Here is a 288,358-nt window from a genome sequence, read left to right as displayed (position 1 = left end):
ATGCAAATGTGTACAGCCAAATAATAACTCACCGCAGTGTGTTGGGCGAGTTTCCTTGGGTGTGGGCTGTCACACATTTGCACCTAGAGTGTCTATGGGTACACCATCGAACAACAAACACAATCAATAAATGTACAATACAATGTGCTATGGGCTTTCAGGGTAGTACAAGTTATACGCCCCGAACCCTCATATGAAACAAAGTGTGTCCATACAATATTTGGCTTCAGGAACAATGTTAGCGTTATGTCCTGAGCCTCCTCCTTTTGTTAGTTCGGTAAAGTTCTGTCTGGTTCTGGTGTATTCGGTCAATAAGTCCCTTGACCCTCCGATGACCAGAACCAGAAGAAGTTTCACTGTGTGAAACAAGTGAATAAGTTCTTCCACCCTAACGTCTCCCAAGTCTTCCTCCAGAGCCTTAAATAATGCTCCCGCTGGATTGTGGCACAGTCTTCCATCTCTAGAACACCTCTAGGCAGAGGTCGCTTAGTTGCCAAAATCCACTGGGATCCTCTGGAGCTTCACAACAGTGTCAGGGGGAATAGCTGGCCTCTTCTGTGGCATCTCCTGGGTTTTTCTTCCGCTCCATATAAAATCACACCTATGGCAGAAGAAAACACCAGGCGCTCCCGGGGGAATTTCTCCCCTAACTGTGCAATTAAATGTGAAAATTTCCAGCACCAATACCTTTGACCCATGGGTAGAGAAAGGTATTGGGCTGCCCTTTGTCTCACAGGGCTCCTCATTATCCCAACACTGGTGTCTGAACACCCTACCTTCAGAGGATTGCGTCCTCTGCTACACATCCCTCTGCACCAACAGATAAGGATGGCCACCCTACTAGGTTAGGATAACTGGAGTACTGTGGACAAAGCACCATCTTGTCATTGATGGCACCGCATCCCTGTCCACTCATGTGTACCTAGGCTGATTTCCCCCTGTGATCCCATCTTGTGGAGGCCCGCAGAACCAATGGCATAGGCATGCCCTGGCTCCCCAGGACCCCACAACACAAGAACACAGTCCACACTCTGCTGCCAAACACTCTGCGTCCAATCCCTATCAGAGCTGTGCTGCCTGCTCGGACTAGAATCAAGTGCGCAGCACAACATTACACCAATGTTGTCTGTCCGCCCCAGTCCCCAGCGCAACACAGCCCTACCAAAAACCTTGAGCACAATAGCGTTATCTGTATCGATCTGAGACCCTGGTTGCCCAGAATAATATCACATCATCCTTTGTGTGCTGCATGGAGAAGGTCCTTATGCCTTCTCCCGACCAGCAGGATTTCCCGTGTGATATTATCTGCTCGCGAACCTATATGTTCTCGATCCACAGTATAACACTGTTCCACTCCAAGGGGACACAGAATGAAACAAAGACAGCAGACGGGACTTACAACACTACATAAATCAGCATGGTAGAACACATCCGCAGACAAGGACTACCACCATCAACATCAAGAAAAACTTACAAACCGATAACAAAAACACACAACATGGACATACTCAGGGAACAAATGGTGTAACAAATAATACAGGGGTGTCAAATGTTGCCTAGCCTAGCTTGGCCACTCTGACCCCTCAGCAGCTGGTGATTATGCCGAGAGGTAACCCTGTTATGGCCAGGCTGACTGGACCCCACTGCACAATTTGTTACCTGAATCCCATCATTGGACACATTGCAATTACTTGCACAAGGGCAATTCCTTGCAATGTGTCCTTTGTTCCCACACCTGAAGCACCTGATTGGGCTTACTATCTTGTGTGTTTTGCAGTGCTTTGCTATATGAGCCAAGCCACCACAAGCAAAACATTTGATGTTTGCCCGGCATGGCTTAGGTCCGTCCACACTGCAACCGAGCTCCCTGAATTGTTCCATCCTCAGAGAGGCACTTTTCACGATGTTTCTTTTTCCCAAAGTCAGGGAAAAATCTCTGTTAGTCTGGACCGGCTTGACCTAAAGATTAGACCGGTCACAGACTACTCTCCCCCCTTGTGGCCCTGCACAGGGCAACGTTTTGGGAGATTCCGACCCTGGCTTTACGGAAAAAGAAAGGGCTGGCACCAACTTGGTGATAACATGTTGCATGCCAGACATTAGCTGGGACCTTACAGCAACCTCAGCCTTCAATTTGGCTACCGTCACGTCAGTAGAGGCAGTCCGCTCCTTGAAGGCCTTGACCTCAGTATAAGACTGAGTCAACTTAGCCTCAATTTCCTCCTTCTGCCTCTGCAGCTCTACTAACTGTGACTCTATCCTAGCCACCTGCGCATCTCGGTCAACAGTAGACTGCACATTCTCCGCCAGCTGTGCCCGCAATGCCGAAACCTGGTCCGAATTACTGGCACAGCACTGGCAGTGAATGGCCGGAGGAATTGTCTCCGTTGACTGAGACACCAGCGCCACTTCCTTTGGCTTGCAGATGCTAGCCTCAAACGTATGAACGAGTTTGGCCAGCATCCAAAGCCGTTTGGTGGCCTTGTTCAAAACCGTCCGTTTGTTAACACATAGCTTGTAGTAACTACAAGCCTGTGCTAACAAATCGGACCACAGCATTTCTGCTGACTTGTATGTGGTGGGGAGGATGGGGTTAAATGTGCTGTGTTTGGCTAAGTGTTGGAGTGTGGAGAAGTTCATACTCACATTTTTCTGAGCCTCCATCTTTTTGTTGGTGCTGTACTTTCCCGTCCCTTGCAGCTGCTTGAAAGAAGTCCTTTTCTTCCGGATCGCTTCTTCCCGACCAGCTGGAATTTTATGTACCTCCAACGAAGATGGATCTCTTTCCGTGACGTATCCTTCTACTCTTACCCCAGCGACGGTGATACACAGATAGATTATAGATTCTCTGCAAAAGATTTTGTTTTATTTCTGGTACTCTAAGGGAAGTATCGCTTCTCCTGTACGAATTATTGGGTCCTAGACGCTCAGACACTCCGCTGACCGCGTCTCTCTTGCCCGCTAATTCACAGTACCAGCGACCCTCAGCCTTAAGACCAAAAACAAACGCAAAATCCACGCAGTGGGCCTGGCTCGCCAATGTAAAGGGGGAATAATAATCACCAATATTATGCGAATATTGCTAATTAATATTCATAAATAGGAGGAACTGTCTATTGATGACTCCGCCTATTTATGCCTTTATATAATAATAACAACAATACTTTCCTATGCTTTACACCAGGGGTGCACAACCTGCGGCCCGCGGGCCGCATGCGGCCCGCACAGCCAGTTTTTGCGGCCCCCGTACTCCTGCACAGAGACACAGCTGATCGTCTGCCTCTGCGATCAGCGCGTCTCTGTGAAAAATAAAGCCGGCTCTGAAGGCCCCGCCCCCTGCAGCTGCTTTCACTTGATTCGGCTCCAGCCCGGAGCGCTCGGAATGCCCCGCCCCCTGAAGCTGCGCTCACTACTCACCGCCTCCCAGAGCCAACACACAGGTCCCCCGCCTCCCCCCGACGTCTCACTGACTGGGCGCTCCCTCGTGTGCCTGCACCGCATCACATACTGGGCCAATCAGCATTAGCAGTGTGCAAATACCTGCTGCTGATTGGCCCAGTGTATTGCTGGCAGGCAGCAGGCGCGCATCCTCCAGGCTGGAAGAAGTTATTGATTTGTTCTGCCCGCACACCTCACCAGTGCCACCCAAAACATTAATACCACAGCCATTCTGGACCTGTGCCACTGCCAGCCCGTCTACACAGTAAGACACCGCCCCAGCCACAATCTTTACATACAACCAGGGATTCTATTAAAAAAAACTTAAAGGGGTATTCCTATCATGGACAATGGGGGCATATCGCTAGGATATGCCCCCATTGTCTTATAGGTGCGGGTCCCACCACTGGGACCAGCACCTATATTGAGAATGGAGCGGGGAGCGCTGTGTCTGGAGGACCCCAGATTTCCCGGGGTCCGTCCACCACCAAGCGCTTCTCCCCGCCTCTCCCATAGAAGTGAATGGGAGAGTACCGCGCATGCGCGGCCCATGCTCCCATTCATTTTTATGAGGCCGACGGAAATAGCTGAGCCAGCACTCGGTTATTTTCGGCGGCCCCATAGAAATGAATGGAGGGAGGCTGCGCATGCGCAGTGTGCCCGCCTTCACTTTTGGGGCTCCATTCTCTATATAGGTGCGGGTTCCAGCGGTGGGACCAGCACCTATAAGACAATGGGGGCATATGCTGCTAGCGATATGCCCCCATTGTCCATGATGGGAATACCCCAAGTCATTAAAAAACCTTACCCCACGTGACTTCCAGGGGTGTGCGCCTCCGCGCAAATGCAGTACCAGGGCATGGGTAAGCTAAAATTACAGTGAGCATTGACTCATGGATGCGCCCACGGACACCGCGCATGCGCTCTCAGGGGTAAGGAGATCTGACAGTCTTTTTTCTTGTAAAATCTCCTTACCCTCACTACACAGCGCGCTTCAGATTCATTACTGGCTGGCTTCGATCAGAATCAGGTCGGTCTCTATGTGCAGTGAGGGTAAGGAGATTTTACAATCCGCGCGTGCGCAGTGTGAGGGTAAGGAGAATTAACAAGACAAAAGACCGTCAGATCTCCTTACCCCTGAGAGCGCATGTGCGGTGTCCGTGGGCGCATCCATGAGTCAATGCTCACTGTAATTTTAGCTTACCCATGCCCTGGTACTGCACTTGCGCAGAGGCGCACACCCGCGGAAGTCACGTGGGGTTGTGTTTTTTAACAACGTAAGATTTTTTGATAGATCACTGGATCATTAATGAAAAAAAAATCTGTACTAATAACAGTCTCTCTTAGCACTTGCATAATAAAAATTTTTTGAATGGACCCCCCAGCTGTCTGGCACCTCTGACCAGCAGAGACACTTGACTTCTTCCATAATACAGTCCAAATTCCAATTATTGTCCATAGACAAGTCATGAATATATATGTGCATTGTACATATGAATGGAAATTTAAGTTATGGCTATTGTAAAGTGGCGAGAAAAAATTCAAAAATGAAAATGGGCTGGTACTTAAAGGGGCTATCCAGGAATAGATATTACTGAATTATCCTCAGGATAGGTCATCAGTATCAGATCTGTAGGGGTGCGACACCACAGACCCCCGCCTATCAGCTGTTAGAAAAGGCATTTAAAGGGGTTTTGCCATCACAGACAATGGGGGCATATTGCTAGGATATGCCCCATTGTCTGATGGGTGAGGGTCCCACCTCTAAAACCTGCATCTACAATGAGACCGGAGCGGGTAAATGAACGGAGGGAGCACTGCGCATCTGCAGCCGCCCTCCATTCATTTCTATGGGGCCACCAAAAATAGCCGAGCACTGGCTCGGCTATTTCCGTCTGCCCCATAGAAATGAATAGGAACAGGGGCCGCGCGTGCACGGTACGCTCCCATTCACTTCTATGGGAGCAGCGGAGAGCAGCACTTGGTGGTGGATGGACCCGGGAAATCTGGGGTCCTCTAGCCATAGCTCTCCCCGCTCCGTTCTCGTTGTAGGTGCGGGTCCCAATGGTGGGACCCACACCTATCAGACAATGGCATTGTATGTAATGGGAATACCCCTTTTAAGCGCCACAGCCTCTTCCTAGGTAATGTGACATCACTGTACATCAGTCGCATGGATTAGTAGCGTATCAATAAAGGCTGAGCTGCAATACCAAGTACTGCCACTATAAGATTTTACAGGTTTTAGAAGAGGGGAAAAAAATCAAATAAAATATATTTTTAATTAGACTGCAGATCAGACCCGTATATCAAAGACCCCCCATGTCAGACCTCAGCTCAGACCCCCATACCAGATCAGACCTCCGATCAGAACCCCCATATCAGAGGCCCATCAGAAATAAAATAAATAAATTCACTTACCTCTCCTCCTCCGCTGCTACTCTCCAGGTCCAGCGATCTCTCCGCTGCTACTCTCCAGGTCCAGCGATCTCTCCGCTGCTACTCTCCAGGTCCAGCGATCTCTCCGCTGCTACTCTCCAGGTCCAGCGATCTCTCCGCTGCTACTCTCCAGGTCCAGCGATCTCTCCGCTGCTACTCTCCAGGTCCAGCGATCTCTCCGCTGCTACTCTCCAGGTCCAGCGATCTCTCCGCTGCTACTCTCCAGGTCCAGCGATCTCTCCGCTGCTACTCTCCAGGTCCAGCGATCTCTCCGCTGCTACTCTCCAGGTCCAGCGATCTCTCCGCTGCTACTCTCCAGATCCAGCGATCTCTCCGCTGCTACTCTCCAGGTCCAGTGATTTCTCCTGCAGTCACACTCCCTGATCTTCTCTGGGCTCATGCCGCATGCAGCCTCAGGTCATAGCGCGCACACTACTTTCTGGCGATGTACGCAGTCAGGACACAGCAGCGCAGCCCAGAAAAGACCAAGTAGGAGGGGGAGTACAGCGCTTCACTGACTGCTCCCCTCGACTCCTGCATACTAGTGAGCTCTTCTATAATGAAGCACTCACTAGTATTCGCTTTATAAGATGCACATACATTTTCACTGACAAGTTGGGTGAAAAAAGTGCATCTGATAAAGCAGAAAATATGCTATAAATTTGGTATCGCCAAGATTGTACTGATCCGAGTAAGGCCTCCTGCACACGACCGTTGTGTGCACCCATGGCCGTTGTGCCGTTTTCCGTTTTTTTTCGCGGACCCATTGACTTTCAATGGGTCCGTGGAAAAATCGGAAAATGCACCGTTTTGCAGCCGCATCCGTGATCCGTGTTTCCTGGCCGTGAAAAAAATATGACCTGTCCTATTTTTTTCACGGCCAACGGCTCACGGACCCATTCAAGTCAATGGGTCCGTGAAAGAACACGGATGCACACAAGATTGGCATCCGTGTCCGTGATCCGTGGCCGTAGGTTACTTTTTATACAGACGGATCCGAAGATCCGTCTGCATAAAAGCTTTTTCATAGCTGAGTTTTCACTTTGTGAAAATTCAGAACCGACAGTATATTCTAACACAGAGGCGTCCCCATGGTAATGGAGACGCTTCAGGTTAGAATATACTAAAAGAACTGTGTACATGACTGCCCCCTGCTGCCTGGTAGGTGCTGCCAGGCAGCAGGGGGCAACCCCCCCCCCTGTAGTTAACACATTGGTGGCCAGTGGGCCCCCCGTAGTTAACACATTGGTGGCCAGTGCGGCCGCCCCCCCCCCCTCCCTCCCTTGTAGTTAACTCGTTGGTGGCCAGTGGGCCCCCCTCCCTCCCCTGTAGTTAACTCGTTGGTGGCCAGTGGGCCCTCTCCCCTCCCTCCCCCTCCTAATTAAAATCTCCCCCCCTATCATTGGTGGCAGCGGAGAGTACCGATCGGAGTCCCAGTTTAATCGCTGGGGCTCCGATCGGTAACCATGGCAACCAGGACGCTACTGCTGTCCCGGTTGCCATGGTTACTTAGCAATTTGTAGAACCATTATACTTACCTGCGAGCTGCGATCTCTGCGTCCGGCCGGGAGCTCCTCCTACTGGTAAGTGACATGACCTGTCACTTACCAGTAGGAGGAGCTCCCGGCCGGACGCAGAGATCGCAGCTCGCAGGTAAGTATAATGGTTCTACAAATTTCTAAGTAACCATGGCAACCGGGACAGCAGTAGCGTCCTGGTTGCCATGGTTACCGATCGGAGCCCCAGCGATTAAACTGGGACTCCGATCGGTACTCTCCGCTGCCACCAATGATAGGGGGGGAGATTTTAATTAGGAGAGGGAGGGAGGGGAGAGGGCCCACTGGCCACCAACGAGTTAACTACAGGGGAGGGAGGGGGGGGGGCGCACTGGCCACCAATGTGTTAACTAGGGGGGGGGGCACTGGCGACCAATGAGTTAACTACAAGGGAGCGAGGGGGGGGGGCGGCCGCACTGGCCACCAATGTGTTAACTACAGGGGGGGGGGGCTGCCATGTACACAGTTCTTTTAGTATATTCTAACCTGAAGCGTCCCCATCACCATGGGAACGCCTCTGTGTTAGAATATACTGTCGGATTTGAGTTTCACGATGTAACTCAAATCCGACGGTATATTCTAACATAGAGGCGTTCCCATGGTAATGGGGACGCTTCAAGTTAAAATATACCATCGGATTGGAGAAAACTCCGATCCTATGGTATATTAACTCCTGACTTTACATTGAAAGTCAATGGGGGACGGATCCGTTTGCAATTGCACCATATTGTGTCAACGTCAAACGGATCCGTCCCCATTGACTTGCATTGTAATTCAGGACGGATCCGTTTGGCTCCGCACGGCCAGTCGGACACCAAAACGACTTTTTTTTCATGTCCGTGGATCCTCCAAAAATCAAGGAAGACCCACGGACGAAAAAACGGTCACGGATCACGGAAAAACGGGACCCGTTTTTGCGGACCGCAAAAAAATACGGTCGTGTGCAGGAGGCCTAAGGTTACTTTCACACCAGCATTTTTGCTGGATCCGTCATGGATCAGTAAAAACACTTGTCATGATAATACAACCATCTGCATCTGTTATGAACGGATCCAGTTGTATTATCTTTAAAATAGCCAAGACGGATCCGTCATGAACTTCATTGAAAGTAAATGGGGGACGGATCAATTTTCTATTGTCTCTGAGAAAACAGATCCATCCTTATTGACTTACATCCGTCTTGCTTTGCATCTCAAGACGCACTCAAAAATGCTGCTTGCTGAACGCAATGAAACAGAACGGAATGCATTCTGGTGCACTCAAATCCCTTCAATTCAGTTTTGTCCCCATTAACAATGAATGGGGACAAAACTGAAGTGTTTTCCTCCGGTATTGAGATGTGCGAAAGTAGGCTATTAAAGCCACCTAGTGGCATATTAAACTATTAACATAGCAATGTTCAATAAACTACCTTCATTCCAGCAAGGGTCTTCTTTGTTTTATTCAAGTTGTCATTTTGATAAAAAAGCTATTTTCCAGATATGCTAATTAACCTTCAAGTTGCCCAGAGGGGCGTTATTTCTCTCCTCTAGTGCACAGTAACGCCCCCTGCAGTGCCCACCCCGCCTTTATTTCAAGCCCAGCATGCCTCCTTATAAATAAATGTACTTCCACATCTGAGCCGAACAGCGCCGCCCCCTCCGCTACGTCATGTAATTTATTCACCCCACGATCCTTGCATCCTCCTTCCATGCCCATGAAATCTCGCGCAGCTGCAGTATCGCCGACTGCCTGGACCTGTCCTTGAGGGCAACAGCCTCAATAGTGTCACTGGGCATGCTCAGAGCCCAGTGACCTAATCAGAGCGTTGTTGCCTCTGCGGCTGCGCGAGATTTCATGGGCATGGAAGGAGGACGCAAGGATCGTGGGGTGAATAAATTACATGACGTTGTGGAGGGGGCAGCGCCGTTCGGCTCAGATGTGGGAGTACATTTATTTATGAGGAGGCGTGCAGGGCTTGAAATAAAGGCGGGCTGGGCACTGCAGGGGGGCCTTACTGGGCACTAGAGGAGAGGAAAATAGCCCCTCTGGGCACCTTGAAGGTTAATTAGCATATCTGAAAAATCGCTTTTTTTATCAAAATGACAACTTGAATAAAAGAAAAGACACATGCTGGAATGAAGGTAGTTTATTGAACATTGCTATGTTAACAGTTTAATATGCTCAAACTAGGTGACAGATTCCCTAGTTAAAGGATATCATGTCATTAATTAGTGCACAGTTAAACCTTATTTGAAAGTTTAAAATGTAACTGTTATTTTATTTTTGTAATGTATCGGGGCAGTGATACTGACCATTTTTGTAATATAATTTAAATTGTACATTTCTATTAGAAAATTAGCTCTAAAGTGGCCCTTTCTCAGCCTTAGCAGCGCTCCTCTGTCTTCTGCTTACATAACACAGTCAGTGTTGAGCGCGTCTCCACAGTTATATAAACAGAAGACAGAGGAGCGCTGCTAAGGCTCAAAATGGGCCACTTTAGAGCTATTTTTCTAATAGACAATTTCAGTAATTAAAGTATATTATAAAAATGGTCAATATAACTGCCCTGATACATTACAAAAAAAAATAAAAAATGACAGTTACATTATAAATTTTCCTGTTCCTCAACCTATATGTGATATGTTTTTCACAGATCTGAGACAGCTAAGGGTCTTTGCTGCACATACCTAAAATGGATGCTGCAGGCAGTGCAAAGAAGAGAAAAATTACAGATGAGAACAGGAAATTTAATGAGACCTGGACAGAAAAGTTCTTCTTTATTGAAGAAAGAGGAAAGCTAGTTTGCTTAATTTGCAAAAGTGTAGTTGCAGTGCCGAAGGAATTCAATGTTAAGCGGCACTACGAAACCAAACATTCCAATTTTGAGCAATTTAAGGGAGAATTGCGCAAACAGAAGATCTTATCTTTACAGCGCAGCTTAACTGTACAGCAGACTATGTTCACCAAGATATCTAAAGAAAGTGAAATGGCTATGGAAGTTAGTTATGAAATATCAGAATTGATTGCAAAGTCTTCCAGACCATTCACAGATGGTGACTTTGTAAAAAAGTGCCTCGTTGTTTCTTCACAGAAACTATGCCCAGAGTCTGTTAAAAAATTTGAATCTATTAGCCTCAGTCGTATGACTGTTCAACGCAGGATTGCTGATATGGCTGCAGATGTTTCAGGACAGACAGAAGAAAAGGCAAAAAAAAATATTTTCTTTTCTCTGGCAGCAGATGAGTCAACAGATATCAGTTCCACTGCTCAACTACTGGTTTTTATTCGGGGGATCACCACAGATTTTCATATTTTTGAGGGATTACTTGGAATGATCTCATTTCAAGGGCAAACAAAGGGAAGTGATTTGTTAAGCGGTATATTGGAATTATGTGCCAAGATGGATCTAGATTTAAGTAAGCTAGTTGGAATTGTTACTGATGGAGCTCCAGCCATGATAGGCTCCAAAAGTGGTATGGTTTCTTTGTTAAGGCAACACCTCGGAGAGCACAAGCACCAACTGATTCAGTTTCATTGCCTCATCCACCAACAATCCCTGTGTGGAAAAGAGCTTGGATTTGAAAATGTAATGAAAGTTGTTGTCAGTGTTGTCAACTTCATAAAATCGCGAGGACTTAACCATCGGCAGTTTAAATCTTTTCTAGAAGAGATTGATGCTGAATATCAGGACCTAGTTTTTTATACAGAAGTAAGGTGGATGAGCCGGGGGAAAACATTGCAACGTTTTTTTGAATTGTTGGAAGAAATAAAATTATTTCTTGTTCGGAAGGATAAAATAGTTGAAGAACTACAAGATGACAAGTGGCTGTGTGACCTTGCTTTCTTGGTAGACATCACACAACATCTGAATGCACTGAATGCAAAACTACAAGGGAAAAATCAGTTTGTTAGTAATCTTTGTAACTATATCTTTGCATTTCAATCCAAACTAAAATTGTTCCAATCTCACCTTGAAAATGGCAATCTTGTGCATTTCCCAGCATGCAGACAAAAATGTGTCAGTGGCGCAAACATGTCTGAGTATGTCGCAAAACTTGCACATCTCCAGTCCATATTTGAGCACCGCTTCACTGATTTTAAAAATGAGAAAAAGGGTTTTGAAATGTTTGCAGACCCATTTTCAGTTATTCCTGATGAAGCACCCCCAGAATTCCAACTGGAACTCATTGATCTTCAGTCATGTGACAGTCTACGAAACAAGTTTAAGGAAGGGGATTTACTTACCTTCTATAAATGTGTGCCAGGAGATGAATATCCCAAATTGTGTGAAAGAGCAGCTATTTATGCCTGCCTGTTTGGGTCAACATACTCTTGCGAGCAGGCATTTTCTATTATGAACATTAGCAAATCAAAATTTAGGAGTAGACTTACTAATGAGAATCTTCAGTCAATTCTGCAACTAGCCACAACTGAACTGAGACCTAACATCCAAAAACTTGCGAAAAATATGCAACCCCAGAAATCACACTAACTCCTCTTTCACAAACTAAAATTTGGTGAAATCAACACCCAGTTGCTTTTATATTTGCAGTTCTAAAGTTTATTTTACTAATCTCTAATTAACATTTAATTAGTACTGTACTGTGCAGTATATGTTATTTAACTGTTACTGGTATGTAAACCTTGTTCTGTTTATTGTGAGCAGGATACATAAATAAACTGCATAACACAGCATATATTTGTACTCCCAATCCTGTTATGAGGAATTTTCTCATATTTTTCATGGCTTTTTAGTAGGCCTCTGTGCCATTCAAAACATGCAGTGGTGCATGAAAATTGTAGTATGAATTAATTGGCAATCCAATGGCGGGTTTACACAGCCTGATTGTAGGTTATCAGGTACGAATGTTACTATGAATGCTTGTTCCTGATAATCGGCCTATGTAAGTGTGCTGCCGATTGGGTGAATTGATCTGTCATGCAGCACATTAAATCTGTGAACAAAGCTCTGCTGTCCAGAAACAATGAATCTGTATGAGGATGAGAGATGGTAGTAGCAATGTAAATGAAGCTTTTCACCTCAACTGATGAGCAGGCAGTTATTGGGAAGGAACCGTTCATAATCAACTGCTCCATCTGCTCCTGTGTGGTATTGCTATATGAATGCATCAATGTATACTAAATATTAATGATGCAAAACAAGTTATAGTTTTCATGCAGTAAACTTTTACAGTTTAAGCAGCTCAATTTTTTTTTTGTGGCCCCAGGAGACAGAACAATGCGACAATGCGGCCCTCAGACCAAAATAGGTTGTGCACCCCTGCTTTACACTGATCGCTACGCTAGCTGCATGCGCCTAACTAACTAACTATCTATCGCCAATAACTACACGTTATACAGATAGTTACAAGTAACACAGTATTTATTACTTACAATACACTACGCACGCAATACACTAACAATACAGCACTAAATATACAATACTAAACTACACTACACGTTCCCAAATTCCACCCATAAACTAACTATACAGTTCACACATACAAGTAATATTAACAACCCACCCATCTAGTCCTATACTATCCCTATGGGGTACGCCGAGGGTTAACGGTGGCCTTACAGGGGTGTAAGCCGACCACAATCAGGGGTTTCAGGGGCAAGGGTCAGATCATGGGCCAGGGTGCACAGTAGGCAGGGACCAGGGTCCATCAGGGGTTACCAGCACACAGGGAACCAGGGGTTGCAGGGGTAGGGGTAACCCAGGGGTTAATCAGGGCCACCAGGGTTCAGGGGTCTATGGGGGGTTAAAACAGGGTTAACCAGGGAAGAGCAGGCACACAGGGAACCAGGGGATGAACAGGATATATGGGAGAGGGTATAGTTGGTGGGATAGGGGTTTGGGAAGGGTTAATCAGGAACCAGGGGTGAGGGTTCCAGGGGTTATAGGGTTATGGGGAGGAGTGGGGGTTCGTTGGTGGGATAGTGAGGGGTTAATGGAGTGGGGGTACGTTGGTGGGATAGTGGGGGGGTTCGTTGGTGGGATAGAGGGGTTAATTCGTTGGTGGGATAGTGGGGGGGGGGGGGGTACTTAGTCCTTCCGGGGTTCCAGCTCGTTGCCCAGGGGATGCTCGTCGTCATGGGGTTGATTCTCCAGGGAGGGAGGCCGCGATGTCCTGAGCGCCGATGCGCTCTCCAGGTGGGGGCCCCGATCCTAACTACTGAGTGCCGGGGCCGCCGGATATTTATCCCCGGCGGCCCGCACTCCCGCGCCGTCCACCAGGGGGCGCGCGCGCCCATCATCCACATGGGCCGGCGCAGTGATATGACGTCACTGCGCCGGCCAGCACATTGGGTGACGCGCTGCAGACAGGCGGGAGAAGCCTTTGATCTCCCGCCTGCTGCACCTAGCATTCCGGACAGTGCGATAGTAATCGCACTGTCGGAATGCGCATAATAGAAGGAGGAGAGGCTTCTCCCCTTCTTCTATCATGCGTAATTATCTCCAGCGGCGCTGGGGATAATTACAACAAAGGGCTCAGATTCTGTTGAATCTGAGCTCTTTGTATCCATCAGGATGACCGGACCCTTGTCCGGTCATTCTGATGCAATTAGCCAGATTGCATCGGTGCGAATGCTTGGGGCACATTCACACCGATGCACCTGGTTTCAGTTGTAGGAGGGGAGGGGAATATATATATAATATACATGTGTATTGATGCTTGGGGCACATCCATACACATGTATACATTAATCATACATTCTAAGGGGGATTATATAAGGGGCCACATTCATATATATAAGGGGGCACAGATAAGGGGGCACAAGCCCCTACATTATAAGGGGGCACAAGCCCCTACATATATTAAAAGGGATCACATATATCCCACAGGGGCCTACATGAGCCCCTGTGGGCCACTAAGGGCAGATGTGCGCAGATGCTGGGAACATCTGCCACATCCTCCTATAACGTGATTAATGCATGCATATATATCATACATGCACGCACGTGTTTGCATGCATGTATGTATATATATATGCATGCGTCTCAACCCTTCCTCAACAGGGGTCGAGTCATTTTGGGTAGGTGGGAACATCGTTGATCAGTGACTTCAGAATTTTTTCAGGAAATATACTGGCAGAGAATGGATATTTGCCAGTAGCCATCTTATATATCATCACACCAGCTGAGAACCAGTCCACTGCCGTGTTGTAGGGCTTCTCCAGAAGAATCTGTAGAAATATCAGGGAGACAATAAAAAAATAAGAGCATTGTCCAGAGCAGCAGAAGTCATGGAGATGTCCAGCCCTAGGCACAATGAGAAGCACATAGATAATTCTTTACCTCGGGTGCCATGTAGCTAAGAGTTCCGGCATATTGTGAGATCTTCCTTTCCTCAAAGATGTTCATCACGGCAAGACCGAAATCGGCAATTTTCAAGTGACCGGCGCTGTCCATTAAGATGTTTTCTGGTTTAATGTCTCTATGTATGATGCCTCTGTTATGGAGAAACTGCAGCCCACAGATGATCTCAGCTGCAAAAAATCTGATTACAAAAAAAGAGAAAACATCAACATTCACTATGAGACCAATACATGATATGAAGATGGATGTTCCTGACAACTATTGCCTTTTCTAAGATATCTATGTTCTGCCTTACCTGGTGACTGGAATGGTGAATGGGGCTTTGGCATTTATGAGGTCACCTAGGTCTCCTCCACTGAGAAACTCCATGATGAAGAAGGCATAGTCCTGTGATAAAGACAGAGCATATCATGTATGTTTCAAAGATACTTAACTATGGAATATTAGAGTGCATATATATACCCTGCTTTGATAGAGGACTATTATGGTGAATGGTATTCTGACATGCACATTACTGAGCTGTGCATTATTCACAGCTTTGCAGGCAGATTACCATTACAGGCCTGGGAACTTTCAGAAGGCCCAGGCTGTCATAGTAACCAATCATAGCCCCGCGATTTCACGTGGGGGGGGGGGTGGGTGGGCTCTGACCGACATGCAGATGGAGCTGCTCCCCTCTGCATATCCTCACGGATGCCACGATCGCTATTGAATGCACCATCTGAGGAGTTAAATGACCCTTTTCGGCATCATTGCCAATCCCAGACATTGCGGCTCGGTGCCTTCTGTATTATGCAGATAGCTGAAGGGGTTAAGCAGCTTTTAAAAGCAATAGTAAACTCAGTTAATGATAGACATAATATACTATTTGTATATGTATTTCACCATAGCGATGTGCACCTGCATACAGGGTTGTGCTGACTGAATCACCCACATTTTTTCTTTGTAGTATATATTGGAGGCGTGGCGATCTCCATGCAGTCATGCACACCTGACCAGTCAATCTGTCCTGGAGGCTGGTTTTAAAGTCAGTATAAAACTGAGTCTGCATATATAGCACCTACCAGTAGCCATTTGGCTCCAGGAGAAGTATATAGTGGTCTCAGCATGCATGTTGGTACTTGCATCCCTGGATCCGATGAAAGCTGTAATGGCACCTGACAGGGTTAAAATCAGAATGTGCTTGGCGTGCATGCTGTACCTGCATTCCCTGGACTTTGTGTGGCTGTCATGGCCCATAAACAGGTAGGAACTAGTGTTAGGGACCACTCCATAGAGGCGACCTTGACGTGGTGAGTGGCTTATTACGCTTTGGCCAAAATGTACACCAATGCCTCATCCAGCATAGAGGCAGGGCAGAATGCTGGTTGCTGAGTGCTATTGCATTTGTGTCTTTTTCTTTGTATATGTATTTCGCCATAGCGATTTGCACCTGCATATAGGGTTGTGCTGATTGAATCCCCCACATAATATACTATTGAACTGGATGAATCAGCTATTTAAAGCTGTACATTACCTCTCAGCAACATTATTTTTTTCTTTATTCTGAGGCCTGTCAGAGTTCCAGTGCTATGACTCATGGGTGAAATGTCACTGCTGCAACCTGTCTTTAGTTGCAGCGGCCACGTGACCAACGTCAAACCGGAGGGAGACTCAATACCTGCTGTGCTCGAGGGGATGCGATGGAGCTGGAACCCTGTGGTGGGGATTAGGCAAGTATGATGCCCACCACAGGTCCAGCCACACTGGGTGGTCTGCAGAAAAGGTCCCCAATGGGTAAACAGGGGTAATGTAAAAAATGAAAATGAGACATCATACAGTACATGACAATCTCTTTCTAACAAAGCTAGAACCAGCCCTGTACCTCACATGGATCCAGAGATCTCCCCATTCATTGCTCTGCTGGATTTATATCAAGCCGACAGCTGAAGGGGAGTGTCTTTTCTGCTACAGCTCAGGGGGCGTGTCTCAGCTCTCCCTATCACAGCTCAGGAGGCAGTTGAAAGATGAAACTGAGCATGTGCGGACTTCTCAGTGAGCAGGTCAAAGAAATAAGAAATTAAGTAGCACTATACAGATACCTATTATTGAATAACTCAGTGGCTATACAACATTTTTATTACATGCAATTAAAAAAGTATTCAGATCCAGGTGCTGATTTGAAAACTGTAGAATATTTTTCATGGGACAACCCCTTTAAGCCTGCAATGTAGGTATACGTCACCATACCAAGTGTACTGTGCAGTATACTTTTTTTTTTTACCGTAATCCGCAGAAGAAAGGGCAGCAAACTATTTTCCTATAAAGTGAAAGAAAAGGCACACTGATGCCTGTCGACCTGGAGAATGCCTGAAGAAGTCTTTTGCAATACACTCCATGAATTGGGCCCTATGGATATATTTGGCATATGAACGGATATGGAAACATAATTACAAAACTGAAACTGAACTCAACATGTTTGCTTTGTAGAATTTGTATATTTAAAGTAAATCATTGATGAAACCATAGATTGGATTTTAAAAGTGTTTTCAAGTGAAAAAGATTTTTGGGAACTCACCTGTAAAATCTCTTTCTCGCTGAGTTCATTGGGGGACACAGGACCATAGGTATAGCTGCTGCTGCCACTAGGAGGCGACACTAGGCTGAAAAAAGTGTTAGCTCCTCCCCTGCAGGCTAGACCCCCTCCAGCCTGGAGAGAGCAACTCAGTTTGTGCCCAAGCAGTAGGAGTAGCAGAGAACAAAATACATATAACTGAACTAGCAACCGATAACCCAAGTATGTCCGAACCGCAACAGAGGACACCACCGGAAACAAACCACCCCATCTGCATAAACAATGGTAACTAATGGGTGGGTGCTGTGTCCCCCAATGGACTCAGCGAGAAAGAGATTTTACCGGTGAGTTCACAAAAATCTAGTTTTCTCTCTCGTTCATTGGGGGACACAGGAACGTGGGATGTTCCAAAGCAGTCCACGGGGAGGGAAGAACTACACCCCATGGAACGAGCCTTCACAGCCATCAGACACTGCCGCCTGCAAGACTTTGCGGCCCAGAACCGCGTTCGCCGATGCCAAGGAATGCACCTGGTAGAATTTGGTAAAAGTGTGTAGGGAGGACCAAGTCACAGCCTTACACAGTTGTGCAGCAGAAGCGTGGTGGAACCGAGCCCATGAAGCGCCTACCGCCCTGGTGGAATGCGCCGTGACCCGGACGGGCGGTATCTTGCCCCGGGAGTGGTACGCCTCGGCAATTGCCAAACGAATGTACCTTGCAATGGTAACCTTAGAAGCCGCCAGACCCTTAAGCGGCCCTTCGGGAATTACGGACAAAGAATCTGTCCGTCTAAAGGAGCTAGAGGTGGACAGATAAATCTTCAGAGCCCAAACCACATCCAGGGTATGGAGACCCGTTCCCTAGGATGAGAAGGGGAAGGGCAAAAGGAGGGGAGGACTATGTCTTCATTGACGTGAAAAGCAGAGACCACCTTTGGTTGAAAAGATGGCACCGGACGGAGCACCGCCTTGTCCTGGTGCAAAACTAGGAACGGTTCCTTGCACGATAGAGCCGCCAACTCTGAAACACGTCTGATGGATGTGATAGCCACCAGAAATGCCACCTTCAAGGTAAGCTTATGGAGAGAAACGTTGCGCAACGGTTCAAAGGGAGCGGACTGAAGAGACCCTAGGACCAAGTTCAGGTCCCAGGAGGGTAAAGGGGGGCGATAAGGAGGAACAGAATGCGCCACCCCTTGAAGAAAAGTCTTCACCATGCTCCGCGTAGCCAGGGTGCACTGGAAAAAGATTGACAGCGCCGACACCTGCCCTTTCAGAGAGATAAGCGCCAGACCAGAATCTAGTCCCGATTGGAGAAAGGAGAGAATATTTGGGAGCAAAAAACGCAACGGCTGAAAATCCTGGTCCTCACAGAACCGGAGAAATGACCTCCAAGTCCTGTAATAGATTCTGGGCGACACCGGCTTCCTGGCCCGAATCATTGTCTGGATGACTTTATCAGGGAAACCTCGCTGTTTCAGAATAGCGGTTTCAACAGCCATGCCGTCAAACGTAGCGACTCGAAATGCTGGTGGAAGACCGGTCCCTGAGAGAGTAGATCTTTTCTGAGTGGAAGGGGCCACGGTGTGTCTCCTAGGAGGTGGATTATCTCTGAGTACCACGCTCGACGGGACCAGTCCGGGGCGATGAGAATCGTCTGGATGCCCTCCATCCGTAATCCTGCGGAGCACTCGAGGAAGGAGAGGGAGAGGCGGAAACACGTACAGGAGGGAGAACCCCTCCCATGGTGCCACCAGAGCGTCTACTGCATACACCTTTTGGATTCCTTGTGCGAGAGAAGGAGGCGGGTAGCTTGTGGATGAATCTGGACTCCATCAAGTCCATGTCCGGCCGTCCCCAATGGTGACAGATTTCTGTGAAGACCTCCGGGTTCAGGGACCATTCCCCCGGGTCCACGGTCGTCCGACTGAGGAAGTCTGCGGCCCAATTCTCCACCCCTGGGATGTAGACTGCCAACAGGGTTGGTACATGCTTCTCCGCCCATTGAAGAATCATCGAGGATTCGGCCATCATCGCTTGACTGCGGGTTCCCCCTTGATGATTGATGTAGGCCACTGGTGTGGCGTTGTGCAACTGTATCTGGATTGGCTGACCCGTCCGAAGGGGGAACCAATGAAGGAGGGACAGACGAATGGCCTGAAGTTCCAAAATGTTGATTGGCAGTTGGGACTCGAATTGAGACCAAGCCCCCTGTACCGTCCGGGGTGGGACGACTCCTCCCCAGCCCTGACTGGCATCTGTAGTAATGACCGTCCAGGAAAATCGGTAGAAAGGATTTCCCCGAATCCAACGTTGGTGTCGAGAGCCACCATCTGAGTGTCGAGCGCACCATTGGAGCGAGGACTATGGGTTTGTCCAAGGAGTCCGTCGACTTGTCCCAGGACGAGAGGAGTGCCCGTTGGAGTGGCCGGGTGTGAAACTGCGCGAACGGCACAGCTTCCATGGTAGCAACCATCATGCCCAGAACCTGCATGCACCGGCGAATGGATGGGGAACGGTGCTTGAGAAGAAGGCTGACCGCTCGCCGGAGGGTTTGACGCTTGTCCCGAGGGAGGCGAACAAAAATGTGATACATGTGGATTGATGTAGGGACAACTGCCGGAGATTCACTAGCCAGTCAAACTGCACTAGCGTCTCCAGAGTGATGCGGAGACTGTCAGAGGGCCAGAACTGGAGCCAGAACCTTTGTGAACACTCGCGGAGCTGTCGCCAAACCAAAGGGGAGAGCGACGAATTGGTAATGTTGGGAGCCCACTGCAAAATGCAAAAAGCGATGATGCCTCGGGGCAATGGGGACGTGCAAGTATGCGTCCTGGATATCTATGGAGGAAAGGAATTCACCTTGTTCCAGAGAAGCTATTACGGAATGAAAAGACTCCATTCGGAACCGCTGAATTCGGAAAAACCGATTCAACAGCTTGAGGTCCAGAACCGGACAAACTGACCCCTCCTTTTTGGGAACTAAAGACAGATTTGAATAAAAACCTGTAAAGTGTTCCGTGAGGGGAACCGGGGAAATGACCCCCTGAGCCAGGAGAGCCTAGATCGCCTGAAAGAAAGCGGTGGCGCGATCCGCCCTTTTGGGTGGTTGGGATAGGAAAAACCTTTCTGGAGGAGGGGAAGCAAACTTGACCTTGTAACCTGACGACATGATCTTGAGTGCCCATGCGTCTGCGATGTGGGCCCGCCAATGTTCCTGAAATAGGAGAAGACGACCCCCACCCAAGAAAATGGGGGCGCCCCTTCATGCTGAGGCCTGTTTGTTGGCTGCGGGGCAGGTAGGCTGAGCCTGTGGTCGCCAAGCTGGTGTCGGCTTAAAGAACAGCTTCTTTCGCTGATTCTGAGGGGCGGCTATGGAAGAGTTCCCTGCCGCCGGGCACGTACCTGCAAAGCTACGAAAGGACTGAGCCCGGGAATGGTCGACCTAGCGCAAAAGGTGCGCCTATGCTTGCTCTGCGGAAGGTGGGTACTCTTACCTCCCGTGGCCTCAGAGATGATCTCATCCAGACGAGACTCGAATAAACAAGTGCCAGAGAAAGGCAGAGCTGTCAGGGAACCTTTTGAGGATGAATCCGCTGCCCACACCTTGAGCCATAATTCGCATCGCAGTGTGACTGTGAGAGCTGAAGAGCGGGCGACAAGAGTGCCTGCATCCAAAGATGCTTCACAGAGGTACTTCCCTGCGTGGGAGATTTGTGAAGCCAAGGCCTGGAGTTTTGTAAGAGGAAACCCCGCTTCCAAGTCCTGATGGAGACGTAGAGCCCACTCTGAGACCATCTTCGCCACCCATGCGGAAGCAAAAATGGGCCTGAGCGCAGAACCACTTGCCGCAAAAATGGACTTAGCCACAGACTCCATGTGGAAATCTACTGGATCCTGAAGTGAGGAGCCGTCCGCCACAGGAATCGCTGTATTCTTGGCCAGGCGTGCTACAGGGGGATCCACTTTAGGAGGAATGGACCATTTAGAGACACAGTCTGCCGGAAAAGGGTACATCAGATCCAGACGCTTTAAAGAACTAAAGCGGCAATCTGGATGGTCCCAAGCCTTAGAGATGACGACGAAAAAGTCGTCATGCAGTGGGAATGTCCCGTTGGACTGCCTTTTGGAGCGGAGAAAAGACACGCTCTGGCGGCTGGTAGAGGGAGACTCATCCTGCACTTGGAAGGTGTCCCTTATAGCGGCAATTAGACTTTCTACCATAGCCGCAACCCTGGGAGTGTACTCCGGATCTGTATCGGAATCTGAGTCTCCAATTTCCCCTTCAGACAGCACTACTGCAGGAAGAGATGATGCATCTGAGCGTGACCCTGGAGGGGGTGGGGAAGCATATGCGTCCGAGGAGGAGGAATGTCCTGCTCTGCAACGTTTTTGTGAAGATCGCTGACGGTGCAGCCTGCGTTGTTGTGGACTTATCAACCAAGCGACCCATTAGAGACAGAGTGGATTCGGATAACTTGGAGAGGTCCTCCACTGCCCGGGGTAGTGCACGGGCCCATTCTGGTTCCATATTGGAAGCGGCGATCTGGATATCTGCATAGGCTGGGAAGGGGGGACCTGTTTGGGCGCAGAGCAAGCGGAATAAACAGAGTCCGGTTGGCTGCATGGAAATTTAACACTGCATATTGTGCAAGCGTAATTGGTAGTGGCTGGAAGTTTGTGGGGGTCGCTGTTAGGCTCAGACATGGTGGCCCCCTAATCCTGGACACAAGCTGTTAAAAGACCAAAAGGACTTGTCTTACCAGCATGTGACCTCCGGTCCTATGTCCTCCAGCACCTCAGAGCCGAGCCGCGCAGGATGTTAGACCCCTCCTCCTTGTTCCAGTAGCGGCGAGAATTCAGGCCACGCCCCCCGCAAAAGACGGGGCGGTGCGAACTACGGTCTGGACGTCCTGACTTAAAGAGCCGCGGCCTATCACGGCGGGAAATGAAGCCACGCCCCCCTCCAGAGACGGGGGCTGGCTAACTGCGGGCTTGACAGCAGGAACAGCCGTTTGGATCTGCTCTGGTTATTGCGCCGCGGCCGACCGTAAGTATCGCCGATCGGCCGCGGCAAGGAAGACCTTTAAAATCACCAGCTAGTGATGTACAGCAGGAAAGTAAGAGCGGAGGGGAAGGGTCAGGGTCGACCTCCGGACGGTCTCTGTGCCCACACCACCGCAAATGCTCTGCTGATAAACATGCCCCCAGCGAGAGAATGCACCCCCCACAGAGGTGCCGACTTCCCACTGCAAGAGTGTGTGGAGGGGGGTCCGGGGGGGTAGTGAGAGGGTTAATACTTACCCCATGTGCATACTCACCTCACCTTCTTCCTCTTGTCTTCACCCTCCGGTGGTGGACCAGCAGGGGCACCCCCTCAGCAGCTGGCACATCAGGGGCAGGCGCTGGAATGGTGGAGGGTTACCTGATCTGGGTGACCCTTGGCTGGTGGGAAGCAGGGGAACGACGCTTCCCTGGTCCTCTTTTCTTCTTGGGGGAGGTCGGACAATGAGGAAACCTGACACCGGACTTGCTCCCTGGGTAGACGGAGTAGCCAGGCTACTCTGTTTCCCATACCTAAAAAAAGAATAAAAAAAAGAAAATAATAAAGCATGATGCCCTGCAAAGCAGGAAGGTCTGCCTCCTGCGACACAAAGCTAAAAACTGAGTTGCTCTCTCCAGGCTGGAGGGGGTATAGCCTGCAGGGGAGGAGCTAACACTTTTTTTCAGCCTAGAGTCGCCGCCTAGTGGCAGCAGCAGCTATACCCACGGTCCTGTGTCCCCCAATGAACAAGCGAGAAAAAACATTTTTATATTTCCTATTACAGAATTAAAGAGTTAAAGAGTTTGTGCCACCGATAACACTTATTCCCTACCCACAGCACAGGGAATAGGTGTTTAATCACTGGGAGTCTGACCACTGGGACCCCCAGCGATCAGAAGAACGGGGGTCTGCAAATCCTGCCAAACTGTTTCATAAGAATGCATTGGTGCTACGTCCACCACCATTCACTTTTGGGGGACTTCCCGGAGTATTCTTTTGGGCCAGTTTGGTGGATTTTGCAGACCCCATTCTCGTGATCCCTGAGAGTTCGACCTGTGGGTAGGAAACAAGTGTCATTAGTGGCACAACACTAGTAGCACGGGAAAGAGCGGAGAGCAATTACAAAGGGCATGTCTTGCTATGTGTGGATTTCTCCTGTAGATAGGGGATAACTTTATACAGCCGGAATATCCCTTTAAAACAAATAGAACCTAATTATTTTGCACTGGACTGATGATTGTGACTACAAACATAACATACAGTACATTGTTACTTTTCTGCCCAGATCCCTTTAGAAGTTAGAATACAACTGTATTTTGTACACTATTCTTGCTTAGAAAATTACAGAACCTGACTGTTCTCCCCTCTATTTTCACATCTGATATGAAATTACAAGAGGTTTAAAAGACTAATGGTTTGTGATAAATTTACATCACTATGCAATTATCCCAGTGTACAAAATAGAAAAGTTTCTGAAATTGTAGAATGCTGAAAGTTTGAAGGTAATCAGCACACGAAATAAGCAAGGTCAGAATATTTATATTGGGGACAGACATTTTTTGCATATAAATAAAAAATGGCTTGAAAAGTCATAGTAATACACTACTAATTTGGCAAGTATTAAAGGTGACTTGGTTTAGTCATTTCGCAAAAATGGTGTTTGATTACATATGTTTGTGTATTGCTCCTGCAAATTTTAACCCCTTCCAGACACAGATTTCACCTTCCCGACACGGCCTCATTTTCTAAATCTAAGATGTCATTTTACATGGTAATAACTTTGAAATGCTTTTAAGCATCCAATTCTGAGATGGTTTTTTATGAAATATCATATTTCATTAGTGGTGAATTTGCTTCGATATGCTTAAAAGGTTTCTACCACCAGAAATACTGTTATGTAGCTGACTGACATTAGCGATGTGCTAATGTCAGCACTACATAACAGTATGTTTCTAACATTAGTCCCTGCAGCCGTTTTTGTTAAAAAAGCACTTTTATTATATGCTAATGAGCCTCTAGGTGCTATGTGGGCGTAAAATCAGCACCTAGAGGCCCCGTCCACTCACGCTTTATCCCGCCCAGGTCCAGTGTTGTGCCCGCCCAGCTCCTCTTGATTGATGCCACTGTTCCCTGCATCGTTGGCGAAATCCCGCGCCTGCGCCATTCACTTCTGTCTTCGGCGCAGGCGCAGTGAGTGAATGATGTGATCCGGGTGCCGGATTCCTCACTGCGCCTGCGCCGACTACGTCAAAGGGAGGAAGCCGGCATCAGGAGAGCGGCCTTCATTCACTGCGCCTGCGCCGAAGACAGAAGTGAACGGCGCAGGCGCGGGATTTCGCCAACGATGCAGGGAACAGTGGCTTCAATCAAGAGGAGCTGGGCGGGCAGAACACTGGACCTGGGCTAGAGCAGGGGTCTATCACAGACAAAAAATTTTAATGTCCCTCGAAAATATAAAAGAAAAATTTGTGAAATTTATTAAGCTGTCAACTAAATAGAGGAGGGATATATTACACCCAAAAATTGGTGAATTTCACCAGAAAATGTAACAGACAAATTTGTGAATTTTTTTAACCCGTTTACTAGGTATAGCAGTGGTGAATCTTACCCAAAAATGTAACAGACAAATTAGTGAAATTACATAAAATAAAAGACGTACAAATCAAAAAAAAAATATTTGATTTATGAGGTGGAGGTCCATATGTAGTAGGAATTTGAGGAGGCGGTGAACGTAGCGGTGTAGGTGGAAGCAACGGTGGAGGAGGACGAGGTAGCCAACACTGGTTTTTGGTTTAAATTTTTATTTTTTTTAATTAGGGTACACTCCAAAAAAGTGTGAAATATACAAAATACAAGAATGAGCAATTTCGCTGTAGTATAACAATGGCTGGTTAAGGCCGGTATACATGTTTATTCTGCACAAGGTATGGACAAGTCCTGTGGGATCCATGCCTGGTTCATTTTAATGAATGTGAGCTTATCCACATTGGCTGTGGACAGGCGGCTGCGCTTGTCTGTGATAACGCCCCCTGCCGTGCTAAACACACGTTCAGATAATACACTGGCTACAGGGCAGGCCAGCACCTCCAAGGCGTAAAGGGCAAGCTCAGGCCATGTGCCCAATTTGGAGACCCAGAAGTTGAAGGGGCAGACCCATCAGTCAGTACGTGTAGGCGTGTGCACACATACTGCTCTACCATGTTGGTGAAATGCTGCCTCCTGCTAAGACGTTCCATATCAGCTAGTGGTGCTGGTTGTTGTGGCGTGCTGACAAAGCTTTTCCACATTTTGGCCATGCTAACCCTGCCTTCTGAGGTGCTTGCAGTGCCCCAGCTGCGTTGGCGACCTCTTCCTCCTCCTCTGCCTTCGCCTTGTGCTTCCACTGTGCCCCTGCTGTCAGGTGGGAATGCCACCAGCAGCGTGTCTACCAGCGTGCGCTTGTACTCGAGCATCTTACGATCACGCTCCAGTGACGGAATTAAGGACAGTACGTTGTCCTTGTAACGGGGATCCAGCAGCGTGGCCACCCAGTAATCAACACAAGTTAGAATGTGGGCAACTCGGAGGTCATTGCGGAGACACTGCAGCATGTAAATCGCTCATGTGTGCCAGGCTGCCCAGAGGCAACGAAAAGCTGTCCTCTGTGGGAGGTGTATCGCCTGTGTCCTCTGTATCCCCCTAGCCATGCACCAGTGATGGCCATGAGCTGGCCTGGGTGCCACCCTGCTGTGAACAAGGTTCCTCCTCCTCCATCTCCTCCTCCTCATCCTCCACCTCGTCATCCTCCAGAACTGTGCCCTGGCTGGACAATTGTGTACCTGGCGTTTGTGGGTGCAGGAACCCACCCTCGGAGCCACTTGTGAATAACTGGCCGGAAACCCTACGAAATGATCCCTCTTCCTCCTCCTCCTCCTGTGCCACATCCTTTTCCATCATCGCCAGCAGCGTTTTTACAAGGAGGCATAGAAGTGGGATAGTAACGCTGAGAACGGCGTTATAGGCACTGGCCATGTTGGTGGCGTACTCAAAACAGCGCAACACAGGTCCCGCATGGAGGCCCAGTCATTTGTGGTGAAGTGGTGCTGTTCCGCAGAGCAACTCACCCGTGCGTGCTGCAGCTGAAACTCCACTATCTGTCCAGCATGTGCAAGGTGGAGTTCCACCTTCTGGGCACGTCGCATATGAGGCGGTGAGCGGTAAGGCCGAAGTTACGCTGCAGCGCTGACAGACGAGCAGCAGGGTGAGAACGCCAAAAGCGCGCACAGACGACCCGCACTTTATGCAGACACTCTGACATATCGGGGTCATTTTTAAGTAATCTCTGCATCATCAAATTCAGCACATGCGCCAGGCAAGGGATGTGCGTCAAACCGGCTAGTCCCAGAGCTGCTACGAGATTTCGCCCATTATCGCACACCACCAGGCCGGGCTTGAGGTTCACTGGCACGCCTGGAAAAGTAGTGGCGGCTGGGCACAACGTACTGTGGGACAGCCACCGCCATAAGGCCTTTAAAACTATTTGTCTCCACCAGATGGAATGACAGCATTTCAAAGGCCAGTAATTTTGAAATGCTGGCATTCAGGGCCATGGATCGCGGGTGGGTAGGGGGGTACTTCCTCTTCCGCTCCAGTGTTTGGTAGATGGAGAGCCGAACGCTTCCGTGCGACATTGTGGAGATGCTTGGTGACCCAGATGGTGGTGTTCCTGGCATATCCTCTGTTTGCAGGGTGGCAGGTGGCACTGTCACTCCAGAGGTTGATAAAGAGGCTGAGACTGCAGCAGAAGAGGAAGCAGGAGGAGCCAGAGACCTTTCTTGGTTTTTGAGGTGTCTACTCCACTGCGGCTCGTGCTTTGCACTTAGATGCCTGGTCATGTAGGTTGTGCTCAGGTTGAGAACGTTTATGCCTCGCTTCAGGCTCTGATTGAACACCGTGCAAACCACTTGTGTCTTATCGTCAGCACATTGTCTGAAGAACTGCCACGCCAGGGAACTCCTTGGAGCTGGCTTTGGTGTGCTCGGTCCCTTGCTGCGGTGGGCAGTAACAGGCGTACTGTCTAGGGGACGGCCGCTCCGCTTTTGCACCCTGCTCCCTCTTCTGCTGTGCTGGTGGCTCTGTGTGACCACCGCCTCTTCCTCCGAACTACACAGGTCACTCGCATGACCTTGATTCCATGTGGGGTCGAGGACCTCATCGTCCTCCACATCATCTTCCACCCAGTCTTCTCCCCTGCCCTCCTTGTCGATCTGCACACTTTCGAAAGCCCCAGCAGTTGGCACCTGTGTTTCGTCATCATCCGAGACGTGCTGTGATAGTCCTCCCATGTACTCATCTTGAAACATAAGTGGTTGGGCATCGGTGCACTCAATCTCTTCCACTTCTGGGGCAGTGTCACGACTATGTTCATGGTCGTGACTCTTAGAGCCGCATGCAGTTGCCAGCGGTCAGTTTGGTTGTTCACCGCAGGTGAGGGCTGTGAGTTGTTTGCCTCACGTGTGGTTGCCGCTGGCAACATGATGTTGTTGGCAGTGTAGCAGCCTGAGCTGACTGCTGGGCTGCTCACTGTTTATGCATGCGGTTGCCTCTGGCAACTTGTGTAGTGTATGTGTGCATTTTCCCTGTTTGGTGTGCATGGGGTTTAGTTGTGTGTGCATTTCCCCTTTAAGTGGCTTCACTACCCTGTCTGGTGTTGGAAGGGTTAACTCCCATCCTAGTGTGTGTGTGAGTGGGTGTGGCTGCTTGGGCTATTTAGCTTCCGCTGGATGCCTGAAGGAGAGGGGTACTCCAGCCATGCTTTATGCTGGAGTCATCCTCCTGGTCTTCTTATGCCATATGTCCAGGGCCACCCTTGTGGTCATAAGTAAATGTCATGATGTTAAGTTTATGTTCCGCTGCAGTCTCACCTTAGTGCAGCTATGGTGTCCTGGTTTCCTGTGTGATTTGTGCTGTGTCCTTTTATGTTAGTGTGGACATCAGCACTTGTGCACGGGTTCCAGTCAGTGTGTCTGTGGCAGGTAGGGTGGAACTGGTTTAACTTACCTGCCATATCTATATGCTGTATATGTTCCCTTCTCCTTGCAGCTTGGCCAGTTGAGACTCCTGTTTGTCCGTGATGTGGAGGAACAGGTCGCCTTACTCTGCTCCTAGTCCAGGGATTTCCTGAGGGCTAGTAGGGACCTGAGGTTCCGGAGTATGAACCCTCCTACCATCTGGGTTGACTCATACGGTTAGCAGTCAGGGTCAGAATTAGGGACGTTTTAGGAGGTGACCTGATCCTGTCGTCCTGGCCTAGCAGCTTCCTTATTCCTTCAACATCGCACGGTGGGGGGGGGGTTCCCCCACTCCCCGCCGTGACAGGCAGGGATAGGTGGATGGCCCTGGTAAACCCTGCTTACAGAGTCATCAAAAAGCAAAAGAGACTGCTGCATGACTTGGGGCTCAGACTGCTTGGCTGATTTGCAAGGGGGTGAGGTGAAAGACTGATGGACATCGGCTGCAGGTGCCAACTCTGATCTTTCAGCAGGAGACTGGGTGGGAGACAATGTGAAGGACCTGGAGGCACTGTCAGCAACCCAATCTACTATCGCCTGTACTTGTTCTGGCCTCACCATTCGTAGAGCCGCATTAGGCCCGACCAATTATTGCCAAAAATTGGTGTTTTTTCAAAGCCAGAAAATTATTGACGTTTTTAAAACTTGTTTTTAACAATCACAGATGCATAAATTACAGGGTTAGTGATTTCTTGATTGCATTAAAACATAACTTTTACTACAGATTTTTAGAAAATAGGCCCAAAAATACATAAATATAAATATACAATTAATAGCCAGAGCGGCGGTCTAACAGGTAGTCGTGCACGTTGAATTAAAGGGAATGCTCGGCGGCACCCAAGAGAAAGGAACCCGTACTCCTACCACTCTGTAGTCTGTGTCCAGGGTGCAGAATGCGTCCAAGTGATATCGCGATGATGGACTCCTAAGTAGACGCTCATCTGCTGTAGGGACGGCGGGGTACAACTGTGGCCCTGGTTGGCCCTATAGAGTGGTCTATGGCTTGCCCTGATACTATTAGGGGATAGCAGCCTGACCACAGGGCACTCGTCCTTAAAAGGGCGACCCTTTAAAAGGGCGACCCCGCCCGGAACCTTGCCCTGTCGCCTGGCCCTAAATGCCCCTATTCTAGTCCCGCTCCCTACATGCACGTTTCAGCAAGATAGCATCATCAGGGGAGATGTATAGGATTTTGACGATCCAATGACGGTAAAAATAATCTCATCAATTGGTCGTGAATGGACTGTTTTGTGGAGTGCTAGATGATCACCTGTCCGGCGTGCCGCGTCATCAATCAGATGCGTCTGACACGGCTCGGACCTGTGCGCATGCGCAAAGGCTAGGAAATCAAACTCACGCGTCATCCCGGCCGCGCATGCGCTCTGGTCCCGCTCGGCAGTGGTCACGTGGGGCGCCGCTCAAACTAGATGACGTGAGCGCGTCCTCTCGTCCTGTGTTAAACGGGGCGGTCAGCTGGGATTGGTCCCCAGCAACTGATCGCTGATGGGTCTAGTGATATAGACCTCAGTAGATGAAAAGGCATTTACGGCATATTGATCATAGGTAAATGATACAAGGATAAGGGGACTGGAGTTCAGAACTCAGACCCGGGGGAATCGAGCCAAAAGATGGGTGCAGACAAATGTCACTAGACAAAATTAATAATGCTAGCCCAATAGCCTCAGTGCGCACGTATACTGTAATAACTAGTATTAAATAGTGATAGTACGTGCTGCCCAGAGGTTATGATGCATGATTAGGGGGTAATTCACTTTATCCGTTTATGTTTTATTGTCAAAGACAGAATTAGTTAGTCAAAGACAACCACTTAGGGGTTCATTTTTGAAGGTATGATTGGGATGTTTAAAGCTTAAATTGCACACTGACTAATCCTGCAAAGGCACCAGATGTTGGATATTGCCAAAAAAGGGTGTTTTTTAAAACTATATTATTGCAGTATTTCAAGCTTGGATTTGAATGTCACAAAAGCACAGATGCAGTGCTGGTGCACTGAGCTTGCATAAAATGGCCGCCGCCGATGCCCACCTAACTAACAGACGGATAAAAGTTATTTTTCTCTGTCACTGGGCTTAGGGTAGGGTAAAAAGATTGTGCACTGCACCCACAAAACTAAATCTATGTAGATCGCTGAGTTCAATTGGAGTTCTGATAACAGATTCTGTCCTATTCTCTCCCTCACAGCAGCATCCTCTCCCTACACTAAGTACAGCAGAGTGACGTGCAGCGCTATGTGACTCCAGCTTATATAGAGGCTGGGTCACATGCTGCACTGGCCAATCACAGCCATGCCATTAGTAGTAGTAAGTAGTAGTATTCCTATACAGCAGAAGTCTCGTATTTTATTTTAATTTTTTAACAAATGGCTATGCAGCTCTATAGTATAGTGGTTAACTTTCTGGGCTGTAATGTAGAAGGTTGTGAGTTTGAATCCTGTCAGAAATAGAGGCTAATTTAATATTTTTATTAGTAATTGTAAAAAATGTGTAATTACTAAAATACAGTATATATACAGTACAGACCAAAAGTTTGGACACACCTTCTCATTCAAAGAATTTTCTTTATTTTCAAAACTATGTGGAATTATATACATAACAAACAAGTGTGAAACAACTGAAAATATGTCATATTCTAGGTTCTTCAAAGTAGCCACCTTTTGCTTTGATTACCGCTTTGCACACTCTTGGCGTTCTCTTGATGAGCTTCAAGAGGTAGTCCCCTAAAATGGTTTTCCAACAGTCTTGAAGGAGTTCCCAGAGATGCTTAGCACTTGTTGGCCCTTTTGCCTTCACTCTGCGGTCCAGCTCACCCCAAACCATCTCGATTGGGTTCAGGTCCGGTGACTGTGGAGGCCAGGTCATCTGGCGCAGCACCCCATCACTCTCCTTCATGGTCAAATAGCTCTTACTTTCAAAGTTTTCCCAATTTTTCGGCTGACTGACTGACCTTCATTTCTTAAAGTAATGATGGCCACTCGTTTTTCTTTACTTAGCTGCTTTTTTCTTGCCATAATACAAATTCTAACAGTCTATTCAGTAGGACTATCAGCTGTGTATCCACCTGACTTCTCCTCAACGCAACTGATGGTCCCAACCCCATTTATAAGGCAAGAAATTCCACTTATTAAACCTGACAGGGCACACCTGTGAAGTGAAAACCATTTCAGGGGACTACCTCTTGAAGCTCATCAAGAGAACGCCAAGACTGTGCAAAGCAGTAATCAAAGCAAAAGGTGGCTACTTTGAAGAACCTAGAATATGACATATTTTCAGTTGTTTCACACTTGTTTGTTATGTATATAATTCCACATGTGTTAATTCATAGTTTTGATGCCTTCAGTGTGAATCTACAATTTTCGTAGTCATGAAAATAAAGAAAACTCTTTGAATGAAAAGGTGTGTCCAAACTTTTGGTCTGTACTGTATATATATATATATATATATATATATATATATATATATATATGGAGTGCAGAATTATTAGGCAAGTTGTATTTTTGAGGATTAATTTTATTATTGAACAACAACCATGTTCTCAATGAACCCAAAAAACTCATTAATATCAAAGCTGAATATTTTTGGAAGTAGTTTTTAGTTTTAGCTATTTTAGGGGGATATCTGTGTGTGCAGGTGACTATTACTGTGCATAATTATTAGGCAACTTAACAAAAAACAAATATATACCCATTTCAATTATTTATTTTTACCAGTGAAACCAATATAACATCTCAACATTCACAAATATGCATTTCTGACATTCAAAAACAAAACAAAAACAAATCAGTGACCAATATAGCCACCTTTCTTTGCAAGGACACTCAAAAGCCTGCCATCCATGGATTCTGTCAGTGTTTTGATCTGTTCACCATCAACATTGCGTGCAGCAGCAACCACAGCCTCCCAGACACTGTTCAGAGAGGTGTACTGTTTTCCCTCCTTGTAAATCTCACATTTGATGATGGACCACAGGTTCTCAATGGGGTTCAGATCAGGTGAACAAGGAGGCCATGTCATTAGATTTTCTTCTTTTATACCCTTTCTTGCCAGCCACGCTGTGGAGTACTTGGACGCGTGTGATGGAGCATTGTCCTGCATGAAAATCATGTTTTTCTTGAAGGATGCAGACTTCTTCCTGTACCACTGCTTGAAGAAGGTGTCTTCCAGAAACTGGCAGTAGGACTGGGAGTTGAGCTTGACTCCATCCTCAACCCGAAAAGGCCCCACAAGCTCATCTTTGATGATACCAGCCCAAACCAGTACTCCACCTGCACCTTGCTGACGTCTGAGTCGGACTGGAGCTCTCTGCCCTTTACCAATCCATCCACGGGCCCATCCATCTGGCCCATCAAGACTCACTCTCATTTCATCAGTCCATAAAACCTTAGAAAAATCAGTCTTGAGATATTTCTTAGCCCAGTCTTGACGTTTCAGCTTGTGTGTCTTGTTCAGTGGTGGTCGTCTTTCAGCCTTTCTTACCTTGGCCATGTCTCTGAGTATTGCACACCTTGTGCTTTTGTGCACTCCAGTGATGTTGCAGCTCTGAAATATGGCCAAACTGGTGGCAAGTGGCATCTTGGCAGCTGCACTCTTGACTTTTCTCAGTTCATGGGCAGTTATTTGGCGCCTTGGTTTTTCCACACGCTTCTTGCGACCCTGTTGACCATTTTGAATGAAACGCTTGATTGTTCGATGATCACGCTTCAGAAGCTTTGCAATTTTAAGAGTGCTGCATCCCTCTGCAAGATATCTCACTATTTTTGACTTTTCTGAGCCTGTCAAGTCCTTCTTTTGACCCATTTTGCCAAAGGAAAGGAAGTTGCCTAATAATTATGCACACCTAATATAGGGTGTTGATGTCATTAGACCACACCCCTTCTCATTACAGAGCTGCACATCACCTAATATGCTTAATTGGTAGTAGGCTTTCGAGCCTATACAGCTTGGAGTAAGACAACATGCATAAAGGGGATGATGTGGTCAAAATACTCATTTGCCTAATAATTCTGCACGCAGTGTATATATATTTGTGTAAGGCGCTTACAATAGTACAGTGAGGAACCCTAGGTAATAGGGTAATGAACGTAGTCGGTTGTGGTGTGCCGAAACCAAGGATGAGGTAGGCCTGAGAAAGAAGAGGGCCTACCCAAGGAAAAGATATGGAAAGGAATGAGTGTGAATAAGTGGAGTGGTGGGAGGGTCAAGCAGTTCTGACCTCGGACGGTACAGGAGCCAGGTAAGAGGAGTGCCTTAAATAGGCTGGAGGTGTATCTCAGCCCCTCCCACAAATCCAGGCAAATTGCCTTAATACTTGTGTAAGGCGCTTACAATAGTACAGTGAGGAACCCTAGGTAATAGGGTAATGAACGTAGTCGGTTGTGGTGTGCCGAAACCGAGGATGAGGTAGGCCTGAGAAAGAAGAGGGCAAAAATGAAGAGAACAAGTTCATTGCAGACAATCAATACACGTACACTGCGTGCAGAATTATTAGGCAAATGAGTATTTTGACCACATCATCCTCTTTATGCATGTTGTCTTACTCCAAGCTGTATAGACTCGAAAGCCTACTACCAATTAAGCATATTAGGTGATGTGCATCTCTGTAATGAGAAGGGGTGTGGTCTAATGACATCAACACCCTATATTAGGTGTGCATAATTATTAGGCAACTTCCTTTCCTTTGGCAAAATGGGTCAAAAGAAGGACTTGACAGGCTCAGAAAAGTCAAAAATAGTGAGATATCTTGCAGAGGGATGCAGCACTCTTAAAATTGCAAAGCTTCTGAAGCGTGATCATCGAACAATCAAGCGTTTCATTCAAAATAGTCAACAGGGTCGCAAGAAGCGTGTGGAAAAACCAAGGCGCAAAATAACTGCCCATGAACTGAGAAAAGTCAAGCGTGCAGCTGCCAAGATGCCACTTGCCACCAGTTTGGCCATATTTCAGAGCTGCAACATCACTGGAGTGCACAAAAGCACAAGGTGTGCAATACTCAGAGACATGGCCAAGGTAAGAAAGGCTGAAAGACGACCACCACTGAACAAGACACACAAGCTGAAACGTCAAGACTGGGCCAAGAAATATCTCAAGACTGATTTTTCTAAGGTTTTATGGACTGATGAAATGAGAGTGAGTCTTGATGGGCCAGATGGATGGGCTCGTGGCTGGATTGGTAAAGTGCAGAGAGCTCCAGTCCGACTCAGATGCCAGCAAGGTGGAGGTGGAGTACTGGTTTGGGCTGGTATCATCAAAGATAAGCTTGTGGGGCCTTTTCGGGTTGAGGATGGAGTCAAGCTCAACTCCCAGTCCTACTGCCAGTTTCTGGAAGACACCTTCTTCAAGCAGTGGTACAGGAAGAAGTCTGCATCCTTCAAGAAAAACATGATTTTCATGCAGGACAATGCTCCATCACATGCGTCCAAGTACTCCACAGCGTGGCTGGCAAGAAAGGGTATAAAAGAAGAAAATCTAATGACATGGCCTCCTTGTTCACCTGATCTGAACCCCATTGAGAACCTGTGGTCCATCATCAAATCTGAGATTTACAAGGAGGGAAAACAGTACACCTCTCTGAACAGTGTCTGGGAGGCTGTGGTTGCTGCTGCACGCAATGTTGATGGTGAACAGATCAAAACACTGACAGAATCCATGGATGGCAGGCTTTTGAGTGTCCTTGCAAAGAAAGGTGGCTATATTGGTTACTGATTTGTTTTAGTTTTGTTTTTGAATGTCAGAAATGTATATTTGTGAATGTTGAGATGTTATATTGGTTTCACTGGTAAAAATAAATAATTGAAATGGGTATATATTTGTTTTTTGTTAAGTTGCCTAATAATTATGCACAGTAATAGTCACCTGCACACACAGATATCCCCCTAAAATAGCTAAAACTAAAAACAAACTAAAAACTACTTCCAAAAATATTCAGCTTTGATATTAATGAGTTTTTTGGGTTCATTGAGAACATGGTTGTTGTTCAATAATAAAATTAATCCTCAAAAATACAACTTGCCTAATAATTCTGCACTCCCTGTATTTCTCAACCAGACATGTTTTTGAAAGCAACCCTAACCTCCTGAACTGGATGGGTATGTATCGCGAGTGAGCGGATGATTTCCAGCGCCCTAATGTTTTGATGACATGAGTTGGGATGTTGGCACTGGAGGCTGTGGATGCAGCTCTTACACGAAAGGAGTGCCCTGAGTAGTTGGCCGCGTTGAGGCTTAGTTGTGAGAGGGAAGACCTGACATAAGTCATGAAGGTGGTGGTGGTGAGTACAGAACTTGCAGCTGTAAAAATGGCTGTGAGGGTAGAAGATTATGACGCTGCCTGTAGGCATCAAGAACCCTGACTGGACACCATCTGTTGTGTGTGGGGTAGTACGGAATGTTGATAGGAATGTGCTGATTGTTCTTGGAGTGAGGTAAGGTCAGGATGTAACGATCCATGTGTTTTTGACAAGTGGAAGACAAGGAGAAAAGGCGTAGCTTGGGTCGTGGAAGATGTAGTGAATTCACCCGGCCTTAGGAATCCATAGAAAGCCAAGTATATCGCTGTATTGAAGATGGAGTTTGTATCTGTGTCAAAAAGCCTTGCGTCTAGTAGGTCGGATAACGCCTTGAAGGCATGATTGTCTATGGGTAGTGTAAGGGATCGCCTCTCATTCGGGGGTCATTCTCACAAGGATCTTCATAACCACTGGGTTTCAGGTCCAAACAGTGCAATTTATTTTACACTCTTCATACACAACATGGCATAAAACAAAAGCCTGCCCGTCTGGGCTCTACCTAAACATAATAAACATCGTATCCCTAACTCGGCTATACGATAGCGTTCACACATGGAACCAGGTGCGGCTTACCCCAGACATACAGTCCACCAGCCCTCAGGCTGTAACAAATGCAGTACCTTTGGAGGGGGTTGTGGTCTAGCAGTCCTCCTGACTCTGACCTTTCAATGCTTGTTCCTGGGTGTCGCTGAGTCCCCCAAAGTCCAGGCTATTGCATAGCCTCGTGGCCCCTCAGCCTTGCCTAGCTGAGACCACACTGACAGAGCCTCACCAGGCCTCTGTCTGCACACTCTCCAGAGTGAGACACACCCAGGATCCATTAGCAGGATTAAATAGGATCCCTGGACATGAGCATGCCCTAAGTCCCGGACTGGAACCTGGGGAAACAACACCTCAATGTTCACATTGCCACATATCCCCCCCCTCTGTTCAAACCTGTGGGGGTGAACACATGTACCAACTGGATGCTCGTGACAGGGCATCCGCATTTTCTTGCCATCGCCTGGCTCAACCTTCCCCCTGGAAGATGTGGTCAGGGTCAGAGGCTTCCCTTTATTTTGCCAGACCCATGCCATCAGTGCTTGGTTTGTTACCCACACTGACATCTTGCCCAAGAGACATTGTCTACAATGTTCCCATGTCCATGTGACAGGCAGACCCTCTCTTTTTATTTTTTTATCTTTCTCGCTCTTTGACTTACACAGCTGCTTCAGCCGAGCACGCTTCTTATGACTCGCCTCTTTTTGTCTCTTTATTTTAACAGCAGATCGTACATTTCTTTTTCCTTTACTCTTAGAATTTCGATCTCGGCTTCTGGAACTCCCTTCAGAATATATTTTTATGCAAACGACAGACTCTCTGTTTGACTTCGCTGGCTCTTGCAGACGCTTAGGCCTTTTCTTCTTGTCTTTGCGAAGCTCCGTCAGCAGAGCTGGCTTGCCCCCGCTCGCTTCTTTTCCAGCAGTGGTTTCCTCAGATGGTGCCTCAGTTTCAGGGTCTTCTGCCTCTTCACTGCCTCTCCCCACTTCGGCTTTACCCTTGATCTCTGGAACATCCAAGGATTTCTCCCACTTCAAGAGCTCGGCCTTAGCTTCCTTGGCCTTGGTCTCTTTGGTGTCCTCCTTTACTTTATTAGCCTTCTCACCATTCAGGGACATGGCATCATATCCTTGCTTTCTTAATTCCTCCTTCCCTTTCGCATCAAGGTTGGAGGCACTGGGGTCTTCAGCATACTCCTTGTCTTCTGGCGTTTTCTCCAGAGGCTCACCCAAGACACTGGACTCCTTTTGGGGAGGAGTCAGGAGAGACAGCCCATCGTAATAGCCCGGATCTGCAAACTGGTCGTCCATCTCCTCATATCTCTTCCCCAGCAGGCTGCTGGCTACTTGGAAGACCTTGTAGGCAGAGGGGACGTCTTTTGCGACCTGGTCCTGGTTACACACTGTCATGAGACTCTTGGCCTCTGCATGCACATCAGCCCCATCAACTGGTTCAGCCGATACCTTTTCCACCTTCTCTGCCTTGGCCAGCACCCCGGCACCACCATCTCCAGACCCACTTTTACCAGGCTCTGACTTCTTGGCACCTTCCAGAGGATCTTCCTCTTCCAGTTTCTCATTTTCTTCCACCTGCTGTGCAGCAGCACGCTTAGGCTTCTCCAACTCATAGATGGCATCTTTTGAGCTCATGAGAGCTTCCATCTCTGCTCTGAGTTGCTTGTTCAGCCTCTCTAATTCATTTCGCTCCTCAAGCACTTCTTCAAGGGCTCTAGCCAAGGAGAGGGCCTTGGTCGCCTTCTCTCGAGCATCAGTCTCCGCTTGGTCACGTTCTTCGGCATATCTGGCCGAGGTGGTTTTCTCTTCAGCCAGGAGCTTGTCCAACATCTTATGTTTCTTCTCCAATTTAGACACAATTTGTTTCTGGTGGTCCAGGTCTACCATCCGAACATGCAACTCTTGATCAAGTTGAGCCATCCTGGCTTCCAAATGACTTTTCTCCTCCAAGAGAGCAGATTTTTCTGAGGCGCTGTTTAGAACCTCATCAGCCAGCTCATCTCTTTCCTGCTCTGCATGAAGTCTTGATCGCTCAGAAGCTGCAAGTTCCTCTTGAAGTTGGAGAATTTCCGCTTCTATTAGTGACTCTAGTTCCTTCAGTTCATTCATCTCTTTCTGTGACTCCTCTGGAGACTCCTGCAGTTGCTCTGCGAGAACCGCTAGCCCCATTTCTAGTGTATCTAGCGACTGTGCGGAGCGAGAGAAAACATCTTCAAGTTTGTAGCTGTACTGTCCTGTCAGGTCATCTACAACTGTCAGGATATGAGCTTCAGACACTAGGCTGTCACCCGACTGAACTCTCGTCTCGTCAGATATAACTGTCATCTGGTCGCTAGACTCGCTACTAGTAACCACTTTAGTTTTGCTGGGTCTTGACATGGTAGCCTCACTCTCAAAGTTGCTAACTGTCACGGCACATACGCCACTTATACTGTTTGTGTCATTATTAACCCTGACCTCTAGGGGCACCCATGAGTCAATCCCCACCTGGGACATTTTATTAATCATAGAAACCTGTGGAGACTGCACATCCACCTCTGGTACGTGTGGTACACCCTCTAGCCCCGCCACATTGTCTACAATGGGGTCTCCTAGGGGTGTTTCTTCAACATTTATCAACACTTTTATATCAGACACATGTTTACCAACAGGGTTAGCTTTTTCCCCAATCACAGCCTGCAAAGGAAAAGGCATGTCATTATTATCACATATTTTACATGACATCACATTTCCATTATGCATTTCGTCAAACATGGTACCATCACTTTGCACCTTATCTGCACCCTTGTTCTCAATGTGCAGCTCCTTCACATTATCATTTAAAGGGACAGGTACAGGTTCTGCAGGAGTTTTGTCACTCTCTGCAGAAATGTCTCCATTACTTAAAACCTCCAAGCATAAGGGGAAATTACGGCCCACCATTTCCTCATGTATGAGCGTATTTGTAACATCAGGTTCACTCTCAGTGAGAACCACCTGAGAGTCCGTATTATTCACATAATTGTCCCGAACATGTAACACTCTACCAGTCTCTGGGGTGGCCATCATGCTACCTCTTACCTGGGCTAGCATGGGATCTCTGACTTTCACCACCCCAAATCTAGCTTTGATCACCGGCTCTTTGGGCGACCCAGAAACCTTCTCCCCTGCAGGTTTCTGCGAGGGAGCAATCACAGCAGGCTTATCCGCCTGTTCAGACACAGTTTTTTCTCTGTGTGACTTATTACCTACCGGACCAGCAGGTCTCCCCTGCCGCCGGCTCACTGTCATTGGGTCTGCCACATAGTTAATAACAGGAACAGTCTTACCCTTTGTAATAAACCATTCCGGTAAAGCAGTGACATTCTCTCCCGCGCACTCCTCAAGGTTGTGATTGCTCCTAGCAACAGCTTTACTGCACCTCCGCACTTCCTCTCTAGGACTCCGGACACAGTCGCAGGGAAGATATGCACTCCTGAGAACCGCACCGCTCTTCACCTCTTTGTCTTCCCGACGGTTGCCCTTGGCAACGGCACATATCTGCTGTTCATCGGATTCTCCAGGTACACAATTTGTAGCATTTTCTCCTCTCCACAGCTGCCAAAATAACGGGAAATCTTTGCCAAGCACAAACTCCACTTCCAGGGTCTCACATTTTAAGAGCTCCCACTGCACAGGGCCATAGTCTGTTATAAAGGTCAGAGACACGGTGACATCTGTCTCTGGCCCTCTCTTCAGAAAGTCCAGAATTACGAGCAGGACCTGAGACACTTGTTGGCGGGAGTCTAGTACAACCAGCAGCGGGATCCCCCCGATCACCATCTCACAGGACTTTTCCCACGCGCTCCACCATTTGGCAGCCATTTTCACAGGTCAGTTTCTTTTACTGTGCCCTTTAAATCCCTGCACACCTTACACCTCAGAAAAATAAAGTCCAGATTAACCAGCAGTTTTCCAGCAGCACCTGCTCCAGCTCCAGCGAACAAGCAGGCTTCCGGCCCTTTAAGTCACTGCACAGAAACACAGCAATTCCTTGGCAACATTCAGCAGCACCTGCTCTTTTCCGCGTCAGGTCGTTGCCCCTAGCAACCTGCTGTTATTGCCCGCATCCTCCACCATATGTAAGGGATCGCCTCTCATTCGGGGGTCATTCTCACAAGGATCTTCATAACCACTGGGTTTCAGGTCCAAACAGTGCAATTTATTTTACACTCTTCATACACAACATGGCATAAAACAAAAGCCTGCCCGTCTGGGCTCTACCTAAACATAATAAACATCGTATCCCTAACTCGGCTATACGATAGCGTTCACACATGGAACCAGGTGCGGCTTACCCCAGACATACAGTCCACCAGCCCTCAGGCTGTAACAAATGCAGTACCTTTGGAGGGGGTTGTGGTCTAGCAGTCCTCCTGACTCTGACCTTTCAATGCTTGTTCCTGGGTGTCGCTGAGTCCCCCAAAGTCCAGGCTATTGCATAGCCTCGTGGCCCCTCAGCCTTGCCTAGCTGAGACCACACTGACAGAGCCTCACCAGGCCTCAGCTGCACACTCTCCAGAGTGAGACACACCCAGGATCCATTAGCAGGATTAAATAGGATCCCTGGACATGAGCATGCCCTAAGTCCCGGACTGGAACCTGGGGAAACAACACCTCAATGTTCACATTGCCACAGTAGCCTCTGGGCTGTGCGTGCGGGTTCCGCTTTCTGAATAACCCCTGAGTATGGTTTTGATTTGGTGAGAGGCCATGAAACTGATGTTATTAGGGTGTAAGATTAGCATGTGGTGTTGAATGCCAGTGAGATAGAGAATGATGGCGTTGTATGACTTTTGAGTTTAAGGTGGCAGAAAGAAGCAAACCCCAGAAGAGAAGACATGACCAAAGGGGGCGTGATGTTATGTTCCAGGAGGAATCTGACAACCTAGAAAATAAAAGTCAGAGAAAATGATAACGTGAGAGAGACTCTAATAGCGCTAGCCACGCGTGCAAGTCACCACAAGATAATTGTATTGCAAGCCACAGATGACCGAGCCATGCGAGCGGGTCTGAAGGCAGAAAAGACATGGAACCTACTGGTCGTGGGACCACGCAGCCGGCCTCGACTGGCGGAGTTATGTGTGTGGAATTTTGAATGGGGAAGAGACACGTGAGAGACTCTAATGGCGGAGCCATATGTGTGAAATTAACACGAAGAAGCCATGCGTGAGAGACTCTAATGGCGGAGCCATGCGTGAGAGACTCTAATGGCGGAGCTATATGTGTAAAATTAACGCAGAGAAGCCATGCGTGAGAGGCTCTAATGGCGGAGTCATGTGTGTAAAACTAGAACGGAGAAGCCATGCATGAGAGGCTCTAATGGCGGAGCCATATGTGTAAAATTAACACGGAGAAATCATGCGTGAGAGACTCTAATGGTGGAGCCATGCGTGAGAGATTCTAATGGCGGAGCCATGCGTGAGAGACTCTAATGGCGGAGCCATATGTGTAAAATTAACACGGAGAAGCCATGCGTGAGAGACTCTAATGGCGGAGCCATATGTGTAAAATTAACGCGGAGAAGCCATGCGTGAGAGGCTCTAATGGCGGAGTCATATGTGTAAAACTAGAACGGAGAAGCCATGCGTGAGAGGCTCTAATGGCAGGGCCGTGCGTGAGAGATTCTACTGGCGAAGTCATATGTGCGACATTAACCGGAGAAGCCCTGCGTGAGACTAATGGTGGAGTCATATGTGTAAAACTAAAACGGCGAAGTAATGTGTGAGAGACTCTAATGGCGGAGTTATATGTGCAACACTGAAACGGAGAAGCCATGCGTGAGAGATTCTACTGGCAAAGTCATGTGCGTGACACTGAACGGAGAAGCCATGCGTGAGACTAATGGCGGAGTCATGTGTGTAACACTAAAACGGAGAAGTCATGCGTGAGACTCTAATGGCGGAGTCATATGTGAGAGACTCTAATGGCGGAGTTATGTGTGTAAGTAAAACGGCGAAGTAACGCGTGAGAGACTCTAATGGCGGAGTTGTATGTGTAAACTAAAACGGCGAAGAAATGCGTGAGAGTCTGTAATGTGTGTAAAACTAAATGGCGAAGTGATGCGTGAGGGACTCTAATGGCGGAGTTATGTGTGAAACACTAAAACGGAGAAGCCATGTGAGAGACTCTAATGGCGGAGTTGTATGTGATACACCGAAATGGAGAAAGCCATGCGTGAGACTCAAATAGCGGAGTCCTATGTATACAACTGAAACGGAGAGACCATGCGTGAGCGACTAATGGTGGAGTCGTATGTGCGTACTAACAGGAGAAGCCACGCGTGGGAGACCAATGGCGGAGTTCTGTGTGTAAAACTAAAACGGAGAAGCCATGCGTGGGCGACTAATGGCAGGTTGTTTTTTTTGTTTTTTTTTCACTTATGCGGCACCAATAGGACTCGCATAACCATGACCATCTCTGATAATGAACTTGAGACACTGAGCCGCCGACAACCGTATGGTACCCCTAATGGACAACACGAAGAACGGACACCGGGCCCCCGAAGCCAAGGGACTGAACTGGATGACCTCACGGTGATGATAAGTAGTTAAACATGAGCCAGACCTGATGGAAAAATGCATGGACAGTAGTGATCCGAACCCCGTGCACAACCGAAACATTGATCAACCGCGAACCGTGAAATTGAACTGATGGAGAAAACAAGAGCCAGAGGCATTACAGCTCGCTAAGAGAAGACCCTTGTCGTGACAAACGAATAACCAATTTGTGAATATAGTAGGAACACACTCTTATAGGCCTAGAAATGAAAAGAAATGCAGCATTAGTGGAAGCAGGGTAAAACGCATGATGTAAGAACAAGTGGGTGAATGCAGCACTGGATGTGAGTGGTGCCTCACTCATGCCTAGAAATGAAAAGAAATACAAATCGTGAGAGCAGGTGTACGTACCTAGTGGTAAGAAAATTCACAGAACACATGTGTAGAGAAATATATGTCTATGCTAGACCGTCTAAAAGGGGTTAAAAGAAAGTGGTAAGATGAGTGTGGACTGTGGTGCGAACGGACACATGACCTTGATGGGATCATGAACGTGGGTGTGAAAACAAGTACATGCTTGCGCGTGTGACTGGTTGGATCGAGACGTGAGAAATTAGGCTTCGCATGTGGGCTGAAAAGACCGTCGTGAACGTGTGACCGCATGGTCTACGTAGGCGCCACACCATGTGTTTTTATTTATTTATTTATTTTTTTTTAAAATTTATTTTTTTGAAAATACGTAGTTGAACGTGTGACCATGGGACTATATGGCGTTTTTTGTTTTTTTTTTGGAAGTGGAACATTTTATCCTAATTAGAGACAACTGGAGGAGGAAAGAACATGGTTGCTGGTGCTGGCCAAAAGAGGGCAGCAGCTTGTAGGGAGGTATATTGTGCTGCTGCAGTAATATTTTATACAGCACTGTGGTATTTGGTTCTGCTGGTCAGTATATTATGCTGCAGTGGGTATTTGTTTCCACTTGGGCAGTATTCTGGGTAGCACTGTGGTACTGCTGGCCTCACCTACTTGTGTTGGCCCTGCCTTCATGTATTGGCCACTTTTAGTTTTTCCCCAGGGACACTTTACATTCCCAGTCTTCCCCTGTGGGTGGAAGTGTGATTGGTCTACGTACAGCACTGTTATTTAGGCCCCATGCTGTATGGTATTTATAATTAGGTTTGGTTATTTGTACACTGTATTACATTATGCCATATTGGAGGCACCCTCTACAGCCTAGCTTAATGATGACAAGCCATCTTATTATATTTCTTTGGGGCTCCGGAGCTTTCTTTGGGGCCGGACAGCGCCGCACACCAGCCATGTAGACGCGGCCGGCCGCCATCGGCAGCGTGCCAGGAGGGCGGAGGATCCGATCGGAGGCAGAGGGGGCCCTGTCAGCGGCGCATGTCGAGCGGTGCTGACCATGAACGGAGGGTGTGTGCAGTGTGGCCGGTGTGCTACGGAAGGTCATGTGAGCAAGTGTGTGAACTTCTGGCCATGGCTGCTTGACATGAAAAGGGGGGGGGGGGCACGAATGTAAGTGAGTTGCAGGGTGGTGATAGAAATGAGAACTGGAATGGGAGGATACTTTGTCTATTCAGCTTCAGTCCTTCCGTACTGAGATTGAGGAAGGTAAACGCCTTAAATGGAACCGGGACTGCGACGACTATAAAAAGGGAAACATCTATTCCTGGCAATCCAGTGACAAAAATGTCCATACAAACAAGGATGCATGGAAAAAGAAATATAAAACCACACATGATGCATCTTCCGTTGACCAGGCTTTTTTAGGGGTAAGAGAGATGGAACAATCCGGAGACAACGTATCCGGCGTGGAGGCCGCAGACACAGGAGATACCAGAAAACAACGCAACAACAAATCCCGACCACCGGGCCGAAACATGCCGTCCAGGAAGAAGTAACGGTTGTTAATCTTTCTTCTAAAAACCTGACTGATGCTCAAGTGAGTGTGCTGAGTAAGGGGCTTTCATTTTGCCCTCGAGCCAATGCAGATTGGTTCGAACTTGATTTTGATTTGTGTACTTTTTTTCGTGCAATCAAGTTGAAAATTTGGTTTCATGGTAGGGAGCGGATCGAGCATGCCAAGATGAGTGAACTCTCTCTTGGCATGCTCGATCTCTCACCCAGAAGTAGTTTTAACCCAGTCATCAATGAGCCTGCAGTTGAGGCATATATGGCTGCTGTTAAATCTGACATTCAGAATTTGAAAGCTGTATATTCTTCTCAACCCTTTGGTCATCCCAATGTGACAACAGAAGAGATGGTAGCTCTTAAAGAACTCAAGCTCGACCACGAACTTACCATTAAGGCCGCTGATAAAGGCGGTGCGGTGGTCGTGCTTGACACTCATAAGTATATCGCCGAAATTAAGCGGCAATTGGGTGATAGAACCATCTATAGACACATTGACTCTGACCCAAGATTCAAAATTGCAGGGTTGATTAACAGTGTATTGACGGAAGCCCTTCATGCTGGGGTCATTGACGAGGGGCTTGTGGAGTATCTTACGGTGGCACATCCTGTCACTCCGGTGCTCTATGTGCTGCCTAAGATCCACAAGTCCCTCGTTGATCCACCTGGCCGCCCCATTGTTTCGGGCTCCGATTCAATATTTAGTCACATATCCATTTTCCTTGATAAAATTCTGTGCAGCTTTGCATGTGGAGGCAGTTCATACATTCGCGATACTAGCGATTTTTTGCTTAAACTGCAGGAGATTGATCTGGTTGATGTATCTGATGTGACATTAGCATCATTTGATGTGACCTCACTCTATACATCAATAGATCATCATAAGGGTTTGACAGCGGTTTCTTCTATGTTGGATAAATCCACATTTACAGATGGCGCTCAACAGTTTATATTATCTCTACTTGAAATTGTGCTCAGACAGAATTACTTCTTATTTCAGGACTCATATTATGTACAAGAACAGGGCGTAGCGATGGGGTCCAATGTGGCCCCGACTTACGCAAATATTTTTATGCGTCAGTTTGAGGAAGATGTCGTCTATGGAAACCACCACTTCCAACACATCAGGGCGTGGTGGCGGTACATAGACGACATCTTCCTCATCTGGACGGGTGATCTGCAGAAACTTTTTGATTTCCATGGTTACCTTAATGGAGTTGATGAGGCACTGCAGTTCACCTTGGTACATTCTTCTGTTGAGATGCAGTTCCTCGATACTCGCGTGATCCTGTCGGCGGGTAAAATAGAGACAGAGTTGTTCACGAAACCTACCGACAGGAACACACTACTGACTTACAACAGTAATCATCCTAGATCAATGGTAAAATCTCTCCCATACTCTCAGTTTCTGAGAGTCAAACGTATAGTCTCTGACCCCACTACATCGAGTAGTACGCTTGATTTAGTATTGCATAAATTTGAGCAACGAGGTTACCCAACCAAATTGCTGCATGAGAAAAAGAAACTGGTCGGTCAACTCAATAGGGATGATATCCTTAAAAGGAAAGTGCAACAAGTGAAAACCAGTAGGATTCCTTTTATTTCCACCCATTGTGAACAGAGCGTCGACATTAACAACATTATTCGACGTCACTGGGGCATACTGGGTGGCTGTCTCAACACCGTTAAGGAATTCCATTCTCCCCCTATTATGTCCTACCGTAGATCCAAGAGTCTAAAGGACCAATTGGTTAGGGCAGACGTAGGAACCTCAAAAGTGACAAGACAACGTACACTGACTGGTGCCAGTGTTGGCTGCTTCCCATGTTTGTCCTGCGTAAATTGCAAATATATCATCAAGGGTAGGTCCTTTGTACACCCACAAACCGGAGTCTCATATCAGATAAAACATTATCTGACTTGTGACTCCAATCACGTTATTTACGTGATTGTTTGTCCGTGTAATTTGCTATACGTTGGAGAAACATCAACTGATTTCAAGACACGATTTAATAATCATCGACTTAGTGTCAGGAAGAAACGACTGGACTTGCCAGTCTCTAAACACTTTGCCAATCACAAACATACTGAGAAAGATCTGAAGTGTTATATTATTGACCATATACCAATGCCAAGGAGAGGTGGCAACAGAATTGGACTCCTAAAAAAGAGAGAGCTCAAATGGATTTATACGCTCAATTCCCTGCAGCCATGTGGTCTCAATGTGGACTACAGGGTTGGAGTGGGTTAGCTGTGTGGTTTGCCCTCTCTCTTTGCATTCTAAATGTCGACTGTCTTGCTGTAAAGTATGTGATTTGTGTATACAAAACATATATCCTAGGTTTATTCCGCAAGTTTTCTCTGGTCAAAAACAAGTTTTTTGATTTTTAACTTTTATGCATTCTTATTTTTTTCTTTCAGATAATTTTTCACTGGATTCGGGATATGGAGAAGTGGCGTTATGTCCATTGGGGCTGTGCAATCACGATATCTGGACACGTCTGCTCATGCACTATACGGTCTTTTAGACTTGTGTATTTCCTCAAATAACTATTTCTGTATTTTCTTATTGAGATTCCGTTACTAGTATGGCGGGGTGTGATGAGGAGAACCCTCAGAGTGAGGTGGCGATGGATGGATCTTGACCGGTGTAGCGGTGCGACTCTGCATTCGCATGCGGATGCGCTACCGCTCTATGGTCATGGTAGGGTGCTCCACTTCAATTTGTAGGTGTGGCCCTCTCCCTAGTCCTCTTAGCCACTGTGACACTCGGACATTGTTATATGTCTTTTTTTCACCCTGAGCCTGCGGTATATCGGGATTACTAGTTGTTCTCAGTAGCAGCGTAATTCAGTGGGCGTTCTGCCCTTATCCAAAATGGCGGCGTTGGCGTTACAGCCCAAGAGCGCACGCGTCACGTGACGAGGCTAATGCCAGACGGAAGCACAGTTTATGCGTCATAGGGGCATGCGCAGTGGCGATTCAGGTACGCCGGATCGCACATGTCTACATGGACAATAGCCGCTCTCCCTCCTGCATCCATCATATGTATCACCTGCAACAGTAAGCACTCTGCACTTTATGTAATTATCTACAGCTGGCACTCGTTATGTGATTTATGGAATACAAATGTATTGTACTATTTATATTCACTATATTATTTCACAATTGTATGTATCACGATTCAATGTCTCTGTATGTTTGGTTTCATTGTTTTATATATTTATAATGTATCATGTACTTTGATTTTTTATTAATCATGTTCACTTAATATGTAATTGTCTTGAATTGGTTGTAACACTATATATACCCAGAGTTTTGATGTGTACACACTGCTTGAGGAAGGCTCCTGTGTAAGAGCCGAAACGTCGCTACAGCCTTTGGGTAAATAAAGTTTATTTTATTTTAATCCAGTGGAGTGCTGCCCTTTTTTCTTTTTTTTTCTTTTTTTTTTTTTATATATATATATATATATATATATATATTGTGGGGATTTGCTCTGGTAGACAGGCTTGCGGACGCAGTACAGAGGCAATGACAACGTCTTTAACTTAAATAGTGCAGTGTTTTATTCACACAGACGTAAAGTGACAAAATAACAGTTTCAAGAAAAAACAGTCACCATGAGTCTGGTGTTTGTTCACACCAGGCTGCAGCACGTAAGTCCTTGAAGGAAGCAGTAGTCCATGTGCTGTTGTCCACAAACAATGTAGCAGGCCTAGTCCAGGCCCAAACGCTCAAGCTCCAACACCCAGACTGCCAGCACTCCACTAGCAGATGGAGGATAATCCACACAGCTGAACATGCTGGCTGGGTTTTTATATCCCAGCCAAAACCCAGCCTGGAACCGTGGGGAACAGCCACCCACCCTGCTCTTTGGCTGCTCCCAATAAGAACCGGCCCGGATTGGCTTTACAGCCATTCTGACAGCTGAAGTGTCAGACTGCACTACAGAACTGACACTTCAGGAAAAAAAAACGGTTCTTACCTCACCGAGGCCAAGAACCTCGGTGACACGTATCTTCCGTCAATGACGGCTCCTTGTTCCTTCTTACAATATATATATATATACATATATATTGTAGGAGAGTACCTGGGGTGGTGGTAGACGGGAGGTACGTGCCACCGGGGGTCCTGGCCCCGGTGGAGTAAGAGCCGGAAAAGTGCATTTTGCAGCGGTTATGCTGTTAACACAGCGGATACGGGCCGGCTCTTACTGGGAGCAGGCAGATATGCGGGCGGGTGCCTGTCTCCCCACTGTCCAGGCCAGGTGTTTTAGGGAAGGGTTAAAACCTGACCAGCAACAAGGGTGTGGTGCGCAATGGGGAGCTTCTTTGCTCTCTGGCTGTGAGAGTGAGAGTGAGAGTGAGAAGTGGAGGTGAGCTGGGCTGGGCTGTGTGCTGAGGCCTGTAAAGGAGTGTGCGGGAACCCGCAGCTGAAGCCAGGAGGGATCCATGTTCCGTGGCTAGAAGCCGGACCCAGGGACTTACTTCACCAAGGAGAAAAAGGTGACATTACTCCTGGCTTTAAATAGACTTTGCTTTATGTGACGGAAACAGGCCTCAAGTAGCCTGCAGCAGGGACTTGCTGTGTTTGAACTATTATTTTGCTGTTGTGTGTGACCACCCTCCCTATGAACTGCACAATCTTTCACTTGTATGCACCGTGTGAATAAACAAAGCATTGTGTTTTACACCAAGACCGGCCTGTGTTGCCTCTATACTGCACTCGCTACCACTGCCTACCAGAGCGGATCCCCACAATTGGTGGCTTGCAGCGGGCATACTGCAGTGAGGCTGGCCAAGAATATTTATCCGGGTGGTGCACGGCTGCATGTCATGCATTAAACCAGCAAGCTTGGTCATCCCGGACAAAATAGAGGAGCTGGTTAAGCAGTTGGTGCAGAGCAATGCACAACAGCAACAAACAAACAATTTGCTGGTACAACAAATGGTGCTTATGCAAGAGGCTCTGCGTGCGTCCCAGCGAGAGACCCCACCGGCAGTGATTCCATCGCCGTCGGCTCCCAGGGATAAAGTCCGTTTAGCATTAAGGAAAATGGCTCCGGAGGACGATGTAGAGGCCTTCCTGATGGTGTTCGAGAGGACCGCGGAACAGGAGAACTTACCGTCAGGACAGTGGGCTGAAGTGGTGGCGCCATTCCTAGTCGGAGACGCCCAAAAAGCGTACTTCGACCTCTGCAGCAGGACGCCCAGGACTATGGGAAGTTGAAGGCTGAGGTCCAGACCCATCTTGTCTCAGGCATATGACCTGGTACATCTGGTCAGCAAGTGGCTCCAGCTGGAAACTTTGAGCCCCTCCCAAATGACCGAGTGAGTGGTCGTGGACCGTTTCATGCGGACACTGCCAAGGGCCATACAGCGCTGGGTGAGAGGTATTTGGCGACCCAATACTTGGTGCGGGACTCAACGCAGGCACAGGAAACCCGTTAGGCTCCCTCTCAGGCTAGGGATTAGGAAAAAGGGACCCAACCACAAAGGGGGGGGAGGCTAGTCCTACTCCGGGGAAGAGAGACCAGGGAGGGACCACGGGGATTCAATGTTGGCACTGCCATGGCCTGGGACATAGGGCAGCGAACTGTCCTCAAACACCTGAACCCATGGACTGCGGGTTCGCTCGCCGGTCCGCTTTCTTTGCCCGGCCTGTATGTACCGCGGATGTCCGGTCGGCCACCGATCTGCCGCCTCTGTGCCAAGTCTTGGTCGATGGACATCAGATTAATGCTTTGCTGGACTCTGGGAGCCTGGTGACCCTAGTGCATGAGTCCTTAGTGTCTGCGACACTCCCAGAGAAGCAAACCCTGTCCATTGTCTGTATCCATGGGGACCGCCTGGAGTACCCCACTGCCAGGGTTACCATGTCCATGTTGGGCCGAGAGGTGCAGCATGTCGTCGGAGTGGGACGCCAAATCCCTTATGCCGCCATACTGGGAAGGGATTTTCCTTTGTTTCTGGACTCTATGGAAGAGCGATATGCCTTCCCTTAGGGACAGACGACCATCGGGCCCAGTGCCCGAAGATCCCGATGCGGGGATACCAGCCGTAGGGGTCACCACATCACTTGTAGAGTGTCATCCCGATAGGTTTCCCCTAGAGGTGTTGGCAGGCGAATCCGTGGAAACCCCGTCCATCCCAGACCTGGAGGTATCCCGTGACACGTTTGGGACCGCCCAGCTCCAGGATCCGACATTATTGCGGGCGAGGGAAGGGGTGACAGTGGTAAATGGGGTGGCTCAGCACCCAGGAGCCGACTCGGTGTTTCCCCATCTGGCTTTTAACCAGGACCTGCTCTACAGGGTGGAAAAAGTGCAGCAGGAGGTAGTGGAGCAGATGGTGGTACCCCAGCCATACCGCCGGGTGGTACTAGACTTGGCCCACTCCCACGTGCTGGGAAGACATTTGGGCGTAAAAAAAAAACAAGAGCGGATTCTGCAAAGTTTCTATTGGCCCGGGGTTTATGAGGAGGTCAAAGGTTTTGCCAATCCTATCCAGTGTGTCAGATGACGAGCCCCCAGCCCCACTATCGCAGTCCCCTAGTACCCATGCCCATCATCGAGGTCCCCTTCGAAAGAATAGGGATGGATCTGGTAGGCCCCATAAACAAGTCGGCCAGAGGGCACCAGCATATCTTGGTGGTCCTAGACTATACCACCAGATATCCTGAAGAGATACCACTACGTAATACTTCGGCTAAGCTCATAGCTAAAGAACTCATGGGTATGTTCGCAAGGGTGGGGATTCCGAAAGAGATTCTGACCGACCAGGGGACCCCCTTCATGTCTAAGGTGACGAGGGAGCTCTGCAAGCTTTTAGGCGTTAAACGGTTAAACACGTCCGTATACCATCCTCAAACCGACGGACTAGTAGAGCGATTTAACAAAACCCTAAAAACTATGCTCAAAAGAACCGTAGCCAAAGACGGAAAGGATTGGGGCCTGTTGCTGCCGTACGTATTGTTCGCAGTGCGAGAAGTGCCCCAGGCATCTATAGGATTCTCGCCCTTCGAGCTATTATACGGTCGACGTCCAAGAGGGTTGCTGGACATCGCTAAAGAGGCGTGGGAGCAACAGCCCACCCCACACAAGAGTATTATAGAGCATATAGAAAAGATGCAGGACGTATAGAGACAGTCCTACCAATCGTCCGGGAACACATGGAGGCCGCCCAACTGGCACAGAGTCGGGTATACAACTGGAGTGCCCAGGTCCGGACATTTAACCCGTGACCGGGTACTGGTGCTAGTCCCCACCATTGACAGTAAGTTTTTGGCACGGTGTCAAGGTCCTTACGAGGTGAAAGAGAAGGTAGGGTCAGTGAATTACAAGATATCCCAGCCAGGTCGGCGGAAACCAGAACAGGTATATCATGTAAATTTACTGAAATCGCGGAGAGATAGGGAGTGTCTCGTTGGGGACTGCCCAAGCACTGTCTTGTCTGCGTGGAAGATCCCAGCTCCACCCGAGGTCCCGGAGGGCAACTCCGCGGTAAAGATAGCAGGTGGTCTGTCGACCAAACAAGCTCAGGAAGCCAAAGAGTTGGTGAGTCGGTCGAACTTCGGTAGTCCGACATGACATCGTCACCGAGCCCCACGTCAGGGTACTGTTAAAGCCGTATCGTGTACCGGAGGCCCGGCGACAGGCCATTTCAGAAGAAGTAAGGTCCATGTTGAGGTTAGGGGTCATTGAGGAGTCAAGGAGTGAGTGGGCCAGCCCCATAGTCCTCATCCTAAAACCTGACGGTACTCTGCGCTTCTGCAATGACTTTAGAAAGCTCAACGAAGTGTCGAAATTAGATGCCTACCACATGCCCCGGGTAGACGAGCTCATAGAGCGGCTAGGGAAAGCTTGCTATTTCTCGGTCCTCGACCTCACAAAAGGATATTGGCAGGTGCCTCTCACAGAGGCGGCAAAGGATAAGACGGCCTTTGTCACCCCCGAGGGGTTATTTCAGTACCAAGTTTTGCCATTTGGCCTACATGGCGCACCAGCCACCTTCCAGCGATTGATGGAAGTCATCCTACGGCCCCATCGTCCATATGCTTCGGCATATCTGGACGACATCATCGTGTTTAGCCAGGACTTGGAGAGTCACCTGCCCAATGTACAGGCCATAGTCGATTCACTTAGAAAAGCCGGACTGACGGCCAACCCAAAAAAGTGTTCAATCGGGTTCGAGGCGGTCCGGTACCTGGGATACGTCATTGGGTGGGGAGTTGTCAAACCCTAGGTAGACAAGGTTGAGGTGATCAAGAGCTGGCCCAGACCTCTTACCACCAAGCAAGTACGTTCGTTCCTAGGGATGATAGGATATTACATGCGCTTTATCCCCAACTTTGCCACAATAGCGGCCCCGTTGACAAGACTTTTAAAGGGGAGGAAGACTGTGATGGTCCGCTGGGATGAGCATGCGGAAGAGGCGTTCTCCCGTTTGAAGTCGGCTCTGTGTGGGTCCCCGGTTTTGGTGACACCCGACTTCACACGGGAATTTGTCGTACAGACAGACGCCTCTGGAGTGGGCCTAGGGGCAGTACTCTCTCAGGAAATCAGTGGGGAGGAACACCCCATTGTCTTCCTGAGTCGCAAACTCACCCCAGCGGAAACCAGGTACAGCGGGGTAGAGAGAGAATGCCTGGCCATTAAGTGGGCCCTCGAGTCCCTTAGGTACTATCTGTTAGGGAGAAGGTTCCGTCTGGTGACCGACCATTCCCCTCTCCAGTGGATGAGCCAGGCCAAGGAGGGGAGTGCCCGGGTCACCAGATGGTTCTTGTCCCTCCAGAAGTTTAAGTTCAGTGTCGAACACAGGGCAGGCCGCTTACAGGGGAATGCCGATGCCCTGTCCCGGGTACACTGTTGTACATGTGTCCAACCTCTCAGGATTGAACAGGGTGTGCAACCCTTCAGGGTTGAACAAAGGGGGGGGATATGTAGCACAGTACCTGGGGTGGTGGTAGACGGGAGGTACGTGCCACCTGGGGTCCTGGCCCCGGTGGAGTAAGAGCCGGAAAAGTGCATTTTGCAGCGGTTATGCTGTTAACACAGAAGATACGGGCCGGCTCTTACTGGGAGCAGGCAGATATGCGGGCGGGTGCCTGTCTCCCCACGGTCCAGGCCAGGTTTTTCAGGGAAGGGTTATAACCCGACCAGCAACAAGGGTGTGGTGCGCAATGTGGAGCTTCTTTGCTCTCTGGCTGTGAGAGTGAGAAGTGGAGGTGAGCTGGGCTGTGTGCTGAGGCCTGTAAAGGAGTGTGCGGGAACCCGCAGCTGAAGCCAAGAGGGATCCGTGTTCCGTGGCTAGAGACCGGAACCAGGGACTTGCTTCACCAAGGAGAAAAAGGTGACATTACTCCTGGCTTTAAATAGACTTTGCTTTATGTGACGGAAACAGGCCTCAAGTAGCCTGCAGCAGGGACTTGCTGTGTTTGTATATTATAGCAGGGGGCACTCAACTACCTGGTACCAGTTGGACAAAATATTATGCAGTAGTGGATTTATTTATGACTACAATATTATAAAACATTAAATCACACATATATTGGCGCCATAAAAGGATAATAAAATACATACAAAATAAAATAAATGTAAAATGAATATAATATGACTAAGGACAGTCACTGTATGCTCCTAGTGTTAAGGCAACGTAAGGAGACTGGTCGTAGGGCTCAGAATCCCTTATGGGATATAAGTTAGTATAGGTCCGCAATGACACAAACAAAAGGCGTAATCAGAAACTCCAAATATAGGATGTCCATGTGACGCTAACACCCTTGATGTAGGGTAATGCTAATAACGGATGGGGGTCGCTGCAGCCTGCTCCACATATGTCATTGCTCCGTTGCAAGCATAAACTGTACTGGGCATCCGGTACTCAAATAAGGCATAGGTATAAGTACTTGTGCGCAGATAACTTTGTACTTTACCCCTCCAGAAGTCGTGTGGTCCGATCCGGTCTCTCTTGGAACGGCAGGTCTGTATGCGGTCGGACGCCAGAGTGAGTATCAAGGACCTTCTGCCTTGTTCACGTGACCCCCCAGTCACGTGATCAGAATCTGTACACGTGATCGGAGATGGGGAGGTTACGAAGGCTGGGTCCGCTTCCAAGGTTTGTATTAGTTAGGTGCGCGCCTATTCCACTAGAAACACTGTGATATTTGAAGTGTTCGTAGCCACATAAGATCTGTGGGATCCCTTGGGTATATTAGCTGCTACAACCAGATGCATTTCGGGGTCTGAACTTGCCCCTTCAGTGCTGTGTTTGAACTATTATTTTGCTGTTGTGTGTGACCACCCTCCTATGAACTGCACAATCTTTCACTTGTATGCACCGTGTGAATAAACAAAGCATCGTGTTTTACACCAAGACCGGCCTGTGTTGCCTCTATACTGCACTTGCTACCACTGCCTACCAGAGCGGATCCCCACAAATAAATATATATATATATATATATATATATTGTGGGGATGTGCTCGTGGTAGGCTACGGTAGCGGCGGCAGTATTGAGGCAATCACAGACAGTCTTTGTGATACACCGTGACTTTATTCACACCAAAGGCATAACAGGCAATGTGCAGACCACACAGGTGCATATCCACATAGTGCATAGAACAAAAGTCCAGGTTTGAGTCACCTTGTTTCTGGACAGACCACAGCAGTCCTGCAGGCTTCTAGGCTACCTGCCTTTGTCTCCCTCAGGCCAGAGCCCCTTTGGCTATTAGCACCACAGGTCCCAGGGCTATCCTTCAATGTGTGCTGCGCCCAGACTCTCCTTCACCAGCACTGACTCTGTCTGTGGAAATCTCCAGCACAGCAAGACACACCCCACCCCCATCTTCAGCAGGCTGGGTTCTTTAAAGGCCCAGCTCGACCAAAAACCTGGGCTGGCCGTGGGGAACAGGCACCCACCCTGCTCTTTACCTGTTCCCAGTAAGAACCGGCCCGGACACACTGCGCCAGCAGCACTCGCCGCTGTAACTGCAATGATCCGGTTCTTACTCCACCGAGGCCAGGACCTCCGTCACGTATCGTTCGTCCATTATTATCCCGGGGACTCTCCTACAATATATATATAATCATACTTCTGATATATATGAATGAATATGTGGGAAACTACTACTGATGTTTTAGCCATAATATATTTACATATATTATAATATATTATATATTCTAAATATATAATAATATATGTAAATATATTATGGCTAAAAACATATATACATGTTTAAATTAAATTTAGCCTTTATTTCTGACGGGATTTGAACTCCCAACCTTCTACATTACAGCCCAGAATGTTAACCACTACATTATAGAGCTTCATGACCAGTTACTAAAAAATATGAGACTTCTGCTGTATAAGAATACTTACTACTAGTAAGAATTCCATCCTATACAGCAAAAGTCTCTTTTTTTTTTTTCTTTTTTTTTTCTTAAAGGAACTGGCTATGCAGCTCTATAGTGTAGTGGTTAAGATTCTTGTAATTTAGAAGGTTGTGAGTTCGAATCTCACCAGAAACTTTTCTGAAATAGAGGCTAAATTAGATTTAAATACACTGGGTGTCCCCAAGCACTGACTCCATATATGGAAATAGCTATATATGGAGTCAGAGCAGGGACTCCTAAGCCGAACTAGAGTCCCGACACCCTCCCCTCTTCATAACATGGGGTGCCTGTTTTAATGCTCGGTTCTCCCATTGACTTTTATTGTGCTCGGGTGCTCTGTAGAGTACCCGAGCATCGAGAAGTGTTCTACTCGAGCACCAGAGCACACCAGCACTTTGGTGCTCGACCAACACTACAAACATGTTTTCATTGAGGAGAGGACTGCTGTTGCCCTTTCTGAGTGGTTGCCTGAGCAAGTAACTAGGGAGGCCTCTCTGATTTCAGCACAATGTGGCACAAGCTACAGTAACTCTGGAAGTTAGGGACTTGAACAGTGTTATGATGGTGTAATATTTATACACATAGAGGTGGTAACCCTGGTCCAGCAATGGGTGCACTAAGTCCCACACTATTTTCCAAGTAACTCCTAGGACAGAAGGGCTTTGGGGGGGTTCTGTCTGGGTTTCCTTCAGTTCATAAACCCAGAACCTATGGATGTACCCAAAGGTACTCTTGCACAGCTTATAAATTTTAATGCCATGCCTTACCCTCTTGCTGGGCAGGTATTGGTAGAATTTTACCCCCTCCCCCACCACCATTTAAAATGTATAAGAGTATCATGCACACATTTTTGGGTGGACATTGTGTATTATTATTGTAATGCAAAAATTTCAGAATTGATTCGAAACGTGCCTGGCTCATGGTCATATGGTAAACTGAAGTGTGGAACAAAACATCTGTCCTTTAATAAAGGCCTCATGCGCAAAAACGGGGTCGGTAGGTCTGTGACACGTGTCCGTTTTTTCTTCCGTGGGTCTTCTTTGATTTTTGGAGGATCCACAGACATGAAGGAAAAAGTCGTTTTGGTGTACGCCTGGCCGTCAATGTAAGTCAATGGGGACAGATCCGTTTGACGTTGACACAATATGGTGCAATTGCAAACGGATCCGTCCCCCATTGACTTTCAATGTAAAGTCAGGAGTCCCTATTATACCATCGGATCTGAGTTTTCTCCAATCCGATGGTATATTTTAACTTGAAGCGTCCCCATCAAAATGGGAACGCCTCTATGTTAGAATATACCATCGGATTTGAGTTAGATCGTGAAAACTCATATCCGACAGTATATTCTAACACAGAGGCGTTCCCATAGTGATGGGGACGCTTCAAGTTAGAATATACTAAGAACTGTGTACATGACTGCCCCCTGCGGCCTGGCAGCACCCGATCTCTTACAGGGGGCTGTGATCCGCACAATTAACCCCTCAGGTGCCGTACCTGAGGGGTTAATTGTGCATATCATAGCCCCCTGTAAGAGATCAGGTGCTGCCAGGCAGGAGGGGGCACACCCTCCTCCCTCCCCAGTTTTAAATTCATTGGTGGCCAGTGGGCCCCCCTCCCTCCCCTGTATTACTGTACATTCATTGGTGGCCAGTGCGGCCCCCCTCCCTCCCCTGTATTACTGTACATTCATTGGTGGCCAGTGGGCCCCCCTCCCTCCCCTGTATTACTGTACATTCATTGTTGGCCAGTGCGGCCCCCCTCCCTCCCCTGTATTACTGTACATTCATTGGTGGCCAGTGGGCCCCCCTCCCTCCCCTGTATTACTGTACATTCATTGGTGGCCAGTGCGGCCCCCCCCCCTCCCTCCCTCCCCTGTATTACTGTACATTCATTGGTGGCCAGTGGGCCCCCCCTCCCTCCCCTGTATTACTGTACATTCATTGGTGGCCAGTGGGCCTCCCCTCCCTCCCCCTCCTAATTAAAATCCCCCCCCATCATTGGTGGCAGCGGAGAGTTCCGATCGGAGTCCCAGTTTAATCGCTGGGACTCCGATCGGTAACCATGGCAACCAGGACGCTACTGCAGTCCTGGTTGCCATGGTTATTTAGCAATTTTAGAAGCATTATACTTACCTTCGCTGTCTGTGACCGGCCGGGCGCTCCTCCTACTGGTAAGTGAAAGGTCTGTGCGGCGCATTGCTTACAGCACAGACCTGTCACTTACCAGCAGGAGGAGCGCCCGGCCGGTCACAGACATCGCCGGTAAGTATAATGCTTCTAAAAATTGCTAAGTAACCATGGCAACCAGGACTGCAGTAGCTTCCTGGTTGCCATGGTTACCGATCGGAGCCCCATTAAACTGGGACTCCGATCGGAACTCTCCGCTGCCACCAATGATGGGGGGGGGATTTTAATTAGGAGGGGGGCCGCACAGGCCACCAATGAATGTACAGTAATATAGAGGAGGGAGGGGGGCCCACTGGCCACCAATAAATGTACAGTAATACAGGGGAGGGAGGGGGGCCGCACTGGCCACCAATGAATTTAAAACTGGGGAGGGAGGGGGTCTGCCCCCTCCTGCCTGGCAGCACCTGATCTCTTACAGGGGGCTATGATACGCACAATTAACCCCTCAATTGCGGCACCTGAGGGGTTAATTGTGCGGATCACAGCCCCCTGTAAGAGATCGGGTGCTGCCAGGCAGCAGGGGGCAGTCATGTACACAGTTCTTAATATATTCTAACTTGAAGAGTCCCCATCACTATGGGAACGCCTCTGTGTTAGAATATACTGTCGGATCTGAGTTTTCACGAAGTGAAAACTCAGCTCTGAAAAAGCTTTTATGCAGACAGATCTGCGATCCGTCTGTGTGAAAGTAGCCTACGGCCACAGATCACGGACGCGGATGCCAATCTTGTGTGCATCCGTGTTTTTTCACGGACCCATTGACTTGAATGGGTCCGTGAACCGTTGTCCGTCAAAAAAATAGGACAGGTCATATTTTTTTGACGGACAGGAAACACGGATCACGGCCGCGGATGAACAACGGTGCATTTTCCGAGTTTTCAACGGACCCATTGAAAGTCAATGGGTCCACAGAAAATCACGGGAAACGGAACAACGGCCACGGATGCACACAATGGTCGTGTGCATGAGGCCAAAGTCTCATTTCTGGCTTTTTTACAAGACCCATATGCAACACAAGCCCCTAAAATGTCATCATCTGTGCTTCATCAACTGGGGGCCACCTCAGGAGTTGAGCAAATGACGATGTGGGATTTTGGGCAATGAATTGATTGACATATAAATTTGTTTTAACCACTATTAAATTTGCTAAATCCTCATAGAAAAAGCTGCAGACTTCAAAATCCGCAGACTTCAATTTCCACTCGTACAAAATACACAGTGTGTACATAAAATTTGGCAAATCTCATTCACTTTGCTGGTACTGTATTACGCTACGTTTTTTTTTTCTGGAAGAATATCTGAGCAAAAAAAACACACACAAAATCTATGGATTTTGAAACATTTTCTGTTGTGAAGCCCAGCTTCAACCTGGATTCTAGAGCTACCCTCATACTCAGAAATTTGATGAAGATAATCCTCAAGAGGTGGGGTCCATATGGGATCAATCTGGGAGAGGGGGTGTCTCAGCTGTTGTCCTGGGGCACCTTCTTGAGGGTTCCTCATTACTGGATTATGACGATGATGAGGAAGAGATCAAAAGGAATTCAGGATTCTCTTCTCCCTCTCTGGCCGTATCAATGGCAATGAGGGTTTATGCCTCCTCAGCTGAAAATACTCTGGGACTTTTTATTTTTATAGCCTACGGTGCTTAAACTCGCATATTGAATGGAACAGGAAGCACAGCTCCATTAGGAGTGTAGTGGCCGCTCTGGGTTGCTGCAGCTCACTGTCACGGGGGGAAGCGGGGGAAAAACCCCCACCGTACAATGGCAGTGGCTGCAACGCCAGATAGCAGGGCACAGGGAGCTGGTCACCACCTAAAGTAACCTTGAGCTCTCCCTGGACTCCTAGCGCATGAGCTGCCTCAGATGGTAAGGGGGCTCATGCTCACGAACCTAGGACCCTACTATCCCTGTAATGCCCTAGGCCTAATGACAGGGCAGAGACCACCCATTCATCCTACAACATGGATGAAAAGGTGTCTCCAGAGACCCAGTGGCAGACAGGAAGCAAGACCATGGGATAAACAGTACGGCAGGTAAGTTACACAGCAACATAACTATGCAATCCACACTTACCTGCCGTAGCCCAGATGGAATGCGGCTCCAGGCTGGGAAACCCAAAGTCTTGTCTTCGCTTAAACCCCTCCGGGAAAGCACGCCCCTTGCGGGGCCCAGACACCACCAGAAAACCTCCATACACCAACCACACCAATACAACATACACCAGGTGGGGGAGGAAAACAGAGACACACCGGAGGGGACACACAGCCAGGGCAAGGAATCAATATAATAAATAAGGGTGACTCACAAAGACATACCACCAGGGAGACAACAAAATAATACTGACCACAGGCTCCAACACACCATCATATAAAGAGGCCTGAGGTCTCACCCACCACATCTAGCAGACACACCTAAATTAACCCTGTGACCACCAAAACAGGGAATGCACCAAATAAAGGAAAGTGTACGTGCAAGCAGAAAACTACAAGTTGCCCCCGGCAACCAGTCTGCACGCAACAGCGTCACGGTCAACCATAAATTGGCCGTGACACTCACTCCCAATGAAGTGTATGAGAGCTGAGTTGCAGTAACCCGGCACGGCCACGACACTTTGAATGGAGCTGTGCTTCCTGTTCCATTTATAGGGCTAGTTCCAGCATCAGAGGCTCCAAAGAACAGCTGATTGGTGGTGGTGCAGCCTGTCGAACCCTTACTGATTGAGTATTAATGGCTTTACTGAACATACGATTGTCGGGAATGAAGCATCCCTTTCTGACAATCGCCTGCTAGTCAGTGGAGGAGAAAGCTGCTTTAAAGCCTGCAGCAATCTCCTCCACAGTATGGGGAGAAGCGATCACTAATGCCACCACTCATCCCCATACAGAATCATTGTTTGCTGGAAGGAGAGGTGGCCGGCAAACAATAATTTAGGTGCCCGCATGAACAATTCTAATATCCAATGAACGAGCGTACAAATTACACCAGTTAAAGACATGTGTCCAGGTCTTTCCCTCCATGTTTAGGTTTTATGTATTTATTTTTCTGTATATCATTGTCAAGTTATGTATGAAGTAGTGAAACAAGGTGTGAGCCTGTGCCACATGAAAGCTTCGACTTCACAAGGTACTCTACTTTTAAAGGGGTTATCCAAACCCTATGATGCCCCCTCTAATGTCCGGGCCCCTCACACAGGTTGTACTTACATTGCTCCCCGGCACCCGCGTCGTTTCTGATGCTTGCACGGCTGCTGCTGCATCTCCCCGTTGCGCGGATCAAAACATCCGGCGACAGGTGGGGGTGGGGTACAGCCAATAGCAGGCCGAGAAGGAGATGAGCCTCTCTAGCGTCACCTGCGATGCTAGGAAGGCTCATCCCCCGTCACGGCCTTCTACTGGCTGCCCCGCCCCCTTCACCAGATGTTTTGATCTGCGTGACGGGGGAGAGGCAGCGGTGACTGTGCGGGTTTCAGAAGCGACGCGGGTGCCAGGGAGCAAGGCAAGTACAACCTGTGTGAGAAGCCCAGGCATTAGAGGGGCATTATAAGGGTTGGGTAACCCCTTTAAGCAATGTTGAGCACTGTTGTGTCACCTATGCTTTCATTACAATATCTACAGCATCCTTTCACTGTTTTACACAATGGAGGATATGCTACCTGAAGATACTGTCCAAAAATCATTCTATACATTATTTACTAAGTGTACACCAAGACTCGTCAGCGCATACGTATTGTATAAATTAATAATGAGGGATGAATGCACTAATGGTCTCACCTTTCAATAAGCAAGCACTTAGGTAGTTGAGAAGAATACTGAGCAGTTAAAGGGTTTCTGTCACCAGATTTAACCCTATTAAGCTAGCTGCCATTAGCGATGTGCTAATGTCAGCTAAACCCAACTAGCCTATTCCTACTTTTATCTATGCCCCCGTTATGCCAGAAATCTAACTTTTATAATATGCTAATTAGCCTCTAGGAGCAGGGGTAGGGGGGAGTTGTTCCTGCTCCTAGAGGCTCCGTTCTCCCAGGGAAAGATGCTCGCAGGCTGCCAGCTTCCTCACAGCGCCTGCGCCGTTCAGATTTCACCAGAGCACATGGCTGGCAGACGGATGCGAGCGACTGCCTGGCCCTGTCAATCAGGACTTGGAGGGAGGCGACAAAGGTGGGAGAACGAAGAAATTTCAGAAAATTTCCAAAACCCACTTTTTAAGGACCAGTTCAGGTCTGAAGTCACTTTGTGAGGCTTACATAATAGAAACCATCCAAAATGACCCCATTTTAAAAACTACACCCCTCAAGGTATTCAAAACTGATTTTACAAACTTTGTTAACCCTTTAGGTGTTCCTGAAGAATTGATGGAAAATGGAGATAACATTTCAGAATTTCACTTTTTGGGCAGATTTTCCATTTTAAAAAAAAAAAAATTGTGCTAACAAAGCAAGGGTTAATAGCCAAACAAAACTCAATATTTATTGCCCTGATTCTGTAGTTTACAGAAACACCTCATATGTGGTTGTAAACTGCTGTACGGGCACACAGCATTGCACAGAAGGAAAGGAGCGCCATATGGTTTTTGGAAAGCAGATTTCACTGGGGTAATTTTATGTCACATTTGAATACCCCCTGATGCACCCTGTGGCAATGTGAACATTGAGATGTGCAGTAAAGTCCCGGGGAAGCATAATAAAAGGGGTGTTGTTTGCACCGGGAGCGTGTCACCAAGGGGCCCAGCCATGGTGGAGTAAAGGCCCCTAGATAGGTGGTCACTAAGATAGCTGGTGGACACCAAAATAGTTAGAATAGCTGGTTCCAGCTAGTCCAGGGCGGGTTTTTAATGGAAACAGCAATGTGCTGGGTGGGTGCCTGTTCCCCATGCTCCAGTCCGGGATTTAGGGCATGCTCACGTCCAGGGATTCCATTTTATCTGGTTTCTGGAATTGGGTGTGTCTCACTCTGGAGTGTTTTGTGAAGCAGAGTGCTGGTGAGTGGTCTCAGCCGGGTGGGCTGAGGGGCCACGAGGCTAGGCGATAGCCTGAACTTTGGGGGACGCGGTGACGCCTGTGAAACAAGGATCACGAGGCCAGAGTCGGAAGGACTACTGGGCCACAATCCCCCAAAAGGTATTAAAGTGTCACAGCCTGGAGGTTGCTGGACTGTATGGCTGATGAAAACCGGGATATGTGTTCCATGTGTGAACAGGGCTCTCTAGGTGAGTCAGGGATACGCTTATGTGTTTAGTTAGAGCCTAGCCGGGCAAGGGTTTGTTATTTTGTATGGATGTCACACGTGATGATAAGTTGAAGCTGCGACTTTGTTTGGACATTATAACCGTGTCTGCGAAGATATCTGTGAGAGTGACCCCCTGAAAAGAGATGATCCCTTACAACCCCTAGAGTAGAAACTACACCCCTCAAGGTATTCAAAACTGATTTTACAAACTTTAACCCTTTAGGTGTTACACAAGAATTAAAGGAAAATGGAGATTACATTTCAGAATTTCACTTTTTTGGCAGATTTTCCATTTTAACTCCTTAAGGACCAGGCCATTTTTTTGCAAATCTGACCAGTGTCACTTTAAGTGGTGATAACTTTAAAACGCTTTGACTTATCCAGGCCATTCTGAGATAGTTTTTTCGTCACATATTTTACTTCATGACACTGGTAAAATGAAGTAAAAAAATAAATAAAATGTACCTTTTTTTTTTTTTTTTAAATTGCAAATTTCCAGGTTTTAATTTCTCTACTTCTATAATACATAGAAATACCTCCAAAAATAGTTATTACTTTACATTCCCCATATATCTACTTCATGTTTGGATCATTTTGGGAATGCCATTTTAGTTTTTGGGGATGTTACAAGACTTAGAAGTTTAGAAGCAAATCTTGAAATTTTTCTAAAAAAAATTCAAAAAACCAATTTTTAGGGACCAGTTCAGGTCTGAAGTCACTTTGTGAGGCTTACATAATATAAACCACCCAAAAATGACCCCATTCTAGAAACTACACCCCTCAAGGTATTCAAAACTGATTTTAAAAACGTCGTTAACCCGTTAGGTGTTCCACAAGAGTTAATAACAAATGGAGATCAAATTTCTGAATTTCGATTTTTTGGCAAATTTTCTATTTTAATCCATTTTCTCCAGTAATAAAGCAAGGGTTAACAGCCAAACAAAACTTAATATTTATTACCCCGATTCTGCAGTTTACAGAAACACCCCATATGTGGTCGTAAACTGCTGTATGACCAAACGGCAGGGCACAGAAGGAAAGGAACGCCGTATGGCTTCTGGAAGGCAGATTTTGATGGCCTTTTTTTTGGCACCATGTCCCATTTCCACAATTCACGGTAACGGCATCACCCCTGTCCCTGTTCGAAGTACTGCGGCAACGGTCCTCAAGCCCGATTGTATCGTCGACTACAATCGGTATATGGGAGGAGTTGATCTCTCTGATCAAGTCCTCAAGCCATATAATGAATTGTGGACAGTATAAGGACATCTCTCTTGTCCTTATATCTGACCAGCAACAGGTTTCTACTGGTAAGGGCACGGGTCGCACCCCTGGGGATAGGTACCTGGAGGGGGTGGGTAGGGAGGCCGCATTGATTTTTCCACATGGTCCCACAAGCGGACGGACTGGAACAAGGGGATACTAGTATAAAAGTTATCCACATACAGGTGGTAACCCTTATCCTGCAGTGGGTGCATAAGGTCCCACACAAGTTTCCCGCTAACACCCAGAGTGGGGGGACATTCTGGGGGTTAAATACGGGAATGTCGACCCTCGTACACACGAAACTTGTAACAGTACCCTGAGATACTCTCACAATGTTTGTACAGCTTCACGCCATACCTCGCCCACTTTGAGGGAACATACTGGCGGAAAATGAGTCTCCCCTTGAAAGCAATGAGAGACTCATCAACCACGACCTCCCTTCCAGGTACAAAGGCCAGTACAAATTTGGCCCCAAAGTGATCGATGACCGGCCTGATTTTGTATAGGCGGTCATAGGCAGGATCTCCTTGGGGGGGACATGCTGCATTATCTGCATAGTGCAGGCATTTCCGGGTGGCCTCAAACTGGGAGCGTGTCATGGCCGTACTGTAAAGTGGGGCCTGGTAGAGGATGTCCCCACTCCAGTAATGCCTGACACCAGGTTTCTTGACTAGGCCCATGTGCAGCACGAGGCCCCAAAATGTCCTCATCTCGGCTGCACTGACCAGAGTCCAGCCACCGGGCCTAGCCAAAAAGGAGCCTGGGTGTGGAGCAACAAACTGTTGGGCGTACATATTTGTTTGCTCCACCATTAGATTTACAAAGTGGTCACTGAAAAAAAGACTAAAGTAGTCGTATTCAGTGAAGCCCACTGTGGAAATCTGGATTCCTGGTTGGCCTACAAAATCAGGAATCACGGGCTCAAAACACTCTGGGGTATACCTTGCAAGTTCACCGGCAGGGGGCTCCGGTGGACTTAACTGGTGGGCCGGAAAACTAGTACGAGCCCCAGTGCTGCTCGTACTAGGGTTTTCCACAGGGTCCCTAGCATGGCGGTCCCCTTGCTCTGCCTGGTGGCGTCTCCGCCGCCTTGGGGGCTCATCATCATCGCTAGATGATGAGCAGGATGCGGATGACAAAAGGAAAGTGGGGTCATCCTCGTCCTCACTGGAACTTTCGGAGTCGGAGGCAAGCTGGGCGTATGCCTCCTCGGCCGAGAACATCCGGCGGGCAGAATGTGTGTGTGTGTGTGTGTGTGCGTGATAAACTTTATTTGGTGTGCGCGTGTGTGGGGGCACGGGTGTTCGCGAACTTACCCTAAACCTAACAGACAAAAAAACTGACTGTCCGAAGTTGATCAGCGGTGGGGTGTGTGATGCGCTAACAGTGGCCGGACGCTAAGAGTGCTGGCCACAGTCAGCGTACGCACAAAAAAATAAAAATAAAAAATGCTTGCGCCCAAAAAAAAGTTGTGGGGGGGGGAGGGGGTGCAGGGGGGCAAGCTGCAGCTGTGCTGTGGACCCCAGACACCCGATTTAGGGTGATGCAATCACAAACGTTTTTTTTTTTCTTCCACCAACTTTCCCTGAATATCCCTGCCTAACCTAACCTTTCCCTAACCTTTCCCTAAATACCTGGGTGCACAGATGGGGGTGCTGGGGCACAGATGGGGTGCTGGCTGACGATCCCTGGATCCTGAGCTCTTTACAGATGGGGGATGCTGGCTGGAGATCCGATGCAGCGCTCTTCTCTCCTCGGCTCCCGGACTGAAAAGGAGGAGGAGAGGAGCGCTGCAGTAATTTGAACTGCCCGCCCCTGCAGCCAACCAATGAGAGGCGATCCTGAGAGGTGATGTCACATCACCTCTCAGGATCGCAGGAACACCATCCTGTTCTGGGTTATCGGGTCCAGAGAGACCCGAATAACCCGGAAACGCAGCAAACCGCAGGTCTGAATTGACCTGCGGTTTGCTGCGATTGCCTACACGGGGGGGTCACAGGACCCCCCGGCGCATTGTCCCCAGGTGCCTGCTCAATGATTTGAGCAGGCATCGAGTTCCGATCACCGCCCGCCACGCGGCGGTGATCGGAAATACATAGGACGTACAGGTACGCCCTGTGTCCTTAAGTACCGGGACATCAGGGCGTACCTGTATGCCCTATGTCCGGAAGAGGTTAATCCATGTTTTTCCACTAACAAAGCAAAGGTTTACAGCCAAACAAAACTCAATATTTATTGCCCTGATTCTGTAGTTTGCAGAAACACCCCATATGTGGTCGTAAACTGCTGTACGGGCACACGGAGAGCGCAGAAGGAAAGGAACAGTTTTTGGAAGGCAGATTTCACTGGTATAATTTTAAGCTGCCATGTCACATTTGAAGACCCCCCTGATGCAACCCTAGAGTAGAAACTCCCAAAAAATGACCCAATTTTTGAAACTACGGGATAAGGTGGCAGTTTTATTGGTACTATTTTATTGTAAAATTATTTTTTATTGTACATTACCATGAACAATTCGCAATAACAAATATGCCGCCACACATGGCATTCTAGAAAATCAATCAATATAAAACACATTTACAAAGTAAAGTTACAATGCCGTGCCAAGAAACAGTTTCCAAGGTTTGTGAAATACCAAGGAGCAGGGCCGTCTTTGCCGCAGGGCAAAAGGGGCAGCTGCCCCGGGCTCAGTAGCTCCTGGGGGCCCAAGGCAGCTCAGTTTCCCGACTCCCATTCACTAGTCTATGCTATGCGAGCGAGCGGCATGTGGCTCGCTCATTAGTGAAGGACTTGTCTGTCTAACAATTACTGTCTACTTACTGCCGGCCAGCGCCAGTGCAATGCTTCTCCTACCGACCTCCGACCCCTGCCATTGCGTCCCTACGTACGATGCCTGCCGCTGCGCCACATTCTCCCGCTGCCGTCTGCATCAAGTTCCTCAACTTACAAAGGCGTCACAAAGACACGGTCACCCACCCAGTCCATCACCACCATAACCAGACAGTCACCTCTATCTGTAAGTCGCTGGAGTGCACAGCAGGCTCGCTTTTTTGAAGGAAGTGGAACTGTGAACTGTCTGAACTCTGAATGGCTGTACAGTCAGTAGAGGCATGTGACACATGTCTGTGGCAATAATAATGTGTCTGCTGGCCTGCAGCCTGATAAGACCTGTGTCATGTCATGTGTGATGTGCATCCCAATTATGCCATACATACGTGTGAAGATACTGGTCCTGTACTCCTGTGAGGCTGCAAGGCAGAAGTGTGGTGAGGACCACTCCTGATACTGCATGTGCTTAGGCCTCATGCACACGGCCGTTGTTTGGATCCGCATCCGAGCCGCCATTTTGGCGGCTCGGATGCGGACCCATTCACTTTAACCACTTCAGCCCCCAGTGCTTAAACACCCTGAAAGACCAGGCCACTTTTTACACTTCTGACCTACACTACTTTCACCGTTTATTGCTCGGTCATGCAACTTACCACCCAAATGAATTTTACCTCCTTTTCTTCTCACTAATAGAGCTTTCATTTGGTGGTATTTCATTGCTGCTGACATTTTTACTTTTTTTGTTATTAATCGAAATTTAACGATTTTTTTGCAAAAAAATGACATTTTTCACTTTCAGTTGTAAAATTTTGCAAAAAAAAACGAGATCCATATAGAAATTTTGCTCTAAATTTATAGTTCTACATGTCTTTGATAAAAAAAAAATGTTTGGGTAAAAAAAAAAATGGTTTGGGTAAAAGTTATAGCGTTTACAAACTATGGTACAAAAATGTGAATTTCCGCTTTTGAAGCAGCTCTGACTTTCTGAGCACCTGTCATGTTTCCTGAGGTTCTACAATGGCCAGACAGTACAAACACCCCACAAATGACCCCATTTCGGAAAGTACACACCCTAAGGTATTCGCTGATGGGCATAGTGAGTTCATCGAACTTTTTATTTTTTGTCACAAGTTAGCGGAAAATGATGATTTTTTTTTTTTTTTTTTTTTCTTACAAAGTCTCATATTCCACTAACTTGTGACAAAAAATAAAAATTTCTATGAACTCACTATGCCCATCACGAAATACCTTGGGGTCTCTTCTTTCCAAAATGGGGTCACTTGTGGGGTAGTTATACTGCCCTGGCATTCTAGGGGCCCAAATGTGTGGTAAGGAGTTTGAAATCAAATTCAGTAAAAAATGACCTATGAAATCCAAAAGGTGCTCTTTGGAATGTGGGCCCCTTTGCCCACCTAGGCTGCAAAAAAGTGTCACACATCTGGTATCCCCCGTACTCAGAGAAGTTGAGGAATGTGTTTTGGGGTGTCTTTTTACATATACCCATGCTGGGTGAGATAAATATCTTGGTCAAATGCCAACTTTGTATAAAAAAATAGGAAAAGTTGTCTTTTGCCAAGATATTTCTCTCACCCAGCATGGGTATATGTAAAATGACACCCCAAAACACATTCCCCACCTTCTCCTGAGTACGGAGATACCAGATGTGTGACACTTTTTTGCAGCCTAGGTGGGCAAAGGGGCCATATTCCAAAGAGCACCTTTCGGATTTGACAGGTCATTTTTTCAGAATTTGATTTCAAACTCCTTACCACACATTTGGGCCCCTAGAATGCCAGGGCAGTATAACTACCCCACAAGTGACCCCATTTTGGAAAGAAGAGACCCCAAGGTATTCGCTGATGGGCATAGTGAGTTCATGGAAATTTTTATTTTTTGTCACAAGTTAGTGGAATATGAGACTTTGTATGAAAAAAAAAAAAAAAAAAAAATCATCATTTTCCACTAACTTGTGACAAAAAATAAAAAATTCTAGGAACTTGCCATGCCCCTCACGGAATACCTTGGGGTGTCTTCTTTCCAAAATGGGGTCACTTGTGGGGTAGTTATACTGCCCTGGCATTTTCCAGGGGCCCTAATGTCTGGTAAGTAGGTAAATGACCTGTGAAATCCGAAAGGTGCTCTTTGGAATGTGGGCCCCTTTGCCCACCTAGGCTGCAAAAAAGTGTCACACATCTGGTATCTCCGTACTCAGGAGAAGGTGGGGAATGTGTTTTGGGGTGTCATTTTACATATACCCATGCTGGGTGAGAGAAATATCTTGGCAAAAGACAACTTTTCCCATTTTTTTTATACAAAGTTGGCATTTGACCAAGATATTTATCTCACCCAGCATGGGTATATGTAAAATGACACCCCAAAACATATTCCCCAACTTCTGCTGAATACGGAGATACCACATGTGTGACACTTTTTTTGCAGCCTAGGTGGGCAAAGGTGCCCAAATTCCTTTTAGGAGGGCATTTTTAGACATTTGGATACCAGACTTCTTCTCACGCTTTGGGGCCCCTAAAATGCCAGGGCAGTATAAATACCCCACATGTGACCCCATTTTGGAAAGAAGACACCCCAAGGTATTCAATGAGGGGCATGGCGAGTTCATTGAAAAAAAAAATTTTGGCACAAGTTAGCGGAAATAGATTTTTTTTATTTTGTTCTCACAAAGTCTCCCTTTCCGCTAACTTGGGACAAAAATTTCAATCTTTCATGGACTCAATATGCCCCTCAGCGAATACCTTGGGGTGTCTTCTTTCCAAAATGGTGTTATTTGTGGGGTGTTTGTACTGCCCTGGCATTTGAGGGTCTCCGCAATCATTACATGTATGCCCAGCATTAGGAGTTTCTGCTATTCTCCTTATATTGAGCATACGGGTAATGAGATTTTTTTTTTCCGTTCAGCCTCTGGGCTGAAAGAAAAAAATGAACGGCACAGATTTCTTCATTCGCATCGATCAATGTGGATGAAAAAATCTCTGCCAAAAAAAGAAAAAGGAGGGGAAAGGCGTCTGCCAGGACATAGGAGCTCCGCCCAACATCCATACCCACTTCAGCTCGTATGCCCTGGCAAACCAGATTTCTCCATTCACATCAATCGATGTGGATGAATAAATCATTGCCGGGATTTTTTTTTTTATATATACAAAGTGTTTGCCAAAGTATATGAACACCGCCACCTCCTCAGCTCATATGCCTCGGCAAACGTATCTTTTACTGCAGAGGAGAAATCTCGTCTTGCAGCGCCGCATACACCGACTTGCGTGTAATCTGACAGCAGCGCAATGCTTCTGTCCGAATGCACATCAGTGCTGCAGCTAGTCGATCGGTTGGTCCACCTGAAAGGTAAAAAAAAAAAAACAAAAAAGAAAAAACCAGGCCGCAAAGCAATAACTTTATTAACTGTTGAACAGAACATAGAAACTTTTTTTAAACTTTTTTAACTGAACATTTAACTTTTTTACTTACCGGTATTTTTTTTTTTGTTTAGTTTTTTTTACCTTTTATAGAACAAACCTCTCCTTCCCCATGGGACAATGTGCAAAGCGCAAATCGCCCAAAGATGTGGCGAAGTACGTTATGCACTTTATCCCAGGTGAAAGGAGAGGTTTGCAGCAGCTGTGAGTGAATGGGCCCTAATAGCCCTGTGTGCCTGTCCTGGTGAGATGTGATCCCTATGCTAGGTGTACCTGTGTGTGGTACTTCCGGAAACACTCTCCATAGCATAGGGCAGGGTGGTCAGCACAGTCAGGACAGAAATAGCGGGTGTCACGCCTTATTCCACTCCTGCTACAGACACGACATCTTTTTCGGGGTGACGGTTGGGTTGAGGTACCAGGAACGACACTGGGGAAATGTCGCTCGTGTAGACGGCTAACTACACTGGTGGATGGGGCCACGGAACCTCCTGGGTAAAGGAGGTTCTCGATGATCTCTTCCTGGAATTTGAGGAAGGATCCTGTTCTCCCAGCCTTACTGTAGAGAACAAAACTATTGTAGAGCGCCAATTGAATTAAATATACAGACACCTTCTTATACCAGCGTCTGGTTCTGCGGGAAACTAAATACGGAGACAACATCTGGTCATTGAAGTCCACCCCTCCCATGAGCGCATTATAGTCGTGGACACAGAGGGGCTTTTCAATGACACGGGTTGCTCGCTCAATTTGGATTGTCGTGTCTGCGTGAATGGAGGAGAGCATGTAAACGTCACGCTTGTCTCTCCATTTCACCGCGAGCAGTTCTTCGTTACACAAGGCAGCCCTCTGCCCCCTTGCAAGACGGGTGGTTACAAGCCGTTGGGGGAAGCCCACGCGACTAGTTCGCGCGGTGCCACAGGCGCAAATCCGTTCTATAAACAAATGCCTAAAGAGGGCCACACTTGTGTAGAAATTGTCCACATAAAGATGGTACCCCTTGCCGAATAAGGGTGACACCAAGTCCCAGACTGTCTTCCCACTGCTCCCCAGGTAGTCAGGGCAACCGACCGGCTCCAGGGTCTGATCTTTTCCCTCATAGATCCGAAATTTGTGGGTATAGCCTGTGGCCCTTTCACAGAGCTTATACAATTTGACCCCATACCGGGCACGCTTGCTTGGGATGTATTGTTTGAAGCCAAGGCGCCCGGTAAAATGTATTAGGGACTCGTCTACGCAGATGTTTTGCTCAGGGGTATACAAATCTGCAAATTTCAGGTTGAAATGGTCTATGAGGGGCCGAATTTTGTGGAGCCGGTCAAAAGCAGGGTGGCCTCTGGGACGGGAGGTGGTATTGTCGCTAAAATGCAGAAAACGTAGGATGGTCTCAAATCGTGTCCTGGACATAGCAGCAGAGAACATGGGCATGTGATGAATTGGGTGCGTTGACCAATATGACCGCAATTCATGCTTTTTTGTCAGGCCCATGTTGAGGAGAAGGCCCAAAAAAATTTTAAGTTCGGAAACTTGGACTGGTTTCCACCGGAAAGGCTGGGCATAATAGCTTCCCGGGTTAGCGGTTATAAATTGTGTGGCATACTGGTTGGTCTCTGCCACGACTAAGTCCAAGAGCTCCGCAGTCAAGAACAGCTCAAAAAATCCCAGGGCCGAACCGATTTGAGCCGTCTCAACCCGAACTCCAGACTGGGCGGTGAAAGGGGGAACTACTGGTGCGGCTGAAGTTGGTGACTGCCAATCAGGATTTGCCAGCACCTCAGGGACTCTAGGGGCTCTACGGGCCTGTCTTTGCGGTGGCTGCGACGGGGTAACTATTGCACGTGCCACCGTACCAGCTTCAACTGCCCTTCTGGTGCTCGCTACTTCACCATGTTGTACGGCAGTGCTGGTACTAGGTCCAGGAAGGGCTGCGCTGCTGGTGTATGCCTCACCACGTGATCCGGCAGCGACAGCCCCACTCTGCTGCTCTTGAAGCGGATCCTGCGTAACCTGTGGTCTAGCGACATGGGGCCGGGTACGCCTGGTGCTGCCAGGGACCTCCACCTCCTCGTCCGAACTTTGGGTCAGAGAGCCACTGCTTTCCACAGGTTCATATTCTGACCCGCTAGATTCGTCAGATGAGGGTTCCCACTCCTCATCCGACTGGGTCAGAATCCTGTAGGCCTCTTCAGAAGAATACCCCCTGTTTGACATTTTGGACTACTAAATTTAGGGGTATTCCCTGAGACTACCCAAGAAAAAAAGCAAACCTGTCTTACAAAGGGGAGGCTAGCGAAGTACCGGAGGCTGCTGCGGTTGATAAAAAATATCAAAACTGATTTTTTTATCGCCGCAGTGCGTGTAAAATGAATGTGCAGTGATCAAAAAATATATATTTTTTGTCACTGCGGTGGGGCGGGCGTGGGTGAACGCACGTGTGGGCGACCGATCAGGCCTGATCGGGCAAACACTGCGTTTTGGGTGGAGGGCAAACTAAAGTGACACTAATACTATTATAGATCTGACCGTGATCAGTTTTGATCACTTACAGATACTATAAAAGTACAAATGCTGATTAGCGATACGCTAAACAGCGAATAAAAGTGACTGCGGTGCGGTGGGGTGGGCGCTAACTGACGCTAACTACCTAACCAAGGGGCCTAAACTATCCCTAAAACCTAACAGCCAATACTAGTGAAAAAAAAAAAGTGACAGTTTACACTGATCACTTTTTTTCCTTTCACTAGTGATTGACAGGGGCGATCAAAGGGGTGATCAAAGGGTTAATTGGGGTGCAGGTGGGTGATCTGGGGCTAAGGTGTAGTGTTGGTGCTACTCACAGTTCAGTCTGCTCCTGTGCTGGATCCAACCGACGAAAAGGACCAGCACAGGAGCAGACAAGCCATATAACAGATCATATTTACTAATATGATCTGTTATATGACTTTGGATTGGATTTTTTGAAAATCGCCAGCCTGCCAGCCAATGATCGTTGCTGGCAGGCTGGTGACGAAATACTTCTTTTAATTTTGCCGGCCCGCGATGCGCATGCGCGGGCCGGCTTTGAGCGAAATCTCGCGTCTCGCGAGATGACGCGTATATGCGTGACTCTGCGCAGCGCTGCCACCTCCGGAACGCAATCCTGCGTTAGGCGGTCCGGAGGTGGTTAATGGGGCCGCAACAGATGCGGACAGCACTCCATTAAATTTTTTTTTTTTTTTTTTGCTAAAGTGTAGGGCAAGTGATAGGCAACATTTTTAGAATATAGTTTATTTAGCCGTTTGATTTTAGTAGAAAACTGTGGCTGAAATGGCCCTTAGCAGCGCTCTCTGAAAAGGTGAGACGGGCTGTGCAGGAGCTGCGCTTCTGCCTCCTGTGCATCCGCGGTGGCCACAGGCGTCTTAGGAGTTAAAATAATATGTCTATTCACCCTTTCTATAAAATCTAATGCTCGGGTACACTTACTAACCTGCCTTCCCTGCGATAATCACTCATGAAGCAGCCGCCTAAAGTATAAGCTCACTGCACACAGTGGTTCAACTTTTTTTTGTGTGTGTTGTGGTGGAGGGCGTGATTGCATGCTAGGGTGTGTGAAGGAGGGATCCAGGGGGCCCAAGTAAATTCTTGCCCAGGGTCCAATCAATATTAAAGACGGCCCTGCCAAGGAGCAAGGCATAACTGCATGACAGTAAACTTGAACCGATCATAACTGGGGAAGGGGGGGAAGAATAGGGGGGAAGGAAGGGGTAATGAAAGGGAAAAAGGGTAAGGAAGTGGGTTATAAATTTAAATGGAACTCCTCAGGTATTATGTATTATCTTGCTGGAATGTGAAGATATTGCATAAATGTAACGTTGCACTTAAAAGGGATATGTGGAATAATGAAGGCGTAGGACAGGGCTTGACAAATTTCCTTGGAATCTAGGAGCCAGCTAAAAAAGTTAGGAGCCAGGCGGAGCCGCGTCATAAAGCCCCCAGTAGGTGCCCCCATAGTGCTCCCCCCCCCCCACTTCTCCATAGAGCCCCCCCCCAATAATGCTGTATACCATGTTACATATACCGCCGCTTCGTCCCCGGACCCTATTGACTATAATGGGGACGGGGGTGGAGCTCCGGCGCAGCATGGCAGTTCGCGGTGAGAGGCCGCCGGACTAAAAAGTTGGACATGCAGTACTTTTACCATGCACTGCTGTGCTGCGCCAGAGCTCTGCCCCTATTATAGTCAATGGGGACAGAGCTGCGGTCTGGCGAAACAGCGGAAGGACGGATCCGACAGGGTGAACAGCCTGCCAGATCCATCCTGCCGCAAGTGTGAAAGTAGCCTTAGTTCTATAGCTACTGAATGAGACAGAAGGGATGCCTTTAACCACTTGCCATCTGGGCCATTTGCCCCCTTCCTGACCAGGCCAAATCTTGCAAAACTGACATATCTCACTTTATGTGGTAATAACTTTGGAACGCCTTTATTTATCCAAGTCATTCAGAGATTGTTTTCTCGTGACACATTGTACTTCATGATAGTCATAAATTTGAGTCAAAATATTTCACCTTTATTTATGAAAAAATCCCAAATTTACCCAAAAATTTGAAAAATTCGCAATTTTCTAAATTTCAATTTCTCTGCTTTTAAAACAGAAAGTGATACCTCATAAAATATTTATTATTTAACATTCCCCATATGTCTACTTTATGTTGGCATCATTTTGGAAATGTCATTTTACTTTTTTAGGACGTTAGAAGGCTTAGAAGTTTAGAAGCAATTCTTCAAATTTTTAAGAAATTGCCAAAACCCACTTTTTAAGGACCAGTTCAGGTCTGAAGTCACTTTGTGGGGCCTACATAGTGGATACCCCCATAAATGACCCCATTGTAGAAACTACACCCCTCAAGGTATTCAAAACCGATTTTACAAACTTTGTTAACCCTTTAGGCGTTCCACAAGAATTAAAGGAAAATGGAGATCAAATTTTTAAATTTCACTTTTTTGGCAGATTTTCCATTTTAATAAATTTTTTTCTTTAACACATCGATGGTTAACAGCCAAACAAAACTCAATATTTATTACCCAGATTCTGCGGTTTACAGAAACACCCCACATGTGTTCATAAACTGCTGTATGGGCACACGGCAGGGCGCAGAAGAAAAGGAACTCCACATGGTTTTTAGATGCCATGTCCCATTTGAAGCCCCCTGATGCACCCTTACAGTAGAAACTCCCAAGAAGTGACCCCATTTTGGAAACTAGGGGATAAGGTGCCAGTTTTATTAGTACTATTTTTGGGTACATATGATTTTTTGATCATTCATTATAACACTTTATGGGGCAAGGTGACCAAAAAATTGGTTGTTTTAGCACAGTTTCTATTTATTTATTTTTACAGCGTTCACCTGAGGGGTTCAGTCAAGTGACATTTTTATAGAGCAGATTGTTACGGACGTGGCGATACCCAATATGTATACTTTTTCTCATTTATTAAAGTTTTACACAATAATAGCATTTTTGAAACAAAAAAATTATGTTTTAATGTGTCCATGTTCTGAGAGCTATAGTTTTTGTATTTTTTGAGAGATTTTCTTATGTAGGGGCTCATTTTTTGCGGGATGAGGTGACGGTTTTATTGGTACTATTTTGTGGGACATACGCATTTTTGATCACTTAGTGTTGCACCTTTTGTGATGCAAGGTGACAAAAATTGCTTGTTTTGACACCGTTTTTTTTTGTTTTTTTTACGGTGTTCACCCGAGGGGTTAGGTCATGTGATATTTTTATAGAGCTGGTTTTTACGGACGCGTCAATACCTAATATGTATACTTTCTTTTATTTGTTTCACTTTAACACAATAATAGCATTTTTTAAACCAAAAAAATGATGTTTTAGTGTCTCCATGTTCTAAGAGCTATTTATTTTTTGAGAGATTTTCTTATGTAGGGGCTCATTTTTTGCGGGATGAGGTGACGGTTTTATTGGTACTATTTTGTGGGACATACGCGTTTTTGATCAGTTGGTGTTGCACCTTTTGTGATGCAAGGTGACAAAAATTGCTTGTTTTGACACAGTTTTTTTAAATTTTAACGGTGTTCACCCGAGGGGTTAGGTCATGTGATATTTTTATAGAGCTGGTTTTTACGGACGCGGCAATACCTAATATGTATACTTTTTTTTATTTTTTCTATTTTTAACTTTTTTTTTTCATTCCTTACTTGGGGACTTTTTTTTTTTACATGTGAAACTTTTTTTTATTTTTTTATTTTCAACCTTTTATTTTTATTTTTTTTATTTTACACTTTTCGTCCCCCATAAGGTCATACAAGACCTCTGGGGGACATTTGCTTCACTTTTTTTTTTTTTTTTTCACTGTTGATTTCTCCTTTAACTGGGGCTTACATAGTAGCCCCAGTTACAGGACAAATACACCCCCCAGAGAGGCTGTACAGCAGCAATCCAGCGCTGTACAGCCTCACAGCAGGGCTGATCGAGGTCTCTGAGAGACCTCACACAGCCCCTGCACTCTCCGGTCACGGCGTTCACATGACCGCCGGGCCGGAACAGGAAGCGCACAGCGCTTCCTTCTCTGCAGACACAGCGCTCGGTGAGCGCTGTGTCTGCAGCGATCTAGAAGGCAGGGACACCTGGGCACTGTCCCTGCCTTGTCTTAGGGTTGCCCTGCTGTCACTGACAGCGGGCAACCCGATCAGCAGCTGCACGATTAGCGTGCAGCTGCACTTTCTGAAAAGACGTTCTGGAACGTCCGTTCAGAAATAGACGTCCACCCATAGGACGTTTATATCCTATGGGCGGACGTAAAGCGGTTAACATAGATCTCCTTGAGAAGCCAATTTGATCCTAAAGGGTTAATTCAAACTGTAATCTAAACTGTGTCCTCTGTCACTTCTCTTATCTCTCTGCTCCTGTCCCTTAATCTTATCACTGCTGCAAAAGCATCAGCCTCAGTGTAACCTGTTCTAGAGTCTGACTCACTGCTCTTTTAACTCAAAGAATCGAATGAGTCACTAACTGAGTCGGATCTTTAGATTCTTTTAACTTGTGACTCATTCGATTCTTACTTTTAGACTCCCTCCTGTACTTGTGTCAGTGGCTGGGACTCAGAGCTGCTAGTGCTTGCCTCGCCTCAGCTCTGATTGGTTGGTGGGCGGGGAGGGGAGGGGCTGGCAGAAGCAGCTTCCACTCTAGGATCAGATTACACTCCTCCCGAGTCCCTCCCCTCCCTGCTGCCAGCGTCTCTGCTATTGTGTGCTGTGACGGACCTGTTTCAAACGGTGCTGCCTCCGGACAGAACGGCAGCTCCGCACCCATCGCCCGGGCACCTTTGAAAACGGGCTGACAAATACCCAAGCGCCAGGACTAAATTCCTGGTCGCCATGGCGACCTGGCGCCTGGGATTTGTCGAGCCCTGGCGTAGGAGGCACCAGGACTTTACACAAGACCCATTTATTATATTGGGAACTAATCTCCCTCTCGTGTTGGTACTATTTTAGGGTACATATGATTTTTGGTTGCTCTATATTACACTTTTTGTGAGGCAAGGTAACAAAAAATAGCTGTTTTGGCACCGTTTTTATTTTGTTATTTACAATGTTCATCTGGCAGGTTAGATCATGTGCTTTTTTCATAGAGCAGGTTGTTACGGACGCGACAATACCAAATATGACTACTTTTTTTGGTTGTTTCAGTTTTACTTAATAAAGCATTTTTGAAAAAAAGGATTTTTTTAGTGTCTCCATATTCTAAAAGCCATAGTTTTTTTTTCTTTCATTTTTTGGGCGACTGTCTTATGTAGGGTCTAATTTTTTCGGTATGAGATGACTGTTTGGTACTATTTTAGGGTGTGTATGACTTAATGATCGCTTGATATTACACTTTTTGTAATGTAAGGTGACAAAAAATGGCTGTTTTGACACACTTTTTTAATTTTAATTTTTTTACGGTGTTCACCTGAGGGGTTAGGTCATGTGATATTTTTATACAGCAGGTTCTTACAGACTCGGCGATACCTAATATGTATACTTTTATTTATTTATGTTTTACACAATAACACCATTTTTGGATTTAAAAAAAATCATGTTTCAGTGGCTCCATATTCTGAGAGCGATATATATATTTTTTTTATGCAATTGTCTTAGGTAGGGTATCATTTTTTGCGGGATGAGATGATGGTTTGATTGGTATGATTTTGGGGTGCGTATGACTTTTTGATTGCTTGCTATTACACTTTTTATGATGTAAGGTGACAAAAAATGTTTTTTTTTACACCGTTTTTATTTTTTATGGTGTTCACCTAAGGGCTTAGTTAATGTGATATTTTTATACAGCAGGTTCTTACGGAGTCGGCGATACCTAATATGTATACTTTTTTTATTTATGTTTTACACAATAACAGCATTTTTGGATTTAAAAAAACTCATGTTTCAGTGTCTCCATATTCTGAGAGCCATTTTATTTTTTTTGCGATTGCCTTAGGTAGGGTCTCATTTTTGCGGGATGAGATGACTGTTTGATTGGTACTATTTTGGGGTGCGTATGACTTTTTGATCGCTTGGTATTACACTTTTTGTGATGTAAGGTGACAAAAATTGCTTTTTTGACACTTTATTTTTTTTTTTTACGGTGTTCATCTGAGGGGTTAGGTCATGTGATATTTTTATAGAGCAGGTTGTTACGGACATGGCAGTACCTAATATGTATGATTTATTTTATTTATTTAGGTTTTACACAATAATATCATTTTTGAAAAAAAAAAAAATCATGTTTTAGTGTCCCCATAGTCTGAGAGCCATAGTTTTTTTTTGTTTTTTGGCGATTGTCTTAGGTAGGGTATCATTTTTGCGGGATGAGATGACTGTTTGGCACTATTTTGGGGTGCATATGACTTTTTGATTGCTTGCTATTACACTTTTTGTGATGTAAGGTGACAAAAAATTGCTTTTTTGACACAGTTTTTATATTTTTTTTTTACGGTGTTCACCTGAGGGGTTAGTTCATGTGATATTTTTATAGAGCAGGTTGTTACGGACGGGGCGATACCTAATATGTCAACTTTTTTTTTTTTTTTTTTTTTACATTTAACAGAATAAAAGCATTTTTGAAACAAAAAAAAATCATGTTTTAGTGTCTCATGTTTTATATTTGTCCCACTGTGGGACTTCACCTTTTCAGAGTTCGATCCCTGTTTCAATTCAGTACAAGACATTCTGTATTGTACTAAATTGAACTGTCAGCGTCTTACACAGTAAGACGCTGACCGTTGCCTAGGAGACCCAGCCCTCAGGCTGGATCTCCTGACCTTCCGTATCTGGCAGGCCCCGATGCCTGTCGCCATCCGGTCGCCGCCACCGCAGCTCGTGGACTCGATGGCTAAGGAGAGGAAGTGCAAACCTCCCATATGCCGTGGTCAGCGCTGACCGCGACATATGAGGGGTTAATTTACCGCATCTGCGTTATCGCCGCTGCTGGTGGATGCAGCATGGATCTGGCTGTCAGTAACAGCCGGGTCCCGTGCTGCTGATCGCAGCAGCGCACATGGAGGCGGGGGGAAGAAGAATCGCAGGACGAGAATGCTCGTCCTGGGGCGCAAAGTACCCGTCATTGCTTTATTTTTCACTTTGGCAGTGCATTTTATAAAAGCGAATCCTAATGATTGCTTTTGTTATGGAAGCACTCATTAGTATGTAGGTGGCGTGGAGAACAGTAATCGCAGTGCTGCTAGTACTGGCTGTACTCACCCCTACCTGGTCTTTTTCCAGGTGCCGCACTGTGCTGTGTTCTGACTGCGTATAGCATCAGGACATGCATGTAGACGAACACTATGACTTGATGCTGTGGATGCTACACTTTCCTTTTGAAAAGGACACTAGCATTATGTGGCAATGCATGCACAGCAATAGATTAAAAAAAAGGGAAAAGTCTGGTACTGTGTTAGCCAAAAAACTAGTTTAGTGCTCTCATTAAGAGAAAAAAAATAAGAGTATTGCAGGTTTGATACTTTTTAATGGCTAACAAAAATAGAAGTAATGATGTTACATAACGAACTTTCGAGACATCACCAGTCCCTTCATCAGGCATACTACAATAATATATGAAGAAACAGCAACATATATACAGTACAGTAAGAACAGAGACATGGGGGAATGAATGGACATTTGAAAAACAACAGAACAACAGAATATTAAAGATCTTTAGAATGAGTCCTTAATTATCTTACAGATAAGGGGTGTGAAAGTTTTATGGTCTCTAAATTGATGTTATCTCAGAGACCTGGTGCCCCGACTATGTCTATAGAAGACTCTTTAGATCTTGTAGTGAGTATTCAAAGTGTCAAGCAGTGTTATAAATTAGTATTCCCAAATTCTTCTAGCTTTTTGGGATTTGAAGTTACCTTTTAATATGAGAACTTTCATGTGTTCTTCATTGTGTCCTAGGCTACAGAAATGCTTAGCCACAATAAAATGTAGCTTCTTCTATTTATTGTGTGGAGGTGGGACCTCATCCTTGCATTGAGTTTCTGTCCTATTTCTCCAACGTAGAGGCCCCCAACAGGACATTTAGTGCAGAGAATCAGATAAACAACATTAGATGTAGAACATATGAATGTCCCAGGGATCTTATAGTCCTGCTGTGTGTTGGGGATCCGGATCTTATCTGCTGTCATTATATGGGAACAGGTTTTGCATCTTAAAAAAGATGCTTTCTGATGCTAGATGATTGGGGAACCGTTTGTGCCTCGGGAGTGAAGTGCTCCCAGAGAAAGCCCCCTCAGATGCTGTGGTCACAATGAATTATCACTGCAGCATATGAGACATTGGCTTAATTATTTTTATTCCAATTTAACCCCATTTGGAATTTGTTTTCCTGCTTTCCACTACATTGTATCAAATATTAAATCGTGGCATTAAAATGTACAACTTGTCCTGGAAAAAAACAAGCCCTCATACGGCTATGTAAATGGGAAAAATAAAAAAGCTATGGCTCTGGGTACATGTATGGCTTTATGCTCCTGAAGAAGGAGACCTGTGTTTTTCCCGAAAAGCGTCAAGCTTTTTACAGAATAAATACTTCTACAATCTTCTATGAAGTCCCTGTGATCACCTTTGGGATATTGACACCTGTCAGGCGATCTCGGCGAAGGAAGGAGTGGGTTCAAGTGTATCGAGTTTATCTTGCACCCCCTTCCCTGGGGAAGTAAGTCACCTCCATCATTATGATTTTATGATGCTTATTCTGTACCTGCTGATATCATTTTGATAGTATCTGGCGCCCCTAGTAGACTTTCAGTACTTTCTTATATTTTTTTTTCTCCTTTATATAGAAATTGCAGTTCACCTGTGTTTTTCGGGTTGAATTGACTTCTTTGGGTCGCAGCTGTTAGGCCAAAAACTCCAATGCCGGATAAGCGGTGGACTCAGAATTAGAAGTTATGGGTACCGATAGAGAAAAACCAATAAAGGCATAGAGCTGTGTATCAAGAGTTTCTAAACTTTATTAAAGAAAGCAGAGGTTAATAAAGCGATTTTCTGGATAATTTCCAACTGAAGACATAGTCAAACATTTACGTCATTAACTCATTAAAAACACAATCTGAAATGAGCATCTTCTTGGCTATACACCTATAACGTCTCCTTAAAGGATAAATGTCGTATATATTTTTTTGGAGTATTGGATTGTGGTGATTAATATCACCTTGGTGGCCCTATTTCAACTTTTCACTGTGTATTCAATTACCCCTTAATTCCTTATTTTTGTTCCCTGTACTGCCTACTTTTACCTGTGCTTAAAATAGGGTTGCTAGGCATGGTCCGTCTATCTGTTGAAGGACGGAGCACGCAGATGCAGGCTGCGTGCAAGGTCACATTACTGACAGCCAGGCAGGCTCGGACTGGCCCACAGGGGTACAGGGGAATCCCCGGGTGGGCCCCTGAGCAAAGTGGGCCCCTAGTCTCCCACCCCCTGCACAAATGGCATATAACACAGTAGAATTACTGGATTTCAGACATATATTCAATGTACAGCACCTCAACCAGCCTATGTTCATATAAAAAACTTGTTAGATTATTTATTATATTTGAATGTATCCGTACGGTGGGCCCCCAAAATAAATGTTACTGGTGGGCCCTATGAACCCCAGTCCGACACTGCAGCCAGGGACTGTAAGTAAATGATTAAAGCCAGGTCCTCCCCAGCAGCTGATAACAGTGCCTGGTCTGTGTGCACTTCTCCCTGTCCCTGCGCTTGGCAGACGCTCCCTCAACCAGCAGACTTGGAGACTGCAGAGTTGGAGCAGCGCAGAGCAGGGAAGGGAGATCTGCCATCTGCTCAGTGTATAAATGAAAGCAACATGTGGTAAGAGGACCCCTTTGTGCTGCAGGAGTTTAACCCTTTAGGGGGGAGGGCTCTGGTTACTGACACTTTTGGGGGGCTATTGTTACTGGCTAGTGAGGGCAGGCGGGATTAGCCTCAGGGTGAGGGCAGTGGCGGCTATCCTAACTGAATAGTGAAATTGCAGTTTTATGCAGACTGGATGCTAAGGGCTGAATCTTATTAAATATGGGGTAAGTCAGTCTAATAGTAACTGATTCTGGAATATCATGTTATTAGTAACTACATATATGAAAATTGAAATTAGGGTCTAAATGTGACAGTTATCCTTTAATCTTAAAGGGAAGCTGTCACCTCCAACAAACATCCCAAGCCGGCAGCAGTACCTGAGAGTAGCCAGCAGCACGTTTGTAACGATCATTTCCTTCCTGCAGGCAGATGAAGCAATCCCCTGCCCGGCGCGCTTCTCTACTCAGGCTTGAAGTCACGGAGGCAGGGGCCTACTTGCTTCAAGTCACGGTAACCGCGCCCCCTTGCCTGCCCCTTTGCTGTGACTGACAGCCGAACTGTCGTGCATAAGCGCTGTCAGTCACAGTGAAGGGGCAGGCAAGGGGGCGCGGTTACCGTGACTTGAAGCAAGTAGGCCCCTGCCTCCGTGACTTCAAGCCTGAGTAGAGAAGCGCGCCGGGCAGGGGATTGCTTCATCTGCCTGCAGGAAGGAAATGATCGTTACAAACGTGCTGCTGGCTACTCTCAGGTACTGCTGCCAGCTTGGGATGTTTGTTGGAGGTGACAGGTTCCCTTTAACTGTGGGTGCTAGCCACATACTAGTACTCCTAGTGCTTGTTAAGATTCCTTTCTAACAAGCGTTGCTGGGGGCTAGGAGCGACCTTGAAGTTACAGTAACTTTCCACAAGAAGCTCACAGTTAATTACACCAAAAATGGCAGTATGAAATACAAACATGGAGGCTGAGGACACAACATGGAGTCTTAAAGGGGTTGTCCGGGATTGGGAACATTGGTGTAATAGTACTAGAGTGACATGCATATTACACACATGCATGTTCTACCTTTGCCACAATTTATGAAGCCCCGTTTTCATATAGGAAATTCTTAGCTGGAAGTGACTGTTTTCTTATACTCGGTGACGTATCGGGTCCCTAGCAGGTGAGCAAAGCCTCTTCTTCCGGCACTGATGGGCGGGCTTTAGCGCTGCCCTAGTCAGTAAAATGGCCCATCAGAGCCAGTGACGTCACTGAACACACTGCCGGGCGGAAGCTTCTGCCCAGCAGTGTGTTATTATAAACAAAAGAGCGCTTGCCCTGCGCAATCTAGCGCAGGGCAAAGGAGAGCATCGGAGCATGAACTGCTCTGATGCTCAAGTCAGGGGGGCTGCCGGGGTGAAAATCGAGGTTTGTCCGGGTTCAGCTCTGAACACAGACAACCCCTTTAACCCTCACACAGCCTACACTGAATCATCTCGACTTCCTATTTTTTTCCAGGGAATTCCTCTTCCCATCATACATAGTCCTCTGGCGCTTCTCCCCACCCTACTCCCTCCCCTACTGCTTATTTCCCCTGCAACCCTAAGGCCCCTTTCACACGGGCGTATATTCCGAGCGGATGCAATGCGTGAGTTCATTTCTATGGGGCTGTTCACATGAGCAGTGATTTTCACGCATCACTTGTGCGTTGCGTGAAAATCGCAGCATGCTCTATTTTGTGAGTTTTTCACGTAACACAGGCCCCATAGAAGTGAATGGGGTTGCGTGAAAATCGCAAGCAAGTGCGGATGCAGTGCGATTTTCACGCATGGTTGCTAGGAGATGATCGGGATGGAGACCCGATCATTATTATTTTCTCTTATAACATGGTTATAAGGGGAAATAATAGCATTCTGAATACAGAATGCATAGTACAATAGGGCAGGAGGGGGTTAAAAAAATAATAATAATATTTTAACTCACCTTAATCCACTTGATCGCGCAGCCGGCATCTCTTCTGTCTCCTTCTTTGCTGATTGCAGGAAAAGGACCTGTGGTGACGTCACTCCGGTCATCACATGATCCATCACCATGGTAAAAGATCATGTGACGGACCATGTGATGACCGGAGTGACGTCACCACAGGTCCTGTTCCTGCACACAGCAAAGAAAGGAGACAGAAGGAGATGCCAGGCTGCGCGATCAAGTGGACTAAGGTGAGTTAAATTATTATTTATTTCTAACCCCTCCAGCCCTATTGTACTATGCATTCTGTATTCAGAATGCTATTATTTTCCCTTATAACCATGTTATAAGGGAAAATAATACAATCTACAGAACACCGATCCCAAGCCCGAACTTCTGTGAAGAAGTTCAGATTTGGGTACCAAACATGCGCGATTTTTCTCACGCGAGTGCAAAACGCATTACAATGTTTTGCACTCGCGCTGAAAAATCGCGCATGTTCCTGCAACGCACCCGCACATTTTCCCGCAACGCCCGTGTGAAAGAGGCCTAACTCCATTTTTTTTCTTCATTTGGCATGGCTCCCCTATTTTTAAGCATTCATTTTTTATTTGGCAATTAGATAAGACAATAGGGAAATACTATGGATTCTCCATAGGACTTAAAATATTTCTGGAAAAGAATGTTGTGACCCCCCAAAAAAGAAAAATCTTGTAAAAAAACAAAACATGACTGTTAGTGGTTTTGACAATCCCCAAAAATACCACAGGGGAGATTTATCAAAATTGGCGTAAAGGAATACTTGGCTCAGTTGCCCATAACAACCAATCAGATTTCACCTTTCATTTTCAAAAGGAGCTCTGAAAAATGAAAGGCGGAATCTGACTGGTTGCTATGGGCAACTGTCATTTTTTCCTTAGCACCAATTTTGATAAATATCCCCTCTGTGTGAATGAAGCCCTAATAATAAGGAATCCTCTGCTGAGCTGATGGACCTGACAGTTCATATAACCAGACAACCACATGCGGATGCTGGGGGTTGTAGTGACAGGTGTCACACACACAGCTGACAGGGGACAGTGTCGCATCACATATCGCCAGGACCTTAGCTCTGCCCCCCCCCCCCCCCACCATTCGGATGTACGCTGTGACGTCATGACGCGGGGGCTCGGTGGCGGCGTGACGTGTGGCTCCAGTACCAGAAGAGTCGGGGCCGCGGTGCAGCGCAGCAGCTCAGGGTACGTGACCGGATCTGTGTGGCGGGGTCCGGTGCTGCACGGGGCGGGAGGCGGCTGTGCACGGAGCAGGTGCGGGCAGCTTTCCATGTGCTCCCCTCTCTGTCACAGCACCGTTCTCTGCCGGACCGCGCTTCTTCATCACACGCAGGTGACAGTCAGCATGACGGCGCTGACATCAGTTACCTCCCAGCTCGGAAAGTTTAGTGACGAGCCCTGATGGAAGCCGTGCAGCTTTCCTGGGTTCCAGTCTTGTAGATGAATTCTTAAAGGGATTGTCTGCTTTGCACAGGATGATGATCCCCTTGCTGTGGGGTTACTCTGCAGGGTGACATTGTAAAGGTGTATTCCGGTTGGTAGAAATCATCCCCCATCCAAATATCTAAAAGGGGATCCTACTGCTGGGACCCCACGATCATAAATGAGAACAGGGGCCACGTACCCCCCGGTACCCCCTGCAGCCCCCCGGTACCCCCTGCAGCCCCCTGGTACCCCCTGCAGCCCCCCGGTGGCCGCTCCATTCATTTCTATGGGAATTCCGGAGATAGCCGAGTACAGCGCTCACCTATCGCCAGATGAATGGAGCGGACACACACATGCCCGACCAGCCACTGATCATTTCAGGGGGTATGGGGCCCCTGTTCTCGTGATCGGTGGGGGTCCGAGCGGTAGTTATCCCCTATTGCGTGGATAACTTCTACTAACCCAGAATACCCCTTTAAAAATAAACACTATTTACACTTCATTTATTCAATTCATTTGCCCAAACTACGTCTCCTCGGAGAACTCGTCGACTTTTCTTGTCACTTTTAAAAGGGGTTATCCAAGACTCGGAGACAGGCCGGCCGGCGGTGGGGTAAGGGTTCGTACTTACCCGGTCCCCACCGCTGGGTTCCGGCTCCATTGTTCCCCAGCTGTCTCTGCGATGCTCTGGCATCAACGTCCTGTTGTCAGGCGCCACGAGATGTGCTGCGTGTCTGATGGGTCGCCGCTGCATCCAATGATTGGCTGCAGCGGTACGTGGCGCAACATCAACAGGATGCTGATATCAGAGCGTCGCAGAGACGACTGGAGAGCAGCTGGAACCTATGGGCAGGGATCAGGTGAGTATGAACCCCACCGCAGGTCCGCCTCTCTCAGAGCTCTTTTTAAGCTTTTTTTTTTCTTGGATGACCCCTTTAAATTTAATGGGAAAAGTTGGAATTTGTTTGTGAATATTTGTTGCACTTCAAGAGATTTTGGTGCCTTTAACCTAGTGTCATCAGTACCTGTGGGCCTGTGTATGCGGGGGCCGCTCTCTGTGTAACTAGCCCGGGAAAGCTAGGGATTGATGGTAGCGGGAGCTGGATTGGCAGCCATGCTTTTAGGGTACTTTCACACTTGCGTTGTGAGGATCCGGCAGGCAGTTCCGTCACCAGAACTGCCTGCCAGATCCGGAGATCCGTGCGCAAACGGATAGCATTTGTAGACAGATCCGGATGCGGATCTGTCTCACAAATGCATTGAAATACCGGATCCGTCTCTCTGGTGTCATCCGGAAAAACAGATCCGATATTTTTTTTTTTTTTACATTTTTAAAGGTCTGCGCATGCGCAGACCGGGAAACCGGATCCGTTTTGCTGGAACACTTGATGCCGGATCCGGCATTCTGGCAAGTGTTCTGGAATTTTGGCCGGAGAAAATACTGCAGCCAAATTCCGTAAGAGGGACTGAACTGAAGACATCCTGACGCATACTGAACGGATTGCTCTCCATTCAGAATGCATTAGGATAAAACTGAAGCGTTCTTTTCCGGTATTGAGCCCCTAGGACGGAACTTTATACCGGAAAAGAATAACGCAAGTGTGAAAGTACCCTTAGTCATCCTACCCGCATTGTGCTTATGGCAGCCATTGACTTCCCAGGGAGATAAAGATCCATCTGGGTGTTACCTGTTAGGGGGTGTCCCTCCACAGTCTGTCACTATCCAATCAGTGCTACCACTTGTGCAGGGACACACCCCCAGCTGGACCTTTATTGCAGACTGCTGCCAATTCATTTATAGTCTTCATGTTGGAATAATAGAGGAATGGCACCACATGGAGTTGTATGAAAAGATGCTCCATATGTAAAGCCCCTGTAAGTAGTGGACGTACAGTTCTTGGGGCCATTTGCCATCGGTAAGTGGTCCTCAGATTGCACATAGATGAAGTGGAAGCCGTGGGAGAAGTGTCTGGGGGTCGCGGCTTTCTTTCCTCCACTTGCTGATTATGAGCAGCTCCAGCGCCGGGGTCCACACCATACAGTGCACGAGCTCAGGAGTCCTGGACTCCTGTCTCCCGCCACCAATGACAGCTCCTTACCTATTGCAACCAGCATGATGGGGAGAGACAGGAGCTCATGAATATGAGGACTGATCAGCTTCAGTGCCATAAAGGTTCCAAAATGCCCTGAGGAGTATCTTTGTCTCCGTGTTATCCTGTGTGATATATTACAGTGTACGGCCTCAGGCCGGGTTCACGTTACCGTTTCGTTTTCCGAACAAAAAGAGAGAAAAAAAAAAAACCAGATCCGTGATCCGTTATTCTTAGTTATGCACCTTTTATATCCTTTTTAGCCGTCTCCGTCCGAGATCCATCATTTTAGATGAGAGAAAAAGCACTTTTTCCGTCTAAAATAACAGGCGATGAAAAAAAGGAGCATAACAGATGCTCAAAATAAAGGATCCTTTTTTATTTTCTGCTGAAGGATCAGAAGAAGGTAAAACGAAATGGTGATGTGAAGCCAGCCTCGTTCAGGTGACTGCGGTATGGATGCACGTCCCGACCCAGCCATGCGTTAAATGACCGAAACTAACGGCGTCCTAGGGATCTAGGCATGGCAGTTTTCCATTTCATCCACCATGATGGCCACAGTGAGATTGACCCTTGACCTCTGTAGGGGCAGGAACACATGGAGAGAGTTTAAATTCCCCCCACCCCTACACCTCCTCAGTGCTTTCCTGCCCCTACAGGGGCCAACATGTGGAGAGAGCCCTCCGGTCGGGAGGGTTGAAGTATCCCATTCAGGATTTTTTCTACAGGAATCTTCTGCTGTCCTCACGTGGCAGGGGCTAAGGCTGGACAGCATGGAGCATCAAGGACCCTCGTCCCCGGCCTATGCTGGGGCCTGCGGTCCTCCCTTACCTTGAGACCTCCTTTCTCTCAGCGGGAAGCAGTCTGGGGTGCCGGCTTCACAGGGAGGTTCGCGCGCTGCGTGCGTCGTCCTCCTCGCTCTCACGTGACCGGCTAGGGGGTAGGTGCGGCGCATTCATTAGGAGGCGGGCCACGCCGACGCACACGCACCTTTACAGAGGTTGGTGCGACGCAGGCACACGCCGACAGCTCGGGGCGCAGCTTGATGACGTCAGACGCTGAGGCTGCTAAATAGATCGCGGTTCCAGCCAGCATTTGCCTGCAAACACCACGATGTCAGAGACACCTACTCCCCGCCAGGAAGGTCCTGATCCCTCTGCCGTCAGTACTGTGAGTTCCCCCCTGGGGGGTTTGTGTAGTTAAGTTAGCACTTGTCCTTATTTGCTAACTGCGGTATATTTGGTTGTTCCCTCACTTCCAGGGTACTAAAGAGTCTAAAGTTAAAGTGAAGTTACTAAAGTGTAATGCCTGCTCAAAAAGGTTACCGGAGAATTATAAGAAAAGACTTTGCAAGTCTTGCACAGCCGATATCTGGAAGGAAGAGCAACCAAATATTCTTACAGAAATGAAATCTTTTATTTTGGATGAAATTAAAGAGGACCTTTCACTAGAATAGAAAATCTAAACTAAGTTTTTTTTTTCTCTCAGGCTATGAGCTAAGCGCTGCGATTGGCCAGCGCTACAGCATGGGAGAAAGAGACGCCGGCTTGCTCAACTGGGTGGAGCCGAACATGTGAAGATACCGGAGCCTATACCGGGAGAACGGAGCGGCGCCCAGGTATAATAGTAAGTGCAGGGAGATCCATGGGCGCCGCTCTACATGTCTGTATACTTAGTTTAGATTTTCTATTCTAGTGAAAGGTCCTCTTTAAGTTTTCCTTGGCTTCTATGTCGACTCCTGGCAGTACTCCTAATCCTCCCAAAAAATGCAAGCTCTCTGTTATATCCTCCTGGGATGCGGAGGAAGCCTCTGTCTCATCCAGACAAATTTATAATGAGGACCCCCTATCAGAGGGAGAAATTTTAGATGAGGATAAAAAATATTTCTTCTCTTCGGATGAAATGGAGGAACTGCTAAGGACTGTCAGGTCTACAATGGGAATTGAGGACACCCCTAGACCCCGTACTTTCCAGGATGAGATGTTCGGGGGCCTTAGATCAAAAACATCCATCGTTTTCCCAATAAATTAAAATATACGGGAAATGATTTTGGAAGAGTGGTCTGATCCAGAAAAGAGGCTAGGAGTCCCTAAGGAGTTTAGAAATAGGCTTTGCTTTGACCAGACGGAATGCAAGATATTAAATGAAACACCTAAGGTTGACCTACAAGTGGCCAAGGTGGTAAAGAGAACCGCTTTACCTTTTGAGGACTCCTCTCAGCTGGGCGATCCGATGGATCGAAATGCGGATGGGCTGCTAAAAAAGTCCTGGGAATCTGCGATGTTTGGGGTCAAAACAAACATAGCAGCAACATCCGTGGCCAGGGCTATGTACATCTGGCTAGGTGAACTTGATGAACATCTAAAAAATAAAACCTCTAAAGAGGAGATTCGCGATTCTATCCCGCTTCTCCGATCCGCCACAGCATTTCTAGCCGATGCCTCAGCGGAATCGATCCGCTTCCCTGCAAAAGAAGCAGCTTTATCCAATGCCACCCGCCGGGCACTATGGATGAACGCCTGGTCAGGTTACAGCCTCCAAATCCAAATTCTGCTCTATCCCATTCTCGGGATGTATTTGGACCCACTCTAGACAAAATTCTAGAAAGAGCTGCAGATAAGGAAAAGGGTTTTCCTGAGGATAAGGAGACTAAAAAAAAAGCCCTTTCGTCAGTTTCAACCCCAACAGAGATCCTATAGGGGCAAAGGAAAATCCGTAAGAAGGAGCTACCCTAAAGGAGGAAGGGGGCGGGGCTTCATCCTCAATCCCCAGAACAGACAAACCAAACAGCAATGACGCCAAGGTAGGGGGCAGACTGATGCGCTTCCTATTTTCTTGGGAACAAATCACCTCAAACCCCTGGGCACTAAATATCATCTCCTAGGGTTACAAGAATTCACATCAGTCCCCCCAAAGAGATTCCTTATTTCTTCCCAAAACAGGGCAGAATTACCAAAGATATGTCAGGGAGTCCGCGATCTTCTAGATCTCGGCGTAATCCAAAGAGTTCCAGTACGAGAAGAGAGAAAGGGATTCTACTCCAACCTCTTTCTGGTAAAAAAGCCAGACCAGTCCTTCGGGACTAATAAATCTAAAACCATTAAACAGATCCATTCTGTACAGGAGGTTCAAAATGGAGACCATCTCATCTACAATTCCTCTCATCCAAAAGGGGGCATTTATGTCGTCAATCGACCTCAAGGATGCCTACTATCATATCCCTATTTACTAGCTCTCTCAGAAGTACCTACGGTTTGCACTAAAAGGTTCAGACGGTTCGATCCATCACTTCCAGTACCTCGCTCTTCCATTTGGCATCTCCTCTGCACCCAGAATTTTTACAAAACTCGTGTTAGAGATGGTGGCTTATCTTCGCCGAGAAGGCATACGATCATTCCATACCTCGACCTTTCTTCCTCAGGACAAAATAGAGATCCTGATAAAGAAGGTTGTGGAATTTCAGAAATCTCACAGATGCTCCATCAGGGAAGCCATGAGCTTATTAGGAAACCTAACCGCCTGCCTACCCTCAGTACCGTGGGCCCAGAGCCACACGAGAATAACCCAGGGCTTGATCCTGAGGGAATGGAATGGAAGACAGGGCGACCTGGACAGACTGATTTGCATACCACAGTCTGTGAAATCAGATCTCAACTGGTGGAAACAAAAGAGAACACTACTCAAGGGACTGGATTGGCAAAACCATCCAGAAGTTCAAGTAATAACGGACGCAAGTCTCGAGGGCTGGGGAGCCAAAATAGGAGACCATTTTTTTCAGGATACCTGGCCAGAGGACATCAAAAGAAATTCATCTAACTTCAGAGAACTATACGCAGTTCTCAAGGCCATAGCAAAAGGAGAGAGTTTGTTAAAAGATCAGCATCTAAAGATCCTGTCCGACAACACCACCACTGTGGCATATCTAAGACACCAGGGAGGGACAAGGTCCAGCCTGCTAGGGGAAGTGGCAAAAAGAATCTTCTTTTGGGCAGAAAGAAACACCTTATCGCTCTCTGCTGTCCACTTGAAAGGATGCGAAAATGCAGTGGCAGACTACCTGAGCAGAGAGAAAATAGATCCGGGGGAATGGTCCCTGAACAGGAGGATCTTTCAAAGGATATCCGAAAGATGAGGTCATCCCGAAATAGATCTTTTTCCTTCCAGGTGGATCTCTTTTGCTCCCTGAATCCAAGGGACAGACCTTGGGCGATAGACGCCCTATCAATACACTGGAAATGGAGACTAGCGTACGCATTCCCTCCAATACCTCTAATCCCTCGTGTCATCCAGAAGTTCCTAGGAGAACCAACCACTCTTATCCTGATAGCTCCTTTATGGCCAAAAAGGAACTGGTTTTGCACACTGAAACAGCTGTCATTGGAGGATCCTTGGGAGATCCCCTCTCAGAGAGACATGCTAGTTCAGGGCCCTCTTCTACATCCCGACCCAGGGATATTCAGACTAGCTGTTTGGATCCTGAGAGTGAGACCTTAAGAAGCAGAGGCCTTTCAGATAAAGTAATCCTCACACTTAAAGCCAGCAGGAAGAAGGTTACATCTTCCATCTATCTTAAAATCTGGAAAAGATATTGTTCCTGGTTAGGGGTGGATCACCCTGATACCTCCTCTGCTCCCATCAATAAAATCTTAGATTTTCTTCAGCCCGGTTTGGAATTAGGGTTGAGACCCAGTACCCTGAAGGTGCAAATATCGGCTCTTAGCACCTTCTACGACTCCAGCTTAGCCGATCACAGGTGGGTCAGGAGATTCATCAGAGCAGCAGTCAGACTAAGACCTACTCTTAAATCTAGGGCTCCCACTTGGCACCTAAACACCGTCCTAGAGGGTTTAACAAAACCACCCTTCGTGCTGCTGTCTGACATTTCTTTAAAACACCTTTCCCTAAAGACAGCCTTCCTGATAGCTATAACTTCAGCTAGGCGTATCGGAGAACTTCAGGCCCTTTCCTGCAGGGAACCATATCTCCAGATCAAGGAGGATCACATTAGTTTAAAACTCGATACCGGTTTCCTCCCTAAGGTGGGCTCCTATTTCCACCTTGACCAGGAGATATTTCTACCCTCCATTACCAGGTCCCAGGATAGAGGGGCAGACGATAAAATATGCCTATTAGATGTTAGAGATACAGTCATTCAATATCTTGAGACTACCCAGGAATTCAGGAAGGATAATCTTCTAATACAGTTCTCGGGGAGAAATAAGGGAAAGAAGCTCTCTAAATCCTCCATAGCTAGGTGGATTAGATCCACCATTGAGTGTTGCTATTTGATTCAGGGCAAATCAAGCCCTGGGGTCATTAAAGCCCATTCCACTAGGGCCACTGCCTCCTCTTGGGCTGAGAAAGGAGGTGTCTCACTTGACCAGATCTGTAAGGCTGCAACCTGGTCAAGTGTAAATACCTTTGTGAGAACCTATCGTCTTAGTCTTCCGGACTCTAACAAGACTCTTTTTGGCCGAAGGGTTCTCCATGCGATATCCCCACCCACTTAGTCATTTGTTAGCTCTCATTGTGGCCGTCATGGTGGATGATATGGAAAAACCGCAATTAGACTTACCGGTAATTCCGTTTCCTTGAATCCACCATGACGGCCCGTACTATTCCTGTCCCCCCCCCGCCCCCCCCCCCCCCCCCCCCCAAAAAAAAAGAGAAAAATAAGATAAAAAATAAAATATATAATATACGGGGGAAGATATTATAGATATTAATATTTTAGGGGATATGAATCAATATCCTTTATGATGATGATCCACCTTTTCGGGTAATTTGTAAAGCACTGAGGAGGTGGAAGGGTGGGGGGAATTTAAACTCTCTTCATGTGTTCTTGCCCCTACAGAGGTCAAGGGTCAATCTCATTGTGGCCGTCATGGTGGATTCAAGGAAACGGAATTACCGGTATGTCTAATTGCGTTTTTTCCGGCGTCCTCTGTGGGCTTTACTGCGGCGTTTCTAATGTGCCTAAAAAAATGCAACTCCTAAATGTGAGAAAATAAAAAATGCCACCAAAACAGCTTGAAAAAAAAAGTAAAAAACACCTGAAACGCTTAAAGAAAAAAAAGTGTGAATGTGACCTCTGTCTTCTGCACGCGCCTTTTTTATGGAAGAAGACAACTGTGCATCTGAAGTGGAAGCAGATTTATGGTTTCACCCAAGAAATAAGCAGAGCATGCCGAATTATTCAGCATGTTTAGAAGAAGAACACGGATCCTGACAGAACGGCGGCGGCTGCGAGAAAAAATGATCATCGCGCCTGTCAGAAAACTGTAGACCCCTGGCTGCAAGTGAGGGGCTATTAGAGATTGCGCACACAAACCAGAGAACCCTAAAATCTCCCAGAGATCAATGGCTTCATTTTATTACTAATAGAGCATGTAATAGACGATGCCTACGAGATCCGGCAATGAAACAAGAGCCCTCCGTGCTACGTCTGTTGTCATCGATGTCCAGCTGCCACCTGCCAGGATAGTCTCACATTTCTTGTGCCATCTGCCCGCCGTTCTCTGCGCTGCTTCTAGGCACGCTGTTTTACAGTATTGTCTATAGTAATAAGAAGTTAAAGGGGTATTCCAGTAGGTAAAAATTCCGCAGTCTAGGGGATAACTATCAGATTGGTGGGGGACCCCCACCGATCATGAGAACGAGGACCCCGTACCCCCCTGCTGCTCCCCTGAAATGACTGGAGAGGCTGGTCGCACATGCAAAATTATTGGAGTGGCGGCACACATGTGTGATCGGCTGCTCCGATCATTTCAGGGGAGCAGCAGGGGGCCTGCAGACGGTACGAGGCCTCCGTTCTTGTGATCAGGACTGATCTCAGTGGTAGGACCCCGACCAATCTGATAGTTAACCCCTATCCACAGGACTTTTACCAACTGGAATGCCCCTTCAAAGGCTGTGGACACCCTTGGGGCAAATATTTTTTTTATTATTGCATTCTAGTCATTTTGGGCTATAATCATTTTTTTTATTGCTCTTTATTAGAAAGTTTAAACAGTTTTTCTTTTACAAGTTTCAGTGCGTTTGCAGACTCTCTGAATCTAACAGAACTGCTGTGTCGGCTGGATCTGCAGCCCTTATCTGCATTTTCCTAACCGCTCGTAAACATTCCTTATAGCTCATTTCTTATTAATTTGATAAAAATGCAGCTTTGGTTAGTTTCACACTGCCGTTAGTAGTTCTCTGCCAGTACAGTTTGCTGGAGCACTCTGGATGTTACCTGAATGCCCACCAGGCACACCAACTATAATGGGGTCCGGCGGAGGTCCGGCCACTACCGGGCAAATATGCTGGGATTACATAGTACAAAAAACGCTCCGTGCATTCCCTGCCGGAACTACTAACAGCAGTGTGAAATAAAGCCTTAAAGGGGTTATCCTGGAAAAAGATAGTGATGACCTATCCTCAGGACGGGTCACCATTATCACATTGGTGGGGGTCCGGGTCCCGGACCCCTGTCGATCAGCTGTCTCAGGGAGCCGCTGCACTCACAGGAGGTCTGGTGAGTGATGCTAGCTCCTGGTTGCTTTCCATGCACAGCTCCGTATATTGTATAGCAGCTGTTCTTGGTATTGTAGCTCTGCCCCATTCACTTGAATGCCGCTGAGCTGCAACTAGGCCACTTGACAGATGTACAGTGATGTCACCAGGCAGAGGCAGCGTCATAGAGCGTCCGGTATCTTCTAACAGCTGATAGGCGGGGGTCCCAAGTGTCGGACCCCTGCAAATCTAATATTGGCGACCTATACTGATCCCGGATAACCCTTTTAAATGAGTGTTTATGAGGTGGCAGGAGTGCAGAGATTGTGCCATCAGGGCAGCTCCCTGATGGATTCAGTATAAACAAGAGCCTACTAATCTGCAAATGCACTGAAACTGAAAGCTGTGAACGGAAAACTGACGAAACCGTTTTATAAATACAAATTGAAACAGTGATTTTTATTTTATTTTTGCCCAAAATGACTAGAATGCAATAATAAAACGCTTTAAAGGTGTCCATAGCCTATAGCTTTTACTACTGTACTATGTTTGAAGTACAGTCAGGTCCATACATATTAGGACATTGACACAATTGTACCATTTTGGGCTCTATACACCACCACGATAGATTTGAAATGAAACAAACAAGATGTGCATTAACTGCAGACTGTCAGCTTTAATTTGAGGGTATTTACATCCAAATCAGGTGAACGGTGTAGGAATTACAACAGTTTCCATATGTGCCTCCCACTTGTTAAGGGACCAAAAGTAATGGGACAGAATAATAATCATAAATCAAACTTTCACTTTTTAATACTTGGTTGCAAATCCTTTGCAGTCAATTACAGCCTGAAGTCTGGAACGCATAGACATCACCAGACGCTGGGTTTCATCCCTGGTGATGCTCTGCCAGGCCTCTACTGCAACTGTCTTCAGTTCCTGCTTGTTCTTGGGGCATTTTCCCTTCAGTTTTGTCTTCAGCAAGTGAAATGCATGCTCAATCAGATTCAGGTCAGGTGATTGACTCTTTGGTTGCTTTTGCAGTATGCTTTGGGTCATTGTCCATCTGCACTGTGAAGCGCCGTCCAATGAGTTCTGAAGCATTTGGCTGAATATGAGCAGATAATATTGCCCGAAACACTTAAGAATTCATCCTGCTGCTTTTGTCAGCAGTCACATCAAAAATACAAGAGAACCAGTTCCATTGGCAGCTATACATGCCCGGGCCATGACACTACCACCACCATGCTTCACTGATGAGGTGGTATGCTTAGGATCATGAGCAGTTCCTTTCCTTCTCCATACTCTTCTCTTCCCATCACTCTGGTACAAGTTGATCTTGGTCTCATCTGTCCATAGGATGTTGTTCCAGAACTGTGAAGGCTTTTTTAGATGTCATTTGGCAAACTCTAATCTGGCCTTCCTGTCTTTGAGGCTCACCAATGGTTTACATCTTATGGTGAACCCTCTGTATTCACTCTGGTGAAGTCTTCTCTTGATTGTTGACTTTGACACACATACACCTACCTCCTGGAGAGTGTTCTTGATCTGGCCAACTGTTGTGAAGGGTGTTTTCTTCACCAGGGAAATAATTCTTCGGTCATCCACCACAGTTGTTTTCCGTGGTCTTCTGGGTCTTTTGGTGTTGCTGAGCTCACCGGTGCGTTCCTTCTTTTTAAGAATGTTCCAAACATTTTTTTTGGGCCACGCCTAATGTTTTTGCTATTTCTCTGATGGGTTTGTGTTGTGTTTTCAGCCTAATGATGGCTTGCTTCACTGATAGTGACAGCTCTTTGGATCTCATCTTGAGAGTTGACAGCAACAGATTCCAAATGCAAATAGCACACTGGAAATGAACTCTGGACCTTTTATCTGCTCATTGTAATTGGGATAATGAGGGAATAACACACACCTGGCCATGGAACAGCTGAGAAGCCAATTGTCCCATTACTTTTGGTCCCTTAACAAGTGGGAGGCACATATACAAACTGTTGTAATTCCTGCACCGTTCACCTGATTTGGATGTAAATACCCTCAAATTAAAGCTGACAGTCTGCAGTTAAAGCACATCTTGTTTGTTTCATTTCAAATCCATTGTGGTGGTGTACAGAGCCAAAAATGTTGTGTAGATGTCCCAATATTTATGGACCTGACTGTATATCCCCAAAGAGGGTGAGAGCCAGGTCTCCTGCCCGCACCTTTCATTGTCAGATATAAACGCCACTCTTACAGACAAGTCACATCCGGTTCAGACCTCGCTGTGTGTATGTATCCAGTAACTAGCTGCGAGAGTTAGGCTACTTTCACACTAGCGTTCGGGTGTCCGCTCGTGCGCACCGTTTGAAGGGGCTCACGAGCGGCCCCGAACGCATCCGTCTGGCCCCAATGCATTCTCAGTGGAGGCGGATCCACTGAGAATGCATCCGCCTGCCAGCGCTCAGCCTCCGCTCCGCTCAGTGAGCGGACACCTGAACGCTGCTTGCAGCGTTCGGGTGTCCGCCTGGCCGGAGGCGAGCGGATCCGTCCAGACTTACAATGTAAGTCAATGGGGACGGATCCGCTTGAAGATGACACCATATGGCTCAATCTTCAAGCGGATCCGTTCCCCATTGACTTTCAATGTAAAGTCTGAACGGATCCGCTCAGACAACTTTCACACTTAGAAAATTTTCTAAGTTTTAATGCAGACGCATCCGTTCTGAACGGATGCGAACGTCTGCATTATCGGAGCGGATCCGTCTGATGAAACATCAGACGGATCCGCTCCGAACGCTAGTGTGAAAGTAGCCTTATTGTGGTAGGTTTTTTATGTTTAGATGACTTTTAGATGCCTCTTCTGTTATACGTGCAGTTGCTCAATCCTTCATCTCTCAGTACCCATTGTAAGCTGAGCGGTTATTATGTGGCAATCATCATGCACTTAGTTATTCTCAGAAATGTCTAGGACTTGAGTAATGTCATGTACATGTGATGCAATAGAATGGTTTTAGTATTGTGGATGACTTAAAAGGGTTTTCCAACCCTCAAGATAAAATCAACCAAGGCTCAGAATGCAGTTAACATAAAGAAGAGAAAGCTCCTCAACGGGTGCTCCGCTCCAGCGCTCCTGTGGACTGGAATGGTGACATCCGCTCCTGTGGACTGGAATGGGGACATCCTGTCCTTTTGTCGCGTTACCTTTTGCAGCCTTTCTTTTGCCTCAGTGGTGACGTGTCCCCAAGCAGCATGTGAGTGCTGAGGCCATGGAACGGCTGCAGTGTCAACAGTTCAGATGTCCCACTTCCAGTCCACAGAGTCTGAAGCAGTGGTTATGAGACCCTCAGCGTTGGAGTGGAGAATTACTTTCTTTTTTATGTTAAAGGGGTTTCCGAGATTCTGATATCGATGACCTATCTTCGGGATCAGCTGTTTGAGGAGGCAGCGGCGCGCCGGTGAGTGCCGTTAGCCTTCACAGTTTATCAAGCACAGTGTTGTACATTGTATAGTGGCTGTGTTTGGTTTTGCAACTCACTCCTATTCATTTGAATTGGACTGAGCTGCGCCTAGGACATGTGACCGATGATTTCACTGGCCTAGGAAGAGGCCACTGCACTTACCGGAGACCCGTGGCAGCTGATCGGTGGGGGTCCCTAGTGTCAGAATACGGATGTAGTCCATGTCCTTTCCACACTTTTCACATTATATCAAATAGAGCAATGTTCCTCTACTCCAGTCCTCAGGGCCCACCTCCCAGTCATGTTTTCAGGATTTCCTTAGTATTGAGCAGGTGATATAATTAGTGTCAGTGCATCAGAACTTACCACAGGTATTCATTCTGTGGGATATTCTCAAATCATGACCGGTAGGTGGGCCCTGAGGACTGGAGTTGAGGAACATTGAAATAGAGGATCCTTCCACAAGGACATTTGGAAACACGCCCTAAAGGTCCTTTTACACGGACCATATTATATCAGGCAATTATCGGGAACAGACTAAACATTCCTGATACATGCAGTAATCACCTCTGCTGTAGGGGGACAATCCTTGTTCCTCGGCAGCAGGTTGCTGTTCAGACGGCACAGTGTGTTCAGGGACAGACTGGAAACGTAAAGTTGTCCTGCCTAAAAGTGGCCACATGTTGGGGGGACCAAATTGAAAGGAGGTGGGGCAACAAAAGTAGGCGGGGCCAGCCATACCACAGTGCAGCACAAAATACCGCCCCAGCAGAACCAAATATCACAGTGCAGCACAAAATACTGCTGCCTCCGCTGCAGTATTCATCTGTATCACTGTCCTAAAAATGGCGAGACTGTTGAATTCAGGAGGGACGTCTGCAGCTGCCGGCCAGGAACGTAGGTACCTGATACTCCTAGCATTATTAATGCTGAGAGCATTCGATCGTTAGGTATGCAGCGGCCATGATGGAGGGCTCCGGTGACCTACTGAGCATGGGCCCACCGGGAAATTTCCCTGTAGCGTCTATGCCAAGTCCAGCCCTGGATCTGCTGAACAGAAACCGTTTTTGGCTGCCGGGAGGACAACACAATCACCTGATGAACGTCCAGTTATCGGGAACAAGCGTTTATACAAACATTCATCCCCGATAATGGGCCTGGTTATCGGTCCGTGTAAAAGGACCTTTAGAAATTTCTTTCTTGTTAGGCTCATTTCACATGAGTGATTTTTCCATCAGCATGTGTTCCAGCATCCGGGCTGAACTCTGACCCGTTCATATCAATGGCTGTACTGACCATCTGTCCGTTCAGGAAAAATCGCAGCGTGTTCTGTCTTTATCCGTTTGTCTTGCAGGACTGGTCTATTCCAGTCAATGAGTCAGTGAAATAAAAGCTGACGGCACACGGATGGGATCTGGATGGAGTCTCTTTTTTACTGCTGGTTGCTAGGAGATGCTAGGTGTGCTATTTTCCAGTTTTTCTTGCTATCCTGATGGAAACACTGAACGCAGACAAAACTGATTCAACTTGCTTACAAAAGCATCAGTTTTTCACTGACCAGACCCTGACACAATCCTTACTGTTAATATGAAAGAGGCCTTAGGACGCTTTTGCACAGTCAGGCTTCATGTACACGTCCGTATCCGAATGTGTCAATTTCTTTTTTTTGCGGACCTGTAGGAATGAATGGGTCCGTATACAATCTGCAGAAAATGCGGATAGGACACAGATGTAAAATATTGTCATGTGCCTGAGGCCTCAGTGTTTGATCAGTGATTGTGAGCCAAAACCAGGTTCGGGTCAGAAAAACAGAACAAATCTTTCTATTCGGCCTTATGCACATGGCCGTAGTTTTGGCCCGCATCCAATACGTGTTTTTTGCAGATTGGATGGGGACTCAGTGGGGCCACAAAAGATGTGGACAGCACACCGTGTGATGTCCACGTGCATATTTCTGTTCTGCGGCCCCACAAAAAGAAAAAAAATAGAATGTGTCTTAGTCTTGTCCATGTTGCGGACATGAATAGGCATTTCTAGAGGGCAGGACATACCGATCCGCAAAATGCGGAACGCACACGGCCGGTAACAGTGTTTTGCGGATGCCCAATTTGCGGACAGCAAGAACGGATACGGTCGTGTGCACTAGACCTTATACCGTATCTCTGTGTAGCCTTCACTCCAGGTTTTGGCTCACAATCACTAATGGAAATCACGGACTGTGTGAAAGTGGCCTTAAAAGGAGCAGTTTCTTGATGATAATCACTTTTCACATAGAAGCTGGCACGGTGATCAGCTACGGGGGCAGCTTCTCTAACCCCTTGCAATCGTTGCAGAGGAACTGTGGCATTACACGCCGGCCACTAAAACTGAAGCTTGTTTTACAGCGGCGTTTCATTAGTCATTATGAGACACCCCCATTAAGAGGTCAGTAAAACTATAAGGTCCCGTCCATGGTCGTCTAGGAGCTGGGATCCCAGCCAAAGCTGTCCACTACAACATGGTACCAGATGCTCTTCCAGCAGGGTGACTACTTACTGTATTACGCAGAAGGATACAACTAGCGGGCATGTTCCCACTAGGCCGATCCTGGGTAATGGCGTATGTGCTGAGGAGAACATTTTTTTGTAAAAGTAACCCGGAGAACGTAACTACTAACATCTTTGAGAATAAAAAAGTTGTACTTTATGACTTTTAGGCAAATATGCTGTTTTATATGAGTTATTTTTATTCTAAACCTTAGCTGTGTGTGATCTTAGCTGTATGTCTGGTAACATGTGTGGGAGGAAAGGGAGACGGGTTCCAGAATGATCACCAACTAATGAAAGCCTGATGTGTAAGGTTAGAGATTTGCGGCTCTTCCTTTAAAAATATCCTGCAGTTTTATGTATATTGGTTCTTTGCAATGCAGTGTTTCTATATGGTTACAGACCGCCCCTGTGTAGTCTGACCAGAGGTGCTGCTCTCTTCCCCTTCTCCTTGCTAACCTATAGACAGAAGAATAAGGATCTGCAGGATCAGACAAGTTTGTGTCTGGTCATTAGAGGAGCCGCACAAAGGTCTGCGTAGGAGCCGCACACAAAATAGTAGTAATTTAAAGGATATTCCAGGTTGTAATTAGCCTCTTTAGCCCTCATGCACATGGCAGTTTCCCCGGCCGTGCCCGTATTGCGGCCCACAACCAGTCACTTGAATAGGTCTGCAATACGGAGTGCTTCCATGGAGTTTCTCCTTGCCTCTGCACCGCAAAAAAAACGGAATATGTTCTATTTTTTTGCGGTGCTGACAGATCACGGACCCATTCAAGTTGAATGGGTCTGGATCCGTCTACGGCAGCTGCACGGATGTTGCAAAAAACACAAATTCACGGGTCCCCAATGCACGGAATGGCCGGGCAACGGCCGTATACATGAGGCCTTAGCAGGAGGTTCCTACGGAAAGAATCATACTCGCCTGCTTCAGTCTGGTGCCATGGCTCTGTTCAGCAACCTTTTGGTCCCCAGCTGGGGTACGGATGGGGTCACGTGCACCGCTGCGACCAATGCCTGGCCTCAGCGGGGATGTGTCCTTAAATGACATGTCACTGTGGGGTCATGTGTTGCTTGGGGTCAGTCATTTGCTTCAGAGGCACATGTCGCCCTATCCATTCCTCAGCCGGAAGAAAAGAAGCCGCAGCGGCAGAGAGCAGGTGAGTATTATTCTTACCTTAGAGACCACATGCTAGGCGACCTAATCAACAAGGGACCCTTTCTTGGAATACCTCTTTAAATCTCCTTGATGTGTGTGAAAGGGGATTTGTTAAGCTTGAAAATCCGCAGTCTATTTATGACGTGTAAACATGCCTATGTGTTCAGCATGTACCAGAATTTTCTCCTTACATTTTAATCTGTTGTGCCTATAGATTTCTATTAGGGTGCATTCACACGACCGTATGTATTTTGTAACCGTTGCAACAACCTATTTTTGTCTGCAAAACAGACAATAGGACATGTATCTTTTTTGTGGGAATGAGGTACAGACTTGGGCTACATGCACACGACCGTATGTGTTTTGCAGTCCGCAAATTGCGGATCCGCAAACAAAAAATGAATGCCCTCCGTATGCCATCCATTTTTTTTTGTGGATCCATTGTAACAATGCCTAAAACGGATAAGAATAGGACATGTTCTATTTTTTTTGCGGGGCTACGGAACGGACATACTGATGCGGACAGCACACGGTGTGCTGTCCGCATTTTTTGCGGACCGATTGAAATAAATGGGTCCGCATCCTATCCGCAAAAAAAAAACGGAACGGACACAGAAACAAACATCGTTCGTGTGCATGTAGCCTTAAAGGGGTTCTGCACTTTGTTTAAACTGATGATCTATCCTCGGGATAGATCATCAGCATCTGATCGGTTGGGGTCCGACACCCGGTACCCCCGCCGATCAGCTGTTTGAGAAGGCAGCGGCGCTCCAGCAGCGCCGCGGCCTTCTCACTGTTTACCACAGGCCCAGTGACGTCACGACTAGTATCACTGGCCTGGGCGTGGCTAAGCTCCGTTCCCTTGAATGGAGCTTAGCCCCGCCCAGGCCAGTTGATACAAGTCGTGACGTCACTCGACCAGCGGTAAACAGTGAGAAGGCTGCTGGAGCGCCGTTGCCTTCTCAAACAGCTGATCGGCAGGGGTCCCGGGTGTCGGACCCCCGCCGATCAGATGCTGATGATCTATCCAGAGGATAGATCATCAGTTTAAACAAAGTGCAGAACCCCTTTAAAGATGGGGACATCATGCGGTGCTGATGCTGATCGGATGCAAAAATATGGTCATGTGAATGAGGCCGTAGCCAAGCGTATGGTAAAAGAATGTACCTTTGGTATTTGTTTGACTCGTATATGTCACTATATTTGCGTCCCAAGGGTATTAATGGGATTGTCCCATAACCTGTGGATAGGTGGTAAATGTCTGCTCACTGGGACCCAAACTATCATTAAAATGGGTTGAGATTATTAATATTGTTTAAAAGTATAAAACAGGTGAAGAATCTGAAAGTTGGTTGAAATCAAAAGTCACAATGTTCCTTTGGCATTAAAAGGGTTTAATACTGATGACCTATCCTCAGGGTATTTCTCCAGCATGTGATCGGTGGGGGTCCGACACCCGGAACCCCCACCAAATTGCTCTGGTAATGGTAAAATAGTAGCTAAAGGCCCCATTACATGGAGCGAATATCGTACAGATTCTCGTGCGTGCGAGCGAAAATAAACGAGACTCGTGTGATGTAATTAGGATGAATGATTTAAACTTGCTGCTCATTTGTCATCCCTCGATCTTTCAGCATGCTAAAAAATTATCGCTCCTTGTTAAAGGGGTTAGCTCTAAACCCGGATATCCCTCCATTTTCACCCAGGCAGCCCCCCTGACTTGAGCATTGGAGTAGTTCATACTCCGATGCTCTCCTTTGCCCTGCGCTAAATTGCGCAGGGCAAAGGCATTTTCAGGAGTTCTGGTGACGAACCAGGCTCTCCATAGGGCTGCCTTGAAGCCCGGTGACTTTACCGGCACTGATGGGCGGGCTTTAGCGCTGCCCTAGCCAGTAAAACGGCTAGGGCAGCGCTAAAGCATGCCCATCAGAGCCGGTAACGTCACCGAATACACTGCCAGGTGGAAGAGTCCTTGCCTTGCGCTATCTAGCGCAAGGCAAGGGAGAGCATCGGAGCATAAGATGCTCCGATGCTAACTTCAGGGGGGCTGCCTGGGTAAAATTATGGGTATGTCCAGGTTCAGCTCTGTGTATAATAACGAAAACATCTTCGATTGTTTAACGTGACCTTTATGACATCTGCTGGTGTAATAGCACCTTAACTTGAAGTCACTCTCACCAGCCCCCTTCCAATCCAGTGCCATGACATTTTACTGCAGCTGCAGCCAATCACTGGCCTCAGAGGTCTCTTGCCATACACTGCGTGATTGGCTTTTAAGCAGTATATGGGATGTCTCAGATGCAGCTGCGGATGTCATGGCTGCCCTGGATCACAGGGGGCTGGTGAAAGTGAGTTCAAGGGATTTTTTTTATAATTGTATTATTTTACCAGCTTCACAGAATTTTGTCATAAGAAAATATTAAATAAGACAACCCTTTCATTTAAAAGTACAGGTGTAGCCCTTTAGTTTAGGGTACTATGCATAGCTTTCCTTGGTCTGGTTGCATTGCTTATGGGCACCCAAATAGGGCCAACATATCCTGCAGAGCCTTACAACCAATGGAAGCGTTAAAAATGACCAATAATGAAAAGTCACGAACACCAACAAACTATGACAAAAAGATAGAGGCCTGCCCTTCAGTGGGGCTCTCTAGGAGAAAAACATCCATAGCCTAAACTTAGGGTAGGCCTTTGTATTATTGGTGGGGTCTGACCTATGGAACCTCGATAGTCAGTAGACTGAAGGTGCAGTGTAGCTGTGCGTGGAACATACATAAAAATTGAGCATGGATAAACATTGAAGGGCCCCTACGTTATTGGGGTTCCAGGGGTTGAATACCCACAATCAAGTATTGACAGTAGATAAATGTTTTCTCCCTCGTAACATTCCTTTTGCATAATGGCTGTGCTTCTTTATACAATCATGACTGTGAATTGGTCTTTTTTGGGATTTCCGTAATGTTTTTTTCAGGCTAATTATTCCGCTTTTCAGCTGCACAGCTAGATGCATATCTCTCAGAAGCAGTGGTCGTATCCCTTCTGTGGCATCTACTTGCACTGTATTGCTGTGACATCCTTTAGCTTAGGGTACTTTCACACTTGCGTTTTTCTTTTCCGGCATAGAGTTCCGTCATAGGGGCTCTATACCGGAAAAGAACTGATCAGGTATGTCCCCATGCATTCTGAATGGAGAGTAATCCGTTCAGTTTGCATCAGGATGTCTTCAGTTCAGTCGTTTTGACTGATCAGGCAAAAGAGAAAACCGTAGCATGCTCCGGTTTTATCTCCGGCTAAAAAAACTGAAGACTTGCCTGAATGCCGGATCAGGCATTTTTTCCCATAGGAATGTATTAGTGCCGGATCCGGCATTCAGAATACCGGAATGCCGGATCCGTCCTTCCGGTATGCGCATGCGCAGACAAAAAAAAGGTGAAAAAATAAATGCCGGATCCGTTTTTGCCGGATGACACCGGAAAGACGGATCCGGCATTTCAATGCATTTTTTCGACTGATCAGGCATTTTTAAGACTGATCAGGATCCTGATCAGTCTTACTAATGCCATCAGTTAGCATACATTTTGCCTGATCCGGCAGGCAGTTCCGGCGACGGAACTGCTTGCCGGATCTCTCTGCCGCAAGTGTGAAAGTAGCCTTACTTCTCACTACCTACTATGTTTGTTTTCAGCTCTGAAGCTCACAGAACAGATAAGAAGGGGCAGATCATACTTACTGAAAGGCAGGACGCTCCTGTGAATTCAGAAGCAGTGTAGAAGCAGTTCTTATATCAGGCTCAGGATCTCAGCTAGCTGTGACACTCCCCCACTTCCTGTGAACCGTCTTCTGTGTCTTTGTTACTAGGGGCATATCTTGCTTCAGAACAGACAGTGGATTGCAACTTAGGTGGAAGTGAGACCCCTAGTGGCCATGACTTGATGCAGGCATATTTTTTTAATGAAGTGATTTCAAAATTTTCTAGTTACACCAGGGCTTGACAAATTTCCTTGGAATCTAGGAGCCAGCTAAAAAAGTTAGGAGTCAGGCGGAGCCGCGTCATAAAATCTATATTGCGATATAATTTTAAGCATGTGCGATATGCGATATATAGCGCAATATATTGTTTTCTATATTTGGGGGGGTGTTTAAACTTCTTTTTTTTTTTTTTACTTTTTATTTAATAACCCTTGTCATATTCACCCTAATAGAGCTCTATTAGGGTGAATAGGACTTTACACTCTCCCTGCTGCCCTGTGCTTTGTGCACACAACAGCAGGGAGCTGACCATGGCAGCCAGCCTCTGATCAGCCCCCCCCAGCCTCTGATCAGCCCCTCCAGCCTCTGATTGATCAGCCCCTCCAGCCTCTGATCAGCGCCCCCCCCCCTCTGATCATCCGCCCCCTCTGATCATCCCCCCCCCCTCTGATCAGCCCCTCCCCCCTCTTATCAGCCCCCCCCCCCCCCCTCCTCTGATCAGCCCCTCCAGCCTCTCCCTCTTATCAGCCCCCTCTGGTAACAAACCCCCCCCCCCATCATTGGTGGCAGTGGGCAGTTCCGATCGGAGTCCCAGCAGTGTAATGCTGGGGCTCCGATCGGTTACCATGGCAGCCAGGACGCTACTGAAGTCCTGGCTGCGTTGGTATGTTAGTGAGCAGCATTATACTCACGTGCGCCGTGATCGTCGGGAGCTCCTTCTTCTCATAAGTCTGTGCGGCGCATTGCTAATGCTATAAGCATTAGCAATGAGCCGCACAGACAGAAGAAGGAGCGCCCCGGCGGCCACGGCGCACGTGAGTATAATGCTGCTCACTAACATACCATGGCAGTCAAGACTTCAGTAGAGTGACTCCTGGCTGCCATGGTAACCGATCGGAGCGCTGGGACTCTGATCGGAACTGCCCACTGCCACCAATGCAGACAAACATTCCCGGCACCTGACCTCTGACAGGACGCTGTGATCCGCGCGATTAACCCATCAACTGAGGGGTTAATCGCGCGGATCACAGCGTGCAGTCATAGGGGCCGGGATATGGCCGGCACATTGGTATTCAGGCATTCATTGTTGGCGCAGTGGCCACAGTCCCTCCCCTCCTCCTCCTCTGTTCTCATTGGTGGTCAGCGGCAGCCGCGCACAGTGGGGAGGGAGGGGCTCCTCTCCTTCTCCACTGTGCCGGCTCAGGAAACCATGGTGCGCGCCGAGAGCGCATCTTTGAAAACGGGCTGACAAATACCCAAGCGCCAGGACCAAATTCCTGGTCGCCATGGCGACCTGGCGCCTGGGATTTGTCGAGCCCTAAGTTACACTATTCTCTATTAAATGAAATGAAAGTGTGTGGAAGTACATTCACTGATGCAGAAGATCCACACAAATCTCTGTGCATTTCCACACTAAAAACTGCATGGGTTACTTTTTTTGGAAAACATATAGGCGGAGATTTATTGTCTCCTTTATGTCTGAAAAGTGGCGTTAAAAAGTCACAGGTACGACTTTTAAAAATATTGTTGCATCTTTCACTTTTCGCCGCTCTCGCCACCTTTCTGAAATGCTAATCGCCCGGCAACGCAGGGGATATCAAGACTGGCACAGAAAGCGCAAATCTTGATATATCTCCCCATAGAATACATAACACAATGATTATAGAATATGGAGACCGTTTAACATTAGTTTGTGGAATTTATTTTTACGGCGTTCACTGTGTGGTGAAGGTTATGTGACAACTTTATTTAGTGGATCAGTACGATTATGATCATGCTGGTTTTCAGTTTTTATTATAATACTTGCTTAAAGGGGTTATCCGAAACTATAAACTGCCCCCCCCCCCCCCCCCCTCCTATGCCGGGCCCCTCACATGGAATATACTTACCTGGCTCCCCGTGCAACTCCTGGTCCCCGCACCACGGCTGCTGCTTCTCCCCCTGCACCGCTGAAAACATCCGGTGTCGGGGGGAGGCTCCCTTGCGGGGACCTCTATTTATGGTTTCAGATAACCCCTTTAATAAAAACACTTGCTACATTTCAAGACCCAGAAAATATTTATTTTTCTGAAGACATAACTGTGTGCTGGGTAATACATTAGATTGCTCTATAGCGATAATTGTGATAGCTATTACTGTAATGAGTATTGTTAAAGAAGCGGTCCACATATAGTTCGGTAAAGGTAGTATATGGACAGGAGGAACAGTGTAAAATGGGGAATTTATTGATGTGTGTGTGGGGGGTACAAATGTTTTTTGTGACCAGATGTTGGTAAATGTCTCACTCTTTTCCTGAAAATAAAAGAACTCATATGAGACAATCATAGGGCAAGTATGTTCTCTGATAGCGGAGAAGGGGATAGGTAACATGCACAGAAGTCCATGTTACCCTCCCATTGGGGTCATGAAAGAGGATGTTTTTTGTCTCCTTCCTGCATCCTGTCAGGTTCCCCACTGTCCCCGCTCCTCCTCCAGGCTGGCTCAGATTATAGCTGAAGGGCTGCTTTAACCCTTCATATCCTGGGCGGTGTAGCCTATTTGTTTTGGTGTTAAGACCCTGTTTTGCAACTTTATTATTTTTTTTTAACCCTGTCCACCCGTGTGCTGTCCACATCTGCAAGTCCGTTCTGCAGCCCCGCAAAATAAAATAGAACAATGTCCTATTCTTGTCCGTTTTGCGGACAAGGATAGGACATTTCGGCAGGTCAAAAAGAAATGGCGGCTCTCAGACGGTATCTGTGTTTTACGGATTTGTGAACCGCAAAACCAGATACGGTCATGTACTGGAGCCCTAAACCAGTGACTGAATAGGGTTTTAAAGGCGGAGACTTGTATTGCAGTAAAGGTGAGCCCATGCTGTATCTAACATGCCCCTGTAAATGTATACATTCTGTGCCTTGTTTGCCTCATCTAAACATTTAGCAAAGATCTGTAACCTATGTACCTATGTAGGGGCACATCATCCCATACACGTCAAATTGGGCATACGTGGTGTCCCTGGAATCGCTTGTCTATTTCTGCAGCATCCCATCCTAGACAAAGCGATAAACCGGTCCCATCAAACTCCTGCCAAACAGCCGGCGGCCGTCTCTTGCCCGTGCCCAGATTTCACCCTGTAAACCTGCAAAGTTTTCTCCTTCTCTAGAAATAAAGCAGCCGCTCCTTGCTCTCAATCTTCTCACGTAGCCGCGTTCTCCATCACTGATTGCCTGACGCGCCAAGATTCCCCCTGCAGTGTGTGGAAACACAACCTACTTACAATGCGGAGACGATAGAAAACACCCAGCGAGGAATCCTTGGCAGCGTGGCGGTGACACATCGTATCCTCGTTGTGCCAGTGCCTCCTCACTAGTCGGGTGACCCCCCTGGATGCCTTCTCTCTTTCTGCATAGTAACTCCCACCATCATCACTCCCCTCCTCACGTGTGTCACAGGGCTGTATCTGGGATTTTGCCAAAGCTATGCATGCAGATAAGCGTCTGAACAACCTCCCTATTGTGATGGAGAAATAAAAGCTCTGCACGTCCCAGATCTCATTCACATCCAGCCCGACATCAGGTCCTGGTACCGGAGGAGCCATGCCTCTCGGAAGACAAGTCATGAATCTTTTATTGATTTCTATTGATTTGCTCGAAAACTGTGCCTAGTTGGGAGCATGCTGACGGGGTTGTCATACAGCGAGGATCCCCTCTTGCCATATTTTAATGCTTTCTTTTATCCACAGATGCAGTTTATGTTACTCTTCAGCCGTCAGGGGAAGCTGCGGCTCCAGAAGTGGTATGTGCCGCTGTCTGACAAGGAGAAGAAGAAGATTACCAGGGAGTTGGTCCAGACTGTATTAGCCCGAAAACCGAAAATGTGCAGCTTCTTGGAATGGAGAGACCTGAAGATTGTCTACAAAAGGTGGATCCCACTCCCCCTCTCCCTCCCTGACATTAACCCCTTGGAGCCAGGCAGGCTCTCCGCACTAGGCCTGTAGGACATGCTAATCAACCAGCAGGCTATTGTGTCTTCCTATCTGTGGGATATTGTGCAAATGCCTTTGAACACGTTCGTCCATGTACGTGTTCATTGCCTATGTGGCATCTAATAGGTAGCGGGCTTGCTGAGAAATCACACTCGGCAGTAGCTGCAACCCCCTATGGCTTCTCATGAATACAAGATAGTGATTGACAGGCTTTTGAAATTCACACTTTGCCTTTAATTTAGTTTGTGAGTAGGGTTTTTTTCTTAATCTAATTACTGTAATTAATTTGCTTTCGAAGACCTCCACCAGTGGTTCAGCCGGATTTTTTTTTCTTAATCTAATTACCGTAATTAATTTGCTTTCGAAGACTTCCACCAATGGTTCAGCCGATCTGAACTATGCTGCATCTGTAGTAAGAAATTGTTCAGATTTGACCAATAGACATCTGGTCCGTTGGCCCGGAACGTCTAAGGTGAGGCCCAGAACCACGGCAGCGTGAGTTTTTGCTGTAAATCAGCTTTGCAGGCATATTTTCAGTTGGTGTTTTATGTGTTTTTGCAGGTGTTTAACTGATAAAATATCTTAAACACCTGCAAAAACACATAAAGTAGATCTGCACAATGTGTAGTTTTCCGCGACGGCTTACTGAAGCTCAACCCTCATTCAGTTGAATAGGAATGGAGCTGCAGTACCCCAGCATGGCCACTACATGGTGTATGGAGCTTTGTCTGCCTCCATTTCTGCCATGGCAGGCGAAAACGTCTGTTCGGTGGGGGTACCAGGTGTCAGACCCCCACTGATCTGATACTAATGACCTATCCTGAGGGTAGGTCATTAATATGTGTAGTCCGGCGAACCCCTTTAAAAGTTGTTTTCAATTGCTAGTTACAAAACCCTCCGCAGTGTTTGGCTGAGAACACACTTGCAGTTTTTGATGCAACGTCTGATGCTTTTATTTTTTAGCTAAAGTTGAAGTGGATCCAGCAGTGAGGGGAAGTAAAAGTCCTTTTAATATCATTAGCATTCCTTTTGAATCCACTTCTGGTTTTGCAGCATTTTTTTTTCTTCTTAAAATCACTGTTTCTGAGTCCAAGGGATTTTCCAGTCAATCTGTTTTCTAGAAGCAGCTGTCTGAGTATTGCCTATTGACTTCTGTAGGGAGTGACTGCGCATGCCCGGCCATTTCTCCACTGAGAAAGGAGACCCGGGACTTCTTGTTTTCTGGATCCGAGGGGCTCTCCATCAGTCAGCCCCCCTTCCCCCAATCACAACCCCTTTACCGACAACCAAAATGATCCAATTTGTTATTGTAGCAAGAACTGTTCCAGTATCTGTTTATACCTAAATGTTTATGTCTGTGTAAATGTTACAAGTACTATCTGGAGATAAGTGTCTGATAACTGCTGGCGCTGGGCCGATCACTAAAATTGGATCTCTCTGTTCCCCTGTTTGAATGGAGCTGTGGACAGGCCTGTGCTTTGCAGCTGCATGCAACTCTATGCCACCCGCCGATCAGACCCTTATCCCCTATCCTGTGGATCCCCGGGTTCAATGTTTGGAATGGGACAGACCATTTAAAGGGGTTATCCAGCCCCTATAATGAACCCCCAATGCCTGGGCCCCGCATATACATTATACGCATCCCTCTCCCCGACACCCACGTCACTCCCTATTCCCTCCTCGACACCACTGCATCTCCATGTCGCTTGGATAAAAACATCCGGCGACGGGGGGAGCAGCCAATAGCAGGCCACGACGAGGGCAAGCCTCCCTAGTATCGCGGGTGCGTCACCATCGTAGCCTGCTATTGGCTGCTCCCCCTGTTGCCAGATGTTTTAAACCACATGACCGGGAGATGCAGCGGCGACCGTGTGGGGATCAGGAGCAACGGGGGAGTGGGGTAAGTATAATCTATCTGAGGGGCCCGGGCATTGGGGGGCATGTTTAAAACTTTGTATAACCCCTTTAAAGAGATGCTAAGTTTATTACTACTTTTACACAGTATAAGCACCAAAAGAGCTTTCATTTTGTAATATATAATGTGCCAAAATATTACAGTTCAGTCCTTGAGAGCAGCCGATACCCGTCAAGTGCTGTGTATTTAGCACTTTAGATAATCCAAAAGTACACTTGGAGCTGAAGTCACAGACCTTAGTTTACCAGAATGTGGAAGCTGGCAGTCCAAAAATATGTTAAGTGGCCTTTCCAGTCACTGAAATTTTTTGCATCTGTCCCTGAATGTCCTCAGACGGTAGTCCTCACACAGTAGCCCTCACGCGGTAGCCCTCACGCGGTAGCCCTCACGCGGTAGCCCTCACACGGTAGCCCTCTGGCGGTAGTTCTCACACAGTAGCCCTCACGCGGTAGCCCTCACACAGTAGCCCTCACACGGCGGTAGCCCTCACACGGTAGCCATCGCACAGAAGCCCTTATACGGTAGCCCTCCCGCGGTAGCCCTCACACGGTAGCTCTCACACAGTAGCTCTCACACGGTAGCTCTCACACGGTAGCCCTTATACTGTAGTCCTCTCACGGTAGCCCTCACGCGGTAGCCCTCACACGGTAGTCCTCGCACAGAAGCCCTTATAAGGTAGTCTTCCCGCGGTAGCCCTCACACGGTAGCTCTCACACTGTAGCCCTCACACGGTAGCCCTCACACAATAGCCCTCTCACGGTAGTTCTCGCACAGAAGCCCTTATACGGTAGTCCTCTCGCGGTAGCTCTCACACGGTAGCCCTCACACGGTAGCTCTCACACAGTCACTTTCTGCAAATTATACAGGCCTATCTTATTAAACAGTTTTTCCTTCCCTCCATTACTGTATATAAAGATACAAGGTAATGGCAGATCAGAACAGGAGTGGGTGCACGTGCACAAGGAAAGCAGATGTGAGGTGATATTTGGAGTACATGGATGTTCTACATGGGATGATATGTAGTATGTAAGTGACTGAACATTGCAGATGGTATTGAAAGCAAAAATTGGGTTTCCAAAGACAGTTGCATCAGACAAGGCATCATATAGTGCATAAACTGACTGCATGTACATATTTCGTTTTATGGGATTTTTTTGTGGCTTTTTATATGAAATATACTGCAGGCAAACCATTTTAACTGACGTGGCAGGAGAACTGGTGAAATCAGATCAGTGGCGGACTGACCATAGACCCTACAGGGAAATTGCCCAGTGGTCTGATGACCAGGGGTCCCCCAGAGCCCCCCTCATATCAATCTGATGCTCTCAGCATTAATTAATGCTACTTACTCTTGAATTCAATTATATCACGTCCTCAGGACAGATATCCAGTTAAATACTGCGGCTGGGGCAGCACTATTTTGTGCTGCACTATGGTATTCAGTTCTTCTGGGGCTGGATTTTATGCTGCGCTATAGTACTGTTGGCCCCGTATACTTCTGTTGTTCCTGCCTACCTGTGTTGGCCCACCTTCTGCCAACATGGACCCACCTACAACTTGGAGCCACTTTTATTTTTCGCTCCAGGGCCACTTTAAGTTCCCAGTCCGCCCCTGAGTCAAATATAAAGAACATTAAAAATGAGTCCAAACTGAAAAGGAATAACTTGAGAACATACCCAGTGCAAAAAATTAATCCATGTGGACACCAAGGTGATCAGCTGATCGCCCTTCATCCAGCTCCCAGTATTCCTAGCAAAATCAGCTGTTTGTTGGGGGAAGCCTTAGAGTACTTTCACACTAGCGTTTTTATTTTCCGGCATAGAGTTCCGTCCTAGGGGCTCTATACCAGAAAAGAACTGATCAGGCATATCCCCATGCATTCTGAATGGAGAGCAATCCGTTCAGGATGCATCAGGATGTCTTCAGTTCAGTCATTTTGACTGATCAGGCAAAAGATAAAACCGCAGCATGCACATAGGAATGTATTAGTGTATTCAAAATACTGGATTGCCGGATCTGTCCTTCCGTTCTGCGCAGACCGAAAAATAGGTGAAAAAAATAAATGCCGGATCCGTTTTTTCCGGATGACACCGGAAAGACGGATCCAGCATCTCAATGCATTTTTCTGACCGATCAGGCATTTTTAAGATTGATCAGGATCCTGATCAGTCTTACAAATGCCATCAGTTGGCATACGTTTTGCCGGATCACTCTGCCGCAAGTGTGAAAGTAGCCTTAGCCAAGTATACATTTCCCAGTATTGACTGTCCATGTAATATAAGGACAGATCAAGTCTTCCAGAACAGGAGCTGCACATACAGGAGGGTCTTGAACGGGACAACAACTTTAACTCTTTGTATACTTTTATCCTCTCTTTTGTATACTATATGCATTCTATCCTCTCGTCCTGTGTTTAGAGCAGCTTTACTCTCTCTTTAATTCTTCCTGATTTCTAATATAAAACATGAACCATCTGGGATTGTCTTCTTGTTTTAGATTTCTTTGTTTTTCAGAATCTGTCTCGTCCATATTGTCATTTTTTAATGCTAATCTAGGTAGTCAGACATTGCCGTCTTGGTGGCAGATGGGCAGTGACATGCTCGCGTCTTCTACTGTCAGAGACGATGAATATACTCTTTGTTGCTGCAATAGGAGAGGGATCTTGGCAGATTGGCATATGATGTGAGCGTAAAGAGGTCACAATATGTGACTTGCATTTTTAACTGGAGCATATGCTTTAAGGCTCACATGCTTAGGGCTTATCCAATATTTATTTTATATTGTACATTAACATTATCTCAACTATATTCACCAAAGGGGTTCTCCATCTTGTAAAGTATTGGCACCACTTTGATCTCTGGGATCCCCAATCGATCCATAGAATGAGAATGCTGGGTTAAAGGGAACCTGTCATCAACTTTATACTGCCCATACTAACGGCAGTATAAAGTACAGACAGGTGAGTTGATTTCAGCGGTCTGTCATTTATAAGTTAAAAGTAAGTGGTTGCCGAGAACCCACATCACAATCATTGCAGACTGGGCCTGGAAAAGAGTCCCGGCCACCTGAGAAGAGTCCTGGTTATTCATGACGTCCTGCTCTCCCGCCCACCTGCTGATGACTGACCGTCTTCTATCTAGTTTTCTCCCTTTGACTCTAGGAGAGAACTGCCAATCATCAGCAGATAGGGGAGAGAGCAGGAGATTAGGAATAACCAGGACTCTTCTCGGGTAGATTGGACTCTTCTCAAGGCCTGGGCTGCAATGATTATGATGCTGGTTCTTGGCAACCACTTACATTTAGCTCATGAGTGACACACCGCTGAAATCAGCATTTTGGTCACTACTATATGCTGCCCTCAGTGAGATCAGCATAAAGTTGATGACAGGTTCCCTTTAATGCTGGTCCCCTTGTAATTTTTCCCATGGCCACCAGGCTGTGCAGGGAACTGCAGCCAACACCATTCAAAGCAGTGAAGGAAACTGACGCATTGCTACACCAACACTACCTCTCCTTCATTCTCTGGATCGGTGGGAATCCTAGTGGTGGAACTCGTATAATCATAAAGCAATGGCATATCCTAGTGATATACCATTACGTCATAAGAATGGAATACCCCTTTAAATATTAAGGAGGTTCCCACCATATTGGTTAGATATGCCATGCAATTTTGATAATCAGAAGTCTGACCCCTTAACTCTCTAAAGGGGTTCTCCGGAAATTAGTTAAAATGGCCGCCAGCAACCTCTTCTAGAATGTGAGTAGGACTGGTTGCCTCCACTTGCAGAGCTGCCTAGGGGGGTGAGTTTTCCTGTCTGGCTGCTCAGCCATGATGGCATATCATAGGCAGGATCATATCGTTACCATCTATTGTAGGGCAGTGTTGGGAGGCCCTGCGCCTCACCCCCCCAGACAGCTCTGCAAGTGGAGTTAACTTTCTAGCACATTCCTGGAGAACCCCTTTAAGTGCGACTTTCATACATGTTCGGGTTTCAAACATGCCGCCCACTCAGAAACTGAGTGGGGTCTCTGCTGTGGTAAACAGCACACACTCGGAGGCAATGTCTGCCATCGGAGGTATCGCTGATCACAAACGTTTAACCCCTCAGATGCCATGGCCAATTGTGATTACAGCATCTGAGCGGTGAAACCCTGTCAGCGCTGCACTCCCGGGTCCGAATTGCTCTCTCGCGCCAAGATCTAGGAAGCCGTTAAGTAAGTTGCTGTGGCAGCCTCAGACCCTCTGAAGGATCCGACAGCTGCCACAGCAATGTTCCTAGGGAGCCCTCCATAGTAATTCATTGCAGTCTATGGGATAACCGTTCAGATGTTCAAGTCCCCATATTAAAAATAAACAATAAAAATAAAGATCATAGACATTGCTGCGTCCCAAAATGCCCGGCTTATTAAAATATAAATGTATTTGTGACGGTATCATCTGTGTCACCATCTAGTATTCCCTTCTTCCCATGTAATTGCACCGCCAGATAATCCACAGAGCAAAAAATCGCTATTATTGCTGGTATCACCAGTATCGCTGGTATCGCCAAATAAGTCCATACATGAGCCAAAGCTGAATGCTGGAAAACGTTTACTGGAAGCACACAGGCACTCAAACATACAATTTCTTTTATCCCCTGCACCCATGCAAGGGAGACACCCACAACAAATATACATTAACCAATAACACAAAGGTTACAACCCACATAAAATCCTCCCCTCTGCCTGTGATATAATTATGGTACACAATGGTTAACATAATTATCCCAGGCAGGACAATACACAATGTCCTCTGTCCTGGAGACAACCGAGGTGTAATTCCATTATCAGGACAAAGGGAAATCGCCAGTACACACGGGGAGACAATAGGACAGACATCACTTACTCATATATACAATGTCCCACCCTTTACAATACACATAGACATTTAACACATCCCAAAATGGCACGAATTAGACCAGGAATTCAAAAGTTAGTAAAAGTCTGTTTGGCCTGGCTGTACTCATGGCTTTTCTGTCCAAAACCGGTTCTACACAGTCTTTTGTCCTGGAGACAATTGAGAAGTGATCCACTTATCTCCCAAGGACAGAGGCAAGACTCCATTAACCACATGGTAGCAAAAGACAGCAAAATACATGAACTTATATAACTATGCAGCTATTGCATAAAACCGGTGCATTTAACATGGGACCGTAATCACATGGTAAGAGGCTGGCAAGTAGTCCTCTCCAAGTACTCGTGGCAAACTCAAAAGAGGGGAGTTTGTCACAGTATTTATCCCATATGGTGAATGCTGTAAAAAAAAATAAACTGGTCGATTCACTGTTTCTTTTGTTGCTTCCCCTCCCCTCAAAAATGATCAAAAAGTCATACACACTCCAAAATAGCACTCCAAAAGAACAGGTCACCCTGCAAAATGGCAATGCAAAGAAACAATAATTTCTTTTCCAGTTTTTAAGTATTTAAACACACACTAAAAATAAATATATATAAATGTGGTGTTTCTGTAATCATACTGACCCAGAGAATGAAGGGGACAGATCCGTTTTACCACACTGGGAATACCGTAATAACAAAACCCATAAATCTGTGGCAGAATTAGTTTTTTTCCAATTCTATTCCATTTGGAATATTTTCCCAGCTTCCCACTACATCATATGCAATATAAGCTGGTGCTCTCCGCTGCGATTGGACAGCGCTACAGCCGGGGAGAAGGAGACACCCACGGAGAAAGACTCAGTCTCCTCCTCATTGCTCTGATGCTAAAATTAGTATACCAGGCGGCAGAATACAACGGGGGCCACAGCGGGCGAACGCAGCGCCGCCCAGGAATAATAGTAAGTGCAGTTAGATCCCTGCACTATCCCCTATGTATCCTGATACATAGTTTATAATGTTTGGAGTGACCGATATTGATTTTTTTAGGGCTGATACCGATAATCTGTGAACTTTCAAGCCGATAGCCTATAATGTATACCGATATTCTGTGAATTTTCATTTTTGAAAAAAAAATTAAAATTCCTATACAAATCTGCTGAAAATGAATGTTTATTGTTAACGTGTATTTTTTTTTTTTTGGTAAATCTTTCTTTTTCATTTATAATTCATATTTTTTTATTTTTTTTTTACTAACTATTAGCCCCCTTAGGGACTAGAACCCTTGTCCTATTCCCCCTGATATATCTCTATCAGGGCGAATAGGACCTCACATTGTCCCTGCTGCTCTGTGCTTTGTGCACAGGGCAGCAGGGAGCTGACTATGGCAGCCAGGGCTTCAGTAGCGTCCTGACTGCCATGGTAACCGATCAGAGCCCCAGGATTACACTGCTGGTATCGGAACTGCCACTGAGGAGGAGGGGAGAGGGGACCCTGTGGCCACTGCCACCAATGATTAATATTGGGGCGGGGCTTGGGTGGGGGGGCGCACTGCACCACCAATGATTAATACTGGAGTTGGGGGGGGGGGGGGGGGGGCACTGCGCCACTAATGACGATAACTCTCTCATTAATTCATATACAGGAGGCGGGAGCTGGCTGCAGAATCACATAGCCGGCTTCCGAACCTCTATGAGCGTTAGCTGCGATCCGCGGCAGTTAACCCCTCAGGTGCAGCCAGCTCCCGCCTCCTGTATATGAATTAATTAGAGAGTTATCTTCATTGGTGGCGCAGTGGCCACAGCCCCTCCTCTTGTCTTCCCTCCTCTCATTGGTGGCAGCGGCACAGGGGGAGGGAGACACTGCTTCCTTCTCCCCTGTGCTGCTGAGGGAAGACGGAGAGCGCTGACAGCAGCGCGATCCGTGTTCCCGATACGTTATCGGAATATCGGCAAAATAGATGCCGATAACATTCAAAATCCTGAATATCGGCCGATAATATCGGTAAAACCGATAATCGGTCGATCCCTAGTTTGGACCCATGAAAGGTCCTCTTTAAGTATTTTCATTTTCTTACTTCCCAGAGAACCCCTTTATGGAAATACATTCTGGTCCCAGTGATCATATTTCTGACAAGTGTATGGAGGGAGATATATATACCAGTAAGTGTATGGTGGAAAAACTCTTTTAAAGACACACTATGGCAGGGATGGCCAACCTGAGGCTCTCCAGATGTTGCAAAACTACGACTCCCAGCATGCCCAGACTGCCAACAGCTATCAGCCTACAGCAGGGCATGGTGGGAATTGTAGTTTTACAACAGCTGGAGAGCCACAGGTTGGCCATGCCTGCACTATGGGAAACATTTTTTTTATTGAATGGCTGGTTTTAAAGTACATTGGATGAATAGCTGTGCAGTTAAAGGGTTGTCACTTATCTAGGGGATGAGTGTCTAATTGGTGGGGGTCTGACCGCTTAGGCCCCTACTGATCACTAGAACGGGGCCCCACGTTTTCTCATTTAAATGGAGTGGTAGATGCGTGCTGCTGCTCCATTCAACTCTATGGGGCTGCCAGAAATAGCTGAGCACTTGCACCCGACAGTCTCTGACAGTCCCTTAGACCTGAATAGAGCGGTGGATGTGCATTTGTGTCTGCCGCTCATTCAAACGAGGGAACACGGCCCCCATTCTTGTGACTGGCTGGGGCCATTCATAGAGTTGCATAGAGAGACTTCTGCTCCACACCTAAGAATCGGTAGGTTTTGGATAGTCGGAGTCACGTGGTATAACAGAAGGACAAAATTATGCAGGAAAATTCAGGAATAACTCATTTGATATTTTTTTTTTACCTGACTTACTTTTTATCTGATCGCAATTACAAACGGAGGGGAAGATTTTCTGGCATTGTTTCTTTAAGACCCCTTTCACACGGGCGAGTATTCCGCGCGGGTGCAATGCGTGAGGTGAACGCATTGCACCCGCACTGAATCCTGACCCATTCTTTTCTATGGGGCTGTGCACACGAGCGGTGATTTTCACGCATCACTTGAGCGTTGCGTGAAAATCGCAGCATGCTCTATATTGTGCGTTTTCCACGCAACGCAGGCCCTATAGAAGTGAATTGGGCTGCGTGAAAATCGCAAGCATCCGCAAGCAAGTGCGGATGCGGTGCGATTTTCACGCACGGTTGCTAGGAGACGATCGGGATGGAGACCCGATCATTATTATTTTCCCTTATAACATGGTTATAAGGGAAAATAATAGCATTCTGAATATAGAATGCATAGTACAATAGAGCTGGAGGGGTTAAAAAAATAATTATAATAATTTAACTCACCTTAATCCACTTGATCGCGCAGCCCGGCTTCTCTTCTGTCTTCTTCTTTGCTGTGTGCAGGAAAAGGACCTGTGGTGACGTCACCACAGGTCCTTTTCCTGCACACAGCAAAGAAGAAGACAGAAGAGAAGCCGGGCCGCGCGAGCAAGTGGATTAAGGTGAGTTAAATTATTATAATTATTTTTTTAACCCCTCCAGCTCTATTGTACTATGCATTCTGTATTCAGAATGCTATTATTTTCCCTTATAACCATGTTATAAGGGAAAATAATACAATCTACAGAACACCGATCCCAAGCCCGAACTTCTGCAAAGAAGTTCGGGTTTGGGTACCAAACATGCCGATTTTTCTCACGCGCGTGCAAAGCGCATTACAATGTTTTGCACTCGCGCGGAAAAATCGCGCATGTTCCCGCAACGCACCCGCAACTCCCGTGTGAAAGAGGCCTAAGGCCTCGTGCACATGAGCGTATTTTGTTTCCGTCTCCGTTCCATTTTCTTTGTAGATAGGATGCGGACCCATTCATTTCAATGGGTCCGCAAAAAATGCGGACAGCACACTCTGTGCTGTCCGTATGTCCGTTCTGTAGCCCCGCAAAAAAGATAGAGCATGTCCTATTCTTGTCAGTTTTGTGGACAAGGATAGGCATTGTTATACTGTATACACAAATAAATGGATGCAACATGGATGTCACACGGACGCCATCCGTATATTTTGCTGAACCATATTTTGCGGACTGCAAAATACATACGGTCGTGTGCATGAGCCCTAGTCAGTTTTAAATCCTGCCAGCCCTAAATAGGAAACTTTTTGCTTGATGATCAAAATTATATCTGACTTGAAACTTGAATAATTGTGTAATTTACATCTGGTGTAGGGTTGAGCGAACCCAAACTTAGCGAGTTCGGGTACCCGAAATCAAACCCGAACTTTTACACTGAAGTTCGGGTTTGGTGTTCGGGTAATTTTATTATTTTCCATTATAACATGGTTATAACGGAAAATAATAGCATTCTTAAGACTTTCTTCTTTTTTGAAAAATGACCTGCAATGATGTCACCGCGGTCACCACATGGTGAGCGCGGTGACGTCATTGCAGGTCCTGCTGAATGAAGATAGAAGGACCTGCGGTGACGTCACCGCGCTCACCACATGAGCAGTTGGGGCTGAGTGGCGCTCCATGGCGAAGACAGAATTGAGAAGCTCACCACCAGGCCTCCATACTTGAATCCGACCATTTTTAGATTCTAAACAGAACCTGCCTTCATCGCTAAAGACTATACTGTTCCAGTCCATAGCAGTCCAGAGACAGAGGTGTGTAATGAGGTGCCTCCTGTATCTGGATGGTGAATAATGAAACTTAGCGCTTCTCCTGCTTGTCGTCATAGCAAGCTATCCTCTCTACTGATGGCCTCCTAATAGCTATGTCAGAATGGTCTAGATGGCAGGCAATTCTCAGAAATGACCATCCTGCTTCCGTCAGTCCAATGACGTGCCCCCTCTCAAAGTCTGTCAACTGGGCAAAATGTCTTCTAGTGCATCATAGAGGCATGTCTAGCAGGTCTCTCATCAAGAGGTCCACTGCCCCAAAGTAGTCTCTGAGAGCCTTTTTATAGGGCAGCAGAGGAAGCACTTTTGTGCCCTCTTGTTGCAAGTCCTAATGTCTAATCAGACCTCACTTGTAATCATCTACATATCTCTGAGACATAACTGCGTGCAGCCTTTTGTGCAATCTGACATCTCTTTCTGGCTGCATTATTATCTTTTGTCAATGAGTGTGTGTACAGCATATGTATATCTAACTATCTATACACCCACCCACAAACAATATGTTCATTTACTATACTGTATGGAGAACATAAAAGATTCACCCACGTTAAATATAAAAAGCCTTGATATTCTCTATTACCATCACGTTACTATTGTAGCATTAGAGATTTCAGATAAACTTTTATGTATTTTATATATTTGTTGAAATTGATCAAATATGGTTTCAAGTTAGTGATGTGCAAGTTCACAGGGGTTTTCTGGTATTTACATATTGTTGGCCTATCCCCATCAATATCAAATCTGTGGCTGTCTGACACCCAGCGCCCCTGCCGATCAGCTGTTTGGGGGCAGCCTGAAGCTGTCCAGTGGATGGGCCCGGAAACACTGTTTAGTGGTCACACTGGGGTACTGCAGCTGGCAGCTTTTCTGCAGTGCACTGGCTCCAGAATCTTCACAGTGTTCAGAGCCTTCCGCCCACTTTATAGTTTATGGCGTTGGTGGCTACACAATACAGCTGATTAGGGGGTCCCAGGTGTTGGACCGCCAGCGGTCTGATATGAGTGACCCAAGTCCCAAAAAAAACTTTACTCTTCTGGTACTGTGTGCCATAAATATTCACTATGGGGTTGTCTTATTTCTTTATATGTATTAAAGTAAACTGTAAGTGGCTGGTTAATAGAAGGTATTGCCTTCATGTATTGTGTTGCTTCTATTACTGGTCTTGTGTAATTCCCAATATTAAAGCGATTTTACGATAGTAATTATTTTTTATCAAGTGCCCACAGCCTGGCCCCTGAAACAGAGGAGTCTTGAAAACCACAGGCGAGTCTAGAGTCCCCCTCGGTGAGGAGGGGAACATGGAGACAAAAAGAAGGGGTATGGGGGGCGCACAATAGGGTAGTATGTTCAATACAAACTTAATTGTAAAACAAATTAAAGGTGCTCACCTTTTTAGGTTGTGCAATAATAGACACAACACTATTGTAGATATGTAAATAAAAGAGAGAGATTTTTCGGATCCGTGGATGCAGCCGCAGAAGAGGTATCTTTGGGATCGGAGGCCCAATCCCCCAAAGGATGCTTGTAGAGAGGAAGGTTTCTGATCAGGCGCAAAACACATAGGATCCAATCCGTCTAGTATGGGTGAATCTTTTTTAATTGCATAAAATAAAATAGAACGCGTTTCGGGGCTCAAAATGTCCCCTTCATCAGGTGACTACTGTTGACCTGATGAAGGGGACATTTTGAGCCCCGAAACGCGTTGTTCTATTTTATTTTATTTTATGCAATTAAAAAAGATTCACCCATACTAGACGGATTGGATCCTATGTGTTTTGCGCCTGATCAGAAACCTTCCTTCCTGAAACAGAGGACACATACTTACCTGCTGCGCGGTGCTCCGGCCCGCCACGCTGCCCCTGCTGTTTATATCCGGCTGGCCATAGGCAGGTCACATGCTTTGCTCCAGCCAATGACTGGCTTCTTCAGTGATATGCTGCTTGTGACCACATCACCACTGACGGCAGTCCTTGGCTAGGGCACTTCAAGTGAAGTATTATTGCAAGATACGTGCAATCAAATATTATTTGTTTCTTATAGACATTACATTTTCCTCTTTGGTAGCGCCCCCCGGCTGTATCCTTTTGGTCCACCTCCTGCATTCAGAGGTGGACTGACATGCTCAGTAGCTTCCCCGCTCCGTTCCTCCTCTCGGTGCCGATCTCCTAGAAGCAGGTGAAGCGGCCCAGACAACTTCCATTCATTCATTCATTCATTCATTCATTCATCCATCCATCCTTAGTTGCAAGTTGATCTAAATATATAGCTGTATCTCTCTCTAGACTGCGGGGCTATATGTGAGGGACTATTCTATGCAGAAGAGAAAGGGGTGCACTACTATACAGGAAATAAAGGGGTTTTCTGACTTTATGCTGGTGACCTATCCTCAGTATAGGTCATCAGTATCTGATCTACAGGGGTCCGACACCCGGGACCCCCGCCGATCAGGCATCGGCGCACCTAGCACAGTGTTGTACATTGTATAGCGGCTGTGCTTGGGATCGCAGCTCAGCCCTATTCACTTCCATGTGGCCGAGTGTTTTGCTGATAAGACTTTAGGTTCGGATACTCTTTAAAGAGAGACTCTTAACTGAACTACAGCTACACTTCAAAGGAAGGCTTATCATATGATTTTATTAAATAGGCATATAGCAATATAATCTCCTTCTTTTGCACTTATCTATATACAAAGGATAAAGAGCATAATACACAATTACATAACCTTTTCAGCAGGAGTCCTGCCTACATCCAGAATGAAGGTAACATCATCGGACAGCGACATCAGCTATAGATTGTAAGCTCTTGTTGGCAGGGTCCTCTACCCCTCTGTACCAGTCTGTTAATAGTTTCTTGTTAAGGCTACATTCACACGACCGTATTTTTGGCTCTGCATCCGTTCCGCAATTTTGCAGAACGGGTGCGGACCCATTCATTTCAAAGGGGCCGCAAAAGATGTGCACAGCACACAATGTGGACAAGAATAGGCATTTCTATCATAGGGTCGGCTAGATTCACACAGCTGGTATCCGTGTTTTGCGGATCCTCAATTTGTGGACTGCAAAACACATACGGTCGTGTGAATGCAGCCTTACTGTGTTTTTTATTTCTGTGTAAGCTGGATGTACAGCGCCATGGAATTAATGGCGCATTAAAATAATAATAATAATCAGCTGGGAAGCCCTTTCAGCGAAAGCAGTTCTCGATCGGGAAAACACAGATTAAGTCCCTACACCAGGCGTCCCCCGTAGGATGAGCTTCTGACTTCATTCCTGAAGGGTTACAGCTTTATACAGATTAAACAAAAAGCTCCCTAGTGGAATGCAGCCAGCGCAGGCGCTCCATAATTGTCACGCAGCGAGTGAGAATCCCAAAACAACCTTGAGAAAATATGTAGACAAAGCCTTACTCCCTTGAACCTGTATTCACAGATTTTAAAATGAAACTTAAATAAACAGATACAAAATGGAATTCAAATGATCAGAAACTACATCTTCACACTCTACTGAGCTGTGCCTAGGCCACATCACCGATGAGCGTGACGTCACTGGCATTGGGTTCACTGCGAGAAGGCTGGGGCCCTCACAGGAGCATCACTGCCTTCTCAAATAGCTGTGAGAAAAAAGGGGTAGTAACGTGCTAAAACCTAACTTTTATTAGGGTAATTTAAGATCCCAATAATGGGAAAGAAACCCCTACCAAACAAACAAACAAAACAAACAACAACAGGGAACCTGAGGTGGCAGGTCGCCTGATGGTCAGGTCCACGTTCACGCCTCTAGGTGGAGCGGAAGGTGAACTGTGTGACCTATAGACATAAACACGATGAAGACCGTGGCAGTGTGCCGAAGGTCTATAACCATGCCATAAGGCGAAAAAAGGGTGGGACTTACTGGTGGTGGACGAACAGGACCTTCAAGTCCAATACTCAAGGGGAGGTGTTCTCACATCTGGATGCGTCCTCCAGTTGGTGGTCACTTTTGTGCGAGAGGGCCAGAGGGAAACTCTGTCCCAGATAATGCCCTACTTGGCCTATTATGCCCTGAAGTGCCTCCTAACACGGGGTCCTATCCCCGCAAGGGGTGGCCCCGTCCGGAACCTAACCCTAAGATAGATAACCCTAGGTGACCCTGTGGGGACAGGGAAAAGGCCCTATTGGGGCTTGCGGACCTGGGTTACCTACTTATATGAGGGTGAACACCTATTGTGGAAATATACTCTATATCCCTACGCGTTTCGTTGGAGAATATATCCTACTAAAAGGGAAAAAATGGCCTCTACCTATGGAAGACCCCTTAACTCGTCAGGGGACAAGGGTCTTAGGTGGAGTGCAGGGCCCCGCTCTCAGACCAACTGTGTAGTTGTAACAGATGCAGGGAGGGGGTATAGATTGAGGTGGCGCAGACTTAGCAGGACCTGGTAGTCCAAATCAACCCAGATTCCTATAAAGTGAAAAACATCATATACAGGTGCAATCAGGCCCGCTCGCTACAACTCAATATAATGGCATGTGGTGATGAATTACTCACTGTTTATCATGGAGAGCGTGTGGCCTTCACCATGGGGTACGGCAGGACAGATAAGCGTGCCGTCCGTCTGCCGGCGTCTGACAGCGCGTCCAAGCACGCTGTTGAGTTTAAATGGAAGGGGAGAGGTGGCTGGGCGCATGCGCGGAGGGCGTGGCCACCGCCCACGTGATTATGTAAATGTCACGTGACGCCCCACTTGCGCATGCGCAATTGCCAGGAAGGGCAGCCCAATTGCGGCGCAGCCTCACCGACGTCACGGCGCCCCATGAGCATCATAGCATGGGGGCGTGATCGTGGTGGAGCGCAGCGGCGGCTGTCCAGTAAAGGTAGCAGGGGTGGGAGGGGCCGATGCCGGTAGCAATGCGGTTCCTACAACTACACTCCTGCAAGTGCTGGAGAGGATGGGAACCATCCCCTCCAGCATGGGACCTAAGCGGGGACTCACTTGGCAGTCCGGTCACGGACATAGACAGGGTGTATTAACCCTTAATGACACATAATATTGTACGCTACTCATTCAGATGGGGTGATGGCCGCTGATAACCCCTGTTGGCGGTAAATCACAAAGGAGACACGTGATGGTGTCCGTTCTCATTACAAATCGGGTGATACCCTCAGTTGACCCTTATTGAGAGCTGATGACGCATGAGGGAGGAAACCCCATGATAATTAAGGGGTGAACAATTGTTGAGAGCAAATAGCTGATCAGCGAGGGTCCCGGGTGTCGATACCCACCGATCAGATACTGATGATCTATCCAAATATATATGTATGGCCTCATGCACATGGCCGTTAGGCAGCCATGGCCCTACTGCGGGCCGCAAACGGCGGGTCGGCAATCCACGCCCGCCGTCCGTGTGCACCCTGCATCACGGATGCAGACCCATTCGCTTGTATGGGTCCGCAATTCCGGAGATGCGGAACGGAACACCGAAAGCGCTACGGTGCTGCTTTCGATGTTTCTTTCCGTGGTTCCGCACCGCAAAAAAATATGACATGTCATATTTTTTTGCGGTGCGGACATACCACGGACCCATTCAAGTTGAATAGGTCTGGCCCGCCGCACGGATGTTGCCCACAACGGCCGCCTGCATGAGGCCTAAGTCGGAAAACCCTATTAACAAGCACAAATTGCAATCCTTACTGCGAGAAGCTGGTGCTTGATTGTCTCCTGTGAGCTGCTGACCTCCTTCAGAAAGGAAAGTCCTCCAGATAAAATAAAGAGTTTTAGGTTTGTGGGATAATCCATTTAAATATTTTCGCATTGTCATGTTGAGGCTGGAATATCTGGATTTCAGAAATGTTGTTGGTTGTTGCAGCTACTGCATTGGCCGGACATGACTGTTTATTTGGATAGATTCTGCTCCTCAGCTTGGTTTGTTCCCCTGTGTTTTTTTTAATGTTGTCTCATCTCAAGAGTGAGTTGGACTTTTGCGCCATTTTCTATATTTTCGGCGAGTCTTAGTTGCACTAATGGGACATCATAGCACTTCTGCTGAATGAAACAAGATCTTCCCCTTGTAGAGAAGCAGATAGATGGTTTATTGCAATCGTGGAGGAGCACTCAACAAAAGTTCCTAATTATCATCTCCTCAAACCTGAACTGCTTCCCCAGGGGCCTCGCTGCTGCTACGTGTCTGACTGCTCCGTGACAGCGGCTCAGGAATTGATGTACTAGCGGTGTGAGTTTAATAGTACAATGGTTAGCGAGCGGGGAGAGGCTGCTAAGGCGCTGCAGCATCGGCGCATGGATCAGCTCCAAGAGTCTTCAATCAGGGACAGGCTTTTAGTAGATTTCTCTTTTTAAGTGTCAGTAATTATATAGCAATGCAGCGGCTGACAGATTTGGAAAGGTTACAGTGTAATGGGTGTATTAACCCGCCGTCTACAGCTCCTTCATCTTACCCTGCACCTGCTTCCTAGAAACAGAGCCCTGCCGGCCGGGTACATAACAATCTGATGCTCTCAGCATTAATTAATGTAGGATCCTCAGGTACTTTTGCGCCAGGCTAGCGGCCGCAGGTTTCCTTTCAAACTCAACTGTATCACCATCTTCAGGATGGTCATACACTTGAGTACTGCAGCTGGGGCCCGCAGTATTTTGTGCTGCACTGTGGTACTTGGTTCTTCTGGGGCGGTATTTTGTTCTGCACGAAGGTTCTGCTGGCCCGCCTCATGTCAATTTGGACCCTCCTACAACATTGGGGCCACTTTTAGGTTTGTTTGTTTTTTCCGGGGCCAATTTAAGTACTCAGTCCACCACTGTCAGTGGGGTAACTTTCAAGCATATTGGAGCAATTTCGTTTCCTGATAACCTACAGTGGCATCCGTCAGATTTCCATTGGAATTCTGATGTTTTTATCAGCAAAAGTAGTTTTAGGCAGCGCTATTTTTGCCCATATGGAGGACAAAGAAATGATGTGAATAGTGCCTTAGAATTTGGTCCTCTGGTGTGGGCTCCAGTGGTATGGAGGGGGCAAAAGTGGTTATATACAGTGGGGGAAATAATTATTTGACCCCTCACTGATTTTGTAAGTTTGTCCAATGACAAAGAAATGAAAAGTCTCAGAACAGTATCATTTCAATGGTAGGTTTATTGTAACAGTGGCAGATAGCACATCAAAAGGAAAATCGAAAAAATAACTTTAAATAAAAGATAGCAACTGATTTGCATTTCATTGAGTGAAATAAGTATTTGAACCCTCTAACAAAAAAAGACTTAATACTTGGTGGAAAAACCCTTGTTTGCAAGCACAGAGGTCAAACGTTTCTTGTAATTGATGACCAAGTTTGCGCACATTTTAGGAGGAATGTTGGTCCACTCCTCTTTGCAGATCATCTCTAAATCCCTAAGGTTTCGAGGCTGTCTCTGTGCAACTCTGAGCTTGAGCTCCCTCCATAGGTTTTCGATTGGATTAAGGTCCGGAGACTGACTAGGCCACTCCATGACCTTAATGTGCTTCTTCTTGAGCCACTCCTTTGTTGCCTTTGCTGTATGTTTTGGGTCATTGTCGTGCTGGAACACCCATCCACGACCCATTTTCAGTTTCCTGGCAGAGGGAAGGAGGTTGTCGCTCAGGATTTCACGATACATGGCTCCGTCCATTTTCCCGTTTATGCGAATAAGTTGTCCTGTGCCCTTAGCAGAAAAACACCCCCAAAGCAAAATGTTTCCACCCCCATGCTTGACGGTGGGGACGGTGTTTTGGGGGTCATAGGCAGCATTTTTCTTCCTCCAAACACAGCGAGTTGAGTTAATGCCAAAGAGCTCTATTTTGGTCTCATCAGACCACAGCACCTTCTCCCAGTCACTCTCTGAATCATTCAGGTGTTCATTGGCAAACTTCAGACGGGCCTGCACATGTGCCTTCCTGAGCAGGGGGACCTTGCGAGCCCTGCAGGATTTTAATCCATTGCGGTGTAATGTGTTTCCAATGGTTTTCTTGGTGACTGTGGTCCCTGCTAATTTGAGGTCATTAACTAACTCCTCCCGTGTAGTTCTAGGATGCTTTTTCACCTTTCTCAGAACCATTGACACCCCACGAGGTGAGATCTTGCGTGGAGCCCCAGAGCGAGGTCGATTGATGGTCATTTTGTGCTCCTTCCATTTTCGAACAATCGCACCAACAGTTGTCACCTTCTCTCCCAGCTTCTTGCTAATGGTTTTGTAGCCCATTCCAGCCTTGTGCAGGTCTACAATTTTGTCTCTGACATCCTTGGACAGCTCTTTGGTCTTTCCCATGTTGGAGAGTTTGGAGTCTGCTTGATTGATTGATTCTGTGGACAGGTGTCTTTTATACAGGTGACTAGTTAAGACAGGTGTCCTTAATGAGGGTGACTAATTGAGTAGAAGTGTCTAACCACTCTGTGGGAGCCAGAACTCTTAATGGTTGGTAGGGGTTCAAATACTTATTTCACTCAATGAAATGCAAATCAGTTGCTATCTTTTATTTAAAGTTATTTTTTCGATTTTCCTTTTGATGTGCTATCTGCCACTGTTACAATAAACCTACCATTGAAATGATACTGTTCTGAGACTTTTCATTTCTTTGTCATTGGACAAACTTACAAAATCAGTGAGGGGTCAAATAATTATTTCCCCCACTGTACATGGTGCCTCTTCCACCTATGCAGCCCGTATGGAGTTTGAAGGACTCCTTAAAGAAGGTAACTTCTGCCTTTTCTCAGAGAGTGGTTCTTATGAATAGGTCTGAAATCATGATAATGCCTGACCATTAGTGTTGATCGAGCACCAAAGTGCTCTGGTGCTCGAGTAGAACACTTTGGTCGCCAATGCGACTTAGAATTACAAAATGGCAACAAGACTTTGTAGTCTTGTCGCCATTTGCGCCTAGACCCTCCGCTGTTCTGGGTGAAGACCCGCCCGCCTCTCACACTACCCGGCATAGAGGGTGGGCGGGGCTTGTGTTCCTGCATCTTGTGCTCCCGCTTCCAGCAATTTCCCGCTTCCCGGCCATCGCTCGCGCAGTCACTGCCCCTTCACGTGTATTCGCTACTGCACAAACCACGCTTGTTTCTGTTGGACGGTTGTGAGTCTCCTCCTGTGTCCTGCTCCCTGATTGGCTTGTGAGTGTGGTGGGCGGAACAAGCGTCGCCTGTGTGTTGTCCCGGCTGGCGCGCGCATAGATCCTGAGAATGGAACTGGCCATGTTGTGTGCTGGGTAAGTGTTTGCTGTGCAAATAAAATGACATGTGCTTGTAGTGGCCTACACGGTGTATATGGACGCTGACCAGTCCAGACAAACCTTTATCTTCAAAATCTTCCTCTTGCCACACTGCATCAAATTGACGATGTCTGCTTGCTGTCAGTGAATGCAGATGCTCATGCTTACATCCAAAACCTGCAATCCAGTGGTAAATGCCATGCTTTATCTACACTGATACATTGTAACAAAACCTCAGCTGTAATAAGTAGAAGGTTAAGATGGTTTTCAGTGTCCCAGTGGCTGACTACAAGCAGAGAGTTTGAAAATAGTGAGGTAGTAACACACAGTGACTAAACGCATATGTACAGAGGCTGAAAACCCATCCTGGTGACAGAGCTATGGGTTTGTTACAATATGTCAGTGTAGCTTGGTGCTGTACTCCTGGTTGAGGGTAAGAGGGGTTGTACCCCAGCGCCTCTTAGTGGCTAAAAGGTTGGAGAGGAGAACATAGCATCCAAATCTAAATGATGTGCTTTAGGGCTCATGCACACGACTGTATGCATTTTGCAGTCCGCAAAAAATAAGGCTGACATCCGTGTGCATTCCGTATTTTGTGAAACGGAACAGCTGGCCCCTAATAGAACAGTACTATCCTTGCCCGTAATGCAGACAATAATAGGACATGTTCTATTTTTTTGCGGAACAGAAATACGGAAAAAAAACGGAACGGCCACAGACAGAAAATACGTTCGTATTCTCGAAAAAGCAGACAAGCAGCGGAGGCCTGGAAGCGAATGAGCCAGGACCCAGCACCTAGAGATTACCAACGCGAATCTGGCTAGTCTGACAGGTCATGGAAAGGATTGCACAACCCCTTTAACTGTGTGGGCTGCAGCTTAGAAAACCCCGTGCTCCTAAGCATCCCATCCATATTATATGTATTTTAAATTTAGCGACTAAAATTTAATTTGGCTCCTAAATTTTTCAGGTTAGGAGCCAATGGCTCCTTGATATTTTTTTTTAGTCTGGAGCACTGTACTCTGCCGCCAGCATAGTCAGCTGGAAATTTTGGGAGCAATTTATCTACAAGGACCTTCTGGTATTGCATCATTTTGCTAGTCCTCTCCACCACAGGAATGAGAGATGAGAAGTTCTCTTTGTAGCGGGGGTCGAGAAGGGTGAACAACCAGTAATAGGGGTTTGCCAAAATGCGTATATCGCGAGGGTCACGGGAAAGGCAGCATAACAAAAAGTCAGCCATGTGTGCCGGAGTCTTCGCTGTCCTCATCAGGAGGATGAATCTCAATCTCCTCATCCTCTTCCTCCTCTTCGGCCCATCCACGCTGAACAGATGGAATAAACCTGCTATGGGTACTACCCTCTGTAGCGGAGGCAACCATCTCCTGCTCCTCATCATCATCCAATTCACGCTGAGAAGACGAACTGAGGGTGGTCTGGCTATCACCCTGTGTACTGTCTTCCCCCATTTCCACCTCATCCACATGCAAAGCGTCCGCCTTCATTGTGAGCAGCGAGCGTTTCAGTAGACACAGAAGTGGGATGGTTACATTGATAATAGCGTTATCGCCGCTCACTATCTGTGTTGATTCCTCAAAGTTGTGTAAAACCTCACAGAGGTCAGACATCCATGCCCACTCGTAGCTTGTGAAGAGCGGAAGCTGACTGGAAAGGTGACGACCATGTTGCAGCTGGTATTCCACTACTGCCCTCTGCTGCTCACAAAGCCTTGCCAACATGTGGAATGTGGAGTTCCAGCGTGTGCTTACGTTGCACAACAGTAGGTGAGCTGGCAATTGCAAGTGCTGCTGCAGCTTTGCCAGACCGGCGGCAGCTGTAGATGACTTTCTGAAATGGGCACACACGCAGCGCACCTTCCCCAATAGCTCAGGCAAATTGGGGTAGGTTTTGAGGAACCGCTGAACCACTATCTTGCCGACCTCCAAGCCGCCACCAAGTTACGGCCATTATCAAACACAGCCATGCCTGGTAGGTGAGCTGGCAATTGCAAGCGCTGCTGCAGCTTTGCCAGACCGGCGGCAGCTGTAGATGACTTTCTGAAATGGGCACACACGCAGCGCACCTTCCCCAATAGCTCAGGCAAATTGGGGTAGGTTTTGAGGAACCGCTGAACCACTATCTTGCCGACCTCCAAGCCGCCACCAAGTTACGGCCATTATCAAACACAGCCATGCCTGGTTGTAGGATGAGTGGCAAAAGCCACAGCTCAGTTTGGTCCCTTATACCCTACCACAGCTCTGCGGCGGTGTGCTGTTTGTCACCTAAGCAAATTAGTTTCAGCTCGGCCTGTTGCCGCTTCCCCACTGCAGTGCTACACTGCTTCCAGCTACTGACTCATGGCTGAGGTGGAAGTGGAGGGGGGGAGAAGAGAAGGGGGGGTTGCAGCCACTAATGGTCGCACTGGTGTGACTTTGAGAGTGTTGTCCTGCGCCGCCCTGCAAACTGGGACATGAAGCTAGGTATCGTGGATGAGTGTGTTTCTTGTGTTCTGGCAGCAGGCACAGTTTCACCGCGCCCAGTGCCTCTGCGTGCACCATCAGCAGCACGGCCACTTCCCCGTCCCTTATTGCTCGCCTTCCCCGTCCCTTATTGCAAGTATGTCACACGTACAGAGTATGCGCAAATAAATTACACTGAATGTCACAGATATTTAGGATGCGCAAACGTTATACATGATATGTAGCGCAGGAAATGTCGCTGTCCCCAGCGGCGAAAAATTACACTGAATGTCAAAGATATTAACCACCTCTGGACCGCCTAACGCAGGATCGCGTTCCGGAGGTGGCAGCCCTGCGCACAGTCACGCATATACGCGTCATCTCGCGAGACGCGAGACTTCCTGTGAACGCGCGCACACAGGCGCGCGCGCTCACAGGAACGGAAGGTAAGAGAGTTGATCTCCAGCCTGCCAGCGGCGATCGTTCGCTGGCAGGCTGGAGATGTGTTTTTTTTAACCCCTAACAGGTATATTAGACGCTGTTTTGATAACAGCGTCTAATATACCTGCTACCTGGTCCTCTGGTGGTCCCCTTTGTTTGGATCGACCACCAGAGGACACAGGTAGCTCAGTAAAGTAGCACCAAGCACCACTACACTACACTACACCCCCCCCCCCCCGTCACTTATTAACCCCTTATTAGCCCCTGATCACCCCTAATCACCCCTGATCACCCCATATAGACTCCCTGATCACCCCCCTGTCATTGATTACCCCCCTGTCATTGATCAACCCCCTGTAAAGCTCCATTCAGACGTCCGCATGATTTTTACGGATCCACTGATAGATGGATCGGATCCGCAAAACGCATCCGGACGTCTGAATGAAGCCTTACAGGGGCGTGATCAATGACTGTGGTGATCACCCCATATAGACTCCCTGATCACCCCCCTGTCATTGATTACCCCCCTGTCATTGATTACCCCCCTGTAAAGCTCCATTCAGACGTCCGCATGATTTTTACGGATCCACTGATAGATGGATCGGATCCGCAAAACGTATCCGGACGTCTGAATGAAGCCTTACAGGGGCATGATCAATGACTGTGGTGATCACCCCATATAGACTCCCTGATCACCCCCCTGTAAAGCTCCATTCAGATGTCCGCATGATTTTTACGGATGCACTGATACATGGATCGGATCCGCAAAACGCATCCGGTCGTCTGAATGAAGCCTTACAGGGGCATGATCAATGACTGTGGTGATCACCCCATATAGACTCCCTGATCACCCCCCTGTAAAGCTCCATTCAGATGTCCGCATGATTTTTACGGATGCACTGATACATGGATCGGATCCGCAAAACGCATCCGGTCGTCTGAATGAAGCCTTACAGGGGCATGATCAATGACTGTGGTGATCACCCCATATAGACTCCCTGATCACCCCCCTGTAAAGCTCCATTCAGATGTCCGCATGATTTTTACGGATGCACTGATACATGGATCGGATCCGCAAAACGCATCCGGTCGTCTGAATGAAGCCTTACAGGGGCATGATCAATGACTGTGGTGATCACCCCCCTGTCATTGATTACCCCCCTGTAAAGCTCCATTCAGATGTCCGCATGATTTTTACGGATGCACTGATAGATGGATCGGATCCGCAAAACGCATCCGGACGTCTGAATGAAGCCTTACAGGGGCATGATCAATGACTGTGGTGATCACCCCATATAGACTCCCTGATTACCCCCCTGTCATTGATTACCCCCCTGTAAAGCTCCATTCAGACGTCCGCATGATTTTTACGGATGCACTGATAGATGGATCGGATCCGCAAAACGCATCCGGACGTCTGAATGAAGCCTTACAGGGGCGTGATCAATGACTGTGGTGATCACCCCATATAGACTCCCTGATCACCCCCCTGTCATTGATTACACCCCTGTCATTGATTACCCCCCTGTAAAGCTCCATTCAGACGTCCGCATGATTTTTACGGATGCACTGATAGATGGATCGGATCCGCAAAACGCATCCGGACGTCTGAATGAAGCCTTACAGGGGCATGATCAATGACTGTGGTGATCACCCCATATAGACTCCCTGATCACCCCCCTGTCATTGATTACCCCCCTGTCATTGATTACCCCCCTGTAAAGCTCCATTCAGATGTCCGCATGATTTTTACGGATGCACTGATAGATGGATCGGATCCGCAAAACGCATCCGGACGTCTGAATGAAGCCTTACAGGGGCATGATCAATGACTGTGGTTATCACCCCATATAGACTCCCTGATCACCCCCCTGTCATTGATCACCCCCCTGTCGATGATCAACCCCCCTGTCATTGATCAACCCCCCTGTCATTGATCACCCCCCCTGTCATTGATCACCCCTCTGTAAGGCTCCATTCAGATATTTTTTTGGCCCAAGTTAGCGGAATTTTTTTTTTTTTTTCTTACAAAGTCTCATATTCCACTAACTTGTGTCAAAAAATAAAATCTCACATGAACTCCCCATACCCCTCACGGAATCCAAATGCGTAAAATTTTTTAGACATTTATATTCCAGACTTCTTCTCACGCTTTAGGGCCCCTAGAATGCCAGGGCAGTATAAATACCCCACATGTGACCCCATTTCGGAAAGAAGACACCCCCAGGTATTCCGTGAGGGGCATATTGAGTCCATGAAAGATTGAAATTTTTGTCCCAAGTTAGCGGAACGGGAGACTTTGTGAGAAAAAAATAAAAAATATCAATTTCCGCTAACTTGTGCCAAAAAAAAAAAATTTCTATGAACTCGCCATGCCCCTCATTGAATACCTTGGGGTGTCTTCTTTCCAAATGGGGTCACATGTGGGGTATTTATACTGCCCTGGCATTCTAGGGGCCCCAAAGCGTGAGAAGAAGTCTGGTATCCAAATGTCTAAAAATGCCCTCCTAAAAGGAATTTGGGCACCTTTGCGCATCTAGGCTGCAAAAAAGTGTCACACATCTGGTATCGCCGTACTCAGGAGAAGTTGGGGAATGTGTTTTGGGGTGTCATTTTACATATACCCATGCTGGGTGAGAGAAATATCTTGGTCAAATGCCAACTTTGTATAAAAAAATGGGAAAAGTTGTCTTTTGCCAAGATATTTCTCTCACCCAGCATGGGTATATGTAAAATGACACCCCAAAACACATTCCCCAACGTCTCCTGAATACGGCGATACCACATGTTTGACACTTTTTTGCAGCCTAGGTGGGCAAAGGGGCCCATATTCCAAAGAGCACCTTTAGGATTTCACAGGTCATTTACCTACTTACCACACATTAGGGCCCCTGGAAAATGCCAGGGCAGTATAACTACCCCACAAGTGACCCCATTTTGGAAAGAAGACACCCCAAGGTATTCCGTGAGGGGCATGGCGAGTTCCTAGAATTTTTTATTTTTTGTCACAAGTTAGTGGAAAATGATGATTTTTTTTTTTATTTTTTTTTTCATACAAAGTCTCATATTCCACTAACTTGTGACAAAAAATAAAAAGTTCCATGAACTCACTATGCCCATCAGCGAATACCTTGGGGTCTCTTCTTTCCAAAATGGGGTCACTTGTGGGGTAGTTATACTGCCCTGGCATTCTAGGGGCCCAAATGTGTGGTAAGGAGTTTGAAATCAAATTCTGTAAAAAATGACCTGTGAAATCCGAAAGGTGCTCTTTTGTATATGGGCCCCTTTGCCCACCTAGGCTGCAAAAAAGTGTCACACATCTGGTATCTCCGTAATCGGGAGAAGTTGGGGAATGTGTTTTGGGGTGTCATTTTACATATACCCATGCTGGGTGAGAGAAATATCTTGGCAAAAGACAACTTTTCCCATTTTTTTATACAAAGTTGGCATTTGACCAAGATATTTATCTCACCCAGCATGGGTATATGTAAAAAGACACCCCAAAACACATTCCTCAACTTCTCCTGAGTACGGAGATACCAGATGTGTGACACTTTTTTGCAGCCTAGGTGGGCAAAGGGGCCCACATTCCAAAGAGCACCTTTCGGATTTCACAGGTCATTTACCTACTTACCACACATTTGGGCCCCTAGAATGCCAGGGCAGTATAACTACCCCACAAGTGACCCCATTTTGGAAAGAAGAGACCCCAAGGTATTCGCTGATGGGCATAGTGAGTTCATGGAAGGTTTTATTTTTTGTCAGAAGTTTGTGGAATATGAGACTTTGTATGAAAAAAAAAAAAAAAAAAAAATCATCATTTTCCACTAACTTGTGACAAAAAATAAAAAATTCTAGGAACTTGCCATGCCCCTCACGGAATACCTTGGGGTGTCTTCTTTCCAAAATGGGGTCACTTGTGGGGTAGTTATACTGCCCTGGTATTCTAGGGGCCCAAATGTGTGGTAAGGAGTTTGAAATCAAATTCAGGAAAAAATGAGGAGTGAAATCCGAAAGGTGCTCTTTGGAATATGGGCCCCTTTGCCCACCTAGGCTGCAAAAAAGCGTCACACATCTGGTATCCCCGTACTCAGGAGAAGTTGAGGAATGTGTTTTGGGGTGTCTTTTTACATATACCCATGCTGGGTGAGATAAATATCTTGGTCAAATGACAACTTTGTATAAAAAAATGGGAAAAGTTGTCTTTTGCCAAGATATTTCTCTCACCCAGCATGGGTATATATAAAATGACACCCCAAAACACATTCCCCACCTTCTCCTGAGTACGGAGATACCAGATGTGTGACACTTTTTTGCAGCCTAGGTGGGCAAAGGGGCCCATATTCCAAAGAGCACCTTTCGGATTTCACAGGTCATTTTTTACTGAATTTGATTTCAAACTCCTTACCACACATTTGGGCCCCTAGAATGCCAGGGCAGTATAACTACCCCACAAGTGACCCCATTTTGGAAAGAAGAGACCCCAAGGTATTCGCTGATGGGCATAGTGAGTTCATAGAACTTTTTATTTTTTGTCACAAGTTAGTGGAATATGAGACTTTGTAAGAAAAAAAAAAATAAAAAAAAAAATCCTCATTTTCCGCTAACTTGTGACAAAAAATAAAAAGTTCTATGAACTCACTATGCCCATCAGCGAATACCTTAGGGTGTGTACTTTCAGAAATGGGGTCATTTGTGGGGTGTTTGTACTGTCTGGGCATTGTAGAACCTCAGGAAACATGACAGGTGCTCAGAAAGTCAGAGCGGCTTCAAAAAGCGGAAATTCACATTTTTGTACCATAGTTTGTAAACGCTATAACTTTTACCCAAACCATTTTTTTTTTACCCAAACATTTTTTTTTTATCAAAGACATGTAGAACTATAAATTTAGAGCAAAATTTCTATATGGATCTCGTTTTTTTTGCAAAATTTTACAACTGAAAGTGAAAAATGTCATTTTTTTGCAAAAAAAATCTTTAAATTTCGATTAATAACAAAAAAAGTAAAAATGTCAGCAGCAATGAAATACCACCAAATGAAAGCTCTATTAGTGAGAAGAAAAGGAGGTAAAATTCATTTGGGTGGTAAGTTGCATGACCGAGCAATAAACGGTGAAAGTAGTGTAGGTCAGAAGTGTAAAAAGTGGCCTGGTCTTTCAGGGTGTTTAAGCACTGGGGGCTGAGGTGGTTAAGGATGCGCAAACATTATACAGGAGATCTAGCTAAGGTAATTTCGCTGTCAGCAGCGGCCAAAAAATTGCGCTGAATGTCACAGATATTTAGGATGCACAAATGTAACACAACAGATGTAGCAGAGGTTGTGTCACTGTCGGCAGCGGCCAAACAATTGCACGCAATTTTGCGCAGGTTGCGCTAATAATATATATTGCAGCCAGATAAAACAATAGTTTTGGGTCTCTAACACCTTTCAAGACTAAACCCTGCCTAAAAAAATAAATAAAAATATTCCTGTCCCTACACTATCTGTCCCTTCTGCTGCGGCTCTCCCTGACTAAGACTGAGCTGAACCACGTGTCATCGGGTGCTATATAGCACCCGATGATGCGTTCCGGACAGTCTATCACTGTAATGCCAGTAACCTACATGGCTACGGCATTACAGTGAGTGACAGTACTTCCCCGCACGTTTATTGGCTGCGTAGCAGCCAACAAACGTGCGGGGAGGAGACTTGAGCATCGCGCTCGAGCACACGCAGTGTTTGGCCAAACACCGCGATGTGCCGAGTATCGCGATGCTCAAGTTAAAATAGTGTTCGGCCAAACATGCTCGCCCAACACTACTGACGATCAATCCTGGGTCCCTGGTTGTCCGTGAATCCTTGTGCGGCTGGTTCTCTGTCCTCAGCTTTGTGCAGCCATTTTAAAATCCATCCCTGCTAAAACTATTTCTCCTTTCAGGTACGCCAGCCTTTACTTCTGCTGCGCCATTGAGGACCAAGACAATGAACTTATCACCCTGGAAATAATTCACCGTTATGTGGAGCTTTTGGACAAGTATTTTGGCAGTGTGAGTCTAATTGCAGCATTTTAAATACCGAGTTTGGAGAGTGACTTTCTCATTAAAACTTCAAGAGAACGTAAAATATGTAATTTAGGGCCGACTCCTTCCTGTCTCTTGTCACATATAGGTTATTATTTCCTGTTGCAGTGGTGCATGAGCTGAATGTGATCACTCACCTTTTATTCCTACTGCCCGTCTTGGAGTTACAGAAATAATATCAGAGAATTATTGGATCTGAGGGATACTGTCCCAGTGATCCATTACACATCATTCAGCCAACATTTTGGAAATCCAGCCCAATTTTGTCTATTATGAATATGCAATCCCTACAAATGACGATTTTCTCAGGTTTAGAATATAGCTTGCATTTTAAGGATATTTTTAGTTGAGCACATATTACTGCCATGGGAAGCAGTGTCTGGGAATTCTTGCACCATGCAAATTATTACCTTTCTAGGTTCCTAAAACAGTAGACAGTATGTACTCTCTGTGAGCGCTGTGCAGGAAGTCCCTATCATTATAGGACATATTCTGTATGTGAGCGCTGTGCAGGAAGTCCCTATCATTATAGGTTATATTCTGTATGTGAGCGCTGTGCAGGAAGTCCCTATCATTATAGGTTATATTCTGTATGTGAGCGCTGTGCAGGAAGTCCCTATCATTATAGGACATATTCTGTATGTGAGCGCTGTGCAGGAAGTCCCTATCATTATAGGACATATTCTGTATGTGAGCGCTGTGCAGGAAGTCCCTATCATTATAGGACATATTCTGTATGTGAGCGCTGTGCAGGAAGTCCCTATCATTATAGGACATATTCTGTATGTGAGCGCTGTGCAGGAAGTCCCTATCATTATAGGACATATTCTGTATGTGAGCGCTGTGCAGGAGGTCTCTATCATTAGAGGTTATATTCTGTATGTGAGCGCTGTGCAGGAAGGCCCTATCATTATAGGACATATTCTGTATGTGAGTGCTGTGCAGGAAGTCCCTATCATTATAGGACATATTCCGTATGTGAGTGCTGTGCAGGAAGTCCCTATCATTATAGGACATATTCTGTATGTGAGCGCTGTGCAGGAAGTCCCTATCATTATAGGACATATTCTGTATGTGAGTGCTGTGCAGGAAGTCCCTATCATTAGAGGTTATATTCTGTATGTGAGCGCTGTGCAGGAAGGCCCTATCATTATAGGACATATTCTGTATGTGAGCGCTGTGCAGGAAGTCCCTATCATTATAGGACATATTCTGTATGTGAGCGCTGTGCAGGAAGTCCCTATCATTATAGGACATATTCTGTATGTGAGCGCTGTGCAGGAGGTCTCTATCATTAGAGGTTATATTCTGTATGTGAGCGCTGTGCAGGAAGGCCCTATCATTATAGGACATATTCTGTATGTGAGTGCTGTGCAGGAAGTCCCTATCATTATAGGACATATTCCGTATGTGAGTGCTGTGCAGGAAGGCCCTATCATTATAGGACATATTCTGTATGTGAGCGCTGTGCAGGAAGTCCCTATCATTATAGGACATATTCTGTATGTGAGTGCTGTGCAGGAAGTCCCTATCATTAGAGGTTATATTCTGTATGTGAGCGCTGTGCAGGAAGGCCCTATCATTATAGGACATATTCTGTATGTGAGCGCTGTGCAGGAAGTCCCTATCATTATAGGACATATTCTGTATGTGAGCGCTGTGCAGGAAGTCCCTATCATTATAGGATATATTCTGTATGTGAGCGCTGTGCAGGAAGTCCCTATCATTATAGGACATATTCTGTATGTGAGCGATGTGCAGGAGGTCCCTATCATTAGAGGTTATATTCTGTATGTGAGCGCTGTGCAGGAAGTCCCTATCATTATAGGACATATTCTGTATGTGAGCGCTGTGCAGGAAGTCCCTATCATTATAGGTTATATTCTGTATGTGAGTGCTGTGCAGGAAGTCCCTATCATTATAGGACATATTCTGTATGTGAGCGCTGTGCAGGAAGTCCCTATCATTATAGGACATATTCTGTATGTGAGCGCTGTGCAGGAAGTCCCTATCATTATAGGACATATTCTGTATGTGAGCGCTGTGCAGGAAGTCCCTATCATTATAGGACATATTCTGTATGTGAGCGCTGTGCAGGAAGTCCCTATCATTATAGGACATATTCTGTATGTGAGCGCTGTGCAGGAAGGCCCTATCATTATAGGACATATTCTGTATGTGAGCGCTGTGCAGGAAGTCCCTATCATTATAGGACATATTCTGTATGTGAGCGCTGTGCAGGAAGTCCCTATCATTATAGGACATATTCTGTATGTGAGCGCTGTGCAGGAGGTCCCTATCATTATAGGACATATTCTGTATGTGAGCGCTGTGCAGGAAGATCCTATCATTATAGGACATATTCTGTATGTGAGCGCTGTGCAGGAGGTCCCTATCATTATAGGACATATTCTGTATGTGAGTGCTGTGCAGGGAGTCCCTATCATTATAGGACATATTCTGTATGATAGAGCTGTGCAGGAAGTCCCTATCATTATAGGACATATTCTGTGTGTGAGCGCTGTGCAGGAAGTCCCTATCATTATAGGACATATTCTGTGTGTGAGCGCTGTGCAGGAAGTCCCTATCATTATAGGACATATTCTGTATGTGAGCGCTGTGCAGGAAGGCCCTATCATTATAGGACATATTCCGTATGTGAGTGCTGTGCAGGAAGTCCCTATCATTATAGGACATATTCTGTATGTGAGCGCTGTGCAGGAAGTCCCTATCATTATAGGACATATTCTGTATGTGAGTGCTGTGCAGGAAGTCCCTATCATTATAGGATATATTCTGTATGTGAGCGCTGTGCAGGAGGTCCCTATCATTATAGGACATATTCTGTATGTGAGCGCTGTGCAGGAAGTCCCTATCATTATAGGACATATTCTGTATGTGAGCGCTGTGCAGGAAGGCCCTATCATTATAGGACATATTCTGTATGTGAGTGCTGTGCAGGAGGTCCCTATCATTATAGGACATATTCTGTATGTGAGCGCTGTGCAGGAAGTCCTTATCATTATAGGACATATTCTGTATGTGAGCGCTGTGCAGGAAGGCCCTATCATTATAGGACATATTCTGTATGTGAGCGCTGTGCAGGAAGGCCCTATCATTATAGGACATATTCTGTATGTGAGCGCTGTGCAGGAAGGCCCTATCATTATAGGACATATTCTGTATGTGAGCGCTGTGCAGGAAGTCCCTATCATTATAGGACATATTCTGTGTGTGAGCGCTGTGCAGGAAGTCCCTATCATTAGAGGTTATATTCTGTATGTGAGCGCTGTGCAGGAAGTCCCTATCATTATAGGACATATTCTGTATGTGAGCGCTGTGCAGGAAGTCCATATCATTATAGGACATATTCTGTATGTGAGCGCTGTGCAGGAAGTCCCTATCATTATAGGACATATTCTGTATGTGAGCGCTGTGCAGGAAGGCCCTATCATTATAGGACATATTCTGTATGTGAGCGCTGTGCAGGAAGGCCCTATCATTATAGGACATATTCTGTATGTGAGCGCTGTGCAGGAAGTCCCTATCATTATAGGACATATTCTGTGTGTGAGCGCTGTGCAGGAAGTCCCTATCATTAGAGGTTATATTCTGTATGTGAGCGCTGTGCAGGAAGTCCCTATCATTAGAGGTTATATTCTGTATGTGAGAAATTCCAAAAAAGACAGCTCACGACCTTTTCAATGTCTGCACGGGAAAGGAGCAATCTCCATAAGATGCATAATAAATAATCCCAGCAGACGTGCTTGCTCTTCAGAATGTGCTTTATTAACGGTTCAAAGCTGCTTTGAACCGTTAATAAAGCACATTCTGAAGAGCAAGCACGTCTGCTGGGATTATTTCTTATGCATATTCTGTGTGTGAGCGATGTGCAGGAAGTCCCTATCATTATAGGACATATTCTGTGTGTGAGCGCTGTGCAGGAGGTCCCTATCATTATAGGTTATATTCTGTATGTGAGCGCTGTGCAGGAAGTCCCTATCATTATAGGACATATTCTGTATGTGAGCGCTGTGCAGGAAGTCCCTATCATTATAGGACATATTCTGTATGTGAGCGCTGTGCAGGAAGTCCCTATCATTATAGGACATATTCTGTATGTGAGCGCTGTGCAGGAGGTCCCTATCATTATAGGACATATTCTGTATGATAGAGCTGTGCAGGAAGTCCCTATCATTATAGGACATATTCTGTATGTGAGCGCTGTGCAGGAGGTCCCTATCATTATAGGACATATTCTGTATGATAGAGCTGTGCAGGAAGTCCCTATCATTATAGGTTATATTCTGTATGTGAGCGCTGTGCAGGAAGTCCCTATCATTATAGGACATATTCTGTGTGTGAGCGCTGTGCAGGAAGTCCCTATCATTAGAGGTTATATTCTGTATGTGAGCGCTGTGCAGGAAGTCCCTATCATTAGAGGTTATATTCTGTATGTGAGAAATTCCAAAAAAGACAGCTCACGACCTTTTCAATGTCTGCACGGGAAAGGAGCAATCTCCATAAGATGCATAATAAATAATCCCAGCAGACGTGCTTGCTCTTCAGAATGTGCTTTATTAACGGTTCAAAGCAGCTTTGAACCGTTAATAAAGCACATTCTGAAGAGCAAGCACGTCTGCTGGGATTATTTCTTATGCATATTCTGTGTGTGAGCGATGTGCAGGAAGTCCCTATCATTATAGGACATATTCTGTGTGTGAGCGCTGTGCAGGAGGTCCCTATCATTATAGGTTATATTCTGTATGTGAGCGCTGTGCAGGAAGTCCCTATCATTATAGGACATATTCTGTATGTGAGCGCTGTGCAGGAAGTCCATATCATTATAGGACATATTCTGTATGTGAGCGCTGTGCAGGAAGTCCCTATCATTATAGGACATATTCTGTATGTGAGCGCTGTGCAGGAAGGCCCTATCATTATAGGACATATTCTGTATGTGAGCGCTGTGCAGGAAGGCCCTATCATTATAGGACATATTCTGTATGTGAGCGCTGTGCAGGAAGTCCCTATCATTATAGGACATATTCTGTGTGTGAGCGCTGTGCAGGAAGTCCCTATCATTAGAGGTTATATTCTGTATGTGAGCGCTGTGCAGGAAGTCCCTATCATTAGAGGTTATATTCTGTATGTGAGAATTTCCAAAAAAGACAGCTCACGACCTTTTCAATGTCTGCACGGGAAAGGAGCAATCTCCATAAGATGCATAATAAATAATCCCAGCAGACGTGCTTGCTCTTCAGAATGTGCTTTATTAACGGTTCAAAGCTGCTTTGAACCGTTAATAAAGCACATTCTGAAGAGCAAGCACGTCTGCTGGGATTATTTCTTATGCATATTCTGTGTGTGAGCGCTGTGCAGGAAGTCCCTATCATTATAGGACATATTCTGTGTGTGAGCGCTGTGCAGGAGGTCCCTATCATTATAGGTTATATTCTGTATGTGAGCGCTGTGCAGGAAGTCCCTATCATTATAGGACATATTCTGTATGTGAGCGCTGTGCAGGAAGTCCCTATCATTATAGGACATATTCTGTATGTGAGCGCTGTGCAGGAGGTCCCTATCATTATAGGACATATTCTGTATGTGAGCGCTGTGCAGGAGGTCCCTATCATTATAGGACATATTCTGTATGATAGAGCTGTGCAGGAAGTCCCTATCATTATAGGACATATTCTGTATGTGAGCGCTGTGCAGGAGGTCCCTATCATTATAGGACATATTCTGTATGATAGAGCTGTGCAGGAAGTCCCTATCATTATAGGTTATATTCTGTATGTGAGCGCTGTGCAGGAAGTCCCTATCATTATAGGACATATTCTGTATGTGAGCGCTGTGCAGGAGGTCCCTATCATTATAGGACATATTCTGTATGATAGAGCTGTGCAGGAAGTCCCTATCATTATAGGTTATATTCTGTATGTGAGCGCTGTGCAGGAAGTCCCTATCATTATAGGACATATTCTGTATGTGAGCGCTGTGCAGGAGGTCCCTATCATTATAGGACATATTCTGTATGATAGAGCTGTGCAGGAATACTTTCAGACATGATGAGGAATATGTTTGTTAACGTAATGTTAATAATAGTATTAGTGTAAAAATGTCAAAAGCATTATCCTTGCTTTTGCTAGCCATATAAGATAAGATGCCTTTATTGTCACTGTACAATACGATGTAATACAATTTACAATACAATGAAATGTTGTTTGGAGCAGTCCTAGATGCCATGGACAGAGGAACAAGAACTGACATTTAAACTAAAGCATGTACTGTGTGTAGCCATGTTAGCCACTTCTCAGTTCATTCTCCATTAAAGGGATTTTCCAGGATTACTATGCTTTTTAACAGCTCTGCTCATGTAGTTGCTTACCTCATGTACATCCTTTTTTCACTCTAACATCTTCTGCCCCATTTTCTCCATGTAAATCAATCCCTCCGGTTGGTCTCCATCCTGTATGTAGCACTTCATGTTGCTGTATCCAACCAAACCCATGATGCACTTCTTCTCTCCCTGCTACAGCTCCAGCACCGCCCCTAACAATGCCCAGCTGATTTATAGCTCCTCCCACCCAGCTAGTTGTGATAGACACTCCCCTATCTCTGCCCCGCCCATGGACAGGAAATAAGAAAGAGCTGCATGGACATGGTTTTGTGACCACGGCCCAGAATGGGAGATAGGAGGAATAAATATAAAAGAAATACATTACAAAACTGCAGCTACCTTCATATGTAATTATATTAAAGGAAGTTGATGCAAACTGGAAAATCCTTTTAACTTAAGTAAGCTATAAATTTGTAACATAGATCCTGCAGACATTTATTGCAGCACTAAGCGCAGTGTGGCCCTCAGACATGGCTCCCGCTCAGCTTGTGTTTCCAGTAGATAGTTTGCAGTTCTTCTGGTTGTTAATGTGTTACTTATCCGCACTGGGTTTGTTTTCAGGTGTGTGAACTTGACATCATCTTTAATTTTGAGAAAGCATATTTTATTTTGGATGAATTTCTTTTGGGAGGTGAAGTCCAGGAGACCTCAAAGAAAAATGTTCTAAAAGCCATAGAACAGGCGGACCTGCTCCAGGAGGTAAGTAAACTGGAGTTCTCTCCTGCATGCCCACCTATCAGCCTCTTGTACATGTCCTGCTACTAATCACTGATGATGGGGTGTCCAAATCACTGGCCTGCTTCCTCTCTTCCCCTAGACGCCATTCATCTGGACTGTAGATTTCTCTACTACATGACCAACTGATATACGGTTATAAAGTGTAGCATCATTACATTGGTGTAATAAGTGGTTAGCCTGGACCCCAGGACCTAGGTTGGTATCTGGAACAGGAACCATGAAACCCCAAATTCTGGGGGCCAAGATTCTTCACGATATGGACTTTTCCTGCTGTGACCAATCCTTTGTGTGACATTAAAGGGGGTTTCTGGGTCTTCTGTATCGATGACCGATCCACGGCCTTCTCGCAGCTTACCAAGCACAGCGCCGTCAGTTGGATAGTGGCTCTGCTTGGAAGTGCCCCTCAGCCCCATTCACTTGAATGCTGGTCTCTTCAAACAGCTGATCAGCAGGGAGTCTGACCCCCACCAATCTGATATTGATAATCTATCCTCAGGATAGGCCATCAGTATCGAAATCATTGAAAACCCCGAAACATTTATGTACTTGAGTCCTGGGACGTCCGTACTGTTTCTGGTACCTACACTTTCAGCAGGCCTTAGTTTGGATCTCTTCATTAGTAAAGTGCATGTTCCGCATGTGTCTCCATCTTGAGCGTTCTGTCTCTTTTTAAATGTATGTAATGTAATCTCTAATACTCTGTCCTGTGACGTACTGTGTGTTATAAAGGCTATTGTTTCCCTTGTGTTTTGGAGCCTCCGCTTTGTCTTTTAGTTTGTTATTAGCTTGTTGTGTCCGGTGTCCCCATCTGATATACACGTGTGCTTCTCTACTCTCTCATTGCTGAATCCCAGAAGCTAGACTCTCTTCTTTGACACTTTTTCAGGTATAGTTAATCAACCCTAAGGGCTCATTCAGACGGCCGTATGCTGTCCGCAAAAATACTGAATGCTATCCGTTTTTTTGCGGATCCGCAAAAAAACGGATCCGCAAAAAAACGGATAGCATTCAGTATTTTTGCGGACCCATAGACTTCAATGGGGCTATGTCCTGATTTTCACGGACAAGTATAGGACATGTTTCATTTTTTTTGCGGATCCGCAAAAAAACGGATAGCATTCAGTATTTTTGCGGACAGCATACGGCCGTCTGAATGAGCCCTAACTCTACTAAAACTACCTGTGCACCTTACCTACTAAACCTTACTAACCTATAATCAAATTAAGGATTTATCGAAGAAAAAAACCTCTCTTTTCTAATGAGCAGACATGTCAGGCTTATTTTAAGGCCAAAAACTGGACATTTCAGTTGTATTCATCAGTAGGAGGTAAAATAACTACACTCTTGATTCCTATAGGTTTTATAGCCTTAGGATAGGCCATCAGTGTGTGACTAGTAGGGGTCCGTCCTTCTTGCTATAACCCCGTAGCTTCTTCTCTGCACAGGAATATTTCTGTCCATGCTTCTCTATCTAGTATTGTAGTATGGCGCTAAATCTAGGCCATCAATGTAAAATACAAGAAAATCACTTTAAAGGCAATGTGTCATCAGAAAATGACCTACCGTATTTAAATTATGTTAACGAGCACTTTCAGCAGGATCAACCCTATTAAACCAGGTATACTGCCTGACAGGATTGATCATGCTGATTAAAATGATACCTGTCTGTTGCATCATTCCCAGAAAAAAAATACTTTTAATTATGCAAATGAGGTGCACTGAGGGATGGGACCTAGCTCCTTGGTGCACCTCAGCTTTCCAGTGCTGGACCCGCCCCTCAGTGCACTAAAGTATTATTCTATTCAGCAGGGCAGGATCAAGACTACCAGGCACTATCCCTGGTTTAGTAAGGTTGGTACGACAATAGGTGGCTTTAAAGGGCTTCTGTCACCCCACTAAAGTGATTTTTTTTTTTTTGGGCTAGAGCGCCTGCGCCGAATCAACACAGGCGCACGATTTTTGAAATGCCGACAGGGCTGGCCGGAGGAGGAGATCCCGGCTGGCCCTGTCAATCAACACGACGAGGGGGCGGATTTCTGCAGCAGCTACCAGCAAGTAGCCGCCCTACTTGCTGGTAGAGACCGAATTTACATATTATAAAACTTCGTTTTTTGCAGAAACTGCTGGATCAAAGTAAGTAACACAATTATATTTTCAGATATCGCAATATAACTAATTTAACTAGCCCAAAAAAAATAAATCACTTTAGTGGGGTGACAGAAGCCCTTTAAAAAAAATAAAATAAATTAATTTTCCATGTAGCTGTCTATATTAAAAATAAAAATTCTAAAATCCTGCTGTTTTTACACTGGCCACTAGGCCTAATAATAGAGAATTCCTGTTCTGTGGTAATAAGTTTCTAGCAGTCATCTCATCATCACAGGCAGGATTACAATGACAGGTATTATTTTTATATATATATATTGTATATATAGTAGACATGCACAAATAAACTTAGTCAATTTGTCTCATCAATAAGCGGGGTTCCGTACCTGCAACGGGGTGTCCCCGAACATGAGAGCGCTCCCTCCACTCGCTCGCGGCACATGTACGGTTGCTGCTCCATTAGTGGAAGCAGAACCTCTGTGCTTGTGCTGCTAGTTGGAGCAGTGGTGCAGGTGCGAGATTGTTGCAGCCAGTTGATGGTCCCCCTGACGGTTGATTGACAGGGCCAGACACATCATCAGCTTCGGGGACACCCCGCCACAGGAGCACCTCTACTATATAGACAACATTGGATCCACCATTCACAATAGGTAAGGAAGCTTATCTACCACCCCTCTCTGTACAGTGACCTCTGCACAGGCCACAGAGCATACATAGAAAACTCTCCCATAGAAGTCATTGAATCCCCTCTATATTCCTCGTGATTGCTGTAAAGCATATCTCTAACTGCTGTTAAAAACAGCTTGCGCTTACTCCCCACTCCCTATTGACAACACATGCATATTTGGCTGTGCATTTAAGTTTATGGAGGAATCGGGAGAGAGAGTTGCCTACACCTTTCTATGGATGACTGTAGGCCTCATATTTGTAGTGCAGTTTGCAACAAGGGTATAGTATCTCCCAGAGAAAGAGAGCATCTCACCAGTGCCTCCTTTTGGAAGTGCCTCTCTTTGAGTCAAAGTCTTGACTTTTTGTCGAAACTTGGAAGACAGCCAAGCCATATATCCATCCTGTATGCAGTTTGGAAATATGTCCCTAAGGCCTCATGCACACGACCGTTCCGTTTTTTGCGGCCCAATTGAAGTAAATGGGTCCGCACCAGAGCCGCAAAAACTGCGGCTCGGATGCGGACCCGAAAAACGCTCGTGTGCGTGAGACCTAAGTATGCATTGCTGACTCTCACCCCTGACATGTTTGTCCTTGCAGCACTTTCACATCATACAGTGCCATGCACCAATTACATGGGGGCGGCCTGTATCTACTGCTCGGCTACTGAGACACTTCCCCTCACAATACTGTCTATAGTCATAAGCCATAGACAAATATTAGTTGAGATTTTTTTTTATAAGGTTTGTGAACCTCACAGATAAAGTTCTAGAGCCAAGGAGTTGACAAAAAAATAAAATAAAATAGAAAAACAGAGACGCAACGGCTTTATGTTACTGTTTTCAGTGCATTTTGTTTCTGTCTCAGTGCCTTGTGTTTCAAATAAGTGATATAATATTTGTCATTTATCTACTTTATCCTAAGCTAAGGTTTTTGCTCTTGTTGCATTTTAATCAGCGTAGCTGTGTGTGGTTTTTGCGATGTCGTTACATATTAACCCCTCTTGCACTTGGCCGTATCCACGAACAGTGGGTGCTTTCCATGGCATTCTGTTTTTCCTCACTGCCATGAACAGAAAGGCTATTCTCATGCGCAACTGCCGAAAGGAATCGGGGCTGCATTGAGATTAGAGGATTGTGAAAAGAAACTGATGCATGGTCTATTACATATGAATGGGCTATCCGATAAGGAAAAAAAAAGCAGGATAGCCACTGCAGAAAAATACAGTTGTGTGCATGGGCCCTTACAGTTAAAATGGTTGAAGAGTTACAGGGAATGTGTAACCAGTTTTCTGCTGCCCTCACTTTAGAGTGCCAATGAGTCCCCATATTCATGAGCTCATGGCCGTCCCCGCCCACCTGCCTCTGATAGATTTTTTACTATGAATCAGCAGCAGGTCGGCGGGGAAAGCCAGTAGCTCATGAATATCAGGACTCATTGGCAGGTGCTAGAGCTGTTCAATACAAGATTTTGGCAAAACGGCTGGGTCAGTTAAAGAAAGTGACCCAGCATTTTGCTAAGGAGACCTGTCACTAGTATATTTTGCTCTTAGTTAGGACACCATTAAACTGGTGACTGATTACCTTTAAAGTGTTGAAATGTGTGTTCGGTAATGCTTAAAGGATAAGCGTCAATTGCTGTAGCAGCATTATGCATACAGCAATCTTTAGTTTCTTCACTTACCACTGTTTTCCTTGAGCTTTCCCCTTAGTTACGGCTGTTTTGAGTCCTACATTATGAGGATCTTCTCAAGATGGCTCCTCTGCCAGTTCTCTGAGGCCAAGACTGCATTCCCTCAGGTCACATACAAACTTGCTGTAGCCAGCAGCTTCCTGCCAGCCAATCAGATTGGATTACTGAGAGACACGCCTCCTCACTCTGAAACCTAATGCAGGCATGCAGTGTGAAGGACCGCCCCTCCGTCTTCCTAGCCGGAGACAGATGAGCCATAGCAACGGTCTTTTAAGGGAGCAGTGGAAAGGGACAAAGGACATTATTGAAAGCTTTTATTATAAGGTAATTACAGATTTTTTGCAATCATTGACAGACTAAGTCAGGTATACATGCCTAGCTCTAATAAACTAGCAAATAAAATAAAAATATGACAGTTATCCTTTAATTCCTCAAAGTAGAAGCGGGTAAGAAAGTCACACGTGTGGAGATCAGCCACCTCTCTGTCTCCTTCTTCACCACCCTTTTCTGTTCCAATAAGTAGCAGCAGTGTCTTACAATGTACCGGTATATTATAGAATGTGATCGCTATATATGCTGTTGGACTGGATTAACATTATATAGATACACTGGGTGGCGGTAATACCAGAGAAAACAGATCTTCAAGTAGATTCACATGACAGTGACCCTTGTATCACAAAAGATTCTGAAAATTAGTAAAATGCAGTCATAAAAAATTGCCCAGAAGGTGTCCATAGCCTTAAATGACATTGTACTTATGACATTCAGAGCACACTTGTAAATTTCAGCAATTACCATTGATCTCAGTAGAAAAGTGTATGCGCTTAGCTGATCATTTCTCCATTGGAATCAGTATTTGCATTCGAGGTCTTGGTGACGGTCCCAATCGTATAGGTGCCATTGATCACCTGACGAATGAGCAAACACTTGTTTGTTGGGTGAGCGATTCTTTTACGCTGCACATAAAGTCATTGTTTTCCAGCAGCAGGTCGTCCTGTGTAAAGAGGGATGTGCTGAAAACGGTGTATCTGTATAGGGATGAATGATCACAGTAGTCATCATTCATCCCCCTACAAAGGAATTACTGGCAACATTCTGTTCATCCCAGATTATTGCTTGTGCATCAACCTGCCTAAAAGGCCCTTTACTCTACGATCTTTGTTAGGATCTGTTAGTGTTGCATACATTATTCTGCATGAATCAGCGGTTCTGAATTTCACTTGGTTGCCAGGATTATGTATTTCCTGGTTTGACCCCCAGCAAATTTAATATTTTCTTTCACAAAGTCCTATCTAATTAACTGAGTCTTAGCTTTGGAGGAATTGCGAGCAAGTCATAAAACAAGCCTAAAACAAGCCTTAGAAACCATGGTTAGTGCAAACAGTATCAGGATGCCATGCACGCTTGTCCTTGAGCTGTGCCCGGTATCAAAGTGAATGGCACTGAGCTACAATGTCAGACATAACCTAGGGACTAGAGTGGTGCTGTGTCTGGAAGAAAGAAACCATGTTTTTCTAACCTCCTACAACCCTTGAAATGTTTCCATAGGTAGACAGTGAGATCCAGCAGCAGTCTAATGTCTGTGGGCACTGGCAGACCTTCACTTGACTGCTGTTGGAAAAACCCTAGGTGATCCAGATAGGTGCTATTCATCTTTCCTGCTCCACTAAAATAACCTGCACGGTCAAATGAGCCAAATGTGTATGCTATTGGCTTAGCTTAAAGGGCATCTGTCAGCAGATTTGTCCCTATGACACCGGCTGACCTGTTACATGTGCGCTTGGCAGCTGAAGGCATCTGTGTTGGTCCCATGTTCATATGTGCCCGCATTGCTGAGAAAAATGATGTAAATGAGCCTCTAGGAGCAACGGGGGCGTTGCTGTTACACCTAGAGGCTCTGCTCTCTCTGGAACTACCGCACCCTCTGCACTTTGATTGACAGGGCCAGGCAATCACGATCACGTTTATACTGGCTGGTCCTGTCAATCCAAGTGGAGAGGATGCGGCAGTTGCAGAGAGAGAGTGTTGAGCCTCTAGGTGCAACGGCAACGCCCCTGTTGCTCCTAGAGGCTCATTTGCATATATAAAACATAATTTTTCTCAGCAATGCGGGCACATGTGAACATGGGACCAACACAGATGTCTTCAGGTGTCAAGTGCACATGTAACAGGTCAGCCAGTGTCACAGGTACAAATCTGCTGACAGATGCCCTTTAACAGTCATTTGGGTGATGGCTGTTTAATGTGAAAGGCTGCCTTCAAGGCTTATTGTACAATAAAAACTTTGTGGCAAAACCACTTTAACTTCTGTGAATGGAATTTGGAGCTCAGTATAAGAAAAGACATATACAATGCATTAAAGGAGTGGCTGGCCTGTAAAATAATATTTAAAAAAAGGTTGAGAATGCTTTAAAAAGAAAAAAAAGAAATAAAAAACACAACACCTTACCGATTCCTTGCCACAAACGTTCCGATGCTTTCTGTACTTCCTGGTCCCTCCCCACTTGGACCCTGCTCAGTCAGTTACTGTCTGTACTGGGTCAACACTTCACGAGTGAAGAGGGAACAGGGACAGAGACTGGTGTTGGACACCTACAGCATTGGAACCAGAGTGGGGAGGGTTCGATGAGTATTTTTTATGCATTTTCATATTTTTTATTGTACTGGCTGGACAATCCCCTTTAAGGAGGGAACTCTCACTTTAAACTTGCCATACGCATTGGGCAATTGTTGGCAGATCCTGGTTGACATGAGAAATATTGGGTACGTCTTACATTGGAATATGTTTCAGTTTTTGCTCCCAAATCTGATTTTTCACCATCCGGTTTTATATTTGTAGAGCCAGAATGAAGACTTTGGAGGTTACTCAGACAATATGTTGTGATAGTGACCACCAATGAAGCCTTAGCCTTCCAGAAACTCCCTGTAGGTGTCTGGTAACTACACACTGAAGTGTTCGGATGCACGTGTAACACTGGGTGCTGTGCAGGGACTGCTGCATGAACTACTTACCTTTCCCTTGTGTACAGACGGAGCTGGAATTGTGCTCAGGGCCAATTCTTATTAGCATGGCAGTATTTGATAAGTGGGATGTTATAACATCAGTTGGTGCCTGTCCACACATTGATTTATACCTGTGACTTTATTTTATTGGTTTTAGTAATTTTATTGATCTCATACATATTATTCATCCTCCCATTTATTTTATTTTTATTTAAAGTGCATTTCTACCTAAAGGTCTATTATACATAAATGCACTCATCCAGGGTTTTGGGTAGTTCCTCTGAATGCACTTTTCATGGATCATGGTGCTTTGCAGCAAGGCTTGGATGGACCCGTAATCCAGAGAGCCTTATCTAAAACTTGGCATGGCCGGGGCATCCTGCTTGTGTAGCACTGTTTTACATAAATCCCTGACTTTACACCCATTATCAATGTGTGATCAGGATCACCCGTGTATTTTATTCTCCTTTTATAATGTGTGTGCTCTTGTCCTGGGGATGCACTCTAACAAGTAACATTTCATGTGAGGATTTCTTGTAATGCTTTGTAGAAAAGCTACTGATGACGGCAAAAATATCTTATTTTTTTCTTTACTTTTAAATGATAAGATATGAATGAGTTTATTGAAGCTACATTTTGTTGTTCAGCTAAATGTATGAGAGCATACAAGTAAGCCAGAACGCCACTACATAGTGGACAGAGCTATGGAATTCTGGTGCCAAAGCTTCTGGAAATAGCTGATCAGTGGGGGTACCCGGGGTCCGTCTTCCACCAATCTGATATTTATGAACTAATCGAAGTACTGGAAACCCCTTAAAAATGGTTTTCTGAGTTTTTATTTAATTGATTGGTGGAAGTCCGACCCTCAGAATCTCCACAGATCAGCTGTTTAAGAAGGCACCAGGGCCCACATTAGCGCTGCGACCTTCCCGCAGCTATGGTTGAGCGGTATACCGGTGTTCACGATATACCGCGGTATTAAAAAAAGGCGATATGGCGATTATCGCTGTTTCCCAATTACCGCAGTATTTTGTGACATCATCGAAGCGGTCATGTGCGCTGACCGCTTCTAAATCTGCGTACGCCCGCCCCTGCACCTTGCATAGCGCTGAGTACAAACACATTACTTCCACTCGTTCCTGGCTCCTTCTTGCTCCGCCTCCCTTATTCAAGTCTCCAGACTCCACCCACCATCTGACATCACCGTCCGTCACCCACCCATGGCGGTTCTATTGTATGTGGCGAACTCTGTGTGAGTACTGCGTGTCTCTGGAGAGACTTTTCCTGTGGCTGCCTCGCTCGTGTGCTCTGATGACGAAATTATAAACGTATTACTTCCCGCAGCGGCCGCCCCCGGCTCTCCTGCCTCCTTGCTCCCATATTCAAATCTCTGCCCACCGACATCTGATGTCAGAATCCCAGCACACAATCGAAGCAGCCGCGGGAAAAGTCTCTCCAGACTCCCTCCGCAGAAGAGTTCGCCACTTCGCCCGACTCCTGGCCTGCGAGGAGTGTCCAGGCAGAGGAACAGGAGTGAGTGAGAGACCCTAAAAAGCATAGAATAGTGTCAGCACATTGATCTATAATAGCAGGCATTAGGGAATAATGAGTGACATGAGCAACAAGAAGACATTACTGTATGTATGGTGGCCTGTGGCCACAAGACTTTATTATAACATCTCCTTGTGGCCCCCTATACAGTATAACATCTCCTTGTGGCCCCCATACAGTATAATCTCTTCTTGTGGCCCCCATACACTATAACGTCTCCTTGTGGCCCCCCCATACAGTATAACATCTCCTTGTGGCCCCCATACAGTATAACATCTCCTTGTGGCCCCCATACAGTATAACGTCTCCTTGTGGCCCCCATACAGTATAACATCTCCTTGGGGCCCCCATACAGTATAATGTCTCCTTGTGTTTTTTCTTTTAAATGGGTATTTATCGCGATATATATCGTTATCGCGATAAATTTCGTAATATCGTTATCGTCTGAATATTTTTGATATCGCCCAACCCTACCCGCAGCTTTGCTTATGCTATGTAACGCTAGCTTCATCTGTCACATGGCCAGGAGCGGACAGGGAAAATAAAGCGGCCCTGGAAAAAAAATTTAAAAATGTAGCCCCATGTTGCAGGCGGCCCCGAATTGACAGAAGGTCAATACCGTAGTGCAGAACAAAATACCGCTCCAGCAGAACCGGGTACCACAGTGCAGCACAAAATTATGCTCACATTAATTAATGCTGAGAGCATCAGATCTTGATGGACCTGGCTGACGGCCCTCTTGGAAGCTTCCCTGTGGGGTCTATGGCCAATCCGCCTATGCACGCGGCCTATGGGCAGCTCAGCTCCATTGAAGTGAATGGGGCTGAGCTGCGATACTAAGCACACCTACTATACAATGTACGGCGCTGTGCTTGGTGAGCTGAGGGAAGGCCGTGGTGTTACAGCGGGAGCCAGAGCCTTCTCAAACGGCTGATCGGAGGGAGTCCCAGATGTTTGACCCCCACCGATTTAGATGCCGATGACCTACCCTCAGGTCAGGCAGTCTGTACTCACGCCTGGCCCTGTCTTGCGGCAGTGTGTTTGGTGCATGAGCGGTACATGGCTGGAGATCGGTGGGCGTATGTACGGCGCAACCGCAGTCCCTGGAGATCTCCATCCATGTGCTGCTCAGGCACCAAACGCTCTGCCGCAAGACTTCAGGTCCAGGCGTGAGTACAGACCGCCTGGCCGTGTCAGTCAAAGAGGTGGGGGGCACGGGCGTCCTAGAAAACGGAGTAAAGCCTCTGGATGCAACGACAATGCCCTTGTTGCACCAATAAGCTAATTTACATAACATAAAAACACTTATTTCTCAGAATTGGAGGCACGAGAAGCGACAAACCGCTTTAGAAACTGGTGACGAGCGCAGATCTAGCGAAGCAGATGGCTTTAGTTACAGGTATGTGATGACAGCTTTCATTTAAAGCTTTGATCACAAGACATAGTAGCTAGGGCCTGGCAAAGGTTAGGTATTGTAGCTTCGTATGGAGCAGAGGACTCTTTGGCAAACCCAAATATATTAGAAGGTAACCTTGGAGAAACCTCTGTGAAGATGGATTGCTGATGTTCCTCAGCCGTCTCCATAGTAAGGGCTGTGAGCCTAAATGAATGATGCCTCTTCTGTTACGTTAGGCAGCGGGTTAACTGGCTATTATCATTGACTCGGATCATTTTCCAGAAGCAGCAGCTTTAGAAAAAACCATCATTATTATGGTAATGGAATGAGCAATGCTATCGTGAATCCAGGAGTGGAAAACAGTTGCACGCCATGTCATCTAGACATAAATGATAGGATTTGTGTGATATATTTCTCATTGCCATATGTTCACGGCTTCTGTCGTTAATTTCTGGTGAAAATTGCCAATAGTGGGAAATCATTGTACGTATCCTATATCTCAACCTTTTGTGATTCCCATCCCAGCTGGCAAGACGTATTGATTTTATGCTATTTATACCTATTTGTACTGACCTTTAGAAAAGTCAGATTTCTTCTTTTTTTATGGTTTCACAGTATATATTGTTTTGTAGAAGAAAACTGTATGTTACAGGCCACCAGCTGCTTGATGGCATCAGAAGATACAGGGATGACATTTCACAGGTTTTCTCTCCTGCCCTTTCATACTTCATCAGCTTTTATTGGCGACCCAATTACCAGTAACTTCATAAAGAGAGATGCAGGGGAACAGAAATGTGTCCTCTCCTTCAGGTAGGATCCCCCGAAGAAAGGGTTAATCTAGTCAAAATTGTTTTCTGACACATTTGTTAAGCAATCTGTGATTGTGGACTACCACTGATATCTAACACAAGCTGAGATTTCCCAAGTGTTTTCAAATGATGACCTGTTTTTTGGACAGGTTATCAGTATCTTATTGGTGAAGGTCCAACACCCAGGACACCCCCCCAATTAGCTGTTTGAGAAAGCACCGGCATCCACAGTAGCGCGGCGGCCTTCTTTGTGCTCACCAAGCAAAGCACTGTGCATTGTATAGCGGCTGTGCTTGGTATCGCAGTTCATCCCCATTCACTTCAATAGGGCTGAGCTGCGCCTAGGCCACGTGACCAATGAATGTGATGTCACATGGCCTAGGAAAAGCTGGAGAAGGCCGCGGCGCTGCTGCCAGTGCTGCTGCCTTCTCAAACAGCTGATCGGCGAGGGTTTCGGTTGCCGGACCACCACAGATCAGATACTGATGACAAATCCAGAAGATAGGTCATCAGTAAAAAAAAATTGAAATAAACACTTGGAAAACCCCTTTTAATTTCTGCTACTAGAAGCCTAAATTTCGGTTTTGGCTTTGTGTCTGTGCCCGACCTCTACTATAATGATTTGTACTCGGATAATGCCATCAGTACAGATCATTACAGCCGATGTCCGGCAGAAACACACAGCATTATAAATCATGATGTCACAGGAGCAGAGATCACTATGAGAAATCACACTTCCACACGCAGTGAACACGCTCCTGTGAAATTGGCGTTACAGAAGAAATGGGAGAACAGAGAGCGCCTTCTCTGACAGACTTGTCAGATTCAGCAACACCAGCAGCTAGGTGAAGGAGACAATCTGCAGAAACTAAATGGAAGGGAAAAGTTGATATTTTTGTATTTCAGAAGCAAGTGAGCCATAAACGAATTCAGTGAAAACTGGCTTACAGATGTATACTCATTGACAAAAAAATAAAATAACGCACCAAGAATTTGTTGGGATCGAATGAAACTTTCTAAGCGTGAATGCAAAGATGATATATGTAAGTAATGACAATATTAGAGCGAGAGGACAAGTTTATTGGTGGAAACTGTACAATTGAAAGGAGGCACTAGGACCCTGTTGGGCCACCTCTAGCCTGGACACAAGATGAGATACTGTTGGGAATGGAGGCTGCTGCACACTCATAGATTGCTAAAGCTGGCATCCCAGCCGGTCCCATAAATGCTCAATTGGTGATAAATATGGCGACCGGATAGGCTAAGGAAGTGTTGCAATCTGGCAGAGACATTCCTGGGAATCCCTTGCTCTGTGTGGGTGAGCATTATCCTGCTGAAAAATTGGTTGTTGGAAGTCATGAGAGGCAACACATGGGGCCACAGCTGGTAGTGTCCCTCGTATCACTACAAGGGGTGACCGAATGTTGTATGTGATGGCTGCCCAGTTGGAGCAGTGTGTCGCTCCACAGCAAAGGCAGTATTAAAGCACTCACCACCAGAGACAGGGGTGTAATGAAGGTGCCATCCGTGTCTATATGGTGGACAGCAAAACTGTGGGAGCTGCTCCTGCTTGTCAGCTGATCAAATGATCCTCTCAACTGGTGGCCTGTCTGGCCCGACTGGAGCCTGTTCACTGTCTATGTGCTCTCATTTAACCACTGCTCCAAACACCTAATAGCTAGATCAGAACAGCCTGCCAATTTGTTAAAATGACCAGCCTGCTTTTCTCAGTCTCAAAGACTGTCAGCTGTAGAGGCATGTCTAGCAGTCATTCGTCTCTCTCACCAGAAGGTACACTACCTAAAAGTAGCCTCTGAGAGCCTGTGGGGGAAGCACTTTTACACCCTTTTGTGGCAACATCCAGTGTCTAACCACACCACACCTGTAATCACTTACATATTTGCCTGATATATAACTGCTTGACAAGTTTTGCAGCAGTCTGAAGTTTTTACTTTATTGCCCTTGTCAGTTTTGTAACAGTTCAACAGTCAATTCAGCGCGGCTACATCCGCAAATGAAGCTTCTATTAAAAAAAAAGGCACCTTCATATGCCGTGGTAATGATAGAAAAGTACACCATGTTTTCTGTATTGCATTTGCACAGTAGCATGGACACTCAGTTTACTTTTATCCTATATATACCTTACGTACGTTTGTAATCCTTATGCTAGGGATATATAATTTGCAGTTATAACGTGTTTAGGAAAGGGAGTGTTCATGAAATCCAGGATATGTGAAGACGTTGCGGTGTCTGGACGTGTGGCCAAAGCGCAGCAACATTTGGTCACCAAAGACCACACAGTTTTGCAAGTAAAACTGAGGTTTTACCTTTGGGATGGTGAGGCCATTGGTCATCGCATGTTCGGCCAAACACGTCTGCCCATATCCTAACACCTCTTGTTAATCAAACCTATTAACATCAATCAATCAATCAAATGAACTTAACCCTTTCTCCTCAATCATAAAGTGCTGCTGGCTCATCCAGTAGCCACTAATGATTCATAGTGTCCCAGTGATTTTCTTTCGGCAAGTCTTTAGCTGTGTATCATTCGCCCCTGAGTGATCTTGAATTTGAACTTGCATTTCTTTTGTAGCCCCGACATGAGTACTTTAATGTGCCAGTGTATTAAATGACCGCACTCCTCATGCATGCAGAGTATCAGACGACTTTGAATGGGATTCATCTTGTCCTTGAAATGGTGAAAACATCCGTCTAGCTGAGAGCAGTATTTCTTATTTTTATATGTTCTTTGTTTCTTTGTGCATTTGTTTAATCTGTAATTGAATGAACCCGTGTGTTGTATTTTCTGCTATTGTGTTACCCGTTGCTTAACTTCATACCGGTATATTTCATTGATTCAACAAAAAGTTAATTTATAATATAGTTCAAAGCATTTAGTTATTTTTGTCTTTACTGTTGTGCGTTTTTTTTAAATATATATATTTATACCTGTGTGTGTCTATATATGTATGTATTTTTTTTTGTGTGTATGTCCGCTAAAGGAATCCCCACCGTCGCATTTACAATCACAAATTTTGCACACAGGTACATCAGGTGTCCGGGAAGGTTTTAGACCGGGTCTCAGCTCTCTAAGACGTACCGTTCCTGAGATGTTCCCAAATAATGCACATATGGCACATCCCATTACTTACATTAGCCAATAGAAGCCTGCAGGTCTTTCTCTTCATATCCCAACTCCCATACACACGGTCACATGTCCCTTATCAGCCAATAGAAGCTCGCAGGCCCTTTGTCTCCACATACACACAGTTTTACACCAGGTTTCCATAACAACCCAGCCATTTTTCTTCACTGCTGTAGGTCAGCTTTAAAGGGGCAGGGCGCTGGGGATGACACTATTAAGGGAGCAGAGTGCTGTGGAGTTCACAGTTCAGGGGACAGGTACGGTGGCCATTCAGGCCACCCTCAAAAGACTGACTTAGAAACCCTGCCCCAATAAGCCACGCCTCTGAGCCAGTTAGGCCACGCCCCTCCCACTCCGCAGCGGACGGGGATTGAAAAAATTTAAGTAAAACGAAACTTCTGTCAGCTGCAGGGGTGAGAGGGACGGTGACTTTCTCCCTGCAGCTCACACTCAGTCAGCACAATGCTGCTGCCTGAGAGTGAGCTGTTCAAAAGGCATCCCTGCGTCCGTCCAGATCCTGTGTAGGACAGAGGCCAGGGGGTCTGAAAGCCGGACTGTCCGGCCTAAAACCGGACCTCTAGCTACCATAGGGGAAGACTGCTGTGGAGGTCACAGTTAAGGGGACGGTCCGCTATGGAGGTCAGTGTTAAGGGGCAGATTGCTGTAGAGGCCACTGTTAAGGGGGCGGGGTGTTGTGGAAATCACTGTTAAGGAGATGGGGTACTGTGGAGGTCACTAATAAAAGGGGTGGCCGCTGTGGGGTCACTGTTAAAGGGGCGGGCACTGTGAAGGTCTCTGTTAAGGGAGTAGGGAACGATGGAGGTCATAGTTAAGGGGACGGTTCGCTATGAAGGTCAGTGTTAAGGGGCGGGGTGCTGTAGAGCTCACTGTTAAGGGGGTGGGGTGTTGTGGATGTCACATTTTAAGGGAATGAAGGTCTGTGGAGGTCACTGTTAAAGGGGCGGGGTACAGTGGAGGTCACTGTTAAGGGAGCGGGTACTGTGGCAGTCACTGTTAATGGGGCAGTCGCTGTGGAGGTCTCTGTTAACCACTTCACATCCGCCCATAGGATATAAACGTCCTATGGGTGGATGTTTAACTCTGAATGGATGTTCTGGAACTTCCATTCAGAGATCGCAGCTGCACGCTAATCGTGCAGCTGCAGAGCGGGTTGCCCGCTGTCAGTGACAGTCAGTGACAGTAGGGCAACGCAGAGAGAAGGCAGGGACAGTTCCCAGGTGTCCCTGCCTTCTAGATCGCTGCATACACAGTGCTCACCGAGCGCTGTGTATACAGAGCAGGAAGCTCTGGGAGAGTGCAGGAGCTGTCGGGTCTTCCATAGACCACGATCAGCCCTGCACTGAGGCTGTACAGCACAGTATAGTGCTGTGCAGCCTCTCTGGAGGGTGTATTTACCCTGTAACGGAGGCTACTATGTCAGCCCCAGTTACAGGAGAAGTCGATAGTGAATTTTTTTTTTTTTAGGAAGTCAAATGTCCCCCAGAGGTCTTGTAAGACCTTATGGGGGACACAAAGTTTCACATGTAAAAAAAAAAAATCCCCAAATAAGTAATTCAAAAATAGGAAAAAATTTAGAAAATAGACATATTTGGTATTACCGCATCCGTGACGGCCGGCTCTTTAAATATATCACATGATCCACCCTGTCTGATAAATGCCATTAAAAATAAAAACCTGTGTCAAAAAAAGCAATTTTTGTCACCTTACATCACAAAAAGTGCAACACGAAGTGATCAAAAAGGCATATGTCCCACAAAATGGTACCAATAAAGCAGTCACCTCATCGCGTAAAAAATGAGCCCCTACATAAGAAAATCACTAAAAATAAAAAAATAAATATAGCTCTCAGAACATGGAGACCTTAAAACATCATTTTTTGTTTCAAATATGCTATTATTGTGTTAAAGTGAAATAAAAAAAACTAGACATATTGGGTATCGCCGCAACCGTAACAACCATCTCTATAAAAATATCACATGACCCAACCCCTCAGGTGAACGCCATAAAAAATAAAATAAATAGAAACAGTGCCACAAAAAACCTTACATCACAAATAGTGTAATAGCAAGCGATCAAAAAGGCACATGCCCCCCAAAATAGTACCAATCTAACAGTCACCTCATCCCGCAAAAAATGAGCCCCTACTTAAGACAATCGCCCAAAAAATAAAAAAAACTATGGCTTAGAATATGGAGACACTGAAATATATATTTTTTTGCTTAAAAAATGCTGTTATTGTGTAAAAAAGTTAATAAAAAAGTATACATATTAGGTATCGCCGCGTCTGTAAGAACCTGCTCTATCAAAATATCACATGACCTAACCTCTCAGATGAACACCGTAAATTTTTTTTAAAAAAAGTGTGTCAAAAAAGCAATTTTTTGTCACCTTACATCACAAAAAGTGTAATACCAAGTGATCAAAAAGTCATATGGATCCTAAAATAGTACTAATCAAACCGTCGTCTCTTACCGAAAAGAAATGAGCCCCTACATAAGACAATCGCCCAAAAAATAAAAATAAATATGGCTTTCAGAATGTGGAGACACAAAAAAAATTATAAAAAAATAAATGGTTTATTATGTAAAACTGAAATAAACAACCAAAAAAAGTCATATTTGGTATTGTCGCATCCGTAGCAACATGCACTATAAAAATAAAAACGGTGCCAAAACAGCTATTTTTTGTTACCTTGCCTCACAAAAAGTGTAATATAGAGCAACCAAAAATCATATGTACTCTAAAATACTACCAACAAAACTGCCACCTTATCCCGTAGTTTCCAAAATATGGGGTCACTTTTTGGAAGTTTCTACTCTAGGGGTGCATCAGGGGGTCTTCAAATGTGACATGGTGTCAAAAAACCAGTCCAGCAAAATCTTCCTTCCAAAAACCACATGGCGTTCCTTTCCTTCTGCGTCCTGCCGTGTGCCCGTACAGAAGTTTATGACCACACATGGGGTGTTTCTGTAAACTACAGAATCAGGGCAATGAATATTGATTTTTGTTTGGCTGTTAACCCTTGCTTTGTTACTGGAAAAATGGATTAAAATGGAAAATTTGCCAAAAAAGTGAAATTCAAAAATTTCATCTTAATTTTCCATTATTTTTCACCTAAAGGATTAACAAAGTTTGTAAAATCAGTTTTGAATACCTTGAGGGGTGTAGTTTCTTGAAATGGGTTCACTTTTTTGGAGTTTCTACTCCAGGGGTGCATCAGGGGGTCTTCAAAATCTGCCTTCCAAAAAACATATGGCGCTCCTTTCCTACTGGGCCCTGCTGTGTGGCCATACAGCAGTTTACGACCACATATAGGTTGTCTCTGTAAACTAAAGAATCAGGGCAATAAGTATTGGGTTTTGTTTGGTTGTTAACTAGGGATCGACCGATTATCGGTTTTACCGATATTATCGGCCGATATTCAGGATTTTGACAGTTATCGGTATCAGCATCTATTTTGCCGATATACCGATAACGTATTGGGAACACAGAACCGCTGCTCTCAGCGCTCTCTGTGTTCCCTCAGCAGCACAGGGGAGAAGGAAGCAGTGTCTCCTCCCCCTGTGCTGCCGCCAATTAGAGGAGAGAGGACAAAAGAAGGGGAGGGGCTGTGGCCACCGCTCCACCAATGAAGATAAGTCTTTCATTAATTCATATACAGGAGGCGGGAGCTAGCTGCAGAATCACATAGCCGGCTCCCGACTTCTATGAGCGGTAGCTGCGATCTGCGGTAGTTAACCCCTTAGGTGCCGCGGATCGCAGCTACCGCTCATAGAGGTCGGGAGCCGGCTATGTGATTCTGCAGCCAGCTCCCGCCTCCTGTATATGAATTAATGAGAGATTTATCTTCATTGGTGGCACAGTGCGCCCCCCCCCCCAAGCCCCCCAGTATTAAAAACGTTGGTGGCGCAGTGCGCCCCCCCCCCCCCAGCCCCCCCCCCCCCCCCCCCCCCCCCGTATTAATCATTGGTGGCAGTGGCCACAGGGTCCCCTCTCCCCTCCTCCTCCGATCGGAGCCCCAGCTGTGTAATCCTGGGGCTCTGATCGGTTACCATGGCAGCCAGGACGCTATTGAAGCCCTGGCTGCCATGTTCATCTCCATGCTGCTGTGTGCACAAAGCCCAGAGCAGCAGGGACAGTGTGAGATCCTATTCACCCTGATAGAGATAGAGATCTATCAGGGTGAATAGGACAAGGGTTCTAGTCCCTAAGGGGGCTAAAAGTTAGTAAAAAAAAAAAAAAAAACACAAAAATATTAAGTATAAATGAAAAAGAAAAGAAAGATTTACAAAAAAAATAATACACGTTAACAATAAACATATTAATTTTCAGCAGATTTGTGTAGGAATTTTTTTTTTTTTTTTAAATGAAAATTCCCAGAATATCGGTATAAGTTATCGGCTATCGGCCTGAAAGTTCACAAATTATCGGTATCGGCCCTAAAAAATCAATATCGGTCGATCCCTACTGTTAACCCTTTCTTTATTACTGGAAAAAAATGGATTAAAATGGAAAATTTGCTAAAATATAGAAATTCTGAAATTTCATCTCCATATTCCATTAACTCTTGTGGAACACCTAAAGGGTTTCCAAAGTTTGTAAAATAAGTTTTGAATACTTTGAGGGGTGTATTTTCCAAAATGGGTCACTTTTCTGGAGTTTCTACTCTAGAGGTGCATCAGGGGACTTCAAATGGGACAAGGTGTCAAAAAACCAGTCCAGCAAAATCAGCCTTCCAAAAACCATATGGCGTTCCTTTACTTCTGCGGCCTGCCGTGTAGCCATACAGCAGTTTTACGACCACATATGGGGTGTTTCTGTAAACTACAGAATCAGGGCAATAAATATTGAGTTTTGTTTGGCTGTTAACCCTTGCTTTGTTACTGGAAAAAATTGATTAAAATGGAAAATTTGCCAAAAAATAGAAATTCTGAAATGTTATCTCCATATTCCATTAACTCTTGTGGAACACCTAAAGGGTTACTAAAGTTTGTAAAATCTGTTTTTAAATACCTTGAGGGGTGTTGTTTCTATCATGGGGTAATTTTTGGGTGGTTTTTATTATGTAAGCCTCACAAAGTGACTTCAGACCTGAACTCGTCCTTAAAAAGTGGGTTTTGGAAATTTTCCGAAAAAATGTCAAGATTTGCTTCTCAACTTCTAAGCCTTCTAATGTCCCCAAAAAATAAAATGACATTCACAAAATGATCCTAACATGAAGTAGACATATGGGGAATGTAAAGTAACTATTTTTGGAGGTATTACTATCTATTATAAAAGTAGAGAAATTGAAATTTGCAAATTGTTCCAAGTTTTTGGTAAATTTTTTTTTTTTTTTTTACATAAAAAATAAATAAAAATTTGATTCAATTTTACCACTGTCATCAAGTACAATATGTCACGAGAAAACAATCTCAGAATGGCCTGGATAAGTTTTAAAGTTATCACCACATAAAGTGACACGTCAGATTTGCAAAAAATGGCTCTGTCAGGAAGGGGGAAATGGCCCGGATGTGAAGTGGTTAAGGGGGCTGGGAATGGTGGAGGTCAGTTAAGGGGACTGTAACCTATAGTCAGTGTTAAGGGGCGGGTGCTGTAGAGTTCACTGTTAAGCGGGCGGGCCCCTGTGGAGGTCACTGTCAAGGGGGTGGGGTGCTGTGAAACTCACTGTTAAAGGGGCAGGCTGCTGTAAAGGTCAAAATTAAGGGGGTGGGCTGCTGTGGAGGTCCCATTTTAAGGAGATGGGGCACTGTGGGGGTGGGGGGTCAGTTCTAAGAGGTGGGGGGCTGTGGATGTCACTGTTATAGTGGATACTGTTGTCATCTTTTAACGACACACACAAACATTAAATTAAATAGATTAAATATACCCCTGAGAAGCCGGGTCCTTCTGTTAAAATATATATATGTACACAGTCAGGTCCATAAATATTGGGACACTGACACAATTCTAACATTTTTGGCTCTATACACCACCACAATGTATTTGAAATGAAACGAACAAGATGTGCTTTAACTTCAGACTGTCAGCTTTAATTTGAGGGTATTTACATCCAAATCAGGTGAACGGTGTAAATACCCTCAAATTAAGGCCTCCTGCACACGAACGTATTTTTTTGCGGTCCGCAAAAACGGGTCCCGTTTTTCCGTGATCCGTGACCGTTTTTTCGTCCGTGGGTCTTCCTTCATTTTTGGAGGATCCACGGACATGAAAAAAAAGTCGTTTTGGTGTCCGCCTGGCCGTGCGGAGCCAAACGGATCCGTCCTGAATTACAATGCAAGTCAATGGGGACGGATCCGTTTGACGTTGACACAATATGGTGCCATTTCAAACGGATCCGTCCCTATTGACTTTCAATGTAAAGTCTGGAGTCCCTTTTATACCATCGGATCAGAGTTTTCTCCAATCCGATGGTATATTTTAACTTGAAGCGTCCCCATCACCATGGGAACACCTCTATGTTAGAATATACTGTCGGATATGAGTTAGATCGTGAAACCTCATTTCCGACAGTATATTCTAACACAGAGGCGTTCCCATGGTGATGGGGACGCTTCTAGTTAGAATATACTACAAACTGTGTACATGACTGCCCCCTGCTGCCTAGCAGCATCCGATCTCTTACAGGGGGCCGTGATCAGCACAATTAACCCCTCAGGTGCCGCACCTGAAGGGGTTAATTGTACTATCATATCCCCCTGTAAGAGATCAGGGCTGCCAGGCAGCAGGGGGCAGACCCCCCCCCCCCCTCCCCAGTTTGAATATCATTGGTGGCCAGTGCGGCCCCCCCCTTCCTCCCTCTATTGTAATAAATCGTTGGTGGCACAGTGTGCGCCCCCCATCGCCCCCCCCTCCCTCTATAGCATTAACAACATTGGTGGCCAGTGTGCGGCCTCCCATCTACCCCCCCCCCCCCCCCCCCGATCATTGGTGGCAGCGGGTTACTAGCAATAGTACAATAGTAAAAGATTCATACTTACCTGGGAGCTGCGATCTCTGCGTCCGGCCGGGAGCTCCTCCTACTGGTAAGTGACAGTTCATTTAGCAATGCGCCGCACAGACCTGTCACTTACAAGTAGGTGGAGCTCCTGGCCGGACACGAACATCGCAGCAGCCGGTAAGTATGAATTTTCTACTATTGTACTATTGCTAAGTAACCATGGCAACCAGGACTGTAGTAGCGTCCATGTTGCCATGGTTACCGATCGGAGCCCCAGCGATTAAACTGGGACTCCGATCGGAACTCCGCTGCCACCAATGATGGGGGGAAGGGGGGGGAGATGGGAGGCCGCACACTGGCCACCAATGTTGTTAATGCTATAGAGGGAGGGGGGGGCCGATGGGGGGCGCACACTGTGCCACCAACGAATTATTACAATGGAGGGGGGGGGGCGCACACTGTGCCACCAACGGATTATTACAATAGAGGGAGGGGGGGGGGGCGCACACTGTGCCACCAACGAATTATTACAATAGAGGGAGGGGGGGGGGCCGCACTGGCCACCAACCTATTATTACAATAGAGGGGGGGGGGGGGCCGCACTGGCCACCAATGATATTCAAACTGGGGAGGGGGGGAGGGTCTGCCCCCTGCTGCCTGGCAGCCCTGATCTCTTACAGGGGGCCGTGATCAGCAAAATTAACCCCTTCAGGTGCCGCACCTGAAGGGGTTAATTGTGCTGATCACGGCCCCCTGTAAGAGATCGGGTGCTGCCAGGCAGCAGGGGGCAGTCTTGTACACAGTTTGTAGTGTATTCTAACTAGAAGCGTCCCCATCACCATGGGAACGCTTCTGTGTTAGAATATACTGTCGGTTCTGAGTTTTCACGAAGTGAAAACTCAGCTTTGAAAAAGCTTTTAAGCAGACGGATCTTCGGATCCGTCTGTATAAAAACTAACCTACGGCCACGGATCACGGACACGGATGCCAATCTTGTGTGCATCCGTGTTCTTTCACGGACCCATTGACTTGAATGGGTCCGTGAACCGTTGGCCGTGAAAAAAATAGGACAGGTCATATTTTTTTCACGGCCAGGATACACGGATCACGGATGCGGCTGCAAAACGGTGCATTTTCCGATTTTTCCACGGACCCATTAAAAGTCAATGGGTCCGCGAAAAAAAACGGAAAACGGCACAACGGCCACAGGTGCACACAACGGTCGTGTGCATGAGGCCTAAAGCTGACAGTCTGCAGTTAAAGCACATCTTTTTTGTTTCATTTCAAATCCATTGTGGTGGTGTATAGAGCCCAAAATGTTAGAATTGTGTCGATGTCCCAATATTTATGGACCTGGCTGTGTGTATGTGTGTGTGTGTGTGTGTATATATATATATATATATATATATATATATATATATACATACATAGATATACACACTACTCACAAAAAGTTAGGGATATTTGGCTTTTGGGTGAAATTTATGGAAAATGTAAAAAGTTCACACTACAGTGATATTCTCTTATGAAAGTAGGTAATTTAAGTAGAAGCAGCAATGGTGATTTTCCTCATCTCAAACAATTTATTGAAACAAGAGCCAACAACAGTGCTGGGTATACCCCCACAAAAATGTCACTGTCTCAATAACTTGAGCATCAATTACAGCTTGACAATGGCGTCTCATGCTGTTCACAAGTCAACTTATTGTCTGCTGAGGCATGGCATCCCAATCTTCTTGAAGGTCGGGCCTCAGGTCATTGAGGTTCTGGGGTACAGAGTTATGAGCCTCTACATGGCAACTTAGCTGCTCCCATAGGTTTTCAATGAGATCCAGGTCTGGAAAAAGTGCAGGCCACTCCATATGAGGTACTCCAGTCTCCAGCAGCCGTTCCCTAATGATGCGACCTCGATGAGCTGGCGCATTGTCGTCCATGAAGATGAATTTAGACCTGTGTTGTTCATGCAGAGGCACAATGACTAGATCAATGATGTTCAAGTAGTATGGGCTTGTCACTGTACCATTCACAAAGTGTAGGGCAGTTCTGTATTGACTTGACACACCTGCCACACTGTAACATCGCCACCACCAAAGGCTCATCTGGTGACAACAGTGGCTGATGCATAGCGTTCTCCTTTACGTCTCCAAAATCGTGAACAGCACTGAAGCCTACTGGTCCTGGTCATTGGCTAGGGAGCATAGATGCTCCCTAGCCAATGCAAGACGATGACGCCTGTGCCTGGTGGTGTGCTCAGGTACCACGTTAAAGTAAACGGTTTCAAATGGTCTGACGTAATGGGTGCCTCTCACCTCGCTTAAATGTGCCTGGAGTTGTGTGGCATTCATCATCTGGTTCCGCAGGGCATTGTTCACAATAAAGCAGTCATCAGTTTGGATTATGGCCAAAGGACGTCCACTTCTATGCCTTCCAGTCTCTCTTTATCTCTGTTGCAACCTGCTGATGACACTCAGTGACACTTTAAGCTCAGTGGCCACTGCCGTCTGAGAACATCCTGCTTGAAGCCTCGCAATGGTGAGGTACTGTTGATCAATTGTTAGGTGTCCTTATGGTCTCATGATATCGAAATGTGAACAGCATAATGAGGAGGACTGTTTAAATACCAATTCTAACTGAACTAGGAAATTTATTGGGCGATTCATGGATCAAACACCTGTATTGAATTTTGCCATTAACCACCTCATCCCCCATAGCTTAAACACCCTGAAAGACCAGGCCAAATTCTGTAAAAAATGGCCGGTGAAATCCGAAAGGTGCTCTTTGGAATGTGGGCCCCTTTGCCCACCTAGGCTGCAAAAAAGTGCCACACATGTGGTATCTCCGTATTCAGGAGAAGTTGGGGAATGTGTTTTGGGGTGTCATTTTACATATACCCATGCTGGGTGAGAGAAAAATATCTTGGCAAAAGACAACTTTTCCCATTTTTTTATACAAAGTTGTCTTTTGCCAAGATATTTCTCTCACCCAGCATGGGTATATGTAAAATGACACCCCAAAACACATTCCCCAACTTCTCCTGAATACGGAGATACCACATGTGTGACACTTTTTTGCAGCCTAGGTGGGCAAAGGGGCCCACATTCCAAAGAGCACCTTTCGGATTTCACCGGCCATTTTTTACAGAATTTGATTTCAAACTCCTTACCACACATTTGGGCCCCTAGAATGCCAGGGCAGTATAACTACCCCACAAGTGACCCCATTTTGGAAAGAAGACACCCCAAGGTATTCGCTGATGGGCATAGTGAGTTCATGGAAGTTTTTATTTTTTGTCACAAGTTAGTGGAATATGAGACTTTGTAAGAAAAAAAAAATTTAAAAAATCATCATTTTCCACTAACTTGTGACAAAAAATATAAAATTCTAGGAACTCGCCATGCCCCTCACGGAATACCTTGGGGTGTCTTCTTTCCAAAATGGGGTCACTTGTGGGGTAGTTATACTGCCCTGGCATTTTCCAGGGGCCCTAATGTGTGGTAAGTAGGTAAATGACCTGTGAAATCCTAAAGGTGCTCTTTGGAATGTGGGCCCCTTTGCCCACCTAGGCTGCAAAAAAGTGTCACACATGTAGTATCTCCGTATTCAGGAGAAGTTGGGGAATGTGTTTTGGGGTGTCATTTTACATATACCCATGCTGGGTGAGAGAAATATCTTGGCAAATGACAACTTTTCCCATTTTTTTATACAAAGTTGGCATTTGACCAAGATATTTCTCTCACCCAGCATGGGTATATGTAAAATGACACCCCAAAACACATTCCCCAACTTCTCCTGAGTACGGCGATACCAGATGTGTGACACTTTTTTGCAGCCTAGATGCGCAAAGGTGCCCAAATTCCTTTTAGGAGGGCATTTTTAGACATTTGGATACCAGGCTTCTTCTCACGCTTTGGGGCCCCTAAAATGGCAGGGCAGTATAAATACCCCACATGTGACCCCATTTTGGAAAGAAGACACCCCAAGGTATTCAATGAGGGGCATGGCGAGTTCATAGAAATTTTTTTTTTTTTGGCACAAGTTAGCGGAAATTGATATTTATTTATTTTTTCTCACAAAGTCTCCCTTTCCGCTAACTTGGGACAAAAATTTCAATCTTTCATGGACTCAATATGCCCCTCACGGAATACCTGGGGGTGTCTTCTTTCCGAAATGGGGTCACATGTGGGGTATTTATACTGCCCTGGCATTCTATTGGCCCTAAAGCATGAGAAGAAGTCTGGAATATAAATGTCTAAAAAATTTTACGCATTTGGATTCCGTGAGGGGTACGGTGAGTTCATGTGAGATTTTATTTTTTGTCACAAGTTAGTGGAATATGAGACTTTGTAAGAAAAAAAATAATAATTTCCGCTAACTTGGGCCAAAAAAATGTCTGAATGGAGCCTTACAGGGGGGTGATCAATGACAGGGGGGTGATCAATGACAGGGGGGTCATCAATGACAGGGGGGTGATCAGGGAGTCTATATGGGGTGATCACCCCCCTGTCATTGATCACCCCCCTATAAGGCTCCATCCAGATGTCCGTATGTGTTTTGCGGATCCGATCCATGTATCAGTGGATCCGTAAATATCATACGGACATCTGAATGCAGCCTGACAGGGGGGTGATCAATGACAGGGGGGTGATCAGGGAGCCTATATGGGGTGATCACCCCCCTGTCATTGATCACCCCCCTATAAGGCTCCATTCAGATGTCCGTATGTGTTTTGCGGATCCGATCCATGTATCAGTGGATCCGTAAAAATCATACGGACATCTGAATGCAGCATGACAGGGGGGTGATCAATGACAGGGGGGTGATCAGGGAGTCTATATGGGTTGATCACCCCCCTATAAGGCTCCATCCAGATGTCCGTATGTGTTTTGCGGATCCGATCCATGTATCAGTGGATCCGTAAATATCATACGGACATCTGAATGCAGCCTGACAGGGGGGTGATCAATGACAGGGGGGTGATCAGGGAGCCTATATGGGGTGATTACCCCCCTGTCATTGATCACCCCCCTATAAGGCTCCATTCAGATGTCCGTATGTGTTTTGCGGATCCGATCCATGTATCAGTGGATCCGTAAATATCATACGGACATCTGAATGCAGCCTGACAGGGGGGTGATCAATGACAGGGGGGTGATCAGGGAGTCTATATGGGTTGATCACCCCCCTATAAGGCTCCATCCAGATGTCCGTATGTGTTTTGCGGATCCGATCCATGTATCAGTGGATCCGTAAATATCATACGGACATCTGAATGCAGCCTGACAGGGGGGTGATCAATGACAGGGGGGTGATCAGGGAGCCTATATGGGGTGATCACCCCCCTGTCATTGATCACCCCCCTATAAGGCTCCATTCAGATGTCCGTATGTGTTTTGCGGATCCGATCCATGTATCAGTGGATCCGTAAAAATCATACGGACATCTGAATGCAGCATGACAGGGGGGTGATCAATGACAGGGGGGTGATCAGGGAGTCTATATGGGTTGATCACCCCCCTATAAGGCTCCATCCAGATGTCCGTATGTGTTTTGCGGATCCGATCCATGTATCAGTGGATCCGTAAATATCATACGGACATCTGAATGCAGCCTGACAGGGGGGTGATCAATGACAGGGGGGTGATCAGGGAGCCTATATGGGGTGATTACCCCCCTGTCATTGATCACCCCCCTATAAGGCTCCATTCAGATGTCCGTATGTGTTTTGCGGATCCGATCCATGTATCAGTGGATCCGTAAAAATCATACGGACATCTGAATGCAGCCTTACAGGGGGGTGATCAATGACAGGGGGGTGATCAGGGAGTCTATAAGATGGGGTGATCACCTCCGTCATTGATCACTCCTCTGTAAGGCTCCATTCAGATGTCCGTATGATTTTTACAGATCCACTGATACATGGATCGGATCCGCAAAACACATACGGACATCTGAATGGAGCCTTACAGGGGGTTATCAATGACAGGGGGGTGATCAGGGAGTCTATATGGGGTGATCTGGGGTGATCAGGGGTTAATAAGTGACGGGGGGGTGTAGTGTAGTGTAGTGTAGTGGTGGTTGGTGCTACTTTACTGAGCTACCTGTGTCCTCTGGTGGTCGATCCAAACAAAGGGGACCACCAGAGGACCAGGTAGCAGGTATATTAGACGCTGTTATCATAACAGCGTCTAATATACCTGTTAGGGGTTAAAAAAATCACATCTCCAGCCTGCCAGCGAACGATCGCCACTGGCAGGCTGGAGATCCACTCTCTTACCTTCCGTTCCTGTGAGCGCGCGCTCACAGGAAATCTCGCGTCTCGCGAGATGACGCACGGATGCGTCCAGGAGGAATGAATCAACCACCTTCCGGACGCATCCGTGCGTTAGGCGGTCGGGAGGTGGTTAAGCTCCTTGTTGTAGTACATCAAGTGCAAAAAGTACTGAAACATTGGACATGTGCATTCAAAAGTTTAGAGAAGGTCACATTAAGTCCACCTGTGAAGGTTAGAGTGCACAAACCAAATATCCCTAACTTTTTGTGAGTAGTGTGTGTGTGTGTGTGTATATATATATATATATATATATATATATATATACACACTCACCTAAAGAATTATTAGGAACACCATACTAACACGGTGTTGGACCCCCTTTTGCCTTCAGAACTGCCTTAATTCTACGTGGCTTGATTCAACAAGGTGCTGATAGCATTCTTTAGAAATGTTGGCCCATATTGATAGGATAGCATCTTGCAGTTGATGGAGACTTGAGGGATGCACATCCAGGGCACGAAGCTCCCGTTCCACCACATCCCAAAGATGCTCTATTGGGTTGAGATCTGGTGACTGTGGGGGCCATTTTAGTACAGTGAACTCATTGTCATGTTCAAGAAACCAATTTGAAATGATTCGAGCTTTGTGACATGGTGCATTATCCTGCAGGAAGTAGCCATCAGAGGATGGATACATGGTCTCATTCTGTTTACGCCAAATTCGGACTCTACCATTTGAATGTCTCAACAGAAATCGAGACTCATCAGACCAGGCATACATTCCAATGGAAAAAAATGCCGGATCCGGCATTCCGGCAAGTGTTCAGGATTTTTGGGCGGAGAGAAAACTGCAGCATGCTGTGTTTTTTTCTCCATCCAAAAACCTTAAAAGGCCTGAACTGAATACATTCTGATGCATCCTGAACGGATTGCTTTCCATTCAGAATGCATTAGGATAAAACTGAGCAGTTTTTTTCAGTTATTTTGCCCCTACGACGGAACTCAATACCAGAATACTTTGACGCAAGTCACACACCTTTGAGGAAAAAACTATTAAGGCTGACTGCTTTATTTCTACTGAATATTTTAAACAACCTCACAGTTATGTTCTAAATTATAATTAGTATGGAGCACTTCATTTAATAAGAATAAAATAAAAGTGAAGTTTTAAATTAGCAGCGCATGAAAAAAGACGCCTTGTGGTCTAGAGACCAGATAATAATGGTTATTACAGATGTAAACGTCTTACATGCGCTGAGAGGTTCTATTTAATTTTCTCCCATTTTGAGCAAGGCACAGATAATTTCTGTAAACCTTACTTCCAGAAAGTTTTGATAGCTGAGCAATCTCACCAAATGTGGATATAAAGACCCTCGGGCCCCCTGACATATTAAGCTGATGGGTGAACAGAGTATAAGAAATCTGGACATTTGTGCTGCCAGGACAAATACCTTCATAGGTTTTTCCTTTGAGCGTATGCAGGAATTGAAGGTGTATGAGAGGTTATGGTATGTATACTCTGCAAATCATCCTGGGCGAGCGCCTGTTCAAGTCCACTTCCCATTTAAACTGAAATGGAAGGGCAGTTTCTGTTCATCTCTTCCCTCAGACTCCATGTACAACTGTGGATTTTGTTGTGGGCATAACTTTTTAAAGAGGAAGAGTGAATGTAAAAAAAAAAATTTTTTTTGGGGTGGGGGGGGGGGGGGGGCAAGAGACACAAAGCAGCTAATTGCTTGGGTAAGAACCATTCACTAGGTCGCTCCGATTCAGGAGAGACAAGTTTTCTGAAGGGCTTTTAAGATGGTAGCTACTGTAGAAGAAAAGACAGGAGAAGCAACATGGTGTAGGAATTGGGGAACCATAGGAAGGGAAGTAGGGGAGAATTGAGAAGAGAAATTCTCAATTGATACCATCTATTGGGATTGGCAAAAAGATATCAAGTAAACCCATACATCTATGCTGTTTGGACCAGATAAGCTCCTATGTGTAAAGGCCTTATTACACTGCCTGATATTTGGGCAAGACAAGTGCTGATGGATGATCCATCGGTGTTCATTTGCGTTGGCCTCTTACTTAGGGTACTTTCACATTAGCGGCAGGGGAGTCCGACAGGCTGTTCCAGTGGGTGAACAGCCTGTCGGATCCGTCCTGCCGCTAGTTCACGTGTGCCCCCGGACTTCCGCCCCGTCCCCATTGACTATAATGGGGGCGGGGCGTAGTTCCGGAGGCAGCCGGACTAAAACTACGACATGCAGTACTTTTAGTCCGGCTGCCGCTGGGACTCCGCCCCCGCCCCATTATAGTCAATGGGGACGGAGCGGCAGTCCGGGGGCACACGTGAACTAGCGGCAGGACGGATCCAACAGGCTGTTCACCTACCGGACTCGTCTGCCACTAGTGTGAAACTAGCCTAAGACTGACACAGAAGTGAATGCGGGGGGAACAATTGCTACTGTAGTCATTGCTCCTTCATTCAGTTCTATTGATTATCAGCAGTGCATCATTGATTACACTGGGGGATGTTCTGCCAATAATCCTGCATCTTCCATCTTGGTGAAAGACGCCAATCAGCCAACAGTTGAGTGTTTGCTCGTGCATCGGCTGCACGATTATATGGGTCAGTCAATCTGGAATGAGCATTCTCGTTAATTGGCCCGAATACCGTTCGGTCCAATAGATCCTTATGGTAAGATGATTTCCCATTCAAAAAATTGGACGTTATCAGTAATCGTCCCTTTACATGAACCAACGATCTAGCAGTAAGGATTCCTTCCCGCCATTCTGCTGATTGCTAGCGGAGGAGGCCAGTGCATTTACATGCAGCGATCTCCTCCAGAGTCGCTAGTGCCATCACTCTTCCCCATGCTGTCTTGTTGTTTCCCGGCAGCAGATTTTGTTTACACAGCACCATCTGCCACTGGCAAAAGATGATCTTTTGTGCTGCACAAAAGATACAATCACCCGATGAACGAGCGTTTTGCTCGTAGATCTGGTAATCAGCGGTGCATTTACACTGACATCATTGCTAACAAACGTTAATGCTGGTTAGCGATGATCTGTTTAATTGTCGACCCGTCTGAAGGGCCCTTAATGGTGAGTGTTTAAAAAAACATTTTGGGATTAAAATAGGTTATCTTTCAAAAAAAATCATGAGTATTTTAGGTAAGATATCCAATTTAATCGCCTTCATTCTACTAAACCAGGATAACCGGAATCCCTTCCATTCATGTACTTCCCACGTATTTATTGCTGTTGCATCCCAATTTCTGATGATTTTATATAAGTTCTTACCAGGGGTGTAGCAGTAGTAGAAGCAGGGGAAGCGGCTGCTACGGAACCCGAACTCAGAAGGGGTCTGTTTAGGAGGAGGGCTGAAATATTTTATTGTCAGGGCCTCCTCAACAGTATTATACAATGACTTTATATATGGTGACATGACATACAGTATATACAGTCAGGTCCATAAATATTGGGACATCGACACAATTCTAAATTTTTTGGCTCTATACACCACCACAATGGATTTGAAATGAAACAAACAAGATGTGCTTTAACTGCAGACTGTCAGCTTTAATTTGAGGGTATTTACATCCAAATCAGGTGAACGGTGTAGGAATTACAACAGTTTGCATATGTGCCTCCCACTTGTTAAGTGACCAAAAGTAATAGGACAATTGGCTTCTCAGCTATTTCATGGCCAGGTGTGCGTTATTCCCTCATTATCCCAATTACAATGAGCAGATAAAAGGTCCAGAGTTAATTTCAAGTGTGCTATTTGCATTTGGAATCTGTTGCTGTCAACTCTCAAGATGAGATCCAAAGAGCTGTCACTATCAGTAAAGCAAGCCATCATTAGGCTGAAAAAACAAAACAAACCCATCAGAGAGATAGCAAAAACATTAGGCGTGGCCAAAACAACTGTTTGGAACATTCTTAAAAAGAAGGAACGTGCCGGTGAGCTCAGCAACACCAAAAGTCCCGGACGACCACGGAAAACAACTGTGGTGGATGACCAAAGAATTCTTTCCCTGGTGAAGAAAACATCCTTTACAACAGTTGGCCAGATCAAGAACACTCTCCAGGAGGTAGGTGTATGTGTGTCAAAGTCAACAATCAAGAGAAGACTTCACCAGAGTGAATACAGAGGGTTCACCACAAGATGTAAACCATTGGTGAGCCTCAAAAACAGGAAGGCCAGATTAGAGTTTGCCAGACGACATCTAAAAAAGCCTTCACAGTTCTGGAACAACATCCTATGGACAGATGAGACCAAGATCAACTTGTACCAGACTGATGGGAAGAGAAGAATATGGAGAAGGAAAGGAACTGCTCATGATTCTAAGCATACCACCTCATCAGTGAAGCATGGTGGTGGTAGTGTCATGGCGTGGGCATGTATGGCTGCCAATGGGACTGTTTCTCTTGTATTTTTTGATGATGTGACTGCTGACAAAAGCAGCAGGATGAATTCTGAAGTGTTTCGGGCAATATTATCTGCTCATATTCAGCCAAATGCTTCAGAACTCATTGGACGGCGCTTCACAGTGCAGATGGACAATGACCCAAAGCATACTGCAAAAGCAACCAAAGAGTTTTTTAAGGGAAAGAAGTGGAATGTTATGCAATGGCCAAGTCAATCACCTGACCTGAATCTGATTGAGCATGCATTTCACTTGCTGAAGACAAAACTGAAGGGAAAATGCCCTAAGAACAAGCAGGGACTGAAGACAGTTGCAGTAGAGGCCTGGCAGAACATCACCAGGGATGAGACCCAGCATCTGGTGATGTCTATACGTTCCAGACTTCAGGCTGTAAATGACTGCAAAGGATTTGCAACCAAGTATTCAAAAGTGAAAGTTTGATTTATGATTATTATTCTGTCCCATTACTTTTGGCCCCTTAACAAGTGAGAGGCACATATGCAAACTGTTGTAATTCCTACACCGTTCACCTGATTTGGATGTAAATATTCGTTCGTTTCATTTCAAATCTATTGTGGTGGTGTATAGAGCCAAAAATGTTAGAATTGTGTTAATGTCCCAATATTTATGGACCTGACTGTATGTGTAGGAAATGGACCGAGTGCCTGCCTAACCTGGACTCAGAGAGCTATCTTGTATAGCCGCAGGACTGAGAAGGGCAGGGGGCCCGTTCAAAAATTTGCTGTGGGGGCCTGTCAGTTCTCTTTTTCTCCTATGCCACTGGTTCTGACGTCACATAACTGCCAGTACCAGATTATTGATTCAGCGTCTATACAGAGGTTCTGCTCATTTGCATTTATTGCAGGTTTTACACAGGAAATATGTGATCAGCATGATGCAAGTGAAGCTTTTCCACTAGTGTGCAAGTATGGAATTGCTAAGAATGCTTTGTTTTAGAAAGAATTGATATTGTTAGCACTTTGCCTATACATTGATTTACTGATACATTTAGGACACCTTCAATTCTGCAAATGGCTAATCCTGCTTCCCTAATTTAATAATATAATATTTGAACATAACTGCTAAGCTCCATTTTCAGGAGCCATTACTCCACGCGCCCAGATGGCAGATGCTCTTATCTCATCCATCCAGTTAATCATGTTGGAATACTAATTGTTAGCTGAAAGCCATTATCCTGTTCATTGCGTGCACTGACGATTCAATTCAATTCAGTCTTATTTTGAGACTTCTTAGGTCTCTTCTTCAGGCATGGTATTGTGGTTTTATAAATGTGTTTTCTCAAAAAACAAGTCATCTATTGTACTTGAAGGTTATGCATTAGATTGCCAAGAAATTGTTGACATGCGGGACTGTTCGCCGTCGTAGTCTTCCCTCGGTCTTTGGAAAACAATGCTCATATTTATTCTGATTAAAATACAAAACAAAAGCAAGATTAAAACAATAGGAGACTTAGGGGTGTAGTTGCAGCTATCTTAAAGGGAACCCGTCCCATTGAGCATGGTGTCTGCAGGCATCATTGTTATGGAGCAGGAAGAGAAGAGAACACACAAGCGTTTTCACCACTGACTGTTTTGTTATTCATTGGCATTTCTGGTGTTTTTATAAAATTACAGCTTGCTGAAGAGATTGGTGGTTTTTCTGGTGTTTTGACATCATCTTCTCCAGAGTGGAAAAAAATGTCAGAAGAAAAAAACGTGGTTCACATAGTCATTAGAGGCCTCTAGCAGGCAGTTACGGGGGAAGAACAGCTTTCCGGAGCTCTCTCGATCTGGCATAGCCAGATGTTACCAAATCCCCCCGAGGTCCCTTTGACTATAATGAGATCTGGCGGAGATGCAGCCACTACTTGGCAAATATGCCGGGATTCAGCCGAATAAGAAATGCTGCATCAATGGTTTTTGGAGTGACAAGCGGTAGAAAACAGCCTGCCGGAGACCTCTAATGCCATTGTGAAAGAAAGAATAAAACTCCATAAAACTGGATGTTGTATGGAAAAAAACATCAGTGCAAATTCATGTATGTAGGAACTCTAACACATCGAGAGCCACACCCACATAATGAAGGGCACCTCCTGAGCGTGATCTCGAGCCCTCTCACTGCATTCCAGCGATGCTTTGTAGGTGTACAGCCGGGAAACGGGAGTATAAAAATTTCATATTAGTGATCCTGACTCAGCAGGCCTTAGAGAGAGAGGTTTTCTGGCCAGCAGGTGAAAAAGAGCAGAGTGAGGAACGGACATAGACAACTAATCCTATAGTCACCCACCAACAGAATGAACTGGTGTGTCCTCTGCAGACTTCAGAGAAGAAGGATACTTGATATAGAGTACAGCCACATGGTGGATCCTCTGCAGATCGGCCAAAATTACAGCAAAAATGCTGTGGAGTTTTTTTTTATCACCCTCTGCATTGACATGCTGTGGATTTAACATCTGCACTACATGTGAAGTTATGTGTGGAGTCTGGATATATTTTTTTTGACAGCGTACAAATGAGATTTTTAAAAATCTGATCCACTTCCCATCTCTCATGGGAACAGGTGCAAAACCTTTTCTGGTCCAGGGGCCACATTGTCATATTGAACAACTCCCAAGGGCCATAATAATATTTAAATTGGCATTACCATCTGGCACATTTATGGCATATCGAAAGTGCAGGTTCCACCTCCAGGAATCCCACCTACCAGGAAAATGGGGTCCCATTCTCCCCAGTCTGCACTCCAATAGAGATTGTACATGCATGTAGCTGTCTCCGGTGATGACTACAGGGGTTGTGACAGCCTAGAACGTCACAATTCCTGTAAACTACAATTGAGAAAGCTCCATGCATGGAAGGCCACCTCTCGTGGGGACCCTGTTCTGATATCTCTCTGACATGGAAACTACATGCGAGCAGCAACACATCATCATGCATTTCTTTGTGCAGATGGTTGGGGTCCTCTCAGAATAGAATTGCAGGTTGCAGGCAGTATAAAATAAAGTACAGGCGCATGCTACCATGGCTGCAATGCAGAAGCAAACAAATAATACTAAACTTGTTAAAGAGTAGCTGTCGGCTGTCCTGACATGTCATTTAACCCCTCAAAGGGAACCTGTCACGTTGAACATGGTGTCTGAGCTTCAGGCTGCATGTTATAGAGCAGGAGGAACTGAGCAGACTGATGTATATGTCTGTGAAGGTTCTCATTTATCCAGGTCATGGTATATCTGTAAAGAATAAATCAAGGCAACTAGACTTACTGTAGATTTCTTGAAAACGTTTCACTCGTTCTTCCAACGAGCTTTCTCAATTCTGAGAATTGAGAAAGCTCGTTGGAAGAACGAGTAAAACGTTTTCAAGAAATCTACAGTACGTCCAGTTGCCTTGATTTATTCGTTACAGATAGACTGATGTATAGATTTGTCGGAAAATATTCAGTATAACTTGTATTTCATTAATTTAAATTCCTACTCATTCTGGGCTTTGAAGTGAAGGAGGCGGTCCTATCAGTGATTGACAGCTATCTCTGTTTACACAGCCATAGAGGGCAGGCTGTCAATCACTGACACGACCGCCTCCAGGACTTCAAAGCCCAGAATGAGCAGGAATTTAAATGAATGAAATACAAGTTTTACTGAATCTTTTCCCATAAAACTATATATCAATCTGCTCAGCTCCTCCTGCTCTACAACATGCTGCCTGCAGCTCAGACACCATGTTCAGCGTGACAAGTTGCCTTTAAAGGGAACCTGTCATGTGGATATTTGATTATAATCTAACTAATTATATACAATCATTAACTACTAAAAAGTGCCTTAGATGTATTCACTTACTGGTGTGACAGATGGTTACCTCATAATATACACACAAAGATGCCACATGCTAATGAGCTGATTTGAGTCCAGCGTGATGTCATTGAGTCCAGCGTTTATTTAAGTAACAGCTATAGCCACTCCCCTGCCCACCTGCTGCTGATTCATATGGAAAATAACTGTCAATCAGCAGCAGGTAGGCGGGTAGAGTCAGGAGCTCATGAATATTCATGACTCATCATTATCAGCTGGAGCTTTTCAATGCAAGATGTTGGCAGATTGACTGAGTCAATTAAAGAAAGTGACCCAGCATTTTGCTAAGAGAATCAGTCACTTATTTATGTTGCCCTTAGTTAGGACACCATAAAACTGGTGACAGGTTCCCTTTAAGGGGTTATTAAATGACATGTCAGGAGAGCCAACAGCTACTTTAAAGGGAGTCTTTCACCTAAACTGACCATTATAGAACACTAACACCATTATCAGCATTATAGTCCCCATATTAGAATGCTACTTACCGTATAGCTGTCCGTCGCTTATTTTCGCTAGAAAACCCTTTTATTCAATATGTTAATTAGGTTCTGAAGGTGCCCAGGGGTGGCGTTTAAGCGGCCGGTGCCCAGGCCTCTCGTCGCTTTTCATATGAAACCCCTCCTCTTTCACCCCTCTGGCCTGCCCTAGGTTCTTCAGAAATCCAGCGCCAGCTCCGTTCACAAGATTTGCCGTGCCTGCGCACTTCATTCCCCATTATAGGCAGAGGCACAAGGCCGGCTAGATGTATGGGCCGGCACATGCGCATTAAACGCTCTTGTGCCTCTGCCCATAATGGGGAATGAAGTGTGCAGGCGCGGCGAATCTTGTGGATTTCTGAAGAACCTAGGGCGGGCCAGAGGGGTGAAAGGGGAGGGGTTTCATATGAAAAGGGACGAGAGGCCTGGGCACCGGCCACTTAAACGCCGCCCCTGGGCACCTTCAGAACCTAATTAACATATTGAATATAAGTCTTTTCTAGCGAAAATAAGCGACGGACTGCTATACGGTAAGTAGCATTCCAATATAGGGACTATAATGCAGATCATGGTGTTAGTGTTCTATAATGGTCATTTTAGGTGAAAGAATCCCTTTAACCCCTTAGTGACCACCCATACGTGTTTTTACGGCGGTCACTAAGGGGCCTTAGGCTGGGCCGCCGCGTTTTTACGGCGGCACAGTTTAAGCGCCGCGCGGCTCCCCCGTGCAGCGGGGAGCGCGGACCTGGCTCTCACATGAGAGCCGGGTCCCTGCTCTAACAGCCTGGAACGGCAGGAGTGCCGATCCGGGCTGTTTAACCCTTTACATGCCGGGCGCAATGGCGCCCGCTGCATGTAAAGTGGTGACAGAGGGAGCGGACTCCCTCTGTCTCCCATCAGCACCCCGAAAATGCGATCGCGGGGTGCTGATGTGCTGGGAAGCTTACCTTGCTTCCGATGAGGGCCCGAGCCTGTCTTCAGTTACTTCCAGCAGGCTGTGCCTCTCTGGCGCAGCCTGCTGGTCAATGTTCGAATAGCATTGCTATTGAAATGCAATGCATTATAGAGATAATGCATTACATTTTAAAAGCAATCAAAATACTGTATATTATAGTCCCCTTGTGGGACTATTAAGTAGTAAAAAAAATAGAAAAAAAATACACATTTATTAAATAAAAAAAATTCCATAAAATAAAAAAAAATGCCTTTTTTTCCATTGAAAATACGCTTTTCAATGAAAAAAATAGCAAAAAGAAAATATCCCCCATATGTTTGGTATTGCCGCGTCTGTAACGACCGGGACTACATAAATATTACATAAATTATCCCCTATGGTGAACGCCATAAAAAATAAAAAAAGACAGAATTTCTAATTTATTCTTAGTTTCCACCGAAAAAAAACTTAATAACAAGCGATCAAAAAGCGGCATTTACTCCAAAATCATGCCCATGAAAAATACAAGTCGTCTTTCAAAAATCAAGCCCTCACACAATTCCATATAAAAAAATTAAAAAAAGTTATGGGTCTTGTGAATTGGCAATGCAAAATAATTTTTTGGGTTAATAAAAGGTGTTTTATTGCAAAAAAAAGTAGTAAAACGTAAACAAAATTATAAGTATTTAGTCTCACTGTAATCGTACTGACCCAGAGAATAAAGATATTATGTTATTTGCACCGAAAAATGAACGCCAAAAAATGTATAATGTAAAAACGCAGTGGCAGTATTGCTATTTTTCCCCATCTCCCTCCCAGAAAGAGTTAATAAAAGTTAATCAGAAAGTTATGTGTACCCCAAAATGGCGCCATTAAAAACTACAACTTGTCCCGTAAAAAACAAGCCCTCATAAAGCTATATAGACGAAAAAATAAAAAAGTTATAGCTCTTGGAACGAGACCATAAAAAAAGGAATAAAAACGCTTGGTCATAAAGGCCCAAACAGGCTTGGTCACTAAGGGGTTAAAGTTAAACATAATCCTCTTTAATATGAATGGAGTCATTGTGATTTTAACTTTGACAGGTAGCCATGACTAATGATGTGAAATCATAACAAGCAATTTATTGTAACGTTGTAATTTAAGTCACCTTGTTGCTGCTCCCAATAAAGACTGATAAATCTCTAAATGAAATTACAGTCCGTACCTGCAAGCTTGTGGCCGTGTAAGAACTGCAAATGAAGCACAGCGGTTCATTTTTAATTTTTAATTTTTTCTTCTTGCTCATGTTGTGTAACAGACCATGTTATTGCTTTTTCCTTTACACTGTTTAGCTTGTACTTGTCATTTTAAACACCCAGGAGTCATTTATTTCACCAAAAAGGGAGTGCCATAATGTGTCACATAATGCAGATGCCTAACATTACGGAGCCGAGCTGCTTCAAATTTTGTAAACCCTTTAGAATTTTCTATATTTTTGCATACATTTACCCTAAAACTACATCAGATTTTCACACAAGTCCTAAAAGTGCATAAAGATAACTAAATCTAACAAATGAGTCAAACATTTTAGACTTGGTCTTATATTTATTGAGGAAAATGATCAATTTCACATGTCTGTGAGTGGCAAAAGTAGGTGAACCTTTGGAGAAAGTTAAAAACCATTATTACCCTTCCCTGGAGTGGTCAACCAACAAAGATCACACCAAGATCAAGGCATGTAATAGTCCATTAGGTCACAACGTGACCCAGGCTAACCTTTAAGAAAGGAAAGGCCTTTCTCACATTAGTTAATGATCATGAGCCCACCATCAGGACGACACTGAACAACAATGGTGTGCATGGCAGGATTGCCGCTGCTCTCCATAAAGAACATTGCTACCTGTCTGCACTTTGCTAAAGATCACCTGGACAGAAAGCTGTTGGGACAATGTTTGTTGATGGATGAGACCAAAACCAGAACTTGTTGGTTTAAATAAGAAGCATTAGGTTTGGAGAAAAAAAATACTGCATTCCATCCCATCTGGAATGTTTCACCCAGACCCAATGCGTGTTTTTACAATATGTCTGTTTTTTGCCCTTCGCGTGTCATCCGTATTCCACAAATGCTGCTTAGCTAAAAATTTATTTCCAGAGCATCTCCTACCAATGATCCGTGAAACACTGGTCCGTGTTGTGTCAGTGGTTTTTCAAAACCCATAGACTTCAACGGTTGTGTTTGGTCTGCATCATGGAACAAGTGCATGTGTTTGTGATTTTTCCACTGACTACTGATTTGTGAACAAATATATTAAAATCAATGGGTACATTTGCTCTCCGTGGAAAATGCAAATAGGACACGTCCCTGAAAAACAGAAATGTCAATAAAGCCTTAGAGACACTAGCCCAAGAACCTTACTTGGACAAAACTTTAGCTAAATGAAAGGGGGCTGTGTTGCACATGTATTTTATTACAGGAGATTTGACAGATGATTGTCCCAAACTGACTAAACATTCAGCTTGTTTTCTGTAAAGGTCCCAGAGAGGTTTAGTAATTTCAGACAGCTTGGCTGCCTGCAGAATCTGCATTGATATGTATAGTATAGACCAGGCGTCAGCAACCTCCTTCACCCCAGCTGTTTTGGAACTACCACTCCTAGCATGCCCCATTCACACCCAATCAGTTTTGCATCCTGGGAGTAGTAGTTTCACAACAGCTGGAGTGCTGTAGGTTACTGATTCCTGGTACAGGGAGTGCAGAATTATTAGGCAAGTTGTATTTTTGAGGATTAATTTTATTATTGAACAACAACCATGTTCTCAATGAACCCAAAAAACTCATTAATATCAAAGCTGAATATTTTTGGAAGTAGTTTTTAGTTTGTTTTTAGTTTTAGCTATTTTAGGGGGATATCTGTGTGTGCAGGTGACTATTACTGTGCATAATTATTAGGCAACTTAACAAAAAACAAATATGTACCCATTTCAATTATTTATTTTTACCAGTGAAACCAATATAACATCTCAACATTCACAAATATACATTTCTGACATTCAAAAACAAAAACAAATCAGTGACCAATATAGCCACCTTTCTTTGCAAGGACACTCAAAAGCCTGCCATCCATGGATTCTGTCAGTGTTTTGATCTGTTCACCATCAACATTGCATGCAGCAGCAACCACAGCCTCCCAGACACTGTTAAGAGAGGTGTACTGTTTTCCCTCCTTGTAAATCTCATATTTGATGATGGACCACAGGTTCTCAATGGGGTTCAGATCAGGTGAACAAGGAGGCCATGTCATTAGATTTTCTTCTTTTATACCCTTTCTTGCCAGCCACGCTGTGGAGTACTTGGACGCGTGTGATGGAGCATTGTCCTGCATGAAAATCATGTTTTTCTTGAAGGATGCAGACTTCTTCCTGTACCACTGCTTGAAGAAGGTGTCTTCCAGAAACTGGCAGTAGGACTGGGAGTTGAGCTTGACTCCATCCTCAACCCGAAAAGGCCCCACAAGCTCATCTTTGATGATACCAGCCTAAACCAGTACTCCACCTCCACCTTGCTGGCGTCTGAGTCGGACTGGAGCTCTCTGCCCTTTACCAATCCAGCCACGGGCCCATCCATCTGGCCCATCAAGACTCACTCTCATTTCATCAGTCCATAAAACCTTAGAAAAATCAGTCTTGAGATATTTCTTGGCCCAGTCTTGACGTTTCAGCTTGTTTGTCTTGTTCAGTGGTGGTCGTCTTTCAGCCTTTCTTACCTTGGCCATGTCTCTGAGTATTGCACACCTTGTGCTTTTGGGCACTCCAGTGATGTTGCAGCTCTGAAATATGGCCAAACTGGTGGCAAGTGGCATCTTGGCAGCTGCACGCTTGACTTTTCTCAGTTCGTGGGCAGTTATTTTGCGCCTTGGTTTTTCCACACGCTTCTTGCGACCCTGTTGACTATTTTGAATGAAACGCTTGATTGTTCGATGATCACGCTTCAGAAGCTTTGCAATTTTAAGAGTGCTGCATCCCTCTTGCAAGATATCTCACTATTTTTGACTTTTCTGAGCCTGTCAAGTCCTTCTTTTGACCCATTTTGCCAAAGGAAAGGAAGTTGCCTAATAATTATGCACACCTGATATAGGGTGTTGATGTCATTAGACCACACCCCTTCTCATTACAGAGATGCACATCACCTAATATGCTTAATTGGTAGTAGGCTTTCGAGCCTATACACTTTGGAGTAAGACAACATGCATAAAGAGGATGATGTGGTCAAAATACTCATTTGCCTAATAATTCTGTACAGGGTGTATAGACCATTAAAGATACTGTGTGAGGCACTTCAAATGTAATGCAGATAGTGGGAAGTAAAAGTTTAACAGTCGTAAAGTGGAATATTGGGTTAAGAGAGTATCGAGTGAACTTTGAAGTTGATATTTATTATCCATTTTATTTTCTGCTGAAATGGAGGAACAAAACCACCCATTAGATCAATTAAGGTAAAAAATACTAAAAAAAACAAAACTAAACCTGCAATGCCTAGTCATTCATACTCCCTGGGCTGCCCTGTGCAGTTGTTGTACCTCTAGACCCATATTTAGTTCCCAACCCTATGATAATACATTGTTCTGAACATTAAAACACGGCATGAGAATAATGTGAGTACCTCAAGGGTACGTATAACCAAACTGAAAACCAAGGCTGTAGATGACTGCTTTTTTTTCCCCAGTATGGGAAAATTCACAATGACAGATGTAGTAGCCAAGTGAAAGTAGTAAATGTCTGCACAAAGTCTGACTATAAAGGTCTCCCACTTAAAAACTTGTGTAAAATCTTCATAAATTTGTCCTTTGGGTCAAACGCCATATTTTTCAATGCAATAACACCAGAAAACCAACTTAATTGCAGAATCTCAACCTAAATCCACTTTCACATGTCAGCGAATCACAGACATGTGCTGTCCGTTGATTTTAATGTGTTTGTTTACACGTCGGTGGCTTTCCACTGGCTGCACTACCATGAGACATGCACTACCTTGGTCCGTGATGCAGACCAAACACGTCCATTGAGGTCTAGGGGTCTTTGAAAACCACAGACACAGCACGGATAGCATCTGTGTTCTTTCAGTGATTTGTATAGACCATTGGTAGGAGATGCACTGGAAACACATTTTCAGCCTAGCAGTGTACATGGAGTACGGTTGACATTACAGAGGGCAAAAAACTGATCTTTCACGGACATCTTCCCAAGTAAACCACTGACCATCTTGTCAAGGATGTCATCACAGACATGGATATGTTAAAGAGACCTAAGGGTGCTGGCTCACAGCGTAGTTGTGATGTCAACAAACATGCATTCACAACACAGTTAGGGCTCATGCACACAGCCGTAGTTTCAGTCTGCATCCGATCCGCGTTTTTGGGGCCGCAAAATATGTTGTGTACTGTCCACATTCGCAAATTCGTTCTGCTGTTCCGCCAAAAAATGTAACATTTCCTAATCTTGTCCATTTTGTGGACAAGGATAGGATTTTCCTGCAGGAGTAAGAAGAAAAATGGCGGCATGCACTTGGCCGGTATCCGTGTTTTGCGGCTCTGCTTTGCGGACCACAAAACACTTACAGCTGTGTGCATGAGCTCTTATATAATCAAAAACTGTGTTGTGAATGCATGTTTGCTGATGCAGTAAATGCGTCACAACTGCATCCGAAGTGCGCTGTGTGGCAGCACCCTTACTGTTGGCACATCTTCACCTGGACTGCTGACATAATTAGAACATGGTATACCATGTGTCTGCACAGGCTGTAGAAGCATGGAGCCCTTGTACCAGCCTGATGGTTCCTGGGTCTCCCAGATCATGGTTTTGTTGGACTGGCCTTACAAGTAAGCCTCTATTTAATGTAGAACATATGTCAAATGTATCCATAGGACCTTTCACCTGACGGTGATAAGTGTCCTGATCTCCGCCAGGCTGGTATGCATCGGGGTGCACTTTTCTCCGCTGTAATGGAACAGTGCATTTTACACCATTCCATACCCACAAAGGAAATGCATACTACATGATATATCAGGATATACTTCTGACATACACTGCAGTGTATATAGACCATAAGCTCGCTGCTTATTTGTTCTGTTGTATCTGCAAATATATATCGAAGCGTCCGAGAAACATTTTACAGACCTCAAACATAATATTTTTAGGCTAAGACGGACACATATTAGCAAAAATATAGAAATTGTATCAAAAGTAACAAACCAGAACAAAGACAAAAATGTAACATAGGAAATCCAGCTGAAGACAATACTCGGCCAAGTCTTGATGATTTTTCTTTTCCCGACTTCAGAGAGTTCCTTGTGCTGGGCTGCACTCTCTTTATTTGTAAGAATTGTGTTTGAACCTTCTCAACTTGCAAACCTCATGTATAGTTTTTGTTGGCATGTGTCAAAATAAAATTGGGTTGATACGCCTGTGTTTATTTGCTTTTCTTCTGCTGTGTGCATTGAGGTGATATAATATCTGGCTCAGGTATTCACAATATATTCTGCTTTGATGTTAATGCTGGAGATGCATAGTGCAATAGGCCACGTTTACATTGGCATCATGGTTTCCATCTATCATGCGAGCCATGACAGATATATTTTCCAGTGGATCCAAACTGACCTAGTATTTTTTATTAGCTATTTGGCTATTGGATATTTTGGAAGGCTGAAGACTGTGCTACTCTTTTTGCTACAAATATCAGAATGGCTCAGTTTATTAAAGGGCATCTGTCAGCAGATTTGTACCTATGAAACTGGCTGCCCTGTTACATGTGCGCTTGGCAGCTGAAGGCATCTGTGTTAGAAACATAGAAACATAGAATGTCTCGGCAGATAAGAACCATTTGGCCCATCTAGTCTGCCCAATATACTGAATACTATGGATAGCCCCCGGCCCTATCTTATATGAAGGATAGCCTTATGCCTATCCCATGCATGCTTAAACCCCTTCACTGTATTTGCAGCTACCACTTCTGCAGGAAGGCTATTCCATGCATCCACTACTCTTTCAGTAAAGTAATACTTCCTTATATTACTTTTAAACCTTTGCCCCTCTAATTTAAAACTGTGTCCTCTTGTGGTAGTTTTTCTTCTTTTAAATATGCTCTCTTCCTTTACCGAGTTGATTCCCTTTATGTATTTAAAAGTTTCTATCATATCCCCTCTGTCTCTTCTTTCTTCCAAGCTATACATATTAAGGTCCTTTAACCTTTCCTGGTAAGTTTTATTCTGCAATCCATGTACTAGTTTAGTAGCTCTTCTCTGAACTCTCTCTAGAGTATCTATATCCTTCTGGAGATATGGCCTCCAGTACTGCGCACAATACTCCAAATGAGGTCTCACCAGTGTTCTGTACAGCGGCATAAGCACTTCACTCTTTCTACTGCTTATACCTCTCCCTATACATCCAAGCATTCTGCTGGCATTTCGTGCTGCTCTATTACATTGTCTTCCCACCTTTAAGTCTTCTGAAATAATTACTCCTAAATCCCTTTCCTCAGATACTGAGGTCAGGACTGTGTCAAATATTCTATATTCTGCCCTTGGGTTTTTACGCCCCAGGTGCATTATCTTGCACTTATCCACATTAAATTTCAGTTTCCAGAGTTCTGACCATTCTTCTAGTTTTCCTAAATCCTTTTCCATTTGGCGTTTCCCTCCAGGAACATCAACCCTGTTACCTATCTTTGTGTCATCAGCAAAAAGACAAACCTTACCAGCGAGGCTTTTTGCAATATCACTTATGAAGATATTAAACAAAATCGGTCCCAGTACAGATCCCTGTGGAACCCCACTGGTAACATGACCTTGTTTTGAATGTTCTCCATTGACTACCACCCTCTGTTGGTCCCATGTTCATATGTGTCCGCATTACTGAGAAAAATTTTAAGTTTGAATATATGCAAATGAGCCTCTAGGAGAAACAGCGGTGTTTCCAGTGACATGTCACTGTATACTATAACTTGGAATATGGGCAGAAGTCGTAAATAGGTAGCCACACACGGATTAGACCAATTAAAATGGAAATAATCCACGTGCAGATCTGCCGCAAGACAAACTGCAAATTTGCAGCAGAAATCTGAAAGTCAGCCTCTGCTATCAGCTGCAGATCGCACAGCAGGTACCCATCAGATCTTGTGAACAGAGCAAAATAGTCATACGGTTCCACTTTTATTACCATGACTTTCCTTTGGTTCCCAGTGATGTTCTTCCTCTAAAATATTCTAAATTTCAGCCCAAAAACTTGTGGCATACCATAAATGAAGATGCTCTACAGCTTGCTTGCTGTCAGTGGGCAGCAGTAAAGGTCAATTGCCACTGGTGGACATAGTTGTCATGTCTCTAAAGGCAATGTGGCTGATTATTAGAAAATTATTATTTATATATTTTACTTTTACGTTACTGAATGTAACTGGTTCCGCCACCATCAGATGACATTAGTATGTTTTTCTCTACATTTGTCCTGGTGTTCACAGATGTGTTAGAAATAAAAATGTTATAGGTGAAGCGAATCGACCTTCGGGTCATAGATCCGAAATTGATTCGTTAAAACACTTTGATTTTAATGCTGTTTCCATACAGCATAAAAATGTATTGGCTCTGTGGAGCCAAAACTGATCTCACCTTAAGTCGCACAAGACTTCGGTGAATTACTACTATATTCATATCTGCGTCTTTAAATGCAATTTAAAATAGGAATACGAAGTTGGCTTTGGTGCTAGCTGGTACCTCGCTACCAAAACCCATTTCAGATTGCTATTTTAAATTGTTTTTAAAGATGCAGATATGAATACAGTAGTAATTCACTGAAGTCTTGCTGTCACAGTCTCTAACGTGACAGGTGTCAGAAGATCTAAGAGACTGGCTGCACGTGATGTGATCTGACAGCCTCTTTTGGTTTCACTTGCTTTCAGTGTTGTTGCTGGTAATGACCACACCTCTCGTCTCAGGTGTAGCTTAGTGGTCATTACAACTCCTCTATTTAGTCTGGCTTCACCCATCATGCTGTGCGGTTGATAGCTTCTGTTTGGTATTGGAAGTGCTGGTGTATTGTCCTCTTCTGAGTTCCTGCTCGTCCATTTACTGCAGAAGTTAAGTGTTACTTCCCTTTCATATTTTGTTGTTTCCCCTCTTTCTTTTGTTACTAGGCCTCAGGGAGACGCTGGTTCTTTCATAATGGAAGGAACAGGCCGTCTCAAGCCCAGACACTACTGCAGGGCAATTCAGGGTTTCCAGGGTCTTAGGTTCCAGTGTATGAACCTTCCTACCCTTAAGGTCCGTTCATACGGATAGGAGTCAGGGCTAGGATTAGGGTTTCCATAGGTGGTGTCCGTTTCCCTTTCCCTAGCCTTGAGGCCTAGTTCCTTTTCCCTTCCCTCCTGTTGTCGGTGTGGTGTTCCCTCCCACATCACCTTGTGACACTTGCACATCCTCGGGTTAGACGAACTTTGGCTCCACGGAGCCAATACATTTTAATGCTGTACGGAAACAACATTGCTAGGATATGCCCCCTTTGTCTGATAGGTGTGGGTCCCACCTCTGGGACCTGCACGTATCTTGTAAACGGAGCCTTGAAAGTCACGGATGGCGAACCGCACATGCGTTGGCAGCCTTCAATTCAGTTCTATGGGGCCACAGAAAATAGCCAAGAGTTTGCTCGGCTATTTCGGTCGCAGCCATAGAAATGAAGTGGAATGGTGAAACCCGCAATCGCGGTGGGACCCGCACCTATCAGACAATGGGGGCATATCCTAGCAATATGCCCCCATTGTCTGAGATGGAAATACCCCTTTGAAATCAAAGTATTTTAACAAATTGACTTCGGATCTATGATCGGAAGGTCGATTCGGTTAAGCCTATAAGTGAATTTAAGGGGTTGTCTCATCTCAGACACTGATGGCATATCTCTAGGACAGTGATCAGCAAACTCCAGCACTCGAGTCGTTCTGAAACTACAACTCCCAGAATCCTCTTTTCACTTCTATGTCTGTTACAAGAACAGCCAAGTACATGTGCATGCTGGGAGATGTAGTGCTGAAGGTTGCTGATCCTTGCTCTAGGGACAGGGATGCTCAACCTGCGGCCCTCTAGCTGTTGTAAATCTACAACTCCCACCATGCCCTTCTGTAGGCTGATAGCTGTAGGCTGTCTGGGAATGATGGGAGTTGTAGTTTTGTAACTGCTGGAGGGCCGTAGGTTGAGCATGCCTGCTCTAGGATATCGCTTATCTCTAGGATATGCCATGAATGTCAGGTGTGGATCCCACTTCTGGTACCTGCTACTCTCTGCAGAACAAGGCCCCAGAAGTGAAGGAGAGCACACCGTGCATATGTGGCATGTGTTCACTGCTATAGGAGTTCTGAAAATAGCAGAGCGCGGTGTGCCCTCCTTCACTTTGGGGGCCCTGTCCTGGAGATGGGAGCGGCTCCCAGTATCTGACATTGATGGAATATTGTACTGATATGTCATCAGTGTCTGAGCCAAGCCCTTCACAATTTGGAAAATGAAATATTGCCTGTTTTTCTATTTTTCCTCTGTGCTAGTTTTCCCAAATCTTCTGTAAAAAAATTTGTTTTATAAAGATGGATTATTTAGACAGGCGTATCCTGTATGTTACAAATGAACCCCACCTTTGTCTACATTCTTAGCAGTTGTTATAGTGCCCTTGTAATATATCTCCTTGAACTTTTTTTCAGCTCTTTTCACATGTTATTATGTTCATTTTTACGGATGGAAAACTGCCATGGAAATACCATTTTTTCGTATATGTATCTCAATTTAGTGTATTAAATGCAAAATGGCTGCTGTGAAGAGCTCTGGGTCTTAAAGGGATTGTCCGGGTTCAGAGCTGAACCCGGACATACCCTTATTTTCACCCCGGCAGCCCCCCTGAGCCTAGCATCGGAGCATCTCATGCTCCGATGCGCTCCCGTGCCCTGCGCTAAATCGCGCAGGGCACGGGCTCTTTTGTTTTCAATAACACACTGCCGGGCGGTAACTTCCGCCTGGCAGTGTGTTCGGTGACGTCACCGACTGAGGGGCGGGCTTTAGCTCTGCCCTAGCTGTTTTACTGGCTAGGGCAGAGCTAAATCCCGCCCATCAGTGCCGGTGACCTCACCGGGGTTCCTGGCAGCCCCATGGAGAGCCCCAGTACGTCACCGGAACTCCTAAAAATGCCTTTGCCCTGCGCAATTTAGCGCAGGGCAAAGGAGAGCATCAGAATATGAACTGCTCCGATGCTCAAGTCAGGGGGGCTGCCGGGGTGAAAATGGAGGGATGTCCGGGTTCAGCTCTGAACCCGGACAACCCCTTTAATGGCTCGCAAACAATGTACCCCTAGAGTCTGTCACATGATATTTGAATATTAATCAGCTTATTTCAGTTTTTGTGGATTAAAAGGGTTGCACAACCTTTTCTCTGTCCTGGCATTTCAGTAGAAAATGGCTGGATCCCTGCCAGGTCCCATTAGGCCACTTGCACACGTTGCGGAATACATGCGGTTTTTCCATGTGGATTCCCATGCAGAAAAACCGCAGCGTATTACAGTACTAGCATACTGTATGAGATTACATTAATCTTATGTACACTTTGCAGATTTTTTCTGTGCGGATTTCAAGTTCAATAGCATGTCAATTATGTTTGCGGTTTTACCTGCAGATTTCACCCTATTCAATGGAAGGGTGAGATCTGCGGCAAAACCGCATCAAATCCGCACTGAAAACCACAATTAGCACGTGAATCTGCATGAAAATTTGCGCGGATGTTATGTGTGTTCACCCCCACCCGTGTGCAGGTGGCCTTATATCTATGGGGATTAGGCCATGCACAGAATTGTCTGGCTGGGCCAGATCTGGTGAACTCCGACAGACTATTCCTCTGGCAGATTTGTAAATGCAGATGTGAACATAGCCTTAGTGGTGGGCTTGGTTTCATAAAATCAGACTTTGTCACCTGCAGCCAGAACCCATCACCGAATCCAGGTATTCATGAGAGACAGGCTGCTCCTCTGATTGACATAGCGGAGGAGGAAACCACTGCACCCACACAGAAAAGAGAATCCAGCACTTCTATCCGGCGGTAGATGAAAGCCATAGCAAGAATCAGGGTTCGTCACTACACTAAGCTGCCACAGATCGGGCAGCATAAACCTTGTGACCGGTTCCCTTTAAAAAAATAGGAATAAAACCAATAATGACTAGCAGTTCTTCAGCAGGTCTGATTAAATGGATCAGAACCAATAGTTTTCTTACACTACTTATATCTCAAACCTTTCAAACCAATGGACCATTTGTGGAAGACCATATTGTGGTGTGACACATTGTTTTGGAAAAATCAAACAGACCGTACCAACTGCTCTACATCTTTTTTATTGATTTTTTTTTATAAAAGTAGGTGCTACCGTACTTCAAGCCATGAACATAAATCTGTGACCTCCTAGCTTCCAATTCTGGATCATGGTTGGCAGAGAAATAAAATACAGGTTAATGGTGCTCTGCTTCTAAAAAGCCTTCAAAACCCCACCTTACTGCCAATGTCACATACATTATAGCCGAGGCAGAGAATAATAAAGGCTTTTTGTTAGCATAGTTGGCCGGATAAACATTTTTTGAGGGATCAAAGGTTTTGCCCTGTATGAGGTTCAGCTAAGCCTTTTGTGTACTAATGTATTGTTCTATATTTAGTTGTGGTAATGTGAATTCCTGGCATGCGTCACCTGGAACTCGCACAAAGAGCATGCACAGCTAGCTATTAAATGCATATGCCCATTTTAGAAAAAAAATAAAGATATTACTTCTGCCTAAAAGGACCTATTTGTGGATTGAGAGCGTGAAATTATCACTTGCAGATCATTATGCTTTAGACACCCTGTGAGATGTTGAATGTTTGCCTAGAAATCTAGGTCCATCGGGAAAATTCCCAGTAGGGTCTATGGCCAGTCTGCCTCTGTTTGACTGCTAGATATTGCTGACTTATTCATAAATATCAGATTGATTGGGGTCCTATGCTTCCTCCACGATCAGCTGTTCTTAGCAGGCCCTGGAAATAACCCAGTGGACAGAAGCAGAGAGCTTAGTAACAATGTAGTAACAATGCCCATTTAAGTGCCTAGGAGCTGATCTGAAGTATCCCCGACACAACATGACTACTATATGGTGAAAGTAGCTCGTCATTTCCTGCTGTACTGCATTATTTCTAGCGCTGGCAGCCACTGCCTATTGAACCCCCACGGATATGATATTTGCGACCTATCCTGGATCGGTCACCAATATGTGGAACTCAGAAGACAACTCCTCTTGCATTTTTTGTTTATTTAATAATTTTTTTGATTTTAGTTTTTTCATGATGCTGTCCACCTCTTTAAGTGGATTTGGCTTTACATACTCAACTCATGACTCTTAGTTGGGATGATGGAATTTGACAAAACCTAGCACTCTTGTTCTTGGGTCAGTGGCCTGTATCGTAGGTAGTAAAGAATAGTGGACATCACACAAGCACATTTGTCACCATCAATGGGACTACTAACTTTGACAGAAACATTGTGGCACCAAATTATAATTTTTCTGACAAACTTGCAGATCTATCTGGCCAGCTTCCTAATAACATTGGAAATATAGCAATGGAAGGTGGGCTTGATGTGGCAACAAGCCAAAAAGCTGTTTGTTTTATGCTTTTAAGTCGTGAAAAGACTATTGCATTCTATCATCTTACCGCCAGTTCTACCTCATGAGGGGTAGCATGCATGTATCATATCAATGTGTGCTAAATAATGTCTACCCAGCACACTCGAGGTTCTAGGAGGTTGTTCAAAATGGTAAAATTTGACTTTTTTGACTTGGCTAAGGCCCCATGCACACAACTGTATATATTCGGTCAGCGTCCAATCCGCACTTCTTGCATTTATACATATATACAGTGGGGGAAATAATTATTTGACCCCTCACTGATTTTGTAAGTTTGTCCAATGACAAAGAAATGAAAAGTCTCAGAACAGTATCATTTCAATGGTAGGTTTATTGTAACAGTGGCAGATAGTACATCAAAAGGAAAATCGAAAAAATAACTTTAAATAAAAGATAGCAACTGATTTGCATTTCATTGAGTGAAATAAGTATTTGAACCCTCTAACAAAAAAAGACTTAATACTTGGTGGAAAAACCCTTGTTTGCAAGCACAGAGGTCAAACGTTTCTTGTAATTGATGACCAAGTTTGCGCACATTTTAGGAGGAATGTTGGTCCACTCCTCTTTGCAGATCATCTCTAAATCCCTAAGGTTTCGAGGCTGTCTCTGTGCAACTCTGAGCTTGAGCTCCCTCCATAGGTTTTCGATTGGATTAAGGTCCGGAGACTGACTAGGCCACTCCATGACCTTAATGTGCTTCTTCTTGAGCCACTCCTTTGTTGCCTTTGCTGTATGTTTTGGGTCATTGTCGTGCTGGAACACCCATCCACGACCCATTTTCAGTTTCCTGGCAGAGGGAAGGAGGTTGTCGCTCAGGATTTCACGATACATGGCTCCGTCCATTTTCCCGTTTATGCGAATAAGTTGTCCTGTGCCCTTAGCAGAAAAACACCCCCAAAGCAAAATGTTTCCACCCCCATGCTTGACGGTGGGGACGGTGTTTTGGGGGTCATAGGCAGCATTTTTCTTCCTCCAAACACAGCGAGTTGAGTTAATGCCAAAGAGCTCTATTTTGGTCTCATCAGACCACAGCACCTTCTCCCAGTCACTCTCTGAATCATTCAGGTGTTCATTGGCAAACTTCAGACGGGCCTGCACATGTGCCTTCCTGAGCAGGGGGACCTTGCGAGCCCTGCAGGATTTTAATCCATTGCGGTGTAATGTGTTTCCAATGGTTTTCTTGGTGACTGTGGTCCCTGCTAATTTGAGGTCATTAACTAACTCCTCCCGTGTAGTTCTAGGATGCTTTTTCACCTTTCTCAGAACCATTGACACCCCACGAGGTGAGATCTTGAGTGGAGCCCCAGAGCGAGGTCGATTGATGGTCATTTTGTGCTCCTTCCATTTTCGAACAATCGCACCAACAGTTGTCACCTTCTCTCCCAGCTTCTTGCTAATGGTTTTGTAGCCCATTCCAGCCTTGTGCAGGTCTACAATTTTGTCTCTGACATCCTTGGACAGCTCTTTGGTCTTTCCCATGTTGGAGAGTTTGGAGTCTGCTTGATTGATTGATTCTGTGGACAGGTGTCTTTTATACAGGTGACTAGTTAAGACAGGTGTCCTTAATGAGGGTGACTAATTGAGTAGAAGTGTCTAACCACTCTGTGGGAGCCAGAACTCTTAATGGTTGGTAGGGGTTCAAATACTTATTTCACTCAATGAAATGCAAATCAGTTGCTATCTTTTATTTAAAGTTATTTTTTCGATTTTCCTTTTGATGTGCTATCTGCCACTGTTACAATAAACCTACCATTGAAATGATACTGTTCTGAGACTTTTCATTTCTTTGTCATTGGACAAACTTACAAAATCAGTGAGGGGTCAAATAATTATTTCCCCCACTGTATAATGTACACATTTCTATGGGGCCCCAAAAGATGCAGACGGCACACGGATGTTATTTTTGTGCTGCTTGTACCCGTGTGTCCGTCCCGTCCCACAAAAAAAATAGAGCATGTCGTATTCTTGTCAGTTTTACGGACAAGATTAGGCATTTTTACGATAGGGAGGGACGGAAAAGTGTGTGACGCACACAGTCGGTGTCTGTGTTTTGCGGATCCACTGTTTGTAGACCGCAAAACATATGGTTGTGTGCATGAGGCCATAGAGCGTTCATTTTTATGTAATATGTTATGACGACATTATAAAATTTACTGCTTAAGATGATTTGCTATTTTAATATAATCTTTTTTCCCTTTCATTGCTGTGTGCCCTTCCTTGTTTTAGGATGCTAAAGTAAGTCTTCTTCAAAATGTTAATTTGAAAATCAGAGTATATTTTTAATTTTAAATCTATTTGCATATATATATTTTTTTACATTATGCATAATTACACATTCTAATTATTTTCTGTGTATCAATTTATTGCACAGAGGGATTCATTTATCAGGGACCGATGAGAGATGTTTTTGTTGCCTATAACAACCAATCACAGGGCAGCTTTAACTGTTCAGGCGCGCTATAAGAAATAAAAGCTGTGCTGTGATTACTTGCTATCGGCAATAAAAACGGTTTCAGAAATCCCCTTTTAATATAGTGTTTTATGTCTTGTGAAGGCTAGTATTGGAGTGATTTTTGTTTAGTAATTTTTCATCTCATAGTTATATTGAACATGGCTTCTGCGGTGTTTTCATGGCTGACAGAGTAGATGATGGAAAAACTGCAGCGTAATACTGTACCAGCAAAGTCTATGAGATTACAAATCTCATGCACACTTTACTTGTTTTCTTCCGTGTGGAAATTGACCTGCTGTGTGATTTTCAGTGCAGAGTTCACCCTTTGCAAGTAAGGGTCATATCTGCTGCAAATCCGCATCAAATCCGCACCAAAAATCGCAAGTTACACGTAAATTTCTCCAGGCCGATTCTCGGCATATTTGCCGAGTTGCGGCCAGGTCCCTGCCAGTCCCCATTATAGTTAACAGGGCAGGACTGCGACATTTAAAGAGGACCTTTCATGCGATTTTATTAAGGGAGATATATACCTGTACTTGCGGGGTACCCCCCGCTGATGCTGCCACCCTGCTTGATTTTTTAAAATATGCCTCCTACGCCCCGCTGTGCCCGGCGGGATTTCTCCCGCTCAATATGCTAATACTGAGCATTGGTACAGGGAGGAGGAGACGCCAGGGTTTCTCCTTCTCCCTGGCTGTAGCGCTGTCCAATCGCAGCGCATAGCGTCACAGCCAGGGAGTTTTTCTCTCCGCGCTGCGATTGGACAGCGCTGCAGCCAGGGAGAAGGAGACGCCCATTGAGAAACCCTGGCGTCTCCTCCTCCCTGTTCCGATGCTCAGTATTAGCATACTGAGCGGGAGAAATCCGGCCGGGCACAGCGGGGCGTAGGAGGCATATTTTAAAGAATCATGCAGGGTGGCAGCATCAGCAGGGGTACTCCACAGGTTTAACGTAAAGGTATATATCTCCCTTAAAAAAATTGCATGAAAGGTCCTCTTTAAGCTTCTGGCAATGCCGGAATGCAGAGAGATCCGGCAGTGTGTTTACTCTCGGAACAGCCTGCCGAATCCTGAGCGCTAGTGTGAAACTAGCCTTATGGTACAGGTCCATCCAGTTCACCCTTTCTCAAACCAATTATACAACTTTGATAGTTAGATTAATTATAACCCTCATTGCCGTTTGCTATTAGATTAGTATTGGTCCACTTTAAATACTGTCATGGTGTCTGCTTAAAGGGTACGTGCCATCTGAAATAAATCTTTTGTTTAAATCAAGTTTTTTTGTTATACGTATTTTTTTTAATGTTGGTGACCTTTTTTTTCATGTCACTATGTTATCTAAATTGACATAAAAAATGCTAGTCTTGCCTTTCTCAATAATAATATGCTCTAAGGGGTTATTCCGTGATCAATGTAAAAAATAAAAATCAGACACCATATAGTACATGACAATCTCTTTCTAACAAAGCTACAACCAGCCCTGTACCTTACATGGATCCAGAGATCTCCCCATTCATTGCTCTGCTAGATTTATATCAACCTGGCAGCCCAAGGGGAGTGTCTTTTCTGCTGCAGCTCAGGGGGCGTGTCCATGCTCTCCCTATCACAGCTCAGGGGGCGTGTCCATGCACTCCCTATCACAGCTCAGGAGGCAGATGAAGGGTGAAACTGAGCATGAGCGGCCAGCTTAGTGAGCAGGTCAAAGAAATAAGAAAAAAACAAACAGGTGGCGCTATACAGATACATTTTACTGAATAACTCAGTGACTATACTAAATGTTAAATTATATACTATTACAAAAGTATTCAAATGCTGGTTTCAAAACCATTAAATATTTTTTTGTGGGACAACCCCTTTAAAAGGGTCATCCAGCATTAGAAAACGTAACTGCCAAAAACAACCCTGTCCATGGGTCGTGTCTGGTATTGCAACTTGGAGTCAATGGGGCAGAACTTCAATACGGCACACAACCTGTGGGCAAGGGTGGTGCTGTTTTTTTGGGGGGGGAAAGCAGCCATGTTTTTCTAATCCTGAACAACCCCTTTTATATAGATCAGTTTTTAGTAGTCATCTCATTATCATCACAGACGGGATTAATAGAGAAAGGTATTACCTCCCATAGAAATGGAGTCATCTCCAAACTGGCTGCTGTAAAGCATATCTCTAAATGATGTTAGCAGCAGTTTAGGCGAGATGGCTGGTCCCATAATCATGTGCAAAAGAACAGAATAAAAAATGTGTTGAAAAATATGTTGCTCTATATGGTTTTAACGAGTTAAAAATAAATAAATATTTTCAATAGAAACCGCACCAAGAACATATTCCTGTGAATGAAAACTGTTTTATTTTCAGAACTGTGACCATGATCACCATGTGCATGGAGTGGTGTAAAGCATGCCACCCTGTTCACTATCTGGCAGTCTAAAGTATGTATCTAAGTTTGGTAAATGCTTAGAGAACGCCAGCTACCAGAATGCATTGTGCTCTACACAAGTGTCGTTTCGAACTTTGTGGCAACAGTATGGGGAAAGCACTTTCCTGTTCTAAATGTTCCAAAACCGTAACAAAACCTCTGTAATTTAGCATTCAACTTTCTGCCACAGCACTACTGCCACATGTGAATGTACTCAAATAGGTTAAACGATCACTTACATTTACCCAAGTTTGCATAAATAAATACAGTTAAATATAAGAAACTTTGTAATATATAATATATCAGAGAAAAATGGCTCTTTCTCCAGTTATTAGGGTCTTTTCCTCTTCCCCATTTTCTAAATGAACATTCACTCTGAATTCTCTGTGAAATCTGTCATGAGAGAATAAGATAAACTGTCTTTCACTGAAGGATCAAATTACAGCTGCTCATAGAAGTCTGTGGGGAGGAGGAGGAGTAAGATGCAGTGGGAGAGACACAGGCACAGAGGCTTTAGCAGCTAAATCTGTTATATTTCAACCCCATGTGGTTTATTCACATCAAAGGGTTCTCTACATGGTTCTCTCTATAGTTGCCCTCTATGGTGCTAGGAGTGACAGTGAGGAAGCAGAATCTACTGTCTCCATGTGCATTCTATGGTAGACATAAAAGCTAGTCTTCTACAGCTCATGGAAAACTAAGAATTAGAGTTGTAGCTGGCAGTGGAAACTTCTAAGTACAAGTTACAAGTGATATAATGGCGATATAGTGCTATTACTGATGTACAGTACACATGGCAGCTTATTCTGAAAATTCATCTAAACCTGTAGGTACACTTTAAAGACTAAGGCCCCTTTCACACGGGCGTGTCCGGATTAGGTCTGGATGCGTCCCGGTGCATTGCGGCAAACCCGCGCGAGTAGGTACGCAATTGCAGTCAGTTTTGACTGCGATTGCGTTCCGATGTTCAGTTTTTATCGCGCGGGTGCAATATGTTTTGCACGTGCGTGATAAAAAACCTACTGTGGTACCCAGACCCGAACTTCTTCACAGAAGTTCAGGTTTGGATTAGTTGTAGTGTAGATTGTATTATTTCCCCTTATAACATGGTTATAAGGCAGTCTAAGGTGCCACTTTGTGAAATTGCTGACCTGCTAGATCTGCCCTTGTCAACTGTAGACTCATTGTGAAGCAGAAGAGTCTAGGACAGGGGTCGGCAACCTCCGGCAATCCAGCTGTTGTGAAACTACAACTCCCATCATGCATACTTTCTCTTCTAAGAACTCTCAGAATAATGAATGGAGCATGCTGGGAATTGCATGGAGTGCCGAAGGTTGATGATCCCTGGTCTAGGAGTAACAATAGCTCAGCCAGAAAGTGGTAGACAACACAAACTCTCAGAGGGGCAGCGCTGAAGAGTGTGGCAAATGCCCTTCCTTCAGTTCCACTCCAGTTCCATCGCTTCATCATCAGCCTAGGTCCAAATTGCTCTTGCAAAGCTTCAAATCCATAAAATGGATTTGTATGGTTGAACAGCTTTATACACATCTATGATCACCATGTGCATGGAGTGGTGTAAAGCATGCCAAAGGCTGTCCGGGCATGCTGGGAGTTGTAGTTTTGCAACAGCTGGAGGCACACTGGTTGGGAAGCACTGGTCTAAAGTATGTATCTGAGTTTGGTAAATGCTTAGAGAACGCTCTACACAATTGTCGTTTCGAACTTTGTGGCAACAGTATGGGAAAAGCACTTTCCTGTTCTATCATGTGTGTACCCCTGTGCACAAAAGACATAAAGACATGGTTTAACCCCTTCACGCATTATGACGTACAGGTACGTCATTGCGTGACAGGGGATGTATGGAGCGGGCCTCTGCAGTGAGCCCGCTCCATAAGCACGATCTGCCGGCTGTATGATACAGCCGGCATCCGGCCGCACTAACAGGAAGCCCCTGCCATTCAACCCCTCAGGTGCCGCGATCAAGGCTGATCGCGTCACCTGTGACGTGATGAAGCGATCCAGGCCTGCCATGGCTTTCTCCATACTGAGCTATGCACGAGGCATAGCGCAGAATGCAGTGTGTAAAAATCCTATTCACCATAATAGATCTATATTATGGTGAATAGGAGAGGGGATCAAAAGATCCCATGTACGAGGCCCCTATGGGGGCTAATTGCTGTAAAAAAAAAAAAAAAAAGTTAAATAAAGTTAAAAAAAAAACCACTATTTTAAAAGTTTGAATCACCACCCTTTCCCAATTTTACATATAAAACTACATAAACAATAAAAAAAATAAACATAATGGGTATCGCCGCGTCCGAAACTGTCTGAACTATTAAAATATTTTTAAAAAATTCTTGTGCGGTGAACGCAGTAACCGAAAAAAATAAATTAAAAACACGTGATTTGCCATTTTTTTGTCATTTTGTCCCAAAAAACATTTGAATAACGGTGATCAAAATGTTGTCTGTACTACAAAAATGGCATCAATGAAAAGTACAGTTCGTTACGCAAAAAACAAGCCCTTATAAAGCTTTGTAGACCACAATATAAAAAAGTTATGGCTGTCAGAATACAGCAATGCAAAGAAAATTTAGATTTTTCTGAAGATTATTATTTTTTTTTTACAGTAGTAAAACAAAAAAAAAATATTCAAGTTTGGTATCGCCGCATTCGTATTGAGCCGCAGGATACGAGTGTCAGGTTTTAGTGCATAGTGAACGCTGTGATGTCAAAACCCCCAAAAACTTGTATTTATTTCAATTTTGCCACACAAATAATTTTTTTCCTTTTTTCTAATACAAAACATGGTAAATTAAATGGTGGCATTAAAAAAATGCATCTTGTCCTGCAAAAAATAAGCCCTCATATAGCTAAGTGAATGTAAAAATAAAAAAGTTATGGCTTTTGGAACATGAGGACAAATCAAAAATGTAAAAATGAAAATAGGCCTTGTCTTGAAGGGGTTAATGGGTTTGGTGTGGAGAAACTTGAGTGTTCAGATCGGTGGGGGTCCGGCACCCGGAACTCCACTGATCAGCCTTATGAGGAGACGGTGCGCACGTGCCGTCTCTCTTCCTGTTCACCTTTGCTGTCTATGGTCTTTGCCATAGACGGCAGCAGCGGACAGGAAGAGAGAAGGGAGACGGCACGTGCGCATTGCAGGCGCCGTCTCCTCATACAGCTGATCGGTGGGGGTGCCAGACCCCTCCGATCTGATATTGATGACCTACCCTGAGGATACTTCTGACCGTATAGTACATTGTCCTTTTATGGTGAATTACAGCAGCAATTTTTATTTTTGCAAAAATAAAAGAAAGAATTGCAGCCATATCGGTTGCTTTTTTTGTAAATAGCCTTTCTGGTACTTCAGATTGACAAATCTGATCCAAGTTTTGGGTGGAAAACCTCTTCAATTTTGATCCTTTAAATAAACCCATGATCCATAGTGTGTTTTACAACACAGTACACATGGTGATCTCAGTCTTGTGTTTTGAAGGTGGTATTTCATGTCTGTGCAACGTTTAGGGTCACTGAGTTTTACTGCTAAAGTAAATCTACTGTCTATTCTATGGAGATTTGATGGCTGTATGCTGGTACTCTTGCCATGTTTCTGTTAGCAATTGTAGTGGTAGTAATAGTGAAACCCACAATGCGAAGGGATGTCCATACAGTTGACCAATGTATTACCATGAATTCTGAGATCCAGGAATAAATATGCTTAACACTGCGATGCATAAAAGGTTTACTAAACCATGATAAAATACATATATACAAAAGATAACATACATGGTAAGTAACAGTCACCTAAGGTCATCAACAAATGAGCGAGCTCCCCATCGACCAGTTCCCAACATAACTGGCCGACACCCATATGATTCAAAGAGAGGAGGTGGTAGCAAGACACATCGATGTCTTCAATGGAGCTAACCTTTTTATAACATGTCTAGATGTTTTCCATCTTCCTGGCCACTCCTAGCGCCTCCTAAAGGTTTTCAGTGTACAATACGCATGTGCAGTTACTTCAGACTTCAGGAATGTGGCCTAGCACGTGGTACCACTAACCAACTACATTACAAGGAATTAAAGGGAAAGAACCACTAAAATACAACGCTACAAAACCATGCAGTGTGCATTTCTCTTCCACATTCTCTATCTATTGATTGTTCTAGCTAGTGGACTTCCTGATGTCATATTGATTAGTGTTCTCTATCAGAGATATGCAATTCATGTAGCTTTTTCATGTCTAATGCACATTTGGCATTGCAGATGGAAAAAGGAAGCAAAATTCCAGAGGGAATTTGCAAACCTTTATAAAGATTTTGGCTGCAGAGCCTGCACTTGAACTACTCAAACATATGCGGGAATATGGACAGGTAGACCATCGCATCTCATCCCTACAAGTGTGATTTCATGACTGGCTAAGCGACAGGGCAAGTGTATTGCTAATGTCTGCTTTCTCAGAAGGAAGGCCCTGTTTGGTGTGGTTTTAAGTTGAAAGATCTCTTTAGGAAAAGATTTCTGCATATGTTTTTGAACCACTTCTTGAAGATCAGAAATATCCTCTTGCCCCTTTCTCGGAATATCATGATTCAGTAGTTCAAACAAACCTTGTCAGAAATAAAGAGCCTTTATGTTCCAGAGCACATGACACAGTCACTGGGTTAATAGTCTCCATAATCCACTAGAGAAGTTCAAAGACGCTTTTATTCCTCTGTTAGGATTAGAAAGATAAAAGCCCATCTCGCCCTAAACTTATTCCCCCCGACAAGCTGGATTTCAGGAATTTGATGTTAACACTTTGATTTCAGCTAAATCACTATTCTGTACAAATGTATATGCCAGTTCTGTGAGGAAAAGTCAGAGTTATGGCTACACAGTAGATTACAATAGTCCACTTTTTCTGGAGGCGCACTCTGTAGATGTCATGGCCACCATACACTGTCCCCAACCTGCTGATTATTCCAATCACTCCTCTTTCAAGCCCGAACACTCGGGTAGTACTGTAAACGTGAATTCACGCCTGGTGATACAGATCAACCAACTTCAGAAAATTATCCTCATAAACTTACAGGTCATTTATTTTTCTACGTAAAATATGAGCCCAAAGCGTATGTTCACACATCATGGAATTTCTTTTTATAGCTGTCAGAGCTAAATCTTTCTCTTATAAAGCTTCCTGTCCCCTGACTTTTTATATGATAAACGCTTCGCTGCCTGGACCCACCACTAGGATCCTGTCTTCAGCTTGCGCTTCGACTGAGCTCTTTTGACCCTTATTGTCATAGAGACACGTCAGAACTTTTTGATGGATGGGTGTCCAGTTGCTGAGACCCCCACATTGTGGAAATGCTGTAGATTTATTTTCGCCGGCGCCATATTCTTTTGCATTGTGCCGAACTTTGACCCATGACACATCCATCAGGTGGGACAGGACAGCCAATTAAGATGTTTCAGCAAATGGACACACCCCCTACCTTATAAATAAACCTGATCTGGCAGCCATTTTACATTGTGTTCTTGCCAGTGTAGGGAGAGGTTGCTGTGTGGAGCAGGGACAGACTTTTAGGGACACCAAACGCTAGCTAATAGGGCCACAAAAGTCTTTTTAAGGACTGGTATAGGTGTGCTATTGATAGGTATGACATACTGAGGGGTGTGGTATACTTAAATTATACTTTCCAACATAGAAAGTATATTATAGTGCATTTGAATTGTGCAGCAGTTGTGTGCGGTTCTGCTGAGATACCGCAACTAGATAGAGGGACAAACGCTATTGGAATAACTAATTGCAACTGGTGTGATATAGCTGTGGCCCCCAAAAAAAAATGATTGAGGGGTGTGATATACCTATAATATACCTTCTAACATAGAAAATACACTCACCTAAAGAATTATTAGGAACACCATACTAATATGGTGTTGGACCCCCTTTTGCCTTCAGAACTGCCTTAATTCTACGTGGCATTGATTCAACAAGGTGCTGATAGCATTCTTTAGAAATGTTGGCCCATATTGATAGGATAGCATCTTGCAGTTGATGGAGATTTGAGGGATGCACATCCAGGGCACGAAGCTCCCGTTCCACCACATCCCAAAGATGCTCTATTGGGTTGAGATTTGGTGACTGTGGGAGCCATTTTAGTACAGTGAACCAATTTGAAATGATTCCAGCTTTGTGACATGGTGCATTATCCTGCTGGAAGTAGCCATCAGAGGATGGATACATGTTCTCATTCTGTTTACGCCAAATTCGGACTCTACCATTTGAATGTCTCAACAGAAATCGAGACTCATCAGACCAGGCAACATTTTTCCAGTCTTCAACAGTCCAATTTTGGTGAGCTCGTGCAAATTGTAGCCTCTTTTTCCTATTTGTAGTGGAGATGAGTGGTACCCGGTGGGGTATTCTGCTGCTGTAGCCCATCCGCCTCAAGGTTGTGCGTGTTGTGGCTTCACAAATGCTTTGCTGCATACCTCGGTTGTAACGAGTGGTTAGTTCAGTCATTGTTGCTCTTCTATCAGCTTGAATCAGTCGGCCCATTCTCCTCTGACCTCTAGCATCCACAAGGCATTTTTGCCTACAGGACTGCCGCATACTGGATGTTTTTCCCTTTTCACACCATTCTTTGTAAACCCTAGAAATGGTTGTGCGTGAAAATCCCAGTAACTGAGCAGATTGTGAAATACTCAGACCGGCCCGTCTGGCACCAACAACCATGCCACGCTCAAAATTGCTTAAATCACCTTTCTTTCCCATTCTGACATTCAGTTTGGAGTTCAGGATATTGTCTTGACCAGGACCACCCCCTAAATGCATTGAAGCAACTGCCATGTGATTGGTTGACTAGATAATTGCATTAATGAGAAATAGAACAGGTGTTCCTAATAATTCTTTAGGTGAGTGTATATTATAGTGCATTTGTATTGTGTAGCAGTTGTGTGCGGTTCTGTTGAGTTACCGCAGCTAGATAGAGGGACAAACGCTATTGGAATAACTAATTGCAACTGGTGTGATATACCCGTTGCCCCCCCGTGACACTGACGCGCTGGAATTCCACCTTGTATATGCTTGATAGGCTACTTCAGCAGAAACGTGCAGTTAACGACTACCTGTACGAACTCTGCAGCAGGACAGGTTCTGGGGAGCTTGGTTTCTTTTCACCGCGCCAGTGGCTGCTCATGTGCGACGCATGCAGACTTCTGCGGCCATTTGATGAGATCACCAAACTGGTCAGTCGCAGCCAGGGCACCATCAGTGACATCGTACCTTACACCTTCTTTCTGGAGCGTGCATTGCGTCGTGTCATTGATCAAGCCGTCAAGGAGCAGGAAGATGAGGAAGTCGCAATGTTGAATGAATTCCCAGGGGGCGCTACTCCATCTGAGACAAGTCAGCAGGAGTCTGAAGAGGAGTCAGAGGAGGATTATGGCTGGGGGGAGGAGGAGTAGCAAGAAGAGCAGACTTTAAACTTTTCTGGTATCCCTGGTGTTATCCGTGGCTGGGGGGAGGAGACTGAGGATGACATTCTCCTGTACGATGAGCAGGAGCCAGGGCGCTCCACCACTTCCAATTTAGTGCAAATGGTGGTCTTCATGCTCCAGTGTTTGAAGAGGGACCCCCGTATAAAAAGCTTAAAGGGCAAGGACTAGTACTGGGTGGCAACTTAGACCGCCGGTACAAACACAAAATGGTGGACATGTTACCAGCATCAAAGAGGGCTGTCAGAATGTAGCATTTCCAGTCCTTGCTGCGAGAGATGCTGCATTCTGCCGTTGCGGGCGCTAGCAGAAGAATTTCCACCCACAGAGAAACAGGTGCGGGTAGCAATCCTACCGCGCATGCCAGAAGAGGGCGGTTTGAAGATGTGTTGGTCACTTCGGATATGAGATCATTCTTGCAGCCAAACCATGGACAGCAGCTCTCCGGATCCAGCCTCAGGGAACACCTAGACCGACAGGTGCCCGACTACATCGGGTTAATGGCCGATGTGGACGCTCTGAGAAGTGAGGAACCCCTGGACTACTGGGTGTGCAGGCTTGACCTGTGGCCAAAGCTGGCACAATGGAACTCTTGGCTTGCCCCTCGTCGAGTTTCCTGTCCGAAAGGACGTTCAGTGCAGAAGGGGAGATCGTGACCGATAAGCGCACTCGCCTAGCTCACAACAGTGTGGACTACCTCACATTTCTAAAAATTTATGAGGCATGGATCTCGGAGGAATTCAGCACCTGTGACGACCACGTTTAATAGAATTTCCTCATGCCAGCCCACACATATCCGCCACCACCCAGAACAAAGAATGGTCCCTGTCTTATGTAAATACAGCGGCATAAAAGGCCTTTTCTGTAAGGTGAATGTCTAATGTTTGGGGCCTGTACTCCACTGCAGTAAAATTGTTATCCATGGACCGTCTAATATACCTCCAGCTACATAATGTTGTGCATTTTCATAAGTGTACAATGTATCTGATGATACCATATTCAATATGGATGATCATTGCCTTTAACAACATGTGATCAGCATGAACCTGAAAAAAACCAAGATGGGTTCATAGCAAGTTCAATGTGTTAAAAGTGAATATATAGAGAAGACTATACTTTTATTATTGTTTAGAGACATGGATTTATCTACAGTGGTTTCTCTAAACTTGTCTGTCTGAGGAACAATGGGTGTTTCATGGCTAAACCATGATCTGATAAGAGACGTCCATAAAACACATCTGGTGTGGAATAGATATCTATTCAAATATTCCCATATAGATATATATATATTCCTGTATGCATTTATTTAGCGTTTGAACTTGTTAATGATTCATATATACTATGTGATATTGATGTATTATAACCAAATATTATTAATGTATCTTTATATGTCTGTATCTCACTGAGAGGGTATATTCTAGGGGATATAAAATGTGTTTAAGTGGAAATTTCTTAAATAGGGTTTATTTTAGAGGAGCTGATGTTATTTCAAACATCATTACTCAATAGCTGAAGACAGTTAAGGTACACAAACCAGAAAAACCATCATTACTCCTATCTGCCCCATAAATTCAGGGATTAGGAAAACTTCTGATACCGCCAGTCAGTCTGAGCAAAGTGTCAGAAAGAGCCCCTCCTAATTGATTTAAGGTGTGAAAGGGCAAAGTTTAAGTAGTAATAAAACAAGCAATATAATATGTTAATTCTTAAAATATTCAAAATTGTTATATGATACAACAGTGCCATCAAGTGGTAGATGGGCAGAAGTTTCCTAGGAATGTCAATTAGTGACATCATCCCCATGTTTAACATACGTCACACCCACCTTATCTAATTGGTAATCCCTATTCCAAGAGGGGATGGGCATAGATAAGGATGGGGGATATCTGATCCAGTTTTTGGGAGAGAAAAGACACTTCTTCAAACACTTCACAAACTTCACAAAAGGAAAAACTTCACAAGGACTTCTTCACAACGGAACTCTTTACAAAGATTCATTCATCAGCATCACTTCACACAGGACGGGACATATCTAAATCTTGGAAAGCTGGGTCCATTCTAAAAAGCTCTTTGTCCCAAAGCCAGGGGTAATGTATAATCTATTTCATTTGCAGTAATTATAAATCGCTCCAATTGGCATATAGTTGAGACCCCATTATTAGTGGGTCAATATTGTTAAAACAATAATTTTATGGGAAATTTTAATGAACGTGCACATCATTATAATTCCTGTAATATTGATATCAGAGTGAAATCTCTGATCGGATATTATTATCCGTAGTTAGGCCAACGGGCGTATTTATAAGGTGTCTCTTACTGCCATATTCTTTGATTGAGCATAAGGGATTTTCCACAGATTCATTTCTATTGTTTTGTTGTTATTGTTACATTATAATATTTCAATAATCGGTAATAATTTGATAATAATTTGAATAACATTGTATTGTACTTGGTGTACTAAATTAAGTGAGCATCATCTTGAGGTCAATTTTGATATTATCCTTATATTCATTTGTATGCCATTTTTACTGCATGTATTTATTTGTAATAAATTATATTTTATATAATTAATTGCACCCTGTTTCATTATCTGCACAAATTAACTTTAGATCTCATCAATAAAAGAACTGGCGTTTATATGTCCGCCAATAATTTTTTTTAATTTTTCATATTTCATAAAAATATGAAATCATAATTTTTATGATTTCATATCTTATATGAAATAAATACCCGACAATAATCACTTTATCTTTTCTGCACAGTGAATGCCTAATTGTTGGGGCCTCGGAGGACTTCAACACCTGTGACGACCATGTGTTATCGAATTTCGCCTATTATCATTTGGGGTTTATTCAAGAGGGGGGATTTCGTTAGCCATGTTTTTAATCCAATTTTATATTTTTAGTTCTTTTAAACATATGTATTTAACATGTATTTGTACTGGCCTACAGTAAAATTGTTATCCAATTACCGTCTAATATACCTCCAGCTACATAATCACTTTATCTTTTCTGCACGGTGAATGCCTAACATTTGGGGCCTGTACTCCAGTGGGCTACAGTAAAATTTTTATCCATTGACCGCATAATGTACCTCGAGCCACATAATCACTTGTTTTTTTATGTCAGGTTAATGCCTAATTTTTAGGGCCCGTAATCCTGTGGCCTGAAATTAAATTTATCTAGGCTCCAGTAGGACACATTTTTGAGAATTTCCCTTTTAAGACGCATAAAAATGGCCCCTGATTAAAATACATACAGTCATGGCCGTAAATGTTGTCACCCCTGAAATTTAAAAAATTAAGTATTTCTCACAGAAAAGTATTGCAGTAACACATGTTTTGCTATACACATGGTTATTCCCTTTGTGTGTATTGGAACAAAACCAAAAAAGGGAGATAAAAAACCAAATTGAACATAATGTCACACCAAACTCCAAAATTGGGCTGGATAAAATTATTGGCACCCTTTCAAAATTGTGGATAAATAAGATTGTTTCAAGCATGTGATGCTCCTTTAAACTCACCTGGGGCAAGTAACAGGTGTGGGCAATATACAAATCACACATGAAAGCAGATAAAAAGTAGAGAAGTTCACTTAGTTTTTGCATTGTGTGTCTGTGTGCGCCACACTAAGCATGGACAACAGAAAGAGGAGAAGAGAACTGTCTTAGGACTTGAGAACCAAAATTGTGGAAAAATATCAACAATCTCAAGGTTACAAGTCCATCTCCAGAGATCTAGATTTGCCTTTGTCCACAGTGTGCAACATTATCAAGAAGTTTGCAACCCATGGCACTGTAGCTAATCTCCCTGGGCGTGGACGGAAGAGAAAAATTGATGAAAGGTGTCAATGCAGGATAGTCCGGATGGTGGATAATCAGCCCCAAACAAGTTCCAAAGATATTCAAGCTGTCCTGCAGGCTCAGGGAGCATCAGTGTCAGCGCGAACTATCCGTCGCCATTTAAATGAAATGAAACGCTATGGCAGGAGACCCAGGAGGACCCCACTGCTGACACAGAGACATACAAAAGCAAGACTACATTTTGCATAAATGAACTTGAGTAAGCCAAAATCTTCTGGGAACACGTCTTGTGGACAGATGAGACCAAGATAGAGCTTTTTGGTAAAGCACATCTTTCTACTGTTTACCGAAAATGGAATGAGGCCTACAAAGAAAAGAACACAGTACCTACAGTGAAATATGGTGGAGGTTCATTGATGTTTTGGGGTTGTTTTGCTGCCTCTGGCAGTGGGTGCCTTGAATGTGTGCAAGGCATCATGAAATCTGAGGATTACCAATGGATTTTGGGTCGCACTGTAGAGCCCAGTGTTAGAAAGCTGGGTTTGCGTCCAAGATCTTGGGTCTTCCAGCAGGACAATGACCCCAAACATACGTCAAAAAGCACCCAGAAATGGATGGCAACAAAGCGCTGGAGAGTTCTAAAGTGGCCAGCAATGAGTCCAGATCTAAATCCCATTGAACACCTGTGGAGAGATCTTAAAATTGCTGTTGGGAAAAGGCGCCCTTCCAATAAGAGAGACCTGGAGCAGTTTGCTAAGGAAGAGTGGTCCAAAATTCCGGTTGAGAGGTGTCAGAAGCTTATTGATGGTTATAGGAAGCGACTTATTTCAGTTATTTTTTTCAAAGGGTGTGCAACCAAATATTAAGTTAAGGGTGCCAATAATTTTGTCCAGCCCATTTTTGGAGTTTGGTGTGACATTATGTCCAATTTGCTTTTTTTCCTCCCTTTTTTTGTTTTGTTCCAATACACACAAAGGGAATAAACATGTGTATAGCAAAACGTGTGTTACTGCAATACTTTTCTGTGAGAAATACTTCATTTTCTTGAAAAATTTCAGCGGTGCCAACATTTACGGCCATGACTGTATTTTTTGTGGGAATTTTTGTCATTGATCCCCTTCTGGTATGTCACTGTCCATGTTATGGGACTATTTGTGCACTTCTAGTAAGTATTTTGTGGCTGCAAATATGACTTGAAGGTTTTCCAGGTTCACCTGCCATTAAAGTGAATGGGGCCCGCCGCGAACTTGTGGTTCGTGAACATTTGATTGCGTTCGCGAACAGTCCCGGCCAATGTCCGTCCATCACTATTGCTAAACACACACTTTGCTGGATCTGTAAAATGCTGTGGAGTTTCTGCATGCAATTTTGCAGCAGAAAATCTTCTGAGTTTCGGCAAACTGAATTGAATGGGAGCAGTGATGCAGTAATCAGCTCCATCCATGACACAATGGATGATGCTGTGTATTTCCATTGCTGGAGCTACGCTAAAACAGCTGATTGTTGGGGTGTCAGACCCCCATGATCAAATATTGATGACCTATCCTCAGGATAGGCCATCAGTAACAAAATCCTGGGCAAGCCCTTTAATCAAGAGCTGGTATAGGAAGAAAACTGGTAAGTTTATTACCTTTTTAGGACTTAGACCATATAAGAGTGGAGAGGAGTAGTGGACACTGAAGAGCCTCCTCCAAAGAGTTAGGCCTCTTGCACACGGCCATTGTGCTCCCGTGGCCGTATTGGGGGCCGCATACAGCGGTTCCGCAAAACACGGGTTACCGGCCATGTGCATTCCGCATCACGGATGCGAACACATTGACTTGAATGGGTCCGCAAATCCGGAGATGCGGTGCGGAACGGAACCCCATGGAAGCACTACGGAGTGCTTCCGTGGGGTTCCGATCCCTGCTTCCATTCCGCAAAAAAATAGAACTTGTTTTTATCTTTTTGTGGAACGGACGGATCACGGACCCATTCAAGTTGAATAGGTCTGGATCCGTTCCGGCTGCCGCCCGTGCATTGGGAACCGCAAATTGCGGTCCCCAATGCACGGAACGGAACCACAATGGCCGTGTGCAAGAGGCCTTAGGTGGTGTGTGTTTCCAGGGTTTTCTGGTTTGCATCAACACCCTTTAAAATAATCATTTTTGAGGGTAGCTGTAATTTTCTAATGTTTTTATTTTACCTTTATTGCTTCTATCTTGCATGCTGGGCTGTGGTCACATGACCATGTCCATGCAGCTCTTTCTTATTTCCTGTGATGTTATGTCCATGGGCGGAGCAGTGGTAGAGGAGTGTCTAGCTGGGTGCGAGGAGCTATAAAGTAGCTGGCCAGTGCTGTAGCTGTGGCAGTGGAGGAAGGAGAAGTGCATCATTGGTTGGATACAGGAACAGGAAGTGCTACATGCAGGATGGAAACCAGAGTGATTTGTCTACATGGTGAAAATGGGTCAGGACAGTCCAAATTGAAAAAAAAGAGAACGGAGAGTGGTGGCTGGAGGACCCTGAGTTTCCCAGGGTCCGGCCACCGCCAAGCCCTCTCCCAATACAACTGAATGGGAGCGCACCGCGTTTGTGCGGCCACCACTCTCATTCACTTCTATGGGGCTGATGGAAATGGCTTTTCCCTGCTCCGTTTTCGGCGTAGATGCAGGTCCCAGAGGTGGGACCCGCACCTATCCGACAATGCGGACATATTCTAGCGATATGCCCCCGTTTTCTGTGATGGGAATACCCCTTTAAGTTTGTGGTATGAAAGAGAGGGAGATCTGATGAGTAGGCACTATGCAACTCCAAGATGTATGGGTGTGTGAATTAATAGGGGAATGGTTTCAGATGACTCAAACCTGTAGCCTTCGTCTCCAAAAATACAGTAATACCCCATACAAATGAAACAAAGCCGTAATAGGGTGTGGTACCAGTATTTGCCAGCAGGTTGCAGAGTAATGTAGCGTATTGTATTTGTAGATTATCACAGTAAGGGCTCGTTCACACAAATGTTTTTTGCGTTCCGTATATGGACCGTTTTTTTAGGTCCGTATACGGAACTATTCATTTAAATGGTTACGCAAAAAAACCAAATGTACTCCGTATGCATTCAGTTTCCGTTCCGTTCAAAGATAGAACATGTCCTATTATTGCCCGCAAATCACGTTCCGTGGCTCCATTCAAGTCAATGGGTCCGCAAAAAAAATTAACTGAACACATACGGAATGTACTCCGTATGTCTTCCGTATCCGTTCCGTTTTTGTGGAACCATCTATTGAAAATGTTATGTCCAGCCCAATTTTTTTCTATGCAATTACTGTATACTGTATATGCCATACGGAAAAACGGAACAGAAACGGAAACAAAAAACGGATCCGTTAAAAACGGCCCACAAAACACAGAAAAAGCCATACGGTCGTGTGACTGAGCCCTAAATGGCATAAATCAAGGGTCTCTCTTTCCCATTTCACAAGTGTCGTATTTGGATTTTTGCAGTCTTTTTTTCTTTTGAACAAGTAGAAAGCGTTTGTTTTCTTGGATGTAGGAATGTAATGTGGACTTTGCACTATGTTACAGTCTGGGACTGATTCCTTCACATCTTGTGTTTCCTCAACAGGAGGCAGAGACACCACGAAGCGTCCTTGAAGAAATTGGCCTGACATAAACCCCCGGCTGCTGTCTCCTGCGTCTCTGTGTCGTTCCATCAATGTTCTCTGCCTTCACCTCAGTGTTAAACCAATAGTGTAAGATGCCGTCTGTCAGTATTACTGTACTGCTATAAGCTGCTTTAGTTCAACGAAAACGACTCTATAGAAAATCTACTCAAAATGTATCAACAGAAAGGGACTTGGACATTGTCAACTGTAGCATGAACATGACCAATTGTAGGAAAACGGTTTATTTTTTTTTTCTAGCATTTTTAGGGTTTGGTGCTGATTGGAGGTAATATTGACGCCTCCCATACGATGTTCTGATACTGCCTTTACACCAGAACCATGTGTGAATCAGATCAGCACCACCAAGCCCAGTCCCTAATATTTGACAACCAAAGACTGTGCCCTTATTCACGACAGGCCATTTATAATACATAAAGGGATCAAAAAAAACTGTTTACCACTGGATTTTTTTTTTCTTTTTGTAAACCAAAGACTTTGTAAGACCAGTAATGAGACCTGTCCCTCAGTTCTGAAGATGACACGTCCACTATACAGGAATAGCTTCAAAGGTCAAACCTCCAAAGAGCAGCAGGCGATTCTCGCGGTGCATGGGCGGTAAAGCTCCAGACAAGACGTGATTCTGTTACTTTACTTCTGTGCACTTCTTTCTGTTCTGTCATGCTTCTAGTCCTTGGGGAGATATGTCCTTGGTCATCACACACATTGGCTTCCATCTCGTTGGCGGCGGGTATTCTTCAAGTGTTATAATCTTCAGATCATATAGTGAAACAACTTAATAAAAAGAGAACCTGTGTGCACACGAGTCTGTTCTTGTGGACATGATGAGGGCTCATGCACATGGCTGGATGAAGTTTGCATGTTCTGCAGATCTGTAATACGGCACACTGTGGGCCCATATGGTTTTCTACTGAAGCACACATACGGATGTTGTATTCCCCAGAGTGATTAGGGCTACTTTCACACTAGCGTTAATATTTTCCGGTATTGAGATCCGTCATAGGGTCTCAATACCGGAAGAAACCGCTTCCGTTTTGTCCCCATTCATCGTCAATTGGGAGAAAATGTAACTGAACAGAACGGAGTGCTCCAAAATGCCTTCCGCTCCATTCTCATACCGGAGAGCAAACCGGTTTTCTTTCCATCATGACCCCCAATGCAAGTCAATGGGGACGGATCCGTTTTCTCTGACTCAAAAGAAATGGATCCATCCCCCATTGACTTTCAATGGAGTTCACAACGGATTCGTCTGGGCTATGTTAAAGATAATACAACCGGATCCGTTCATAACGGATGCAGACAGTTGTATTATCAGTAACGGAAGCGTTTTTGCTGAAACCTGTGGGATCCAGTAAAAACTCTAGTGTGAAAGTAGCCTTACTTCTAGGGAAGAATAGCCCCATCATATGGTGCCGTACATGGAGGCAACGTGCAGCAGCACGCAGAGTGCCTATAGGTTTATAATATGAACCCATGGGTACTTTATGTGGCGTTGTACAGCGTCCGTATGTGCCGCTTTTGTCGTGTGCATCTGCCCTAGTAGTGAGTCTAGTATTAGTATTTGTATTGCTTGTCTTTGGCCACTAGAATTAAAACATATGTAGAGTCCAGAGGGTAGGTTCTCACAGAGTTTTTTTTTTCTATGCTGTAAATAATAATAATAAAAAAAAAAAAAACTGATGCAGAATAAACTTCAGGATTCCTTGTGGTTTTTTAGGATGTAGTTTTTATCCCAACGTGGTTTTAAAAGGGGTTATCGCATGAATAATGTAAAAAATTAAAATCATGCATAATCTGGTACATGATAACCTCTTTCTAATGCCTTAAGCCTCATTCACACATCAGTGTTTGGTCAGTGATTTCCATCAGTGATTGTGAGGCGAAACCAGGATAGGAGCCTCCACTGACATAAGGTATAAGGGAAAGATCTGCACCTGTTCTGTGTTTAGAGCCGCACCTGGTTTTGGCTCAAAATCACTGATCGAACACTGATGTGTAAATGAGGCCTAATACACACTGTCAGTGTTCGGTCAGTGATTTCCATCAGTGTTTGGGAGCCCAAACCAGGATTGGAGCCTCCACATACATAAGGTAATAGCGAAAGATCTGCACCTGTTCTGTGTTTAGAGCCGCACCAGGTTTTGACTCAAAATCACTGATCAAACACTGATGTGTGAATGAGGCATTGCAAAGCTAGAACCAGCCCTGTACCTCACATGGATCCATAGATCTCCCCAGTCATTGCTCCAATTGTTCTGCTAGATTTATTTCAAGCTGTCACTTCTCAGATGACGTGTGCTGTGTGCTGCGGCTGGTGGCAGTTGAAGGTTGGAACTGGGCATAAGCATTCACCTCAGTGAGCAGGACAGAGAAACTCGAAAAAGAGCAAACCGCAGGTGGCTTTCACTGAATAAGGCCTCATGCACACGACCGTTGTTTGGGTCCGCATCCGAGCCGCCGTCTTGGCTCGGATGCGGACCCATTGAAGTGGCTCCGTTCCGCGGCCCTGCTAAAAAATTATAACAAGCCCTATTCTTGTCCGCGCTTTGCGGACAAGAATAGGCATTTATATTGCCGGCTTCCGTTCCGCAAATTCCGTTCTGCAAACAGCAACACGGGCGGCTTCCGTTTTTTGCGGATTGCGGACCGCAAAAAACGAAACGGTCGTGTGCATGAGGCCTAACTCAGTAGCTATAATACATTTTTAATTACATGGAGTTACAAAAATATTCTGATCCAGGTGCTGGTTCGAAAAATGTAGAATATTTTTTAATAGCACAACCCCTTTGACTCGTTTTTTTGATGCGCTGTTGACGTGTTTTTCATCATGCCCATTTCAATCGGAACTGTGGATGCGGATTCCGCATCAAGAATGGACATGTCGCTTCTTTTTTCTTTGGCATGTTTTTAAGGCCTCATGCAAACGGCGGGTCGGCAATCCACGGCCGCCGGCCGTGTGCACCACGCATCACTGATGCGGCCCCATTGACTTGAATGGGTCCGCAATTTCGGAGATGCGGAAAGGAGTCATGGAACAGAACATCGGAAGCGCTACGGAGTGCTTCCGTGGTGTTTCTTTCCGTTGTTCCGCACCGCAAATAAATATGACATGTCATATTTTTTTGCGGTGCGGACATACCACGGACCCATTCAAGTTGAATGGGTCCGGCCCGCTGCACGGGCCGCAATTGCTGCTCCCAATTCATGGAAAGGCCGCACAACAGCCGTGTGCATGCGGCCTAAAACTGTAAGCGGGAAAACGCAATATGCGGTAACCCGTTTCCCTGTTTACTTCTGATGCATTTTTGGGTTGCGGAATCCACCTCAGAAAACGCTGCGCGAACAGACCCAAAGTGAAGGGCCCCATGCCGACTTTGGCAGCAATACATGTTGCATGGTCAAAGATCGCAGTGTAGCATACCTCCATCGCAATTAATGAAAGCGAATGGGGTTGCCTTGTGCCGCATCACGACAGTCACAAACTCTACACCTTCTGGACTTCTGTCTCGCGGCAGCTTGCCATCAGCAATTGACCTTCCACGCTTGTAACATCGATTAGGCCATTTTGGGTGCAGTCCATGAATTATCTATGTAGCAGGGATTTAAGAGGTCAAACACTGCATATGGTTTTACTGTAAAGTTTTTGGCCATTCAGTTAATACAGGAGAAAAATGTGTGTCACCTGTTCCATTGCTCCGCCAAAATCACATTGATTTCCCGTGAAGCCATGCGGCGCACTATGGCCACTTCACGTTAAAGTCACAGGAGCGAGGAATATGAAGTGTGTTTTCATGAGTCTTATATTGGGTATGAAAAAGCACAGAAACGCCAAATGCCAGGGCACTCCTCTTCTAAGGGCTTATCCACACAATGTGGTTTTCAAAAACCTCGACGTGACCGCGATAAACCTTAAGAGCTGTCATGAGCCAGACCCACATGAATCTAAAATTACTTGGTCAAGACCAGACCACCCATGGGACTGAGGCCTCACGCACATGACTGTATGGGGCACATTTACTAATGGACTTGCGACATTGACGTGAAAAGTGTCGAAAGTCCCCTTTTCTGTCTGCCATGCGACACAGTTTTGGGTGTACAGCCGGTTTTGCGCCTTGTACGCCAATTGGGCGTGACAAGGGTGGGGCGGGGCATGTCAAGGGCCGTGCTGGGGCTGACACTTCAGTCCCAGCAAATTGACGTACATTTATGCCGGGAGCAAATGTAAGCTAAAAACTACACCACCCAGAAAGAAGCAGACCCTCTTATCTTCCCTCAGGGAAACCCCCTAAAGGTGTAAGGTGTCAAAAATAGTTAAAAACTTCTACTTTGTATAAAGGCACTTTTACAAAATGTAAAAGGGAAACCAAATCTCAAAATAAAGTACCATTGTATAAGCTGTATGTTGAAAAAGTATTTGTGACATTTCTGTATGATGTTCCTGAATGTGTGAACGGCAGCCTCTCGATTAAAAACTGACCCCATTCGATTTTTGACTTTTTACCTTGTATGCAAGTAACGGGGCGGCGCTGTCATCTGCTGCTCCTTAGGTTTCTGCACATCGACACTCATGTCGTCCAGTACTTCAGCGGTACTTTTACCAGTTTACCTTGCATGTGACTGGTTTAAAGGGAACCTGTCACCGGGATTTTGTGTATAGAGCTGAGGACATGGGTTGCTAGATCACCGCTAGCACATCCGCAATACCCAGTCCCCATAGCTCTGTGCGCTTTTATTGTGTAAAAAAAAAAAATATTTGATACATATGCAAATTAACCTGAGATGAGTCCTGTCCCTGACTCATCTCACGTACAGGACTCATCTCAGGTTAATTTGCATATGTATCAAATCGTTGTTTTTTTTACACAATAAAAGCACACAGAGCTATGGGGACTGGGTATAGCGGATGTGTAGCGGCCATCTAGCAACCCATGTCCTCAGCTCTATACACAAAATCCCGGTGACAGGTTCCCTTTAAGCCTCATTTACACGTCCATGTCTGTGCAGGTGGTCAGTGATGAATCCGTGAACACGGACAAAATAGAACATGATCCGTGCTAATAAAAAAAAACGGACCCACAGACCGTGCTAAAACACTAATGTGTGAATAGACACATTAAAATGAAAGGGGACGTGTGCTGTCCGTGGAGAACACGTACAGCAGACGTCCATGAAACACTGACCTGTGAATGAGGCTTTATGCACATTTATTTTAAAGGGCGTCTGTCAGCAGATTTGTACCTATGACACCGGCTGACCTGCTCCATGTGCGCTTGGCAGCTGAAGGCATCTGTGTTGGTCCCATGTTCATGATGTTTTAATATATCAAAAATGAGCCTCTAGGAGCAACGGGGGCGTTACCATTACACCTACAGGTTCAGCTCTCTCTGCAACTGCTGCGGTCTCTCCACTGTTTGACAGGGCCAAGCAATGAAAAGCTCATCACGTCCTGTTCTGTCAATCAAAGTAGAGAGGGTGCAGAGAGAGCAGAGCCTCTAGGTGTAACGGCAACGCCCCCGTTTCTCTTAGAACCTCATTTGCATATATTAAGGAATCATTTTTCTCAGCAGTGTGGACACATATGAACATGGGACCAACACAGATGTCTTCAGCTGCCAAGCGCACATGTAACAGGTCAGCCGGTGTCATAGGTACAGATCTGCTGACAGATGCCCTTTAAGAGACTTTTTTTCAACTGGGCCGTTCCTCTGCTACTTATACTGGAAATGAATGAGTAATTGACAACTGGGTGTTAACATTTACTTCATGATAGGCTGTGTCCCACACACTCCTAGCACTAATCGGACATTTGCTACAGGGAAATGTTAACACCCAGTTGTCAGTTTATCTATGTTTCTAGTGGGAGTAACAGAAGAACGGCACAACACAGAGTTCTAAGAAAAGGATGATTTATCATGATTTCAGTAAATCAGGGACTGAGCTGACAGACGACCCACCCAGACTAGTAGTAGTGTGTGTATATATATATATATATATATATGCCCCTCCCACACTATTACTTGGCATCATGGTTGGTCCTACATGCCAGCAGTGTGGTAACATGGCATCTGTGATTATTTTTGAAACATAGGGAAATATTTCTACATGAAAATTACAGTTTCCGTCTCATTCCTGATGTAAGTGCTACTGAAATGCCTTTTATGTACAGAAAAATGGCGGAATATTTTGTTCTTTCCATTTCATGTCCTTTAATCCAGAAGCGCTGAAGCTTCTCGTCTGTTTGTGCATCGTGTAGCCTGCAGCTTCTGTGCGTTCATGACTGTTACATGCTAGATGTTTTGTTTAGTGAAGTGTTTTTTTCCGTGTTTGGTGCATTATAATCTGTAAATGATGCTACAAGGAGCACTCCGGTTGTGGCACCTCGAACAAAAAGCCATAAGCTGTCAGCACACAAGTAAGGCAGCGACCTCCATACATATCTTTGTATAGTGCGTGTAGGTGGCAGTAGACATAACCCCATTGCTGCAGGTGGTGCCAGGATGATACTGGTTTCTTATCCGGACTGGGAAGACACTGGAATTGAAAGTGAAGACGGTATTTATATTATTCATTATTAGAATAGGGTAAAGGGCTTCTGTCAGCAGATTTGTACCTATGACACTGGCTGACCTGATACATGTGCACTTGGCAGCGGAAGGCATCTGTGTTGGTCCCATGTTCATATGTGTCCGCATTGCTGAGAAAAATGTTAAGTTTGAATATATGCAAATGAGCCTCTGTGAGCAACGGGGGCGTTGCCATTACACCTAAAGGCTCTGCTCTCTGCAACTTCCACACCCTCTTTGGCCTGCATAACGGATCTGTCCGGTTTCCGTTATGCAGGAGAGGACTCCAGCATAACGAAAACCGGACGGATCCGTTATGCTGGCCATAGAGTTCTATTATGACGGAATGAATAACGGAATGCCTCTAAAGCCATTCCGTTTATAAAATTGCGTTATGGTCCGTGGTAATGGAATCCATAACGCAATTCAGTAAATACCACAACACGAACCGAAAACGAATTTCAAAATATGAAATTTGCTCATCCCTAGTTGTGGCAGTTGCAGAGAGAGCAGAGCTTCTAGGTGTAACGGCAACGCCCCCGTTGCTCCTAGAGGCTCATTTGCATATTCAAAACATCATTTTTCTCAGCAATGCAGGGAGATATGAACATGGGACCAACACAGATGTCTTCAGCTGCCAAGCGCACATGTAACAGGTCAGCCGGTGTCATAGGTACAGATCTGCTGACAGATGCCCTTTAAGCATGTTTCATAAAGGTGGAACTGAGAACCAGCGATCAGAGTGGTGCCAGTGTATTTCATACCATAGCTATAACGATCAGTGCACTCTGTAAAGAGAACCTGTCAGGACATTTTACATCCTTATACTGCCCCCACTGCCTTGTAATTCAAAGGATTGGGTTTTAAAGTATGTATTCTTTGTTCCTGCATTATATGGTGAGAGAAGTTTAGTGCTGTATGCAGATAATGGCTGAAAAGTCATGGGGTGGTGCAGTTCTCCTGAAGAGTCATGGGGTGGTGCCGCTCTCCTGAAGAGTCATGGGGTGGTGCCGCTCTCCTGAAGAGTCATGGGGTGGTGCCGCTCTCCTGAAGAGTCATGGGGTGGTGCCGCTCTCCTGAAGAGTCATGGGGTGGTGCCGCTCTCCTGAAGAGTCATGGGGTGGTGATGCTCTCCTGAAGAGTCATGGAGTGGTGCTGCTCTCCTGAAGAGTCATGGAGTGGTGCTGCTCTCCTGAAGAGTCATGGGGTGGTGCAGTTCTCCTGAAGAGTCATGGGGTGGTGCCGCGCTTTTGAAGAGTCATGCTTGATTGACATCTCTAAACATGTCCTTTTTGGCTTGATTGACGTTGCTCAGGCCGAATACATCATCACAAGCTAGCTCCAAATGCTACACAAGCTCCTTTGCGTTCAGCACTAGGGCAGGCACAGTGAAGCGACGAGTAGAGATTCTGTTGCCGATATGCACATTGCACCAATGAAGAGGATGCAAATACACCCAGGTTCATTGCACATTCCCGGGACTCCATCTTGTGGCCTAAGGAACATCAGTCAAGCCAGAGAGGATTTCCCTTTAGGGGCCGGCTTGTCTCTTTAGGAGAGGGGCACCACCCCCTAGGAGTTCTATAAAGACATGTTTAGAAAACTAGTACCATACAGTATAAGATGGTGATGGCAGTTTAGGGGCATAAAATGTCCAGACAGGTTCTCTTTATCAGGTCATAAAGGTTTAATTTTATTTTTTTGGGATGATCCCTTTATCATTCTCCCATACCTCATTATGCACAGTGCAACATATCTACTATAACCTGAAATATTGTGTTTACTATCTGTAATAAAGTATTTTATACTGTGCAGTACTTAGAGAATTTACAGGGTCACATCTGATCAGCATGTCGTTATTTCCAGTAGACTAGATATATAAATTCCCAGACATTTTTGACGGTAATGAAAGGCACAATGATCCATACACGTTCACGACGACCATCTAAGAAAGGGCTCATAAAAATGTAGTGTAGCATTGGGTTTGTAATGAAATGTTGAGGACCATATTAGATGGGAGTTTTAACGGCCCCTTGCTTACTGGGTGCCCCCTGCCTGTCACATTACGATGCACTCTTATGTGCACCAGGTGCTTGAAATGCCCATCCGATATTGCTTTTAAGGTTTTTTTTTTAATGTCATCTGTGTGTGCTTTGCTGGACTAAGCTGTATTGTAATTGTGACAAATAACCTGTGTCACCATTGTCCTTGTGTTACATGTCGTGTCATTAGTAATAAATTAAAAGATTTTTATGCCAGACGTTGTCTTTATTTCCCTTATTGAACATGGAAAATACCAACCACACTGGGATAATCGCAGAGGCACCCTAGATTTCCAGTGACGATTGAAACCGGACAACCCCTTTAGATATTGACTACCTATCCTAGGTCTTCACTGTTTACACCTGCTTGCAGTCAGCATTGAAGAGACAAGCAGTTTAATTACAGCTTTTCCGACCCATTCACGCCATTTCATTCAAGTAAATGGAGCTGCAACCAGGTTAACAGTTAGGGAGCGAAGCACTCGCAGGATCGATCATCAATATCTGAAACAGGAAAACGCCTTTAAATTCTTATATCTGCAGTATGCCGTAGATGTCATGGATTTGCAACAGATTTCATGATATCCTAAGCAGTTGCAAAACTGGGAATTTCTAGAGCAGGAATCAGTAACATTCGGCACTCCAGCTTTTGTGAACTCCCAACATGCACTTTTACATGGCTGTTCTTGAAACTATTCTAGGAGTTGTAGTTTCAGAACAGCTGGAGTGCCCAAGGTAGCCGATTCATGATCTAGAGCAGGGATGCCCAACCTGCGGCCCTCCAGCTATTGCAAAACTACAACTCCCAGTATATCTGGACATCCTACAGCTATTTGGGCATGCTAGGAGTTGTAGTTTTGCAACAACTGGAGGGCCACAGGTTGCTGATCTAGAGGAATACCCCTCAGCAGTTCACACATGAAAAAAAAAAACTTCCACTCGCTTAGGGACTGCTTAACCACTAACAAGCGCATCTGGCATAGCACCAGGAGGACAGTAGAGCTTGCTGCAGTACATGTGCAGTGAATTAGTGTACTGTCCTCACCCTTATATGTGTATGCAACTGATGCTTCTGGAGAAGAGTCTGCCTCCCTCTGGATCAACATCCCAGGAGAAGACGTTACACAGGAAAGACACCGATCCAGCTAGTGTACACTCCTGGTGGTCAGTGGAAAGGTCCTTGCACAGAAGGCACTGGTGTGACTGCTCCCATCTGTGGCACAGAGCTAGAGAAACACCACTTGCATCTATTTCCCTGATGAACCATGACTACTTGTCTCCCTCCATATTAGTGAAGCAGGTACATGGACCGCTTAAGCAGCTGTGTTAGGACCCCGCACATCCAGGGTTACCAACCTGATTATTCAGTTTTGTAGGGACTAGATATATATAAAAAATAATTTTAATAAATAATGGAGACCCAACTTTTTTTTTTTTTTAATTGGAAATTATAAAGGTTGTAAGGGCTCGTTCACACAAACGTATTTTGCATTCTGTATACGGGCCGTTTTCTGCGTTCCGTATACCTAACCATTCATTTCAATGGGTCTGCAAAAGATGCAGACAGCACTCTGTGTGCTGTCCGCATCAGTTACTCTGTTCCGTGGCCCCGCAAAATTTATGAGTCCTGTCCTATTCTTGTCCGTTTTGCAGACAAGAATAGGCATTTCTATAATGGGCCTCCTGTTCCATTTCGCAAATTGCGGAAGGCACACGGGCGGCATCCGTTTTTTGCAGATCCGCAATTCTCAGACCACAAAAAACAGCACGGATGTGTGAACGAGCCCTAAATGTTATGTGTCTTCAGCCCAGAATACTGATAAACAGATGAGGGTGGGTTCACATCACATTTTTGCCTTCCGTTTAACATATAAGTTGGGGGGGGAATATAATATTATATATATATATATATATATATATATATATATATATATCTATATATCTCTACAAGCTCTTTAAGCTTCAAGAAAAAAAAAATATATATCCATGATTTTATTTTATTAGACAGTGGACACAAGTTTCTTGTGCGCATAGCAGCCATAAGGCCCCTTGCAGACGAGCGTGTCCGGATGCGTCGCGTTGCATTGCGCAAATCCGCGCGAGTAGGAACGCAATTGCAGTCAGTTTTGATTTTGCGTTCTGATGTTCAGTTTTTATCGCGCGGGTGCAATGTGTTTTGCACGCGCATGATAAAAAAAACTGACTGTGGTACCCAGACCCGAATTCTTCACAGAAGTTCAGGTTTGAGTTAGTTGTAGTGTAGATTGTATTATTTCCCCTTATAACATGGTTATGAGGGAAAATAATAGCATTCTGAATACAGAATGCATATAGTACAATAGGGCTGGAGGGGTTAAAAAAATTTTTTTTTAACTCCCCTTAATCCACTTGTTCGCGCAGCCAGCCTCTTCTGCCTTGTTCTGTGAGGAATAGGACCTTTGATGACGTCACTACACTCATCACATGGTCCGTCACACGATCCATCACTATGGTGACGGATCATGTGACGGACCATGTGATGAACGTAGTGACGTCATCAAAGGTCCTATTCTTCACAAAAGAAGACAGAAGAGATACCGGCTGCGCAAACAAGTGGATTAAGGTGAATTATTTGTAAAAAAAATTTAACCCCTCCAGCCCTATTTTACTAAGAATTCTGTATTCAGAATGCCATTATTTTCCCTTATAACCATGTTATAAAGGGAAAATATAAATGATCGGGTCCCCATCCCGATTATCACCTAGCAACCGTGCGTGAAAATCGCACCGCATCCGCACTTGCTTGCGGATGCTTGCGATTTTCACGCAACCCCATTCATTTCTATGGGGCCTGCGTTACGTGAAAAATGCACAAAGAGGAGCATGCTGCGATTTTCACGCAACGCACAAGTGATGCGTGAAAATCACCGCTCATGTGCACAGCCCCATAGAAATGAATGGGTCCGGATTCAGTGCGGGTGCAATGCGTTCACCTCACGCATTGCACCCGCGCGGAAATCTCGCCCATGTGAAAGGGGCCTAACTGCTTCATGGACTCCTCGAAGTATAACTTGCTTGGAGTTATTACTCGTCTTCCCCACTCGTGGCCAAAACCACGTTCAGAATTCTTCTGGCTTCCAGTGAATGAAGCTTAGCTGGGCTTCTATAGCGCAAGGGAAGAGTTTGGTTTTCATGGATCATCTTAATCATACTAGGTGCACTTCTCAGAATGCAAATTTCTTGGCGCAAAAGAGGGAGGTGGCATAAAGGGTGCGAGTTGTGCCAAACATTATGTAACACAATCTTTTTCTTTTGTAAGTTTAGCCCTCTTTGCAGCCCAATTTGCATATCAAACTTTCTCGGAAGTTTGGAACCTGCACTTTCTCTAACAAAAGCTACAGTTGTGATGATGGTACAATGAACTAGAATGCATTGCCATTTGTCAGATTCCCTGATCACCTGACTGCAGAGACATAGCCACTTCCTCGGCCAGTGACGTCACGTTTATCAGTCCCATGGTCTACTCTAGACACAGGCGCTATCCAGACGGCACTGCGCTAGGTAAGCGGTGAGGAGGTGACGGCGCTCACCGGAGTGCCCCGGCCTCTTCAAGCAGTTGATCCGTGGGGGTGCTGGGTATCTGACCCCCACAAATTAAGTATTGATGACCTATACTGATGATAGGTCATCAGTATTAAACACCCAGAAAACCCCTTTTAAGTCCCAAACTGGAGTAGATCTAGGAGTTATAGGCTTCCCTTACTTGAATATTGAGCAGAGAATATAACATAATTCAAATATTTTACATTTTATTTAAAAATATTTACACTTTTGGGGGGAAAAAAAAGAAAAAAGCTTTATCCAAATCTCATGAACATACAGCGTATTAATACTAGAGATGAGCGAATTTCATATTTTGATCATAACGCAATTCTATGACAGAATGCATAACGGGTTATTCATTCTGTCATAATAGAAGTCAATGGGCTGCAAAGTCCCGTTTCTGCTATGCAGAGGAGTCCTCTAAAGGCGTTCCGTAATGCATTCCGTCATAGAATTGCGTTATGGTCCGTGGTAACGGAATCCATAACGCAATTCATCTTTTACCACCAAACGAAGTGTGAACAAATTTCATAAGCGGAAATTCGCTCATCTCCAATTAATACATCAGACTTTTTGGTTTTAATGTCTTCTGTTTTTAGCCAAAATTGAACACTGAAGCCGTCACCATTCAACCATCACATAATTCGGGGTCAAGGTCATTCTCCTGACATGAGGATACACTGTATCCATAGACTGACCCCAGAACAGAATTCGCCGCCTCTCGATGTGACGATATTGAACCTAGAAAACACACATTACATTTCATGTCAGTATAAGTAACAAATGGAGTCACAATGAAATATTTTACACAGAGGGGACAAAAATATGAAGGTCTGTCATTTCCATTTTTTTCTTCTTTTTACAGAACAGGACGTACAGTGTCTCCTTAGCAATATTATTAAGTATTGCGCTAAGGCAGGCCCATCTTCAGCATATATTGTACGTGGAAGACTAATATGTAAAATACAGAGACATGCTTCTCAGCCTGTCTCTTATCTACCTACCCCAGCCCCTGCCTCCCTCTTTCTGACCTGTCCCTGCAGACAGTAAACATGCAGGAACAACGTATACTTCATGTCAGAGCTATTCTTTTCTTTGCAGTCTACTTCTCTCCTTCGTTCACCCATACAAATCAGAATCACATTGGGAAGACAGAGGGAGCAGGGACTTCAATATCACATCGGTGGGGGTCCGACACCCGGCCCCCCCCTGCCCATCAGCTGTTAGAAGAGGCCATAGCTCTGTTAGTGCCACGACCTCTTCCTAGGCCATGCGACGTCACCGTACATCGGCCACCGCCCCATTAAAGAGCTCCGGTGAGCAGCTCCCTGTAACAGCTGACTGGCAGGGGTGCCGGGACTCGGACCCCCGCTGATGTGATAATGACGACCTATCCTGAAGATAGGTCATCATCATCTTTAGCTGGATAACCCCTTTAACCTTCTTTCAACACACGTGAATGAGGCCTAAAGTGAAATGTGCACTAAAAGTTACAGGTAAAGTCTAAGAATGAAATCTGTGTCCCAAAACGACCTCAGTTCACAACATACTAACCCCGGGACTGAGAAAAACATCCTTTTCAGGCAATTTCTATAGCTAGACGGCCACAGAGAACTTTAGTGGAAATCCGGTATTTTTTAACTTTAAAGGATGTTCGTACACTATGGAGTTTCTGGTATTATAGCTTTAGCATTGAAATCCATCTGACACTTATGAGTCTATGTATCTATTATTATCCCGCACTGTAATAGGCAGAAAACAAAGGCAGGATAAGGATTTTAATGAGCGAACAATACGGCGGACACCATAATGAGCAACATTTGGAGAGCGCTGACATGAGGCGGCTGGATGCAGGGTGTTTGATGAGGAAAGTTCTGTGCAATCCTTTAGAACTTCGCCCGCCAAGAGCAGATGTTCTACCGTTTGTAGTCAGGATCTGTGTCCCCGGGGGTTTGATGTATGGTATAAAGCCTGGGACTCTGCTTTTAAGCCAAGAAACAGAACATGTCACCGTTTCCTTATCTATAGTGAGCGGATTGCGACCTCTTAATTCCCCTCTGCCACCAGAATGCCAAGCCCCCAGCTTGAAAGAACCAGCAAATACAAAGCCGAAGACAACATTTTTCTGAAAAGACTCACAGGCTCATAAAGTCCAAGCCACAGTAAATAGATCTCAGACACCCAGCATTTAAAAATGAACGATAAACCAGAAGAAACAATTAGGCCTCATTCACACATCAGTCACAGGCAGGTATTCTCAACGGACTGCACACAGATCCATTCAATACAATGGGAATATTCGGACATCCAGTTATTTTTTTCAGTGGAGACATCCATTACTCTGGTCTGACATCGTCAGGTACGCAAAACAGACCATGTTTTCATGGAAGGAAAATGGACACAGATGCGTGACTAAGGTTTCATGCTGGATTCACACATGCAGGTTTGGAGGTAGATTGTGATGCAGTAGAAGTAAATGCAAAACACAAGGAAAGCAAAAAGTAGTTACTGGTTAAAAAAAATATAAATAAATGTGCAATACTTTTTTTTTGCAATAGCAGACGTACACTTACAGGCATCTCCCCAACAGTGGTCAAAAGGTTATTCTTTCGGCATCCCAAACAGCCCTGTGGATGTGTTTGGGGTATACACTGGGATCAGCCCAGCATATACATCATAAGGTGGGGCTCATAGTGGCCATGATATGCTAATCCTAAAGCTTAGGTCACAGGGGCTCAGGCTGGATGATAAATGTAGTGCAGAGATAGACACTTCACTGACTCTATACTAACTGTTGGTTGGCTTACATTGAGACAGAAACTAACATCAGAATTGTGGTGCATCTTAAAGGGGTGTCCGGGTTCAGAGCTGAACCCAGACACATCCCCATTTTCACCCCTCCGGCCCCTCTTTCATGCTCCGATGCTCTCCCTTGCCCTGTGCGATCCAGCTTTGGTGTTTACTTTAGTACACTGCTAGGCAGAGGCTTCTGTCCACCAGTGACGTCACCGCTCTGATGGGCCGTTTTACAGGCTAACACAGCGCTAAAGCCCACCCATTAGTGCTAGTGACTTCAAGGGGCTCACTACTGGACAGTAGCCTCCGCCTATCAGTCACTACGGAGAGCCCGGTATGTCACTGGATCTCCTAAAAAGGAGACTTTTGTATTACTTACCAGTAAAGTCTCTTTCTCGCTCTTCCTTGGGGGACACAGGAAACCATGGGTATAGCTCTGCTCCCTAGGAGGCGTGACACTAAGCGAAAGCTGTAAGCCCCTCCTCCATCAGCTATACCCTTCAGCCTGGAGAAGAGACTGCCAGTTGCGTGTCCAAGTAGTGAAAGATAACCACCAACCGGAAAAAGAACTGTCGAGCCCCAACGGGGGCAACCAAGCCGGAACCACAACTGTAACCCAATGAAGGGCGGGTGCTGTGTCCCCCAAGGAAGAGCGAGAAAGAGACTTTACTGGTAAGTAATACAAAAGTCTCCTTTTCTCGCCCATATTCCTTGGGGGACACAGGAAACCATGGGACGTTCCAGAGCAGTCCCAGAAGGGAGGGACCAGAACAAACTCAACCAACGACAGAGGCATCAATCAACTGCCGCCTGCAACACCAGACGGCCTAAAGCAGCGTCAGCCGACGCATGAGTATGCACCCTGTAGAACTTGGTGAAGGTGTGCAAGGAGGACCAAGTGGCCGCCTTGCAAATCTGCTCCGAAGAAGCCCGATTTCTCTGAGCCCAGGAAGCCCCGACCGCTCTAGTGGAGTGAGCGGTAACACCAAGGGGAGGAATCCTGCCCTTGGCGAGATAAGCCTCAGTAACAGCCATCTTGACAAAACGAGCGATAGCAACTTTGGATGCCGCCATCCCTCTGCGCGACCCTTCCGGGACCACAAAGAGCGAGTCAGTATGCCTGAAAGATCTGGTTACTTCCAGGTAAATCTTGAGCGCCCTGACAACGTCCAGGCGATGAAGCTTCCTCTCCCGCGGATGGGAAGGGGAAGGACACAAAGAGGGGAGAACGATGTCCTCGTTCAGATGAAAGGCGGAGACCACCTTAGGAAGGAAGGAAGGGACCGGACGAAGAACCACCTTGTCCTGGTGGAACACTAGGAAAGGTTCCAGACAGGAGAGTGCAGCCAATTCGGACACCCTCCGAAGAGAGGTGATGGCTACAAGGAAAATAACCTTGCAGGACAGAAGTCGCAAGGAAACCGTCCGCAGAGGCTCGAAAGGAGAAGCCTGGAGCGCTGAGAGAACCAGGTTCAGGTCCCAGGGCGGTACCGGAGGGCGATACGGGGGAACCGCGTGAGCCACGCCCTGAAGGAAGGTCTTGACAGGACCAAGGGGGGCCAGTGGGCGCTGAAACAAAATGGACAGCGCAGATACCTGACCCTTCAAAGAACTAAGGCCTAGACCTTGGGCCAGTCCGCTCTGCAGGAAGGACAAAACGGTGGGGAGAGAAAAGCGGAGCGGAGGAATCCCCAGATCGGTACAGAACCCCAAAAAAGTCCTCCAGGTCCTATAATAGATCCTAGAAGAGGACGGCTTACGGGCGCGGATCATGGTGCGGACGACATCCGCAGAAAAACCCCTACGTGTCAGGACGGTGGTCTCAACAACCACGCCGTCAAACGTAGGGACCCTAAACGCGGGTGGAAGATCGGTCCCTGAGAGAGAAGATCTTCCCTGGCGGGCAGTGGCCAGGGCGCGTCTGCCAGGAGCAGCATGAGGTCGGCATACCAAGACCGGCGGGGCCAGTCCGGAGCGACCAGAATCACCGAGACGCCTTCCGCCGCGATCTTCCGAAGGACCTTGTGAGGTCCACGTCCGGAATGCCCCAACGAAGGCAAATGGCCTCGAATACCTCCGGGTGAAGAGACCACTCGCCGGGGTCGACGGTGGTGCGACTGAGGAAGTCCGCCGCCCAATTGTCCACCCCTGGAATAAAAATTGCAGATAGGGCCGGGACGTGGGCTTCCGCCCAACGGAGAATGCTGGTGACCTCCCGCATCGCTGCAGCGCTGCGAGTGCCCCCCTGGTGGTTTATGTACGCCACGGCCGTGGCGTTGTCTGATTGTACACGAACTGGATGACCCTTCAGCAGATGAGTCCAGTGTCGTAGAGACAGAAGGGCCGCTCTTAGTTCCAGGACATTGATCGAGAGTTTGGACTCCGATGGAGACCAAATGCCCTGGACGGATCGGGGAGGAAACACGCCTCCCCAGCCCGAGAGACTGGCATCGGTTGTAACCACCAACCAGTTGAGTGGCAGAAAGGACCTGCCCAGAAGAGGGGACTGTAACCACCAGCGGAGAGATGACCGCACCGGAGGCGACAGATGGAAGGGATGATCCAGAGACTGCGGCGATTTGTCCCAGGAGGAGAGGATCGCCCGTTGGAGAGGGCGGGAGTGAAACTGCGCAAATGGGATCGCCTCGAAGCAGGCAACCATCTGCCCCAATACCCGCATGCAGAAGCGGAAGGACGGTCGACGGTGGAGAAGGAGACCCCGAACCGCCCCACGGAGGATCAGACGTTTTTCCGAGGGAAGACGTACCTCCGCCGTTCCCGTGTCTAAAAGCATTCCCAGGAAGACGAGTTGTCTGGAGGGGGGAAGGGAGGACTTGGGGAAGTTGATGACCCAACCAAACCTCGCCAGAGTCTCTAGAGTGAGATCCACGCTGGCAACCGCTTGAGAAAGGGACGGAGCCTTGATGAGGATATCGTCCAAGTACGGTAGCAGAAAAACACCCCTGGAACGGAGTAAGGCTAAAACCGGGGCCAGGACCTTGGTGAACACCCGGGGGGCTGTTGCCAGTCCAAAGGGAAGGGCGACAAATTGGAAGTGGAGATCCCCCACGGCGAATCGAAGGAAGCGATGGTGACACTGGGCTACCGGAACATGGAGGTAGGCATCCTGTATATCGATGGAAGACATGAAATCTCCCTGCTCCAGGGAAGCCACCGCGGAGCGGAGGGACTCCATCCGAAACCGTCGAAGGAGGAGAAAACGGTTGAGCTTTTTGAGGTCCAAAATGGGCCGCACCGAACCTCCCTTCTTGGGAACTACAAAGAGGTTCGAGTAGAACCCTTGGAATCTTTCCTCTAGAGGAACGGGGGTAATCACCCCCCTGTCCAGTAAAGCTTGAACGGCCGCGGAGAACGCGGCCGCGTCTTTCGGGTCTCGCGTGGGGCGGGAGCGAAAGAACCGATCCGGAGGGAAGGATGCAAATTCGATTTTGTATCCGGAGGACACAATTTCGAGGGCCCAGGCGTCGGAGACGTGAGCCATCCAGACGTCCTTGAAAAGGAGGAGCCGGCCCCCCACCCGGGTGGGTGGGGGCGCGCCTTCAAGCAGAGGACTGTTTTGCTGCGGGTGTGCGGGCAGCCTGCGGCTTGCGCCAGGAGGGCTGCGCCCGAAAAAACGGCTTCCTACGCTTGTCCTGGGGAGGAGCCGAAGCGGCAGCTGTGGTGGGAGCCCCAGAGGCCCTGCGGGAGGACCGAAAACGAGACGCACCAGGGCGTCCGCGGGGGGCGCCCCTGGCTTGGGGTTGAGGAAGATGGGTGCTTTTACCACCCGTGGCCTCTGAAATAAGTTCGTCTAAGCGGACCCCGAAAAGGCGGGAACCCGCAAACGGTAGCCCCGCCAAGGAACGTTTGGAGGCAGCGTCCGCTTTCCAGACCTTCAGCCAGAGCTCCCTCCTGACGGCAACTGCCAGGGCGGAGGAGCGCGCAATAAGGGCTCCCGCATCAAGGGAGGCCTCACAGACAAAATTCCCGGCCCGAATAATAAGCTGGGCCAAGGAACGTAGGTCCTGGATGGGGATGTCCGAGTCCAACTCCTGTTCCAGCTGCGTACCCCAAGCAGAGATTGCTTTCCCTGCCCAAGCAGAGGCAAAAACCGGTCTGAGGGCAGAACCGGAGGCAGCAAAAATGCCCTTGGACAGGGTCTCCATGCGACGGTCCTCCGCTGACTGAAGAGAGGACCCGTCGGGAACAGGGATGGCCGTGTTCTTTGACAGCCGGGCCACAGGGGGGTCTACCTTGGGTGGGGAAGACCAGGTGGCCACGACATCGGCTGGAAAAGGATAGCAAATGTCCAGCTTCTTTGTGACAAAACGGGCGTCCGGGCGAGCCCAAGCCTTAGACACCACGGAGGAGAAATCAGAGTGGATTGGAAAGACTTTTGAGGCCTGCCTGGGTCTGATAAAGGAGACGCTAGCTGCGTCCGAGCTAGGGGGGTCATCTTGCACCTTAAAGGTGTCACGTATATCAGAGATGAGTTGAGCCATCGCTGAGGCTAGCTTGGACGGCAGGGCCGAGTCCATTTCCAAATCTGAAGCCGCCAATTCACCTTCAGAGAGCGAATCCTTTGGAGAGGAGAGGCTCGTCTGGGTGCGCACGCGTGGCGGGGAGAGGGAGGCATCCGAGGAGGAGGCTCGCTCTACTCTAATACGCTTCTGAGAGTGCCTAGCTCGGGAGGGGTCACTAGGAGAGGATGAACCCGCTGCAGCGGCAGAAGCAGTGGACCCGGAGGGCGCGACAGTCAGAGTGGCGTCCTGCGGGGTAGGTGGCCTGTCTATTAGGCGGCCCACGACATGAGTGAGGCTTTCCACGGCCTGGGACAGGGATCTAGCCCAGTCAGGCGGGTCAGAGGAAGCAGGGAGCGACACAGCGGGCGACTGAGGCTGCGGTGGAGCTCGGCATGCAGTACAGTGCGGATCAGACTGCCCCCGGGGAAAGGGTTCCCTACAAGCGGTACAGGCATGGTACCATGGCTTGGCGGCTGCAGAAGGGTCTGACATGGTGGAAAGATGTTGCACTTTAAAGCAACAGTACTGTGGCACGGAGGGGGTTAAACAGTCCTACCAGACCCGATGATACAAGCGGCAGCTGTAAGGGGAACAGACTGAGGAGGCTGTGGAGGAGAGGCAGCAGCACGGAGCTGAAAGGCTTCAGGATCGCACGGCAGAGAGATGAACCCGGAAGTAGCGGAGCGCAGCAGCACGGAGCTGAATGTGTAAGGAAGCTCCGCCCCCCCTCTGCCGCGCTGAAGCCGAAGCAGAGCCGCGCGCGCGCGGCAAAATGATTTTAACCCCCAAGGATGTTGAAGTGCCGGCCATGACATGGCGCCGTTCATGCCAGGAGAACGGCTCCCACCGCGCCTAGATGTAGCAGACGGCTTGCAAGTCTGCAGCCGTCCCCTGTAAGGCAGCGTTCTAGGACTTGCCCAGATAGACTGCCCTCCAACTATGCCCGGTAACGTCCCGATATGCGGGGGGGGGCGGGGGGGGGGGGGGGGGGGGGGTTTGCAGTGGTCATGTAACAGTGGCCATGTTGGTAGCAGCGGTGGGAGGGAGGAAGGGGAGGCTGGAGCAGCCACTCTCACCATACGCTGTCTTCGCCCTCAGTCCATCCAGCGGGGTCGCCCCTTCAGCTCCTGGCACCGCGGTGGCAGGAAGCCGGGGGAGGGACTTGGCGTGCGGGCGACCCTGAGCTGGCGGGACGCAGGGGAGCGAGGCTGCCCTGGTCCACCTTGTCTTCTGTGGGGGAGGCGGCAGTGCGGAATTACCGGCACTGGCGCAACTCAACCCCGGGAGAAACAGAGGGGTCTAATGCGCCTCTGTTGTCCCTGTAGGTAGAAAAAAACCGAGTTAAAAACAACAAATACGTAAAAAATAAAAATCATAGGATAACAACCCTGCATAAGCAGGGGGTGTCTTGCCTCCTTGGACACTAAGCAAAAACTGGCAGTCTCTTCTCCAGGCTGAAGGGTATAGCTGATGGAGGAGGGGCTTACAGCTTTCGCTTAGTGTCACGCCTCCTAGGGAGCAGAGCTATACCCATGGTTTCCTGTGTCCCCCAAGGAATATGGGCGAGAAAATGCTTATATCAGATGGGTGAAGATGGGGATATGTCCAGCTGAACCCCTTTAAGCCTGCCCTCTTACCTGCAATGCTCCACCACTCTTGCCAAGCCCTGCCCCTTTCCAAGCACGTCAGAAAAAAAAAAGTGTGCGCTAAACTGCGGCACTTTTTAGATTCTAGATGCAGACATATTCCTAATTCTGGGCCACTGTGCCCAGAGACCAAAAGGAAAGCCCTGCTATTCTTTAGGACCAAAATAAGGTGTGTCTGAAAGGGAAACCAGCCTTACGCCTTGGACAAATGTTTGTACCAAGGAATAACTAAAAACCAAGTAATCGATGTCACTTTACTTTGCACAGCATTGCATAGCAGGAAAAATACACCGAGCAAAATTATAAACGCAACACTTTTGGTTTTTACTCCCATTTTGCATGAGCTAAACTCAAAGATATGAAACATTTTCTACATACACAAAAGACCCATTACTCTCAAATATCGTTCACAAATCTGTCTAAATCTGTGTTAGTGAGCGCTTCTCCTTTGCCGAGATAATCCATCCCACCTCACAGAGGCAGAAAACCAGTCAGTATCTGGTGTGGCCCCCATTTGCCTCACGCAGTGTAACACATCTCCGTCACATAGAAAGGATCAGGTTGTTGATTGTGACCTGTGAAATGTTGGTCCACTGCTCTTCAATATCTGTGCGAAGTTGCAGAATATTGGCAGGAACTGGAACACGCTGTCGTATACACCGATCCAGAGCATCCCAAACATGCTCAATGGGGGACATGTCCGCTGAGTATGCTGGCCATGAAAGAACTGGGATGTTTTTCCAGGAATTGTGTACAGATCCTTGCAATATGAGGCCGTGCATTATCATGCTGCAACATGTGATGTTCATGGCACAACAATAGGCCTCAGGATCTCGTCACGGTATCTCTGTGCATTCAAAATGCCATCAATAAAATGCACCTGTGTTCATTGTCCATAACATACGCCTGCCCATACCATAACCCCACCGTCACCATGGGCCACTCCATCCACAGCGTTGACATCAGAAAACCGCTCACCCACACACGCTGTCTGCCATCTGCCCTGACTAGTGAAAACCAGGACTCATCCGTGAACAGAACGCCTCTTCAACGTGCCAGACGCCATTGAATGTGAGCATTTGCCCACTCAAGTCGGTTACGACAACGAACTGCAGTCAGGAATATGAGCATGCAGATGAGCTTCCCTGAGACGGTTTCTGACAGTTTGTGCAGAAATTCTTTGGTTATGCAAACTGATTGTTGCTGCAGCTGTCAGGGTGGCTGGTCTCAGATGATCATGGAGGTGAACATGCTGGATGTGGAGGTCCTGGGCTGGTGTGGTTACAAGTGGTCTGCGGTTGTGAGGCCGGTTGGATGTACTGCCGAATTCTCTGAAACGCCTTTGGAGAAAATGAACATTCATTGCACGGGCAACAGCTCTGATAGACATTCCTGCAGTCAGCATGCCAATTGCACGCTCCCTCAAACGTTGCAACATCTGTGGCATTGTGCTGTGTGATCAAACTGCACATTTCAGAGTGGCCTTTTATTGTGCACAGTCTAAGGCACACCGGTGCAATATTCATGCTGGCTAATCAGCACCTTGATATGCCACACCTGTGAGTTGGGATGGATTATCTCGGCAAAGGAGAAGTGCTCACTAACACAGATTTAGGCCTCATGCACACTTGCGTTGTCCGGATCAGTCGTGCACTCCATTTGCCGGAGGTGCCAGCCGGATCCATAACACCGCAAGTGAACTGAAAGCATTTGAAGACGGATCTCCGAAAAATGCTTTCAGTGTTACCATGGCTCCCAGGACGCTATTAAAGTCCTGGTTGCCATAGTAGTAGTGGGGAGCGGGGGAGCAGTATACTTACAGCCCGTGCGGCTCCCGGGGCGCTCCAGAATGACGTCAGAGCGCCCCATGCGCATGGATGACGTGATCCATGCGATCACGTCATCCATGTGCGTGGGGCGCCCTGACGTCACTCTGAAGCGCCCCGGGAGCCGCACGGACGGTAAGTATACTGCTCCCCCGCTCCCCACTACACTTTACCATGGCAAACAGGACTTTAGTGTCCTGGGAGCCATGGTAACCATTCAGAAAAAGCTAAACGTTGGATCCGGTAATGCGCCGAAACGACGTTTAGCTTGAGGCCGGATCCGGATTAATGCCTTTCAATGGGCATTAATTCCGGATCCGGCCTTGCAGCAAGTGTTCAGGATTTTTGACCGGAGCAAAAAGCGCAGCATGCTGCAGTATTTTCTCCGGCCAAAAAACGTTCCGGTCCTGAACTGAAGGCATCCTGATGCATCCTGAACAGATTTCTCTCCATTCAGAATGCATGGGGATAATCCTGATTAGGATTCTTCCGGCATAGAGCCCCGACGACGGAACTCTATGCCGGAACAGAACAACGCAAGTGTGAAAGAGCCCTTAGACAGATTTGTAATAATAATATTTGAGAGTAATGGGTCTTCTGTGTAGAAAATGTTTCAGATCTTTGAGTTCAGCTCATGCAAAATGGGAGCAAAACCGAAAGTGTTGCATTTATAATTTTGCTCAGTGTATGACAGAACCTCAGTTAACCCTTCCTTATCTCTGTACAGTGGTCTGTCCCACACCATGCAGGACACCCCCATGTAGTTGTCTCCGCAGATAAGGAGACAAAGTGGCAAGTGAAGTGAGACCCCTGAGAAACGTTCCCATATCTGCTATACAAAGCAACAGTAACAAATGGATGACTATAGCATATTATAAAGACATTTGTGAATCTTTCAGGGGGTTGGCACAGTGTTTGTCATGGCATTTTCTGTCCCCCCCCCCCCTCAAGAAAAATCCAAATTGCCTGTGCATTTTTTGCAGCCTTTTTGGTGGGTTTTTATGGCCTTTTTTCACATCTTGTGTTTTTAAATAGCAAAATATGTACCCCCTACGTGATGCCAATTCCTCCATACGGCAGTAGGGGGAAAGTGTATTGGTAAAAAAAAAAAAATTAACGCAAACACACCGTAAGGGTACATTCACACGAGGTCCAAATATATAAAAAAAAAAATTATACATTCACACGACCGCGCTGTGTTTTGCGGTCCGGCCCGAGCGGGCGGCCCATTATAGAAATGCCTATTGTTGACCATGATTCCGGACAAGAATAGGACCCGCTCTATATTTTTTGCGGGGCCACAGAATAACGGATGCGAACAGCACATGGTGTGCTGTCTGCATCTTTTGCGGCCGCATTGAAATTAATGGCTCCATACCCATTCCGCAGAATTGTGGAACGGATGCGGACTCATTCTTACGGTCGTGTGAATGAGCCCTTACACAATGCAGCACACACTGGCACTTGCAGTTCTTCAACAATGGTTGTCTATGAGAAAATGGGAATAAACGCCTCACCTAGAGCATGCTGCATTTAAATCTCCCAAATACTTCCAAGTAACGTTTGGAGTTGGTTCTTTTTGGAAGTACTATATGGGTAGGTAGACTTAAATGGTTGTGGTATTGTGGGGGCCATAATACAGTGAGTGCATGCATCCTGACAATGAATATTTTAGTTCATAGGAGACATTTGCTCAGGTGAATTGTGCACGAGCCATATACCTGGTCAGAATTCTACTTCTGCATTAAGGGGCTTTGTGGACTCCGCTCTCTGCTCTTTGACCGCCTTCTGCCACGGCTCCTGGATCTAGATCTGCTTCTGCTCTTTCTGCTCTGACTTTTTGACCTGGAAGAACTTTTGCTTCTGCTTCTGGATCTAGATCTAGAGGAACTACGACTGCGACTCTTATGCTTGCGTTTCTTTCTGCTCCTGCTGCGTGACCTTCTCCGGCTTCTCGAGCTGCGTGAGCGATGCTTCTTCTTCTTGCTCTTGTGGTGAATCTTTTTTCTCCTGCTAGAATCTCCATTCCTCTTGAAGTCTGGGCTGGGGCTGTGGTATCTCCTGGACATCCCATGGTCTTCATATCGACTTGACCGATCCCTCCTTTCACTGTGGTTACTCCTATCTGGTGACATATTTAGGTCCCTATTGGCCTCCCAGAATTCGTTATTTGGATTCCTGAAGACATGCAGAAAATTGCAATGCTTGCCACGGGGACATTTTTGCCTTTCAAATAACCCTACAAAAAAAAAAAAATTACTAATAAGGTCTCCTAAATATTACTACGAATCAAAATTATAAGCTGTTTAATACTGGAAAAATGGTATTACTTACCGGTAATTTGATTTTACAGAGCCCATGACAGCACCACCGGAGAGAGGAGGATCCGCCCCACAGAGACAGGAAACCTGCAGAATAAAACGGGCGGGCATACTCCTCCTCTTCAGTGAGTTTTCCAAGTATCGGAGGAAGGCCGCCACATGAATTAGACATGCAATTTGTATACAGGGAACATATATTATATATTCTTTTTTTTTTTTTTTTTTTTTTTTTTTTTTGCAACACCCGTGTAATAAGGAAGAACCACCAGGGAGGGAAACCCAGGGTGCTGTCATGGGCTCTGTAAAATCAAATTACCGGTAAGTAATACCATTTTTTCCTATCGCCCATGACAGCACCACCGGAGATTTACTAGAGTAATCCATAAGGGTGGGAAGTAGAAAGAAGAACCCCTTTACCAAAGGAAGGATCACCAGAAGAGTTCAAGTCCAACCTATAGTGCCTAAAAAAGGTCAAAGGGGAAGACCAGGTCGCTGCCTCACAAATTTTCTCCATTGGAACAGAAGACCTCTCAGCCCAGGAAGCAGCCACCGCCCTGGTCGAGTGGGCCCTTAGGCCCCCCGGGGGAGACAACCCCGATGAAAGGTAGGATAAGGAGATGGCTGACACGACCCACCGAGATATAGAACTCTTTGAGGCAGCAGAACCTTTGTTTCTCCCTTGAAACTGTAAGAAGAGTGAGGAAGATTTCCGCCAGGAAGAGGTAGAGGATAGATAGGCCAAAAGAGCTCTCTTGACATCCAGACAGTGGAGAGATTCTTCTTCCTCAGAGGAAGGATTTTGACAGAGAGTGGGAAGAACAATCTCCTGAGAGCGGGCGACTTTTGGAAAAAAAGCCGGGTCAGGACGGATGATAACTTTGTCCTCTAGAATCAAGGTATACGGAGGGTTGATGGAGATGGCCTGGATCTCAGCAATCCTCCAAGCAGAAGTCAAGGAAGACCTCTCCACAGCTCTAAAAAAAACCTGGCAACCCAAGGGCTACTAGCTATGTTCTGATTAAAAAGAATCGACAGGTCAGAGACCTGAACTCTCAGGGTACTGACTGATAGACCCATCTCTAGACCTTTCTGGAGAAACTCAAAAATAGAATGCAAGGGAGCAACCCTAGGTAGGCTCCTTAACTGGATCTGGGCAAAATTTAAGAACTTGTGCCAAACTCTGCTATAGATCTTTATAGTAACCTCCTTTTTACTTTTTAGCAGGGTAGAAACCAAGGCATTAGAGAACCCTTCCTTTTCTAATAACCACCTTTCAAAATCCAGGCTGTTAAATGTAGGCTGTCTACAGCTGGATGTCTCACAGGTCCCTGGCTCAGAAAGCCCCGGACCGTCGGAAGCACCCAGGGATCGGCAATCGACATGGTTCGGAGTCCCGAGAACCAGGACCTCCTGGGCCAGAAGGGCGCAATCAGGATCACTGTGGCCCGCTCCTCCCTGATTCTCCGTAAAACTCGGGGAATCAGGGGAAGAGGGGGAAAGGCATAAGCCAGGCGGAAATTCCACTCCTGTGTCAGGGCGTCTATCCCACAGGGGGATCTCGCTCTGCTTAGGGAATAGAATTTGGCCACCTTCTTGTTTGAATACGTGGCAAATAAGTCGATTTCGGGGAACCCCCAAAGATCTACTATCCTCTGGAAAACCATGGGGTCTAGGGACCATTCCCCCTGGGACAGGGTATGACGGTTCAGAAAATCCGCCTGTCTGTTCTCTACCCCTCTGATGTGGACTGCTGAAATCGAGGTGCATACCCTTTCTGCCAGACTCAGAGTGACATAAGCTTCCTCCATAAGAGCCCTGCATCTTGTCCCTCCCTGCCTGTTCAAATAGGAGACTACAGTCCTGTTGTCCGAAAGGATCCTTAGGTCCTTCCCTTTTATCTTCGGAAGGGAGGCCCTCATCGCAAGGCCGACTGCCATCAATTCTTTCAGGTTGGAGGACTCTACTTTTTATAGGGGGTCCCAACGACCCTGGAAGGAAGTTCCTTGAATGTGGGCACCCCACCCCCAAGGGCTTGCATCTGTAGTCAGGCACACTAATCCGCCCGTTTTCCACGGGATCCCCATGACGAGATTTTCCGTATCCAGCCACCATGATAGCTTCTGTAAAGTTTGGACTGAGACCTCCATTTTTGCATTTAAGGACCGGCTTTCCTTCCAAGCAGACAGGATTTCCCACTGTAAAGCTCTGGAGTGCAGCTGAGCCCACCTTACTCCCAGAATACAGGATGTGAGGGAGCCGAGGACCGACATTGCTGTCCTTACTGAAGTAACCGGTCTCCAGGTTAGATTTCGGATCTTGTTCTGGACAACTACTACCTTGCTTGTAGGTAAGAAGGTTTTCTGGAGAGAAGAGTCCAGTATTAGGCCTAAGAAGGTCTGCCTCCTCGATGGACGGGGTCTTGACCTCTCCTCGTTTATTATCCACCCTAACCTGTTCAGGATAACCCGGATCTCTGATACTGCATCTCGTTCCTTCTTGTTTGTTTAAATAGGATACTACCGTCCTGTTGTCTGAAAGAATTCTTAAATTCCTTCCTTTTATTTTTGAAAGTGAATTCCTCATAGCTAAGCCTACCGCCATCAGTTCCTTTAGATCTGAGGATTGAATTCTCTGAAGGGAATTCCAACGGCCCTGACAGGAAGAACCTTGAATGTGGGCCCCCACCCCCAAGGACTTGCGTCCGTAGTCAGGCAACCAAATTTTCGATCTTCCACGGGGCCCCCTTTGTGAGATTTTCTTTTTCTAGCCACCAGGCTAGTTCCTGGATAGTCTGGGAAGAGACTTCCAAACTGGCGTCCAGTGATTTGCTCGTCTCCCAACTGGCCACAATCTCCCACTGTAAGGCCCTGGAATGAACTTGTGCCCACCTTACTGCTGGAATACAGGACGTGAGGGAGCCCAGGACTGACATTGCCTTCCTTATGGAGGTCACCGGTCTTTGGGTTAGACTTGTAATCTTGCTTTGAACGGTCTGTATCTTCTCTATAGGCAAAAAACATCTCTGGAGAGAAGAGTCCAAAATTAAGCCCAGGAACACCTGTTTCTTAGTGGACGGGATCTCTTTAGATTTATAATGGTTCTCCAGGAACCGTCTGTTTTGTTTTTGACCAGAAAAAGCGGTGAATAGAACCCTTTTCCTCTTCCAATACCGGGATTAAAACGGATTTTTCTACTAATTTTAACACCTCTTTTTCCCTGATGGATCTTCCTTGCATGGAACAAGGAACTACGGTGGGTAAGAATCTGGCAGGAGGAGACTGAAGGAATTCCAGATAAAGGCCTCTGGATATGGTATCTAGTACCCAAGGGCTCAAGGAATCTTCCTCCATTCTAATGCGCAATCCTTCAGTCTGCCCCCTACCGGAGTGCTGGCGTCATTGTTGGCCTGACTTCTTTTTATCCGAGGAGGGCTGGCCAAAGAAAAAATTCCTGCTCTTCCTTTGACCCCTAAACCGGTCTTCTCTAGGTTTTCTATCTTGTTCCTGGTTTCTCTTAAAGGGACGAAAGAAGCGACTAAACCTGCTTTTACTGGGGAAAGAGCTCTGAAATCCGGGAAACTTTCTCTTTTTGACAGCCGCCTTATGCAGGAGGTCATCTAAACTAGGACCAAAGAGGTACTCCCCCTCACACGGAACTCCGCAGAGCTTTGTCTTGGAGGCAGTATCGCCACTCCAATTTTTTATCCACAGTGCTCACCGAGCCGAATTGGATAGGGCTGCTGACTTAGCGGCTAGTCTGACCGAGTCAGTAGACGCATCCGCCAAAAAGTCAGCTGCTTTTTTTTTTTTTTTTTTTTTTTTTGTAGGGAGGGAGGCCAGAATCTCCTCACGGGAACTCCTGTTTTTTAGCTGAGTTTCTAATTCAGACAGCCAAACAATTAAGGAACGGGCAGTACAGGTGGAGGCTATACTGGGCCTAAAAGATGAAGTTGATGCCTCCCTCTATAGTAGAACGAAAGGCCTCTTAAAAGCTTCTCCGTATCTTCCACAGGGAAACACGGTCTCCACCCCTGGCCTTCTTCCTCATCAGGAGAGAGATGATATGAGATATCAGAAAGTTCAATTACTGAAGAAGGAAAATCCTCCTGGATTTCGCCGGGTCTCTTTACGAATAGGCCTCTGTTCCTTTTTAGCGGTTTAAGGAGGAGTTAACCTCTGACCGAACCACAGCCTGTAGACATTTAAAAAAGGAAGGAGATTCTTCTGCCACCATTTTGTCTATACAGGTCTGGCACATTTTTTCCCGCCGGAGGGAAACCCCACTTTACACAAAACACATTCTCTATTATTCTTTTGGCCACCACTTTCCTAGGCTTAACCTGTAAATAAACAGTAATGCCTATCAGTATAAGAGTATCTAGGTCATAAGACTCACACTCACCCCTTTAGAGGTACCGGAGCAGGAGGGACAGCAGGCTCCTCAGAGGGCTTGTCTTCCTCCATTGCAGGCAGCTCAGCCAGGTCGTAAACAGACACCGGCAACGACAATCGCGCTCCTTCTCCTAGGGCGCAGGCAGATAACGTCACCGCCGACGCTTACGCTGGTCACATGACTACAGGAGCGCTATCCGGCACTCACTGCCGAAGCCGCTCCTCTTCCTCCCCCTGGTGGCCGGCGTTCAATCTTCGCGGCACCTCCATGGAGGTGCCGGCTTTCCCCAGCTCCAGCACACTGAGTACCCCCTCCGGAGTTCAGCTGTGCCTCTGCTCGGCCCTCAGCGCACCTCGATGCCGCCAACTTCCAGGGACCGCAGGTCAGTAGCGGAGCGCCACCAGAGAGAGGGATCTTGTTGCATCCATGCTGCAGGCTTCCCACCAGAGACAGGAAACCACACTGAAGAGGAGGAGTATGCCCGCCCGTTTTATTCTGCAGGTTTCCTGTCTCTGTGGGGCGGATCCTCCTCTCTCCGGTGGTGCTGTCATGGGCGATAGGAAAATATATGTCACCTTCATTTATTGGTGGGGTGAGTGGACTAGGGGTTGGCCCATCTCACACCTTGGTGGCATATCTCTAGGTGCAACCTCCGAGGCCCGAATCTCTCTCTAGAACAGGGCCCCAAAAGTGAAGGAAAGTGCACCGAGCATGCACAACGTGCTCTCTGTTCACTTCTATGGGGGTTCTGAAAAAAGCTACGTGAACGTGCTCAGCTATTTCTGGAAATCCCATAGAAGTGCAATGTGCCTTAATTCACTTTGGGGACCCCTACCTGATATTGGTGGCATATCCTAGCACAGGGATCAGCAACCTCCGGCACTCCAGCTGTTCTGCAACTACAATTCCCAGAATCCTTCTTTCACTTCTAAGAGTTACAAGAACAGGCAAATAGGTGTGCATGCTGGGAGTTGTAGTTTCACAACAGCTGTAGTGAGGTGGGCCAACCCCTTTAAAGTAAAATCTCAAGCAACTGAGGTCAAAAAATGATGCATAACTGGCAGAGTTTAAGCACTTAGGCCTCATGCACACGACCATATGTGTTTCGCGGTCTGCAAAAAAAAAAAAACAGATGACGTCCGTATGGCATCCGTTTTTTTTCCCACGGATTCATTGTAATAATGCCGATACTTGTCCGCAAACTAGAAAAAAATAAATAAATAGGGACATGCACAATTTTTTGGGTGGGGCTACGGAACGGACATACTGATGCGGACAGCACACGGTGTGCTGTCCGCATTTTTTGCAGACCCATTGAAATGAATTGGTCCGCATCCTATCAGCAAAAAAAAAACGGAACGGACAAGGAAACAAAATACGGTGGTGTGCGTGAGGCCATAAAAGCACCATAGCGACCCTCAGTAACTTCTTACCACATATAGCAGATTTCCATTTAGTGACTGGTGACAATTCACATTGAAGCTGGCGACCTGCGTACCAACGGCCATTAAACTGCGAAAGGGCCTGAAAACACTCTTCTTCCCTAAAACATAAAAAGATATAAAAATAGTGAAAACAGACCTGTACAAATAACACAGACACTTAGTATTTGTTGCCATAGCCACATAGTAAAGGGTCTTATCTCCTACAGCTGTCTGGAGTGAGGCCATTTTGCAGTCCGCAGTCATGGAGTCCGCAGTTGAATACAACGGTGAAAGCCGTCAGCTCCCTGCTCCACCATTCACTCTGCGGCCACTGTCACCAGCAGTGACATCATCGCGCCCGATGTATGCCATAGACAGCACACGCCAGAAGAGGCCTGCGCTGAGGGATGAGCTCTGTCCATCGTAGGAATGGAGGTAGGGAAGCGAGTATTAATTTTAGAGGTTGGGGCATTTAAGTTTACGGGACATATTCAAGATCACTTGGACTAGAATACTGAACCCATCACTACCACTGAGTATGCGCTATTCTACCTAATCAGGTTAGGAATAAATGAATAAAAAACAAACACAAAGTGAAATAAATACTTACGTTTGGTACTGGATGTAGACATTTCCTCTTAAGTGTGGTTCAAAATTGCAGCTAATCTAGTAAATAGAAAAAAAAAAAAAGGGTAAAATCCATCTTACAATATGCAATAAGTCTGGACGGATCCATTTGCCTCCGCACTGCCAGGCGAACACCCGAACGCTGCAAGCAGCGTTCGGTGTCCGCCTGCTGAGCGGAGGCTGAACGCTGCCAGACTGATGCATACTGAGCGGATCCGCGTCCACTCAGAATGCATAGGTACTTAGCTGGACGGATGCGTTCGGGGCCGCTTGTGAGACCGGAGCTCACAAGCGGAGCCCCGACGCTAGTGTGAAAGTAGCCTAAGAAGGTCGCTCCCTACATCCTTTGACTCACATGGATACATAGATGCTATAGGAGTCTGTAGAAGAGTCTCTGACGAATTTAAAGCTAAAAGTCAGGTAGCTGCAGGATTTGAGTCATTAATTCCCATGATTAGTAGTAAAAAAATAAAAAAAATTGATTGGATTAACATCTCTATTGTCATCAACAGAGATTTGTGAATTATATCTGTGATGCTGTGAAGAGAATAGAGGAACAACTGAGCTCTTTTCCAGTGATGACTCTACAGAACTGACTGGTCCTTGACAGCAGAAAAAGGAGGGGTCTACAGGAACTGCTGCATCTACACCCGGACAACACTGCCCTGATGGAAGGATCACCAAGGATCTGAAGAAACTGATGGAAGGATCACCAAGGATCTGAGGAAATTGATGGACTTTATCAAATGAACTGATGGGAAAAATTCTGAAATTAAATCACATCATGGCCAGAATAATGTTTTGGGAACTGATTCAGTGACTACAATGTTATTAGAATTTGGTTTTTAACAGAGGCTGTTATATAGTTCTCCATTTTAGGAAATTTGTTTTTAAAAATGTATAATACATCCAATGCCCACACTAAATATATGTGCTGTGCCGCCTGTCAAAGACAAAGATGATTCCATCCTAAGTAATAAAACCTTGTTGATGGTTGCGGGGTAAATAGGACAAGGTTGAAGGCAAACCTGGGAGGGAGTTGAGGGGACCTGGTGAAAGTCCAGCTCTTCGCGGTTTAGGGGGTTGGGAGAGTACCTCACTTTGCCTGTTCACCTTTGGTCTATTTCCCGCAAAAGGAGGGATTTGTGAGAGATGGATTTATTACTCTATACATATATAATGTGAACATTCTGTAGTACACATTTTTGTCCACTAGATGGCCGCAAACCATATGTATTAGAAGGTCAATAAGGGAGGGGGAAGAGGGGATTACATTGAAGTTTTCAAATATACCTATGAACTCAGTTAAAGATCCTGAAACCACTCCTATCAGGTTAAGGAGCCAATAGTCTCTTCTTAAGGAACACCCCTTTTGTGATGTCATGTCTGCTATTTAAGTCAATGTAATGTGAATAAAGTGCGGCTCTTCTACCATGGCTCAGGGAAGACGAGAAGATGCTTTCATGAAACCACCTAGTGTGTCTGGTCTCATTATGAAAGCTGCATGGCATGCACATACTAATACTTCTAATTGATTTGGCACCACACAAAGAAGAAGGAAAGAGCATGAATTGCGCTGACAGTACTAATACATCTAGGGGAACAATTAGGGACATTACAACTACTGGGGGCACTATTACCACTAAAGGCACTAAAGGAGAGAGCTATTGGTGGGGATTTTCGGGGCACCCTGGCACAGTATCAGCTTAGCACAATTATCTTGGGGGGATACTATGTTTGCAGCACTACTACTGTCAGATTTGCTGGGCACAATAATTTTTTAGGGCGCTGCCAGCAATTATTGAAGAGGGCACTATCTGAGTGGTACTATTATTTTCAGGGGAACTATCTGTTTCTGCAGTATGGTATTGGGGATCACAGTGGGCACAAAAATTGGGGTGTTCAGGTGGGAAGAATGATGGAAAAAGTAGAAAACAGTAGAGTGAATTAGGACGATGAGGAAGAGGTAAGAGGTATGTGGCGCTGTATTCTTCAGTATGTTTGATGGGTGGAATGCAATTTAAAAAGTAATAGTCATCCATCATGGGTTCAAATATGGTGTCTGTCATTTTGACAGGAAGATTAGAGCTGCATGCTGTGCTATTCTTTCTGTCAGAGGCTTAGAACAGAGACTATGACAGCGGAGTGACAATAGCTTTATTTTGTTAGCATTTATCACGGTGGCTTCTTTGAGGATACTCAACGCAAACTTCTTGTCCCTAGGGGGTTCTTGGCATAAAAAGGTCATCTATACAATGTTTGTGATTCTATTCTCATGTAAAGCAATGAAATATTCATAAAAGGATTAGTAGGGCAAGAACAAAATCAAACTTATTTTACAGTATGGGGGTCTCCTTTTTGTGGTGTGAGGGTGGTCTATCAGGTAACTAGGGACAGCCACGTGAGGTGTGCCTCAATGCCCAACTGATTACAGGTGTAAAGGGGCCCCGTTACATGTGCTTGCTGAGGATTAGGTCAATTATCAGGGACGAATGTTCATATGAATGCTCATTCCTTGTAACCAGCACATATGCAAACAAGCTTTTATGCTGCACCTAAAAACGCCATTTGTCAACTGTACATTGACCTGTTAAAGAGGAGATTAACGTATTTTTCGCCCTATAAGACGCACCTAGGTTTTTGGGGAAAATAAGAAATAAAAATATTTTTAACCAAAAGGTGTGCTTTTGGTGGGTTTGGAACTAATGGTGGTCTGTGGATGACACTGTTAGGGGGGGGGGGGGGGGGGGGGGAATGTGGATGACACTTATGGGGGGGACAGACACACCTGTGGATGGCACTGTTATGGGGGGGGGGGGGACACACACCTGTGGATGGCACTGTTATGAGGAGGGGGGGGGACACACACCTGTGGATGGCACTGTTATGGGGGGGGACACACACACACCTGTGGATGGCACTGTTATGGGGGGGGGGGACACACACACACCTGTGGATGGCACTGTTATGGGGGGGGGGGGCACACACACACCTGTGGATGGCACTGTTATGGGGGGGGGGGGGACACACACACACCTGTGGATGGCACTGTTATGGGGGGGGGGGACCACACACCTGTGGATGGCACTGTTATGGGGGGGGGGGGGACACACCTGTGGATGGCACTGTTATGGGGGGGGGGGACACACACCTGTGGATGGCACTGTTATGGGGGGGGAGGGGGACACACACCTGTGGATGGCACTGTTATGGGGGGGGGGGGAGACACACACCTGTGGATGGCACTGTTATGGGGGGGACACACACCTGTGGATGGCACTGTTATGGGGGGGGGGGGACACACACACCTGTGGATGGCACTGTTATGGGGGGGGGACACACACCTGTGGATGGCACTGTTATGGGGGGGGGGGGACACACACCTGTGGATGGCACTGTTATGGGGGGGGGGGGGGACACACACCTGTGGATGGACTGTTATGGGGGGGGGGGACACACACCTGTGGATGGCACTGTTATGGGGGGGGGGAGGGGGACACACTGTGGATGGCACTAGTTATGGGGGGGGGAGGGGGACACACACCTGTGGATGGCACTGTTATGGGGGGGGGACACACACCTGTGGATGGCACTGTTATGGGGGGACGACACACACCTGTGGATGGCACTGTTATGGGGGGACGGACACACACCTGTGGATGGCACTGTTATGGGGGGGGGGACACACACCTGTGGATGGCACTGTTATGGGGGGGGGGGACACACACCTGTGGATGGCACTGTTATGGGGGGGGGGACACACACCTGTGGATGGCACTGTTATGGGGGGGGGGGACACACACACCTGTGGATGGCACTGTTATGGGGGGGGACGACACACACCTGTGGATGGCACTGTTATGGGGGGGGGAGGGGGACCCACACCTGTGGATGGCACTGTTATGGGGGGGGAGGGGGACACACACCTGTGGATGGCACTGTTATGGGGGGGGAGGGGGACACACACCTGTGGATGGCACTGTAATGGGGGGGGAGGGGGACACACACCTGTGGATGGCACTGTTATGGGGGGGGGGGGGGGGGGGACACACACCTGTGGATGGCACTGTTATGGGAGGGACACACACCTCTGGATGGCACTGTTATGGGGGGGGGGGGAGAGACACACACCTGTGGATGGCACTGTTATGGGGAAGAGACCTGTGGATGGCACTGTTATGGGGGGGAAGGGACCTGTGGATGGCACTGTTATGGGGGGGGGGAGGGGGGACCTGTGGATGGCACTGTTATGGGGGGGGGGGGACGACTGTGGATGGCACTGTTATGGGGGGGGGACGACCTGTGGATGGCACTGTTATGGGGGGGGGACGACCTGTGGATGGCACTGTTATGGGGGGGGGGCGACCTGTGGATGGCACTGTTATGGGGGGGGGGACGACCTGTGGATGGCACTGTTATGGGGGGGGGACGACCTGTGGATGGCACTGTTATGGGGGGGGGGACACCTGTGGATGGCACTGTTATGGGGGGGGACACCTGTGGATGGCACTGTTATGGGGGGGACACCTGTGGATGGCACTGTTATGGGGGGGGACACCTGTGGATGGCACTGTTATGGGGGGGGACACCTGTGGATGGCACTGTTATGGGGGGGACACCTGTGGATGGCACTGTTATGGGGGGGGACACCTGTGGATGGCACTGTTATGGGGGGGGGACACCTGTGGATGGCACTGTTATGGGGGGGACACCTGTGGATGGCACTGTTATGGGGGGGGGACACCTGTGGATGGCACTGTTATGGGGGGGGGACACCTGGAGAGCACTGGGGGGGGGGACACCTGTGGATGGGGGGGGGGGGACACCTGTGGATGGCACTGTTATGGGGGGGGGGACACCTGTGGATGGCACTGTTATGGGGGGGGGGACACCTGTGGATGGCACTGTTATGGGGGGGGGGGGGGGACCTGTGGATGGCACTGTTATGGGGGGGGGGACTGTGGATGGCACTGTTATGGGGGGGGGGGACCTGTGGATGGCACTGTTATGGTGGGGGGGGGACCTGTGGATGGCACTGTTATGGGGGGGGGGGGGACCTGTGGATGGCATGTTTATGGGGGGGGACGACCTGTGGATGGCACTGTTATGGGGGGGACGACTGTGGATGGCACTGTTATGGGGGGGGGGGACCTGTGGATGGCACTGTTATGGGGGGGGGACCTGTGGATGGCACTGTTATGGGGGGGGGACCTGTGGATGGCACTGTTAGGGGGGGGGACCTGTGGATGGCACTGTTATGGGGGGGGGGACCTGTGGATGGCACTGGGGGGGGGGGACTGTGGATGGCACAGTTATGGGGGGGGGGGACCTGTGGATGGCACAGTTATGGGGGGGGGGGGACCTGTGGATGGCACAGTTATGGGGGGGGGGGGGAGACTGTGGATGGCACTGGGGGGGGGGACTGTGGATGGCACAGTTATGGGGGGGGGGGGACCTGTGGATGGCACAGTTATGGGGGGGGACCCGTGGATGGCACTGTTATGGGGGGGGGGACCTGTGGATGGCACTGTTATGGGGGGGGGGGACCTGTGGATGGCACTGTTATGGTGGGGGGGGACCTGTGGATGGCACTGTTATGGGGGGGGGGGGGGACCTGTGGATGGCACTGTTATGGGGGGGACGACCTGTGGATGGCACTGTTATGGGGGGGACGACCTGTGGATGGCACTGTTATGGGGGGGGGGGACCTGTGGATGGCACTGTTATGGGGGGGGGGCCTGTGGATGGCACTGTTATGGGGGGGGGACCTGTGGATGGCACTGTTATGGGGGGGGGACCTGTGGATGGCACTGTTATGGGGGGGGGACCTGTGGATGGCACTGGGGGGGGGGGACCTGTGGATGGCACAGTTATGGGGGGGGGGACCTGTGGATGGCACAGTTATGGGGGGGGGGGACCTGTGGATGGCACAGTTATGGGGGGGGGGGGGAGACCTGTGGATGGCACTGGGGGGGGGGACCTGTGGATGGCACAGTTATGGGGGGGGGGGGACCTGTGGATGGCACAGTTATGGGGGGGGACCCGTGGATGGCACTGTTATGGGGGGGGGACCCGTGGATGGCACTGTTATGGGGGGGGCCCGTGGATGGCACTGTTATGGGGGGGGACCCGTGGATGGCACTGTTATGGGGGGGGACCCGTGGATGGCACTGTTATGGGGGGGGGGCCCGTGGATGGCACTGTTATGGGGGGGGACCCGTGGATGGCACTGTTATGGGGGGGGACCCGTGGATGGCACTGTTATGGGGGGGGACCCGTGGATGGCACTGTTATGGGGGGGGACCCGTGGATGGCACTGTTATGGGGGGGGACCCGTGGATGGCACTGTTATGGGGGGGGGACCCGTGGATGGCACTGCTATGGGGGGGGACCCGTGGATGGCACTGCTATGGGGGGGGACCCGTGGATGGCACTGCTATGGGGGGGGACCCGTGGATGGCACTGTTATGGGGGGGGGGGACCCGTGGATGGCACTGTTATGGGGGGGGGGGGGGGACCCGTGGATGGCACTGTTATGGGGGAAGACGACCTGTGGATGGCACTGTTTTATATGTGCCATCCACAGACCCCCCCCTCCATCCCCCACTACAGTGCCATTCACAGACCCCCCCCCACCCCTTAACAGTGCCATCCACAGACGTCCCCCATAAAACTGTCATCCACAGATTTCACCCCCCCACCGCTCCAGTGCTGCAGTATACAAATATAAAATGTCTCATTCAATTAAAAGGGATTAAACATGCCCCCTCACTCCTAATATTACCGTACACCCTAACAGCTTCTGTACAACGCAGGCAGGCGCGTCACTCACTGACGTCACGTGCCTGCGCCGCCTGCTTCATTTATAAAGTAGGCGGCGCAGGCACGTGACATCAGGGAGTTACGCTGCCGCCCGCCCGGTCTGCCTGCATTCTACAGAAGCTGTTAGGGTGTACAGTAATATTAAAAGTGTGGGGGCATATTTAATCACTTATAATTGAATGAGACATTTTATATAGCACCGACCCCGCCGCAATTGCCGGCCCCCAGCTCCTCCCTTCCAGTACCTCCCCACTCGCTCATAGATCGCAGCCTGCTATGTAAAAATGTCAGCATTCGCCCCATTAGACGCAGGGGCATTTTTTTCCCCCATTTTTGGGGAAGAAAAGTGCATCTTATGGGGCGAAAAATAAGGTAAATGTTGAAAATATGCAAAGTGATGGCGGACATAACAATCATTTGTCCACCTTTCCCTTTACATCAGACTGTGTAAAACCCACTTTAAACGAGAGCGTGCGACTTTGGTAATTTTTTTTGGCCCTTGCACTTACAAATGTAAGAGGAGGCTTAGGCCCCTTTCAGATGAGCAAGTGTCACGCTCCGGGACTCACAGCGCAGCTCACGTCCTGAGCTTCCAGCATTGCCGGGGTCACATAGCATTATATTGATTTATGATGTGTGTCTGGTCACAAAACGAATGCTGCCAGAACAGATGACCTCCTAAACGGAACTCTGTCCATTCAGAATGCATGAGGACTAAATGGAAGCGTTTATTCCGGTATTGAGATCCTCTGCCGGATCTCAATACCGGAAAGCAACAACGCAGTGTGTGAAAGTAGCTTACTTGCTCCCAGCCAATCCCATTATCTACTGACTTATCTGCTCCCCTTTCTCCATGGTGGCTATACAGACGCCCCAAACACACAGTCATGTGCAGCAAACCTGAATGCACATTCATACAGCTGTAATTTGGTTTTTAATATTGCAGGATTTGGATTTTTGGCCCAAGTACAGACCGTAGATGAGCATAAGAATACATCCTAAACTGCAGAAAATTATTTTTACCTTGAACTGGATGACCTTGCCCACATTCTTAAACTCAGGTACAACATCATCATAGAATTCTAAGAACTGCTGATAGATCTCCTCGTCTCCGTATTCCAAACTGGCGTCAGTGTCATAATCGTCCCGTCTACACTGCTCATCCCAATGTAACTAAACATTCCCCGAACAAGCAGAGTCTGGCTGGAGGAAGGGAAGCAATGCTTGCGGGTAACACCTTTATATAAAGGAGAAAAAGATACAGATTTTGCCATTATTTCTACAGTAGTATACACACGCACCTTAACCTACACTTATTACAAAGGCTTATAGTACACGGTACTATGGGGTCATTCTTATGTGAATCTGCGTGTTCCTTTGCTGCTGCATCTCTACAGGCTAGAACAAAGAAAACATAGAATATACAGTACATCGCAAGGTCACAAAATAACCTAATCTACAGAGAAAGTTTACAGAATTCTATCTTTGTCTGGTAATCTATAGGTGTCCTGTAGCCACATACAGGCAGCAGGAGGACTCGTAAGTAGCACTGGTGCCTTGCAACATCTGCATGGAGTTTGTATGTTCTCCCCATGTTTGCAAGGGTTTATCTTCGGGTACTCCAGTCCCGTGCCCCCCCCCCCCCCGACCCCCACACTCCAATAGACATACTGATAGGGAACTTAGACTGTGAGCTCCTTTGGGGACAACTTGATACGAATGTCTGTAAAGCGCTGCGGAATATGTCAGCGCTATATAAGCGAGTATAAATAAATAACATACGAGTCTTTTCTCTGAAACTCTGTCCATTAAAGCAAGGCCGTGATCTCACCCTTTAAACCTACCCCTTAGAAAAATGTAGCCCTCATTCAGATGCCCGTAGTGTTTTATGGATCCGCAAATTGCGGACCTGCAAAACACAGATACCGGCCACGTGTGTTCCACATTTTGTGGACCACACATGGCCGCAACCATAATAGAAAATGCCTATTCTTGTCCGCAATTGCGGACAACAATATGACACGCTCTATCCTTTCCGCGGAGCCGCTGAACAGAACCACGGACGTGGACAGCACACAGTGTTGTGCTGTCCGCATATTTTGAGGCCCAATTGAAATGAACGGTTCCGCACCCGTTCAGCAAAACTGTACCTTCAGGTGCAAAGTACAAGATGTGCAATAGGGCGGTATAGGTCCCGTACAACTCACAAACACCAACCACAAAAAAAAAGGGGGAAAGAAATTGTCAAAAGTAACAAAGGTTGAGCACTCGCCTCTACCCATCCCCCAACGCTGCTGTTCCTCCACTGCTCTAGTCCCGGCTTGACAAAGTCCAACCTCAGTCAGTGATTGGCTGGTCGGGCCTTTCCTAGAGTTTCCCTTTTACTTTTATAATGAAGTAATGACCACACCTCAACAGCAAGGAACTAAAACCTTTGTTCTTACCTTTCGCCAAACCTACATGCTCCCGTTTTTAGATAGAAAGGGCAGTTAGCGCGATCCTTTTCTGTGCCATATCCATCTGGCGCTTCTGGATTGTGCCACACACCGTTTTCTAGCTGCAAAAAAACATATATAGCATAATCAAAACCAAACATTTTTTATATATAGGGTATTACCTCAGTTAATATATGTAGGCAATAGATTGTTAGGAACGACCAAAATGAAACCCTGCTGGGCTGATGCAAGGCCATAACGAGCACTGATCGATGATAGAACGTCAGTTGGGTTCGTTTAAAGGACCCTTCAGACGGGAACAAGAAAACTAAGAGAGACACTGTTAGGGCTCTTTCACACGAGCGGATGCCATGCGGGTAATCCGCTGCGTGAAAGAGCCAAGCCCCGTCCCGGACAGCAGAGACACGGAGCAGTAACATGATTGATGATGCTCTTTGCCCCTCTGTGATCTTTTTACTACAAAATCACGGTGACAACTTTATCTCACTGTGATTTTGTAGTAAAAAGATCAGAGAGGCACGGCGCATCATCAATCATGTTACTGCTCTGTGTCTCTGCTGTCCGGAATGGGGCTTGGCTCTCTTTCACGCAGTGGATTACCCACACGGCATCCGCTCGTGTGAAAGAGCTCTTAGAATTCTCCATCCTCATTAAGTATGTATGTATATTGTCAGCAGCAAATCTCCTGTTTACATGGAAAGATGTGCTGCCGACCAGCGAATCACCTCACAAATGTTTGATTATCGGCCTTTTTATACTGGGCAAATCTGCGTTTTAAAGAACGCTTTTTCGGCTTATGTCCTATGGCCTATATATAAGGTCTGGACAATTTTAAGGCAGATTTAGACCATCTACTGTCAATCATCTATGCCTTTTCATGACAGATACCTATAAAAAAAAATATGCATCTGTTGTGTTGCATCGTTTTGGCATTTCACAGTTCTGAAGTCATGGCCTATCCTCAGGACAAGCCATCACTAGCTGATTGTCGGGGGTCCGGCACCCCACCAATCTGTTCTGTGGAGCTCCGTCAATGGGAGCAGTGCTGTAGTGGACAAATGCTCTGTAAGCTCTGCCACTGACTTCCAGAGCTACACAGAACAGCCGATTGGTAGGGGTGTGGGGTGTCGGAGCCCCACCGATCAGCGAGTGATCCTGTGGATAGCTGGACAACCCCTTCAAGAGATGTCTGAACAACAAGTGCACTTCAAACAAGTCCACCCCTTAAATACATGATTTCATCTGAAGTCTCACCTGAGTCTCTGCTTCATCCAGCATCTTCTGCACAGCTTCCTAGAAATGGTGCAAACACAGGACTAGTAAAAAACAACCTCCAGCATCTGCTTTTGGGGTTAAGAACCTCGAACATTAAAATGTACAAGATAAAATGTGAATCGCACTATTCTAACATTAAACAGTAAAAAGCAGGAAGTACAACTGTGTGTAATGAACTAACCACTGCATCTAAACTAAGCCAGGACATAAGGTGCTCAATCTTAAATTTGTGTACCCCTGCTTTGTCTACCCCATGTTCATCCCTAAAATGGATGGAGCGGCTGGTTGAAAATGTGCGCCGCCTCTCCCGTCACTTCTTTCGGAGTGTGAGAGATAGGCCAGTGCTATACTGGCCTATCTCCAGAGCTCCCATAGAAATAAATGAAGAAGTGGTGCGCATTTCCAACCAGCCGCTCCATTCCAGGGGGCTCCATGGGGTATGGGTGCCCTGTTCTCGTGATCGGTGAGGTGCCCAGCAGCAGGACCCCCACATATCTAACAGTTATCTCCTATAATGTGGATAGGGGATAACTAACCGGAATACCCCTTTAAAATAGACCAGACTAACAACTGAACGTAGACTACCTGCATCAAAGATTTACTCGTAAACTGTAAGCCAGTGACCTCCAACCTGCGGCTCTCCAGTGATTGCAAAACTACATTTCCCATTATGTTGGGATAGCTGCAGGCTGTTATGGCATGATGGGAGTTGTAGTTTCTGAACAGCTGGACAGCCACAGGTTGAGGAACATTGCTTTAAGCTGTGCAGTTCTAGAGAGATCTATTTCTGACTAAGCGTTGGCTGAACAATGGCATGGTGGTTAGCTACTGATTACACAAGCAAGTATTTGTAACTAACTACAAGGACAGTAAAAAGTGGAGGACCTGAATATTCCAAACAGTTAGAAAATCTTTAATCAGAACACACTGCTTAATACAGCAATGACGGCACTTGCTGGAATACCCCTCCACGTTATATTTAGGTGCTGATCACCAAGGCCGGAGTCTGGCTCTACTGAATGGATGCAGATTCTAAACTGCAGGCGATGACTCAGCACAATTCATTGTAGTGAATAATTGCACTACTCGCATTGATAACATTGGTCTAGAACAGTGATCAGCAACCTCCGGCACTCCAGGTGTTGTGAAACTACATCTCCCATCATGCACACTTGCTTGGTTGTTCTCTGAACTCCCACAGAATTGAAAGGAGTATGCTGGGAGTTGTAGTTTCACAACAGCTGGAGTGCCGAAGGTTGCAGATCCCTGGTCTAGAAGGAACACAGTCTAACATGTTTCAGTATAAAATGCATGTTGTAACCAAAAAGATACATCTTGAGGTAGGGAGTCTGGCAGGGCTTAGCTGGCAGCTTGCAACATGGAAACAAGAGTCAAGGAAAAAGGCCTTCAGAAAACGTACAGCCTAACGACTATTGGCTGGCAAGATATATAGAGTTCTTATAAAGAGATGATGGCATGTTACTAGGTTATGCCGTCACTTGCTGATCAGTGTGGGCCCAACCTCTGGGATACCTACTGATTCTAAGAATTAAGGAGCCACACAGCAGATTTAGGACTGCGTGCCCCTCTATGTGTTCCCTGTACAACAGCACTTCCAGCCACCTAGCTGTGCAAGAAATGCAGCAGCCCCAATAACTTGAACAGGCCATGCCGCATTATCTTACAGTGTTAGGGTCCATTCACTCGTCCGTCATGTATTGCGGAACCGCAATACACCCGGCCGGCACCCCCCATAGAACTGCCTGTTCTTGTCCGCAATTGCGGACAAGAATAGGACATGTTCTATTTTTTTGCGGAGCCGCGGCCTGGAAGAATAGAGAATGAATGGGTCCGCACCCGTTCCGATATTGCGGAAAGGATGCGGACGTGTGAATGGACCCTTAAAGAGGACCTGTCACCACCCCTGACATGTCTGTTTTAGTAGCCACTTGCATTCCCCACGTAATTATTCTGGAGCATCTATTCTTACGACGCCATGTTGTGCCAGTCTTCAACTATTCTTGCCAGAAGTTCAGGGATATAAGTTCAGATGGGTGTTACCAGTTGGGGGGTGTCCCTGCACAGTCTGACACTATCCAATCAGTGCTGCCAGTGTCAGACTGTATCAGGACACAACCCTAGGCGGTAACTATACTCAAACTTCTAGCAGGAATAATAGAAGAATGGCACATCCTAGACTCCTAAGAATTGATGCTCCAGAACTATTACATGGGGGATGTAAGTATTACTAAAATAGGGGCAGTGATGGGTCGTCTTCAAATCAGCGCTGCAGCCGCTTCATTCTTAGGATTCAGGGGGGAATATCCCAGAAGTCAGATCCCACCAATCAAAGGAGTGTCATTCTAACAATACGTCAGCAGTCTATACGATGAGAATACCGCTAACAATAAACCACTAGAAAGTTACCAATGAGGCACATAAAGATTCAACCTCTATATGGTTCTTAGCTCTTTCAGCAGATTGCGCAGGCAAATATGGATGCAGAGCTTTAAAACACAATAGAATCCATACAGTTGTGACCCTAAAGACATTACTTTTTTTCTTTAAGAAAACATAAGTGATGAGAGAAAACACATTATTGTTACTGTATGTCAAAGAATAGAGCAATCACTAATCAAGCCGTAATAGAAAAGGAAATTCTAAAATGTTCCAGTTCAAAGATTTACATGCCGTGAGCTTAGTTTCGCCTCTAGCATGCAGCCCATTATTAGAGATGTATTCTCAGAATCATGAACCTGGTATTCCATTTGTGTCACCTATAGGAAGTGCCTTCCTGTGCATTCAACTTTTTATCAAGCCTTGGAACGTGGCAAGGGACAATAGCCAAGCCGTATTTCCATTCCTAGCCTTCAGGCTGAATTGGATGCATCTCTGGGGAGGTACTGGCTCTCCTTAAAGGGGTTTTCCAGTCTCCTGATATTAATCACGTATCTTCAGGATAGGTTGTAAATATCCGATCAGTGAGAGTCGGACACCCAGCACCCCCCACCGATCAGCTGTTCCCTGCAGTGTCTGGTGCTGGAACAGAAATCACAGCTCAGTTCAAAGTGTAGTGACCGTACCAAGTTACTTCAGTGGGAGCTGAGCTGCAGGAAGCCAGCAGGGCCCATACACTTTGAACAGAGCTGTGCCTCCTGTTCCATTCACAGTGCCGGAGGCTGCAGGGAACAGCTGATCAGTGAGGGGGTGGGGTGTCGGACCCTCACTAATCAGATATTTATGACCTATCCAGAAAACAGGTCATTTACATGAAGAGCCTGGAAAACTCCTTTAAGGAGACAGCAATGTATGGAGTCTTAGTGGCAATGATCCATTGGAAAATAAAATGTAAAATATCTCCCAGAGAAAGAAACAGTCTCTGAGAAAGTACCTCGAAACATATTCCTTGTCATATTCCAATGCTTGTTGAAAAGTAAAAAAATAAGGCATAAGGGGCCACTTCAAAGAGATGGCACTAGTAAGACTGTTCTCTTGGTCTGACAACCCAAAATTCCACCTGTTAATCAGTTGTTCATCTATTGCATAAATCCTCTAGTAATTCATCCTTTCCCAGGCTGAGCATGTGCCAAGTCCAGACAAGCATGGTTTGCCTATCCTGACTGCACAGGGTGAGCATGCACAGCGCACGGCTCGTCCACTGCTAAAGCTCTTTAGTTTTGTATTGGCAGCACTCAGCTGTGTGCCAGGTCCAGCCAAGCGTGTGCAGAAGAGCAGCCACTAGGACCACCAATAATGGTCTTGATCAGAGTTTGAGCCCCAGTATAAAGAATGCCCCCCAGTTCTGATTAGGTTAAAAAATAATAATAATTACTGACCTCATCCACTTGCACACACAGGGAAAGTCGCTCCTCACTTGATGCAGAAGGACCTGCGCTCAGTGTGATGATGTCACCATGCACTCATGATGTCATTACGCTGGGAGTGCAGATCCTTCTGCATCAAGTAAGGAGCGACTGTCTCTGCATGTGCAAGTGGATGAGGTCATTTTTTTTTAATCCCAAAAGGCCATTGCTTGTTTGTTTTTTTAACAACTGTTAAACAGGTTTTCTGAGATTAGGTCATCAGTATCTGATCAGTGAGGGTCCGACACCCAGGACCCCCACCATTCAGCTGTTTGAGAAGGCATCGGCTGACTTAAACTGGTTCTGAAAACAGCCATGTGATGGCCGTTGTGTAAATATAGCCTTAGGGTACAGCCACATATTCAGGTTTCTTTTGGAAGCCAAAATCCAGAGTGGATCATAAAAGGAGAACAAGTATAAAGGACAGATACAACTTCTCTTTTCTGAATTCCCTCCCGATTTTGGCTTCTAAAACTGCATCAAGAAACCTGACCATGTGGCTGTACCCTAATGCCTGCAGCAGAAGTACGGACAGTTTGTGGAGCGGCTATCACATTCTCCTGACTACAACATCATTGAGCAACTTTGGGGAGAACATGTGCTAGACAAAATCAATTTATAGGATTTGGAGGCTTTTAGCCAAGAGAAATGGGCAGCTTTGCCACATGAGAAAATAAAGGGCCTCATTCACAAATCTCATCAAGGTCTGCAAGATGTCATTCACACAAAAGGGGTCAAATGGCTTGTTTTTGGGGAATTTCAAATAAGTGAGGCATTTCCTTTACTGTTTTGCAGCTGAATAGAGTGAATGATCAGTGGAGGAGAGGAGGGGAGAAAGAGGCAATTTTCTATAATAGATTTTACAAAGTATGTTATCTTCGCTTGTACTGTTGATCTATGAAAATAATGAACAACGGTTCCTCATTATTGGCTGTTCTGTGATGCTCAATAGTTTAATGTGTACAATTTTTCTGTGAATTTACCCAATTGTCTAATTTTGGCAGTTTTGAATCAGTTAGGGTCCATTCAGACGTCCGTAGTGCATTGCGGATCCACAAATTGCAGATCCGCAATACACCCAGCCGGCACCCCCATAGAACTGTCCGCAATTGTGGACTAGAATAGGACATGTTCTATTTTCTTCCAGAGCTGCGGCCTGGAAGATCTGGGTAGCGCTCCGGAAATGCAAATGCAGAGAGCACATAGTGTGCTCTCCGCATCCCTTCCGCCCCCATAAAGAATGGGTCCGCACCCGTTCCGCAATTTGCGGAACGGATGCGGACCCATTATACGGACGTGTGAATGGAGCCTAAGACAACCATTTCTCTGAATCAAACGTCCAGAAAATCTGCTAATCGCTGCAGGTCCAGCTACTCTAACACAGATTGAGGAGGTAATCAAAAAGTGGAGGCATTAGTGGTTTACGCTTTACTATGGACAAACTTTCAATATCATGGAATAAAGCTGAACTAGTTTTACATGCTGACTGGAGCGAGGTCTGTACACCAGAATTACAACTCTCTATTCGGCTAGCTGGTGAGATGCTTTTCCTAGCTACTCTAACCCCAAGCAATCAGCTGTTATGACCTGGTGCAGCTCCCCACATGCAATTCTGCATGGTGCCTACTCAAATGAACGTAATACAGTCACGTTGAGACGGGGGATTCATGTTGATGACATCCAAATGTTGTAAAAGGGTGCATGAATATGGTTTACCAGGTGGGAGAAACCCTTTAAGTGCAACATGTTGCATAACCCAAATGACTACAGCTGAAACAGGATATGAGCAGCTCTATCCTCCTAGAGCAGGAATCACCTCTCTTTCTCTCTTCTTCAATTGTTCTGGAGCTTCCTCTTTCTCCTTCAGTTCCTGTTGTCTCCATTCTTCTATCATCTTTCTCTGTGTGAATCATAGAAAATGCAAAAATTTACTTGTACAGTATATCAAGGTTCCGACATGATCTTCATGCAAAGATCTTTGGCTTCATAAAGTATAATGTAGGTATAGCTTTATATGACTCATATAGTGATAGGTGTATTATCTTAAAGGGGTTCTCCAGGCCTGTACTTCAAGGACATCTGTCAGAAGATTTGACACTGGCTGACCTGTTACATGTACACTTGGTAGCTGAAGACGTCTGTGTTGGTCCCAAGTACATATGTGTCCGCGTTGCTGAGAAAAATGAAGTTTTAATATATGCAAATGAGCCTCTAAGGATACTTTCACACTAGCGTTAAAGTTTTCCGGTATTGAGATCCGTCATAGGGGCTCAATACCGGGAAAAAACGCTTCCGTTTTGTCCTCATTCATTGTCAAAGGGGACAAAACTAAACAGAACAGAATGCTCCAAAATGCATTCCATTCCGTTTGGTTGCATTCTTATACCGGAGAGCAAACCACAACACGTAGTTAGCTTTCCGTCCTGGGATGCGGAGCAAGACTGATCTGTCGGGACCCCCAATGCAAGTCAATGGGGTCGGATCCGTTTTCTCCGACAATAGAAAATGGATCCGTTCCCCATTGACGTTCAATGGAGTTAATGACAGATCCATCTTGGCCATGTTAAAGATAATACAACTGGATCCGTTCATAACGGATGCAGATGATTGTATTATCAGTAACAGAAGTGTTTTTGCTGAACCCTGCCAGATCCAGCAAAAACGCTAGTGTGAAAGTAGCCAAAGAGCAATGGGGAGCACTTTCATTAACAGAGCCAGTAGGGTGTTTCATTTTGTAATGGAAAAAAATAAAATGTAAAATTTCAGAAGATTGGATAATATTTAGAGGTTGCACACTTTGATCAGTTTTGTAAAAGTAGGCAAAAAAATAAAATTTTTCAATGTTAATTACTTTTATGGGAAAACTAGAAATCACAAACTTAAAATAATAATAAAACTAGACACTAAGATGAATAGGTAGTATGATAGGCAAAACATGTGTTATATTAATCAACTTCGAGCAATGCAGTCCCTTCTTTTGTTAGCTTGGTGACGACTTTTCTGTGATGCTCGACTACCCTCAACAAGAATTGTTTTTGTTGTTCGTCCCTGACCGATTCGTTAAACTTTTTTATCAGAGCAATTCCTCTTTCAGCAGTATCATTGACCACCTTAACAGCGTTCACATGGCTTCTTAGAGAATCACTGCAGTATTCTGTCACGTTGTGGAACCCAAACAATTCAAAGAACGTCTTTGTTTTATTAGTAATGAAATGGCTCAGGTCTTTTCCTTCAAAAACTAGGTTTTTACGCTCTAATCGTTTCATTTCCTTTTTCTTTGCAGGTTTGGTTTCTAAATTTTTTGTCATATTTTCCTTAACAGCCTGAGTAATGCCTTCGTCCAAAAAAGCCAATCCTACGTTTGCTTCTGATACCAAAGGTGTCTCTTAGCAACTGTGAGAGCACTTTTTTTGACGTCTGCATCTGGGTAAGTGCTCAGAAGCTGTAGCATATTTAAATCCTTCTTTGGAGCCCATCGACTTACGATTGCCTCGTGCAAAAAGCAAACATATATGAGGCTGACAAATTGTGCAACCCGTTTCATTCCTTTCATTTCTCGTTGAGGAATATTTAACTGTTTAGTGAAGAGGACAATTTTAAGTGCATATATTGCCTTTGCCATCCACCTTGCTTGATGCAGAGCCCCTGGGATCCAGAAAGTGAAGTCGTTTTTAAACCAACCTCCTAGGTGCAGGAGTGAGAGTAGTAATAAAAGTAATCAATGTGTGCAACCCCTAAATATTATCCAATCCTCTTAAATTTGGCATATATATCTTTTACATCACTGAGACTCGTGGAGTAAGCAAAGTCATATGGAAATCACATCTTTGGAAAAATGACCCTAAGGGCCAGGCAGTGTAAAAGTCATCACCCTGTCAATAAAAGTGCAGAAGGCGCAGCAGTTGGAGAGAGCTGAACCTGTCTTCCTCTGGATCAACTTGCAGGATGACAGGCCGAACTGGATGGACAAATGTACTATGTTACTATGTTAATGACAACGCCCCCGTTGCTCCTAAAGGCTCAATTGCATATACACTGCTCAAAAAAATAAAGGGAACACTTAAACAACACAATGTAACTCCAAGTCAATCACACTTCTGTGAAATCAAACTGTCCACTTAGGAAGCAACACTGAGTGACAATCAATTTCACATGCTGTTGTGCAAATGGGATAGACAACAGGTGGAAATTATAGGCAATTAGCAAGACACCCCCAATAAAGAAGTGGTTCTGCAGGTGGTGATCACAGACCACTTCTCAGTTCCTATGCTTCCTGGCTGATGTTTTGGTCACTTTTGAATGCTGGCGGTGCTTCACTCTAGTGGTAGCATGAGACGGAGTCTACAATCCACATAAGTAGCTCAGGTAGTGCAGCTTATCCAGGATGGCACATCAATGCGAGCTGTGGCAAGAAGGTTTGCTGTGTCTGTCAGCGTAGTGTCCAGAGCATGGAGGCGCTACCAGGAGACAGGCCAGTACATCAGGAGACGTGGAGGAGGCCGTAGGAGGGCAACAACCCAGCAGCAGGACCGCTACCTCCGCCTTTGTGCAAGGAGGAACAGGAGGAGTACTGCCAGAGCCCTGCAAAATAACCTCAGCAGGCCACAAATGTGCATGTGTCTGCTCAAACGGTCATAAACAGACTCCATGATGGTGATATGAGGGCCCGACGTCCACAGGTGGGGGTTGTGCTTACAGCCCAACACCGTGCAGGACGTTTGGTATTTGCCAGAGAACACCAAGATTGGCAAATTCGCCACTGGCGCCCTGTGCTCTTCACAGATGAAAGCAGGTTCACACTGAGCACATGTGACAGACGTGACAGTCTGTAGACGCCGTGGAGAACGTTCTGCTGCCTGCAACATCCTCCAGCATGACCGGTTTGGCATTGGGTCAGTAATGGTGTGTGGTGGCATTTCTTTGGAGGGCCACACAGCCCTCCATTTGCTCGCCAGAGGTAGCCTGACTGCCATTAGGTACCGAGATGAGATCCTCAGACCCCTTGTGAGACCATATGCTGGTGCGGTTGGCCCTGGGTTCCTCCTAATGCAAGACAATGCTAGACCTCATGTGGCTGGAGTGTGTCAGCAGTTCCTGCAAGACGAAGGCATTGATGCTATGGACTGGCCCGCCCGTTGCCCAGACCTGAATCCAATTGAGCACATCTGGGACATCATGTCTCGCTCTATCCACCAACGTCACGTTGCACCACAGACTGTCCAGGAGTTGGCAGATGCTTTAGTCCAGGTCTGGGAGGAGATCCCTCAGGAGACCGTCCGCCACCTCATCAGGAGCATGCACAGGCGTTGTAGGGAGTTCATACAGGCACGTGGAGGCCACACACACTACTGAGCCTCATTTTGACTTGTTTTAAGGACATTACATCAAAGTTGGATCAGCCTGTAGTGTGTTTTTCCACTTTAATTTTGAGTGCGACTCCAAATCCAGACCTCCATGGGTTGAAAAATTTGATTTCCATTTTTAATTTTTGTGTGATTTTGTTGTCAGCACATTCAACTATGTAAAGAACAAAGTATTTCAGAAGAATATTTAATTAACTCAGATCTAGGATGTGTTATTTTTGTGTTCCCTTTATTTTTTTGAGCAGTGTATTAAAACATCATTTTTCTCAGCAATGTGGACACATATGAACATGGAACCAACACAGACGCCTTCAGCTGCCAAGTGCACATGTAACAGGTCAGCCAGTGTCACTGGTACAAATCTACTGACAGATGCCCTTTGCAGAGATTACACTTTCAGCAGTACCCTTTCGTCGTCCCACAGATTCTGTGATCCCAGCTGGGGTCACATGACCGCCCAATTTTGCTGCGGGCTCTTCCTCTGACATCCCAACCACCTGCACTCTTCTTTCTGTTCAGCTGCAAATTACAGATGCAGCTGAACAGGATGAAAGAGCAGCACATCTAGTCAGAGGAACAGCTTACAGCTAGTTGGGGCGTCACATTCCAACTGGGATCGCAGAATCAGCGAAACGATGGAAGGGTAAATACTGCTGAAAGAGCCATTTTAGGTACAGGCCCGGAGAACCCCGTTAACTCAAGCAGTTATGATGCACAAAATGATGCAGCTCAAATTCCCTTTTTCTGCATCTGTAGAAAAGAAATGTGTGTAAAACAAGATGGCTGCATGTACTGCCATATATAACGGGACTGTCAATCTGCTATTGATCATTTATTTGCCTGCATACATCTTAAGCAGCCTGTTTCCTTACAGTAACAAGAAGCGACAGTATTAATTCCAAGGGAGTCATTCCACAGATTTCGCTATTACTAGGAATGATAACAATAAATTGCATTGTATATTAATGAGAGACAAGACAGTATCAGCCACAGTATACACAGCATGTCATAGCCTTCCATAGACGCACAGACTATTCTGCAATGTATGTCCAGGAAGGTTACAATCCTCTTATATACTATACCTCCTCTTCTTCACGTCTCCGAGCCGCTTCCTCCTTTTCAATTTTAAGCTTGAATTCTTCTTGAGCTATCGTTTCTCGGGCCAGCCATTCTTCATGGAGCCTCTGCCTGAATATACAAGTCAAATCATAACTTAAAGTGGATCTGTCCGCTTAATGTGCTACCTTACAGCGACAGGTCCATACTAATAGTACTAACAGAACACCAGATATATGGTTTATTAACCCAGTGTATTCATGAGCAAGCACTCCCCTCACCGACCCTAAGGATGGTTACTGACAAGTAGTAAGTATGCCCATATAGATAGCAGCCTGTCAATCACCATCCTGAGGGGTGGCGAGAGGGCTCTCCTCTTGAATACACTGGCTCAAACTATGGGGGTCATTTTTAAATTAGGCGTATTTCAGGCGCTTATGGCGGCACAACGGTTAGTTGCGCCACTATCTGCGACTTTTCCCTGCTCACGCCAGGTCTAAGATTGTGGGCGTGGAAGGGGACAGGCCGGCAGGCCAGTCTTATTCATCATTTTGTACATCTGTTTTAGGTGTAGAAAATGGTCTAAATGTAAGACAGCTCGGAAACTGTCTTACATTTAGAACTGGCGCTGGATGCGCCAAAGTTATGGAGAGACCTGCGCCTCTTCATAACTTCGGCGGATCCACCGTCAGCTATGGGCCTTTATTAAGACCGGTGTCTTAATAAATGTGCCCCTATGTGTCCAGTGCATCCTTTCAGTGCAGCCAAAAGGCACAACAGTTTGTGTACCTACAGCGATAATATGCTGCCCAGAGCACATTATTGAGATGACAGATCCCTTTTAAGAATACCATATACATTAAAGGGGTTCTGCACTTTGTTTTAACTGATGATCTATCCTTTGGATAGATCATCAGCATCTGATCGGCAGAGGTCCGACACCCGGGACCCCCGCCGATCAGCTGTTTGAGAAGGCAGGGGCGCTCCAGCAGTGCCGTGGCCTTCTCACTGTTTACCGCCGGCCCACTGACGTCATGACTAGTATCAACTAGCATGGGCGGGGCTAAGCTCTGTTCACTTGAATGGAGCTTAGCCCCGCCCACGCTAGTTGATACTAGTTGTGACGTCAGCGGGCCGGTGGTAAACAGTGAGAAGGCCGTGGCGCTGCTGGAGCGCCCCTGCCTTCTCAAACAGCTGATCGGCGGGGGTCCCGGGTGTCAGACCACAGCCGATCAGAAGCTGATGATCTATCCAGAGGATAGATCATCAGTTTAAACAAACTGCAGAACCCCTTTAACCTTACCATATAAAAAAAAAAAAAAAAAGAAGAAATGAATGCCTGGGACATTCAGCCGGGGCTCAGGCCCTGTACCAGACACAATTCAGGGCATATGTTTAGTTTCTGGAGAGGTTTGGGGCAAGTTAGAAATGCAGAGAAAAGATAAGTGAGAACACGCTCATCAGTAGTAAATGACACACCGGAAAACTACTTTGTATGACAATACCTTTCAATTTCCTCCTTTAAGTCATCTTCATCCTCAGTGCTGACATGCTCCTTGTTTTCTTCTATCAAATGAACAGATACATATATTTACTTTCCTTATATTAAAGGATTAAATAAATGAAATGGATGAAACGTGTAGACATGGTTCAGACGTCTCAGTCATACACATGAATACAGGGATAGATTGTGAAGTTGTTCTAATACTTGAGCCTGCATGGAGTCAGTCAGTCACAACACTGAGGTTTTACTGAACTAAACGTCAATCACTATGGGCCTCTATGTTCAGTTCAGTAGAGCCATGGGATAATGTGGATGCTAAAACACGCTGGCATGGCTCCCTGGAAAACACCTTAATCCGTTGGCGACACCCCCCATACATACATATGGGAGGTTAAATATGGTGCCGCCTCAGGAGCTTGGACTATAACCAGCAGGTGACGGCTGCGCTACACAGCTGACACCCACAGGCGGTTTCCATGATCTGTGAAGTGATCGTGGACATTTAACTAATCAAATGCCACATTCAATGGCATCACAGCATCCAAATGGTTAGCCAGACTAGGGTTGGGGAATATACCCGTATCTATGCTATACCATGGCAATACGAAACAACAATATGGCAATATCACTGTTTCTTAATTAGTGCTGTATTTTAGGGACGTCATAGAAGTGGTCGCACTTGACAGTGCTGACCGCTTCTAAAACTGGAGCTCATATTTCGTTCGTTGCACAAACTTTCCTCAGATTCCTGTTCCAACCTGCGCTGGCCACCTCACACTGCTTCTTTAACCTGGAAGTGACGCTGTCCTCTGCCCACCTGAACAATGTCCGTACAATACTAAGCCAGTGAGGATGCCGAGGACAGCTTGCCTCGAGTCGGTAGGGGGTTTGGACAGTGTCCTGCACTCCCATAATGGGTACAATCAAAGTTTTATATTGGAAGGAAGAGATGGAACTCGCCCTGGGGAGCTGCAGTACTCTGGGAAGATCACCTTTGTCAATGTGATTGCGGTGAGATCTGGGCATAGTGAGACCTGATGCCAGACAGCGGGGTTAGTTAGTAATGGGTAGACAGAACCCTAGTCCTGCAGCTATGATCATGTACAGGGGTATACATGGAGGATGGGCACACTGTATCCATGTCCATCTCTGGGATCTACTGCAGCCATTTTGTTGTGTACCACATTTGTGGCCCCCATTCAGTAAAATCTCTCCTCGTGTTGCCCCCCCACCCCATAAACTATAATGTCTCCTTGTGGCCCCAAGTGTTTTTTCTTTTAAATGGGTATTTATAACGAGATATATCGTTATCATGATAAATTTCCTAATATCGTTATCGTGGGAATATTTCTGATATTGCCCAACACTAAGCAAGACAGAGCGGGCCTCTTAGGCCTCATGCACACAGCCGCAGTTTTGACAGCTTGGATGCGGACCCATTTACTTCAATGTCCACATTCGTTGCTCCGTTCCGTGGTCCGCAAAAAAAAATATAACCTGTCGTATTCTTGTCAGCGCTTTGCGGACAAGAATAGGCAGTTATATTAAAGGGAACCTGTCATCAACTTTATGCTGCCCATAATAATGGAAGCATAAAGCAGAGACAGGTGAGTTGATTTTAGCGGTCTGTCATTTATAAGTTAAAAGTAAGTGGTTGCCAAGAACCAACATCACAATCCTTGCAGACTGGGCCTGGAAAAGAGTCCCGGCCACCTGAGAAGAGTCCTGGTCATTCATGAAGTCCTGCTCTCCCGCCCACCTGCTGATGACTGACCGTCTTCTATCTAGTTTTCTCCCTTTCTCTCTAGGAGAGAACTGCCAATCATCAGCAGATGGGTGAGAGAGCAGGAGATTAGGAATAACCAGGACTCTTCTCAGGTAGATTTGACTCTTCTCAAGGCCTGGGCTGCAATGATTATGATCCTGGTTCTCAGCAACCACTTACTTTTAGCTCATGAGTGACACACCGCTGAAATCAGCATTTCTGCCACTAATTTATGCTGCCCTCAATGAGGTCAGCATAAAGCGGATGACAGGTTTTCTTTAAAGGCTGTCCGTGCCATTCGACAAATTGCGGAACGCACACGGACACCTTCCGCGTTTTGCGGACCGCAAAACACACAGCGGTCGTGTGCATGAGGCCTTACCCTGATCATCCTCCTCCCTAGCCCCCCCCCCCCCTCCCCTGGTGCCGAATTGGGTATTTCTGTAATTGTACTGACCCACACAATGTCAGTTTTAGCACGCAGTGAATACTGTAAAAAAATAAATATTATTTATAATTAATTCTGCGAGAATTCTGCGAGTTAATAAAATTTAACTTGTCCTACAAACAAGCCCTCATACGACTACCTGACCATAAAAGTAAGATTGTGACTCTTAGTAGGCTCAGAGGAAAAACAGAAAACATTTAAAGAGGACCTGTCACCAGAATAAAACATCTAAACTGACTATACAGACGTGTAGAGCGGCGCCCAGGGATCTCCCTGCACTTACTGTTATCCCCGGGCGCCGCTGCGTTCTCCGGTTATAGCCTCCGGTATCTTCATAGTTAGGCTCCACCCAGGGGAACCTGCCGGGGTCTCTTTCTCCTATGCTGTAGCGCTGGCCAATCGCAGCGCTCAGCTCATAGCCTGAGAGGTTTTATGTATATTTAGTTTAGATGTTTTATTCTGGTGAAAGGTCCTCTTTAAATTGTTAAAAGGTGCCAAGTCGTTAAAGGGGCTGTCCAACGAACAACATTTCGCAACTATCCACAGGATAAATGGTAAATGTGTGATTTGGAAGTCTGATCACTGGAACTAGGGGTGGGCAATATAGACGATATGCAATATAAACTATATAAATTTGACCAACGGTAGAGATTTTGTTTATATCGCCATATCGTGGTAGAACATGGCATGTGCCGCTCTCGGCACGCAACATGTTCTCCCTAGCCGGCATAGTGGAGAAGGAGGGAGTCCCTCCCTCCCCACTGTGTGCGGCTGCCGCTGACCACCAGTGAGAACAGACTAGGAGTAGGAGGGGAGGGGCTGTGGCCACTGCGCCACCAATGAGAACAGAGTAGGAGGAGGAGGGACTGTGGCCACTGCGCCACCAATGAGAACAGAGAGGAGGAGGAGGGAGGGACTGTGGCCACTGCGCCACCAATGAGAACAGAGAGGAGGAGGAGGGAGGGACAGTGGCCACTCCGCCACCAATGAGAACAGAGAGGAGGAGGAGGGAGGGACTGTGGCCACTCCGCCACCAATGAGAACAGAGAGGAGGAGGAGGAGGGACTGTGGCCACTCCGCCACCAATGGGAATAGAGAGGAGGAGGGACTGTGGCCACTGTGCCACCAATGGGAATAGAGAGAAGGAGGGACTGTGGCCACTGTGCCACCAATGAATATAGTTAATATGCCTGAATACAAACGTAGCCTGCATGTGCCGGCCATATCCCACACTGATCCACCGCTGACGGGTTAATTGCGGCGGATCACGGCGCGCAGTAATAGAGGCCAGGTATGGGATATGGCCGGCACATGCAGGCTACGTTTGTATTCAGGCATATTAACTATATTCATTGGTGGCGCAGTGGCCACAGCCCCTCCCTTCTACTCCCCCTCTAAATAATTGGTGGCAGTGGCCCCAGGGTGGCAGCTTCTGATCGGAGCCCCAGCAGTGTAATCGCGGGGCTACGATCGGTTACCATGGCAGCCAGGACGCTACTGAAGCCCTAGCTGCCATAGTCAGCTCCCTGCTGCCGTGTGCACTATGCACAGAGCAGCAGGGAGAGTGGGAAGTCCTATTCACCCTAATAGAGCTCTAGGGTTCTAGCCCCTAAGGAGGCTAATAATTATTAAATAAAAAGTTTAAAAAAAAAAAAGTTTACCCCCCCCCCCCCCCCCCGAAATATAGAATATATTGCGATATATATTGCACATGCTTAAAATTATATCGCAATATAGATTTTAGGCCATATCGCCCACCCCTAACTGGAGCCCCCACCAATCATGAGAATGGGCGTCCCATGTCCCCCATTTGAATGGAGCAGTGGTCATCAGGCATGCGCACTACAACCCCACTCAATGTCTAGGAGATAGCGGAGTAAAGCACTCGGACATCTCCATCAGGTTATCCTAGACGTATAACATGAGGCGCACTTACCTGCGTCTCTGAGTTGTGCCAACGCTCGTCTCTTCTTCTTCCGTCTTTCTTTCTTTAAAAGTGACCTGCTTTTCTTGTGACTGTAACAGAAGCATTGATGAGCTGCTGGAGAGCGGGACATTACATGCAGTCATTACTATCCAACACAGGGGTCCGCAACTTCCAGCGCTCCAGCTGTAGTGAAACTACAACTCTCAGCATGCTATATTCACTTCTATGAAAGTCCCAAGACAACGCAAGTGTGCGTTCACGGAATTTGCAACAGCCGGAGGTTGCTGATCCCTGATCTAACATCAGGAGAGGAGAACATGAGAATAAAAACTGAAGACAAAATGCTGTACAAAGCAAGAGCCGATGACAGCCCAACAATAGGCCATCAGCACATGTATAAGCAAGCTGACAACCCAATTCTCCAGCTTTGTCTAGCGCTGTGTTACCCCTTTAAAGGGAGAAGGCAAATATATATTACTGTACAGTTTAGGGGTCACTCAGACCGATCCAGGAGCGATCACTGCTCCCACAGACAACGGTACATCACAGCCTAAAACCAGGAGCCAGAACTTCAATGATTGGTCTGGCCTCCTCTAATAGGACTGAACCTGAGGATGAGCATCTGTTCATCGGGTGATTGCGTCTTTCCCGCCAGCGCAAGAAATCATCAGATTGGCCATCTGCTGCCCAGTGTCAGAGGGGCACAAGTACCAGTGGTGGGACCAACATCTATCTACAGAACGGGGCCCCAAAGTGAAGGAGCGGAGTGCTCTCCTTTACTTTGGGGGCCCTGTTCCAGAGGTGGGACCCACACCTATCTCACATTGATAGCACATCCTAGCAATATACTATCAATGTCCGAGATGAGACATCCCCTTTAGGGCGGCCGTATCGCGGGCAGCATACGGTGGGTCCGCAATACACGGGCACTGGCCCATGTGCACTCCGCATCACAGAGGCAGACCCATTCATTTGAATGAGTCCGCAATCACGGAGATGCGGATCGGAACCCCATGGAAGCTCTACGCTGTGCTTCCATAGTGTTTCTGTCCTTGCCCCGGCACCGCCAAACAGAACATTCTGAGCACTGGTGAGGCCAGACAGGAGGGCCGCCCAGGGCCATTACTTCCCCTAGAATAATTTGTATGGACAATGACTAAATCCTCACCCACCATCAGCGCTCCACTGAGGTGACATCCCAATAACTAACAGAAGACACCCGGGACTGGCCCCCAACATCAGGCAGCCCACAGCAGAAGACCCCCACTCTCACTATGGAGGGCGCCTGGCCGCCTAACATTTATTGGTGAATTTGTAAGAGACGCTGCAGAATGAGACGAACAGTCAGTGGGAGCGGCCGCTGTATGTCTGTGACTACCTCTAACCTCAAGCCTACGTGTCAGCCCCTCAGAAGCTGGGGAAATCCTTACTTTAATAGCGCGGCTTCTGACAACCCTTGCACGGAGGCCGCCATCTTTGTTTCTGTCGCTATTCAACAGCATCGGTACGGAAGCCGAAATAGGACGCTGCTAGCTACCTATGCGCATGCCCAGAAGCCAGACTGAGCGATATCGATGCCTGTTTATAGTGAGTGGCAGGGCGAGAGTCGGAGCATGTCACGTGACCCTGTGACGTCACATGGTTCTTATGACGCATGGACCATATGGTCCTAAGGACAGCCATACAGATGAATAGAGATGAGCGCTTCCACAGTGAAAGCGCTCATCTCCCCCTGCTGCCGGTAGGAAGGGGCTGCACATAATGGTCGTGTGCATGAGGCCTTAAAGGGATTGTCTGACCAGCAAAGTATTTCTGTAACGGGGCCCTGAAACCCAGAGGTTTTTGCGTTCACACAGCCGTACGAGGACTTGTTTTTTTGCACGGTCATTTCTACTTTCTATTGCCACCATTTAATATTGCATACAAAGTATTTGGGAGCTAGTAAAAAAAAAACTCCAAATGAGGTCAAATTGAAATAAAAAATAAAAATACGCAATTCCACAACGTGGGTTTTGTTTTAACGACATTCCTGTACAGTAAAACTGACCTGTTACTTTCATTCTCCAGGTCAGTATGATTACGGCGATATCACACTTGTATAGTTTTTTTTGCGTTTAATACTAAAAAAATAAAATAAAAACCTTGAAAAAAAATAGTTTTTTCTTTTCATCACCATATTTTGACCCCTATAACTTTTTTGTAGTTATGTGTTTTGCGGGGCGATCTGTACATTTCATTGATACCATTTTGCGGTGTATGACTTTTTGATCACTTTTTATTTAATTTTCTGTGGGAGCTGAAGTGACCGAAAAATTATGATTTTTGTCTATTTTTACCGTTTCGCCTTTTGCTGTATGGGATAAATATTTTAATATTTTAATAGTACAGGCGTTTTCACACGTGGCAATGCCCATGATTTTGGGGAAAGGGGGGTAATTTGTATTTTCATATTTTTAAAAACACTTTATAAAAAAAAAAAAATTACAGTTCCCATAGGGAACAGCAGAGACTTGCCGGCCATGATGCCCGCTCGCACGTTAAAGGGTTAAAGCTTGAATCTGAACTCGGCTTCGGTTCCCACTGTCACACGTGACTTTGTGAATTACTAACTTTGGCTCATCGGATCCCATATATTTTAATACTGTACAGGAGGCAGATCTCTGTACGGTATTAATCTGAAGTTTTGAGCAAAGCGACTTTGGATGTAGCATCTGAAGTTCACTTTGCTCATCACTAGTCATCACCCGACACCATGTGAGCTCTGCTACCTGTTCATTATGCTGCACTTCATCTCGGAATGAACAGGAAGCAGAACTCACAGGGAGCTACGTCCTCTTATATCTCACCCTAAATTCAGTACTATGGTGCTTATGAGTAATTCTGAATGAACACATCAGTGAATGACGGACGTGTGCTGTCCATGATCTCCATGGACAGCACACGTATACATTGACTTTAATGTGTGTATTCACACATCAGTGTTTTTACATGGGTCGTGGGTCCGTGGTAAGACCACAGAAGCATTCCTTATTTTTGTCTGTGATTATACTGTAGATCCCTCACACTAATTAAAGTCAATAGGTCTATGAAAACCACAGACACAACACAAAAACATGTGTGTTTGGTCTGTGGTTTTCATGGATTGTTGCTAGAAGATGCTCTGGAAAACAGCTTTCTGTCTCTCAGTGTACATGGAATATGGATGATACGCAGAAGGAAAAAAACGGAGTCGAATTCTTCACGGATGAACCACTAACAATCTTGTCACGGATGTGTGAAAGAGACCTTAGGTAGCAGAATCTGCTTTCTCCATGTGTACTCTATGGTGAGACATGATTACAGCTGCTTTCCATTCACCAGCTCATGGAGAACTGAGACTAAGGCTGCGTTCACACCTGAGCATTTTACAGCGCGTACGATCGCGCTGTAAAACGCCCAACGCCCCAAGAAGTACAGGAGCTTCTTTGGGGCGTCTTGTCGCGCGTTCCCGTACATAGACTTCCGGGAACGCGCGACAATGGGCGTTCGCTTGTTCTGGAGCCGCATCTGTAAACGCGCCTACAATCGCGCATACAGAGCGCTCCATCCCGTACGCTCAGGTCTGAACGCAGCGTTAGAGATGCAGCATTCAAAGGAGAAAAAATGCCAGAAACAAGTCATATCATGTCCAGAAAAAAACATCAGCTGAAATGACAGGTAAACATTGAAGGGGTTTTGCCATCACATACAATGGGGGCATATCGCTAGTATATGCCCCCATTGTCTGATTGATGCAGGTCCCACCTCTAGGACCCGCACCTACATTGAAAACGGATCCCTGAAGGTTGTGGAGGGAGCGCTGAGCATGCGCAACCTCCCTCCTTTCATTTCTATGGGGCCACCGAAAATAGCCGAGCGCTGGCTCGGCTATTTCCGTCAGCAACATAGAAATGAATGGGAGTGGTGGCCGCGCAAGCGTGGTTCACTCCCATTCACTTCTATGGGGAGAGCGCTTGGCAGTGGCTGGACCCCGGAAAACCTGGGGTCCTCCAGCCACCACCTTCCCTACTCCGTTCTCGGTGTCCCACCTTTGGGACCCGCACCTATCAGACAATCCTAGCGATATGTCCCCATTGTCTGAGATGAGAATACCCCTTTAAGGTTTTTGAGACCAATGAGAAATAGAGTAATGTGGAGAAAAATCTGCCTCCATTATACCAGATTTAGATTATAGACAGCTATACATATTATATAACTGGAAATATTGGATATGGGGGTTGTATAATATGGGAAAACCTATCAAAGGCCCTGGCGTACAAAAGCTACAATATTTGCACAAGGGTCATGTTGCGCAAAAGTTTTCAATTATGTAAATGTTACACTTCTCTTGCCACGTTAATTGGGTGGGGCTTTTCAGGAGGGGTGTGGCCTTGCATAGTCAATGTGGCCCAACAGATTTAGGCAAGTTTCACACTTGCAGCATTGCCGGATACCACCGACTTCCCCCCAGCCTCTATTGACTATAATGGGGTCCGGCAGAGATACGGCCGCTACCCGGCAAATCTAGCGAGAATCAGCTGGACAAAAAACACTGCACGCAGCGGTATTTGTCCGACCGATTGCAGGCATCATCTGCCGGACCCTGCTTCAGGTGTGAAAGAAGCCTGACTAGGTTGTATTTTCAGCTTTCTGGCCCTGGAGAAGCATCCCCAGAGGTGATCGCTGCTTGTTTGACCAGTCTACAGCGTTCCTATACCTATGGCCAGAATTTGTCAGTTTCCTGCCTGGTAGAAGAAGATTCCCCTATTTTACTGCTTCCTGTTCATGTCAATAAAGGACAATACAGTTATGTCATAAATTAATCAATGAAACCGTGAACCAGAATGGTTGCAGAAAGCCAGAAATTTAATGTCATTTTCTACCGGGCCAATTAATTGGGAATATTCCCAGAGCTATAAGTAAGCAATTTATAGATTAAACTTGAATTATCCCCAACTGAACTTGTTTCACCGTGGCTCTGGCAGTCATATTAATAGTAATATTTCACTCTAATGCTCCTTTAATGATCAGAGTGACTCAGGGGTGCAATTAACTTATTATGTCTTGAGAAGAATCCACTTTACTAGCACAGCAAGGACTGAATGAGCCTGCTCCACAAGTTAAAATACACTACAATGCATTGATCCAGGAAGATAACTGTGTCTGTAGTTTATATGGTGATAACAGTTATACCACAACAAGCACTACCACCCATCTGCCAGTAGGTGGTACAGTAAGTGCATGATCGCTGCGACCTCCACTACTGACTAGAACTAGGGTCCCAATCCCCCCATTCCAGAAGCATTTAAATGCTCCATGCAGGTTCTCTGGGCTTTTAATATTGATGACCTTATGCAACAGGTGCCTCCCCCCAGGGCCCTCTATAACGCGACCCAGGTCCAGTGGGAATGCTGAGTGTTGTAGTGCGGCCTAAAAGTCTCTTTATGTGTCATGGTGCTCTTATCTGGATACTGCTGAACCCCAAGCTTTGGCTCCGAAGCAATAAAAAGACGGAATAATGGAGGGATTGGAAAGAAATAACTTGAGTCCAGACCTTGAGATGAAGTTCAATGGCAGCTTTACTTGAATAAATGTTTCTTCAAACAGTTTACAGGCTTTGTCTTGGTTCCAGCAGGCTTTAGCATGAAACTGGCAGGCAAACTCAACTCTGCTATAAACGTTTCTCTCTGACTCTGCTGTACTGACAGGCTGCCTGTATAACTCAGCTTCTTCTGTATGCTGCACTTCTTCTCTGTAGTCTAACTCTAGGTTATGCCAGGGAACTTCCCTCCTGTTTCCTGAGGCTTCAAGCTTTGGCCTCAATGGCCAGCAGAGCTCAAAGTGCTCTGGCTGGCATGGGCACGTCCAGCAGAGACGTGCCCTTGCACACCCTTCCACTTGCAGGATGTAAACTCCACCTAACTCCAGCTAGTCCCCACCCTTTCTTCAGGAAGTAGGGCTGACCCACTTCCCTACAGAGTGGGGTTAGAATGGAATGGAAAGTTTTGTTCTCTCTAAGTACAGCTCTACCATGTTTGCTGCCACCTTCTGGCACATTACATGAACAGTTACATAATATTAATATACATGCACAGTGTTGAGGGACCTGGAAATAGATATATAGGTGACATACAGGTTAGACCATAAAAGATAATAGCAAGGTGCAGAAGTGGTAACACCATTCTGGGGTGTTACATACCCCCTTACTTAAAACCGAGCCTCCCTCGGCTTGTGCTTAGAGTGTGCTCTAAGGATACCCAAGGAAAGTTAAAGTGCTGCTTTAGACTATTTTTCATTACATACATACATAGACATAGCAAAGGCTACCACTAGGTTCCTGCCCGTATGAGTAGGATGTCTATTCACAGTTTGCTCTTCTCAGTAATAACCAGAGAACCAAAGAGACTGCACAAAGCACTCAAATACTCCACGACGTGGTGTCACCACCAGTTCTGTGAGAAGGTCTGGCAGACGTTCTTCTCTACCTCTTGCATGACGTTCTTTGTTTTGGTTTCACTTTGTCATCTCCTTTCCTTCTCCCAGGTGTCACCTATTTAGACTAATTGTCTCCCTTTATATTCCCTCCCATACTGCCTCACTTTGCGGTTTATACTACTTCCTGGATGAGGTGTTTGCTAAGATAAGTCTTTTTCTTTATTTGTGTTTCCTTGCTGGCTTGATTCTAGGTGACCTTGACTCCGTCCGTATTAAGTGCAGGGAGCCGGTGGTCGTGTCCCCTCACTATTATAGGGTTTTCAGGTGTCACACAGTATTAGGTACATGGGCATGCAATCGTCTACCATTCAGACCCTTGCATGGGCATAGCAGTCAGGGAGAGCTCTTAGGGTTTTATAGGGCTCACCCATATGCTCCTTAGTTTGGGATCAAGCCAGTCGGATGTTTATTTATAAGTTCCAGCTATCTGCAACATCATCCGTGACATTATAAACCGCCATAACCGTCTTAAGCATGGATCCGGTTTCAGCCTTGATTGACCGCATGCCAGGTCTTTCGCTGGAGGTAGCAGATCTCCGTAAAACTGTGTCTCAGTTTCAGGTGACCGGTTCTGCTGACGTTCATGGAGTTTGTTCTGAGCCTAAGATCTCGCTTCCGGATACGTTCTCCGGGGGTAGTGAGAATTTTGTTCGCTTTAGAGAGGCTTGCAAACTCCATTTTCACCTACTTCCCCATTCCTCTGGTGGTGAGGAGCAGAGGGTGGGGATCATCATCTCGCTGCTCAGGGATAACGCTCAGTCTTTGGCCTTTTCTCTGCCGGTGGGGGCACGGCCCCTCCGATCAGTGGATGAATTTTTTGTAGCCCTGGGGCAGATATATGATGACCCGGATCGTATTGCGCTGGCTGAATCTAAACTGCGTCTTTTATGCCAGGGTAAACACTCCGCAGAGATATATTGTTCTGAATTTCGGAGATGGGCAGCTGATACTGGTTGGAATGATGCTGCACTCTGAAGTCAATTTTGCCATGGTCTTTCGGAAAGATTGAAAGATGTATTTGCTTTTCATGAGAGACCAGCCTCGTTAGAGTCTGCCATGTCTCTAGCTGTTCGTATTGACAGGCGTCTTAGAGAGAGAGAGAGGAGACTACTCCTTCCTGTCATATTCAGCCCAAGGACAGTGGGGCTGTCTCATTCAGTGTGCAGGGGTCTCAGTCTCTCTCAATCCCCTCTGAGGAGGAGGCCATGCAGCTGGGTTTGCTTGCCTCTGATAGTAGAGGATTCAGCTCTCAGAGGAGGGTTTGTTTCTGTTGTGGGGGTATAAATCATTTGGCTAATGTTTGCCCCTCTAGGAGATTCATGGAGTTTTCTGAGCGTAATAAAAGAAAAACAAAAAGAAAGAAACCCTCTAAAAACTTTCCATTTGCTACTATTGGCAAGGTTGATGCGGAAATTAAAGGTTTGCCGTTTGCTTGTAGTTCCCGTTTTCTTCTACCTGCCAGGGTGGCGCTAGACAGCAACAACATTGTTTGTGAGATTTTTGTAGATAGTGGAGCAGCTGTCAATCTCATTGATAATCAATTTGCAATAACGCATGGTTTCCAGGTATGCACTTTGGAAAAGGTATCGTTAAAGGACATAGTTCACAATATCCGTTTGACTGTGGGTGACGCTCATGTTGAGGATATGTCATGTTTCGTCTTAAGCGGATTACCTACTCCTCTAGTGTTGGGGCTACCCTGGCTCACTAAACATAACCCCACCATTGATTGGCAAGCAAGGCAAATAAATGGTTGGAGTGAGTTTTGCAGAGAGAATTGCCTCACGGTGTCTCTTTCAGAGGTTTCTACCAAGACTGTGCCATCTTTTCGCTCTGAATTTTCGGATGTGTTTTCCGAGAGTGGTGTCCAGGAGTTGCCCCCGCACTGGGAGTACGACTGCCCTATTAATCTCATCCCAGGCGCCAAGCTGCCAAAATCACGTTTATACAATCTCTCCCAACCTGAAAGAGTCGCTATGCGTACTTATATCTCTGAGAGCCTAAATAAAAGGGACATATCCGACCCTCGAAGTCACCTGTTGCCGCTGTTTTTTTTTTTGTTAAGAAAAAAGATGGTTCTTTAAGACCTTGTCTGGATTTCAGGGAGCTGAACCGTATCACGGTTCGTGACCCATATCCGCTTCCTCTGATCCCGGACCTGTTTAACCAGATTGTTGGGGCTAAAATTTTTAAGTTGGAATTAAGAGGGGCATACAACCTAGTCAGGGTCAGGGAAGGGGACGAATGGAAGACGGCCTTCAATACCCCTGAGGGTCATTTCGAGAATTTGGTTATGCCCTTTGGTTTGATAAATGCTCCGGCCGTAATTTTGTGAACAGCATTTTTTATCATTTAATAGGGAAATTTGTACTGGTGTATCTAGATGACATTTTGATTTTTTTCTCCTGATTTCAAGACTCATCGGGACCACCCATGTCAGGTCTTGCTGATTCTGCGGGAGAATAAATTGTACGCTAAACTGGAAAAATGTGTGTTCGCGGTTCCGGAGATTCAATTTCTTGGTTTTCTTCTCTCCGCTTCTGGTTTTCGCATGGACCCTGAGAAGGTCCGCGCTGTGCTTGATTGGGAGCTTCCTGAGAATCAGAAGGCGCTGATGCGGTTTTTGGGTTTTGCCAATTATTACAGAAAGTTCATTTTGAATGATTCCTCTGTTGTTAAGCCACTCACTGATATGACTAAAAAGGGGGTAGATTTTTCCTCGTGGTCGGTAGATGCGCTTAAAGCCTTTTCTAGTATCAAAGAGAGTTTTGCTTCCGATCCCATTTTGGTACAATCTGATGCCTCTCTACCTTTTATTGTTGAGGTGGATGCTTCTGAGGTGGGTGTGGGTGCGGTCTTGTCTCAGGGTCCCTCTCCTGCTAAATGGCGATCGTTTGCCTTTTTCTCAAGGAAACTCTCCTCTGCAGAGAGAAATTAAGATGTGGGAGATAGGGAGTTGTTGGCCATCAAATTAGCTTTTGAGGAATGGCGCCATTGGTTAGAGGGAGCCAGACACCCTATTACCGTGTTTACCGACCATAAGAATCTGGCCTACTTGGAATCGGCCTAGCGTCTGAACCCGAGACAGGCCAGATGGTCTTTGTTCTTTTCTAGGTTTAATTTTGTTGTCACGATCCGCCCTGGGGTTAAAAATGTGAAGGCGGATGCCCTGTCAGGGAGCTGGTGGTCGTGTCACCTCACTATTATAGGGTTTTCAGGTGTCACAAAGTATTAGGTACGTGGGCATGCAATCGTCTACCATTCAGACCCTTGCATGGGCATAGCAATCAGGGAGAGCTCTTAGGGTTTTATAGGGCTCACCCATATGCTCCTTAGTTTGGGATCAAGCCAGTCGGATGTTTATTTATAAGTTCCAGCTATCTGCAACATCATCCGTGACACGTGGCCACAGTTGTATGTAGAGCATGGGGGTGTCATGTACTGTAATCCCTCCACGATACTATGAGACGCCCGCAAATAGAAGGGTGGCTTCATCCTGTAATCCCTTCCAAGCACCAAGGTCTATATAAAGCTTTTCGTATGGTCACCTTGATGACTAAACAGGTAGCTTCAACAATTTTCTTAAGGCAGTGTGCAAGGCCTTAGGATATAGACAAATACACACTTATCAGCAGCGGGATTACCCATGACGGTGTTAGATCTGCTTGTGACTTACCACTTCATTGCCCTTGTGTAGCAATAACACTATACAATGCCTAGGCTTTCTAAGCTAACACAAGGTAACATAAGACCATTAGTATTAACGTCCTCAGAGGCAGTCCATATGAGCGATGAAGTAAGGTGCTAACTATCTGACTAACTGCATTATTTTACCAAAGTTCATTTAACAGTGCATAGGATCACATTGTTGTACCCGTAAAAAAAAGTCCAGACAATGGGCTTAGGTGCTTAAATGTTGTGGAAATTTTAAAAGGTTAGTGCAAAAATACAGTGCAAATATATAATGAAATCAAATTCACATTAGAGTCTTTAACTTAAAGGGGTTGTCTCATCATGGACAATGATGGTATATCGCTAAGATATGCCCCCATTGTCTTATAGGTGCGGGTCCGCTGGGACCCGCACCTATATCGAGAACGGAGCCCCGCAAGGTGGTGGCTGGAGGACTCCAGTCCGGCCACCACTAAGCCGGCTCCCCATAGAAGTTAATGGGAGCGTACCGCGCATGCGTGGCCCCGCTCCCATTAATTTCTATGTGGCTGATGAAAATAGCCGAGCCAGCATTTGGTTATTTTCGCCGGCCCCATATAAAATGAATGAAGGGCGGCTGCGCATGCGCAGTGCGCCCTCCTTCAATTATGGGGCTCCGTTCTCGATATAGGTGCGGGTCCCAGCGGTGGGACCAGCACCTATAAGACAATGGGGGCATATCCTAGCGATATGCCCCCATTGTCTATGATGAGACAACCCCTTTAAGTGCTTGGCTTGTCAAGTGCACCAAACTGGAACAAATAGTGCAGAAGTCATTTGTAATCCACATGAGGTAGTAATGTCAATATTTGTAATCCACATTGGGTATGCATAAGATAGCAGCAATTATGATGAGAACCCTTTAAGCAAAGGGGGTTCCCACTTAACCCGAGAAGGGGGAAAAAAGGAATTAGCGCAGACATGCACAACTTGGGAA

General features: G+C 46.1%; 2 protein-coding genes and 1 long non-coding RNA gene across 10 annotated transcripts; 2 read left to right on the top strand and 1 right to left on the bottom strand.

The window, feature by feature from the left end:
- Positions 1–56,239: 56,239 nt before the first annotated feature.
- On the top strand, positions 56,240–85,939 carry LOC120993233. The gene is made up of 4 exons (XR_005777176.1): positions 56,240–56,428; positions 80,940–80,945; positions 83,598–83,604; positions 85,928–85,939. It is a non-coding gene; the product is annotated as an uncharacterized LOC120993233 (long non-coding RNA).
- Positions 85,940–86,439: 500 nt separating this feature from the next.
- On the top strand, positions 86,440–219,995 carry AP1S2 (adaptor related protein complex 1 subunit sigma 2). Of its 8 annotated transcripts, none has more exons than XR_005777444.1 (7): positions 110,914–111,050; positions 111,179–111,357; positions 140,909–141,017; positions 148,015–148,152; positions 155,495–155,580; positions 201,391–201,399; positions 218,919–219,995. XR_005777444.1 is itself a non-coding variant. In XM_040423327.1 (7 exons), the coding sequence occupies exons 1-5, from the start codon at positions 111,033–111,035 to the stop codon at positions 149,064–149,066; spliced, it is 465 nt and encodes a 154-aa protein (XP_040279261.1). In that variant the 5' UTR covers positions 110,914–111,032; the 3' UTR covers positions 149,067–149,077; positions 201,391–201,399; positions 218,919–219,995. The 8 variants fall into 8 exon arrangements, 7 of the variants coding, with proteins under 7 accessions (XP_040279258.1, XP_040279261.1, XP_040279254.1 ...); XM_040423327.1 differs by lacking the exon at positions 155,495–155,580 and adding an exon at positions 149,046–149,077; XM_040423324.1 differs by lacking the exons at positions 110,914–111,050; positions 155,495–155,580 and adding an exon at positions 86,440–86,543.
- An 11,410-nt stretch (positions 219,996–231,405) lies between these two features.
- ZRSR2 (zinc finger CCCH-type, RNA binding motif and serine/arginine rich 2) lies at positions 231,406–278,684 on the bottom strand. The gene is given in 14 exon segments (XM_040423319.1): positions 231,406–231,904; positions 243,676–244,193; positions 250,101–250,210; positions 250,702–250,757; positions 258,564–258,703; positions 258,706–258,777; positions 259,949–259,950; positions 259,985–260,097; positions 261,251–261,289; positions 266,951–267,034; positions 271,580–271,685; positions 273,059–273,119; positions 277,207–277,286; positions 278,628–278,684. Coding segments are annotated over 13 exon segments (1,413 nt in total). The 5' UTR covers positions 278,672–278,684; the 3' UTR covers positions 231,406–231,904; positions 243,676–243,687.
- Positions 278,685–288,358: the final 9,674 nt, after the last annotated feature.

Source organism: Bufo bufo, chromosome 3 (assembly GCF_905171765.1).
Source record: "Bufo bufo chromosome 3, aBufBuf1.1, whole genome shotgun sequence".
NCBI classification, from domain to species: domain Eukaryota; kingdom Metazoa; phylum Chordata; class Amphibia; order Anura; family Bufonidae; genus Bufo; species Bufo bufo.
The sequence above is the reverse complement of the archived record's forward strand: the minus strand, read 5'-3'. Positions and strand labels throughout refer to the sequence as shown.

Coding starts and splice junctions, on each gene's coding strand:
- AP1S2 (XM_040423320.1), top strand. Junction 111,358..140,908: donor CTGAAGATTGTCTACAAAAG/GTGGATCCCACT, acceptor TTCTCCTTTCAG/GTACGCCAGCCTTTACTTCT. Junction 141,018..148,014: donor TGGACAAGTATTTTGGCAGT/GTGAGTCTAATT, acceptor GTTTGTTTTCAG/GTGTGTGAACTTGACATCAT.